The sequence below is a fragment of the Talpa europaea genome, assembly GCF_964194135.1.
Source record: "Talpa europaea genome assembly, chromosome: 4".
In the NCBI taxonomy this organism is placed as follows: Eukaryota; Metazoa; Chordata; class Mammalia; order Eulipotyphla; family Talpidae; genus Talpa; species Talpa europaea.
The window spans coordinates 32,074,853-32,363,210 of NC_140070.1; the positions used below are offsets into that span (position 1 = coordinate 32,074,853).

The window sequence follows — 288,358 nt, forward strand, 5'->3', positions numbered from 1 at the left end:
GAAGGACATCTGGGAACAGGGAGAATCCATCTCCCTGGGGTGGGGGGCGGTGGCGTGGGAGGTGGAGATGGGGCTGAGTTAGGTTAGGCTAACTGGACAACGGATTTAGGAGAGAGCAATAGTAAAAGGCTATAAGAACAAAAATCGAGTATTATTTGGACAGCCCATTTAGAAGAAAGCTCACAAATAGTTCTGTCTCCCTAGTCTCAGCTAGAGTCGCCGGTGTACAGACTATTTAGTGTAGCTTTGACAGACCCGGCTGCTCTTTCTCTAATGCCTCAAGAGATGCTCTTTGGGGTTTGAAAGAAACTATAGTCCAAACCTTGGAATTCTGGGATTCACAGGCTAGGAGAGGCATTGCTTCCTCCCTGGTGGAACCCACATGTCAGCTGGCTGTTCCCTTCCCTTCTTTTGACATCTTGTCTCCTTCTGGGGCTGTCCTAATTGATGCTCAGCTCGATCCTGTCTCCTTGTTAAATCCATTTTCACCCTCAGTGTCCCTTCTAATCTTAGTTTTTTTTTTTTCTTTTAAACTAGTAAGTGCATTATTTAGCCTGCAAGGGTGAAACCTTTCATAACAGGCTTTTTGCGTTTCCCCGGACAGTGAACACAGATTTTCACCATGTTCTCCCTGGTCTCTTGGGATTGTCTTAGTATCTGGACTATCTTGCCTGAACACGAGCAACTGTCTTGCCTGCAGTCAAAGTACAGGATGCTCCTGTTTTTTCCAGAAGCTGCCATAACCTGCAAGTCTGATAGAGCATTTCACCAATGACAGCAAAGGCCGTATTATCTCTCAGAAGCAGCAAAGTTGCCTGGCAGGCAGTGTCAGGGAGAGACCAGAAACCTGAGGGCAGTGTGTCTGTAATTGCCTGGAGATACCCATTAATAATTTTTTACTCTTCATCTCTTCTGTGGGCAAGCAATGGTGTGTCGAATCTCAGAACGAGAGTATTTACTCCGGAGAAAAAAGCTCTTGAAAATAATAATGAAGATGCTGAAAATGGTCTTTTTGGAACTATTTGACCATATTGATTTGGGAACAGGTCCAGAGGATGCACACACTTCTTTTAGAAGGAGATCCTCATCGTAGGGAAATGAGGGGCTGAATTAAGTGAACAGTGAGGTTTTAAGGACTTGGAGATGTGCTATGTAGTAGAGATTGGTATTCTGCTCAGAGCCTCACGCAGCACCTGCAATCATGTTAACTGGGACTGAATCTAAAACAGCCCTTCCTCGGTGCATGGGGCATTTGGTATCTTTGCTTTTGTCTTATCGACACTGTTTATAACACTGAGGCCCCCTTTGTGCCCCCTCTTGGAAGAGTCCTGTTATTTCCACTCACACCAGTGCCCTGCCCCTTCCCCAGACCACGTGCTGTAAGGCAAGTCTCAAGTGCTATGGGCCTCAGTTTCATTGGCAGATGTGAGATAAACATCCTTTCACCACCCCCCCTCCCGAGTAAGTTTAAGACATGGTGATGCTATATGGGATCAATTTGGGAAGTTAGAAAGCTTTGTTGCTAATGCAAGGTAAAAACTTATTTCATTCAACAGTTCTGTTTTCTTTACCAGTTTCCCCTTCATCACTTTTCAGTGGTCATGTCTGTTGGTTGTAACCTTGGGCGTTTTGCGGAGGCCCCCAGGCTGAACAGCAGAAGTTGTTCAGTGTCAATTAGGAGGGCTTTCGCTGAATTGTTCCAATTGCAGTCGTTTTGAATCATGGTTTTCTAGATGAGATGAGTTCACAGCCTATAAACCAGAGGGGAAAAAAGAAAGGGACAGATCCTGGAAATGAGTTCTCTAGCCTGTGGGATTTATCTTCTAATCATGCCCCCAATTGCCCACCCAACTAAAGATCAAAGTTGGTGGCAAATCCATTCAACCAATGTTCATTTCACTGATAGCTCTTGGGGTGTCTCTGTTGGAACTCTGTGTCACCACGATGTGTTGCTCACTTGCAGGGACAAATTCCCCCCAAAGGAAGGCAAGGAGCAGCCAGGGTGTGGGGCTTGAGTCCACAGAGCAGCAGTTATTGAATAAATAATGCTTTTCTGTGGAATAATCATTGTGGGTGTTGAAGGCTAGAGCAGTGCTAGTCCTAGCAGTGCTAGGACCTAGAGATAAAAGCATGCAATATTTAGAACTTGCTGCTGTTTCTTTGAAAAGATCAGGGGCAGGGAGAGTTTTAGTCCAGTGGTTAGAGGGCATGTCTGTGCCCTTCATAAGCCTTCCATCCTTGGAAACCCAGGGATCACCATATTTGTCTGTCCCACAGCTCCCTCCTAAATCTGTTCATTTTTCTCTAGCATATAAATGCCACCTTGCAAGGAGCTGACACACGGCCCATGAGGCTTCTGATGCAGCAGCACCTGGTAAATTATACATTTGTGGCCCTTGTCAAGAGGCGGTGAGGTGAGTGGTGTCTGGAGAGGGCACCCCCATGAAATGTGTCGGAACGAAGGGTCTGGTTCCAATTTACAACTGAGGTCCTACAGGGGGTCTTGGAGTCAGTTCACCTTCACGCAGAGGAAAGGGGAGAAGGAAACTCAAATTAGTTCCTGGTTTTACCTTTCTGCTTGGGACTCAAATGTCAGAGCTGCAGATGCTTTGGAGGAGCCTTTTAAAAATGTACTTTATAATATTCTGTGAGCCTCTGGTCGACTGAAGACCAGCCAAGGACCAGCCATTTCAGAGTTCCATAATCATTACCTTCCTTTTGCAGAGATTTAAAGTGGATTAAGTGATTAGAAGAGCCTAATTGCTTATGAACTCCCTCTATGACACTAGCAGGTGAAGGTGGCTTATAAATTGCTGCTTTTTCCTGATCCCCCAGTCAAGTGCATCAATCCACGCAGGATCTGTGATAAACCCAAGCAGGCAGCAACTGAGCTGTCTGCCTTTCTGACCACGAGATCTGGAATTTTGGCAGAGCATCACATAATTTTTCCTCAGGTGGAGAAAAAAGCAAAACTAGAATATTTTAATAAGGAATTTAATAGGAGACCCTTAAAGCAAAAGCTGAAACGACAATTTGATTTAAGAGCTCTGGAAAGATGGCTGGAACTGGAGTCAGGAGATGTGGATGGCCCTACTTACATGCATCATCTGGCCCTGACAGTTGCCCTTCCCTTGACATGTCACGTGGGCTTTTGGAGACTCAATAACTACCTCCTTCAGTCATGGGAAAATCATTAAATGGAGTTTCTGTATGTGCCATAAAATGTTTGGTCTGAGCATTTGTTTCCTAGCATTACTGTAACAAAGTGTCACAAACTAGGTGACTTAACAGAAACGTGTTCTCTTAAGCCTCTCAAGAGGCTTCAAGTCTAAAATCAATGTGTTGGCAGCACGTTGCTTTCTCTGAAGCTTCCAGAGGATTCTTCCTTACTTTTTCCAGCTTCTGGCGGTTGCTGGTAACCCTTGGCTTGTTGCTGCAGCCTGGTAATCTCTGCTTCTGCCTCACATAGCCTTCTCCCCCATTTATTTGTGTCCAAGTTTCCCTTTTTTATAAGGACATGAGTTGTTGGATTAGCACCCATCCTAATCCATCTTCATTACATCTGCGAAGACCTTTTTCCAAATAAGACCACATTCCCGAGTCCTGGGAGCTAGAACTTCAGCGTATCTTTTTAGAGAGACACAATTCCACCCCAAAACAGTAAATATTGACTCTGAAAGTGAGTATCTAGTAGCATTCTTTCCAACCATCTCACAGATAAGGGCTCAATGGCAGGGGAAGCTAAATGAAGGCTGGGGATAGCTCTGGCCCAGGCCAGAGGTGCACTTGGTGGGAAGTGGGGGAGTTGGGGACTCACAACTCACAACTCTCACAGCACCCTGGGGTGCTGCTGCCCCTCGAGTACGTTGGCTCTATTCCATAGTGTCACCTCCTGCTCCAGCTGTTCCAGTGAGGTGGGGCCACTGGTGGGGGAGGGAAGACTATGTAGACTTCATCTTCCAGACCCCTTCCTAACCACGAAGGCCTTGTGTTCTAATCAGTGTGGAGCTTCTTGATTGGTTCTGAGACACTGGAAGTGTGTTGCCCACAGCAGTCCAGAGCATCCCTGAGTTGATCTTTGGGTTGTTTTCTTTGGAAACATCTTTTAAGAATTTTAAGAATAAGACTCAGAGTAGAAACAAAAAAAAGTCTTTTTAGATTTGGTTTGCACAATAGCACATTCTATTTTTGCTTTTGCAGCACCAGTTAATATACTTAGAAAGGTCTGGGTACTTAGTACAGACAAGAGAGTTCCTGCCCCCAAGGGCCCAGTGTCCATGGGGGAACACACTTTTGCAGTGGCTTATCTCAGCGTACTTAGGGAGCTAAGAGATCCTAGGAAGGAACTCATAACCCAGGTGAGGAAAGTAGGGGTAACAACGGAGGGACGGTGCTTCACACATGGACTGGCAGGATGATGGACAAAAAAAAACATGTTTAGCATTTAGCAAGGAGGCAAGAACAAGCAGGGGACATCGTCAGCAGTGGTGTGGCAAGCTTCCACATGACTGGCATTAGTTGGCAATGCAGCTGGACAGGAGGTCTTGCCTGGGCTTCCGATGCCTTTGGAAGTTAGCAGTTCAGGTTTCAAACTGGTTCTCACCAGAAACTGTAAGCGCAGCTAAGGTCCTGGAGGAAAGCCAGCTAGTCAGTGGGGCCAGCCCCTCTTTTGGTGTGTTTCCTGCAGATGCACATTGTAACGTACTGTTCTGCCCTAGGCTTGTACTGACTAAGGGTCAAATGACATCTCCAAGGGACATCTCTTACCGTCAGACAATGTGTCTATGGTGTTGCTGTACTTCTAGTCCCCTGACACCAGTGTCCAGTGGGGTTCAATTGTACAGTTTCCACTTTGTGGGGCTCCACAGAAAATTAGCCAAGGAACTCTCCTGGGTGCCAGGTGGCTTGAAATATCTCATTAGGTATAGCTGTGTGGGAAGAAACCATATTTTTAGCAGTGGGTAGGAAGTGTTACTGAAATATGACTTATTTGACATTATGGAACTTGGAATCATCAGTTCAAGTCAGATGGTATGATAGTAACTGTAACCACATTGGAGACCATAGATCAAAAGAATGGGAAATGGATTCAGCACCAGCATAGCGCTCTCACTAGCTCGCACTCTGTCTCATGCATATTACTAAGTAGTACTGAACAAATCTCAGGATGCAACATTATCAGAAACAATTCCTTTCTTAGTTATGCACACATGTTGCTTTCAGAATAAGTTTATGAACTTCTGGAAGTTTCTGGGATTTGGGGTGGGAGTTGATCCAGTTTCCCCATAAAGGTTTTAGCAGGTTGCTGATTTCTGAGGCAGTGAGGATCATGGGGTGGGGGTCGGAGGTAACCAAGTGAGGTTTGCTTCATGAGGAGGCAAGTGAGAAGAAATGCAACAGTGATGGTTTGCCAGGGGACAGACTCTGTTCAGCTTAGTGCTCAGGTTTTTCCTCACAATGGTTCTTGGGATGGAGGCCTATGGAAGAGAGGGACTAAGAGAGATTTGAAAGAGAGAAATTTGGGGCTGCCGTGCAAGTGGGGCAAGCCCAGTCAACCCCATGGGGAGTTCTGGACCTGAAATGGTCAGAAGTACAAAGGCTGAGCTCCTTCATCCTCAGATACTTCAGTGGGGGTCCCTGGGTGTGACCCTGGGTATGTTGGCTTTCTACAGCAAGGGCCATTGCCAAAGGGGTGGGAAGCTGAAGGCTGGATGCCAGTTATGGTCCAGAAGTTGGGATAAATCTTCCCTCAAAAGGGCACTTGGCCATGCACCTCCTTGTTCGTTACAAGAAGTTCCAAGCACACATCTCAATGTGGGACCAGACCACTCAGTTAGCAAGTCACAGCCCAAAGCCTGGGAGAATGGTCTATTATTTTTGGTTGGTGAGAAACAGGAATTGCTGCTTGTAATTGGAATTGCCTGATTAGTGTTCAGTTTTAGATGAAATCAGTTCTGAAAAGAGAAATTTAAACTCTGACCTTAACATCGTCACATGTTCTGGTCTCTGGGCTTTATCATTCCTCACAAATGCTTATGGTAAAACTTGAGTGTGGCAGAGGAGTAGAGCTACACCTCAGTCCAGATGACTGCTCCTCCTCCCTTCAGCCCCTACTCACCAGCCTTCCTGGGATCCAGCCTGGGCGTCTACAGCATTGGCTCTCACCAGTTGAAGTCAAAGCATCTGGTTTCCCAAACTTTATTATTATTTTTTAAATATTAATTTTCTTTATTTATGCATAGAAGAACTGGGGTATAGGCCAGAGGTATGGGAGGCTGAGCGGACTCACCAGAGACACAGTGGGGAGCAGAGCAGGCAGATTGATGGAAATACACTGCTGAGTGGGTGAGAAAGGAAATGTCTACTGTCTACTGTGCTGTCTGCTGACCTGGGATCGAACTCATGCTGCAGTGGCTGCTGATAGCTTGACAGTGCTGAGACTTAACCATTTGTGCCACCAGGGAGGCCCCCCAAAAAAACAAACACACACACACACACAAAACTTTAAAACAGTGGTTTTAGATGCTCTCTATCTAAAACAATTCCTCAAAGGAAGACAGGTAACATTCTTGACTAGGCATTGAGGTGTAGGGAAAGAAGGCTGTTTGAGGAGGTAGGTATTTCTGCCTTTGCTTATCCAGTGATTACTGGAAAGTCCCAGAATCTTCCTGGGTGTCTTTCCTGAATTCCCTGTGAATGTGAAGGGATTGGCTTAGGTGATCTGTATGGTTTTTTCAAGAGCTGTGATTTCCTTCCTTTCCCTCTTCACAGTGGGATATGGTCTCTTACTCTTTCTTACTCACTCAGTTCTGGATTGTCCAAGTTCCATGGCCTGTTACTTCTGCCTTGCCTAAAATTTCATTCCCTTTTCCACTGCCAGCCAAATTGTGTGTGGTCCCCTTTTCTTTGTGGACCCTTCCATGATCTGCCCTCCCCCCTGGGCACCCTTCCTCCTTCCCAGCAAGTGGACAAGGTAGGGAGGAGGAAGGCAATGGTGGTCCATTTATTTGAAGTCCATTAGGCCTTATTTTAGTTGTGCAGTACTGGCAAGGGAGCTGGTAGGGGAGCTGGTGATTTACAGGGGCAGGGTTACTATTGAAACAATTGTGATGGGGAGGATGAGGTGTAGCATTTGGAGGGTACCACCACACCTGTACTTGTTATGCCAACTCTTTTCCCAAAGTCAGAAATTGCTCAGCTAGAAGACACATCTGCATTGATATAGTTTCATTTCCTAGGACCTGTCTAACTCCTGCTCACCTCAGCTAAAAAGGCAGGAATTGATTCAGGGCAAGAATTCGAAAGTTTAACTACATTAAGAATGGAGTGGAGAGCTGTGTGCTTCCTCCCCACATCAGGGCTGTTGCCAGAGAGCCAAGCTGTCATTCCTGGCGAGGTGACAAGACCCTGGGGCTCTGATGGGAAGCACTTGCTCATTACCTGGCATCCCAGTGGTCATGACCAGCTGCTCAGTTTGCCCCCTCACAAGATGGCAAAGCAGATTTCACAATACACCAGCACCAGCATGCCAGGGGGTGAGAAGGATGAATATGCACAAAGCCAGAGAGAAATAGATTAGCCTTCCTAGATGGTGCTACTGATATTTGAGAGGGGCTTCTGGTTAATTTCCTCAGTGTACTCCTGGTTAGTGCCCCAGCACCATCAGCCTGGTCCCAACATGATGTTGTGCTTTTCCATAAATTGCTTGATCTTAGACCCTCTAAAACTGCCACATTCCATTTAATTGAGGAAGAGATTGATATTGCTCTGAGTGTTCTCTGTGAGGTCTGAGCTATTTAATGTCATTACCCAGAGCGCCAAGCAAAAGAAACAGTGTCAGGATTCTAATCTCTTGAGTTTAACACCCTTTAACAGGAACTCTCTGCCTTTTTCCACCTCTCTCACAAAAGGAGGAAAGAAGTTTAACTAAGTAAAAAACACTTTTGTGTAATTTGCTTCCAGTCATGTCAAGCTACTGATGTTTAGGTTAGTTAGGTTAATGCTAAATAAACCTTGGAAGCATAGTAGCTTGGTGAATTACAAGTTTATTTTTCAATCACATCAAGTTTAGTGGTGTGGGACATGGAACTCTGTGCCATGTAGTCATCTGAAACCTGGGCTTTCAGAGACCCTGTCTTCTTTAACTCGTGACTTCCTGTTTGACCAGGATATATCAGCATCCATCCCAGAAAACAGTGAGCAGATAGAAGCTCATGGAGCAACACTTAATGGTGGGGTACAGAGCTGTACACATTACTTTGCCCGGATTCCATTGGCCAGAACTCAGTGCAGGTCACAGAACCTGCAAGAAAGGATGAGAAATGCAGCTCATTTTTCCTGTAATTTGGGGAAAGAGAAAAAAAATAAAGCAAACAAGCTCTATCTTTGTTGTAGGGAGTATGGAGGATTCATTTCTCCCATCTCTCATCATTGGTATCTTCATGGTGTCCATCGTCTGTCTGTGAATCTTTTTCATTTACCATCTGTAGTAACAGAATAAGCACCCACACAGTACCTTCCAAAGCAAAGTTAAGATCAGGTAACAACTTAAAGCTAGTCATGTGATTCTCATTCTGCCCTTCTGAAAAGAAGCAATCCTTCCGAGTCGCTCTTCATTTTTCATCCAACATTTTTAAAGTTGTGGCTTTTCTACCTGTGTCCCCCATATATATGCCTTTATTTTAGTTGTTCTTGACTTGATATAAAGGAGTTCATGTATGTGCTTTTTGACTTTTTCTTCATGTGCACACGGAATTGCTATGATTCACTCATATTCCACTGTGTTTCCATGCCTCATTCTTGTTGTGACTATACCTCAACTGATTCATCCACTTTCCTGTAGATGTGCACTTGGGCTGATTGCAGGTTTTGTTATTTGAACACTGCTGCTATCATCATCCATTACGTGGCTCCTGTTATACATGAACTAGAGATTTTCTTTCTTATAAACTAAGAGTGCAACTTGTGGGTTGTTTAGCTTGATGAAAGAGTACTTAACCTTCAACTTAGCCTTCTGTGAAAAATGGATAAAAGGTGTGTCCACACCTTTCCCAACACTTGATATAGTCAGGTATTTTAATTTTTACTAATTCCTTCATTGTTTACTAATGAGTGCAATATTCATTAGTTTTGCTTAGTTTCCCATGGTAGCTAAATTCCCTGAGCTATTATTACTTCTCATACTTCTTGCTGCCTCCTAGGCAATAGGTGGCATTAAATTACAAATCAACTCTGAAATCTATAAAGAAGTTCTGATTGAAAGATATTGCAAAAGGGGTGGCCCCCATGCAGGCTTTTGTCAGTTTGTAGGCATGTGACTAGTGCCCTGCCCTAACTCTATAACATTTTAATTCCTCCCGCCTTAGCCAGCCCAGATACTTTTACCTGGACCCCAAGGTTTGCTGATTTTAAGAAACACTGGAGATAAATCCAGACAGAATAGGATGCCCAGAGTAGCCAGGTCAAGATAGCATGTTGTAGTGGAGAATGAGTTGAAAATGTCTTCTTGGTGATTGACAGACCACGAAGCAGTTTTGGAATATGGATTAAAATAAAAGTAATGGTTTCCCCTACAGCAGCCGTGCCTGCCCCTGCAGCTGGATGTGGGTGCAGAACTGTGCCTCCAAGCCCTGGATGTGATAGTCTCATTTAAATCTGCCCTCAATCTGTCTGGCTTATTAGGGGCAGTCTTGTGAAGATAAATCATGTAAACAAGTTACAGTAATGGAATACTTATTTATAAATTGTATTTTCAAAGACTTGCATCCACTGTTACAGAGAAAAGTCTTGTTGTCTTTCAGCTTGTTAAGAAAATCCACCCGATTTTAGCAAGCATCTGCTCTACACAGTTAGTTCAGACATAAATTGGAGGATCCACCTTGACTTTCCTCTTTTGGCTGGTGGGGGAGGCCAGGAGTCTATGCTTTAAAGTGTGACTGGCTTTTCCACCTGGGTGCATAGCCCTTTACTTTGATAGAATGAGCAACAGCAAACAGAAGGTCAATGTTTAGTTTTTTTTTTTTTTAAGTTTTTTTTTTTTATTTATACAAGAACTGGGGTACAGGCCAGATGTGTGGGAAGGTGAGAGGATTCACCAGAGACAGAGCGGGGAATACAACAGGCAGACTAACGAAATATACTGCTGAGAGGAGCAGTGGGCAAGACAGGAGAGGTCTACCGCGCCATGTGGGATTTTCCCAAGCGGCCAGGATTGAACCTGCACCGCAGAGGCTGTGGACAGCTTCACAGTGCGCCACTCAACTGCCTGTGCCACCAGGGAGACCCAGAAGGACAATGTTTTACTCACCTGTGTTCTCTCCTGCCCTCCCCTCCTCTTTGTGGGCTACTGATCTTTTTGTTTCTCTCTGCCATGGTTTTCCCCCCATGACAGGGGCTCTGTTTTTACTCTGATATGAAATGATGAACCAGTGGAAAATCCAAGGTTTCCATCCACCTCCAAGAGTACAGAAAGGTGAAGGAAAATTCTTCTGACCTGCTGTGATCAGTGAAGGTGCTGAATTTACCCAATAATGTCCTACAAGAGCAAATGCTGTTTTCCTCGACAGGAGCATTCCATCACATGCCCAGACCCATCAGCCTGGTGCAGTTGTGTGGCTGCTCCTTACTGCCAGCTCCTTGGGTCCTCCCCAAAGTCCTTTTGGAGACCCAGACAGAGCTGCTTGCATCTTCTGGAATACCTCCTCACTCCATCTGCTTTTGAGCACATCCTATCTCTCCTGTTAGGTGGAGGCAAAAGTCCAACACTGAAATCTTAGTAAGGATTTTAGGGTCATGGGGCAAGTAGAGATTCTGGATGACGTGTGAGAGAACCAACCATCATCTACCAGCTGGTGTGAATATTTTGTTTATATGTAGAAGGAGCTAGGAGTTCTGTTTTTTTTTTTTTTAATGCAGAATAGTGTGTCTGGGTCCCAGTACATGAGCCTTCTCTATGCAATCCAAACTTTGAATGTCTTTTTCACTGCCATATGCCTTGCGTCTAGAGCAGCTCCATGCACACAGTAGATGCTCAATAAAAATGTTTCATAAAGTAAGGGGGAATCCTAATGAGGCTTTATAATGTCCGGACCTGGGGTGAGGCCATGTGATGAATTCCAGAGAAAAAAGAGAGGCTAGTGTAGTCTAAAGTCTTGAGCACCATGCATGCTCCCCCTGACCCCCACCTACTTGTACACTCAGATGAAGGAAAAGGGATCAGAGAGGGCTAGGTGCCAGGGATAGGACAGGAATACCTCCTTGGGGTGGCAGAGGCATCTGGCTCACAGAGGTTGGCCAAGGCTGGGACACCTGTGGTTCTCCTACCCAGACATTCAGGCTAACCTGTGTCATATATGACTGAGGTTGACAGTGGCTGAAATTCAATGGCCGTGGACTAAGGGTGAGTGTGTGCCCAGCAGTGGCAGATGTCTCTGAGTCAGGAATCATGGAGCCTGGTTTTACAAGTGAAGAAAATGGTGCCATTAAAAAGCAATTATTCAAGTGGTGTGAGTCAGCGATGCAGCTCCTGGTGGTGCCAAGCAGGAGAAGGGAGTGGTGTGGGGAGTTTTCTCTTTCAGTTTCTCTCCTTTTAAAACAAAGCTCAGGCTAGAAAGCAGAGATTGCACCTGTATTTGGGTGAAGTGTGGGGAGGGGTCTGGCCTGCCAAGTCCCTTTATCTGAGCAACATCAGGAAAGGGGGAGGCAGCACAAGGCCAGAAGAAAGGACTCCATCCTGAGGAACAGGGAGCCCAAAAGGTCTTCAAGCTGGTGGTGTGTGTGTGTGTGTGTGTGTGTGTGTGTGTGTGTGTGTGTGTATATATATATATATATATATATAATTTTATTTTAAATTATTTGTCATTTTCATTTATATATTTATACAACCTTGGGGCTACATATTTACACCTCCATGTATGCACATGATTCCCTCAGCTGGTGGTGGTTTTGTCCTTCCCCCAATATCAGCTACTTCACAGGGGTGTTCCTGGTTCTCCAGTCTGGCCACCTATGGGTATTGGGGAGTTAAAGGAACTGTGGTGTGGAGTCAGAGGCCACAGGAGCTGGAATCAGGCATCTACTTTATCCGTGCTGCTCCCTGACCCTTTTCTCTCTCTGGCATGATTTCATGGCAGACCAATGTGCTTTCATTTGTGGAGTACTTCTCAGAGTTCTTTTCTGCTAAGACTGCTTGGTCTGCTGCCAAGGCAACCAGCCGTGCTTTCCCCACCTTCACGTGGAGGGCAATGTGCAGGGAACAGGGTGGACCTGCTTCCATTCCTTCCTCTGAGGCTCCTAAGTGGGGGGTGGCTGGTCACTCTGGAGATGCCTGCTGATGCCCCAGGTCTACAAATCTTTTTCCTTTTTTTTTTTTTTTTTGCTTGTATTTTGCAGACAAGGTGTATTTACTTGCCCCAGGAGAAGGGTCTGAAAGTGTAACAGTGTGACCATGAAAGTGCTAGAAGTAGCTGGTTTAGGGGTTCTCTTGCAAGTAGGATAAAAACTCCAAAAGATGACATGGGAGCAGACCAAGACATATTTGTTTGTTTATTTTATTTTTGTGCTGATAGTGGACCAGCCCTAGTTCTATCTTTCCCTCTTGGAAGCAGAGTTTGACCTGCTCCAATATGGATAAAATAAAGCAGGAAAAAATTCCACAATATTGTAGAGATTTGCTTGAATCTATGACTGCATGTGAATAGTTTATCATTTCACATGCATCACCAGGGAAAAGTTCATTTTAACAGGCAGCATTTTTAGGGCAACCATTCAGCTGTTCAAAACTGAAGGAGACAGAAATTCAGTATGTCTGCTTTGGCTACTGGGATGCAGAAGGCCAGCGCTGCCAAGAGTGTGGCCTCAGGAGTCAAGTTCTTTAGCGGTGGCGAGGATGGACATGTGCAATAGAGTGGGCAATTCTGTGTTAAAGAGGAGCCAGTAGACTGGGCAGACGGGTGCTGTGGTTTTCCAGGAGTTCAGGCCAGTGTGAGAGCAAAAGTAGGTGTTGAATCCAGGGATGCATGCTGTCACATAAGCACAGACTGCGGAGGTACAGCAGAAGTGGGTTAGACTGTATGGTAGATGCCAGTGCATGCCGTCCTGGTTTAGATAAACACAGGAAGGAGTCTGTGCCCTGAGGTCAGTTACAGCCTCCAAGGTTTTGCCTGGACAGTTGGAGGTCTCCAGGCCACAACATATGAATTCTAAGCAGGATGTCTGCTCTCTAATTTCATTTTAAATGTCTTTTATGGCTCTCCCCAGATTGAGACAGTAGGGGAATGGATGAATGGCTCACTGAGCACTGAGTTCCATGACAGGGAGGCATCCCAGAGTGAGGGCTCTAGCCCTGGATTGGTACCCGAGTGCCATTTAGATGGCCTGTCACCTTTGGGAAGTTACGTAACTCTTAAACTTCAGTTTCTTCATCTAAAAATTCGGATAGGTACTCCTTCTTCCAGAAAATGAAGTCAGGTGGTAAGGCCCTTAGCACTAAGCCTCATCCAAAAATCCCTTATAACTTTACAGTAGTCAAGTAAAATATTTGTTTCTTCTGGGTCTAGGCCTTTTAGGGAGGTCACGTGCTGCTGGGAACACCTTTCAAGGAGCTATGACCTCTGATATGGAAGAGTTCATAAAATCATAGAAAGTGACAGTTGGAAATTCAACAGTCTTCCCCTAAAGACAAGAGTAACCTTTTGATTGAGATTGGCATGGGTCTTAAATCCTAATTTTATTTTTTTTTAAGATTTATTTATTTATGCATACAAGAGCTGGGGTACAGGTCAGAGGTATGGAGGGTGAGAGGATCCACCAGAGACAGAGTGGGGAACAGAACAGGCAGATCAGCTGAAACACACTGCTGAGGGGAGTAGTGGGCGAAAGAGGAGAGGTCTGCTGTGCCATGTGGGTTGCTCCCTGGCTGACCAGGGATCGAACTCATGCTGCAGTGGCTGTGGACAGGTCATAGGTTGCATCTTAACCCCTTGTGCCACCAGGGAGACCCCTTAAATCCTAATTTTAAAGGATGAGTGAGAGAAGAGTGTAGGTAGAGGGTAGTATGAACAGGTCTCTGCTTTAATGATTTTTTTACTTCATGATGGTGCACAAACAATAGGCATTTAGAAGAAACTGCAATTTGAATTTTGAATTAGGGCATTTGTTTTTCACTTTCAGTATTCAATATATTACCTGAGATAGTCAACACTTTGTTATAAAACAGGCTGTGTTAGATGATGTCGCCCAGCTGCTGGCTAACATAAGTGTTCTGAGTGCATTTTAGGTGGTCTAAGCTGCGATGTTCACTAGGTAGGAGCTTTAAATGCATTTTCGGCTAATGATCGTATTTTCAGCTTACAATAGATTTATTGGGATGTAATGCCATCATGAGTCAAAGGCGATCTGTAAGTTATTAGATCTTATAGATGAGGTTTGTAGTGCAAATGCCCAAAACTATGATGGAAGGGCACCTACAGGTGGGGGACATCAAGCCCAAGAAGCTAGAGTAAGGCCACCTGGGGAGTGTGACAGCCATGACCACCACAGTGAGTGGCTGTGGGTCCAGAGAGCTGGTCCACATCCAGGCATTGGATGTCATGTGCTTTCATTTGTCTTCCCAAGGCACCAGGTCACAATAAGAGGGTGAGAGAATGGGGGGGAGGGCAGAGTTCTTATTAAAGTGTTCATCTGCAAGTATCAGCATCTACTGAGAGCAAAAATAGACTTTAAACACTTAAGAATGGGGTCTTTACAGGCATAAGTCCTGAGTATCAGCTGGCAGTGGAATTCAGTGGAAATGAGTCATGTTTGTTGATGATGTTGTTAATATAAAAGAGAAGTCTATGATGGTAATAAAAGCTATGATTTCAGCACACTGAATTATCTTCCCCTCTAGGCTGTAAAGTGGTTCCATTTATTTATCTTCTTAAATATTTACAAATTCCCTCAGAAAATAAGAATAAAGATAATACAAAATTAATAATATGTAATGGTGGCAATATCCATTTTTGAGTGACTACCATAGGCCATGGTCTTTGTCAGATGCTTCTTTTCTACATCATCTCTAATCATCACAATAATCCCTTGAGGACATTTCTTCCTGTTTTACAAATCATGAAGCTAAGGCTCAGGGAGGGTATGTAACTTGCTGAACAGACTCATTGGTGAGTGACCAAACCTAGATTAGAATTAATGCCTCTTCATCTAAAGAACTCTATATGGGTTTGGGATCATCATGTCAGGAGTTATTTTAACACTATTAGAAATGGAATGGAATGAAGAAATTTTCCATGAAATCTGAAATTTCTTTCAGACTCCTTTCTTCCCCTACTCTTGTCACTCTTCTCAAAATATTCCAAGGATTTAGAGTACAGCACAATCACCATTTTCTCAGGATGGGACTCATCACACATGAGCTCTGATGCGACAGAAGAGCTGACCAATAAGTGATCAAGGTCCTTCCCAGTCTGCACTGTCTCCTGATTCAGAACCATGGACAAGGCTATAGACAGGCAGTCTGATTTTCCTTTCTTTTTCTTACCAGCTCTCCTGTACTTTGGAAAGCCAGTGAAGCTGAGAATCCTAAAGAGTCAGAGGAGGGAAGCAAATGACAGCCTTTCCTCTTAGGAATTCCACTCTTTACACCATAAATCAGACCGTCTGGTTGTCTAAAGTGACCTACACAGAGCTCTCTTCTAGAGAAAAGGCCTCTTGCACAAACCAGGTTGACACTTGCTCACTAATTGCCTCCCACTGGAATTGAAGTTATTCAGGTATTCCCCTCAGGCCTTGTGGATTTCAGAGGGGGGTCTTTATTGCTATTTTACTGCATATAGGCTTATTCAAATCAATATTCTTATATAAAACAGTGGAAAAAAACCATGGTATTCTCTTCTTCCTTTGATTTTTTTTTTTTTTTTTTAGTATACACATTTTATATTCTGCCTTTAAAGCTATTTCTGCTGCACAGCTGCTTTACCGAGACTCAGACTCCTACGGGCCCAACTTGGTCCGACACGTACCTTGAATATCCTTTCACAGTGTTTGATTTCTGCAGTCGGTTGTATAATGAGGAAGGAGTGTGCAGTGAGTTTGGAGATTCCTATTAACCAGGTCACCCATGAATCTATTTTTGTGCACTTCTTTATTAGAAATAGCAGGGAACACGATAATATTTAAACACAACTACTTATAGGAACTTGGCTTCAAAAATACACCGTAATACATTTCTTTTCCCATTTGACATTTCAAAATGTTGTACTACATTTTCCCATCATCAAAACATTTCTTCTCCATTTTCATTCAGGATGTGAGGGGAGACTGTTACAAATGACAGTGGCTATTTTGTATGGTCATTTGGATTTGTGATCCTCTGTCCTGGTTAGACCACATATGGAGTGCTTTGTTCTCTTCTTGGTACTGCCTTTGAAGATGGCCCAGAAAGAAATGTATGATAAGGCAGGGGAGGGGGTGGAAATACTTGGAAGAGGGAGCTATCTTTAAATACTTGAGTGAGCATAGCATTTGAAAAAGAGAGTAGAATTGATCTGTGTTGTACCCAAAGACAGAATCAGTGGGTGACAGAAAAGCTATAGTGGGACAGATCTGTTTCAGTCTAAAAACTACCTAACAACTGGAGTTGCCAGACTCTCTGGAATGGGTTCCATGTGAGGTAGTGAGCCTCCAGGCACTGTAGGACTCCAGCCTGATGAGGCTGTCTGCCACAAGTGATACTTTCAGAAATAACAGGTCACTTCAAGTGTGAGAGTCTGTGACTCTTTCTGCCTGACAAGTACCCATTGGCACTTGGGCATAAAAAAAAGAGGTACCCATTTTTCTTGAGAGCAGTAACTATGAATCCTTCTGAGTCTCTGAATGTAAGTGTGCTAATGGCCATTACAGCCACAGTCAAGGATAAAAAGTGAGTTGTTTGTAGTTACTGAGGCAAGCATTATTATTTCCAAGGCAGATATTTTACTTTGTGGCCCACCTATTCAGATGGCTTCAAAAATCATTTAAAATGGATCCCAAGCCTTCATTTTATTGCATTGGTCAAGAGTTGGCTAACTTCTTGCCTAGGTCAAGATATCATTAAGGTGATAATGACCCATTTCCAGTGAAGAGATTTTCTGAGTTTATATATAGCAATTCTATATTTCTCCTTTTGCTCTTTATAATTCTCTAAGACAGCAAATATTGTCATCTCAGTTTTTATAGGAAGAAAATGGTGACTTAATAACCTACCCAGCATCACATGACTGATCTCATTAGACCTGGAATGGATCAGGGGTGTGGAAATTGGACTCGTGCAAGCTAGGCAGCATTTATGGTGATGTCAGTAATCACAATGTGAAATCACAGTCTCATGTGTAAAATGAGGGTGTTGGATTAAGACAAACGCCAAAGTGCCCACACATCCCTCTTGTTTGAGGCGATTTTGCCTTGCCTCTCCATGGGCATGCTGTCTGGCACAATCCTTACTTTGCGCTTGGCAGGTAGGAGGTAAAACAGAGTGGGGGCTGTGGGTTTCAGGAAAACATTCTCAGGTGTGTTTCCAGGGTGGTGACAGTGCCCTTCAGCTGCTCTAAGATACCTTTGTGACTAATTGCTTCTGTGAGCTTGCATCCCATGGCTGTGCTTTGATTCAGGGCTTGGCAGTGGGGATATGTTTACCATTGTGGGCCCAGTTGTGGTGTGGAACAGTGGAGGTGGCCTTTATGAATTTCAACAACCCTAAATGTAGATGAGTCAGTCAGCAGGGAGAGTGCGGGCTCCTCACTTTACACAGTACAAACTTGTAAGGAAAGTTATAGTTTAGCCTGGTTTTATTTTTAAATTCTCTCAGCATAACCATTATAGTCTAAACTAGGTTTTATATTCCTTTAAGGCTTTTGACAAAGCTAACTTCTTCCCATGTACTACAAAAGTAATACGTGTTCTTTGTAGAAAACTTAAAGAAAATTACCTAAGCAATTGCCTATAATTTCCCAAAGATAACTGCTATTAAAAGTGTGTTAGAATTTTCTGGAATGTTTTTCTATGTATCTGTACCTATTTTTAAATAAATCTAGTATAATACTGTATATACAGATTTCGTAAACCTTTTATTTATTAATGGTAAGTGGTTTCCTATTTCACTAAATATTCTTTTTAAGAAGGGTTTTATTTGAATTTGTATTTGGAGCCACATAGTATTCTAGTGTGTGGATGTACCTTGTTCATGTAACCTCTTTCTATTGTTGTATATATTGGATACTTAGAATATTTTGTTCATATAAATCATGTGAAAATATACTCTTGCATAAATCCTTGACAATGCATCAGATATGTGATTTATTAAAAAGAAAAAAAGTAAAGCTGAATTTCCATTTTTATGGTACAGTAACCACACTGGGTGTTTAGCAGAGAATCATTAACTCTCTGCCTGCTCAGGTTAATTGATATGGTAACACCAAAGGGTTGGAGAGTTCCTTCCACCATTGCTGTCCTCAGATCTGTTTCTGTGTTCCTAACTTCTTCACACTACGTTTCCTGTACAAACATCACAACAAGTGGACTCATTTTTCTTTTCTTCTCTGTTGATTCTCGTTTAGCCTGATGAAGTCGTCCGATATTGATCAGGACTTATTTACAGACAGTTACTGCAAGGTGTGCAGTGCACAGCTGATTTCTGAATCTCAGCGTGTGGCCCATTACGAGGTAAGGACGGTTACTTTCACTCCATGTTTTCAAATGGAAGAAAGACATGGTTGTAGGGTTGACAGTGTCCCTCCTGGATGTAGGGCAAATTTTAAGAACTACGGGACTTAAGCTTACATAGTCTGAGATCAGACCAGGACAAGCATGTATGTATGGGATTGGGTGAGAGGACCCTGGGGACATTATTGTTAGGCCCTTGCTGCTTCGAAGATTTTGTTTTCTTCTTTATTCTTCAACTGCTACAGACTTGTGGGCTTTCTTTATTTGTGAGATCTGTCATTGCTCATCCTTGAAGTTCCCCTAAGGGACACAGGGCAGCATGCATTAGTGCCAGCTCCTCTTGCCTTGTGCGACTTTGCAGATAAGCTCAGTTGCTTTTTGTTAATCACTGTAGAAAACATGGCGGCATCAGTGACTCAGCACCAATTTCTTCCCCTAGATGGCTGCTGCCCTAAATGTGTTTGTCAGCATAAAGACTTCTCAAAGTTAGAACAAAGTTGTAACGCCAGACACTTTTGAAGGACATAGTTCAGTAGCTTTGGATCTTTAGGATGGAAGAATCTGTGGCCACCTTTTGATCCTCTGTTAGAAGAGAGAATGAAAGGAAAGATGTTGATGAGTTTCTGAAAAGGGAGCACAGCGCCATAGTGGAGTAGAGGGGCAGCTGGGGGCCCCAAGTGCTGAGTGCTGCCTGGCGTGTTTTCTGTTCAAGAGAACATATACCAGAGGGAGCATGAGTTTTCAAGTGTAATAACTTGTAAGTAATTTTAGATTGAAGGGCTTAGCCAGCAATTTTCGTTTTGTCTGACGAGTCTGACAAATGCCAGTTGTCACTGTCACTCACCAAAGTCCTCTGAGACTCAGATTCCTCTTTGCACAATGACAATAATAATAATAACATGCACACATAGAGCTCAGAAGCACAATCAGCCGACCCTGCACATCCTCAGGGTTTTCTGGTGACCTGAGGAGACCTATTGAAATAGAGTGTGCGAATATGCTTTGGAAGCGTTAAAGTGCGCCAAACAGGCAAAATTATATTGTTTTTCATGATTAACTCTGTTTCAGCAATATTTTGAAGAAGGCAAGTATAACTTGGTCTTCAGAGAAAACTTTTGAAAATCAGCATCTGTGAGAAAAAGTTACCATATTCTTTTGTCAATCGACAACTGAATGTTAGAAGTAAATGTGAAGTCAAAAGAATGATCTAACATGGAAGAAATTCATCTTTTAAAATTAAGAACTTTCTAATTTCTGAGGATATTGCTCATCAACACATAAGGTTTAATATAATTTTCCATAGCTAAGAAAATCAGGGGATTCATCATGACTTGGAAAATTCATAGCCTCCTATTAGTCCTTTATGATCTTCCTTTATTAGACTTTTTGTGTTCATTTTTAATCATCTTACTCTATTCTTGAGGGATGAAATGGAGTTGTAGTTTTTTGAATCTTTCCTAATTCCTGAAGTTGCCTGTGTATTATAAATGGTCGGTGAACATTAGTTTGCAAAGATGTCCTGATATCACTGTCCAGCACTGCTATATTACCTGGGCTAGAAAAATCATGTCAGAACTCTGAAAATGACAACTCTTTTTTTAAATACAAAAAAAAAGTTTAACTGCTCAATGAAGAGTTTAGTTATTTGAACTCCTATTTCCCTGTTGCCACACTGTATCTTTGCTGTGGCATCATTTTATTGTTTAGAGGATGTGTTAGCATTTGTTGCATGTGACATAGATGAGCTGGGAAATAAAGCAATGACAATATACCTGCGATTAGCAGTGTCACATATCATCAAAACAACCTTGGATACATTCCCACTTAATGTGGATGGGAACCCTGAATAAAATGTCACTCTTGTCTCCAGGTAGAGGGGGGCCACTTCTTCAGTGAAAATGAGTAGCTCCCTTCTAGCTGGACCACTGCTGTGATGTGACAAGGGCAGGAATGAGGACACCTTCTGTCTTCTTGGTCTTCCTGCTTACCCCAGGAGACTTCCACACTATTTTTCCATCTCTAAGAGGATGGTTTACAGTAGGTGATCTCCAAGGTCATTTGAAAACTGATATTCTGATTCTACTACCTACCCCCTCCCTTAACACCCACCTCTGTTGAAATTGCATGAATAGTGGGCTCTGTGAGTGTACAACCCCATGCATTTCATTGTAATTGTTTTCACTTATTCTCAATACTCTACTACAATTTATTGTTTCAGTGTGATTTTATCCTCTGATTCAACCAGGTAATATTCCCACTGCCCCTTGGGGCAAATCAGTGAGAATTCTCTGTGTACTCTCTGTATGTCCAACTCTAATCATGTTAGTTACTTTAGAGGATTCTGAAGCTACTTGAGAAATAGTATCTGCTCCCTAAATGCTCATAGGTTTCCTTGGGAGGAAGAGCCTGGGTTAGTTCAGTGTGCTATAAATATGCATGTGACATGGAGAACGTGAACTGTAGAATTCCCCTCCTAGGGAGCTGCTGATCTAATTTGATATAAACAGTGCTCATTTTTCTGCCCGTTTGGCTTTCTGGTGTGTGCTATGTTATGCTGTTAACGTTTTAGATCTTTGCATGTTCTAAATTCAAAAGAGTGAGTCATCACCAACAGCTATTATGGTCAAAAATGATTTGTTGGGAGTTTGTGAATTATCTAGGTCTTCATGAATAGGTTAGGTTTAGAGATTACTGGTTTAGAGATTACCCGCAGCTTTGCAGCCCAGCACTCAACTGCTGTGCCACCAGGGGAGGCCCTGGAATGAGAAGTCTTGACATCTACAAGGGGCATTGAGGAGGCCAGTCCAGCTGTACTGTGTGGAGAATTTGTACTGTGGAGGGAGGCCAGTAGAAGCACATACAGTTAGGGTGTGGCCAAGGTGTGAAGAAAAGGGGCTTTGGACTGTTAATATGCTCCTAATTATTTAAGAGCATAAAATTATCATTGAACATTTATGAAAGGTAATTTGTTGTTGGTGTAGTGTTGGGGAAAAGAACAGGGTTTTTTTTTTTTAATAGAGGCATGTTTTATTTATTTTTTTGTTTGTTTTGTTTATACATGCACTGGGTACAGTCAGAAGCGTGGGAGGGTGAGAGAATTCACCAGAGCCAGAGCAGGGAGCAGAGCAGGCAGAAGGACCGAAGTACACTGCTGAGGGGAGCAGCGGGCGGCAGGAGAGATCTGCGTGCCATGTGGGACCCTCCTCTGGTGGCCGGGGAGAGCAGCCGGGGATTGAACCTGCGCTGCAGAGGCCGCGGGCAGCTTCCCAACCCAGCGCTCAACCGCTGCGCCACCAGGGAGGCCCAAGAACAGGTTTTTTGATATGACTTTTGCTATGAGACTAATATATGAGTCCTCTGAAATAGGAGGAAAAAAACACAACAGATGGATTAATGCCTAATAGCTCATGCTCCATTTGAAAGGCTGAACCTTTGTACAAGAGCATAGCAAAACCCTGCATGTGTCTAATGGACCAAACTTTCCATGCTCTACTTTAAAAATCTGTTTTTGGCTATGAAGTTCTGAGATGGAAAAAATGGGAAAATCAAGACTTTATTTTTCTTCCTTGCTAAACATTAATAACATGCTAATGTTTCAGTGGGAAATATAATTAGGTGTTGTATCTGCTCACTAGATGAATAGTCCGAATCATTCCAACAAGTAGACACACAGACATAGAAGGAAGCAGAAATCTTTGAAATGAAAGAGCCTGAATTGTTATGGAGCTTAGAAATAGTTTCCCAGTGAGGCCACTTGAATAGTTTGCTGTAGTTTTAAATGGCAAAAGAGTGATTTTCTACAAAGAGAAAAAGTTGTTGCAGAGGGCGCTTTTCTGGCATGTGGGAAGCAGAGGAGGTATACATGGAAGATCATGAGACATGAAATCAAAATGACAGAAAGATCATTTTTTTTTTTAGTAAAGCTAAAGAAGATGAATGAATCAGCCATAAATGTGCCAGCCCCTATTTCTTGCTCCTGCTTGTGAACCCTGCTATCCCTGGTTGCTGTGCCATGTGTCTCATTAATTGCTTCTTATGAAAGCAGCAGCTCAGATTTCCTGGCACTCCCAAATAAGACTGTAAGCTTCCTGAGGACAGGCAGAATTCACACATTGAGTTTTTCATTTATTTCCATACCACCTACTCTAGAACTTTGCCTGTGGTTGGAGTTCATTGATACAGGATAATGAAGAGGGTTGGAGTGGGGACTGGGGGACAGAAGTGGGGCCAGTTTAAAGGCAACATTGAGGGGTATCTATGTGGGGAATCAATATGTTCCCAGAAGATGGTCATCAAGCTGTCGGTGATGGTCTGATAGTGATATGAAAAAACACTCCCTAAACTGAGGGAAAATCTTTAAACCTCTCTAAATCTTGAAGCAATGTTAGTTCTGGTAAATGAACCCCATTACCACTCAGGCTGGCAGAACCTAGTATTATTTTCACATCAGTGTGGGCACAGGTGCATTGGACCTCCATAAATGCATGCTGGAGCAGATGTTTCTTGTTTCAGATGTTTGGATTGCCCTTCCACAGAACTTTTGCCTTCCCTGGCTTCTGTTTACATGAGGAGACAGTCAAAGGGCACTCTTTTGATTCTTGTAGGCCCAGAAGTAGATGGTATGTAAGTCCTTGGAGGGTAGAGGCAAAAAGGTAAAAATTAAGGTCTCAAATATGTGCTGATTGAACTTTTTTTTGTAGCTTAATAAATTATTTTATTTTTTATTTAATATATATTTTATATCCTTCTTCCTTTTTGTACAGTGTGTGCTTTCTCCCCGTAGAAGCCCACCACCAATTCACCCATGCACCTTCACCATAGTCCCTTGTGCTCTTCCCTGCTATGATCACTTTCCCTCCCCCTCCCATGCAGAATGTCTCTGATTTATATTTGCCTGTTAATTTTGTTTTTTAATGTATTAAAAATATTTTTTCCTGATCCCCTTTTGATTGAACTTTTATGACTTTCTGATGCTTCTAATGCTTTTATTGCCTCCTTCCCCTTAGTCTGTCACAACTTCTTCTCAACTTTTCCTCTCTAATTGCTTGAGTAAGCATATGGGCTGGGCAAGCCCCTTCCAGTATATGAGATTGTGGGTCCATGTTATGTTTCTGCTCCCATTGGTCCTACAGGCACTGTGTACCTCACTTGAGTATCATCAGGGCTTACTGGGCCCACACCTATTCTGGGTATTACAGGTGATATGCTTCTGGAGATGCGGGTACTTACTGCCTGGGGACAATACAAGATCTTTATAGCATTATAGACCTTTGTTCCTGTGAACATGCCTTCTTGGCACCATACTTTGAAAATCAGTATTTCACTCTTTAAGTCTCTTGAAGTAATGACATGCTTAATTTCTCTTAGACACTAATAAAATTTCTGGTGTATTTGCCCAGGTTAAAGCAATTCTGACATTCTCATAATGTCAGAAGAATTCAACCTCTCCCTGATTATTTGATGGTCTTAAACTTGTTTCTGGATCATTTCATTGATGATTCTTGAGCTGCTATAATATTTGTAACCTTTTAAATTTTTATGTTTTATTTTAACATGTCCATTCATTTTATCTTTTATCAGTTGTTTTTTTTTTTTCTTTTTTTTTGTCAAAATAGTTTCCTGGAACACAAAATTATTAGAGAGGACAGTGAAGTTAACAGCAATAGGTTAAAAAGCACTCTCTACCTGGGACAACGCAGACATTGGCTGAGAATAAGTGTCAGATGGTGTGCATGCTTAGTGCTCCTTGGTTAGATTAAATGACCTGTGGGTGACATGAGCTGTCATTGTTGAGGGCCTATGATGTCACTCAGTGGATTTTAGCAGTCATGTTGATTTCCACTGGCTAGAACTCAATCATGGGGTCCCATTACAACTGCAGGGAAAGTTGTAATGTATTTCAGGTGTGAAGAAAAATGGAATGAGTTCAACAAACACATAGGTTTCTCTCCACCAGAGTCTACCCCTCTGATCACCAAACATTAATTTCATTTTCCTTTAGTACATAAAATGCACTCATGCCTTCTCCAGGGTGATAACCTCAAGTCTTATCTGGGCACTGTGTACAGCTCAAATTTCAGGCTCTCTGGGCAGGGAGTGGGCATCTCCATTAGTTGAGGATATAATTTCTTTGGTTCAGTAACTTAGAGTAAAAAAGAAATGTTATTTCATCCCCTTCTACTCCTTGGAGGGGTGGACAGTGCTAACATTTCCCATTCAGAAAAAGGAAAAGACGACCAAGAGGACTGACTCATAATGTTCAACTGCAAAGTTTTACTGGGTCTTCAACAAACAATATCTTAAAATGTCACCACTCACTTTTTGGTGACATGAGATATACAGTAAATGACTTTTCCAACTAAGTCAAATTTCTGGAATAATTCTGTTACATATTATTTATATCTGCTAATGTTTTTATAGGTCTTTTTTTTTTTAAACAAGTTTTTTTTTTTTTTTTTTTAAGATTCATTTAGTTATTTATCCAAGCACTGGGGACAGTCAGAAGTGTGGGAGGGTGAGAGAATGCACCAGAGCCAGAACGGGGAACAGAACAGGCAGAGTGATGAAATACACTGCTAAGGGGAGCAGCGAATGCGGCAGGGGAGATCTGTCGTGCCATTTGGGTCCCTCGCCGGAGGCCGGGGATCGAACTGGCGCTGCAGAGGCTGCGGGCAGCTTTGCTGCCCAGCGCTCAACTGCTGCGCCACCAGGGGTGGCCCTATAGGTCTTTGATTCTTTCATAAAAAACCTGACTCAAAATCAGTAGCAATTAGTAATAACAAACAACATACCCTCAAGTTTTTGGTGTTCTGTCCTTTTCTTCACTTGTTCTAGAACAGAAATACCCAGTTCTCATAAAACTCTTAGTTGAGTACAGAGAAGCTCTGCCTTCCATAGTTTTCTCGACAATAGTTTTGCCAACATTTTACCACTGTATAGCCAGGATCTGCTGTATCTCACCTCTTCCCACTTACTATGTATCTGCTACTGTGCAATGCCAAATATTTCTGTTATAGAGGAACCCCAATTTATTTGTAAAACAAGGTAGGATAACTGTGGTAACAATCTCAACATCTTAGAAATAATTTTTTTTCTTTGCTTACATAATGTCCTAGTGCATTAGTAGGGGGAGATTTTGTGTCATATGATTATTTTAGACTGAAGCTGACAGAGGTTCCACTGTCTTTGCTCCTGATGTTGCAAAATTTCAAAATCCAGATGGCATCTAGGGGACTGATGGGCAATGTGGGTGATTGTGCAGATATTTTAGGGGCCAGACCTGGAAGCGGCAACATCATATCCACCCACACTCTCCTGACCAGAAGTCATCAGGCATTTCTCCTCACTGTAGAAGAAGCTGGGAATGTGGCTATGCTGAGTGCCCAGGAGGAAAATGCAATCATTTGATGAGCACTTAGCATTTCCTATGTGCACTGTATGTACATGACACTCTAGGGGACATGGTGTTAGGGTCTGCTGTAGAGACACTGGCGATTGGGAGTGGGAGTGGAGAAGAAAGAGGAAAGACTGTGCTTCCATAAGCATGCACAGGAACAGATTCCCACAAGTACATGTGTGGAGGTGGCCATGAAGTTGTTACCTGTTTCATTACATTGCTGTATAGGAAACTGAGGCATGCAACTATTGTTTATCTTAAAAGCAAATGATGTGCTATCAAGTTAGGGTTTTTTTCCTCCATATTTACCCCTGCTTAATTGATCAAAAACAGATTTTCCAGTTGAAATTTGGAGCTTTTTTTTTTACTGAGTGGCTGAGTGGCAGAGTGGCATGTCTAATTTGTTGGCTTCCTTTTTGTACCTGTCTTTTGGGGCCAACCATCTTATTTCCTAGACCTTGTGACCTTTGTGTCTTTCAGGGGGTAAAGGGCCTCTCTCCTCCATGTGGCCTACAACCTCCCAAGGAGGCTCTCCAACTGTGCACTGGGGTTGAGGACATATTGGTTTCTCTGTGGATGTTTGAGAGAAATCTGTTCGCTCTTCTCCTCCAAGAAAAGTCATTTCTCAGGAAAAGTTATTTCTATTCCTGTTTTCTGCTTGGCTTTTGCCACTAAATTCATGGTTACATCTATCAGCTAGACAGAATTCTGTTCTATGCCTTGTTGGTACACTTTTCCTCTGTTTATCATTTTCTTTCTCCTGTTTTATTTTCAATCTGTATCTCTCAATTATTTATCTTATGCTTTTGCATTAGTTATAGATATTTTTTTGGTATGTCTTCTTAAAGACTGTGATGAAAAGGTAGAGTATAAAATATATAAATGGCTAATATTTTTATTTAACATTTTATTTACTTTTTGAAGAGTCAGTAAACTCATGTGATTTAACACACAAGAAGTATAAAAGACTATGTGATTTGAAAATTCTTCCACTATTCCATAACTACTCAGCTTTCCTTTTTGGATAATCAATATGACCAAATTTTTTGAAGTGTTTTTGTATATAAATAGAATTTAATCTTTTCCTCTTATATATTTTTCATAAATGACCCCATGTTTTACTCTACATTTTTTATTTGTTTTAGTTGTGGCATAGGTTCTCATTATGCATGTATCATAATTTGCAAATAAATAGTCATTGAAATACATGCACATATTTTTAAGATACTCCTCTGTTCTTGGGGCACTTAGGTTGTTTCCATAACTTGGCTATTGCATATAGTTTGGTGATGAACATAGGTATGCAGGCGTCACTTCATAGTAGTGATTTTCCATTCTTTGAGAAGATACCTAGGAGTAGACTTAGTGGATTGTCTGGTAGCTCTATCTTTAATAATTTGAGAAATCTCTATGCTGTTTTCCATATGAGCTAAACCAGTCTGTCTTCCCATTAAAAGTGTCCAGGTTTGTTTTCCTCCATGTCACCAATACTTGTTGTTTCTGTTCTTTTTAATATGGGCCATTCTTTCAGATGTGAGATGGTATCACAGTGTGGTTCTGATTTGCGTTTCCCTCATCAGCATTCCTTCACGTGCCTGTTTGCCATCTGTATGTCTTCTTTTGAGAAGTCTTTATCTAGCTCTTCTGCCCAGTTTTTGATTGGGCTATTTGTTTTCTTGTTGAGTTGTATGAGTTCTTTGTAGATTTTGTATATTCTTGTCAGATGCATGAGATACAAACATTTCTCCCATTCAGTAGGGCATCTTTTTGTTTTGATGCAGTTTTCTTTTGCTGTGCAGAAGTATTTTGGTTTGATATAGTCCCATTTGCTTTTGCTTTTGTTTCCCCTGCTGTTGGACAATGAAATACTACTCAGCTGTAAAAAATGATGAAATCATGCCATCTGTGATAGCATGGATGAAATTGAAAGGAATTGTGGTCAGTCAAATGAATCAGAAGGAGAAAGACAAATGCCAGATGATTTCATACATAAATGGAATATAGAGGAATGAAACTAAGACAAAACTAAACCAAATGGTCCCCCACACCCCATAGAAATCTGACTGTAGAATTGGGGCCACTAGTAGGGAAGAACTAGGGGTGAGGATCAAAGGGGGATGAGGGCCCAATGAACTATGGTGGAGGATTTTGGATACCCTGGTAGTGGGCATGATGTGTTAACATACATCTGAGGAGGTATGAACCTGTACAATTAAATAATACAATAAAAAGAAATACTTGTTGAATTGATTGATAATTCCTTGATGGCCTTGACAAAACCCTGGTAGAAACAAGATTTTGTCCCTGTGAGCATTTGTTAAGTAAAGTACATATTGGTTGCTTTTCAAATCCTGATTGCATATTGATTGGTTATTGACAGTGACAGTTTTTCTTCCAGTTTTCCATCCTCAGCATTCACTTGAGAACATATATTTTGCTAACTTCCAGTCACTAAGCCATCTGGGCTTGTTCATTTTTTTTTAAAACAAGATATTAGCAGACAAGGGATTCTTAAAGGCTAATGACCTAAGTAAGTGGACTTGAAAATTGGTCTAAGCCATTGTCTTTGCCTGCATTTCTTTTGTTGCTTGAAGAAGCTGTTGAGGACCGCTTGTACTCTTTCTCCTCTGTGATTTGAGAGCTGAATTAACTTAGGTTTTTACCAAGAAGATTTAATTTTGAGAATTTTCTTAACTTTGAAATTCATCTCTTTCTCCAAGCATCATATAATGATGTAAATGGCCTAGTCAGGCAGTGCCTGTGCCACCTTCTCATTGCCCTGGCAGTGCGTCCTACTCCATACATTCTTAACTCCATACACCTTACCCCTCACCCTCTCTTTCAGCTCTCCTAGGCTCTAGGAGACTGACTTTGTTACCACTGTGGCAGGTGCCAGAAAGTGTCTTATGTTCAGTCTCTGCTGATTCAACTATAGAAATAGTACTCCTTTTACCTTGAAAAACCTATAGGCAGTTTGGAAGTTTTAGATATTACTAAGACCAAATGAAGAAAAATAGAACAAAATTCCTTTCTATCACTGCCACAAATACCTCCTCTGGGCTTCCAGATGACCTGTTATGACCTGGTTGTCATGACCTTGACCTGATTCTGGCCGTTTCCCTACCTTCTAGTACAAGAAATTCCATCCTTTTAATTTTTCACCAATTTCATGTAGCTCTTGACTTAGAGTTAATAAGTTTATATTCTGGAAACTATCCTTTCCCAGGTCTTGCCCTCTTCCTCCCCAGTTTTTGGTAGCTCTAAAGCCAGCCCCCAAGTTTAACTTGGGGAGCCCTACATGATGTTGTCACTTGCTTTAAAACCCCAAAGTAGCATCTTCCTTTTCCATTTCATTGAAAGATTCATCTCCTCCTCAGGGCAGGAACAGTGGGCCTTGCTATGAAAAGTGCAATTGGGGTACACAGTGTCAGAAAACCCACGTTGTGAGTACGGGCCTAACCGAGCCGCTGAGCTCTCCAGAGTACAGTTTGTTCTATAACATGGTAAAGCCAGGGTGGGCTTTCCTTTTATTTTCACTCTTCATACCCACCCCCCACCCCCCGCTCCATATCCTCATGGATAACTGTTTTATTGGGGTTGATAAGTTTTTTATTTATATATGTTCTTTAAACTGTGTGTCCCTTTGTGGGCATGTATAATTTCAAGTGAATTTTATCTTAAAAAAGTCTCAGACTTACAGGAAAGTTGCAAACATGGTGTAGAAGATTTCTGTATACCCTGACCCAGTTCTCGTGTTGTTACCATCTTGCATTACTATAGTACATTTGTTACAGCTAATGAACCAGTATTGATATGTTGTTTTTATTATATAACAGACATTATAAAGTATGAAGTCTGTACTTTCCTTATTCAGGTTTTTGTAGTTTTACACATTGTCCTTTTTCTCTTCTAGGATCCCATGCAGGGTTTCACATTGCATGTGGCCCTCATGTCTCCTTAGACTCTGCTAGACTGAGATGTTTTCTCAAACTTTCCTTGTTTTTGATCACTTTGATAATGTTGAGGATTGCTGGTCAAATATTTATTTGAGTGATCCTCATGGTGTTTTGTTTGATGATTTTTTTTCATGATTAATCTGAGGCTATGCATTCTTGGTGGGTGGGGTAGGGGAGAAGAACCCAGTTCATCTGTCCTCATCTCATCATATCTAGGGTCCAGTTCTCAATATGACTCATCATTGTTAATGTTGACCTTGATCTCCCCACCTGAGGGAGTATTTATCAGGTTTTTCCAAGATAAAGTTACTCCTTCCCCCCCCCACCCCCCAACATTGTTCTCTTTGGAGGGAAGTCATTATGCATTGTATAGGCATTACTTTTTAATGTATACAAATGGCATTTTGATGTGACTCTCATTCTTTTTTTTAAATTTTTTATTGAGGTAATGTTGGCTTACAACACTGTAAATGATTCAGAGGTATATGTTCATACCTCTTTAGATAGATGTTACCACACCACCCCCAGCACCAAGGCACTCATTGTCTTCTGCAATGGTCCACGAGACCCCTTCCTCCCTTTGCTCTCCACCCTCTAACCTACCCCTCTGATAGCCTCAATTCTGTAATCAGATTCTATGGTTGGTTTTGGCATAGTTTTGTCTGTTCTGTATTTTTGTTTCTCTATATTACACATATAAGTCTTTTTTTTTTTTTTAAGATTCATCTATACACACAAGAACTGGGGTACAGACCAGAGGGGTGGGGTGAGAGGAGTCATCATAGACAGAGTGGGGAACAGAACTGAAATATACTGCTGAGGAGAGCAGTGGGCAAGTGAGGAGAGGTCTGCTGCGCCATGTGGGTAGCTCCCTGCCTGGGGATTGAACTCGAGCTGCAGTGGCTGCAGACAACCCCTTGTGCCACCAGGGAGGCCCGGTTTTCCCTTTCTGATTTATTTTGCTTAGCATAATCCCTCCAGTTCCATTCATGTTGTCATAAATGACAAGAGTTTTAAATTTAAAAGAGTTTTAAATTTAATTTAAAGTTTTAAATTAAATTTTAAAGAGCTTTATTTTTTTAAGTAGCTAAATAGTATCCCATTATGTATATATCCCATATCTTCCTAATCTGCTCATCTCACTCTTATCTTGCTATTTCATTCAGCACAATGTTTCTAAGAGCCAGCCTTGCTTCTCTACATCTGTCTAATCTCTTGCTTCTAACGGTTGCACAACACTGCATAGCGAGCATCTATCATATTTTGACTTTCTCATTGCTACAAGGATGGATAACTTAGATTGTTTCCAGTGTTCTTCTAACCCAAGCAATGCTGTGACAAACCTTTTCCTAAATAACCTTTGTAGGAATTTCTCTGAGATGGATAAGCAGACAGAGTGGAAATTGTGCATCATTTCTTAGTTTGACTAAGCCTTGCTCAGTAGAAGGCTGGTACATGAGAGTCCCCATATCCATAACTCTGCTCATAATGAACTTTGTTCAGCTTTCTGATTTAAGAACTGAGCTGATATTTAATATTTTAAATTGCATTCTTTTTTAAAAATTTAAACAACTTTTCATAAACTATTAGCTCTTTTATTTCATTTTTATGATTTCTATTCCTAACTTTCATTAGCTTTTCTATTGGTTGGTTGTGTTTTCTCTTTTGATGTCTTCATATATTCCTGTTGAATTGAGACTTTGTAGATCTTTTCCCAGTCTGTTACCTTGTTTTATCTGTTCATGATGCCCTTTGTTAATTGTGTTTAGACTTGTTAGTTTTTATAATACAGTTAATAACATTTTTGCCTTAGAGTTTATAAAATACTCATTAATACAGCATAAAAACATTAAGTGTACTTAATATACAGTAATACTTCTGTTTGACAACTTTTTTTTCATACTCACATCTTTTAACTCTATTCAAGTCTACCTTTACATATATTGTATAAGGTAGGATTCAGTTTGGTTTACTTTCATACAGCGAACCAGTTTTCCTATCATCATGTACAGCCCATTCTTTACCCAAAATTTGTGCTGTCATCCTTACCATATACTAATTTTTCAGTGAGTCCTTCACATAAATCTCTTTAGTCCATTCATGATTCTGTTTGTCCATACTGTGTTTAATTCCTATGCCTTGGTATTATGTCTTAATATCTGAGAGCAGTAAGTCACATCTCTTTCCTCTTCTATTGTAGAGTTACCTTTGATATTTGGGCAGTGTTTAATAATGCTTGAATAAATAATTTCAGTTGGAATTTTTGGAATTCCATCAAACTTAATAATTAAATTTGAAGAGAATTGATGTTGTTATACTATCAAATCATTTTGAAGTTATTCTTTTATTCAAGTTTAAATAATTTTTCCACTAAAATTTCAGAGAAATATAACTTAATAAACACACAATACAAGAATGCACATATAATTATTGTTTAACTTGGTCCTTAGTGATATATTTATACTTTGCCTATAGTTCTGCCAAAGATCATTCAACTAAATTGTGACCATGTTGAGGACAAGGGCCATAACTTTCATTTCTTTTCCCTCTGTACTGTATCCCAGTATAGAGGGCCGTAAGGAATAACACAATTGACATCCAGGATCAACATACTATTGAAGATTTTTTTCTGGCCTCCTCTTTTACATTTCTCTTTCTTTCCCCCTCTCACTTTAGTGATTGCTTTCCCCTTCCATCTGTTTTTCTTGACACCTCCCCTGGGTGAGAATGTGAATCTGGCCATGTAATAGTAGCTTACACCTACCTCGTCTTATACAGCAAGGCTGAGCACTTATTTTTTTGCACTTTGGTGTATTTCCTCTTGGGGATGAACAATGTAACTTAAAACTCAGCCCTGTCAATAAGTCAAGGTGAGTTTTCGGCTTTATACAGCTGCATTCCCAACCATTAGAAAGATGTTAACATTTATTGCCAAGCTGTCTCTTAAATATCCTGTAATAAAAAGCTAAAATATGCTGTCTTTTTTCCTTTCAATTTCAGCCCTAAGCTGCATTTTCATTACCACATTTTCTTTGCAAAGTGCTATAACAGTCTTCATTGAAACCTTTATTGTTTCAGGTGCTCCCATAGTGGTCTCCTTTGAGCTAAAGAAAAAAAAAATATTCTCTTAAAAGAAGGAAAAGGAAAGTGTTATAGTGGATCCTCTTTATTTTCGTAGTGTCACATCTAACGCCTGTCCTATTGAGCTTTTCAATCTGCTTTTCAATCTATGTAATTGTGATGATGCAGAGATCTGATTTGACCTGCACTATATCCACATCCATATAAAAATAAGCTATATGATAATGAGATTTTCCTAGTTTAAAAGATATTTTAATCTGATTGTGTCACCATGCAAGGAATTAATCAAGTCATTTTCCTTGGAACTGTGTGTTGTGTGAACACATAACTACGATGGAAAGAAATAATTAAAATTATAATGCTGAATAAGCTGAGGGTACAAAAAAACCTTGTGCCCTTTGCTGCTACTACTTCAAGAACTCAAATGTCTTTGGAATGACTTGGTATGCCTGAGATAAGATACTGCTGAGTGGTATTTATGGACTGATCAATATTCTGATTCTCTTGAAGAGGAAACAAAGTTTTGAAGTTAATCTTATGTCACTGGGTCTCCATGGCATTTAGAATTTTTCATGAAATGTTTTCTGAATAAAGGAATATGAAGTAATGTTTACAACCTAAGCACTTTGCAGATCAAAATATATTTGCTCAGAAAAGCAGTCTTGTAGCTAAAATATTAATGTGGCGGAGGTACACATTCTCTGTTTAATAAAAATAAGAGCCACATTGGATTTTAAGGTCCAGAGCTACTGTTTAAATCTTTAATGACCTGTCACACCTACCGTACAACCTGCTTCACTATCATTCAACATCCTCAGCCTTTTAGGGTTAATTACAGAATTCAAGAGAGTATTATACTGTCCCCTGAGAATATTATCTGAGAAACAGCAAGTCTCTTCTGCTTGTTTTTGGGACAGTGGTGTACAGGACACACAGGTTAATTTTCCTATATTTAGGTCAGCTCTGAGCAGAGTACTTGAGAGATGGGTGACTTGCAGCTGTTCCTGAGTATTTTCCTCCAAGTTAGGGGTGTTATGACAAATACCCTGATGTTTACCTGCATTTATTCTCCAACATATTTTTTGAACCTCAATGTCCTGTAAATGCACCCTAATGCATTCCATTTTCTTCCTCTACAGGGATCCCTAGCTGAAGAAGACAAAGATCTGGCACTTGTTTTAGGTAGGGAGTGAAGAAAAAGGGGCAGGAATGATAACCATACAAATGAGAAAGGTAGCTTGAGAGATGCATAGCAACGTGCCATTCATCACGGAGATTTAGGATGACTTGTTTAGAAAGAAAATGCAATTTGACTTGTTCTCTATTTAATGAAATGTGAAAATAATAAAAAAGAAATCTGCCCCTGTTTTTTTCCTGTAGGCTAGATTTGTGTATATAATATATTTAATAATTGAAAAGAGGAAATGTGATTGCTTAATATCCAGAACAAAGCCCCGATTATGGCAGCACATCTCTGAAAATTAAGGCTCTTCAAGGTCACACTTCAGAAAGCCTTGCTTTTTTGGGTTTGGATGTTTGTCATGTGTGGTATCCTGGAAGTAGTGATTCATGTCTTCAGGAAATAGTCATTTTTAATGCACTGAATTAAACTAAAAAAGAAAGCAAAGCCCTGATAGTTAGATGCTAGGTATTTAATTCCTGGATGCTTAGAGGTTTGTAACTCTAAGAGCTCCAGTGAATTTTCACATGCTATCGGTTAAATACCTGCAAGACACATTGAAAGGTGTTTCTTGAGTGGGGTTCATGGATGTAATTGTGGGATTCCAGAAATTCTTCTAGATTTCATTTTTTTAAATTATAATTTCTAATGCATGTATTTTACCAGGTATAAGGATGAAAGTTTCACCTTTCCTATGATTTCAAAATAATGTTTTTCTATTCCATGTGTAAGTGAAACCATCTGATAATCATATTTTTCCTTCTGACTTACTTCACTTAGCATTAACCCTCCCAGCTTCATCCATGTTGCCACAAATTACAATAAATGTATACAGATATATTTTATACGATATGACTTTAGTTTATTAAATTATTGTTTCTCAGCCAGAAGTCATTAGATCCTTGAGAGTTTTGTTCTTCCAGACTAGATATAATATCTTTGTATTTGAGAAAGTCTGGTTTAAAATAATACTGTATATTGGAGCCCACTTCCAATCCCTCCTTCTGGGACTTAATTTTTTAAGTATTTAATGAATTAAAAGATTTTTAAAATTGAGCTAATAGGTTTACAAATCTGTAAATTTGTTTGTTATGCAGATTCATACCTCAGTATCTGTATGTACCACCCCACGTTCACCGTCAAACCTAGTTTCCATCCATCACCATCCAGTGAATCCCCTCCTCGCATTCTATCATCAATCTAATCTGTCATCTTAATAATCTGAATCATTGACTGACCCACTTTGGAGATCATTGGCACAAGCAATTAAAAAAAAAATTCAAGTCCAATTTTTAAAGTTGCTTTTGTGCCAGTAATCTTCAAGTGAGTCATCCAAAGCAGATTATTAAGATCATCACTAGATTGATTGATTTAATGATTGAGTCATCCATTTCTTGGTATGTTGGTGGTATTAAATTTTTGAAAGTTGCCTTTTGTGTATTCAAATTGAAAGCCGTTTAGTGGAGCCCTCGCTGGTAAAGGAGACAAGATTGAAAATTTGGAATAGGAACAAAAACCAACAACTTTGTTTCCCTTGTCTAATTCTTTGTTCTCTGTCCAAATAAATTAAATGTGTTTATCTCTGTCCATGTATAAGAGAGAGTAAGAGTTTTTGATTATCTTTCTCTGTTTCTAGCAACAGAAATAGACACAAGAAGAGATAAGCTTGACTAGATGCTAAGGACAATGCCTGCTGGGAACATGTCCTATTCACAGTCAACTGAGGAGAGCTGATATGAAAAAGCCCTTCAAATGGTTGAAATAGTTTAGAAACTTAGAGTGTAGGAGGGGAGTTGGTGGAGGAAGGTTTGTGCACTAAAACTGCTTATTATTTTAGCTACTATTTTATTCACTGATAAAACATTGTTTTGGCCCAGGATGAAGTCCTGGAAAATAAAGTTGAGAAACAGTAGTGACTGTAGTAAAGGTAGGGAAAAATTAATCTCGTCAGACTGCTGCTTCGGGTAAGCAAGTACGAATTATTTGCTTTGTCAATGAAGTTTTCCTCTATCAGAGCCAACAGAAGTTGCAAGTGATGGGAACTAGCAGAGCCATCAGTGGGGACCTCTGTGTGGATTTATGCAGCATATGGAAACTCAAAGGCAGCCCTTAAAGGCAAAATCAGTCAGGGAGTGGAAATATTTATTGGCTTCTAAATGTTCTTTTCTGCTTTTCAGCAGTGTCTTCTTTCATAGAACTTGAAAGCAAGGCTTGAAAAATAAGATTTCCTACTCACGTTGGGCTGTCATATACCCTGGTATAAGGACCTTGGAATAGGGCCATACAGGTTGGCACCATTTTATCCCACTGTAGGACTTGATAAATATTTGCCAAGTGTGGAGGGTGAGGACACTAGAAAGTTCTTCCTGGGAAGTGTGCTGGGTATTAATCTGCAGATCAGGTCTCTGAGCATAGTTACCCCAGTTCATTGTCGAGGCAAGTTCTCTGAAGACTTGGACTGAAGAGAGAGAGAGGAGGAAAGGAATGAGCAAGGGTATCCCTCAGGCTGACTGAGCCTTCCTTTCCCAGGTTGTTTGGAGTATAGTAGTTCACCTTATTTGTGGGAATATGTTCAACGATGATGCTAGCAGGTGCCTGAAAACATGGGTAGTAATGAACCCTATGTATACTGTTTTTATTTTTCATATACACACATACCTATGATGAAGTTTAATTTATGAATTAGGCACCCCAAGAGAGTGGCAACAATAGCTAATAATCAAATAGAACAATTTTAACAATATACTATAATCAAAGTTATGTAACGGGTATATGCCCTTGTGTGTTTCCCCCTCCCTCCCTCCCTCCCTCCCCCCCCCACACACACATGCTCACATACTGACACCCTCACAAAACACCTTTTTGGACCTAATAAGTTCAGACAGGTAGACCAAGGGAAATTGGAGCCGTGGATATGGGGGACCGCTTGTATACTATGTCAACAGTCAACACCCTGCAGAAGGTGAAGACTGGAGCCGCTAGCGCTGCCTCTGGTAGGAATTCACCTCTAAGGCACCTGCCTGTACCCTGGCTGCCTGTTCTAGTGTATTTACTGGTAGACCCATGTCCAAGTGGAGGATGCTGCGCTGAAGGGTGCAGGGCTGGCCGACTGACTCTGTGCCTGATGCGCCTCTCTACCCAAGGTCTTCTTTTTTTTTTTTTTTTTTTGAGGGGGGGCTAGGTAACTTTTATTTATCTCATTTAATTCTTTTTTGCTGTTTATTTTTTTATTTAAATATTTTATTTTATATAATTCTTACATCTTTTTTCATGTTTGCACAATGTATGCATTTTCATTTTGGTTATATTCCCCATACAATTGCACCTCCCCCCTTATTTTCACTCTAGTCCTTCCTTTCCCAAGGTCTTCTTTATGGAAATGGCTTTCTTTTTACAGAGGACTGGGCACTGTGCCAGCTCTTATAGGAATCCTCTCAGAATATTCTTTTAATGACTCTTGAGGAGTCACTATCATGATTTTGCATTTGTCCTTTGAGAAATGGTGGTTCAGAGATATTATGTATTGGCTCAGCTGTAATACCTGGGCTCTGTTTTTTAGGAAATGCACCAAATGCTGCCTTCCTTGGTCTTGTTACAGTCCCCTTTTGTCTGTCGGCGCAGAAGGGACAATTCCGTGAACCTACACTGCCCTGTGTATGTGCCAGGCCCTGAGCCTGGGGCCCTGGAACACAGATGAACAGCATTGCTTCCCTCACTGCGTGGGGGTGCCTGGTGGCTGGGATAAAAGCCTGCTTGTTCTCACTTCCGGAGACACTCTGATGGGTGAATCTTTAGGTTGGGTGGATTATCAGGCTGAAGTCCCTGAAAGGTGAGCAGGGCTCAGCAGAGTGAGTTTTCTGCAGTTAGCTATGAAGAAAGGGGATTATAGGCCTAGGGTACAAAAGCTAGACGTCAGAGGCATGGGGACAGCTTGGCTATGTTGAGGTGCAGAAGGGGGAAAGTGAGCTGACCATGTCCAGACCAAGCTCCTGCTTGGGGCCCCTGGAAGTGGAGTCAAGGTGAACAGGCCAGCTCAGGAGGAGAGTGGTCACTGAGGCAGGGGACAGCTGGCAGAGCACAGCTGGCGCCTGCTTGACCCGAAGCACTCAGCATCTTCCCTGACATCCAAAAAGAGGAGAGAAAACAAGATGACCTTTGACTGAAATGGGAAAAGAAATTTCAGGTCGGATTGCATGAAGAAGCAAAAGGAAATACTGTGGAAAATGCTTCAGATTTACAAATCCAGGCACTTTTACCTCCCCCTGGCCAGGGTAGCATCTGTGTGGGGCAAGGCAAGGGCGATGCCATTCTAATTAGTGCACTGAAGGCAAAACTATAGGTCTCTGCAGTTTGAAACCTTTTCCCTTCTTTCTTCTCTTGTTAAATACCACCCAGACAGTGACAAAAGACTGGGTGAATTTCAGGGGTTGCTGGGGACGGGGTGGGCAACTTTGTGAATTGCCGATGTAAGCACTTGCTCTTCACCACCTTTTCCTCCCGTGCTGAGCAGTACGGAAGGAATCATCAGAGACGGAGTATCTCTTGTTGGCCCCTTCAGTGCTGCTCTGAGTAAATGGCTCAAGGGCCATTTCTCTGAAAGGAAGACACACAGTTGGGCAGGACAGGCAGCAGTGGGGTGCTTTCTGCATCCTGATCCTCTGTTGTGTGCTCTCTCTGTGCCTGCATGCTCTGCTCTAAATGTGGCTTTCGCAGTAATTTAAGTATGGTGTGGAAACTTCTGCTTTCTTTTTAGTCTCTCAAACCCCAGGCAGCCAGCCAGAGAGTAGAGCCTGAGGTTGTGCTAGTAAAGTGGGAGCACAGCCTAAACCTCTCCATCTCACACATCCAAATGACTATTGAGGGCTTGGAGTGATTAGTATTCCATTGTGTATACATACGATGGCCAGACCTACAGGGAGAAATCTTATATTGTCAGAAGATTAACAAAGATGTAAAACAACGGTCCTTCATTAATTAAAAAAGAAAAAAGACTTTGAATGTAAAGGAAGAGATGGAATGCCCAACATGGAAAACTTCAAGTCCGGTCTGTATTTGTAAGCGCTTCTTTTGCTTTTCACATCCTTTTTGTCATAGGTAGGGACACAAACCTGTCTAGGTAGTGTCTTGTGTCAACTCTAAGTGGCTTGTGGTGATAGTTAATGGAATATAAAACACTATTTTTTGATGCTCAGGAATGCCACCCATTTGCAATCTGCAGACAGAAAATGTTTCTTATAAAGTATGGGGAAATTTTTATATGCAACGTTACCGTAATGGATTATATAAAACTAATCTGGACAGAAAGTTTATACCCTGAGTCCCAGAGTAGCAGACCTTTAAATCAATACTCCACTACACTGATGAGAACAGTTTCCCAATTGATGTATCAATGCAGCCTTCAAAGCAAAAAGGAAAGCCCCTGGGGAAGAAGCAGGTATGACACTAAATTCTCCCCTCCGCCTAGAGACAGCAAGGCTTAGAATTGAATTTCTGTAACTGTAAATTCAAAAGCTAACTATGTTGCTTAGAAATTGCACTAAAAAGTAGTCTCATGGTCTGGTGATCGTGGTATTTCATAAGGATACCTTTGAATGCCTGATGAGAAAGATCTAGTGGAATATTGATCCATGCCTTCAGGTGCTAGTTGCATAAGGGCGTCTTTGCAGGAATGTAATGTAGGGACAGTGTAACCTCTGACCATAACTCTGATAGATTGCCCTCTGGTCAGGTAGATTGATGTGCATGACTGTACATAGGTTAGGGGTATCAAGAGAAGGGTTAACTCCAGAGTAGATGTGTGATTGGATAGGGGTCTGTGAGTGGTGACCATTATGACAGGGCCGTAAAATGCAATTGCTGGTGAGACTATATTGAGCAATTGGGGACTTATTAGTGAAACCATCTGATCCTGGGCTTTCATTTTTGGAGAGACTTTTGATTGCTGATTCAATTTCCTTGCTTGTAATTGGTCTGTTCAAATTTTCTATGTCTTCCTGATTCAGTTTGGGAGGTTGCATGATTCTAGTAATTTGTCCATTTCTCCTAGATTTTCCAATTTGTTTGCATAGAAATGTTCATGGTAATCTCTTATGATCCTTTGTATTTCTGTGACATCTGTTGTAAATTCTGTTTCATTTCTGATTCTATTTATTAGCATTTTCTTTTTTCCTTAATGAGTCTAACAGACATTTGTCTATTTTATTTTTTCAAAGAAACAGCTTTTCATTTCATTAATCTTTTGAACTGTCTTTTGATTTCTATTTCATTTATTTCTGCACTAATTTTTATTGCCTTCTTTCTAGTGGTTCTTGACTTAATTTTTCTTTTCCTATTTCCTTAAAGTATAAGTTTAGATTATCTAATGTGTTTTTTCTTATTTCTTGATGTGGGCATGTAATGCTATAAGCTTCCATCTTAGTACTACTTTTACTGTTACCCATTGGTTCTGGTAGCTCATGTCTTCATTTTCATTTATCTTCAATATTTTTTAATTTCTCTTTTGATGTCCTCATTAATGCAGTATCATTCAGTAGCATGTTGTTTGGTCGCCACATATTCTAGGATTTTCCTGCTCTCTTTTTGTGGTTGATTTCTAGTTTGATACCATTGTGACCTAGAGATACCTTGTGATAGGTTTGGTTTAGGTTTCTAAATGGAGACAACATATTTCTGCATCTCTACTCTCCCTATTCTTAGTTTCTAGGGTTTCCTACTTGTCCTTTCCTGGCAGGAGAATGAATTTCTATTTGCAAAGAACCCCTAATCTCCCCTTTATTCCATCTTCAGGTTCTTATGCTCCCACTAACACAACCATTGTCATGCAATAGTACAACACCTAAGTGATGACAGCAAGCCATCTGGTATCCAGCTGACATAGAGACCCAAGAAAGAGGCAACAGAGGTCACAGGGAACTGATCTTCTCAGAATGGTGGAAACCTTTGTCCATAAGGAAAGGTAGAGTTGGAAGGACAGAGGACAGTATATCTGTACCATGCTACCATGTGGCTTCCTAGTCCAGACAGCTATACCTTGATAAAGGACATGCATTTTCTTTCACAGTTGTCTTTCTCCATTACCTTAGCTTTTCAACAGTGAAGCATTAAAAAACCCAAGCAAACTACTCCAGAAGAAACTGGACATTGAAACCTGACTATTGATACCTCACAGAAAGTGCCTGGGATCATTTTATTGGTGAAATACTTTGTGAAACAGTATATCTGTATTTCCTTTCCAGCCACCACAGGTTTGAATTAATATCCATATTAACTCAAACATAGACATGTAGTGCTCTATAGTATGTTGAGTAAAAACATTACTGAAGCACTTGAGGTCCAAGTCAGAGCAGATCCCAATGCCTCTAAGTGTCAAATGAGTCTCTTCAGTTTATGGTGCCAATGATTATTTCTCATCCATGCTGTCGAAGGTAGTTACCTCCAAAGCCTCCTGATAAAGCATTATCCCAGTACTATACATGGTATATACTGACATGAGGGGACCAATGGATTTTATTTAATGATAATTACGTTTTAGTTAAAAAATTGTTATAAGTAAAAATTGCCTTTTACCTCTCCTAAATCAACCCACAAATAACTAATTCCAAGGGAAATTCTTTTCAGTGAAAGTGGACATTGTGTTAACTGAATGAGAAGACAGGAGAATGGAGAGAACCATCCCCCCCCCCCCCCAAGCCATAGGTAGAAGCTTGCAATTGTCCTTGAGGCATGTATAGATTTGGGACAGAAAAGACATGAATATGAGCTTTTACCATGATGGCAAATGGAGGGACAAGTCTGTCACACTTTTCCTGAAGAAGTTGACAGTAGAAATCTGGATAGGTTATAACTATTGATGTCACATCTCAGGGTACCCCTCAACCTTAAGAAAGCTCAGAGCTGAAAAAAATGACCTAGAGTAAAACAAGTGGCTATGACTTTTGCAGAACTGCTGATTTGAAAACATTGGGGACATTTCTTGTCATGAGCTACTCATTTTATTTGGAAATCTCTGCAAGTGTTGGACTTTTAGGCATGACTTGGAGATAAGATTAACCATCACCAAAGCGTTTGAAACATCCCAAATGGAAAATTTGTAATGCTTGAAAGGAAGCAGCAAATTTGTGAAAGAATTGCAAGGCTGTTGTTAAATCATGCTATCAGGAAAGAAAGGTCAATCTTAGGCAGATTGGAAAATTGACAGGGCATGTCTTTAGGACTTATCTGTGCCCCTTAAAGGCCCATTCAGCAGACTCAGAGAGTGCTCCTCCCTCAGTTTAGCCTGTCCTGACTGACTTTCCTCTATATCTCACTAATTGGTGATGAAAAGCAAGGTGTTCTTTATTTTTTTATTGTCTTGTTTTTAGAGCAGTTTTAGATTTCAAAAAAAAAAAAATTAGCAGAAGCCAGAGTTCTCATAGACTCTCTCATCCCACAGTTTCTCCTTGATTAACATCTTGCATTAGTTTGGTATATTGTTACAATATAGGCATCTGTATTCACACATCATTATCACCCAAAGTCAGTTTACCATAGGGTTTCCTCTGTGTTATACATTTTATGGGGTTTCAGAAGTGTATGAGACTTGCATCTACTGTTATAGTATCATACAGAATAATTTCATTGTCCTAAACATCACTTGTGTTCCACCTATTTATCCCTCCCTCCATCTAAAGTGCACGTCTCCACAGGTATTTTTTTTTCCATAGTTTTGCTCTTTCCAGAATATCCTATAGTTGAAATCATACTGAATGTAGCTTCTTCATATTGGCTTCTTGCACTTAGTAATATGCATTTAAGTGTTCTCTGTGTCTTTTCATGACTTCATAGACTATTTATTTTTGTCTTTGAATAAAATTGCCATATAGGGATATACCATAGTTTGTCTATTTACTCAACTATTGAAGGTTAACTTGGTTGCTAATGGTAAACTTTTTTTGCTTTGTTTTGAGGTAACTTTGGATTACAACACTGTATATGATTCAAAGGTATAGATTCACACCCCTTCAAATGTATGTTACCATACTACCGAGGCACGCACATTCCTCCACCATAGTCCATTGGATCTCCCCAGTATTCTGTACCCTCCCTCCCTCTCTGGCAGTCTCAATTCTAAAGTCTGATTTCTAGGGTTGGTTATTGGTTTGGTTCTCTCTGACTCTTTGTTTTATATTTCTATATTACACATTAGTAAAGTCTTCTGGTATTTGTCTTCTACCTCCTGACTTATTTTGCTTAGCTTATCCCCTCCAGTTCCATCCATTTTGTCCTAAATGGCAAAAGTTCAACTTTTTTTCACTTGAGTAGTATTGCATAGTGTATATATGCCACATCTTCCCAGTCCTAATCCACTCATCTGTCTTTGGGCCCTTAAGTTGTTTCCATAATTGGCTATTGTAAATCATCCTGTAATGAACACAGGAGTGCATCTATTCCTTCAAATTAATGTTTTTTGCATTCTTTGGGTAGATATCCAGGAGTGGAATTGCTGGATTGTACGGAAGATATGTTTTTAGTATTTTGAGAAATTGCCGTATTGTTTTCCATAAGAATGGACCAGTCAATATTCCTACCAAAAGGATGTAAAGGGTTCCTTTTTCTCACTATCCTCACCAACACTTGTTGGTACTGGTCTTTTTTGATATGAACCATTCTCACAGGTGTTAGATATTATCTTATTGTGGTTTTGCTTTATATTTCCCTGGTGATTAGTGAAAAGGAGCATTTCTTTTCATGTGCCTGTTGATCATTAATATGTTTTCTTGGAGAATGTTTCTAATCTTTAAATTACCAATTTTAACAATTCAGATGTAGAAGAAAGTTACTAATTCAGGAAAATCAAATGTTAACAGTATACTATTTAAAAGACAAATTTTTTTTACAACAGTTTTAGATTTACATCAAATTTGAGAGTAAAGTGCAAATGTTCCCTACATACCCGCTTGTCCCCATACAGACATAGTCTCCCCCATTATCAACATCAATCACTGGAGTGGTGCTTTTTTAACCAAGGATGAAGCTACATTGATACATCATAACCACTTAAAATGCCTAGATTACTGTAGAGTTTATTCTGGATGTACGTTCAGTGATTTTGGATAAATGCATAATGACATTTATCCATCTTTATCATATCATATAGAGTACTTTCACTACCCTAAAATTCTCTTTCCTTCCAATTACTCTCCCCTGGTAACTACTGCTTTTTTATTTTTTTATTTTTATTTTTTTTAATATTTATTTATTTATATAAGCACTGGGTACAGTCAGAGGTGCGGGAGGGTGAGAGAATTCACCAGAGGCAGAGCAGAGAACAGAACAGGCAGACCGACGAAATACACTGCTGAGTGGAGCAGCGGGCGCGGCAGGTGAGGTCTGTGTACCATGTGGGACCCTCGCTGGTGGCCAGGGATCGAACTGACACTGCAAAAGCTGCGGGCAGCTTCCCAGCCCAGCACTCAACCGCTGCACCACCAGGGAAAGCCCACTACTGCTTTTTTAAAAAACGTTATTTTGTCTTTTCCAGATTATCATATAGTTGGAATCATGTAATTTGTAGCACTTTCCGATTGACTTCTCTCACTTGTTAACATTCATTTAAGTTACCCCTATGTCTTTTTATGTCTTGATAGTCCATTTCTTTTTAGCACTGAATAATAATTCATTGTCTGGATGCTCTAGTTTTATTCATTCACCTACTAAGGGACATCTTGGTTGCTTCCATATTTAGATAATTGTTAATGAAATGCTGTAAACATTCACAGACAGGTTTTTATGTGGCTATGTTTTCAATTTAAAAAAAGAATCAAGATGAAGATGAACTATCCTGCTCAAACTCTTTAAAAAAAATCAAGAAAAAAGAAATTCTTCCGAACAAATTTCATGAAGCCAATACTATGCTAATACCAAAACCAAACAAAGAAAAATATAGACCAATCTGCCTAATGAACACAGAGCAAAAATCCTCAACAGAGTCTTAGCACCAGATCCAACAACAAATAAGAAATGTTTATCATTACTTATTAGGGAAATAACAAATCAAAACCACGATAAGATACCACCTCACTCCCATGAGAATGGCCCATATATAAAAAACAAAAAACTACAGAAACAACAAATACTGGTGAGGGTGTGGAGAAAAAGGAACCCTCTTAACACTGTTAGTGGGAACGTGGACTGATCCAGGCCCTATGGAAAGAAGTGTGAAAGTTCCTTAAAAGACTAAAATGTATCTACCATAAAACCCAGCATTTCCACTCCTAGATATGTACCCAAAGAACACAAAAATACTAATTTGAAAGGAAACTTTGTTTATAGCAGCACTGTTTACAATAGCCAAGATATGGAAACAACCCAAATATCCCAGAACAAATGAATGGATCAAGAAAATGCATGTGGTGTATACACACACACATATATACACATACACATGCACACACACAATAGAATACGACTCAGTGATCAAAAACGATAAGCTCATGTCATTGTGGCAACATGATTGGAAGTGGAAGGGATTATTCTAAGTGAAGTGAGCTAGAAGGAGAAAGATAAATATCAGATGGTATCATTTACATGTGGAATACAGAGAAACAAAATGAAGGATCAGAAAAAGACAAACTTTAAAACCAGCTCTTGAAAACTGACTATAAATATGAGGCATCCAGGAGGGGAGGAGGTGGGAAGGGAGGGAGGGAGAGGAGAAAACAGAGTGAGGAGAGCACATGGACTATGATGATTGACTATGGGTGCTTTGGTGGTGGGAAAACTGGTGACCACACCTGAAAGCTGGGAGTGGGGGCGGGTAAAACCTATATTGTGAAAAAAACAAGGATGGAAAATAATAGTATGTCGTTAATTAAAAAAAAAAAGATGTTTGCCTAGGAAATTGAGGTATCTGTTGCTTTATGGACTATTTCTGCACCAATTTGGGTGACTGGTGCTCCAGAGCTGGCCCAGTCTAGGAGGTGGAACAACAGAAGTGAAGAGATTGCTGGCAGAGAGTTTAAGCCTCCCTAGGGCCTATGGTTGCCCAAGCTGATGGGGAAAGTCTGCAAGGACCTTTCTTCTAGGTCAGTTCCTCAGCCAGATATTTCCCAGCAGCTCGGGCTAACACTTATCTCTCAGCAGTGTTCTACCTTTGATCTGCAGGTTCAACCTGTATTTTTCCCAGCGGTACAGGCAGGAGCAGAGTGATCAGGGAGCTGTATGTTCAGACTGTAGACAGGCTGCAGTCCCAGCAGTGGACACAGGCAGATGAGGGGCAGGTGCTTCTTGGTGTCTGTGAGAATCATTTGTAAAGATTGCTTTCCTTGTAAACCTGCCTCAATCCTCTCTTGGGACTTGTGACCTCTGTAGAGAATTGAAAACAGGGTCTCTTCCTAGCAACTACCAAGAACAGGATTTTCTCTGGAGATGTAAGTACCTGCTGCCAGGACCTGTGCTATTTAAATTTTGCTGAGAGTCAGTAAGCACCCTAGGTAAAAGTAGTAACAGCAATGGCCCCAGGTGATGATGGGATAACTGTTTTTCATCACACAGCTGTTGTAGAGAGGAACACCACAAGCAAAGGGCTCCAAGTGGATCTCATTCTGCTGACAGTTTTCACTGGGAGGCCCGTCCCAGAGACTAATTCCAGATGCCTGCATCAGCTTGTGTTGTCAAGCAAATAGTCACTGTTTTCTGACAAGCATTGTCCTGAAGTTGTAAAGACCCTTTGATGACCTCAGGCAAGCCTAATAACAAGGGTGCAGGGTGTTTCATCCTCTTGCTGTGACTCCTTGGTTGATGTCTAGCTGTTGGTATCTGCCCTTGATTGTGTATATCTGGGGTTCTCTGCTTTCCAGAGTCCTATCCTTCTCCCAGGAAGACCCATTGTTTTTCCACACTTGGTCATGTGTATGCCCTTCTCTAATGCAGTTGGCATCTAGTAGGCTCCCAGATATGGGTATGAGCCCTTCAGTCACCACACACACACACACACACAAAAAAAAATAGTTTTTATATCACAGCTGCTCTGTCCTCTGGTGGGTCTAGCTGCCCTGGTGACATTCCAAGCAAAATTATATATTTTTTTTACTTTTGCTGGGTTACTCTTCCTGTGAAAAATGCTGATCATCTCCTACCTCTGCCCCTCCCCCCAATCCCAGGACTGTTGTCTTTGCCTGTGTGCTTTTTTTTTGTTGTTTGATAGATGGAGGTGAGCCTGGTATCTTTAATATTTCACCCTCCTGACAGAACTCCTTGGTAAATATTATGTCTTGTATCCTGTAGTCTTAATATAAGGACAAAGCCTCAAGTTAAGGAAAGAAAGATGTTTAGCTAAAGTGATAGTAATTAACTTAGTGTTAAACAAAATGAAGAGAGGGATATGCCACAAATGATGGAAAAGAACAAAATCTAAGGGAAAAATCTAAATGCAACTGAACTAGGTAATTTTCCTGAAGAAGAGTTCAAAGCAACGGAGTTAGCAATGCTTACTGAAAATAAGGAGAACAATCAGTGATCAAAATGAGAATGACAACAAGGACATAGAAGGTTTCAAACAGAAATAATAGAGCTACAGAATACAATAGCTGAACTGAAATATAGAAGGGCTCCACAGTAGACAAGCAGCAGCAGCAGAGTGAATCAGTGAGCTGGAACACAGGGCAGTGAAAAACATCTAAGCAGACCAGGAACAAGAAAAAAGAATTATAAAAATATGAAAATAGCATAATAGCTTCACAGGTTAACATGAGGAGAAACGGGACACAGAAGAAGAGAGAAGGAAAGGGGTAGAAATATTTGACAAAATAATAGCTGAGAATTTCCCTACCTTGGGGAAAGAAACATCCAGATTCAGGAAGCTAAAAGAGTTACAAACAAAATAAACCAAAGTGAACATACTCCAAGACATAATTACAGTAGTAAAAACTTAAGATAAGGAGAAAATACTGAAAGCATCTGAAGAACATTAAATCACCTCAATGGGAACCATCTTAAAATTATCTGCAGATTTCTCATCTGGAATCTCGCAGGATAGAGGGAATGACATGATGTATTTACAGTACTGAAGCAAAAAAGTTTTCAACTTTGCTCTGTCGTGATAGACTATCACTCAGAAATGAAGGGGGGATAAAGGACTTTACAGACAAAGTTTAAAGGAATTCATTACCACTAAACTGATCTTACAAGAAATAATAAAGGGACATCTATAAAACACCAATTTAACTTAGAAGTAGCAAGACATCAAAAATACATGTGGTGCAGGTAGGGAAGTAATAATGTGGACCTCTAGAATGAGCCTAATATCAATCTAACAGATTATAGTTATGCAAGTTTACATGAAAACCTTAGTAACCTCAAAACTGAGATCCATATAAGAAATTGGAAAGGGAATTCAAAGATAAATAAAAATAAAAGAAGAAAACAAAACTGACAAATACAAACTACAACACTTCCCCCCCCCCCAAAAAAAAAAGCAGGTAAAGCCATAATATATATATTTTAATAATTATCCTAAGTTTTAATAGGCTAAATTCACATCTGAAGATACAAAGTGGCTGAATAGATCAAAAATCAAAAGCTAATTGTCTGCTGTGTACAGGAACTCATCATAGCTTTAAAGGCAAATACAACCTTAAGGTACAAGATTAGAAGACAAACTACAAATGGTAAGCAAAAAAGTCAGGTTCATCCATATTTATATCAGATAAAGTAAATTTTCAGCTAGACAAGATATGACAGGGATGGATATATTAGAATGGTTAACTGCTTAATACAACAAGAAGTTAAGCACATCGATATATGTGCACCAAATAATGGAGCATCAAAATACATAAAGCAATTATTAATTGAATAAATGAGTGACATTGATAGCAACAAAATGATAGGATGTTTTTATGGCCTACTTACAACAATGGACAGCTCAAAACAGACAGAACAAATAAGGACATAATAATCATAAATGACAAACTAGACCAGATGGCCTTAATAGATATTCACAGAATAGTCTACCCCCAAATAGCAGAATTTACTTTTTTCTCAAGTGCACATAGAACTTCTTGATGATAGGCCATATGTTGGGATACTAAACAACTGTCAATAAACTTACAAAGATTGAAATCATATCAAGTATTTGTTCCTATCAACTATTACTCACCACAAAAATAAAATTGGACAAACCTCAAATACATGGACATTAACAACATACTTCTCAATAACCAATGGAAAATTAAAGCAGAAATTAAAAAAATACTTAGAGACAAATGTAAACAAAGACATATGGGATGAGTAGAGGTGGTACTAAGAGGGAAGTTAATGGCAATACAGGCCTACATCAAGAAACAAGAAAAAGTATCAGACAATTTAACCTTACACCTAAAGTGGCATAAAGAAAAACAAAGAATTTAGTACAAGGAAGGAAATACTAAAAATCAGTGGAAATAAAATCAAAACAAAAGATGACACAGATCAATGAAGCCAGGAGTTGGTTCTTTATAAAGAACCAAACACAAATTCGAGTGTAACTGACAAACTATTAGCTATGCTTACAAAGAAAAGAAGAGAGAAAAAGGAGTAGAACAGAAATGGGGGAGAAAAACTTATAACAGGCATCATAGAAAACCACAGGATCCTAAGAGACTACTCTGAACAATTACATGCCAATAAATGGAACAATAATTTACCAAGACTGAACCAGGAAGAAGAGAAAACTTGAATATAAATATGTAATTATTTTTAAATATCAATTTCTGATTATTTGTTGCCAGTACACATGCAATTGATTTTTGAATAGCAGATTTAAGTTGCAAAACATTACTGACTCAATTCTAGAATTAATTCTAGAATCTTAAAGATTGTATTCTCTAATTATATGATTATGTTCTTTGTGAATGAAAACAGTCTTATTTTTTCATTTTGGACATAAATGAAAACCATTCAAATGAGAACAAGCAAAGCCTATTTACTTGGAGACTGGGAAGTATGGAAGTCAGCTACTGTCACCTTTGTTTGGTAGAGACTCATAAGCAGGCAGAAGAGTGGGAAAACTTCATAGCAGGAAAACAGTAGGGATTCAGGGCGATGCTGATAGGAGGCTGATGGCACGGGAAAGCTCTAGATGGCCTGACTAGAAATGGGCATTCAATGTGACTTGCTTGGGACAGATATTTGGTTCTCCTGTTGGTTTTAAGTTGGAAGCAGATTCTTATTCTGCATAGAATAAGAATTCTTACTCTATGTTCATGAGGGATATTAGTTTGTGGTTTCCCTTTTTGGTAATATTTTTGGTTTTGATGTCAGAATATAGCTATACACATAGAATGAATCTGGGACTATTACCTCCTCTTCAATTTTCTGGAAGAATTTGTGTACAATTGGTGTTATTTTTTAAAGTTTTCAGAGAATTTCCCAGTGAAATCATCTGAATGTGATATTTCCTTTGTGGGAAATTTTTTTTTAAAGATTTATTTATGCATATAAGAACTGGGGTGTAGGCCAGAGTTGTGGGAAGGTAAGAGGATTCACCAGAGACAGAGTGGAGAACAGAACAGGCAGATTGACTGAAATACACTGCTGAGGGGAGCAGTGAGTGAGACAGGAAAGGTCTGCACCACGTAGGTAGCTCCCTGACCTGGATGGAACTTTTTTTTTTTTAAATAATAAATTTTATTTTTATATTCCCCATACAATTGCAACCCCCTTATTTTGACTCCAATCCCTCCCCTCCTGCCCCCTATCCCCCATAGAGTGTCTCTGGTTCATAGTTTTTTGTTGATTTTGATTTTTCACTTTCTTATGGTTATTCATTTTCCTGGTCCCTTATTTAAGTTTTCTAGATTCCTGCTATGAGTGAGACCATCCGGTATTTTTCTTTTTCTTTCTGGCTTATTTCGCTGAGCGTGATCCCTTCCAGCGCCATCCATGTTGCTGCAAATTGTATGTGTTTATCTTTTTTGAATGCTGAGTAATATTCCACGGTGTATATGTACCACATCTTCTTGATCCAGTCATCTATTTTTGGGCATTTGGGTTGTTTCCAAAGCTTAGCTATTGTAAATAGTGCTGCTATAAACATAGGGGTGCAGGTGCTCTTTGGAATTGATGTTTCTGTGTCCTTTGGGTAAATACCTAGGAGTGGAATTGCTGGATCATATGGAAGCTCTATGTTTAGTAGGTCCAGAAATCTCCACACAGCTCTCCATAGTGGTTGGACCAGTTTGCACTCCCACCAGCAGTGCAGGAGAGTTCCTTTTTCTCCACATCCTCGCCAACATTAGTTGTTGCTAGTTTCTTTAATAAGTGCCATTCTCACTGGTGTAAGATGGTATCTCATGGTAGTTTTGATTTGCATTTCCCTGATTACAAGTGATGTTGAACATTTTTTCATATGCCTATTGGCCATTTGCATTTCCTCTTCAGAGAAGTTTCTTTTTAGCTCTTCTGCCCATTTTTTGACTGGATTATTTTCTTTGTTGTTGTTGAGTGCTGCAGTGCCTGCTGATAGCTTCATAGTCCTGAGACTTAACCCTTTGTGCTACCTGGGAGGCCCTTTGTGGGAAAATTTTTAACTACAAATTCAATTTACTTAATTGATAGGCTATTTGGGTTATATATTTATTTCTTTTTTGATACATGTAAGTCCTTATGAAAGAATCAAAAGCTCAATTACTATACAGCTTTACCTAAAGCTCAACCCCAAGTGGGAGGGAGGGAGAGATAAGGGCAGGGGACAGGCCCTTTGCGGCCAGAGGTGGGGAGGGCTGGAAGGGCTGCCTGGGATCCCAGGCCTGTGGACTGGAGCTGGTGACTTCTAGCAGGCGAAGGGCTCCTGGCCAGGCAGGTGGCAGGTGGGGAGGTGCAGCTTAGTGACATTGGTGACCACTGGGTGTATTTTTTTTTTTGACTAAGGTTTGGTCATTTGTATTTTTAAAGGATTTAAAAAAAAATTAAGTTTCAGAATTTATTGGCATAAAGTTGTGAATAATATTCTCTCATTATTTTAATATCTTTATCATCTGCAGTGATGGCACCTCTGTCCTTGGTTTTGGTGATTCGTTTTTCTATCTTTTGCTCATCATCAACTAAAGGCTTAACAATTTTATAAACATTCTCAAAGAACCAGCTTTTTTTCATTGACTTTTCTCTATTTTTTGTTTCCTACATTTTATATTTCCAAATTGATATTTATTTTTCCTCTCTTCTACTTTCATTAGGATTAATTTACTTCTCTTTATAGTTTTTGAGGTAAAAGCTGAAGTTATTGATTTGGGATCTTTCTAATATATGCATCTAGTGCTCTAAATTTGCAGTGGCATTTTCAAAGTCTCTATATAATGAATCAGTGTTAGCATTGATTGGGACATTAAAATTTGTCATGTTTTACCTTAGCAGTTTATAAGTTGGGGGCCATAAATTAGTCAGCACTCAAAGTTAATATATATTTCTCCATTAGTGTGTCAACAGCTTCTCTTGTGGAAACAGTGTTAGAATTTAATCTATATATTCAGAGATAGACTCTCACTTTCCTTTTGTTTTAATCTTTGTAGCAGATTTCAAAATTACATCCTATTGATACCTACTCATCCTTGGACTTGGAATAGCCTTTAGTGAAGTGTAACTCCAATTTTCTTCTATTAGCACAACCTGTGTTTGTGTATCTTTGTACTAGAGCCCAGACCCTTGAGGAAGAGAGATGCCATTAAACATACCAAAGGCAAAAGAAAATAAGGAAATGCATGGCTGAAAAAGTGTAGCAAGTGTATTGTGGCCAATAAATTGGGAGATACAGGGAGTGAATGTGGAGGATAATGAATGATTATTCATGGAAGGTGATTTTGAGATTTCACACACACAAAAAAAATAACTCGAAAGTGCCTGTTGACTTTTCCTGCTTTTGGTGACATCTCTTTTGGTTGTAATTACTCAATGAAAATAATGCATGTAAATCTATTTGGCAGGTGACTTGTGATGGTGGTTTTGATCATTGTCAATGTATAATATGCATCAAGGATTTGGAGAATAAATGAATGAATAAATGCTTGTCATGTAATTGTATGTACTGTTTATCTGCTGGCATCAATGACCTATTAACTGCTGCCATAGCTGAAATACTCTGTATGTGTGCGCGTGTTTAGAGTTGTTTTAATCTTGTAAGAGTAGAAAATTATTAGAACTCCAACATTAATTTCCTCCCTTATCTTGGCCCAGCTTTATAAATTCACTCTCAACTGAGAGGAATAAGATTTGAAGTACTAGGATTTCGATTTAAATGTGACTTAGAATCAACATATCACCCTTGTTGAAGTCCAAAAGAAAGGGCTGTGTGGCGGAGAACAGATGGTTGCATTTAAGGCACTAATTTCTGCTGGATTCCTAATTGAGCAAAGAAGAAAGAAACCCACAGCCGCAGCCTCCCCTTGACTGCTGTGTTTTGTCTTGCAAACCAAAAACAACTGTAGTGGCTATTGGGGAGCTGACGACAGACAAACCCTCTATCCTTTAAAAAAAAAGTCATGATTTTCCACCCTTTTCATCAGTTTTCAAAATTTTAGTACACTTATATGAAATAGCAAATCAGTCAGCAGGTATAAAGAAATAGGTAGCAGGCTCGCTGGAAATCTAGTTAAGAGCAAGTAGCGGGAGGGAAAGGGCTATGCATGGTGCTGCATACTCATGTGATGCCCAGTGTTAGGATGATGACATTATTATTTTCCTAGGATGAGCAAATGTCCTCTCTGAATGCATGATTATACTGGTTAAACACTTTCAGTAGTCCTGAGCTAACTTTGTACATGCATATTTATCTGTGGACTGACTTTTGAGAAGAGATTCTGAATCAGAATTAGATTGTCAAGAATGATGAGGGTAAAGAAGAAATTACAGAATGCTGACCATGTACTTGAGATAGACAAGCAGAACTGAGTTTGACAGACAATTCTGTTTCCTTTGCTTTAACTTCAGTCTTCAGACAGTGAGACTAATTATTATGCTCTATGTAATCATTTAAAGTTGAGACATTTTTGGACACCTGCTATATATCCTGCTTTGTTAGAATTGGAAGATTCATACATTACTCTTTGTCAAAGTGGTTGTGGTTTGGGGCTACATGAGGTATGCTGGGAGGTATTAGAGATGTGTGAGCTACACTGGGGAGTATTTTATAAATTGCTCAAATGAAAATAATAAGAGGCTAAGATATATGGTAAAGGCAGTGAGAGCTGTAAGAGGCTAGAAGAGAATGGCATTTGTATGTGGAGCAATTGTGGAAGTCTTCATAGAGGACCAGTCAGAATAGACACGTGAGGGTTATTATATGTGAGCATATAAACGGAGGACAAACATCCCAGGAATTGAGAAGAGAATCATTACACACTTAATGGCAGAAGTAGACATTTGGTGAACTTATGATTGTATGGAGGAATTACCCTGTGATATGGCATTACAGTTAAAACTTCGTTTTGGTAGTTAGAAACTTGGGTTCAAGTCCTAGCTCTGTAGAACCTACGAGTTGAGTAGCCTTGTAGAAGTTAACTTTGATTTAACTTCAGGTGCAGAGGGATAAGTTAATCATAATTCATTTTCAATATTCTTCCATGCAAACTGTCTCTCTGATTTACTTGTCTATTATATTTACTTCTATCCACACCCTGGGAAGGACTTGACTTTGGGCAGGGAAGTTCTCTGTAGCTCAGGGGATTCTTCCAAAGGGTGGCCTGTGAAGACTGCCTGCTGACATTATTCTCTGTAGCAGAGGCAACAAGTTCTCCACTGACAGGGATCTGGGCTGAGTATGATCATGTCCATCAGACTAACTGAACTCCCTACAAGTTAATAATGGGGTATCTATTGATTTTGTTAATTTTTCTAGATAAATGTTTTTATTATTTGTGAATAATGAGGTTTTTGCTCCCTTCCTATTCTTAGATTTCTTTTTTTTCTTTTTCTCTGCAATGTTCGTGAGACATTCCAGTATTACGTTTGGCAGTAACAGCGACAATGGGCATATTTCTTGTTACTAGTCTTTAAAGAAATACAAGCAATATTTCTCTATTCAGTGTATTTTTTATATTACATAAAATAAATAATAGGGATAATATTTGTTCTTTCTAGTTCACTAAAGTTTCTAAAAATGTATATGTTGGTGCTGGATTTTCTCATATGATTTTTCTGTATTTGTCTGTATTGAGATTTTTTTTTTCCTTCCCTTGCCTTATTCATGTAGTGAGTAGCCCTGGTTTATTTTGATGCTGAGTCATGCTTGGACTTCTTAGATAATTCATGACTGAGAATGATTTTTTTTTTTTAAAAACAATGTTGCATTCTGTTTGCTGATCTTACTTAGGTTTTGACATTTAAATAAATTGTTTCATTAGAGCAATTTTAGATTCACAGAAAAATTGAGAGACAGAGAGGTACAGAAATTTCTCATATGCATGTTTTCCCTCTACATACACCACCTCCCTTATTATCTGCATCCCCCATCAGAGTGATACCTTTATTATAACTGATGGACCTATATCATCATTACCCAAATTCTGTAGCTTTCCTTAGGGTTCATTCTTGGTGTTGTATAGTTTATGGCTTTGTACAAATGTATACTGACATGTATCCACCATTATAGTATCATGAAGAGCATATTCAGTTGTAGAAGTTCTCTTGCTCCTTATCCATCATCCCCCCCCCTAAATCCTAGCAACCAATGATCTTTTACTGTCTCCATAGTTAGCCTTTTCAGAATGTCTTATAGTTGGAATTGGAGATTATGGCTTTTTCATATGGGCTTCTCTCACTTAGTAGAATGCATTTAAGTTTCCTTAGTATCTTTTCATGTCTTAATAGCTCATTTCTTTTTAACAATGAGTAATATTCTGGTAAGTGGATATAGCAGTTTATTCATTTACCTACTGAAGGACATATTGGTTGCTTCCATGTTTTGGCAATAATGAATAAAACTGCCGTTTATATCCTATGAATCATTTAGTATGGACGTAAGATTTCAATTTTTTTAAACACAAGCAAGATGGATTTTTTTTCCTGATTATCAAAGAGAAATTAAGTTAAACCATATAAAATTTCCAATATTTGACCATTTTTGCTTGCAAAAATAGCAGTTTCATATGATTCAACTTTCATGTATGTATGGTATATTATATCAATGGATTTTATCTGTTAAACCAATGGCTATGGTGTGTCTCTCACTTGGTTATGGTGTATCTAATATTTTTATTTTTTATGATTTCATTATTGTCTTTATATTGGTAACATCTTCTTAACTCTTCAAATTCTTATCCTTATTTTAAATTTGTGGTCAGTATATTCCAGTAGATTTGCTTTACTTCATTTTGTGCCTAGTCGCCTACAAGATTGCTGATGTTTCACATGAAGATAGAAATGTTGACAAGGGAGGTAGGCCTTAGAGGGAATGTGATGATTTTTACTTTGGAAGTTCTGAGTTTTAGTGGCAGAGTAGAATAGCTAAGGGAAATGTTTGAAGGTGGTTAGGAACAGAATGGAAATTGGAAGGGAGAGGGCCTCCCTGGTGGCACAGGGGGTTAAGCAATGCACTATGAAGCAACCCGAAGCCTCTGCAGCACGAGTTCGATTCCCGGCTGGCTGGGGAGCAACCCACATGGAGCAGCAGACCTCTCCTGTCTCGCCCACTCCCCTCAGCAGTATATTTCAGTCAATCCGCCTGTTCTGTTCCCCACTCTGTTTCTGGTGAATCCTCTCACCCCCCCCCCCCACAACATCTCTGGCTTGTGCCACAGCTCTTGTATGCATAAATAAATAAATCTTAAAAAAAAAAAAGAAATTGGAAGGGAGAAAGAGAGACTATGAGAAGGAAAACTGGTGGTTATACAATTTGGGATCTGGATGGTATCAGAACAGAGGCTCAGCCATGACCAGACTTCTTTCAAGCTCTGTACTTTTCAGCCTGTCTTTGCAGTCCCTGGGAGATCAGCCTTCAGACTGTTGGCTTCCTAAATGTGTTTCACACTGAAGGACAGTTCAGTTGAGCTGCGGATAGCTCATTCTGTCTCAGTTGCCATAGAAGGGGAGAGGAGCAGATTAGAAAGGAGGGGCAGTGGAGCCATGGTTTTCAAAAATCCTCTTGCTTTCTCAGTACTTGGGGGAGTTGGTGAACACCTAAATCTCAGGCCCTTGCCCCTAGCAGTTGTTATTACTAGGTCTGAAGCATTCCTTTTTAAAGGAATGCTTATGATTCTGAATCAGGTGTCCCAGGGACCAAACTCTGTGAAAGAGTGGCTGAAAAAGACTGTTTCCGTTTTCCCAGCACCGTTCATTGAGTAATCTGTCCATGTTCCATTGCAAATTCTTTGCTCCTTTGTCAAAGATTAGTTGTTCATAGAAGTGTGGCTTTATTTCTGGGCTCTCTATTTGGTTCCATTGGTCTGTGTATCTGTTTTTGTTCTAATACCAAAATGTTTTAATTATTATGGCTTTGTAGTATAGCTTGAAGTTGGGAAGGGTGATACCTCCTTTCTCCTTTGTTTTCATCAGCAGGGCTTTGGCTAGAAGGAATTATGCTCAGTGAAATAAGCCAGAAGGAAAAAAGAAAAATATCGGGTGGTTTCACTTGTAACAGGAATATAGGGGAACCAAATAAGAGATCAGTGTAAAGAAAATAATAACAGTACAAAACACAACAAAGCAAAACCAGACAATTATAAATCAGAGACATATGCATGGGAGGCGGAGGGAGAGGGATCATAGGGAGGGATGGAGGAGCACAGGGGACTGAGGTGATAGTGCATGGGTGCCTTGGGGAAGGAAATTCTATGGGGACTCAATCTGAGGGGGTGGGGGAAAGCAAATATTGTTTAAAAATAATTAAAAAAAAAAAAAAAAAGACTGCTCCAGCTCTGGTCTGTTTCATAGGGAGCAGTGAATGAGGTGGGACCCAGGAACTGCTGCAGTGCCTTCTCTGCCGTCCACGGTAGGGGGCGCTCCGAAGAGACCCTTGACATGTAAACTTCTGCCTCATGTAGGCTGTGTTTCTTTTCCCTCTAGCTGAGAGAAAGGAGTGACATAGGGACTCTGGGAACTTCTGGGAAGTATCTCCTGAATAAAGCTATCTTCTACTGAACACATGTATGTGTCTGAACCACCTGGCTCCGAAAAGATGAATTATTTCAGAAATTCCCTATTTTTCTTTAATTGTGCTTTCAATTCAAAGCATCCTGCAAAGAAGCTAAAATCTGGGACTCTGAGTAGGCAAGTAGATAAACTGAAAAGCAGGTGGCAATGGAGCTGCAGGTGATAGCAGAGTTGCAGCTGGCAGCCACTTGCATGTTTCTACTTAAGGTCTGTAGAGTTGTGTTAAACAAAACAAATATTGTTGGAAAGTAAAATATGCTTCAGAGTACTTGAATCTCTGGGGAATTCTGAAAGGTGGGGTTCAAAAGGAAAAAAAATTTTCCCTACCATTAGATGAAATAAAACTGTTAATGGACAGACTGAAGGGCACCCTGGAATCTCCAAAACTGCACACTCTTAAGAAATTCTGCCAGTCAATGCATGAAAGCAAAGCATATTCTTTATAAGAGTGTGATATCTTTAATAGAATGCTTGTGCATAGACAGGATGGATAAGAGAGATAGAAGATCATTTCCTAATGAAACACCCAAAGTTACCCATTCACTCAAGGGGAAATAAATTGTGCATCCAGAGTTGATCCAAAATGATGCCACTGAGGCCAGTGAGTTTGCCACAAGCCTAAGGCACCTTCTGGTGGGGAACCATAGGAAAGAGCCAGAGGGGGCAAGGGAAGTCTGGGATGAAAGGAGTAAAATTAAAGTACAAATCAAGATAAAGCCTGCCACTGTCAGCCTCCCTATGTGTCTCTTACACATGTGTCTTTCTGAAGTGTCTCTACATCTCTTGACTCCATATGTGTCCTCCAAGTCCCACAAGTCCCTGGTGCAAATCCAAAGCTGAGAAGCAAGAGGGCCCTTCTCCACATGTCTCTCCCCAATTGTCTCCCCTTCCTGTGTCTCTTCTGTGTTTCTCCAAGTGTTCTATAGTTTCTCCTGTCTGCTCAGCTCCATTCCTCATTAGATGGGGCAGGGAGCACGGAACCTCCCTTTCTGTAACAGATGCCTCTGTCACAAAATTATTAACCTATTTTTCTTTAGCCCTGAGGATTGTCAGCCCCACCCAACTTTATTTTTTTTTAATGATTCATTTATTTATGCATTCAAGAACTGGGGTACAGGCCGGAGGTATGGGAGTCGAGAGGATTCACCAGAGCAGAGTGGGGAACAGAACAGGCAGACTGACTGAAATGCATGCTTAGGGGAGCAGTGGGTGAGACAGGAGAGGTCTACTGCACCATGTGGGTATCCTGGCTGGCCAGGGATCAAACTCAGGCTGCAGAGGCTGCGAATAGCTTCACAATGCTGTGCTTAACCCCTTGTACCACCAGGCCCCCCCCCCCAACTTTAACCAGAAAATTTTGTGAGGAAAATCTAGTCCCAGCATGGACTGGTGGGGAAGGGAGGCTGAAGTGAGAGGGAAGAAGAGCAGGCAGAAATGGGAATGCTATTTTGTGCATATTGTTTTACACTGAAAAATGTTCCTAATAAATTCATTGACTACCATTTTCAGATTATAAAGTTATATGTATGTACCTACAAGTGTTCTTGAAATGGAATGAATATAAAATCTATGGAAATGAGGTTATATTTCAATTGTACCAGAGGAATCTGACTTTAAAAATATAATTTTTTTTGTAAGTTAGGGAATCTCTTTGTTTGACAAATATTCCACTACCTTGTTAGCCTTTGTATTTTTTCCTACTGCTGTGTGTAAAGCAAGGTCCATTTAAGTTAAGTTCTATAGGCAGTCACCTATTTTTATTTCAGATTTATTGAGGTATAATTGGCAATTAGATTTCTAAGATATTTAAAGTACATATCATAGTGCTTTGATATTCAGATATATTGTAGAAGGATTCCCCCATGTAGTTAATAACATATCCATCATTATCTCACATGGTGTATGTGTCTGTATGTGCGTGTGAACGTAATTTCTACTCTCTTAAGAAATTTCAATTATACAATACAGTGTTATCAAGTACAGCCACAATGTTTTATGTTATGTCCTCAGACCTTATTCATTTTACAGCTGAAAATTTATGCTCTTTTACCCACTTTTCCCTACTTTGCCAATGTGCAGTCCCTGACAGCCACTTTTCTACTCTCATTGCTCTAAGTTTTACCCTTTAAATTAGTTTAGATTCTGCATATAAGTGACACCATGTATTACTTGTCTTTGTATTTTCATTTTACTAAAACATAATCCCTTCAAGTTCCATCTGTTGAAAATGACAGCATTTTCTTGTTTCTCCTGGGTAAATAATATTCCATTGTATGTGTGTGTATTTCACATTTTCTTTATCCATTCATTTGCTCACAGACACTTAGGTTGTTTCCTTATCTTGGTGAATGTGAATAAGCCACAGTGTATATGAGAGAACAGGCATTTTTTTTCAATATCCTATTTTCATTTCTTCAGATACATACCATGCAGTGGAAATTATGGCTCAAAAGGTGGTTCTATTTTTGATTTTTTGAGCCCCTCCCATACCTTTTTTCTTAGTGGCTGCACCAATTTACATTCCTAGGAACAGTGCAAACTTTGCTCCACATCCTTCCCTTGTTACACTTGTCTTTTTAATGACTGTCATTTTAACAGTGACGTGATACCTCATTGTGATTTTGATTTGCATTTCCCTTAGCCCCTTTTCTTGTACCTGTTAGCCATTTGGATGTCTTCCTTGGGAAACATGTCTATTCAGTTCCTTTGCCAATTTTTTAATCAAACTGTCTTTTGGCTATTGAGTTGTATGATATGAGTTCTTTATTTGTTTGGATACTAACTCCCTTAGTAGATAATTTTGCAAATGTTTCCTTCCACTCTGTAGGATGGCTTTCATTTTGCTGATAACTCTCTGCTGCACACAAATTTTCAATAGAAAGAAGGAAATAACAGCGATCAGTACATAAATAAGTGAAATGGAGACTAAAAAGATAACAGAAAATATCAATGAAACTAAGAACTGTTTATTTTTTATTTTTTTAAAGATTTATTTATTTATGCATACAAGAGGTGGGGTATAGGCCAGAGCTGTGGGGGGTGAGAGGATCTACCAGAGACAGAGTGGGGGACAGAATCAGGCAGACTGACTGAAATACACTGCTGAGGAGAGCAGCAGGTGTGACAGGAGAGGACTGCTGTGCCATGTGGGTTGCTCCCTGGCTGGGATCAAACTCGTTCTGCAGACGCTGCAGACTGCTTCATAGTGCGGTGCTTAACCCCTTGTGCTACCAGGGAGGCCCAGAACTGTTAATTTTTAAATTGTATTATTATTTTTAATTGTGGTAACATTGGTTTATATCACTGTATATGCCACTGTAACAGTGGTTTATATCACTGGGGGGATAGGTTCACACCTTTTCAAATGTCTGTTACCATAGCACACCCCCCCCACCAAATCTTCCACCGCCATAATCTTCATAGTTCACTAGGTGCCTTCTCCTTTGTTCCTGGGCCTCACCCATCTCCCTGGTAGCCTCAATTCTACGGAGAGGTCTCTAGAGTTTGTTTAAGTTTAGTTTTGTTTCTTCCTTTGTTTTGTTTCTTTCTATTCCACGTGAGTGAAATCATCTAGTGTTCTGACTTATTTCACTGATTTATTCTGTTTACCATAATCCCTTCCGATTCCATCCATGTTGTCACAAATGGCAACATTTCACCTTTTTATAGCTGAGTAATAGTCATTGTGTCCATATACTACATCTTCTTAGTCCACTAATCTATTGCTGGGCATTTAGGTTGTTTCCATAGTTTGCTTGGAAATGAACAATTTCACCTTTTTATAGCTGAGTAATAGTCATTGTGTCCATATACTACATCTTCTTAGTCCACTGATCTATTGCTGGGCATTTAGGTTGTTTCCATAGTTTGCTTGGAAATGAACATTGCAGTATATATACCCCTTTGAATGAGTGTTTTGTATTCTCTGAGTAGATAACCTAGAAAAGGAGTTGCTGCATAATATGGAAGATCTAATTTAATACTTTGAGGACCCTCCATATCACCTTCTATAGGGACTGGGCCAGTGTGTATTCCCACCAACAGTGAGAGGTGAGGATGTATGAGAGTTCCTCGTTCCCCAAACCCTCACCAACTCATGTTGTTTCTGTCTTTGTTTGTTTGTTTGTTTTGATATGGGTCAGTCTCACAGGTGTGAGGTGATAGTTCATTGTGGTTTTTATTTTCATATCCTGGATAAATGATGATGAGCATTTCTTCATGTGCCTGTTGGCCATCTGTATGTCTTTTTTTGAGACATGTCTAAGTAGAGCTTTTTAATTTGGGTGATCTGTTTTAGTTTTGTTGAATTGTATTATATATCTTGAATGTTAGCCCCTCATTGAATGTATGATTTGTAAATACTCCCATTTAGTAGAATATCTTTTGGTTTTAATGTTATTTTCCTTTGCTGCATGCAAATGATGAAACTCTACCCCCCCATATGATACCATATACAAAAAATCAGCTCACAAATATATTAAAGACTTGAATGTAAACCCCAAACCATAAATTCCTAATAGAAAGCAAAGGGGGGGGGCGTAAGCTCTTTGATATAAGTCTTGCCGTAATTTTTTGTATATGACATCAAAAGTGAACAAGTGTAAAAATGAACAAGTGGGACTATGTCAAGCTAAAAAGCTGCTGCTCACCTGGTTATTTGTGTAGTTAACTAACAATAAAGAAATCACTCTATGCATAATTTTTAAAGGTACATTGTGGGGATAGATCAACATTATGAAAAAAATGAGAAATGGAGGATTCAGTTAACAGGACAGAGTTAAATTTGAGAATAATTATATGGTATACATCAAAGTATATAAAATAATAGGGTAAAAAGAGGATCTAATATGCAGATGTTACACACAAAGACTCCCCGTGTGAGCCCGGTGGTTGTGTCTCACCGCGCTGGTCTGGAGGCTGGCCCTGCCTTGCCTAACTGGCCACCCACCTCACAGCTTTACCTTGTTTTCTCCACAGACTCAGGACCATCCTGAGTAAATAAGGACTCCAAATAGGTGGAGGCCACACCAACGGGGTTCATCTTGGAAATTTTCACACAGTGATGATTTTGTAAAGGGCTGATTTTTTTCTTATTCCAGCCACGAATTTTATAGGCGAAACCAGGAGACTTTGGGAAATGGTAGTCTGGGATAGGATTGTGTTGTTTAAGCTTTCACATTTCAGAAGGATTTGTTGGCTTTATTGCTTCAAATAACCCAGTCTTCTGTGACTTTAATCACTGATCACACTGGCTTTATTTTTTCTCTCATCTCCAACTTGAACTTCTTTACAAGGAGCTTCTGGGGAAATATAACTTTTCCCCAAACACAAAAGTGGGACCTAGGTCAGGTGTATCACATTATTTTTCCTCCATTGGTCTTTTATTTCTCATGTGATTCTACTTAAAATGCACAGACATTATAAAGACTGATTTATTTCTGTCCTCATACCACAGAAAAATGGTTCTTCCATGATTTGGTGGTACTATAATATCTTGAGTTGCAAGACTTTGACCTAAATTTGTAATGCATTGATGTGGTCACTTGTATAAGCAGACAGAAGTGCAGATTTAGTGCAAATATGTTTACACCTTTGTGACTATGGCACATTCTACCATATACACTCTCTGCAACAAAAATTCCTGTTTTTGTAATATTTAAGATAAGCATTTCTCCTTTCAAATACTCTTTAAAAATATATCAGAAAAACAAAGTGACCTAATTCTAGAAAATTTGAGGCTACCATTTTGCTTTTGAAAAGTGGACTGATCATTATGTATAAGAAGATGACCTAAGGGGATGCCTAGTTTAGATGGTGGCTCATGTCCTGGTGTCTTTAGCTTCCATACCACAGATGGGTGTAAATAGACATTTATTTTCTCAATGTTCTGGAAGTCTAAGGTCAAGACACCGGTATGGTTAGTTTCTGGTGAAGCCTCTCCTCCTGGCTGATGGTTACCTTGTGTCTGAAAAGAGAAGGGTGTCTGGTGTTCTTCCTCATCTAAAAAGGACATCAGTCCTATTCATCCTAGCCTCATCTGTCTATCCCCACTAAACCTATTTACTTCCATAAAGACCCACTCTCCAGTTATAGTCATTTTGAGGGGAGGGGGTTAGAGTTTTAGCACGTGAATGTGGGGAAGGAGTACAGTTCCGCCCATCTCTCTGCACATGCCCAGGATTGCGTGATTAACAACAAAAAGGCAGATTACCCTCACCTAGAGAATGTCTAACCCCAGATGAGATGTCTTTACTGAGCCAGCAGTTCATAAGTTGGGATTCTTGGAAATGGTGGAGGGTTAATTCTGCCTTTTCCAAAATCTCTTCCTTACCAAGCTGGAGCTGCATGGACCATGTGTCCATAGCAGCGTTGACTCCCTTTGCCTCTGGACTTTGGTACCAGTTGCCTCAGTTTCCTGAGAGTTTATGCTCCAAGCTCCGTCTTCATCCCTTCACCTGCTGAGAGTGTTTCTTCCAATGTGCACACTCTGCAAAATGCCTGCAGGAGTTGTTGCCTAGGACTCTGTGGTCTGCAGGCTCCCTGCCTCTCTCTGACCTGCACTGCAGCAGTGGGATGTAGAGATGAAAGTAGATGGGTGATGGGGCTGACTTCACCTTTAGGTTGGGAGGGAATCTGTATCAATTATGTACACAACACTTTCACACAGTCATTTTATTGAATCAGAGGTCTCGGATTCTTATTCTAGGGTTGCTTCATTCTTCTATTTATGCTTTCAATCTACAAGCCTTAATTGAGCTCCAACTGTGTGTTAGACATGGTGATAGATGCCTGGAAGACAGTGGTGAACAAAGGAGATATAATCCCTGTTCCCTGAGAATTTATAAGTTGTGGCATGTTGCACATGTCCCTTGGTCTTTCTGGGGCTTATTTTCCTGATCATAAGGTAGAATGATTAGAGTGGTAAATCATCCATGTTGGAATGAATCTTTAAAGTTGTGATTTTTCCCTCTAATTTCTGGGATGTTTAATTCCTTAAGGAATTTAGAAAATTAAAACAAAAGCATAGGAAAAATTTAAATCCCTTAGGATCCATGACATAAATGTTAACCCTTTGATATTTCTTCCTAGATTTTGGCCTTTTCTGTGCATGCTCTTATGTACAGGCATATATATGTTTAAAAAAATTGGCATCATTTTTATTCTGGTTTGAAACTGGCATTTTCTTAGAATTATTTCAGGAATGTTTTTCATGTCATTTTATGTTATTATGCTTGTTAATGACAGTTTGGTGATCTATCATAAAATTTATTCCTCTTGTTTAAGACATTTTACTTATTTTCTCATTTTCACTATCATAAGTAAATGTCAATACATGTCTCTGATTGCTTACTTAAAATAATAGTAGGGTTATTGGATCAAACAAGCTTTTGCCTCATTGTGAAATTTCCATCCAGGAAGCTTTTAATCAGTTTACATGTCTCTTAGTTATGCACAAGAGTCTAAATTTTCTGTATATTTACCCACATAGATATGTATATTTTACAAATCTTTGCCAGCTTAATAGTGGAAATGTGTTTTTATTTTAGTTAAATATTATAAGGTAGACTTTGAATTATCTTTTCATTTGCCTTTGAGCTGTCTGTATTTACACAATTCCTACTTATATTCATTGCCCATTTTAATATTATTTTTCCTATAGGTTTGTTAGAAGTTTTAAACTGTTTTCTTTCACAGGGTGTGCATGTATTTCCTACGTTGTGGTGTTATATATATTTTATATTAAAAACATGTATTTTTTGATAGCCATATCTCTCAGTTCTGCTTTTGCTTTGTTTAGAAAACTTTCCAATCACAAAGTTAGGTATATTTTCCTAGTTCCAAATTATTGTGTTTATTTTGGGATGCTTTAGTCTATTATATTTATTTGTCTATTTATTCTGACACTAAAGCCACAGTACTTGTTCTGGTCTTTAGTATGTAATCTCCAGTGTCATTTTCCCCCACTTCTTTATCCTGTTCTTCTGCATTCTGGGAAGTGTCTACCTTGATATTCATACAGATCTGAAGTATAGGTTCTGTTCCTGAACTGCTGTGAAAGAGCTTCAAAATGAATCTGATATTTTTAATGTATTACAGTGCATCTTTTTCTCAATCAAAATATGTGCCATTTAAAACCAAGTTCTACTTATTATAATAAATATTTTTCAAAGAATTGCTTGATGTCTCTTCCTTTAGAGTTTTTCCTATCTTTTGTATTATTGAATTTTCCTATGTATGCCATGAGTCTTTGGCAGATCAGAAAATTATTAAGCATGTGACATATCTGCAGTGTGTGGCTTGACTTGGATTCTTTCTTGGTCCTACTGAATCCTTTTAGGATCTTCCAATCTGACTTCAGCTATCTACTTGAGTTACAGACCATTTCAGCAGCCTAGCCAGGAGATCTGGAACCTGGACCTTGGGCAGCTCCAGCCAAAGTTCTATTGCTTACTTCTAGGGGTTGGTTTTTCTTCCTAGATTTTCAGTTGGTCCATATTCAACACTAGGTGCTGGGAGTTTCTATATCCAATTTCCTTCCTGTGATAGTAAGGAAAAGCACATCCCTTTGGGAAAAAATTCTACTCATAAGAATGAATCTCTAACACTTGTGGATTTATGTATTTGACCTTAACTTCCTAATGAAGAAAGCTTTAGCTTTTCCAGGGCTCAGTTCTAGAACCCTCAACCTTGGAATGTCAGTGAGGATGCCTCCTCTTTCTCCCTGAAAGACGGACCCCTGTCTCATTCAGTCAATCATCCTTGGGCTCCCTGGGGAAGTTAGACCCCAGTACTCATTCTTTACTCTAATCTGCTCCTCTTTGCTCTCAAACTTGGTGGCACATGAGAATCACTGTTCTGTAACTATCACTCTGTTTTCCCTTTTTCATACACTCTGACTTATTTTAACTCTTTTCTGGAAGTGATATAATTAGATACTCATGAAAAATTAAGGTAGTGAAGACTTAACTAGGAAATCAGAAAGGGATCTTAAAGTTTCTTTGAAATAACACCTTTTCTGCCAGCCTCACAACAATGATTTGAGGATAAAATGAGATGATAGATGTGAAAGGACTTTAAAGACTGTTTAGAGCTTTATCAGAAGCTTTGGTGGAAGCAAATTTGAGTTGTGAATTTTTTTTTAAAGGAATATGTGATAATGGAAGATGACTATTTGGGTGAAGCACAAAGCCATTCTATTTCCATGTGCTTTGTTCCTGTCTTCCACAGCAGTAAACCTGAAATAGAGGTTTGCCTTGTTCTTTATCCCCCCCAAAGAAAAGAACTGAAAAGAACTGGCCCACATTTCCACTTTAGACCATTTCTCTGAGTGCCAAGAGATTGTTTCGGCAAAAGAAACTAATCTGCAGATAGCTCTGACCCCACACAATGCCCGGCATCAGGGCAAGGATTTTAATTAAAATGGAAGAGTTGGTAATTTCTGGTCTATCTGGGAAGCTTAAAGTTGATGTGGTTTGAATGAAAAGAATGACTTTTGCTTAAAATGCAAATATTAATGTAAGAAAAAGTCTGGAATTGGCTCTCAGTGCAATTGAAAGAGATTGTAATTTCTTTTTCATGTCTCTCCCCTTAGAGAAATGATCTTTTTCCCTCCTGAAACTCTGTGATATATACATCTAACATATAGAGTAGTATTAATAATTTTTTTTCCTCCTTAACTACCCTTTCAGTTGGCAGTTTGTCTTGAAACCCGTGCAAATTTTTGGTATTAAACATCTTTGAAAAATTCATGGGAGTTTACTGTTATTTGCTTTTATTTGGATGACATAAGCCAGTTTCAGAAATAGTTTTTCTTCCAGGGTTTCTTTTCAGTTTGGTTTTGGAACAGTATTTGCCAGCAGACCCCATGGTCTTAATGACACAGTAAGCAAAAGTGTCCATATCTACCATGGGATTTGTCTGGACCAAAATAAATTTTTAAGCTTCGAAGTAACATGTTTTACTCTTAGTTTAAGCAGGTTCATCTCATTACCAAGTATTGCAATGATGAAAGTGTGTATTTTGAATATTGATAAGACATTAACAAGAGTAGATATCAATCTGATCAATTTTGCCGCTATATGTTAAGCAGTGATGCCTTTTACTAATTAATAACCACTGTGAGAAGCAAAAAGTGGACAAAATGAGGACTTCTAATAGCTTGAGCATTATGAACTTATTTTTTTTATGTTAAAGAAAAATTTGTGGTAGGACTAAAAAATTAATCTTTCTTCATCCATCTTCCCACTACGTAATAAATCATGCTTTCTTTTTTTCTATTACCTTCCCACATCTTATTGATATATGTACAAATATTTATGTAATTGTAACTTCAGTATGCAAGCATTTTTGAGCTTAACATTTTTCATTCAACATTCATTACTTAGAAAGTGCTTTTTCCCCCATCTCCATACATAAAGCTGCTTTACCCAGTCTCCCGTTGTAGAACATGTAGCAGAATTTATTTATTCAGTTATTTTTTGGTTTCTATTTACATAATGCTGCAATGAACATCTTTACCCAAATTGAATTTTTTTACTTTTTGCAGGGAAACTTTTTGTTTTGTTTTGTTTGTAAGAATGAATGGAAAGTAGTGAAATTACTGTGCCAAATTTCCAGCACTTTCTGGTAGTTGAAGGCTTGGGAGGAGCCAGGTGCAGGAAGACACTGTAGGTGACTCAGATTGCCCCTCTCTGCGAAAGTGGTGAGTTTATAAGGAAGAAAGGAGAGGACTCCCCAGCAGAGTGCCACCCCAATGCTGTCGGCTCCAGGACAGAGGCAAGACCAGCTTTAGAATGCCCAGAGACATTTTGCTACCAACCCCTTTCCTTTTGTTAAACAACGTCATTGGAAGTGACCTTGGGTTTGAATCAGACTAACTGCAAGGGTGAATCCACCCTCCTTACTGAGAAGTGGACTGTCTTTGGGGTTTTTATTGACAGTGCTCCTAGCTGTGTTGGCTTGTGGATGTGGAAGATTTAGCTCTGACCAGGGAAGTCTAGAAAAAAGTGGTAGGAAGGGCAAGGGATGTCAGACAGAAGGGACAATATAAATGAAGAAGTGGAATGCCTCTGTACCACCTTCACTTTGCAAACAGGAGGGTTTTCCAAAACTATTTCTTTTACCCACCCAGAAGGACAAAGATGTTACCTGGAGTTTAGTCAGTACTTCTTTCATCAAAACTGGAGTCTGGGGAAGCAGAAGGAGAATAGCAGACTTTTTTAAAGAACAAAATCACTATTATGTCTCAATTCCCAAAATCTCTCATCACTAATGACCTCATAATAGAACTTATCATTTATTTCCCTTTTCTTTTCAGCTAATGGGTTCTTACTAGTTTTGTCAAACTGCAATTAAATAAATCAGTGAACTTCGCCTTTTCTGGCAAGACTCTTTTTAAAAGAAACAATATTTTAGGAAAAAGAAAAACTGCAACTACCACAAAAACAGACCACATTATGAGATTTCCAATTTTGTCCAATTTTGTCCAATTGTTCTCCGGGACACCCAGTCTTAGAACAGACTGCAGGAGCTGTGATAAGAAGTTCTTCTATGGTAACAAATGCAAAATTGAAAACCCATTTCAGCCGCATTTGAGCTCAAATAGTTATCACTCTGTCTTTTCACCAATTACCTGTCTGTATGCTTTTCACCAGCTCAGGCTCTATGGCCATGTTCAGTGTCTTGTAGGCTTTTAAATAATATTTTTCTTTTTTTTTCTGTAACAGTTATTCAACCCCACATCTAACCCTTTACCTCCAAAAAACCAACAAAACTATAGAAAATATATATAGATTTTAGTAATCAATATACTTATCTGTAGAATGAAAAAAAAAATGATAGGTTGCACTGCATTGTTCTCAAAAGCATACAGAAGCTGAACAAAATACAATGAAATCATCTGACACAAGCCCATGAAGGTCTTTATTTTTCTGTTCTACCAATCTTCCAGGCAAACAAGACACCAAGTAACCCTTGGTTAAAACTTACTGTGCAGCCTAGAAATGGCTACAGATATATTTCAAAATCACACTTTAGTACTTTCACACATCTGAAATATTTTTTATATTCTATTAGCACTTTTAAAACCATTTAAAGACTTTAAAAATGTTCAGTGCCTGTCTAGAAACGTGGTTTCTTGCTGTAGGCACAATAAAGGAATTAAAGTATTGAGTGAAGAAGGCCAGACAGAAGAGATTTACAATATAGTCTGTAAACAAGATGCAATTTATTGTGTTTTCTGAAAATCACTTTGCCTTTGTAGCTAACCCATGAAGGTAAACCATCATCCAGGAGACTGGCTAGAATCAACTGTAAATCAAGGCAAAGTGGAACCTGGAAAAGAAAGAAAAAGTCTCCAAAAAAGGGAGGGAATGAGATTGGAATTAGGTGGCAATCAATTCAGGAAGGATTTATTTAATAGAGACCATATTTGAACCAAAATTAAGAATTGGTTCAATCAATAGGAGAATAGGTTATACATTACATAGATTGCTGTTGGTCTATCTCATTTGATTTTGATGGTAATCCTACTAAATACAATGATGTCCATTTTGTACCTGGAAAAAATGAAGCTCATTTGGTTATAAACAAATTAGTGTAAATTAGTGTTTAGTATCACACAGCTAGAAAGTTGTAGAGCTGGAACCAGGGTTCCAAACTTCTGTTTCACTAGTCTCTTTTCACTTAGCCATTCTGCCATTCTATCTATCATTCAGGTACTAACTTGAAAGTTAGAGCTGTAGTATTCTTTAAATGGTGAGGGGTGGGGACTCAGTTCAGCAAAGGAGTAGGAGAAAAGATGGAACTGATAAGCGGTCAGTTTTGCCATGTTGGGAATAGACTAGTCAGTGCAGCAGAAGTCCATGGTCTGGTTAATCCTGCAGGGGTTGAGGCTTCGTTTGTTCATCCAGTCTGCTTACTTGCATATAGCTTGGACTCTGATTAGTCTTCGGACTCACATACAACAGGGTTTTGTTTGTTTGTGATAGTTGACTTTGGAAATTCTCTTTTGATAGCTTTGTAATGAGGCATAGGTATGGACTGCTGAAGGAAGGGCTTCCTTGGAGGTGCTCTATGTGCCCAGTTCCCACGGAGGCACTGTCTCCAGTTCTGCAGTAAGAACAAGAGAGACAGCAAGTGACCTAGCTTTTTATCACAGTTGATCCTCATATTATTCCCTCTGCTGGCCTATTTTTATTTTTGAGGACCATGAGATATAATATCCACATAAGGCTGAAAGATCCCAATGCTTTTTATCTTTGTTATTGCACCATGTTTTCTAATCCCAAAATTATATTGACCTAATAACCTTGGGAAAGTCACTTTCTCTAGCTGAACCCATTCTGCAGAACCTCTGGAAGCCTGTGAAAGGGTTTCCTAAGGAAAGTATTTTGCATTTGCAGTCACTGACTATGTGTTCAAGGATTTAAATTGCCTTTTCTTTCACAGTGTCTGCTTTTGCTTTTCCTTCCCAGAGTCGAAAACATGCAAGCAAAGTCCGACTGTATTACATGCTTCATCCCCGGGACGGTGGGTGCCCTGCCAAGAGGCTCCGGTCAGAAAATGTGAGTATCCGACACCATGTGATAACCTGAAACAGTTTGTTCTGTTGGTAAATAACTTTGCAGGCCTAGGAATAGTTGTCATGCCTAGCTTAGCTGAAAAATGGAGTAGAAGTAGTTCTTAAATATTACAGGAAATATTACATGTAAGCAAGTCTTTTTTTTTTTTCCCCTTCCTGGGCTTACCAGTCTAGCAGTGGAGGGTTTTTTGATGCTATTGCACCAAGACCATGCAGAGAAAGAATGCATGAAATTCTGGGACACAGAGAAGCTGAGGGAAGGGAGGTAGGAGCCATCAGAGATGGAGAGTAGGAAGCCAGGATCTGAAGGCAAAGCTGTCAGGAATATCAGATGCTTTGCATTTTAGATAATTCATTTTTCCCTTTGGTGTGTAAAGCAGAATGCCAATTTGTTCCTTATAATGAAGACTGTGTACATCTTGCAAATGAAAATACTTGGGTTTTTGTTCTGCGTCCCCTCTCCCAGAGGGAATATTTATTTGGAAAGGCAAATGACGATTAGAAAGTTGCTTTGAGGGTGTAAAGTCAGAGCAAAGGGTTTACTTCAGCCAGGCAAAGACTGATGAAATAAATATTCCTTCCTCCCGCAGGGGTTACTTTTCCTAATGAAGGGAATATTCATATCCCTCCTTTGCAGAAGCCCTCCTCGATAAACACTGCGGATTATATAGAAATCCCTCTTCTTTTGAATTCTGAGGAGGCTGCAGGCATAGAGTTATATACCCCCTGCCATCACATGTGTTTATCATCCTGATTTTTTGCTACTGTATAGAAGCTAGTCTTTTTATTAAAAATTAATATATAATCATTGAAAAAACATGATTAGATTGTACTTGTGTATTCTTCATAGATAAAAAAGAACAAGAGGCCTACATGTGACAACAGGTAGTGAGTGTCAGTTGGTGCTGTTAGTGAGTCCCAAATGTGCTCCTTAGCAACCCCCATTTGAACTGCTCATATACAGGCTAATCTGGAACACTTTGGGGTTCTCTTTAGTGTCTTGGTGAAAAAGCCCTTAGAACTTATTGAAGGCAAAGATGTCATGGAAACTTTACCAGCTGCTAAGAAGTGAGACTGAGTCTAGTTCTGCCAGTTCTTAGCTGTCAGACAAATAATTGAGGACAAATAATTGATCTCATTGAATCTCAGTTTCTTCAGTAAAGATATTATTTCCTTACTGGGCTTTTGTGGGTATGACATTAAATGATAGGTAATGAATACATGATAAATATATGCCAGGCACTGAGGAAACAAAGAGAAAGGACCCACAGAATTGCCTTAAACAACTCTTAGTATAGTGGGGAGGTTAGTGTGGTATAAAAATAGCTATAATGCCAGTGTGGGTGTTTATTAACATCTGCACAAAGTCCCATGGAGACAAAGGGCAAGTGAGTCATGCTAGGGTGATCCGATTAGGGAAGATGTTACTGAAGAGTTGGCATTTGAGCTGGGGTCTTGGGTTTAAAGTTACTGTCCGAGAGAGTGGTGGTGGGAGTGAGGAAGGACAGGGCACTTTAAAGTGCATTTCTATCAAAAGAACTTTTTAAACCACAGGAGAGATGACCCAAGCCATTTTTAAGTAATTGCCCCATCCTACAGCGATGGTGGGGCCATGTTTCCATAAGGTATCTATTAGTAGAGAGATTAGTTTCTTCCCCTTGGAATTATCCAGGAAGGGTATCTGTATCCTTCATTCAATGGTATCTTATCCTAGCAGTCAGAAACAATAAGGTCCATGGACACTTGAAAATTGGCTCTTAGAACACAGATCGTATTTTATCCACTCACATTCTAATCATGAGTGGTCCACTTTTTTGAGCCCCTGGGGAGGACTCAATCAGAGCAAGCACAAGGAGGCACTGGGGCTCCATCTGTTGTTACTTGAGGATGAAAACTTGCCACTCTTGTCAGATATGTGGTTTACCCCATTCAGACCCCAGTTTTACCAGTCACCTTGATGTCAGTTTATGGAGGGGAAGATTTTTTTTTTTTTAGAGCAGGAGTACTTGCCAGGATTCTTTACCAAAGACGCCCTTGAAAACCTTTCTGTATGTTATTTCCTGGGTTTTAGAAACTTTCATCTATTAATGATTTATTTAATTATTTCCTATACCTTATTAATTATAGGAAAATAGTAAACAGGAAAAGCAACAGAATCTTATTGAAAGAGACAACTGGTCCTATTATTAAATGGTGATCTATAATTTCTATTGGGTGTTTGATATATTGGATGTAACACAGAATTTACCTCTATTCCCTCTTCAAAACTCTGAGGGTTGATGTTGATGATTGTTTGGACCAACTTTCTTTTATAGTCTCACACTTAAGGATCACATGGACAATAGGCAGGCTATATATAGAACATAACTTTAATTTACAAGTGGCAGCAAGCTCCGAAACGCTGTCCATTTTTCTATAGTAACCAGCCCAGGAAACCAGGAAAATAGGTCAGACATACAGGCAATCAGACCAATCCAGTAACTATCCAAGAACAATCCAGGTACAGTAACAATCCAGGAAGCTATACAATAACTCATAATAGGCCCAAAATGACTGGAACTTGACTAAGAACTGATCATTTCTCTACTATTTGTCCCTGCTTCCAACTTAGAAACAACCATAGAAAGCTGAATGTGTACCCCAACCACTGACAAAGAGGATGTCACTTCTAGTTGGTCCACCTGCAGCCTTAGGGAATTCCCAAGTCTCTCCTTATCCCCCTGTAAAGAGTTACCATGCCTCTGCCTGCAAATGAGTCTTCTCAAGTGCGAGTGATGTAACTTACTTCCTTGCTGTAGAAAATTCTAAGCAATTTCCTTATCCTTATTTGGTTGGTCTTCATTTATTTCAATAGAGTTATAAAATGGGGATAATAATAGATAATAATAATATGCATAGGTTTATCATAAGCTCCAATGGAGACTCATTTATTTAGCGTTTGCTTTCAAAGCACTTATTGCATGCATTATTATTATTGATCCTTTCTCCACCAACTCCCTGCGTTCTTGGAAGGATGTAGCACTTTGTTCCACTTGCCCTCTATTCCTGCCCATCCTCCCACCTGCCTTGCTTTGAGGAGGCTGTGACAGGCTTGCGTCCCAATGCTAGCTGATTGTCGAGTTTTGTGACTTCTCTGAGAGACCCATCAAATGAGTGGATTCTGAAAATGGAGAAAATTGGTTCCTGATTTCGCACACCCTGACCACGCATGAGACTTGGGCCCACAGTGATCCCTAAAATTGATGGGACTGATGAGGAATGGCACCTTCCCTCCCCTTCCTTTGCCCACTGGGAATACATGGCAACTCCAAATTTACTTACAGAGGAACAGAGGTGTTAATTATTATCCCTCAGGTTCTATTGTTATTTCTGATCTAGGTCAGTTGACCTTTTTGCTGCTGTTCTTTGAAAACTTAAATTCATTTCTACTTCATATCCTGGCATTGCCAGTTTTTAAAATTTCTCCTTCATGTGCTTTACTCTTTAGAACCTTCATTTGGAACTTCTAATTTTTTTCCCTAAAATTTTAGAGGAAGACATTTTCCCCTTGAGGCTACTGAGCAAAATTGAATGGGAAATAAATTGTTATAGTTGATTGCCTTAGAGAAATTTTCAGTAATCCCATGAGCATTAGAGTCAAAAAGGATTTGTGATATCATTCAGTACATTGAGAGTCTTAGTTTTTCACCAGTGGCCGTTGTTATTATCATCTCACTCATGGATCACATGCTTTGAAAAATAATTGTCTATTTGGGAAGCAGCACTTTTAAGTCAAAAGGTGATTTAGGTTTACTTTTATTTTTATTCTGTGAAGATAAGTAACTGCCAAGCCAAATCTCAAGTCAGTATTAAGTAAATAGTGTTTTTACTTGCAGTGAATATAATTCCTTCTAAGTGGAGGAACCTGACATTTGGTCAGTGTGATTAGGCTTATCATTCCTAAATATTTATATGATTTCCCATAGGTCTTGTACAAGCAGCATAGCTAGAGAAACCACCCCCTGCCCCCATCACTTCCTCAGGTCATGGGCATACTGGTTCTTAGGTTCTAGGGCTCAAACTAATTCAATCCCCACTTATTGCAAAGCTGGGAATAAGTCCAAAGAAGGACCCAAATTGGTTAGACCTGACTTGAGACCTTCTCTAATTCTCTAAATCTTATTCCAAGACTTATTCCACATATCCTGAAATTGTGTCTTATTTTTAGGCATTGAATCCATTGTTGGGTCCAGAGCCAGCACACTGCTGTTCTGGGGCAAAGTAATAATAGTAACTGGCACTTATCAGGCGCTTCCCACTTAAGATCTAATGCTTTACATACATTAACACATTTAATGTTCACCACTCTTGTATAAAGCAGGAACTATCATTATCCCCACTTTACAGAGAAGCAAACTGAAATAGATTAAGTAGCTTGACTCCGGTCACACAGCTGGTAAGTGGTAGAGACATAAAGCAGAATTCAAGAAAATTTCCTCTGGCAAACCTGGTCATCATCACTTCCTGAGACAGGTAGGAAGTGTCTCTTAAGGGCTGGGAGCACAGAGAAAAGCATGGGACCTTCCCAGCAGAGATAGTATTTAGTATGAATCATGTCTGTTAATACCATGTTGTGGGCACCACTGTGAACAACACCCAGGGTACCATCCGGCACAGCAGAGGGTCCCCAGCTTCTGCTGGTAGGATGGGATGACCGAGGTTTCCTGGGGAAAGTGACACTGAGCTGATTCCTGCTGGATAGATGTGGGTGAGCCAAGTGGAGGAGGTGGGGAACGAGCCAATGTGAGCAATATCTTTAGGGAAACAAAATTCAGAGGTATTTCTATAGTATAAAGTGCCCGTGGGTGGCTGTGTTAGTTTCCTAGGGCAGCTGTAACAAATGACCACAGACTGGGTAGCTTAAAATAACAGAAATTCGTCCTTTCACAGTTCTGGAGGTTACAAGTCTGAAGTTAAGGTGTCGGCAGGGCCTCTCTCTGGGGCCTGTGATTGAGAATCAGGTCCGCGCTTCCCTCCTGGCTGCTGCTGTGGCTGGCAGCTTGGTGATGCAGCTGCATGGCACCAGTTTACCCCCCTCTTTACACGTCCTCTTGCTGCATAGCTCTGGTATTCTCTCCTCCTCTAAGGACACAAGTCACTGGATTCCTAGCCCACGATTGTCTAGTGTGGCCTCATTGTAACTAATCTGCAAAGATCCCATTTCTGCATTATTTCGCATGTCTAAGATGGATATACATTTTGTGCAATCCAAGCATTGAGGTTGGAATGGTGGACAAAGGTTTAAACCTAAACAAAGGTGTGTAATATTGGTGTTTATTGTACTTGTAAAAAATGCTGTATTCTTGAGTAGTCTGGGACTAAATTCTTGGGGAATTCTCAAAGATAGGTGCATTTACCGACTGCTTTCAGCTAGAAGTAGGGATTCTGAAAGCTAGAAGTAGGGATTCTGTCCCTAGCTCTGCCACATACTGCTTTTACAGCTTTATTTTGGACTTTGGAAACCTTACTTGCCAGAGTTTTAACCAGGGACTATAATCATGTACCTGCCTTGTTCTCAGAGGTGTTAAGAGGTACAAGTAAAAACTTCCTGTTTGTGAAATTACATGATGACTTCGAAGTGTATTTAAACTATTCTTCCATGGAATTTTTTATTCTTTATATATTGTTTCCATATACTTCAATAGTACAATATACTCCTGGCTTCTGTGCAGTGCAGAATGCTTGTAATTTCTATAGTTCAGTTAGGGGCAGGCCTTTTATTCTCATCTGGAAGACCTGACAAACAATTAGGATATCAATATGAGTTAGAATGTATTTATGTGTATTAAGTCAGGAGTCAGAAAATAGTCACTGTCCAGATGTTGCCACTGCCTGTTCTTGTGAGGATTGCAACCTAAGAATGTTGGTTATACTTTGAAGGGCTTGGGAAAAAAAAATAATATTTTGTGACATGAAAATTACATGGAATTCAAATTTGAATGTCCATTAATAAAGGCTTATTGGAACATAGACACTCTCCATCCTTTACATATTGCCTGGAAATCCTTTCATTCCACAACCACAGAATCGAGTTGATGAAAGAGATTCTATGTCCCACAAAGACTAACATATTTTCTCTCTGGCTCTGCATGGAAATGTTTTCCACCTTCTCTGTGAAGTGGGGAGAGAAGGAACAGAGTTGTGTGTCTACCTGCTCATAATGTTCCCTTCAGGACTCCTAGACATCCTTTGTTCTTGCTAGAGTGTTTGATTTTAGTGCAGGAATCTGTAAGTTCTGCCCAATAGGAAGTATCATTCCAAACCCCTGAGCTGGAATCAGTGTTGCTGTTCTTGTGCTTTGTTTCTTTCAATACAGATAGCTTGAAATTTATAAGCTTTTGTTGGAAGAATTTTTCCCAAGCCTGCAAACTCTGGAAACAATGAGGATAGTTTTTTCCTCATGCCATCTCTACAATAAAAGCAAAAATTCTGAATTTTCCTGATTTTGAGTATTCTTCATTGTCACTATAAATCAATGACAGATCTGAAGTCTAATATTTTTCTCTCTAAATTGTTTCCAAAAGTGGAATAAAAACTTTTGAAATACAAATATGCAGGTAATAATTTAAATGGAAAAAAAAAAGTCTCTTCACTGATATGTGTAGGATGGGACTTTAGCTATCATGGCTTTCTAGACCTGGGCCTAGGTATCTAGGTTCTGAAGCTGATTTATTTAAAAAAAATTATACAATATATAAAATGTATATTTATGATAATGTGTGTTTATATATATCTATATAGATATAGATATATTTATATCCAGATAAGAGGAAACTCGGATCCCATGGAAAGACAGCTATAAAAGTAGTTTTATTAAAACAGTGGGAGTTGTATTATGGGTCTTTGATTACTAGAAAGCCTTCCTCCTGTGCCCTGGAATTCCATTATTCTTTTGTTGACCTATCACTATATATTTCCTTATGTTAGCAGACCACTTATCAAGCCCTTTTCATGTATCAGAATTTATGCTAAATACTAGGTAAGTTTTTCATTTGAACTTTACTATGTAAGTAGGAATCGTGATTGCCTTCAATTAAGAAGATGTCAAAACTGAAGCTTAACTCAAGTATCTTCTCCAAAATCTCACACCTTAAAAGTGATAAAGGATTCAAACACAATACAGTGTCACTTCAGAACCTGAGATCTGTGTTACTAAATGTTGTTCATTCATTCTTTCATTGAAGACATATTAATTCACTGCCTACCAAGAGTCAGGTACTGTGTTGATTGTTGCAAATTTAATGGTTAATGAAACAGATATAGTTTCTCTTTGCAGTGCTTACAGGATAGTGGGGGAATGGATTTTTTAATTTTTTTTAAATCTTACATATATTATAAAAATTGAGGAATGCGATGAGAAAGTAAAGAATGGGGAAATCATAAGTCTTGGGGATCAGAGAATGCTTCCTCGAACAAGTGATGCTTGAACTCTGCTGGAAAGATGAGTTCTTTGATCTAGTCACAAAGGTTAGGGGCAGGAGAAATTCAGCCAGAGGGCACAGCATGTGCAAGCACCCTATAGTCAGAGAAATCAGGCCACACCAGTGTGGCTGGTGTTCAGAGACAGAAACAGGCAGCGATGTGAAATGTAGAGAACAGCTTTATGAAAAGAAGAATAAATGTGAGCTGTCAAGTAACAGGTTTTCAACAGTCCACTGAAAGAGATGATTGTGATGCCAGCAGTAAAAAAAAAAAAAAAAAGTAATAAATAGATTTGAGGGATAATTGTGTAGTTAAAAATGGATGAATTGGAAAATCAGTGTGAAAGAGGAGGAGGTTTCTGAATAACTTCCAGGTTTAGGACTTTCACAGCTGGATAGGCCTCTCTCTTAGAGTCACAGAACTCAGAGAGCAGCAAGATCTGAAAATCAGGGCAGAACATGAGGAAAACCCTTCCTCTAGGTTGTTCCCTATTAATCCAGGGTGAGCTGCCCTAAATTTGCACACAGGTGAGTTTGCCTCCAGTCAAGGAGAAGGGAGCAGCAAGGCAGAAAGTTGTCCTGTGAGCCTCTTCCCAGTCTGCCTTGCTTCTTGAGTGATGGCCAATGTATGAAGAGGGCCCCACAGAGTTGTGGGCTACAGACACCCAGATGGCAGGTGTGCTGAGACCCAGAGTCAGGAGAGTATATTGGGGAGTTCAAGGCTGTCACCAGGGAGAGAGAGGTTAGAGAGAGGGTAGACCCAGAACCCTGGTTTCCTGAATTGTCAGTAGGAAGTTGAAGGACTTCCAAAGAGAAACACAGGAGTTGGCAGAGGTTACATACATGCTTCCAGGAGGACTAAGAAGAGTGTTATTTAAAGAGTTGGAACAGGGCCTCCTGGGTGGCCTAGGTGCTAAGTCTCAGTGCTATCACCACCACAGCCTGAGATGGATCCCTGGCCAGGGAGCTGACCCACATATGGGGCACCAGACTTTTCCTGTCTCCCCTCAGCAGTATATTTCAGTAGATCCACCTGTTCTGCTCCCCACTCTGTCTCTGGAGAATCCTCTCAACCCACCCCACCTCTGACCCATACCCTAGTTCTTATATGAAAAGAAATTATTTAATTAAATAAAAAAAATTGGGACAACTCAGATGAGGTCTTGGGACCTAGGTCCATCTTGTTCTTCCTGAATTTAACAGAGATGGTAGGATGCAGGTTACACAGTTTTAGACTAATGGGGCCAGGGGCACTGCTTTATTCATCTTTGTGCCCTCAGCACTTCACACAGGTGGATTCCATAAATGATTGCTCCTATTTTCATAATAAGATATATGTTGAGATATCATGTGTGAGACATCATGTTTTTTCATGAAAATAATTATGGTTTAAAATAGCAGTTTTAGCAAAAATTATCACTTGTGTAGAAAGTCTTACAGAACATTACTCTAAAATCCTATTTTAGTTATACATCCATCAAAGTGCCTTTATTAAAAGAGTACTTGTAAATTGAATTTAAGACAATCTCAAGGTTGTGAACACCGTTTCCAGAAGAATCTTCACCAAGTTCTTGGCCCTGTGTAGATCATCTTCAAGTGGAACTAACCTGAAGAAGGAGAGAGGTAGATTCTTGGAGGGTGGACTCCCTAGGTCACCCCAGCAGTTGCTTCTGGTCTGGGACCATCTTACCCCTGGCACACCACTCACTTATTTGCTGCCTTCCACTGGCTGCCTCTGCTACTAATGTCTGCCTTCTCCTGTCTGCCCTGGAGGCTTAATGATTTCACCACAACTTAAGGCTGTTCACGTGAGAGCTGTTTGCCCTCACACTGAGGTTGATGGTCTTCCTGGGTCCCAACCTGTTTCTGCCATAAGAAAAAGAAGCATGTTGAAGTTCTTTTCTGGGGAACGTTTTGCACAGTCTCCGGTGGGAAGATTGAGCACACCTGTGGGGCAATCTTGAGACTTGGAGTAGTATAGGGCATATTTTTTAGCATGTGGCTTTACTTTTGTTTCACATTGTTTAAGACCATTCTGATGACCACAGACTGCAAAGTGTTACCTAATAACCAGTCTCCAACTTTAGCTCTGAAATGTTGATTGGTATGTTTGTTTTTCTTTTTGGGTGGGGAGTGGGTGGGGCTCACTGAGGTGCATATGAATCTTGAGGCAGTTTGGCGCCTCACTCACCTGTGGTTCCAGGTTTCTCAGCTCCCTTCCCTTCCTGCCCTGGTTCCTCTTTCCAGGCATCTGCATCCCAAGCATACCTTTTTGGTCTCAACATTTCTTGTTAGATTTCTTTGCTTACTATGTTAGGATTTCATAAATCATAAGTTTGTATTCCTCCTAAATCCCAGCTCTTATCTGAAAGTTTTGTCATTCACTTATCATCACATTTCTTTCCTTATGTATCCATTTATCTCAGCCTCTTCGAAGGCTGCAGGGAGGGGTCTGAAAGGATTCACCTCCCTGGCTTCCTTTGTCCTACAAAGCACAGTGCGTCTTTACTCACAAGGCTATGTCATAAATCATGCCTGCTGTCTTCCTGCTAAGTGACCCCTTGTGCCATTCTGTTTCTCCTTAGTGACCTCTGGGCATTCCTCATGCTCAGAATATTATTCTTACAGAGTGAGTAAGTCCGTTTCTATCGCTACATTTTGACTTGTGAGTCTTTGGCTTTGCTTAGGTTGATGTGTTCTTTTAGGAATATATGTATTTTTTTCTCCTTGCCTTAGAACCAGCCAAGGGTTGTGACATTAGAAACAAGATACATTTATAACTTCATGTGACCTGATTTTGGTGCAGGTACTGCTGAGACAGTGATGAATGACTCCAGATAAACGCCAGAAAAAAAATGCATTCATAAAATAGGGATGATGCACTGAGTTCCACTAGTTTGCAATAAAATGTCTTTTTGGACTTGGATCCAGCAAACCTTTCTTGTGCACCTGCCCTGTGTTGCAGCTGCACTGGGAGCTCTGCATATGTTATCTTATGTAACTCAGAACATTTCATCGTGTGAACATTACTGTGCCTGTTTTACAAATGAGATAAAGAAGGTTCACAGGGCAGTAGAAGCACACACAGGATCAAAGCTGAGGTCATCTAATTTTAGTACCCTTCTCATCCTGCCACCTTCCTGGGACAGCCTTTGAGGCATTGCATTTCTCTCCTTTTAAATTTTTTCTGTATTTTTTAACTTACTGAAATACCATTGGTTTATAATACAATTTACAGAAACATTTCTTCACACTGTGACAAGTGTATATACTGCCACCACCAAAGAGCTAGATGATGTCCACACTAGCCAATCCATCTACTCCAAAATCCCTCCCACCCCACCCATTTCCCCTCCAGTAAACACCATTCTGCTCTCTACATCTACAGGTTTATTTTTGTTTTGCTTAGTATGTTACTTTGCTGCTTTATATTTGTCTTTCTCCATCTGACTATTTCACTTAGCATAATCCCCTCATGTTCCATCCACATTTGTCACAAATGGCATGATTTCATCTTTTTTAAATCAGTGAGTAGCATTTCATTGTGTATATATCCACATTTTCTTTACTCATTCATTTGCTGGTAGGCACTTTAGTTTGCTTCCATGTCTTGGCAATTGCGAATAGTGCTGCAGAAACACAGACCCCTGGGTCACTTGTCATCCTGGCTTGATGAGCAGTAGGGTTGTGTATGCTTTTCACTGGTCTCTGGTTGTGGTTTAAAAAGGATGAATGATGGTATCTGCATATTCTGCCATATTGATAATATCAAGTGCATTCCTTTATTTTTTCGAAAAAGTGCACTTTCACTCCTGGCTCAGTCATTTCATATATCATTGACATTAGGAAGACTAGGATGCTGTAGAACATTCTTTTTTTTTTTTAAGATTTATTTATTTATCTATACAAGCACTGGGTACAGTCAGAAGCGCAGGAGGGTGAGAGAACTCACCAGAGCGGGGAACAGAACAGGCAGACCGATGAAATACAGTGCTGAGGGGAGCAGTGGGTGCGGCAGGAGAGGTCTGCCCGCCATGTGGGACCCACGGCCAAGGATCAAACCAGCGCTGCAGAGGCTGCGGGCAGCTTCACAGCCCTGCGCTCAACTGCTGCACCACTGGGGAGGCCCAATGTAGAACATTGTTTATGGGACTGGCTCAAGGAATTTTTCCACTCAGAGCATACAATTTGTGGGGGCAGTGTTCACTGGGTCACCTTGCTCATTTCCTTTTTTCCAGGGGTTGATGACTTTCCAGACTTATGAAAATCAGAGGGCTCAGATGTCCTGGTGCCGTCAGATGGGGGCATACACTTTGCAAGTTTCCTTGAGGTTGAGTCTGGCCTCCAAATCCTGCTATAGCTTGGTGACGTTGGTGCACTTCTTTAATTTTTTGAAGACTTCATTTTTTCGTCAGAAAAAATTCTAGGACGACTGTAAAGAATAAATGTGATCATGTGAGCATCAGGCAGAAAGCACAGGACATGGTAAACTTTTGCTGGTCAAAAATTACGTCTCTCTCCTTTCTAATGGATTGGGGAATGAAGAACTCTTTCTAATGCCATATTTGATAGACAGGAAACATACTATAGACTGATTAGCATAAGCTAGTGGGGAATTTTAGTGGCCTGGTTTCCAGAACTAAATGTTGCTGAGAGATCCCTTTCTGTGGAAGCTATAACTAACTGCCAGGGAACTGGCAACACTGAGAAAAAATATTAGTGTTCAATAACATTCTTGCTTTAAACCTAAACTAATACAAAGAGTGAAAACTACAGTGTTGGCATTTGCACATCAGAGCTTTGCTTGGAGGAACACGTACGTCTTATCACACCTTGGCTGTTATCCAGCTCCAATATTTAAGTCTAGCCAGAAGGGAGAGATTTGGACCAGCTCCAGGCGACAACGTGCACACCCCTCAGCCACGTGCACGTGCAGTTGCTTGTATTCCCCTCCCTTCTGCTCAGAATGCCTTAGACAGTCATGGCACAGTGATTTTAATAGATATTAAAAATGCGTCTGCTTAAGCGTGTCATCTTGAAATGCCATAGAAATTCTCTGTGGAAGCATATGTGAGTGAACGTGGTGTGGGGCCATTACCTGATTGCAGTAGGAACCGTTCCTCTTGATCTGTGACATTGTGTAGCCAAATAGTCTTGTAATCATGTATAATTCGTCTATTAGCTTTGTCTTTTTGCCAACCACAGTGAAAAGGAAAACCACATAGAAAAGGAGATTATTTTTATTGTGAATTCCGGTTGGAAAAAGGCATTTTTCTTCAAAGTTATTAACTTGGTTTTACAGCTGACCTTTAAAGGAATGTCTATGACTTCAGATACTTAAGAGCTCAGCAAATATTATCCTCCATATAATTTAAATGATCATTATAAATTATGGCTGTAAGCACTGACTGTGTATCACCAGACACAATGTTGTCTTTCAAATTTTTGCTATTTTATTGTAAAAGAAAAAAAGTCTTGTTTCATCAGTGTATTGAGTGATGGTTGACCTTTTCTTATTAAATTTCCTCTTCACATTTCAACTGTACATAATCCTAGAAGGTCACTGGTTGGCATTAGATATCCCAGAAATGAATGGTCATGATGTTACATCCTGGAATTGACAAATTCTTTTTTTGAGCTCTCATTATCCATATTATCCAGTGTTGTGATGAGGGGTGAAAAATTCAAGATGGAATCATGACCTGAAATTTCCTCAACACCAAGAAATAAGGATGGTTAAGTGTGTCTGTCCTGCCCATACTTTGTATTTTCATGTGTTATTTTGTTTTTTTGGGGGGTGAGCATTGGAACTCAGATACTGTCCTGGCAGCAGGTGTCTGGTTCATATATAATGATTCAGATAGGAGAAAAAGGAAATGAGATAGAAAAAATAGTTTTATCAAGGTAAAAATAAGATTAAATTGTCACCAAGGAATATCTGAGACAGAAAGTTATTGTAAGATTTCTCTGTGCAAGTCCTACCACCTAGTCATGAAACAGAAAGCCTGTAGTCCTGTTCTATTTCAAAAAAGGCTGAGAGACCTTGGATGAGTCACTAAATCTTTTTGGATTTTTCTTCCTCTGGACTATCTGATCACTTGCTTTTCAATTTTAATAACATGATTTAAATACTCCCTAGGAAACCAATATTATGATTAATAAATAAGCTGAATTGATGGACTATTAAAATTTAAAGTGTTTCTTATGCTTTAGAATGCAGTAATTTCCCACTAATACTCACTTTGTGGATATTCCAGATGTGTAGCATGTGGTGAGTGAACCAGGCCCAGGGAAGGTTTCTGCCTTGGTGGGTCCTGTCAAATGAATGGACTTGGTGCTAGGAGAGCTCATTCAAAAGATATAGCCTGTCGTGGAACTGAAGGAAGATTTCTCTGGACAGTGATTCCTAAGTGGCATATGAAGCGTGCATTAACTGGTTAGAGAGTTAAGAGAAAATCATACCAGGGGGATGGGCCAGCATTTATGGAAGTTTGGGGAGGGAAAGAAAGAGGACAAGCAAGGCTAAAGCAGAACAAACAGGGTGATGATAGTAAAGCCTAGGATGATCACTAAGTAGGTTATAGACCTCTCAGGTCTTTCGGGTAAGGGTGTATAATTTATCATCTTAACTGGGACACTTCTGAGACTAAAAAGGTACTATTAGTAAAGAAATTGTAACAATGGGTGTAGCCCAGTATATGTGACCAAAAACTTTATTTAAAGCCTTTTAAAGAAAAAATTGTCTTTGAGGGCATTAACAAGCTGTTGATAAATTTTAGTGATTAGATTTGGATTTCAAACAATTATAATATGGAGAAAGATGGACAAAGGCCCCAGAGGGGGTAGTGTGTGTCTTGTCAGGCACCTCTTGTGGAGGTCCATGGGTCTGGACTAAGGTAGAAGAGGTGGAAGCCAGAAGTGAATAGATGACAAATAAAACTTGTCATCAATATCAGTGACAGAGAACTGATTGCAGTAAAGTAACTTTGCTTCCACATGCTTTTATCCATGCCTTTACTATTATCCTCCCAGCCTGACTCAGGGCTTGAGTAGGCCCTTTGCTTTGGCCAGTGGAATCTTTGCAAATGTACACAAGCAGAGAATGAAATGTGTGTGTGCATTGCAGCTAGAGCATGCTGCTCTTGGACTCTACACCCATCTGGGCCAGCTGACTGGAGGATGAGAGAGCTTGTGGGGAAAAGGTGTGGTTTTCCCAAGGAGATTATCATTAACCACAAAAACCAGCCAACGCCAGCCAACTAATCAGCCTGTTGCAAATGCAGAGAGCAGGTTGATCTGATTAGGAACAGGCAAAACAATTAGCTTAGCCCTGCTGGAATTGCTGACCTGCTAAAGCAATGGCTAGATAAATGGCCGCTGTTTTAAGCCACAAAGTGTGGATTCTTTTGTTACATAGGATTAGATACAAAAACTGTTCATCTCTGGAAGAGGACCAGATTTGGGTAAACCAGTTTAGACTACTTTGAGGAGTAATAATCACGTTTAGAAGGTAATGACATGGAACAAGAGTGGAATACATATCTGGAGCTCAGAGGAGAGGAGAGATGTGGATGGAAGACATACATTTGTGTGTGATCTGTATGGTTGAGAACCTGTAGGGAAAGAGTATGAGAAGAGAAGAGAGAAGGGGAGAGAGGACACAAGAGAGGGGACAGGGGAGAAGATAGAGGAGAAAGGAAAGAAAAAAAAGGGAAGGGAGGAGAGTCTAGATACCTATTGTTGGGAAGATGATAAGGTCACAAAGAAGACATGGCATAGAATAAAAAGGCATAATAGGAGGAGAAGTAGGAGCATGTTGTATAAGGGAAGTTTACATGATTACTATAAAGTAGTGAGGTAAAATAATTTATAAGAGAAAAATGTGCATTTTCTTAATGTCTATTTAAATAAAATAGTACTGAATAGTCCACTTCTGTTTTACAAGGAGAGGAATTAAGTGATGAACACTATCAAATATCAAGTGTTCCTTTGCTTTCTTAGCTCCTGGCTCATGGAGTTGAAGGACAGTGGTTTTGATGACCTTTGAGACAGGCACAGGATAAACTCATTCTCTGACTAGAAATGGGGGTGTTGCCTGGACTCTCTGGCTTTCACCACTGTGGAAGAAGAAGCCTGTTGTACTTTCTGCAGCTTTGTTCTCTCTCAGGGTAACTGCATTTGGTTCTCAGATGTTCTTCACCTCTCTTCCAAAACCATGACTTGGGAAAGGACCTTAGAAGCTCATCCCTACAAAGATATAAATGACTGCTATGCCTAAGTCTTCTGTTTTGCTCAGAACACTAGATCTTAAATATGAAGAAATATCTGTGTATTCTGGTAAATGTAGTTACATGAATGTGGGGAAGATATTTAATGCATTTACTTGGATTAGTGCCCTGCAGTTTGCTTTTCTACATTGAAAGTATTCAGTAGTCACAAATTTGTAGATTTCGGGGTGTTTTCAGTCTAGAATAATCACACCTCAGTGGACTTACCTGCCCTGTTATAAAATTTGCTTCCCCTCCTATATGTGCTTTAATGACTTAATGATATCAAGCTTTTTCCATTTTCCCAAACTAAAAGCCACTGAGTTACATCTGAACAGCTCAGCTACCGCTTCCAGAGCCTGGGGATTCTGACTGGCTGACCCTGTTCCTCTTTTCTGTTCCTCCTGCTGTTTTGGAACCAGATCAAGCCTTCATCACCTTCCTCTTAGCTTGATGCCTCTGCCTCCTGACCCTTGTTCTAAATATGTCATTTTTTTTCTATCCCAGCCTAGAAATTTCATCACCAGAATTGCTCTTCTTCAGTCTAGATCTGACTTTATCTCCATCCTGTGTTGATACATTGTTTTTTAGGATAAAACCTAAACTACTTGAGAGAGTACCCACCCAATTAGACTTGCCTCACATGTTATTTTTGTTTGAAGTTAAATAGGGAGACCAAGCTAAGAATTTCGCTCTGCCGTCATTCCTAGCCAAACGTGGTGTTCTTTGCTTTACATCTCTACATGAACATATGGTTCTTGAAGCATGTCCAAAGGGACCTATATCCAAGGTGGTCGTTGCTCAGTTTTTCGGTTGGAAGGATATTTGTGCATTAAATCTCAACAGATCCAGGCGCCTACACTGGAGAAGCCTGTTGGAAGTGGGGGGAAGGACCTGAACCATATATTCTTTCATTTAGGCCAGAAAATATTGGACCCATAGACACATCTTAGCACATTTCTTGCACTTCATTTGGGACACTGATGAGCAGAGTATCTCTGATATTTCATAAAAACATAAAAGTAATGGAGCATGATGGGGACCTGGGGACCTGCAAATGGATCATGTCCCCTTGACTGCTCTGCTTACCCTGACCCCACTTCCTAGCTCCCAGTGATGAGCAGAATTAGCTTCTATCCCTGCTGGTTAGGGACCTAGAGCCCTTGAACCCCAGACAGGAGTCACAGTCAGTGATTCAATACCTTCTTCTCACAACAAAGAAATATCATAACATGCAGTGCAGGGAATCAGCTGTCATGTCAGGGATTTCCTCCAAGGGTCCCTTGATAGGCCTTCACTGTCATCCCAGTCAACCTTCTGGGCTCAGCTCCTGGCATTCATCCAGGCAAACCTAAGATCATGTCAAGTAGATATTCCTCACTCCTCGAAACCGTTTTTCTTTCTTTTTTATTTTTAAGCTGTTATCTCTCCCAGTAATGAAAGCCTTCTCCCCTTTTTTTCACCTGGAGGAGCTCATTCTCCACTGTCCAACTTGAACAGCACCTGCCCATGTAGACCACTATGACCTGTGACCCCCTCAGCGTTCTGTATTTTCAGAGAGAAAGAGAGAATGAGAATATGAATCTCCTGTGTGCCAAGGGCTTCCTCTCGCCTTGATTAGGACCCAAAGGGTAGAGATTGCATTAAGAGCTATGCTCCCTTTACAGCATTCAGACTTCAAATCCTCTTACATGTAGGGACTTACTGTATGTGGTCTGAGTGAATATATGCATGAGAGAAGATCACTTGGGTTTTAGCCAGACCTCTGTCAGCACAGAGCACCATTCCCTTTAAAGTGGACTTCTTGGCCCCAAGAAATGCTGTGGGCACCCTCAGCCAGGTCAACTTTGATTCATTGCCTGGGACATCTTGGGACCATTAGGAAATAATCAGGAAGGAAACTCCCTGTACAACTGTCATCTTGGGTTACTGATTTCAGGTGTTAAATGAAATGACCAAATTAACCAAGTGTTTTAAAGCCCTGAATTCCTGTTGAATAGAGAAAATAGCTCACTTATTCAAAGCCTCTTGTCAAATATACCTGCCTTTGGCAGACAGAACCCAGGCTGCTTGTTTGGTCAAATAACTATATTATGTTCCTTTCAGATTATAAAATGATGTACAGCGATTATTAGTTTCTTCCTCTCCTCTCCCCTCTCCTTTTCTTGAAAATGTCACCCCAAGACATTGTATAGATTCTCTCCAGTTTCTTTGATATATCTGGAAATTATTCCTGTCATCTATGCATGCACATATGTAGTAGATAATATTTTTCTATGTATGCACATATGTATTTTTCTATGTATGCACATATGTAGTGATAATATTTATATATAAACTATAAAATTTGTGAACTATATATAAACTCTGTACACATGTTTTTTGGTAGAAATGGGATCACATGACAAATAATGTGTCCTGCTTTTTTGTGCAATAAAAGAACTTAGTCAAATTCCTATATTAACATTCTTTTAAATATTATAGTGACTATTCTGTATTTTATTTCATCAGTCTCTCCTTAATAAAAATTTATGGCCAGTAAAATTTTAACTATATTTTTATTCAATTATCTAGGTATTTATTTAGAATTAAGTTCTTCCAGGAACACTGCTGTATTAAAATGTATTCACATTGAATAGCTTTTTGATACATATAGCCATATTGTCCAACAGATTGTACTGATAAATATTCCCATTCTCAGTGTACTTAGTGTCCATTTTACCTCATCCTCACAAATAATTGATATTATTCATTTTTCTAATCATTGCTAATTTGGCAGGTAAAATAGGTTTTAATTATCAGGTTGATAGTGGCTTTAATTACTAGTAAGGTTGATTACCATGTCTTATGATTATGTCCACCTTTTCTAAATTTTTGTAATTTTTTGTAAATGGTATCTTATGTCATTTATCCATTTTGTTCTCTGGTTTTCTCTCCAAAGTTCATTTTAGGGAAATTCGTGTGTGTGAGCGTGCACGTGTCTTTCTGTCAAAAGCCAGTACTGTTCAAATGAGGTTTTGATAAAGGGGAGGTAACCAAAACCAACTGAAAATGAATCTGCCAGAATGTATGAAATATGTTAGAGACGAAATGAAAATTTGGGAGAGTACTTTTGAATTTGAGGTCCCTATAAACCAACTAGCACGTTTGCACAGAAGCGGTAGCATGAATTTTTAACTGAGGATCCATAAACTTCAAAGGGATTTGTGGATAGAAGTCTAGAGATTTGTGAACTTACATGTGAAAGAAATTACATCTTTATGTGCACTGTTTTCAAATTTAGAATTCCTTTGAATTATGCTAGCAGCAAACCATAGTAATATTAGCTGTTCTTGACATCTGATGCCAATAAAAACCACCAATGTTTTAAAATCACATTATTGTTGTTGAAGATAACTTGCAATGTCTGTTATGTTCATCGTTACTAAGAAATGAAACTAGATGTTGTGATTTTATAAGAAGGCATATATGCTCTCTTGTTTTTATAACAAAAACATTATTTTGTTAGTTGCATTTCTCTACAAACAGTTCCTTTTGTAATCCCGTGCATATTCTTTTATGCACCTACAACTATTATTTCTGAAGAGGTCAATAGGTTTCATCAGATTATCAAAGACATTCAAGGTACATATAGGTTTAGTATTGCTGAAGTTAAGAGACTGTTAAAGTTGCTAGGAGATTCTAACTTGCTCCTTGATGAGAACTCAGAGTTCCTTCCTCTCTTTATATCCTTTTCTGGGATACCTCTCTTGGCCTCTAGGAGCTTTTTTAGATGTTATATCAAATTTATTAACATCCACCCACATTCCACATTGAATACATATTATTATAAAAATTGAAAGCATTATTATAATTTTATTTCTAAAATTACTTGGTTATAAGAATCTAATTTACAACAGATGCAATTTCTTGACAACCATTGTGCTTACTCAGGAGTTCTTGTAAAGCGGGAAAATCTAATATCCAAATTGTTTTCTGAATCTGATGAAATTTTCATGAGCGCTAAATTTAATGATTAATGAAATTGACATAATGATATGTTTTATGTACATTTAATTAAACATAGCAATTTTGCAGAGTTTCCCATATTTTGGGGCCAAATCTTTTTTAAATCTTTTTTTTTTTTTTTTGGTAGACTCTGGAAGGCACCTAGGCCCTGAGGCACCATGCTTGTACTGCCTAAATGATTAAATACTCCCAAGGGAGAATTGGCATCTTCCACACTCAGCCTTTCACAGAACACATCTTCCACCTCCTTCTCTTGAAAACTCCATTCTCTAACCATGTAGAGGGCACTTCACTGCCATCACCTCAAAGGGTCCAGGTAGCTATTTCTCCCTTACTGTGAGGGTTTGAAGTAGAGTAAGCACATTCCCAGCTTCTTGCTTCTCCACTCTTCTGAAAAACCCCCTCCTACGTCAAGCTTCATTCTATCCACATGTATCATCCCTAGTTTTCCTTGAACTGCATCTGTGTTTTTTTTTCTTCTTTCAAAGACTTATTTACTTATTAATGCATAGAAGAACTGGGGTGTAGGCCAGAGGTATGGGGGGGGGTTGAGAGGATTCACTAGAGACAAAGTAGGGAGCAGAACAGGCACATCCACTGAAATATACACTGCTAAGGGGAGCAGCAGGTGAGACAGGAGAGGTCTGTTGCGCTGTATGTGGGCTAGCTCCCTGGCCAGGGATCGAACTCAGGCTGTTGTGGTGATAGCGCTGAGACTCTACACCTAAACCACCAGGGAGGCCCCTGCATCTGTTGATTTTATTCTATTTGGTCTTTGATTGTTCAGTCTACAGTCTCCCGGCTGCTGACCAAATACTACTTGGAACAACTTTCACATTCTGCCTTTTCACCTTAAAGTTTTGTGACAAGCTTCCCACTTTGTTCAGCATGTGTCTCCAGCTTCCAAATGATACATAGTCATTTCTCAAGAAATATGTATCTTGAGAATGAGAGAATGATCTTTGTCTTCATTCTAATTCAGGTCCCCATTCCCATAGTGACACTTCTTTGTTACCAGGCTCTAGCCTCTCTTCAAGTATAAAATGCGGTATATAACTGTCTAATCATAACTTCCTATTCCTCTAGCTCTCTGACTCCTAATATTTTTAGCCCTCTCCTGCACCGGTATTTAGCCAGCACCCTCAGTGTCCCATCTGTAGTAGTGACAATGGAAGTGAAGTCAGGATTAGGATTGCCAGCTGCAGCCAATGTGGCACCCAATTTCATGTGCCCTCTTTTTTTTTTAAAGATTTATTTATTTATCTATTTATTTATTTATTTATACAAGAACCGGGGTACAGGCCAGATGTGTGGGAGGGTGGGAGGATTCACCAGAGACAGAGCGGGGAACAGAACAGGCAGACTGACGAAATACACCTCTGAGGGGAGCAGCGGGCGCGACAGGAGAGGTCTGCTGTGCCATGTGGGACCCTCGCTGGCTGGCTGAGATCGAACTGGTACTGCAGAAGCTGTGGACAGCTTCACAGCACTACGCTCAACCACCTGCACCACCAGAGGAGGCCCTTCATGTGCCCTCTTTCATGTGACTCTGAAGTAGGTACTAATCTCTCCACTAAAAAAAATTAAAATGAGGATTAAATTACTTGCTTAATATTATACAGTTTGAAGGGCATGGAGTAGAGACTTTATGCCATTCCTTATAATCTACATATATATATCTAGTAAAATCTCTCTTCTCTCTCTCTCTGTAAATAGTTACATGGATTTATCACTAGTCCCCCTTTCATCCCCCCTTCCTTAGGCACATTTACACTACATTCTCATTCATCTCATTTCCCTCCCATCCATATACCAATGGACAACACAGGAACATTGGTCGCTAATGCTCAGCCAAAGGGGTGTTTTACTCCTTTCACCCCTGATCTGAGCATATGACACCAATGACTGCTACTATATTATTAAAAATAACTTCTGTTCTTTCAAATTCTATGACTTTCTCCCTTCTGTTTTTCAGTTGTCTTTTCATTCTCTTTTGATGGCTTGCCTTCCGTTAAACTCTTAATTTTGATACACTTAGAGATTTCATCCTTGGTTGCCATCTCTTCTCTCTGAAAATGTTCACTCTATTCTTGTCCTGGCTTTAATCATTGCACTGTCTACCCACTTTCAGACCTGCTTTCTCCCTACAGTCCTCATGCTCAATGGATCCCTCCATCTGATCCCATCAGATCTAAACTCATTCCCTGTATTTCCACTCTCTGTCAACAAGTATGTGTTATCTGTTGTATTTGCTTGGCTGCTCTGACCTCTGTGTCCTTTAATCCCTACCTCTCTAGTTTCCAAGCCCTGCCTTGCTTCATGCCCACCTGTTTTCCACACAGATGGCAGAGGACCCTGCCAAATTGCAAAAGCCATTCCTTCATGATTTCTCTCTTTTCATGCTATCACCCACATCTTACCCCATTTTCTTTCTTGCAGGTCTGAACAGCCAGAGGTAGATGCTCTATCACATTTCTGCTGCTCTTCATTATAGCTTCATTTGTATATACACTGATGTTTTCCCCCTCTTTTCTATGTGTTTTCATCCAAAATTCACCTGGGATACTTTACGTGTAAGAAGATCGGATTTCCAGCTTTATCTCAGCTATCAATGTACTGTGTGACCTGGAACAAGTCACTCAGACTATCTGTGCAAGTTTCTTTTTCCGTGAAAGGAAGATGCTTTCCAGGTTCCCTTTCAGGCATGCTGTTCTGGGGGTTCAAGTTTTGTGGTGGTTTCATTAGTTAAATGTCCATATGCTTTTTGTCTGTACTCTCTTACTACACAGACATTGACCTCAGTGCTCTAGCAGGACTATTACAATATGCCGAGTACTGTGCGTGCTTTGCAAATGGTGATGGTGGTTGCATAAATGCCCATTCTCTGTGACAAGGGTTGGAAAAGTGGCTGCAACACAAAATGGATTTCCCCTGATTTTACAGTGGGTTAAATTCCTGAAGCCAGCTCTCAAACATTTTTATCTGGTTTCTAACTCATATCCTGTATTTTAGTAATTTTTAAAAATCTGGCACTGGCTGAAAATGAACTTTCCTAGATTAATATCTTTTTCAGATAATTGGCTATTCCTCTTGTGAGCACCAGAAATGAATATTTAACCATCTTGATGGAAATCCTTATAAAGTGGATGGAACATTATCTTTTCTTCTATAAACAGAAAATACTGAAAATAACTTAAATTCCCTGCATGACTAAAGCCATCTATTTTATGCCTTTATTACAAAGATATTTATTAAACACCAAATAGGTGCCAAGCACTGTGCTAAGCATTGTACTTACTATCTTTATTCCAGGATTTATTGCCAACAAAGATCCCTTTCGATGGCTCCACTTATACAACTTGATGGTTTTGCTGTTATATATTAAATCTGGAATTTTGAGCCGTGACAAGGTAGTGTTTCTGCCTAGAATATCAGATTTGGTGAGCAATTCAGATTGTCACATGCTCAGTCAGTAAAATGCTGAGTCAGCTGGGCCTGCAACCAGCCCCATTTAGCCGTGGGCATTCTCCCAAGAAAGAGTTGCAAATAGTTTATGTTCTTCCACAATCAAACTCAACAGGCTCTGTAATTTTTAGGTCGCACTAGATACTGATTTTATTGCACTACTTGCAAGGAAAAGGGATACAGCGGCCATATGATATGCTTAGGGTATTTTATTTAAATCCTTGCACATTTATTTAATTACAAAACAGTAAACATGTGTTGCAAAATTCCAACAAGAAAGCATTATTGTGAAAAATGTGATTTCTCTGTTAATGCCTTTAAAGATTTCTTCAGTTGCAGACATTTCAGATTTCTCTTGGTATTTTCAGGGTTGGCCTAAGGCTCTCTAGCTTTATGGAATACTTATGTTCTGGAGAACTCTCTGTATAATATAGAGTCCTACTTCCCCTTTGACTTTTATTATAAACCTGGACATACTTTTCTATAGAGGGTGGAGAGAATAGACTCGTGAGTGCTTTCTCATCAGAGAGAAGATGGTTGATTATGGTCTTTCGGAGAGTTGGAGCCTGCGGGCCAGCCCCTCCTGCTCTTTTTGTCCCCCTTAGTAGTGCCTTTCTCACTCAGGCACTTTCTTAAGTGGCCATTTTTTCTTTATGTGAAAATCATCAAAGTCTACATTCAAATATTCTGGATTTTGTTTTATTTTGCTTTCATACAGTTGATATGACTCAGATGCCAATAAAAGATATTTCACAAAGTGGATCTTAAAATTGGGGCCAAGAACTCTTTGTAGGGGCCATGTGAAACTGTGTTTGAGTGTGGTTTTGGTCACTATGACTGGGTCTGCTGGCCTTAAGTAGGAGAGGGTCTGGGATCCTAGATGTTTTGCAATGGATAGGGCGATATTTTACAGGTAAAAATAGTCCCATCTAAAATGCCGAAAGTGGGTCTGTAAGAAATAAACATTTCATTTATTTATTTTTTTAAAAGACTGATTTATTTATGCATACAAGACCTGGAGTACAGGCCAGAGGTGTGGGAGGTGGGGGTGTTGAGAGGATTCGCCTGAGACAGAGTAGGGAACAGAACAGGCAGACTGACTGAAATGCACTGCTGAGGGGAGTAGTGGGCGATTCAGGAGAGGTCTGCTGCACCATGCGGGTTGCTCCCTGGCTGCCCGGGGATTGAACTTGTGCTGCAGAGACTGTGGATTGCTTCACAGTGCTGTGCTTAACCCCTTGTGCCACCAGGGAGGCCCCAAGAATTAAACATTTTATATTGATGTTTATTAGTTGATTGATTAATACAAAAATATTTACTGAGCATCTACTATCTGCTGACTCTGTTCTAGGTATTGAGAATACAGCCAGCACACAAAGTTCCCCTCCTTGTGAGGTAAAATATTTAGTGTTATAACAGACTGGTGTGTTCTTGGTTTCAATAGTTTGTTTAAGGTTATTTTATTTTGAGTGTGGAGTTGGATAATAATTGCCCAAATGGCCTAATGAAAAGGAAACTGAGTCCTTATTTTTTTTTCTAATTTTTTTTTCTAATTTTTTTTCTAATTTTTTTTCTAATTCTAATAATCTGTACAGTTGAGAGAAACTAGGGCAGAAAAATCCATAAGACAGAAATATAAACCATGTTAATTTTTAGAATTAGGACTTGGTTTTATGTTCTTAAAAACAATAAACACCATAATTTTGCAAATTATGACTCTTAAGTTACGAGTCACAGCAAACCTGAAAATCAAGTGTTTTAAAACGTCCACTACTTTTATTAAATATGAAAATTATTACCAATTATCACATCCTAATATTCATGTAACAATGATAATATCTCAATAAGAGTATTGACTGTGACAGGAAAGGGGGACATGTAAAAATTTACAGTTTCTTAAAAAGGGTACTTTGTTTTACTTATTATAAAATCATATAAAATCTACTTAAAATCAAATATAATAATATAATTAAAGGTGTACCCCCTTTAAATTTTTTAAGATAATTCTAGAAAGTTGTATGTAAATGAAAGTTTGCTTTCAAAATAGCTTTTCATAGGTTAATTTTATTATCAGAAGTGTTTCATCTTCTTCCTTGATCAATTTGCTGCTCTTTCATCCTTTCTTTCCAAGGCCCACAACTTGGTGTGGATTTCCTACCTGAACTCAACGTATTCTCAGCTGAAATTATTATCATACTGAAATAATTTCCCCTTCCCAACTACTGTTGTCTGACAGGGAGTGTCACTATTTTTTTAACCACCCAAACTCAATCACTCAGTTAGACTCAGCCCCATTCCTGTGTGTTCCAAGGCTAATGTCATAAAGTAATGCTCATGAAGCCTCTTCAAGGTGTAGCTTGCCCTGCATAGAAAAACCTTGGTAACATGGAACACTGTTAAATACATCATTTTACTCAGGCTGCCAGAAAATAAAACCTCTCTGGACACATTTCTGACTTTAAATTTCAGAAGGGTCCCCTCAAAACAGGTGATTAGTACATACCTATGCCTAGAGAGGTTATACCTTTTGGTGCAACACACTAATGAGAGGTCTAGTCAGTAATCACATCTGTACTCCAATAGGAACAATACTTGGTTTTCTGTGCAGCTTTGTGTGCAGCTGAACATAAGAATGGACAATGGGTTTTCATGTCTCCATTTCTTCCTTACAAAGAGTTGATGAATAACCTTTATGGGCCAGGCCATACAAATCATTTCTGAGATTATCTTGCTAGAGCTTTCTCTCTCAATCTCCTACTGCTTTGCTCCAAAGACTGGTTTATCTTTCTATGTCCAGACCTTTATTAATAATTCACTCTTGGTTTGGTCCCGTGCAAAATGTCTTCAATGACTGTTTTCTTAACCCTGGCAGTGGCACCATGATGTGACAGTTCTATCCCTTCAACCCATTTTATGTGGGCATCACCCTTATGCCAGTGATAATGGTGCCATTGAAAAATTCTGGGAGGAAGAACACCCTCCTGCTTGGAGCCCTCGCTGAAAATGCCTAGTTTGGGCATCACCAGGATATCTTGTGTTGCACAACTGAGCCAACTGCAGGTGACAGCACAGGTGAATTTATAACTTACATGTATTGTATGTATAACTTGACATGAGTTCAGGATCCATCACTTCTCCTCCAGACTGTGGTGGCACATTTTTATTTGATCATGCGGCCCTCTGTCATTTTTTTTTTTTAGAGAAGATGCTAAGTATTTCAGAAGCAAATGTTGTTCTCATTAAATAAGCATTAATCTTGTTCTTTGTCTTTATGGAAAGGTTCGTGACTCCTGATTGCCTAACCAATCCATCACATATCCCTCACCTAGCATTTAGGGTTCTTTTTAATTTGACTCCAACTTTCCTTTATAATTCTATTGCCAACCCCCTCTCTTTTGCTAAAAATCTACACCCACACAAATTGATTCCTTTGCCATGCCCCATACTCATCTTACGATGTCCCATCCTCATCCTTCGCTCACTCCTTTATGCATATTTAGATTGCCTATCTTTTCTAACTTAAAATCCTGCTACCTGAATCTCTCATCTAGGCAGCCATCTTCTTTGTGAAGCTTTCCTCGAATTTCCTTCTGAAAGTGGCATTTCTATCATTTTAATGTTATAGCATCTTGTTTTCATCTGTCACCTCCTGTCACCTCCTGGAATGAATCAGTGAATGAATGAATATGGTTGTTGAATAAATAGAAAATCCTTTATTGAAGCAAATAACTTCCTGCTAATTTAGACATGTTCTAAGGTCGCCTTTCACAACTAATATCTCTTAAAATGGAAAGCTTAAAGTAGTTATCTGGAATCCATGTATATGTCATTCCAAATGAAATCTGAAAGGAGAGCCTAAGGCGCCACAGAGCGGAGTGATTCTCTTTTGCCTGTCCCTGAAATTGCCTTGACACAACTCATAATAGGCTACTACTGCCCAACAAATCCAAAAGCTTCCCCATTTCAGCAACTTGTTAACAGGCACTTGAAAAACTCTAGTTAATTCTGTAGAATATACAGAATTCACTTTGAAGTGCATAATATTATTAACACACGTCTGTGAATTAACATTATGCCTAGGCATGCATTGCAAATTAGGTGCAGTTACCCTCTTTCTGACAACATTTTTTAAAATGTAGAACATAATGGAGTTTCAATGCATTTTGAACTGGAAGTGAAATATACTAGAGACTTGATTTTTTAAAGCCTGTCCAAACTTAATGAAAGTCCAAGAATGGGGTCTATTCTGCTCTCAGCCCCTTTAATAACTTTTCTTCATGAGTATAGATTCAGAGCTCTTACAAAAGTATGTCAATTTATTTCAAGTGTTAAGAAAAAAAATGTTTTAAGTTAAAAGCATAGAGGACATGTTCAATGTGTGCCTGATGGGAGTGTCTGGTGCCAGGTCTGCATTCTTCCTACGACTGAGGCAACTAGGGCAGGCTGGCCCTTTGGGGAAGAGATGATAAATATCTATCCTACAACTGCTGAATATGGCATCCATCCTAACTGCATCAAGACCTTTCCTGACATCAAGGACATTGATGCATACTTAGAATTGTTGATGCATACTTAGAATTGTTATTAAACTGTCCTTCCTCCTCTGCCCAAGATTCCTCTTGGTGACTTAACTGCCACTAGGTTAGGGATCCATACTTGCCCATCCTCATGCTTCCTGGGCATAAGAGCCCTGCACAGAAATCTATCCCCAAGACTTAGGTCCTGATCTCTCTGACCTGTCTCAAAGCCAGCTACTTCCTTGCTGCTGGACCTTCTGAGGGACGCAGTCCAGGAACCTCTCTGTCTGCTCTCCAGCTCTATCTAATGCCAGTTGCATTCCCATGTCTACTCTCTCTCACTTGCTGGCCCTGCCTGCCTCCCAGTTGCTGCTTGGGTCTTATCAGCACCCTTATCTTTGAGCCAGGTCTATTTGCTTTTCTTTCAGGGGGAGCTTGTTCCCCAGGGTTTTCCTAGATCCTTGCAAGACTCCTGCCAGGTATATATCTTCATGTACACACTTTGGTGTGAACTCTTATCAGGGAACACAACCTGGAAACTTTTAAAAAGCCACACAGAGAAAATATACAATAAGTACAATAAGTACAATATATATAAATAAGTATTTTAAAGACAGTGAAGAATAAGTGTTGTGAATGTGTTAAATTAGGTAAATAATATGCATGCACATATAAAACTATTTTTGTATGATGCAATCCTAATAGCTATATGCCCATCTTTCAAATGAGGGACATATTTTATATCAACTCATCTTAAATCTGGTTTTCCTTTTATATATTTTTGTTGAAATTTTACATGTTAAATCATTTGTAAAAATAGAGAATGCCAATCTGTTTTACCTCTCAGTGTTATTCAAACAGAAATAAGACTTGCATTTTCTCAGTATTTTTAATGAAACCAGCCCTTTAGGTCTAGGAATGATTTTGTTCTGAATGTGTTCATGAATATGGGCTTCGGTTCATGGATAACATGATAAATATTCAATTTACATTTCTGTTAGGGATTATCTTTTTTTTTTGTTTTAGTTTAAGTTAAAACCAATGTACTCAGATCATGTAAAATTTGAATTGAAACTTTTATGAATCACAAGTGGGTACATTTTAAGCAGAATGTGGTTCTTCAAAGATATTAGGTCTTATACCCTGACAATAATGTTCTAAATTATTTTGTTCAATATGTTCAAACTATTTTGAACATATTGAACCTTCAAGAAAAAAAGTACAAAAAACACTAATATGCACTAGCTAAAAGTTTTTTAGCTAAAACTTTTTTGTGGTTGTTGTTTTTGCTTATTGATTGGTTATTTAGTATTTAATTGGAACATGTTGATAGTTAAATGTGATGTGAATTTATTTTATTATTTAACTTGGCTGAATAGTAAAAGTTTATAAAACTGATATTTTTTTAGACTGTAATTCAAAACCGGTATGTATACGTGTGTGTGTCTATTTAGAGCAAAACACTGTATTTTCTAAAATGTCAGTAGTGCCAGACCTTAGAAACTCTGCTTCTGCAGAGAGCAGAGGGTTCTGAGTGTCTAGAGCATGGTAAACCCAAAAATAAAGTCTGTGGCCACCCACTGATCAGAAACACCAGCACTGATGTTATCTGAACAAGAAATAAACTTTAGCTCTGTTAAATCATTGAAGTTTTAAGGTTTGTTTATTTGAGTGGTTAGCAATACTTTACCTAATATACCAGACATTAAAATGTTGATACTCAGAGTAATATCTATTGCAGTGTCCTTAGCTGGAATCATGAGTAAAATTTACCTTAAGTCTTAATCTATGCTTCCGTTAGACCCTTTTTCTGATCTTACCTCAGGGGCATTGTCAGTTTTGTAACATACTGGATTTCCCTTCTTGTTTCAAATCGTAGGGAGGAGGTTGCAATACTATTTTTACCAGCATCTGTCCAGGAACATTTGGGTTGTAATTCTATAGGCTGCCCTTCTATCTTTAATGTTTTCCTTCCTTTATTTTCCACCAACACCAATTCTCATAACAACTTATTTTCCCTTTGGTAGCTAGGTATTTTTTTTAAAAAGGTTAGCTCATATTTTTGTGTGCATATAAAAGTGCAGATTATAAATATAAAAACATATAAATAAAACATGTATTCAAATACCAGTGTTCCTTTATTCAAAGTTTTGAATTAATAATGTTTTTTGTTTCTCAAATGTTGAAGAGATTTTCATCTTGTCTTAACCTTTTAAGATCCAGAGAGATCAAATGACATTCCCAAGTTCATAGTGATAACTCATGCAACTATTTCTATCTTTTAAATAGAAAGTGCTCTCTGCACTATGTGTAATGTTCTAAACTCTATGCATAATGTGTGACTTGCTCATTACTAACTGGAAATACTCATGAATTTTTCTTCTAGTGGTTAAAGTGGATTTATGCAGAGTTTTTGCAGTTTTGTTGGTTGCTTACTCAATATCTGTCTTTGCTTTCCTTTTCCTTCTGAGTGAGGCCCTGTTTCTTTTACATATTTACCCTTCTCAGTTCAGCCATAAGCTTCAGGGAAGAGAGAGTCCATCCCAGTACCTTTGGCTGCTTACCTACGGTAGTTAGTGGTGCTGTGTCCTTTTCAGCCAGTAGATTAATACAGGAGCAGGTGGTGTTCTCCTGGCTACTGAGGTACAGAGAAGAGAGCTGAGTTATGGGGAGTTTCACTCAGTCTTAAGAGACATAGGGAAAATTGTTCTCCAGGAGGTTTCTATGCCAGCCTGAGCTGATTAGAATTCTAGCAGCCACCTTGGGGTCTTAGGAGAGGTAGCCCGAAGCACATACTCCACAGGCCAGAAAGATAAAAAGAGCCTGGGTACTTGTTGAACTGTCAAGCCACTAACAAATCTAACCTTAGAGCTATGTTACCTCTCAATACCTTGAGGTGTCACTATGAATTTAGGTATATCATTTGATCTCCCTGGTACTTAAACCAGTTGATTTGGTGTTTTCTTTTACTTGCTATGAAAAGTATGCCTTTTGGATGGTCAAGGGTGGATTTGGTATTTGTATTGTTCCTGCTGGGAATCAGTGTGAAATCTGGGCTTGTAAACTAGAGACTGTAAGGCCTTTACCTTACTTAGAACATATGCTAAGAAGTAAATTCTTTAGTCCAAGCACCTGAGACAGCAGTTGTCAACCTTCTTCTGTAAAGGATCAGAAGTAGGTCGTGGAGGCATCATGAGCCAGCTGGTTTCTGTTGCACACACCCTGCTCTGTACTTTCAGGGCAGAAGCTGTCCACACCCAGCAAAATCATGCGACTGTGAACCAGGAAAACGTATACAAAAAGCAGGCTGTTAGTAAGATTTGGACTGTGGGCCATAGTTTGTCGACCTCTGAGAAATGATGAATACATTCTCAGTTAGCCCTGCACAGCCAGGACTGCTGGGGCATGGAGCAGCTAGCATACCAGTGGCCTGACTCTTGTTTTTCTCTCCTTTAACTCATTATCTGTCTTCTGGTGAAAGTTCCATCTGAAGCAATATGGTAGAAAGTCTAAAAGTCAAGAGTGAAAATTGAGAAACAAGATATATATATATATATATATATAAAACATATATATACACACACACACAAGATATATATATATATATAACTGACATATATATATATAACTATATATAACTGCCTTAATCAGTTACTCAATAGTTGATATACTGACTACCGTTTTGGAAATCATTTGTCTAGAAAAGCACATAAACTTGATTCTACTGAAGTGAGAAAAACATCTGTGGAAGGTTTCCTCCAGCCCATCTGCTCTAGTATAAAATATCTGACCAAATAAAGGCCTACAGAAAATGCAGGTGCATCGGGGTTATCTGTACAAGAATGCTGTTCAAATTAAAGAAATGAGAAAAGCTTTATTCCTAAAAGTGCTAGTCTGTAACATTTAGCCAGCCTAATATTTGAGATAATGATGAACTCTCCAAAACAAAATGGGATAATAGAAATCAGATAAAAGATTGATCGAGGAGAGTACCTGTGATGAATATCTATGGTGAGAAAAAGTAAGATTAGAAAAGCGGCATAGAAATTGGAGCATCCTGGCTTAGATGATAGAATGATAAGTAATATAAGAGTTATACAATTGTGGGGCCTCCCTGGTGGCACAAGGACTTAACATGCAACCTATGATGCTATTCACAGCCACTGCAGCAAGTTTGATCCCTGGATGGTCAGGGAGCAACCCACATGGTGCAGCAGATGGTTCCTGACTTGCCCGCTGCTCCCCTCAGCAGTGTATTTCAGTCTGTCTGCCTGTCCTGCTCCCCACTCTGTCTCTGGTGAATCCTCTCACCCCCCCGCATATCTGGCCTGTACTCCAGCTTTTGAATGCATAAATAAATAAATCTGAAAAGAAATTATATAATTGTGCACAGCATGTTCAGAAAAATGTTCATTAATTTTACAAAGTCCTTCTCTTATATCTCTCCTTGTTTCTTTAAGTGCCACACTGCCTCTGAAAGTAAATGGAAATGAATTGATTTTATAGTAGGTCCTTTAAGTACCTGGTCCCAGAAGGCGACCTTCCCAGTGATGGGATTGATGAGCCTCCTGTGTCCACCCTCAGGTTCAGCAAAGCCTAAGCACCTGCCACTAAACATCTCAATTTCAAGCTCTTTGCACCCATTCAGAGAAGAAACATATATTGTATCCCACTGGTGCATGCTCCCAGAAACCTTTCTGCCAGCTCCTTAGTGGATTCTGATTAATATAAACATGCACAAAAGGAAACAGAACAAAAACGCTGCTCCCTTAAGAAGACCTTATATTAGCTCAGTTTCTAATTTGGTTCTCTCTGCCGTTTGGGGGATGAGACATGAATCTCTCTATCTTTTCTATATCATTCTCTCCACAGTCTGATTGCTGCTTTGCAATTAATTGAAAAACCCATGCTTTTAAGTTGCTGCCAGGTGACTTAGCAGGAATAAACACACTTACAGGTGCCTCGGGAAGCGCAACTATAATGCCTGGTAATTTCGAAATTACTTCCTCCTGAGTGTGCTCCCTGCAGTTGGCCCCTAACTAGGCAGCATTCTAGTGCAAAGTGGTTCACTTGCAAGTCAGGTAGTGATGGAAAAGGAGCCATTATTCCAACTTTATTAGTGGAAATATAGACAGGTTAATAAACAAATGTAATCTTGACTTCTGATTCTTTGCTTAATAAAATGAATTATTGGGTGAGCATGGGGAGCTAATGGCATCAGGGACTGCCTCAGCCCAGGTCCTGAATCTCTTTTAGTCCCACACACTTTATCTCCTCCCTCAAATACTCTGCTCTGAATTTCTTCCCCTTACAGATCGTGCCATCCCTTCTCATCTTCACATTTCACATATGCTTAGCAAAGTCTTACGCTTCAAAACCCAGTCTAAATAAATGCCCTCTGTGAAGGTCCCCAACAATCTCAAGAACAGCTATTCTCTCTGCTGTGTCTCCCTTTGTGACTGCGGCATATCACAGTGTATTGAAATCGACAAATGCAGTTTTGTATCATTCTCTCTCCTTTCACCATTAGTACCAGAAGGTCAGAGACTATAATCATTTTTGATGCCTGGCACACAGTAGGTTAATTTATTTATTAAATAAATGTGAATGAGTCGGACAACTGAAAAGCTAGCTATCATCTTAAACCATTGTCTAGCAACATACTTATGTACAAAACCAGAGAGAACAAAGTTAAACCTATTTTGGAACACCAACTGACAAAGTACCTATTTGCGAATTAATAAGCTTCAAATCCTACTAAAGGCATTGAAAGTGATTCTATATCCTGACTTCCTGCGTGCCCTGTGTGTATCATAGATATAAATCTGGTTTCTTGAATGGTTTTGTTATCCCTTCCTTGCCCATCATTTTGGGTTATATTACCAAATGAAATCCCAGAGTATTGTCAGCTTACCTGTTTTCACACAGTGCTTATCCCAGGGCAATTCTGTTGGGCAGAGAATGAGAAGAAAGCACCGGGAAATGGCCTTTGTATAGAGAAATCAAAGTTCAGAGGAAATAACAATCCCGAGGACAGAGGAAAACTGAAAGGCTAAGTAGGGCAACTAATCTGGCTCTTGGGGGAACTACCATAGTGGGGCACAAGGTGAAGGGGTGTTTCCCATGGGAACTTTAGGGGGCAATTTTGCACAGTGGGAGGGCACAGGTGTCATGCATCACAGTGTATTTTCAGATGTGACATTTTCAGGACGTGTCCCAGAACATAAAGGGTACCTCCCTACCTCCATCTGCAACCTCTTTCTTCAAAATAAAGGACAAAAATCCAGTGCTGACCCCTCCTCCATTGTCAGCAAATGCATTGCCAATCAATGATTCACACTTTAATCTGTTGCCTGGAATTTGGAAAAGCAGATTAGAGCCCCCTGGCCCACTGATCCTTGTTCGCCAATGTGTGCACTTCGGAGGAAGAGACTCAACATGCCATTTTATTTATTTATTTTTTTAAAGATTGACTTATTTATACAAGCACTGGGTACGGTCAGAAGTGTGGGAGTGTAAGAGAATTCACCAGATCCAGAGAGGGGAACAGAACAGGCAGACTGACGAAATACACTGCTGAGGGGAGCAGCAGGCGAGACTGGAAAGGTCTGTCATGCCATGTGGGACCCTCGCTGGTGGCCGGGGATTGAACTGGCACTGCAGAGGCTGAAGGCAGCTTCGCAGCCCAGCACTCAACCGCTGCGCCACCAGGGGAGGCCCCAACATGCCATTTTAACTGTACCTAGCCAGGCTTTACAATGTGATTTCTATGAGAAGGTGTATGTGGGGCCTTTGTCCCTTTTCTGTCCTGACTGAGGAAGTTTCCAAGTACTTGGTATTCAAAAGCAAAGCTCTGAGGATCAGTTTCTCACTTATTATTTATTTCTTTTTTTAAAGATTTATTTATACAAGCACTGGGTACAGTCAGAAGCACAGGAGAGTAAGAGAATTCACTAGAGCCAGAGAGGGGAACAGAACAGGCAGACCGACGAAATACACTGCTGAAGGGAGCAGCGGGTGGCAGGAGAGGTCTGCGCGCCATGTGGGACCCACGCCAGTGGCCAGAGATGGAACCAGCGCTGCAGAGGCTGCGGGCAGCTTTGCAACCCAGCGCTCAACCGCTGTACCACCGGGGAGGCCCCAGTTTCTCACTTTTTAAAGAAGTCATCTTCTGTTATGCTTTCAGAGAAGCTGTTTCTCCATTCAGTCTGCTCTGAGTGCAGATGCATTGGCAGGGTCAGTAAGTGGGGAAGAAATGGCCTTGGTGGTAGGGCAGGTCCTGTGATGCTTTGGAAACCCTTTCCTTATATGTGGGTCATTCTTGTGTTAAAAGAATATATATAAGGACCTAGGAAGGCAGGTTTGTGAGTATGTGGGTGTGTGCCTATCCTGTGGATGTGTGAGCAGGTCATATGCATGCGTGCGGGTGTGCGTATGTGCTCACAGGCAGATAGATGTAAACAGTCTCCTTTCATTGCATGTAGAGTCCCATGGTTTTGTTGATGCTTCATTCAATCCTTTACATTTCTGAATTTTCTCCTGCTCATGGGCAGGGACGGTCATTCATGTTTCAAGTCTGGTCTTTCCCCCTAGGGGTGTCATCACATAGTTTTATTTTTGTGCATCACAGAAAAAACAAAGAAACAAAAATGATTACTACATTTTTAGAGAATAATTTGAATATGACTTTATTATATTTGATGACATTTTACTGGATGACACATTGAGGGCTCTTATTAAGGAAAAGCAGAGTGCTACAAAAATTAATCCCAAGCATAAGATGAGAGGAGGGAAAGTGGCTTTAAGACATCTGTGAGCCTACTGTGTACTTATATGGTTATAAATATGAAAGCTCTACCCACTAAGATGCTTTAACCTAAGAGCTCTAAAATGCAGACACATGGTTTGGCTTTAAGATAACACTTTATGGTTCAGGAAACCTCTACCCTTGGTGTCACCTTAAGGTTTAAAAATAGCTTTCTTATGACATTTACTGTTCTGCCCCTGAGTCTATCTCTCCACCTCCCTTTCCCTCATTTTGATCGTGCTATCAGAAGACAGGGATTTCTAAAAGTGTCTGACAATCCTGAAATTGTATCTGGCCGTGATCTAGCTGTCCACTGATGTCACCCTCCCGTCATCCTTTTCCTGAGATTCAAATCGATGATGATAGCAGGGAGAGCGATGATGCAGATATTTTTCTGACCTCAGAACAATATTGTATGTACCCAAAGCTGTCATAGAAATTGTTTTTTTTTAAATTTTATTAGGAAAAGTTGGGGGACACTTACCCTGAATGGTCCTCTAATGCCAGAACCTTTCATACTCAGTGACAGTGGTGATTGATGCAATCAATAGTGACAGCAACCACCTGGATGAGATGACTTTCTTTTGGATCATTTGTGGTGTTGGCATTTTCAAACAGATTTTTGAGGCTAAATACCATGGCTGAGAAGTGATAAAAGAGTATTGAGCTGCAAACATTCAGTATCGTTTTATTTTTTATTATTTTTTTAAAGATTTATTTATTTTTACACAAGAGCTAGGGTACAGGCCAGAGGCGTGGGAGGGTGAGAAGATCCACCAGACAAAGAGTAGGGAAAAGAACAGGCAGACGATGGAAACACATTGCCAAGGGGAGCAGCGGGCAAGACATGAGCGGTGCTGCGCCATGTGGGTATCTTCCTGGCTGGCTGGGAATTGAACCCATGCTGCAGAGGCTACGGACAGCTTCATAGCTCTGCGCTCAACCCGCTTCACCACCAGGGTGGCCCATTCAGTATCCTTTTAGAATTAGGGAAAGGTGAGTCCTTTATTGTCCAAATTCATGAGGGTATGTATTGTAGATGGTCTCTTGACCTTATTGTGAAGGACATACCAGAATTGTCTCCAGGTCTTACCATCTAGCTGGAATTAACCTGGAGGAAGAAATATGGGGGCTGCTGAAAAGAATGGGGATTTGTACCATTTGGCTCATGGGGGAGCTGTGCATAACATGGCTTTGAGCCCCTTCAAGTGACTCACTATTGGGATGCCAATATCCCTCTGCTTTCTGTACTGTCTTTACATTTAAGTCCTAACAACTCTCGTGTGAATGTATTAATCTAAAAAAGAAAAAAAGGAAAAACAGTACCTTAGAAACAAACATTTAAGAGAACCCCCAGGTTTTTTTTCTGGATGTGACCCTCTTCACTTCTGGGTGGCCAGAAATCCTAGGTGTCTGCAAGAATCAGAGTAAATATCTATTTCTTTTTTAGGGATTCTGGAACTCCGTGATTACACCACAGTTAAATGTTAGAAAATGTATGTATGTCAGAAATTTCAAGAAAGAATTTAGAAATTGTCACTTGAATTCATAGGAATGTGAGAAAATTGCTTCCCCTCAGGAAGCCATCTTGCACCTCCAGAAACCTGGAATACAGAGCAGCCTGAGAACCAAGGTCTAGATGGGGCTGTTTGCAAACTTTATGTTTTGTGAAAGGTTTTTGCCTGTTTTCCTCTCCATGTGTCTATTTCTCTCACAGTTGTATAGGTGAGTCTAGAGAGAAAATGATGTGGGAGGGACTGGTGAGCAGGTAATTGATTGCACAGTAACTATTGTAAAGAGGATTCTAGCCAAGGAGTCATGGGTGATTCTGTTTTTCACACTTTTGCCTAGCCCTTCTTCATACTATAGTCTTTGAATAAACTGACCATTTTTTAAAAGCATTTTATATATTTTTTAATTTTTTGTTAATTTATATATATATATTTTTTACATCATTTTTCATTTTTGTACAATGTATGCATTTTAACCTTTGTTATCGTCACTGTGAAATTCCCACCACCCTTGTTTTGATCCTATTCCCTTCTCCCCCCCTCCATCCCGTAGTGTGTCTCTGGTTTATAGTTGCTTGTTGATTTTGATTTTTACATTATTATAATTAGTCTTTTACCTGGTCCCTTATTTAAGTTTTCTAGATTCCTGCTATGAGTGAGACCATCTGGTATTTTTCTTTTTCTTTCTGGCTTGCTTCACTGAGCATGATCCCTTCCAGCTCCATCCATGTTGCTGCAAATTGCATGAGTTTATCTTTTTGATTGCTGAGTAATATTCCATTGTGTATATGTACCACATCTTCTTGATCCAGTCATCTATTTTTGGGCATTTGGGTTATTTCCATTGCTTATCTATTGTAAACATAGGGGTGCAAGTGTCCTTTTGAATTAATGCTTTTTTGTCCTTTGGGTAAATACCTAGGAGTGGGATTGCTGGATCATATGGAAGCTCCATTTTTAACAGATTGAGGAACCTCCACACATAAACTGATCATTTTTAAAGAAAATAATTCCTGTTCTCTAAACTATTTGCCATTCTACCTGTGCTGACAATATTGTCACAAATAGTTGCCCCCACAACTCTCTGACTTACTTTTACCTTCAGGATTAGGAATCAGTAGGACTTGGTTAGATTTCCCAGATCATTTGTACCCAAAATAGATTTCTTGCACCACCCTAAGGCCTGCCACAGAGGGTGCCAACATCTGGGCAAGGCCAGGCTAACTTCTGAGACAGGCTAGTGAGGCTGCATGATGGGTCGCTTTATGTTTACAACAGAATTTCTACTCATCATGAAACTCAGGATGCCGTGCTAGTCAATGAACAGCAACTTAGCTGTTGATTATAGCCATTTATAAATGACTATTCTACTTGAAGATATAGTCCAGAATTTGGCAATAAAGGAATAAAAGAGTACTGAAAAACAAAATGCTATCTGCAATGTGGCGTCCTAGATTGAATCCTGAAACAGAAAAAGAATATGAGTGGAAAAACTGGTAAAATTCAATAAAATCTGGCATTTATTTGACAATAGTAATTAGTGTACTTGTCACAGTTACTCAGTTTGCAGAATGTGTCAGGATCACATGAGATATTAACAGTAGGGAGCAGAGTGAAGGGTATATGGAAAGACTACTATCATCACGACTTCTATAAATTTAAAATTGTTCCAAAATAAAAAAGCTTGTTTAAAAAATAAAGGGAACACACCATCCAGGCTCACAGTAACCTTACTTTGCTAAACTAGGTCCCTGTTTGATGTTGAAAGATTCTCTGAAATTTTAATCATGGGAGTTTTTTAAGGAATACGTATTTTTACTGAATGCTTCATTTTGCATATTTCATGTTAGAAGGTATTTCTTTTGTATGGCTTGCTTAGTTAAATTGACACAGAAAGACTAGTGAATCTGTGATTTGTTCTGACCTTTTTGTACAGTCTGCAGCAGAGACCAAGTACATATTAAATGGTAAATGAGAATCTAAGAAAACCTTCCATCTGGCCCCTTCAAATTGGAACTTAAGGGCCTGCAGTGTGTGCAAGGCTTAATAGCAAAAGGATGATTCCACCCTACTGGGAAAAGATGGTATTACTGAGCAATCAAAGATAAAATTACAGGATTATAAAAGAGATACAGAATGTTTCACTAGTCTCCTTGTTAAAAGAAAGTGCTCAGAACTTTTCATAGGACAATGTTTTATATCCAGAGAGATTAACTTACCAGTGAAACAATTTCACAGTGATAGGTAGGCTAACTGTTGGGGAATAAGAAAAAGTTGAGCTGCGTGTGGGCTCCCCATGCTGCGCTAGAGAAACTGTTGGTGACAGAACTGCAGCCCTTCTAACCAGCTGGCAGCATAAATGAGCCCAGGTAGATGAGGTCCTTTTATTAGAAAACTCCCTAAAACAAAAGCAGTAATGAAAATCTCCTGAAAGTGGCTAGACTTTTGACCCCAAGTCACATTGTTTTCCCTTTAAATAGAAAAAGACTCCAAGAGAGCAATTTCAGAAGATTTAGGGCATTCTTTAGAGGACGGTCACCCGGAAGGCTTTTTTCCCATGCTCAGAATTTATGATGCAGCTTAGAACTTGCATTTCCAACAAGTTCTTGGGTGATGCTAATGTTTCAGATCCAGGTAATGTAATTTGAGAACTTAGACTTTCCTGAGTTTTTATGGTGAATTGAATTTTTTATTATTACTTTAAAACTCTTCATTAGTTTGTGCCTTTTTTTTTTTTAGATTTATTTATTTATACACAAACTGGGGTACAGGCCAGATGCGCGGGAGGGTGAGAGGAGTCATCAGAGACAGAACGGGGATCAGAAAAGGCAGACTGACAAAATGCACTGCTGAGGGGAGCAGCGGGCACAACAGGAGAGGTCTGCCATGCCATGTGGGACCCTCGCCTGCGGGCCGGGATGGAACGGGCGCTGCAGAGGCTGTGGACAGCTTCACAGCCCTGCGCTCAACTGCCTACGCCACCAGGGGAGGCCCCATTTGTGCCTTTTCTTAAGTTCTGATCCCTTCATTTTTTTTTCCCTCGATGCTGTAATGACAAAGATGACAGTGGGGGGTGGGAGTGAACTGTGTTTCTGATTATCTTCTCTGGAGATCACTGAGGATGGAAGTGTATTTGGGGTAGTAAAGACATCAAACACAGGTACTTGTAGATTTCGGCAGGAAACCTGTTTCACTTCCTTGGTAGTTTTCTTCACTACTAGTGTGGTTTCACATGCAGCTTATTTGCAAGTTGTGTGCGTACTTGAGTTGGCCCACATGGGAACCTGGGCAGGGAACCCAGCCAACTGCAGTGGGTCACACTGGTGGCCCCACTTCCAGATCCTTATCTGGAAGTTGGGTTTCTTCCCAAAAAGCTAAAGGGAATTTCCTGTACAAATGCAGGATCTCTCCCCTTTTAACTGTAAACCTGAGATAGTGAGAATACAGATATGCTCCCTCTTTCTTTTAAAAATTATGTTCCTTTTTAAAAGTAATAATAAAAGAAAAAAGTCAATATGAAATATTTTGACAATATGAAATATTTAGACAATTAATTGTCTAAAGACAGGCAAGATATAAATTTTATGACATCATCTGTAGTATATTTCCAGTTTTTGTTTTCATCTTCTCTCCCTATTGTCTTTGTGAATAAATACATGCATGCATATGCAAATATTTTTGTATGTGGTAGTTGAGGTGTCTTTCTTTTCTCAAAATTTCTTATTACACCACTTTGCTTTTAGAAAACACCTATATCGGTATCTATTTCCAGTCATTGAAAGAAATCTAAAGAGAATTTTTGCTTTTGTGATCAAAGGGTAGAAGCAAAAATAACATTCAGCATTGGTTGTACAGCAGCTGTTCTAGATGGAATGTGAACCCCTGGCAGTGAGAGCAACCCCCACTAACTCCTTCCTGCCCCAGACCTCCTTTATACGTGCTCTGTGCCTATCACATCATTCTTCTTTTGCTATCTATTAGTGGGATGTTAGATTTTATTTTTATTTTCTTTTTAAAAGATCTTTGAAAATTTATTCATGCATAGAACTAGGGTATAGGCCAGAGGTTTGGGGGGTGAGAGGATTCACCAGAGACAGACTGGGGAGTAGAACAGGCAGACAGGCAGACTGACTGAAATATACTGCTGAGAGGAGCAGCGGGCCAGGCAGGAGAGGTCTGCTGTGCCATGTGGGTAGCTCCCTGGCTGGATGGAACTCATGTTGCAGTGGCTGGAGATAGCTTGATAGTAGAGAGACTTTAACCACTGCGCCACCAGGGAGGCTCCATGTTAGGTTTTATTTATTATTTGGGATGATTTGGTAGGTTGTTTTAGGGGCCTGGGAATGCTCAGAAGTGTTTCCATATAAATTCGTAATATTGCTTATTCACTTTGTGTCAGTTTGCCTTATAAATGCTTTCATGGAATCACTACTTTCAGACAGCAGTGGAAACTTAACATGTGAGCCATGGTAGCTGTTGTCTGTATGTGGCTTTGCATTGCATGTTGCATAAAATCAATGTGTTGGCTGTGATTTGTTAGTTCCTGTGTGATTTACATCCCATGCCCAGTGACTTCTCTGACTACATAACCTATTCTTTTACTCTGCTGCAACTATGCCTGTTCTCCTCACTAATCTATGAATACACAGGCCACCTTTCTATTTGCTGTTCATTTCCTTCACTAGAACACTCTTTCTCCAGCTGTAGCTACACGAGCATTTCTTCACTTCTTTTAAGCCTTTATTCAAAAATTCCCCCACGGTGAGGACCTCTTAGACCACTTTAAAATTTCAGACATTTCTTTCTGTAAACTTCATATTGCCTTTTCATTTTTTTCCTCTGTAGTAATCACGGCTAACATAATACATATTTTATTTATTTATTTTAATTATTACCAGCTTCCCCAAGTAGAAAATAAATTCCACAACAGGGCTCATCACACCTGGGTTATTCTCTGCCAAAGAATTCAATCCCCAGGACAGTGGCTGGTAAAGAGTTGATGCTCCATAAACACCTGTTTAAAACTTGATTACAGCATGCATGGAACTGGAGGGGATTATGCTAAGTGAAATAAGTCAAAAGGAAAAAGATAGATACCAGATGATTTCTTTCATAGGTGGAATATAGAGAAACAAAACAATGACACTGGCAAAAGTAAATTAAAATAAAACCTAGAAATAGGACTGAAGAACTGAAGCTGTTAGAGTGGGTGGAATGGGAGTAAAGAGCGGTGGGGGTCCGGTGGTCTACAGTGAAGAATGTATGGGTGCTGTGGTGATGGGTGTGGTGTGGTAACATACATCTGAGGAAGTATGACTTTATTCCCCTAAATCACATACAGTGTTGTAAACCAATGTTACTTCCATCATCATCATCATCATAATAATAATAATAATAAATAAGAATGTTGAATGAGTTTAGAAGAACATCAGTAATTATATTTCATATCCATTAATATCATCTTCATGATTTTAATAGCTTTGTTTTCATTTAATGACTTTTTATTTGCACTAATACCTAAATGTACCAGTTTGTTAAATGCTAGTTAGTTAATATATCACAGTTTGTTAAAATATTATCCTCTATTAATCTCAGTATATATTTTTACTTTTTTGCTGTTGTAATCAGCATCTTAGCAAATAGACTTGTATGTATTTGCTCAAATTGCTGATAATTTCCTTAGATTAAATTTCCTGAAAGAAAATTTCTGGGTCAAGAAGAATATTTCTTTAAGGTTTTTGAGACAGCTTCATTAATCACTCCAGAAAGGATGTATCTTTCTTGAAGCAGTAACTTAGAATGGTCATTTTGTTTACCATGGACTATGGGATTTTAAAAAAAAAGTTCCCAATTTTTAGAAAAAGGGTAAGAAATAGTAACTCATTAAAATTTTTGTTTCTTAGATTACTGGTAAATAATTTAAAAAAATAAAAAATATTATTATTGGACAAATACATTTCCTTTATACATTTTAAGTTTATGTTCTCTGCTTAATTTAGGGGGAGTGATCAACTTTCTTTTAGAGCTCTGCAAGAACTCTTTATGTAGATCAACATTTTAAAAATGCACATGATTAATATTCTTTGCCATTTGCTTTTAAATGTCTTCATGGTATTTCTTAATATACAGAACATTTTAATGTTAATGGAACAGGATATGCACATCTTTTCTGTTTCAAACTATTTTTCACTTTATGCTTAAAATTTTTAACCCATCCTAATAATGTATGATTATTTTTATGTATTTCTTCAAGTTATTTTGTGGCTTTATTATTTTTTCCAAATTGCTTTTTAATCTTTCAGTTTGATTTATTGAATAATCTAATTTTTCTTACTAACCTAAAGAATCCCCTTATTCTACATTATTTTGAATATGTCCTTTGGTTATTTCTGTTCATATTTCATTTTATTCAACTGCAACTTTCTGCCACAGAAGCCCACTTAAAAATTATTAGTTTTATATAGTTTTTTAAATATTTAGTGCTAAGTCACTCATTTTAATTTTCAAAATTATCTAAGCTATTTACTATCTTTTTTCTGGCACGAGAAATTCAGGACAATTTTTTTTCCAACCTTCTGTGGTTAAACTTCCATTGAATTTGTAGATAAATTTGAGAAGAACTGGCTAATCTGGCCAGAATTTGTCCTTTTCTTAGAGTCATTACTAGATGTGGCTTGACATGCGTAACTCTTGACCAACTCCCAGTTTCTGAAAGTTCTTTAACTTCACAGTAAAGGTCTGATTCTTTGGTTAGCATCTTTTCTTACCCTGCTGCCTGATTTTCCAACATGAGGAGTCAATCCTTCACATTTAAGTGACAATTGCCAGCATCTGAGACTGCTGTTTTCCTACTAGCCTATCCATTTCTGCTGTTGAGATAGGAAGCTACATCTACCAGCATATAATGTATTAGTTGCATCTCTCTGCACAGCTGATAACTAGGAATCACTGTCACAGAATGGATGTAGAAAAATGACAAGTAATAAGAGTTTCATTAGTTCAGGAAGTCATATGATAAAGGATGTCCAGTATTTTTGTTGGTACAAATCTGGCCCGGGGGGACAGTGAGATGTAGATGTAGATGTTTGCTTGTTTATTTTAGGGACCTTCCTTTCTGAAATACACCCTGGGTAGGTTTATAATAAAAACAATAGCTTATTCTTAAATACAGCTCTTGCTCTAGGTCAGGTACCTTTTTAAGTACTTTCCATATATAAGTTCATTTAATCCTTGCTATTACTCTATGAGGGAAATCCTATTATTATTCTAGTTTTACAGCTTATCTCAATTGAACTTTTTATGCCTTACAGCAGATAGAAATTCACTTTAAATTCTGGCATTAGGTGGTCTATCAAAGTAATTTTTAGTGTGCATTTTATCCTTTTCAGTCTTCATTAATATTTTAGAGTTATACTTAGGGAGACACTTAGGGCTGTTAGCCAGGTGAATTTTAAAATGGAATTCTTTTTTTTAACTCTTTATTATAAAATAAAACAGGTACAAAATTCTTCCCCCCCCCAAAAAAAAAAAGATGTCACTTAATAAATTTGAAGGCACACACCCTTGTAATAACTTCCCAGGTAAAGAAATGAGTCTTGGCAGTCATCCCAGGAGCTACTCTGTTTGTCCTACTCCTACCCTGACTTTTTGTTCCACTAAAATTACATGCTATCCTTTTCTAGAAGATTTTTTGAGGTTTTACATAGTGTCATTGCAAATATTGTCTCCCTAATTACCATAGCTAGTCACACCCAATTTTTAAAAGCATGTTTGAGTCTATGGGTTTCTTCATTCCCTTCTTTTCCATAGAATTTTCCCTGTTTTTCAAAAAAGCAAACTTGGGTGCATTTTCCATTCAGAGTTTTCTAAAGTTTGCTTTTGCTGATTGTGTATTTATGGTTCCATTTAACTCTTTCTTATGCCCTTTCTATTTCCTGTAAATTGGTATATGTATCCAGAGAATTTATAGAATTTGAGATTGATGCATTTGACAAGACCTCAGATGGTGTTGAATTCTTTTATCCAAAGACACATGATATCTGATTGTCTCTTTTTATGATATTAGCAACTCTTGATGTTTAATGCATAGATCCATTGATTCCTTGGAGTTTGAGAATTTGTTTTTTTCTATAATTTCCTTTTCATGGATTAGTAGGAATATTTTGGAACAAGCATTTTTCTTCATTAAATGTTTGTTTTTTCTAGAAAAGGCAGATAAATTGCTTTATTTTGCTCCTGTGTTCACCAACTTTACATTAAGGAATTGGTTCCCTACCATTCTGCAGAGAGGACCAAATATGCTTTTAAGAAATAATATTATGGATGCGTAGATTTAGTATATTTGATACATTTTGATCAATTACATTATCATCCTTATCATGTTCAAATTGTCCTGCTTTTGCTAGTGGGGATCTGTTCAGGTTTACTCCCGAGATCTCATGTCATGACTGCAGTAGTCTTTGATAACTTCCTTCTTACCTGGCATCATAAACTATTCCAGGCTTATCTTATATACTTCCTGGAGTCAGCTTTTTTTTTTTCCCCCCCCTGAAAAGATTGAGTTTCTTTTACTCTTCGGTAGAATGGTGTTTCATGATGGCTAGGGTTTCTGAATGTGATGTTGTTGTATTATTTTTAAGTCTCTTCAGTGGGAAGAAGTTTTATTTATATATATATGTAACTTATATATATATATATATATATATAAAACTTACTCTCTTACATGTGTTCTTCTGTTTTCTCTTTTTCCGTATTATATATCTGATTCCCAAAACATTGAAATGAAAAGATTAGAATAGTCTGTAATTACTCATTTATTCTATCCAATATGACACATATAACATTCTGAGAATAACCATATTCATACTATCTTACTAATAAATTGACTAATAAATGAAAACATTTGCAGTTATGGGTCTTCCTGGTGGCGCAGCGGTTGAGAGCTGGGTTGCGAAGCTGCCCACAGCCTCTGCAGTGCCGGTTCTATCCCCGGCCACCAGGCAAGGGTCCCACATGGCGCACAGGCCTCTCCTGCCGCCCGCTGCTCCCCTCAGCAGTGTATGTAGGTCCTTCTGCCTGTTCTGCTCTCCCCTCTGGCTCTGGTGAATTCTCTCACCCTCCCGTGCTTCTGACTATACCCAGTACTTGTATAAATAAATAAATCTTTAAAAAAAAAAAAGAAGAAATAGGGTAACTTTTCTTTTCCTGAGAATGTAAGAGATGCTACTCCATTTGTTTTTGGAACCAAACATTGCATTTGAACAGTCTGCTGATAATCTAATTTTGTTTCCTTATAAATAAATTATTATGGGCTCAAATATTTTAAAAAAAATTTTATTTTAAAGTTTATTAATTTCATAGACTATATTTTAGTATTGTTTGTTCTGGATCAACTTCAATAATTGTTCTAACTTACGAAAACATACATACTGAATCAACATTCATAGTCTGTAATTTCTTTAATTTGAATTTTAAGAGATAGCAATATATTTGCTTTGTAATCTCATTTTGATTTTCTATTTCAAGGTCTCTAATTATTCATATATTGGGCCACCTTTGTCTTTCTTCAATTTGTCATTTTCTATTGACTCTCTTAGCATCTCTTCTTTTAAATGTTTTCCTTCATTTTACTTTCTCTTTCTCTTAGAGAATTGTCCATTGTGATTATTCATCTTGTTACTTCTAGTTTATTCTTCATTGTAGAAGTGGTTTATTCTTTTATTTCTAAATATTTTTATAGTTCTTCCACCTATTTTGGGAATTTGCTAGTTCATATTTATTATGTCCTTTCATATTGTATCGTATTCTTAGTTTCTTGTTTGGTTTGAAATACAGGGTTAACTAAAATAAAATGTACATTGTATATTATATATTATTATACATATGATATATATTATGTATAACACACTCTCTGTAATATTTTCAGATTAAAAAGCATGCTTTCATACATTGCATTCTTTTATCCTGACTTTTTTTCTTATGAATACACAAATAGGATAGATTTTTATTTACCACCTACCATGGGAAAACTTTCAGATTTGAAAATTATAAGTGGCATCCAGTACACTTAAATCCAAAGCTTATGTCAGCATCTTTTGAATCCAAATCTGTCCCTTTATAATTTAATACTGTTTTTTTGTTTCATACCACATCATATGAAACACTGTCCACGATCCAGGAATGATACCTTTTTAACCCAAGTAATTAGTATCCCATTAGGTACTAAAAGATATATGCTAAATGGTGTTAGGTGTTAGGAAAAGGTCTAAATAAAGTGCTGTGGGACTTCTTTTACAAAGAATGAAATTTCTTTGTAGTGGGGAGTATTGGAGAAGATTCGATGAAGGAAATAGCATTTGAACGACACTTGCATTCAGAAAGTCTAGGGAAATTGTGATTGGAAAGACATGGAGGAATGTACTCATAGCTGAAAGATAGGGAAAATTCATACATTGGTTCATTTTTCCCTTCCTATACTCAGTTCAACCATTTTTTAAATTACAATGCTATGTGCTTGGTGCTGTGATAGGATAGACATAGAATGAAAGAAGCCTGATCTCATCAGGAGACTTAAACTTGATATAACACTTAATGGACTGTCTTCACTTACTGGCAACATCAGACAAGGGCAAGCAGCCATATAATGGAGAGCAGGGAGATTTAAAGCTGGGATGTCAAGCCATTCTTTTGGCAGGCTCCTTGGTGTTCCTCACCTTGAAGAAATTAGTTTACTTGGAGCATATTATGTATGAAAATCAGTGATGGGAGAAAAACTAGAAAAGTGTCTTGAAAGTTAGATTTTTAGCAGTCTTTATATGTCATGATAAGGAATTTATTTTTAGGTGGTAAAGAGATCTTGAAAGTTTTTTTTTTTTTTTTAATTTTCTAGAGGCATGTCTTATTTATTTATCTATTTGTTTGTTTGTTTGGTTTATACATGCACTGGGTACAGTCAGAAGCCTGGAGGGTGAGAGAATTCACCAGAGCCAGAGCAGGGAGCAGAACAGGCAGAAGGACCTACATACACTGCTGAGGGGAGCAGCGGGCGGCAGGAGAGGTCTGCGCGCCATGTGGGACCCTCCTCCGGTGGCCGGGGAGCAGCCGGGGATCGAACCGGCGCCGCAGAGGCCGCGGGCAGCTTCGCAACCCAGCGCTCAACCGCTGCGCCACCTGGGAGGCCTGATCTTGAAAGTTTTTGATGAGAAGACTGATCTAAGATGCCGGTAGCGTTTAATGGAAATAGCGCCCCCTTGAGTTTAGTTAGACAAGGATTCAAAAATCAGATCTACCACATTCTGCGTGTATGACACTTTGGAGGACTCATTTAAATGCTATGAGGATTTTTCTCCCCCTCATCTATAAATGTGGGAATGTATTCATTAATTGTTTCACTGATTCCTTCACTTATCTGTACATTTTTTAACTTAACTAACATTTAATCATTGTTCCCTATGTTCTAAAGTCATAGTGTCCCAACTTAGTAGCCACATAGAAACATTTAGCACTTAATTAAATATTAATTATGGTGTTAATATTAATTAGAATTATCTGTAATTGTGAAATAAACCCCAGATTTCAAAGACAGTATGACAAAAGGCATATAAAATACCTCATTAATAATCTTTATGTTGAATGCATGTTGGAAGGAAAAGAATTTGGATATAATGTGATAAATAAAATATGCTTTCAAAAATTACTTCCACAGGTTCTTTTTGTTTTTTTAATACAATTAGAATACAAATTTGAATACAATTAGAATACAAATACAAAAATCTAATTGTATTTGAATACAAATACAATTAGATTTTCTAAAATCTATTAGAAAATTTAAATGTGACCTCATTTGTAACTTGTACAAAAGGACAGTGCTGTTTTAGATATGGTTGTTTAGTAGTGAATAATTTAGTAGTAGGAGACAGTAAATAAGAAAATTTGACTATCTAAGTCATAATTTTAGAATGTAAATTAAGAGCTGTGAAGAATGTAAATGTATTATTACATTGTCATGCAATAGAGAGGAATTCTGGCTGGAACAGGAGGGATAAGGGAAAAGTAGATAAAAATGGGTTGAGAGAGAATTAGATAATTTGGACATATAATTCAAGAATAAGGATTTTTCAGGTTTTGCTGATAGAGTGAGTTTAGAGGATATAGGGAAGGCAAAAAAGGAATAAATGCTAAGCCTATTTTAGGATTACTATGAAAACAGTGTGATAAAATACATAAGATACCTAAAACAATGTTTGACACGTCTGACTCTCAGAAAATGGTAGTTGTGCTGATACTGTGGCATCTGAGGGTGTGAATGATGATAGGGAATCGTGCTGCTAGGAGGGAGGATCTGTCTGGCATGGGTATCATTCCAATTTTAAGCTTGCCTCATCTCTATCCAATCTCAACATGATGTCTCCAATGGAAAATACAATTTTTTCTTTGATAGTTTTTGAGCTTTTCAGAGCATTTAGACATTTGTCTTCCTCTCTTCTCGCCCAACTCGCACAGCACCTTTGTTCGCTCTGGCACAGCTACTCATTTGTGACATGTTTGTTAGTTACTTCTCTTTGTTAGTGGGGCTTATCTAACTTATGTGTTTGCTTTCTCTCAGGAGTCCTGGCTAATTTCTCCCTTCTGGGGTCTTGTAAGTGCTGTTACCATCTGCTTAAATATTTCTTCAATGACTGAAAAACAAATACCAAAGGCACACAGAGAATTCTACATCCGTCCTGAGTAGAAGTCTTCCTTCTCTCTTTCCTTTGCAAAATAATAATAATAATAATAATAATAATAATAATAATAATAATAACCATTTTCCCCAATACCAGGGAAATGGAGGGCTTGTAGACAGTGGGTGGATGGTTTCTGTCCTGGTGACAGGGCATATATCTCTCTAGTTGTTGGTACAATAAAAAGCTGGCAAGAGCTACAATGTAGATTCATCAAATGTAGACAGTGCAGCCTCTCCATGGAATGTCTGAACACCCACTGCCTACAGAAAGACATGTCCCTTTGGGGTTGGCAAGTGCACACTGTCACATGTCATTGCCACTAGAGCCATTTCAGTGTTGGGGATGAATTTGATGTCACTTGACCTTTGCTTCAAATCAAGTCAATCATGTTAATGAAAGACATGGGGAAGATTATTGTATGTGGAAACAGATTTATGTGACCAAGTTAGAATTGGCTAATGGATGCTCACTTGAAGTCTTTCATTCAGCAACTACATATTTCATATTCATAGAGTCTCTTCTTTGTATCCAGACCCATGGCCAGCTCTGGAGCTGAGTGGGGGAGGGTAACTAAAGTTCTTTGAGATGTTTTTTGATACACTCTTAAGAAAACACTGGTAAAACAAACATCAAGATCTAATCAAAACCTATGGCACAGTCATTAAGTACTGGGAGAGGTCAGAGTGAAAATGTGGATGAAATTTGCAGAAATCCTGAAAGGACTCTGGATTAAATAGATCTTGGCATCTGGATGTGATTTGAATAGTTTAGGAGGAAAGAGAACACTATGACCTAAATGGAGTGGAACAGGATGCAAGACAACAGAGGAGACAAGCTTGCTGGGATCTTGCCGTCAGGAAGTGTGACTTGTAGCGCTTTCGGTCCCCATTAAGTGTGAGAGGAGACCAGACGATCATTTCTGCTTACTGCCTCATTTCAAACTTCAATTACACACTATCAGTGGTGACATGCATACAGCATTTGTTGAACATTTCTTCTTACTACAGCATGTGTGCTGAGAGGAACAACTATTCCTGCCTCCAGCAGGGGTGTCAGATGGCTCTTGTCTTTAGCCATAGCTTAGTAGCCTCTGCAGGTAGACTTTTAGTGTAGTCATGAGATGCCTTTGTTTTATTTATTGTTGTACTTACCGCAATGTTTTCAAGAAAATGGGCACTTTAAAGAGGTGCTGCTTCTCAGTAATTAACCTGAGAACAAGAGCCGTGCAGCAATGGTGGCAATGGTTTATGTCATTATGGCCCAGTCTATACTTGACATCAAAAGTGTCTGCTCCATATTATTGTTTTTACTAATATTGTGATTAATTTTTATTGTATTTTTTAATTAAAGCAACTTTGGTTTATAACACTATATAATTTGGGGGTGTAGGTTCACAGGACTTCAAATGTAGGTTACCTCATTGCACCCACCACCCAAGCACCATAATCTTCTACCACAGTCCATTGGGTACCCACCCCCGTGTACTCCCTACACCCACCTTTCCCATCTAGTAGATGCTATTCTACAATAAGATTTCTAGAGTTTTTCATGTAGTTTTTGTTTCTTTGTGTCTTTTTAAAAAATTTTTTAATTTTCTTTTTAAAAAGATTTATTTATCTATACAAGCACTGGGTATAGTCAGAAGTGCAGGAGGGTGAGAGAATTCACCAGAGCGGGGAGCAGAACAGGCAGAAGGACCAAAGTACACTGCTGAGGGGAGCAGTGGGCACGGTAGGAGAGGTCTGTGTGCCATGTGGGACCCTTGCCGGCAGCCTGGGGATCGAACCGGCGCTGCAGAGGCTGCAGGCAACTTAGTAGCCCAGCGCTCAACCACTATACCACCAAGGGAGGCCCCTGTTTTGTGTCTTTATAGTTTACATATGAGTAAAATCATTTGGCATTTCTTTCTCCTTCTGATTAATTTCACTTAATGTGATCCCCTCCCCCTCCTGTTCCATCCATGAAATGTCTTTAGCCCAAATGAACTTAAGTAATCACAATGCCAAGGATGTCCAGCAAGTGCTCCGAGGAATTCCATAAACTACACCTATACATGAATAAAATAATCCTCATTATGTCTTCCTTTCTCAATGTGTTTGCCTCTAAGTGAGGATACCCAAAAAAAGTTATGGCTTTAATGTTAGTATTTCTTTAAACTTTTGAAATAATTGAAATGCCTCCCTTGGTGTGGGTTTTTTTTTGTTCTTTTTTTTTGTTTTTTGCTAATAACATATTTATTGAGATACAATTCATGTATTATCCAATTCACCTATTTGAAGTGTATTTGTGCTATTTGAGGGTTTTCAGTATACACAGTTGTATAACTATCACCATGATTAACTTTAGAACATTATCATCGAAAAGAAATCCTGTACCTGTTAGCAGTTACTCCCCATTTTCCCGCACCTCTACCTCTATATCCCCCTACTCCTAGACAATTGGTGATATGCTATCTATAAAATTTCCTATTCTGAAAATTTCATGTAAAAGAAATCATATAACATCGTCTATTGCGACCAGCTCCTCTCACTCAGCACAAAGTTTTCTGGATTCCCCTATATTGTAGCATAGAGCTACATTGTTTTTACTGCTGACAATATATGCCAGTGTATGAATATAATGTATTTTATTTATTCATTTTTCAGTTGATGGACAATTGTGGTGTTTCCACTTTGGGCCTATTATAAAGTATACTGCTATAAATATTTACATGCAAGTTTTATGTGGACATATATATTTTATTTCCCCTTAATGAAATATGCATTCAATTATCTTTTTTTTTTCCCCCATTGCAGTTATGTTCTATGAAGTTACCACCAACCCTGAATTAGTAAACTGTAAGCCATTGCTCCTAGGGGAATACAGTGCTAAGTTCCTGTGAGCCACTGGATATCAATCTTTTGTCAACCCATCAAAACATAACCTTACCTTGTTTTGTGCATGCTTTGTTAACAGATTCCTTATTTAATGTATATTTCTTAAAAGTACTTTTTTGGGGGTTCTTTACAATAAAATACTAAGAAGAGTTTTAACATTTTCTTGACACTGAGCAGTATGGTGAATTTCTTTGGCTTTTAGCCTCACAACAATGCTGTCCATATTTTTTATTTTGATTGCTATCTCATGAATCTACAAATGTTGCCTCCTTTCCATATTTTCCCATATCTTTATCAATCATGCACTATAGATGTCACTGTTCCACTTGCAGGAGCAATCTCAAATATGTATCAATGAATTTCCTCTTCTTTGTTCTGGATGTACTGTATTGTTGATTAACATTGAACTCCAGTCATAATCACTACTAAAAAAAAAAAATCATTTACAGGATGAGAGGTGAAACAGGACAACAGAGCATCCCATTGTTCAATCCCAGCTGAGAACATGAATGTCAGGTGATTCAAATTTTTTCCACTATCAGTGTGGTGAATTACCACAAAGCAACAGGTATTGATTTGGGGTCTACAAATAAATATTTGCAAGTAGGTAAATTTGGAGATATATATGTGTGTATAACAAAGATTGACTGTACCTAGAAGTAGAACTGCTGAGTCACACAGTAACTCTGTGTTCAAACATAGTAGGAACTGCCAGATGGTTTTCTTATGTGGCTATGTGATTTTACATTCTCACCAGTAGTGTATGAAGGTCACTATTTCTCTTCATCCTTGCTAATGCTTTTATTACCCATATTTCTTATTCTAGTCCTAGTGCTTATAAAGTGGTTTGACTTGCATTTTCCTGATAGCTAATGAAGTCAAGCATCTTTTCATGTTCTTATTTGTGCATTTTTTTTGTAGTAATGTCTATTGAAATCCTATGCTCATTTTTAACTTTGTGTAAATTTCAATAATAATAGTTGGAGACTTTGATACTGTACTTTCTATATTGGTTAAAATAACTAAGAAGAAGATTAAGGATAGAAAAGATTTAAGCAACTCAACCTAATAGACCTCCATATAATTGTGTATTTCTCCCTTCAGTTCTATCAGTTTTTGCTTCTTTATTTTGGAACTACATAGTATATTTGCAGATACATAAACTATCATGTCTTTCTAATGATTTGCACTTTGTTAATTATAAATAGGCAATCTTTATCTCTAGTAATAACTTTCCCTTAATGTTTATTTTGTCTGCTTTTAGTATAATCACTATAGTCTTATTATGAATGCTATTTTTTTTTAAGATTTATTTATTTATGCATGGAGGAACTGGGGTACAGGCCAGAGGTGTGTTGGGTGAAAGGATTCACCAGAGACAAAGTGGGGAGCAGAACAGGCAGATTGACTGAAATGAACTGCTGAGGGGAGCAGTGAGCGAGCCAGGAGGTCTGCTGCGCCATGTGGGTATCTCCCTGGCCAGGCATCAAACTCATGCTGCAGTGGCTGTGGATAGCTTCACAGGTTGCATCTTAACCCCTTGTGCCACCAGGGAGGCCCTGTTATTAATGTTATTTTCCTGGTATATATTTGCATCCTTTTATCCAGTTGTGTCATTAAATCTACAGTGATTCTCCTCTGGGCAACAGACAGATTGCTCATATTTTCTTTTCATCCAGTCTTGCCATTTCTATTTTCATTAGGTTGTATATGCTTTCAGTTAGTATTACTGTTGCTGTGGTTGGATTTATGGCTATCATTTTACCTTTTATTTTCTTTATGAATTATGCTCTTTTTGTTCTCTTATTTTGCCTTTACCATTTTCTTTTGCATTAAGAGACTATTTTTCCCACAATATTTTAATTCCTTTAGCTATTTTTTCAATGTATTTTTTTGAATTTTTTTTATTTAGTGATGGCTCTAAGGCTTGACATATACATCTTAGCTTATTGGAATCTACTTATAATTCATGTTAATTTTAGCCAAACAAAAATGTTGCTCTTATATAGTTGTCTTCTCTCTTCCTCCTTTTTGTGCTACTACTGTTATACATATTACACCCATGTATATTACAAAGTCAGCAATATATTGTTTAAATTTTTACTTTATACAATTTCATATCTTTTAAAGAACCTGAGAGAAGAAATAAGAGCAGTTATATATTTCAGTGTCTGTTACATTAACCTTATTATTAAATTTCTTGGGTCTCAATTTGTTTCTGTGGATTTGAGTTACAATCTGGTATCATTTCTTTACTCCAATACAACCTGTTCCTGCCTATTTTCTTTGTGTTATCTTTATCAAATATATTTTTACATGTATTAACTCAATTATACATATGCATGGATTTTATGCATCTAGATTTAAAGTAGTTACAGCTGTTATAGGGCAGCCCCATATTGAATGGGTTGCCTAGCTGTGGGTCCTCACCGCGTGCTTAAAAGGAACTTATTAATACTCCACTACAGGCATACACAAAAGGTTAATAAAAGGCTTATTTACAAGGGAAAAGGAAATAAGGAAAATGTACAACTCAGTGAGAAAATAGGGAAATAAAGTCTTTAATGTGTCCTACCCGATCCGCCGACCTGGAAACCCAAAGGCACCTCTCAGCACTGGCCAGCTGCGAGCTGGCGGAGAGCCAAAATGGGGGAACCCCTCCAAAGCCCACGTGTCTGGCTTTATACCAACCTGGCTGCTTAACCCTACCCTCAGATCCCAGCCACCTTCCCTTTGGTGGTGATGGGATTTGGAGTTCCCAGTGTCTTTGGCTTTGGCCTGGGGTGGGGGTGGAGTCCACAAAGCCTGTATGGAATTAGCTTTAGGACATCCTTTTCCCCCTAACACAATGAGAAAGAAGAAATATGGATATATATTATCTCTTATAATTACATAATTACCTTTATTGGTGCTTTTAAAGAAAATTTTAATTATTCTCTGATATGACTTGCTTTCAACTTGAATAACTTCCTTTAGTGTTTCTTGTAAGATGGATCTGCTAGTAACAAATCCTAAATATATTATCTCTCAGTTTTTGTTAATCTGAATGTCATTATTCAGCTTCATATTTAAAAGGTAGCTTTGCTAAATATAAGGCTCTTGGTTGATGGATTTTTTTCCTCTCAGTACTGTGTATCATGTCATCCCACATCTGGTCTCCATCAATTCTCATAAAAATTCAGTTGTCAGCCTTATTGTGGTTTCTTTGTATATGCTGAACTGTTTTTCTCTGCTGAGTTAAAAATTTCCCTTTGTTTTGGCTATTGGTCCTTTTATTATGAACCATTTAGGTGTAAATCATTTTGTGTTTAAATTACTTGAATGTTATTGAACTTGTTGGATATGTAGAAAAATGTCTTTCTCCAATTTGAGATGTTTTCAGTCATTACTTTGAGTATTTTTTTCTGCTCTGTCTCTTTTCTTCTGGTACTATCATTTAATGTATTTGCTGGTATACTTAATAGTCCCCCATATTTCTCTGAGGATCTGTTCAATTTTCTTCATTCTTCTCTTGTCTGGATTGTATAATCACTACTGGTCTATATTCAAGTTCACTTGTTCTTTCTTTTGACAGTTAAAATCTATTCTAAGCCCTCCTAGTGAATGTTTCATTTAGTTATTACACTTTTTAACTCCAGAATTTTCGTTTGATTATTTTTATAATTTCTATTTCTTTATTGATGTCTTCCATTTAATAACATCAGCATATATTATGTTACTTGTTTAAGCATGATATCCTTTTATTCTTTGGTCACACTTATAATTGTTTGAAGTCTTTGAAGTTACTTTGAAATCTTTGCCTTTTAAACTTAACATCAGTGTCTTTAAGATTTATTTATTTATGCATATAAGAGCTGGGGTGCATGTCAGAGATGCAGGGAAGGGGTGAGAGGATTCACCAGAGACAGAGTGGGGAGCAGAACAGGCAGATCATGGAAATACACTCCTGAGGGGAGTAGCAGGCGAGTCAGAAAAGGTCTGCTGCACCATGTGGGTTGCTCCCTGGCTGGCCAGGGGATTGAACTGCAGAGGCTGTGGATTGCTTCGTACTGCCGTGCGTAACCCCTTGCGCCACCAGGGAGGCCCTTTAACATATTTTCAGGTAATATATTGTGCCAATATTTGATACTGATTTACCTTTTCTCTAGGGCTTGTTTGTAGGGCTATTTGCTTATTTATTTGTCAAATGTCCTAGCTATTTTAATAATATCTACTTTTCCACTATGGGCAGCAGCTGTCATTGTTCAGAGGTGCAGCTTTAGTCATGAGTTTAGTCTCTTTGAGATTTAAAACCACAGTGGTTCTAGCAGGACCCTTTGACTATCTCTTTGTGTGATCTTTTCGATTAAGTTGCTGCCCCTGCTGTCCTTGTACCCAGCTTTTCAACTCTACTAATTGTGGAAGATTGTTCTATTGTTTCTGCCAATGCCCTGGGGCATGAATATTCACCAGTCTGATCTAGTACATGCAATCCTTTTGTAGTTTAATTTTGAAGTTTGTTATGACTCCAGGAATGCTCTCCTTAATTGTCTCTCTAGTTCTCCCTGGTAAACTAGTTGGCCTATGGTTTAGCTTGCAGCTCTAATGGGCTTATCATCTTTCTATGAATTGTTTACCACCAAAGTCTCCATTGTTTGTGAGAAGACCCTGAAGCTTAAATCTTCTCACACTCTATTGAAAATAAGGTCAGTTTCATTTAGGAGAGTTTAGAAGCTCTTTGTTCTTATGGTCATCTTCTTCCCTTCTGTCATGGGAAGAGTCTCTGTGCCACTGCTCTGTAGTTGTGGATGAGGACAGTGCTCTGTGTATCTCAGAGTGACAGCTCTGCTTTATTAACTGGGTTGGGATGGAAGCCTCTAATTTCCGTAGCTTGACTCTACTAATATGGAACTTTTATGCTAAAAGTGAGCTGGGGCAAGGGCAATCAGAATTCCAATATTCTTGGCCTGTTGTGCTGGGGTAAACCTTATGCCTATAAGTGGGTGGGGGAAGAGAGTGCCTGATATATTAGCTACATTGCCAGGAATTTAGTTTCTGTATCTTGGAGCTGAAGAGGATGTGATCATGCTGATGACGTATCCCTTGAATGGTTGATAGGAGAGGGAATCCTATTTTCTTTACTATACCCTACTAAAGTAGAGCTCTCATTATGCTGAACAGGGGATTTGTAGGGAGGGATAGGGTTGTGACTGAAGTGGTATAGGCTCTTGCTATTCTTACTGAGAGTTACTAAATTTACCTGAATAAATATTTCTTTTTTTTTTAAGATTTATTTATTTATTTATACAAGCACTGGGTACAGTCAGAAGCGTGGGAGGGTGAGAAAATTCACCAGAGCCAGAATAGGGAGCAGAGCAGGCAGAAGGACCTACGTACACTGCTGAGGGGAGCAGCGGGCGGCAGGAGAGGTCTGTGCGCCATGCGGGACCCTCCTCCAGTGGCCGGGTTGCAGCCTGGGATCGAACCAGTGCCGTAGAGGCTGTGGGCAGCTTCCCAACCCAGCTCTCAACCGCTGCACCACCAGAGAGGCCCTGAATAAATATTTCTTAATTTGATGATGTTTACTCTTAGCATACTTTCCATAGATTTTGAAGAATATGATATGTTATAATTTTCAGAAGTTATGATTATTTTGCTGGGGAGCAGTTTCACAGAGCTCTGACTCTAACTTACTGGAAATGAAACTCTTTTAGACTTTATATACACTTACAGTAAAAAAAAAAATCAAAGAAATTTCTTAATTTCAAGTAAAATATCTTATGAAATTTCTTATGAGAAAAGAAAAGGCCTTTCATGACTAGATTTCTGGCCAGATACACTTTCTGAAAAATTATTAACTTTGAAAAATTCTTTGAACAAGTAGCCTTAGGAAACTCCACAATCATTTTTTTTTTCTTTTGCCAATGAGGATATTATATAACTAGGATATTCATTCCTAGTCCGGGAACCAAAACGAAACTATGAAACCAAGGGATACTGGGGAACCCCAAACTGCTAAGGGGAAATAATCCTTTCTGCCCAGACTCAGGGTTTAGTCATCTATCCACAAAGACAAAGGAATCAGACTCTTAGTGGTGCAAAAATCTTTAATTGATGTGAAGTTTAAAGGACATAGAGAGGGAGTGAAGAAAGGGTTTCAAATGACAGACTGCTCATCAAACTCCAAATATCACCCATCCCTCTCATGGGCAAATGCCCAACCAACAAGCTGGACACAGAGTAGGGTGGCTGAGGCCCAAAAGCTTTTCAGAAATCCAAGGCATCTCCCAGTGAGGGACCATGATAAAAGTGTTAGTTAGGTTCCAGAGAGCTGGGACAGAAGACAAGATTCAAATTTCACGAAGCATCATATAATCCATTATGAAATCAATATATTTGCCATCTTCTTTCCTGCCTATAAACACAATAAGATTACAGAAATGGTCTTTTCACATATCTCTCCTTCCCCATTCCACCATGTATATATACTATACACATATACTTTGCTCTTTCCTCCTTCCCAACTGTCCATCATTCAGGAATTCCAGTTCATGGCATACTGGGAATTACAATCCAAGACCTCTGAGATGTTGTCAGTGTAGAAGTGGGGGTGGGGAAATGGTGCCCATTCCTATAGCCTCAGTGACATTCCCTCTCCTTTTGCAGTGACACATCCTATAACAATTATACTGACAAAGTATGACTGTAGTTATGTCTCCAGTTTAAGCCCATTTTTTCAGATAACCTTAGGTTTCTCCCTCATTTACTTGATAGCTTGAGGGCTATTCTCAACTATTTAAGCCAGAAAATTTAAATGTATTCATTGAAGTCAGTTCATCAAACTTTATGGCGTATCTATGCTGGGTCATCTATTGCTCTGGGTGCAGGGAGATACCAATAAAGAGGATATGATCTGTAGTTGCAAGGAGCCATTAATTTGGGATTCAGATAGTCAAGAATACTATCTGAATTTACATTCTCACACTTGGCAGGCATTTGGTTAATATTGAGATTCTCTCTGGGTAGTTTTATCAGCACCAAGTTGATTAGTATAGTCAGAATGCATGGTATTCACAATTACATCATGTTACAGTGACTCCTTTACTGAAATACCCCATAAATATGTGTTGATGTCCTCAGAGGCTACCTGACTTCTCAACACACACACACCCTCTATTGTCAAATGCCTGTACTTTCTCTGTCCCCCCTCTATAGCTATAGCATAACTACAGACATGATAATTGTTTTGTATAACAATCGGTTGTCATATTATTCTTTGATTTTTCTATATGATGATGTGAATGACTTTGTCCAGAATAGACATCTAGGAATACATATATATATTTTTTAATTTCTGTACTCTTTTTATTTCAGGTCTCTATTTTGAAAACATTAAGGACTAATGTGCATACACTCTCCAGAATAATTTTCTGTTTTGTTAGGAAAAAAATCAAGTAAATATTGTTTAAAAATGAACAATGAACAATGATGTAAAAAATTTTTAAAATTAAAAAATAAAATAATTCAGAAATACAAAAAAAAAAAAATCAAGTATTTACCCTTAGCTGCTAGAATAACTTAGGAAAAGTCTGAGAGGAATTTGAAATATGATACAAAGTTTTTTTTCAAAAAAACCTTTGATCAAAGTCCTTAACTACAAAGTATCATGGTAGAAAGAGAGGTGAGCCTGTGAGATCCTGTGACCATGAGGGGTTCATTCTTAACTTGCAGGTTACCTTGGAGCACATGTTAGATGTGCTTTTTTTTTTTTTTTTTTAGGTCATGAATGTTTTATTTATTTATTTATTTTTAAAATAAATTTTATTTTTATATTCCCCATACAATTGCAGCCCCCATATTTTTACCCCAATCCCTCCCCTCCCCACCCCCCACCTCCCATAGAGTGTCTCTGGTTCATAGTTTTTTGTTGATTTTGATTTTCACTTTCTTACAGTTATTCATTTTCCTGGTCCCTTATTTAAGTTTTCTAGATTCCTGCTATGAGTGAGACCATCTGGTATTTTTCTTTTTCTTTTTGGCTTATTTCACTGAGCATGATCCCTTCCAGCACCATCCATGTTGCTGTAAATTGCATGTGTTTATCTTTTTTGAATGCTGAGTAATACTCCATGGTGTATATGTACCACATCTTCTACATATTAACACTGCCATCATTAAAACTAAATACTGCAAACATGTTGTACTTAAACCCTCAAGTTAGTTTATAAATTGTTTGTAGTTTGGGTTTTTTTACTGGCCATCTTCCTATAAGTCTGAAGGATTTTGGCTTGCAATTAGAACTCCTTTCCTCTTTGACTCTTACATCATATAATTTATTAACCTCACAAATCAATTCTCAGCTCCACTCAGTAAGCATTTGAAGGTCCACTTACGTGGTAAGCATTTTGCTAATTCTGAGGCTTCGGTCTCCTTGATCTTAAAGGAGTTTTGTAGTCTCATGAAAGGAACAGATATGAAAACAAATAAATGTAATAATTCTCTGTCCTATTATAAAGTAAATATCAAGACACATAAAGGACCTAATGCTGGCTCAAACTACTGGAGGAACAGTAGAAGTCGTCAGAAGATACCTTAGTTCAAGGAAATGATGATTGAATTAAGCCATATATGTAGACTCTGAAAAGATTAGGCAAGAAGTGCTAAAGAAAAGCATTCCAGGCATGAGAAAGACTTTAAGATGAAGATCCATACACAGGCTTAGTTTACATGATTTTTTTTTTTAACTCACAATTAGGAGAGTGAGTCCAGTACAGGACTGTATTTCCTTGATTGTAGTATTTTCCTTTTATTTTCTGTCTTCCTCCCTCAATTCTCTTGAAGTTGTTCATAATAAGGACTAGTCATATTCATCTAATATATTTAGTAGATTCTTAAATGTTGTCGAATTACTGAATTCTCTTGAAGTTGTTCATAATAAGGACTAGTAATATTCATCTAATATATTTAGTAGATTTTTAAATGTTGTCAAATTACTGAATTCCATAAGTCCACTTTTTATTATCCAGTTTAAGGGCAATTCTTTGCCCTGAAATCTAGTTCTGAATGTAAATCCTATAATGACCACGGCCCCTGTATCTGGGCCTCTATTTTTTCCTTAGGTACATCTCCAAGATAGATTTCTAGGGAGTAGGGATTGGTTCCTGTGGTCAGGATTGGCTGATACTTTTTTAGGAAGTGACCTTTGGGATGCACAGATTTCTAAAGAGGTATGTAGATTGTGTGTTAAACTTTGGCTTATGATAATGTGCCCAATCTTAGGAATAACATGTTTTGACCTGTATCTTGCATAAAAGGTAAAATAAGTGATTTGATCACCCACCTTTACCTTGACAACATTCTTTTTTTTTTTAAATCTAGGATAAATATCCTGTAACATATAATGGGAAAGATCCAGTTTGGGTCTTTCATCCCTACTGAGCTACCCTTTCGTCATTTCTACACTTGGGCAATTCAGTAACTCCCTGATTTGTCATTTCCTGGTACTCCTGTGCTCTGTCCCTTCCCGGGGATTCAGTGGTATCTCCTAGGCTTAGTTGGAGAGGTAGGCTGGGGAAGTCAGCTCTCTCTTTTATGTCTTGGTCCCATTAGTCTCCACAGTAAATCACACCACGGTGTAAAAATGTTTATACCCTTTCTGACTTTTTTATTTTACTGAGAAGAAAGGTCAAAGCACCTGGTCTTTAACCCTCAGCAAGGTACACTCCGGTAGACACAGCCTCAGTGCCTACCCAGGTGTTTTACTTGAAGGTTTGTCCCTCTCTAAGAAGCCCTTCTTTGGGGCTTTCTTCCCCTCTGGGTAAGTCTCATCTTTCTCCATAGGACCCATTACCTCTTACTTCCCCCCACCAACCCTGTCACTTGTTAAATCTCAGTCACTAACTGTAGTATAAAGAGGGGGAACTCTAAGATGTAATATTCTACAGTCAAAATAATAAAAGGCAGTAGGTGAGGCTGTAACTCCAAATCAACAAAATCTCTTTTGAGAAGTCTTTCTTTTCCCTATCCGTGAAATTCAGATTAGCCTTTTGGAGCATAGGAAAGGGCTCTTTTCTTCATTATCTCTCTCTCTCCTCCCCACCTCTCCCTCCAATCCTCCCAAGGAACAAGAGTCATTATCAGAGATATTACCCACTAATGACTTAAAGAGGAAGGAGTTAGTTTTCTAACTGCAACATAATTTGTAAGGCAGCACTCTCTCCAGATGTCCAGATATCTTATTAGGCAGAAAGATATATAATTCCTCTTCTCCCTCCCATCCTCACCCTCATGCTCCTCCCCATCCCATTTTAAAGGGCACTATGGGTTGGCTAGGAATAAGAGAAAGGCACTTGTGGAGCCAGATACTCATTCAAGACTGCTCTTTACCCCAAATGCCTTGCTATTGGAGTTCCATTAAGGAATAGATTAACTCCTTATCTGAGACTCTGTTTTTCCTCCAATTTCTAACTCAGCAGGAGGGGAGACAGTGGATTCATCTTCCCTTTGCATAATATATGATCTGTGTGCACAATAGCCAGGTGAAATGTACTAATGAAGGATTTTTTTTCTAAATTATGATTCACTTTCATTAAGACTTCCATAGGAATAAAAGTCAAACTGGATTTAAACATTTTGTGTGGCATGTAACAAATCACCTTTTCTAAATAAAAGGGAAATTACCCAAATTCTCCTAGAAAATTCAGCTGGCATGGTCATCATAGCTTTATTATATATACTCAATTTAATTATGAAGAGTGTTCACTTCTTTAAAGAAATATTACTAAAAAAAATCCTTGACCATGTGACCATGTATCCTGGTGAGGCTAAAATTGGTCAAGGCAGAGCTGGATGCCAAATGATAATTTCTATTAAATAATTCAGACCGTCTGAACTCTGATATTTTACTTACTTTAATGAGTATAATGATGCAATTAGAGACTGCTCTCCCCTTGATGCCAGATACATATGCCCTAGTCTAATTGTAAGCCCCATTTTTCCTTGGGTAGCTCATGCCTCACATCATCCTATATTCCCTGTGCCTGGAGTAGTAGCCTCTAAACAAATGGTGATAGGAGTCAGTCACTGAGTAAGTCTTGATCATCATCATCATGAAGAAAAACAAGATTTCAGAGCAAACACTAGAAATTTCAATCAGAAAGTCCGTGATAAATCTCATGTACAGCAAAATGGAATGGGGAAAGAGAAATCTAGGACTTTGGTTCTCTCTAATACTGTTTTTTTCTTTCTTCCTTGCAGGGCAATGATGCTGATATGGTGGATAAAAACAAGTGTTGCACGCTATGTAACATGTCTTTTACGTCTGCCGTGGTGGCTGATTCACATTATCAAGGCAAAATCCATGCCAAAAGGTTAAAACTGTTGCTAGGAGAGAAAACCCCATTAAAGACCGCAGGTATGTATGTGAACAACAGTATTTGGGAGACACTCAGCTCCGTGCTGGTTCCCAGCCTCATGCCTATTCCACTAAACATGCTCGCTCTTCAGAGGTAGCTGCCTGAATGGGAGTCTAATGGTGGCTGCCCTTCAAACCTAAAGGGCTGGGCAGGTAGACCAGCAGATCTTGCTCTCATAAAACCCTCAGATCTGGTTGCAGGTGCTCTTTCTCTCAATCTGACTCCTTCAGATTAGTAATTCAGCAGTTTGCAGATTCTAAAAGGCTGGTTACATCTGCCAGATGTCTGTCATATTTATTACATATTATGCAAGATATTATATCTATTATGTAATGAACACTTGCTGCTCTTCCCTTGTTTGTCTGTAATTTGCATGGGTAAGGGAATGTGTGTTGTTTACCTTGGGTAGCTTCTCAACTGATGCCTGAATAATTCAAGATATTACCTGGTTCTTATCTTGATGGAAATAGGGAGGAGAAAAACTGTAGTCATTAAAAACACTTTTGTTTGCAGGTAACTGCATTCTTTTTCTAAGATGTAGTTCCTGTTATCTTTCTAGGGGATCAAGCTTACTAGCTTAAAATGCTTTAAGACTAATAACAGACCATTTAAGCTTGTAATGGCATAGCCAAAAATATTCTTCAGAAGTCTATCAAATAATGAAACTACAATATGGTTATAATTTAATCAAGATAGACAATCTGGGCAAGGTATCACTGTGACAAAGACTTTACCAGACTAGGTTCAGGTCTGAAGAAGTGGGGAGTATATTTCATGATGTCTGCTCCAATGCAATTAAACTTTAGCAGAGCATTTTATCTTGTTGTCTAATGAATTGTGCATAAATCGTGGGTGTAATTATTTTTTAAATGGTATTTTGGAAATTGGAAGGAGTCTAAAACAATGCTTGACTTTTCTCCTCATCAGTGTTTTTCTTAAGGAAAATGTCATCTTTTACCTAGAGAATAGCAAAGATTCTTTTCACTGTATTTTTCTACTTAGTTTAACTAGAGAATATTGTTTTTGTAAAGGTGGCTGTGACATTCAAACATAGGACAGGGTTGCAAAACACATGAAATCTGGAGACAGGCCCAGCTTATTTGGGGCATACTCTAAGTATGGCATTTGATAGGCAGTGACTCGTTGAAATCCCTCGTTCCTGCTCTCTTAAAGGTTCAGTGTGCTCACCTTGTACTCTGCTCCCCATCGAATCTCTTAAAATAGACACTTCAAAGAAACAGTAACTGGGAAGTTTTTACCTGTTTTCCATGAATGAGTAACTAGCTCATTTGTTCTCTCTGCCTAAGCAGAGTATAGCTGTTAAATTTAATTTTGGAGGTAGTGATGGAAGAGGAAGGACTATGTCTTTGTTTATCACATCAATTAGCAAATGGAAGAGGTATTGTTTCTGGAAAAAAAATATCATCACATGGTAAAAGTTGTTCATTGTGAATTTAAATACATCCTCAAGACTGGTTAAAAGTACAAGTTTTCTTTCCTGAATTCAAATACCCACAGAGCTGGTAAATATAACTTGAGGGTAATTTGTTAGTTGCCATTGGTGTAGCCCAATGGAAAAAATTGTAAGTGCTTAAATTACATCCTTTACTCAATGACTGTCATGGCTGTCCATGAAGCTGGTACAGTTCTTACTGTGACAGAAATCGGGTTGCTGTTTAAACAAAAAGGCAGTGAGAATGGGGAGGAGTAAATAGCACTAAGAGCAGTGGTTTGTACTGGGGGGAAGGAGATTTAGTTGCCTTGTGCCAGCAGCTCTATTTCTCATCTATTTCAGGGTTTCCAGGCTTCACATCCTTCTTCTGTAGCTTTTCCTCATCTGTTCTTTCTGAAAGCTGCTTTCAGCACAAAGGACCTTAGAAAGTGGCGACACCAGATAGAATTGGGGGGGGGGGGGCTAGAAAACTAACTTGGTCCCCAGGCTTAGGATGGTATCAACCCAGTTGCTGGCAGGGAGCAGAGAAAATAATGTATCTTGCTAGAGGGATGAGTCATTAGGTACAAGTAGAAGCAGAGGGAGGCACTGGGGGATTTGGCACAAGATAAGGCTTTGAGGGCCTGGTAAGAGGCTGGAACCTAGTACTGAAGTCTGGGTGCAGAGAACGTGCAGAGATGGAGTCAAGATTTTGGCAAGAAAGTCAGACAAGTGGTAGCAAGGCCCTGGTTGCAGGCCTGGGGTTTTGGGAAAGAAAAGGCTATTGAGAGAGCAGCAGGGTACCATCTTTTAGGAAAAGTACTGGGCTGGAAATCAAGTATAGCAAACAAATCAAGGATCTGATTCCCAATCCTGGGATATGGGTGGAAGCTTGGTCTCAAGCACAAATTCACTCATTACAAGAACAGGATAAAGATCAAGAGGCACCAGGAAAGAATAGCCAGGCCACGGGTCTCTGACCTACCAAGTACAGCACCTTCAGAATGTGAACAGTCAGGGTTTCCTGCCATCATCTCTGCTGCCTTCTGCCAATCCCAGAAGCAATTCTTGAAGGACTTCACCTGAAGCTATGGTTACCCTGTGCATGTCTGGTACTACTCTGCCTAATCAACCAGGTTGACTGGAAATTGTTTCCATAATGAAAACAAATGGAAAAAAAAAAAACACATATAAAATTCAACCAACCCTACTCAGGTATGCTACTTAAGCAGCCTCTCCATGAATAGCAGGCTCTTGAACTGTAGTGATCTCTGGGAAAGAATAATTGAAGCACAACTTATTGCTTCTAACTACTCCATCTGATGAGGGTGAGCAATTGGTGTCTGTGAATCATTGCCTTTCCTCCTACTCAAGATGCACTGTAATCAAGCTTTAACTGGAGCTCCTGAAGAATTAGTTGCAGATGGAGTTGCTTCTCCACATGGATGCATATTTACTGGGATTTTTGAAATGCCTATTAGAGATGTGATGGAACAAAAACCAGTTCTACTTCTTCTAGGTTAATGTGTTGAAGAAACTTGATCCTGTCATGTTCTTCTAGATTCTACTTCATAATCTCACAGCCACAGTAGAAGATTTCTTCTGTAAGATGAAAGCATGAGGAGGATTCTAGATCCATCCTGTACCTCTAGATCAGCAGATGTCAGTATATGGATCCTGCCTTTATTAAGACTAGCTTGAGGCTACCATGGGCCTGTCATTTGCCATAATGTGAGAAGGATTTAGAGGGGATAAAGAAGATAGAAGCCAGGAATATGAAGGGCATGAAGACCCTCTCTGGAGGAAGAGTAAACAGAGATTGTTTAAGCATTGATAAATGATTACTTGGAGGTAGAACTTTGGAAGGCTAACACAGAAAAGAGAGATTCATATTGTGTATGTGAATATGCACATGTGTGCATACATACATGTGTGTGCCTGGATGTCACAGATATAAACAATGAGTGGGTAGGCATAACAGCAGGAAGGGCAGGTTTTCTGATCCAGCAGACGGGGTAAAGGAGGAGTCCAGTCCTGGAGCCCTGAGTTGCTTTTGCAGGCTTTTATTGGGATATGCCAGGTACACAACAGGCAGGAGTGCTAGGGGGCTGGGAGGCTGGCAGGCCTCCCAGGCCCCAGCAAGTCTTCACTCTATCTGGGTTCTGTGGCGTTCTCTCATGTCCTCTCTCTTCTCTGCTTCTGTTTCTCTGCTTCTCCTGCTCCTTCTGCTCTACTCTCTGCTTCTGGCATCCCTGTAACACTGTCCTTATAAACCCAGTCTTAGCCCAGGTGAATCCCATCTACATGTGCCCACACCCTATTCCAGGTGCCTGCCATCAGGCATGCATTCGGGACCACAGGATTCCATCATCTATCCCAATGGCGGGAGGGCAGAAAAGCCTGATACTTTTACCTTACCCTACAGTAGGGAATTAGGGAGTTAGATCTGAACTGAAGATAAGAGAAAGGTTATTAATAGTTCAAGATATTGGAGTTCTGTGATGAAACAAAAGTGGAAAAGAATATGTAAAACCCAACCAACTGGATCTAGATGCCAGACAGAAGCAATTCCTCTGTCCAGGTGTGCTGCTTCTGCTGTTTCTCCACAACAATAGGTTTTTGAACTGGTAGAACACAAGGCTGTGGGGTTATGAAGGACAGGTGACTAATCACCTGGCAGGACAATACCTGAAGCCACCCAGCATGATACCATTAGCCTAGGTGATGCTTAAGGTCCCTAGATTATATGGTCAACCTAGGTGACACTTGAAGTCCTTCCAACCCTGAGATTTTTAAGCCCTATGCTACTTACAGGGCTGACCTGCTAACATAATTTGCAGCATGAAGACTGGTCTGGGAGTCAGGAGATAGGAACTCAGCCTTCCTTCTGCCCTAACTGTATAATCTTTGATAGGTTTATTGTCTTTTTCAACCTCAGCTTTCTTATCTTTCATTTAATTCTAATACCAAGAGCAATTATCTCATTGGCCCGTATACAGAGCAAATAATAGATGTAAAAGTGCTTTCAAATGTAGTAGTTGCTGTGTTAGTTGCAGGTGAGCATTTGGTAAGTAAGTTCTTTTGGGGGCAAAGTCTGACATGTTTCATCTCTCATAGCCTCCGATTTCCTAATTAACACAGTTTGTTCGAATACTACCTTGGTAGTAGAAAAAGGAGCCAGCCCAGCATGTTGTGTCTCCTTGAAGACAAACCTTTGTGGAGTGAGTTTTGTGAGGCAGGGCCTGACACTGCTGTGCTCACAGTGAGGTAGTGCTGGTGGTCGTGGGAAGGAGTGTGAATTGGGGACAGGGGGTGACCTGCTTGATAAGACAAACAGGCTCCGGACTTTAAGGTGTCCCATTGGAAGGAGAGACACAGTCACAGGTTGGAGGCAAGACCCTGGATCTGGGATTGGGAACTGCTGTGTATTTTCACACTTATTTTGTTTTCTCCTGTCCGTGGCTGTTCTATTGGGTGAGTCTACCTTGACAATTGGTTTGTAATGCTTCTCACAGAAACACATCTGCATACTCATTCTGTATCTGCCACATTCCCTTACACAAGTTTGATGGTCATGTTCTTCTTAATGACAGTGACAGAAAAATGTACCTGTTGTTCAAGCCCTGCTTGAGCTGAAGTACAAGGAAATTCTATGGGGACTCAATCTGAGGGGGTGGGAGGAAGCAAATATTGTTTAAAAATAAAAAATAAAAAAATTACAGAAAGACAGAAGAATACCTTAAATTCATGAATATTTAAAATGATTTTTAATTAAAAATGAAGATGGAATTATTTTCTTTTACAAGACATTTCTATTGTTACCATTTCATAGGAATTTCCCATAAAACAGAAAAATAAGTAAAAAAAAAGTATTATGCTTGTTTTGAAAAATGTAAACCCATACAAAAAAGATTATTAGACTGAGTTCCTGAAGGTCATGAAGAAAATACTAAAGGAAAACATCACTTAACTGATTTTAACAATTTTTAAGAGAATGTGAATTATTTACATAAAATCTAAAAGGTAAAAATAACTTTAAACTACAGGCATTCAATATTGTCTACCATTAATCAAAGTGAAATTTAAGATTATCCATAATCTAAATCATAATATATTGTATTTAGGATTTATAAGAAAATTCATTTGTGTTTGTGGCCACGATGTGACTTATCAAAAACCCATTTAGTTTCTACATTCCTCAGACTTGCATTGATTGTGAGGAGGTGTTGTACACATTACTTTGAGTGGGTTATAAGGATGGAGAGAAGAAGGACCTAGTCAACCTACATTAGACTTGGCAAGAACATAAAAGACACCTTGATTGTGACAGGTTGGGATTGTTGTTGTAGAAAAGCCTAATCTAACCTGATTGATACGTTGTCTCTTAAAGCTGCTGCTTCACATATTAGCTTTTATGAATACATCTATCATCCTTAGCAAAGTTGGATATTGAGTACTCTCTTTTATACAATTCCTAGACCTCACTGGTTTGACAGGTAATGGTATCAAATTTAGCAATAACCTTTCTTTCATTTTTGACTCTTTAGAGTTTGAAGTTGCCCTAGTGGTATTGGAAGATTTATAGAGAACAATTCTCCAGAGCCATTGTGCCCTTACCTATCTGTTGATGCACATAAGAACATTTTTTGACATAGAGTAGGAAGTTAATAAATATATATTGGTTAAGTTTCAATTAGAAGCATAAGATAGAATTATGATAGGAATTTAAATAGCTATAGTTTTATTTTAAAATTAAGTTACATTGGTTATTTAAATATCAGTTACATAAGATAATCAAAGGCAATGGTTTTCCAGCATTATGGGAAGTGCCATGCTTGTACACTTGTTTGATTAAAAAAAAAAACAAAAACAAAAAAGCACAACTCCATTTCTCCTGATAAATGAATCACAGAATAATGTAAAGTACAAATATAGGTTCTAAAGTCATTCTCAAATTTTAAGTCCTGGCTATGCCCATATGACCTTTTTAAAGCTATTTTAATTCCTTAGGCCTCATTTTCACATTTATAAAATTATAGTATTATTTGCATTATAGAATTATTATAAAAAAGGAGATGTATACTAAATAATTAATATAGTGCCTGCCATGCAATTAAGTATAGAATGAGCGTACTATTGTATGATTGTCATTATTTATGGGTTCTATATTCTATATCACCTACTCACTAAAATTTATTTGCAACTACAAAATCAACATGCATGACACTTCAGTGACTCTTTGTAGACATGGGCAGGTGGTCCAAGTTTGGAGTTGCCCCACGTGCATGTTCTCAGCTGAGGTCAACTATAGGACACTCTGAATTCTTGCATCAGCTCTCACACTGCAAACAAGTATCCCTTTTACAATCTATTTAATGTCATGTTTTTCCTATTTTTGTGCTTTTTGTTGGTGATTTTGCCATTTAAAGTGACCCCCAAGTGTAGTGCTGAAGTGCTGTCTAGGGTTCTTAAGAGCAAGATTGTTGGGCTATGACTAATGGGGAAAAGTCATAGTTTATATAAACTTCACTATATATAGTGTTATTGGTTTTAAGTAAGTGTTAATGAATCAAAAGTATATATTAAATAAGAAATCTTGAAACAGAAGCACACATAAAACCTAGTTCTAAGTTATGCCTCACTAAATGACATTTCAGCCAACAATGGACCACATATACAATGGTGGTGCCAATAGACTGTACTATATGACTTAAGTGTGTTGCTGTACCATTTAGGTTTAATTGTGGTAGTGTTTAATTATACTCTGTGACAGGTGCATAATGAAAAAATTGCCTATTGAACTCAGTCCTTAGCACATAACCGTAGTGTTAAGCAGCATATGACTGTGTATTGATCGGTTGATCTAAGTGTTGTGATCACAGGTTCACAGGTAACTACCTTCAGTGTCCCTTAGGAGCATCAGTTCATTATTTGCTAATTCAGTGTCTGTGGAGACTTTGTAGAACATAACTATTATGAATCACAAGAATGGATTACTTACATAGCATTCATATTCATTATATACATATGTACAAAATGTTTCCAAAAGTCATCTCTCAACATAGAAATAAAGATACACAATATTTTAAAGATCCTGGGTATGGTAACACTCTAGATGAGAAGGCTGAATCTAACCTAATAATGAAATAAATTATCAGAATTGATAATTATAAAGACATTGTATTAGAAACACTGTGTTTCATTTAATATTCATAAAACACAAAGTATAAGGTTATGATTTTTCTAACCATTTGCTGATAAAGAAACTGAGATTGAGCAGGGTAAAATAATTTGTCTGATATTTCACAGTCAAATATACAGTGCTGGAACATGAGCCGAGGACTGCTGAGAACACATTCTGGGGCCTTTCCTGAATCTCTAGGTGGCCTAAGTAATGCTTCAGAAAGTAACGTACAGGTTTTTGCTTACCTAATGAACAGCACAGTTCAAATCTCAAGCCTTCTCAGTAAGATTAAGAGAAGCAGCAAAACCATAGATGTAGATATTTATAAACTTTAAATCAAATATTTCTCATTTGTAGTAACAATGGACAAAGTGGGAGAAGGAACAGATAAGCAATGATCTTGTCTACTCTGCTTGCCTTATTATACATGTAGTCATCATATTTATTACTCTTCTGAAATCTTGGTGCTCTTTTTTCCTTCCTCATTTCTGTTTAAAAAACAAGAGAGACAGCTTCAGAACTTCTTCATAAATTTCTATGCCAAAACAAAATTGCTTATTTGAGTTCTCTGTGAATGAATGAAGATCAAGGTATTCTAGAACTGTTTGAAAGTTACATAAATTCAAATTTTGGATAATATATATTCTCCAGGTTCAATCAGCACCTTGTATTTGCATGTAAGATTTTATAACCATAGCACTTCCATCATCGAAATCAGTTTATTTGGTTTGCCTGGAATAACCTGTCTAGGAACTTGTTTTAATACATGCAAAACAATAGTTTGTCAAACTGGCAGATCCTCATAGAAGTGCATTTTCCTTGAAACTAGGAATACTGCGTGTTCTAAGGCATCCTCTCTAGATCCCTGCATTACATCTTTGGCTTTTCTAATGCCTATAAATACAGATGGATAGGATTACAGAGCTGTAAGATATTTACCAATCATTTTCTCAATCATCTCATTTTCCCAATGGGAAACCAAGGCTGAGAGAAGTGAAATTCTTTGCCCAGAGTAATCCAACTGGTTGATGGCAAAGAGATTTCTCTTCGCTTGCAGTAACTTTCCATGGTGACAAGCCTTCGGGAACAATCATACCAATCAGGTCACTGGCTACCTACAGTCAATAGGGTTTAAATCTATTAGCAGTGTGAAGTGAGTTAAATTCCTTTGGCCACCACCATTGTACACTGGAACATATGAGGCTTGGGACAATTAGATCAAGGCTACTGTCTTTTTATTTTATACTTGATGACCAATAAAACAAAGCATCATTGATTGCATAGAAGTAAACATTTTAATAATGAGGCCACTATCTAGGTGATTTTCACAAATCTTTTTAAACATTATAAACTCACTTTTCTCTTTTGGATTATCAAATAGTGGTATGAGGCAGCTGATGATTTCAGCGGCTTTTATGTGTTCATACCTTTGTTCCAGAAAGTGTTTTTCAATACATTTTTATGAAGTAATATAGTAGAACAATAAAATGATCAATTTCCTGGGCCTACCTGGTGGTGCAGGGAGTTAAGAGCTGCACTATGAAGCAATCTGCAGCTTCTGCAGCATGAGTTCAATTCCCGGCTGGCCAGGGAGCAACCCACATGGTGAGGCAGACCTCTCCTGTCTTGCCCGCTGCTCCATTCAGCAGTGTACTTCAATCTGCCTGTTCTGTTCCCCACTCTGTCTCTGGTGAATCCTCTCAAACCGCCCCCCCCATCTCTGGCCTGTACCCCAGCTCTTGTATGCATAAATAAATAAATCTTTTAAAAAATGATCAATTTTCTTGTGCTTTCTCTGAACTGTCAATAGAAGATATGATCAGGACTCGGAAACTCTATAAAGAATGCATTACTATTCTGAAAAAACTATCAGTACAAGATTTTCTGGCAAATAACTTTAAATCATCTATTAAAGACAAGAATCCTAAAACTGTCTAGACTGAAGTTGAGAAGACACTTTATAAAGTAAGTATCCCATCTGAAATAATTGGTAGTAAATATTACAACTTTATTTTCATCCTTCAATTATCGACATATATTTAAATGTCAACCTCAAAAATCTTGCCTAATACTTACTTTGGTTTATATCATAATCAAATTCATTAAGTTTGAATTACTGGATGACACTCAAATACCATAAGTATATTCATTTATAATTTAAAAATAAGTTTAAAATACTTCTGTCCTTTAGTTCCAAAGATTAGAACCCTTTGTCATTGTTTGACAAGGGACCCTTCTCCTTTTTAGGGCCACACAAGTGATGTGGATATTCTGTCAGCCTGTGGGCTCCAGCTACTACTTTGTGATCACCCAGGAAGTGTCTGTGTGCTGGGCCTCCTTAGGCTGAAGGTAAAGACCCAGGGCTTCCCAAGAGGTGGGCCTTATTCACCTGTCCCTCTGGAGGTTGACATATTCTTTTCAGTTAGTCACCTCCACCATCCCTGGGCTTCATCCCCTCTGAGACAAGCTAGTTTAGGAAAAAGAAGACCAAGGATCCATATGGACACTCCTGGGGAACACATCAATTTTGGGAACTCTCTTTTCATACTTGCAATCTTCTCTTTTTCTCTGGTCCCTAAAATGTCTGTTATTTTCCTGACATTGGGTACACCTCTGCTGGACACCCACAACCCTTTGTCTGTTAAGCAGCCCAGAATAAATCCATCTGTTCACTTTCTCCTGGCAATTGGGAAGTGAGACTTCAGGGCTTAGCTCTCATTTTGGAATGCAATGGAAAAGCAACTCTCATTTTAATGAAGTGAGTACAAAGCAAAATGAGACAGTTACTTTCGTATTAGGTTATTCTGCTATATAAATTGTCATATGATGTAGATGCAGAGCAAGTTCATCTGTGTGAAAACAGGAAGAGGACACTTCAGGTTTTCATATTCCATTGACAGCTTTCAGAAAAGCTCAAGTGTAGGATATCCTGCGAAGTGATTATCTTCATTTGTCTGCTGAGCACATGGTAGTTTGTGGTTCATATTCTAAATCTATCTGAGATTTTCAAGAGGATTTTGGCCACATTGAGGTATCATGAATTACAAAGATGAAGTTAAAATTCCCCAACTAAACCTTTGCATTTCCTTTCTAAGCAGCCATTCTTACTGTTTCTGATACTGGTGGGAGATATGAGCTGGGAGTTTCCAGTGCAGTCCTCAAAACTAACGGACAGGAGGACTTTGGAAGTCAAGAATCCTTAGTCATTTAAAGATAGGATGACTGTTCTGTGCCACCTGTTGAGATCACTTAACTGAGAAGCAGGAGACTGGGGTTAAAGCTCCTCATGAATTCTTGCATAATTATATCTTGATTGTGCTAATCATTAGTCTTTCATTTTGCTTTTCGGTCAATGGAGCAGATGAAATCTTCATATCTGGACATTTCATTTTCAGTTAGCAAAACTAATATATCAAAAATGTGGATGGGCTAGAAAGGCAAGAACTAATGCCAGCATGAATATTTTAGTTGATCTTTCTTAACACAGAGGAGAGGTTATTTTTAGTCAAAATAAGTCAGAAAGAAAGATATCCATATATTTCATTAACCTGGATGATTTAATATTCAAGATTTTGGGGTTTTTAAAAATGTTATGTTTCATCTGGAGACTAGATGAGTTATCCCTAGAAATTCATAGACTGTTGAGTTATTATCCATCTCTATTTCTGTTATAGGACAGGGAGAGGGTCAGCCCAAACCCTGCAAACCTGCCTATTCTAAATGGGTTCTGCCATCCGCCGCATCAGCACAAAACATATAAGACTTTAATGGGAAGGAACTTTAATAAAACTAGGAAACAATACAGGTAAGGCAAAGAGTCTAGTTTCTAAATGAAGCACCCAAAGTTACCCGTCCCCTCGTGGGTAAAAGTCCATCCAAATGGGATTGGCCCAGAGCAAAGCCCCAAAGCCTGCCACAAGTCTAAAGCATCTTCCAGTGGGGACCCACAGCAAAGGGTCAGAAATAACCAGACAAGCCCGGAAGGAAAAGAGCAAAATCAACATTAAGATAAAAACTGCCATTGTCACCTCCCCATGGGTCTCACCCACATCTGTGTCACCCAGTCTACGACCAAAAGACAAGCGCAGTTTCTTCACGTGTCTCTAGGCTCCATGCGCCTCCTCCAGGTCTCCTGGCTCCATCCTGCTTCCTTCCTCAGTCTCTTCTTCAGCTTCTCTTCTTCCTGCTCAGCTCCACCCTCCCTTGGGTGGGGCAGGGAACCTCCCCCTTTCCTGGGGACCACCCTGTTACAATTCCAGCAAGATGCCATTTGACTCCAAGTCCCATCATCTGGTAATGCACCGTCACTGGGTATTAGTGATGCTCACATTCGGCAGAACCCCCTCAGTTGCTCATCCAGGTACAGTGAATATGTCTTAATGTCAGACAAGACTTCCTAACCCTCCTCTCTTTTAATGACCCACTCTTCCAGCTTCAGTCTCTTTCCATTTTCTCATAGCTTTGGAAAATAGCTGGCCCTCAGTCAGTCCAAATTCTGTAATCTTCTGTGTATTTCAAGTGTTATTAAATTGTACTTCAGCTCCTAGTTCTCTGGCTAAGTAATTCCAAATCCTTTAACCATGACTCATGTACCTTTCTTCCTGAAGGTGGCTCTTATATATGTGTCCTATTATTGTATATCTTGTTTACTATAATAACAGCAAACTTATAATCAGTATATGAACATTTCTCTACCAGTAGATAAACTTTTCTGATTTACTCTTCCTAAACAGTATCCTTGCCTCATGCTTGCCTCCTTCCCAGTGTTTGCTCGGTCAGCCTCTCTATCAGTTTGGCAGGACTAATGTCAGTGTATGATACATATAGAATAGGAGTTAGGAGATTGGGTTTTTGTCTTAGTTTTCTTTATGGCCAGGACTCTAGAAAACTAACTTGCAAGCAGACACGGTGAATCCTTACACTATGGATATGAGATCAAGTCATTATCCCCCTTTAATTTGGGAAATATTCTCCAACCTATTCTGGGTTGTGGTTTTATTTTAAAGACCTTATTATTTTCTCTATATCTGTTAGCTCATGATTTTTTATTTTTAGAAAGCACATGGATTTCTGTACAATTAATGCAACTTAATAAAATAGTTCTGTGAAATTAGATCAAAATATTTCCATTTCAGTGTTTGAGTTCCATGAAGACTGGGGTGGTGCCGTATGTCTAATGTGGAACACAGTGCTGGCACTTAAGAGTTGAACGAATGAAACATGAAAACAAAAGTGCTCGGTAAGATTGGGGTGAGAGTGAGTCTGTGCCAAATGCCACCCTCCATTACAGTGGTCCCCTGTTTGGCTGCCCATTGGAACCATCTGCAAAGCTTTAAAACCCACCATTACTCAGTTCCACCTCATAAGTCAGAGGTAATTGGCCTGGGTTGGGATCTAGAGTTCATAGATATTTAAACCTCTCTCATATGATTCTAATCCTCACCAAGGATGAGGACCACGGACTCCTAATTCAGCTTTCCAAATTTAATTTGCATAGGAGCTACATGAGGTTCTCATAAATGCAGAATCGCATCTGGGAGTCCAGAGTGGAGACTGAGATTGGTATAGACACCATAGCCTTCCAGGTGATCTTGAAGTTCTTGATTGGTGGCAAGACTTCACTGGCACATTTGTCCTAAAAATTCTTCAGTGGAAATCATTTAAATTCTCTCATGTACTCTCTTTGACTGTGTCTGTGCAGCAACAATGAAGTGTGCATGTGTGACCAACCCTTAGGTAAGCAAATGGTCATGGATGATATGTCTAAATAATTTAGGCTGTGTGTAGGTAGGCTTTGTTCCCCTAGAGTCTGAATCAACCTATTGATTATCCAGCATTTACCTGCAAAGCCTGATCTAGATTAAAACCTCTTCCTTACTCTGCCCACCAGCCTCATTACTCACTATGAAAAGCCCTGGATAAGGCAGTGGTCTTTAAACTGCTAGGCTTGGGAGCCTTCCTATTCAAGCATTTGATTCTCTGAATCTTTTGCTCCCACTGTTGGGAGGACTGACACATTGGTCTCTTAGTCTGACTTCAAGCAGTTCGAGGGTTGCTTTGAGGTTCATAGACTGAACTCAAAATGATACCAAACTTTCAGATTTAGCAGTTTTTAAATGGCAGTTCATATAAAAACCTTGATTTCTAGATCAAATCAAAGAAAACACATGTATAGCTGGTATCATCATTTTCAGTACAAGAGATCCAGGGTTTGTACCATGCAAACTGTGGATTATTGAGACCAATTTTATTTTTAAGGATATATGCTTAAAGTAACTTAAAACTGATGTTAGACAGAGAAAGCACACCTTTTGGGGAAGGTGTGCTGACTGAAGGCAGAAGAGTTAAGTGCATACATTGTTCTCAGGGAACAATACCAGCAGTTATCTGCCTAAAATGACTTCTAAAGTTTCAGCATGCTTCCAGTTCAGGCCAAAAGGCCTTCCTCTCTCTGTGTCTTCCCTCTAAACTTAGCCTACACTTTATCTCTGCTGCGCTTCTGGCACTGATCACTTTTCTCATCTTCGAATCGTCTATAAATATTCATAGGGTATAAGAAATGAACCAGGAAGCTGGCTCTGCCGTTGAATAGCTGATACTGCTGGATAAGTTAATCATTCCCACCCCTGAGCAGGGAGTACAGATTAGATGAAGCCAGGGAATGATGGCAAAACAAAAAGAACAAAAGCAACTATCCACTCCCAGGTTTGAGTTTGTCATCCCTCCACCCCTCTCACAATGCTGCCTCTCATCTCCCTCTAGTCACCGCTCTAAGGATGGCCCCTTTGGAGGGACAGTAGGGGCAACCTTAAATCACTGAATCTCTTATGGGGAAAATCCACTGCGCCCTCTGGGACTTTTTCTCTTGTCTGAGGTTTATGAAGGAAGGCATTTCTAGTGGTATCTAGTTAGCAGGTCATTAATTTTTGCCCAAACAATAAGCAAAGAATATAGTATAGTATGATGTGATACTATGATATTTAGTGTCTAAACAATTTGGTAAGAGTTTATGTCTTCATACAAACTTGATAATCTGGGGCCTCCCCTGGTGGTGCAGGCAGTTGAGTGCAGCGCTATGAAGCTGTCCGCAGCCTCTGCAGTGCTGGTTTGATCCCTGCTGGCCTCCGAGCAACCCACATGGCCTCAGAGCAACCCACATGGTGAGCAGACCTCTCCTGTCTCGCCCGCTGCTCCCCTCAGCAGTGTATTTCATCCATCTTCCTGTTCTGTTCCCCGCTGTCTCTGGTGAAGCCTCTCACCCTCCCTTACATCTGGAGTGTACCTTGGTTCTTGTATAAATAAATAAAAAATAAATCTTAAAAAAAAAAAAAAAACCCAAACTTGAGAATTTGAAAAAAAAATGCTCATATTGAAAGAAAAATACAATATTTGTTCTGCACCCTGAAAAATCACTTATTAATGCACATTTTTGTCTTTGGGCACTTCATATCTTCCCAAACCTTAGAATTAGATCAAGCATTGCCACCTTTATTTCCCATTCTTTATTGGTTGGCTGGAGATACATCGCAGCCTCCAAAAATCCTGTTTCGCTGACATGTGAAGTTATTCAAAGAATTGTAGCATCTAATGTTGAAATGATGAGCAATGGGTTCCCTGCTGTGTAATTAGACATCATCTTACTTTCCTCAGAATTTTAAAGTATGGCTCTCCTTTATGTTTGTTACACCATCCAGGGGTACTTTTGTGTAGAATTTGGGAACTCTGGCCATAACCAAAGATTTTGACACAGCATAGAAAAAGTAAAACAATTTAACTAAATGACATTTGAAGGTCAAAGCCATGAGTGTGTTAGACTACGCTATACCAGGTGTTATAAGGTCAGTCTCAGTGGAGAGGATGCTATTATTGACTTCAGTCTCAATCATTACATCATAGTAGCAGAACTTCTTGAAGTAAAAGCATGATTCTTTCTCTTACATACATAGCTTTATGGAGAATAAGCTGTTTCCCTACTTAACAAGAGTTTGTTCAACACATACTATGTGCTAGATGTGGTTCTGGCATCCGGGATATAACAAGATTAGACACTTGCCCCTGTGGAACTTCGATACTTTCCTCTTGTTTTCATTGCATAGACACATGTAGAGCATTGCAGCCTTTGGATTATTTTGTCAAACAATATGTGAAAGTTATAAAAAAGATTTTTATCTCCTCTAAAGTTCTATTTAATGGCTTATTTTCAAAGATTAGGATACTGGAGAAAACAGGCATACTTAAGATATTTAGAACCTAATCAGTGACTGAAACTAGAGGGAATTATTCTATATTAATGAAAATCAATGATCTATGAATACTATATTAATGAAGACTGATGATAAATGAATGTAGTGTGGGTGAGGAAGCAATTCTTGCTAATAGGCTGATTATACTTAGAGTGTTGATACAAAATTGAATTGGTAGAATGGTTCTGTTAAGTCATCCTCGTCTTTGTTTATTCTCAGAAAGTGTTTAATGGCACAGATTTGGAACATGGATGCTTTATACTGTTCTTTCATTTCCTTCATGGCACAGAAGAAATAGTGCATAGATTTTTTTTTTTTTCATATCATAGTCTTGGATAACAGTATTCACATCCAAATATATCCTAGGAGAAGAAAGAAGATATTTTGTCTTATCTATATAATTAGAGACACTTTTGGATCTGCTATGCAGTGGGAAAACAGTTTTCCCTGATTTTTTGGGAAAATAGAGGGAGCTGGGTTTTTTCATTGTATTTGGCATGAGTCTGCTTTCTCCCAACCTATTCTTTCTCAAATCAACAATAAATTAATAAATAAATCTCTGCAAATGAAATCTTCAGAGATTTAATTTAAAACCTGATTAGTGTACCACAAGACCCCTAAGCAGTGTTTTGTAGACTTTGAATTAAAACAAGTTACTGTGAAATGCGGCCTATATATAAGTTGTAAAGTAAAAATGTTTTCCCTCTGCATCAAGAAGTATATATCCATGGATATAAAACAAATCACCCATAATCCACCACTTAGTGATTACCATTGCAAAGATTTTGATTTGTAGCCTGCTAGTCTCTCTCTATATACTTTTATATGTATATGTATAATTTAGTAATAAGTAATTTGGTTTGTACCCTACCTATAAGCCACATCCTCTAGTTTACATTATGTCCTGGACATTTTCCCAGTTACTAAATATTTTTTCCTAAAATATACTCTTTTTTTTTGAAACTTTGATTTTGTCTTATTTTTTTATAAATTATTTTATTTTATATAATTCTTACATCATTTTTAATTTTTGCATAATGTATGCATTTTCATTTTGGTTATATTTCCCATACAATTCCCACCCCACTTATTCTGACCCTAATCCCTTTTCTTCTCCCCCCGTCCCCCACTGTAGTGTGTCTCTGGTCTATAGTTGCTTGTTGATTTTGATTTTTACTTTATTGCAATTAGTCTTTTTCCTGGTCCCTTATTTAGGTTTTCTAAATTCCTGCTATAAGTGACAACATCCAGTATTTTTCTTTTTCTTTCTGGCTTCTTTCGCTGAGCATGAGCCCTTCCAGCTCCATCCACGGTGCTGCAAATTGCATCAGTATCTTTTTTGATTGCTGAGTAATAATATTCCATTGTGTATATGTACCACATCTTCTTGATCCAGTCATCTATTTTTGGGCATTTGGGTTGTTTCCAAAGCTTAGCTATTGTAAATAGTGCTGCTATAAACATAGGGGTGCAGGTGCCCTTTGGAATTAAAGGAATTTGGAATTCTGTGTCCTTTGGGTAAATACCTAGGAGTGTAATTGCTGGATCATGTGGAAGCTCCATCTTTAGTAGGTTAAGAAATCTCCACACTGCTTTCCATAGTGGTTGGACCATTTTGCACTCCCACCAGCAGTGCAGGAGAGTTCCTTTTTCTCCACATCCTCGCCAACATTTGTTGTTGCTAGTTTTTTTTTTAATATGTGCCATTCTCACTGTTGTAAGATGGTATCTCATTGTAGCTTTTTTTTATTAATAAATTTTATTTTTATATTCCCCCATACAATTGCAAACGCCCCATTCTGACCCCAATCCTTTTTGATTTGCATTTCCCTGATAACAAGTGATGTTAAACATTTTTTCATATGCCTGTTGGCCATTTGCATTTCCTCTTTGGAGAAGTATTTTTTTTTTAAGATTTTTATTTATTTATACAAGAACCAGGGTATAGGCCAGATGCACGGAAGGGTGAGAGGATTCACCAGAGACAGAGCAGGGAACAGAACAGGCAGACTGATGAAACACACTGCTGAGGGGAGCAATGGGCGAGACAGGAGAGGTCTGCTTTGCCATGTGGGATTCTTGCCGGCCAGCTGGGATTGAAGCTGCGCTGCAGAGGCTGCGGACAGCTTCATAGTGCGGCGCTCAACCACCTGCGCCACCAGGGAGGCCCTGGAGAAGTTTCTTTTTAAATGTTCTGCCCATTTTTAAAACATATTCTTGATGGCTGCATGCAATTTCAGAATAGATTTTTACAAATTATTTTATATCTAACTTGTTTTTATTTTTTTAAAGAAATTTTTTATACATACAAGAACCGGGGTATAGGCCAGAGTTTTGGGGGGTGAGAGGATTCACCAGAGACAGAGCAGGGAACAGAACAGGCAGATCGACTGAAATATTCTGCTGAGGGGAGCAGTGGGCGAGTCACAAGAGGTCTGCTGCGCCATGTGGGTTACCTCCCTGGCCAGGGATCAAACTTGTGCTGTAGTGGCTGCAGTGAGCTTCATAGGTTATGTCTTAACCCCTTGCGCCACCAGGGAGGCTCCTTTTTAATCCTATAAAGTAAATTTAATGAAACTGTCAAAGGATTAAATTTTAGGAATCATAAGCAAGTTTCTAAAACATGAAAATCCCCTGAGTTGATATTAACTGAGATTTACTAGTACTTTCCTTAATGTTTTCACCACATGCTCATTGAGTATCTACCATCTACACAAGAGGCACTGTCCTCTGTGAGGAACACAAAGGAAATATAAGTTCTGAGCTCCAACTTTGCACAGTTTGCATCAAACTGAGATGCTTGACTGCAGAAGACGTTGGGCTGTTTGGAGCCTGAGCTGCCCATCTGCCTGACTGCTGCCTCTTTAGCCGGCACTGACCAGTCCAGTTGAATTCAACTGTTAACAGCATTTGCACATGGAGTGATAGTTGCTGAAGAATTCCTACTGTTATCAATATCATTTTGGGTAGGAAAAAAAGGGGAAAAAAGAAAGGCAGTTTATCATAGGTGCTGAAAACCAGAAAAGTTATTTTAGAGAAAAAGCTTATTTCCAGGCAATTCCCACTGAGAGCAGATGTTGAAACCCAGGAATTGTGTTCTGCCTCTACAGTTAACCTGGTTGTTTACTTGGCCAATTGCTCCCTGAGCATCATTGGAAACCAATGATGCAGCGTGGGGTTGGTTTTGAGTCAGAAGATCTGGTCTTTTTCATTTCCTTTGTTGCTTATTAACGAGCCAGGGGGCTCTTTTAATTGGTTTATCTCCCTGCGTTTGAAGCTGCCCCACTGACCAAACAAGTTTTAGAGGCAACTTAAATGAGAAAATACTTGGAATGGAATTATATCGCACAACATACCTAACTCAGAAGAATTGTGTGATATTAACACAATGTCACACAACTTGAGAGAATTAATATTATGGAGAAAAACGTCTTGGTTGAAAAAACTTACTTTAAAATGAATAAATCCTATAATTGTTTTCAAAACTCCCCCAAAATCTTTGTGAAAATGGTTTAATTTTTGTGATCTGAAAGTTTAGGAAGCTGCAGGAATAAGTGAGAAGAAGAGAGAAAAGGAGAAAAGGAGGAAGGGTAGAGAGAGCACATGTGAGACAGCAGGAGCAGGAGCCCAGGGGAAGTCTGTGAGTTCCCACATGAGGGTGTTGACGGACACCTGTCTGGAAGGCAGACAGGCAGGTGTACCATTGTTTGCTGGTGGTGTTATCCTCCATCTCTGGCCGAGGTCACCCACTCTGTCCTTGGGGATCTGACAAGTAAAGCTTTGAGATCTATGGGCAGAGCCTGTATGTTTGGTTTAAAAACCACATGCTCTAGCATCTGGAACAATTATTTTCAAAGTTTTCACTAATTTCTACTTCTCCAGTGTGATGTTAGTCATATCTGATCCCAGAAGCTAAGGTGACTAACTCATTCCAGTTTGCCCAGGACTAGTTTAGTCCTAAAAGCCCCAGGCCTGGGAATCCTTCTAGTTTTAGGCAAGCTGAGACAATTGGTAGCATGCCAGGAACTAGAGTAAGCGCTGGGATGCCATGATAAGTGCTTCAGAATAAATGATTCCTGTTCGAAAATGTAATTTCCAGAATGATACATAAATTTACACTCACTGAAATGTATAGAATAAGGTTACCCCTGAAAACAGATTGAGGTTTGAGAAAATAGTGGCTTTCAATATATCAGCTAAATCCAAAGATGGGAGATTTGTCTACATTTGAACATGTTGTCCTTCAACAATATAGTCTGCATCCAACTGTCACTCATTTGCTTATATTGATATTGATTAGTACAAACCTAGCTACCCAAGCCCTAAATGACACAGTTTAGTAGAAATAAGAAAACCCATGACTACTAACTTACTTTCCTCAGTTTTGATGCTAAGAGCAATCATTCGGTCATCCAGTCATTCAGGAAAAAAAGTATGAAATGTACACATTGTGTCTGCCACCAGCAAGGTGCTGGCACCAGGGAGACGCTGGTTAGTACACAGTGTCACAGCTGGAGAAAGTGTTCTAATGGAGGCACACACAAGATGCTCTAGAAATATATTTGTCCTTAGATTAACTGTGGTGATTCTGCCAGGAAGAAATTAATATAGGAAATAGAAATAAATATAGGACAGATTTCATACACACACGTAAGCGAGTGCACGCACGCACACACACACATAATTTTAAGCTATTACTCAAGACAACTTACCCAACAGTCTACAAATAGCTGTAGAAAACCCGCTCCTTGAAAAATATTATGCAAGGCATAAATGAGATTGAAAAATATTTCAGTGTATGGTGATCCTTAGAAATCACGTTTTGGATGTTGACTTCCTGAAACTGTTTCAAGGATTAGAAAAATTTGAGTTTATTTAGTTTATTTTAATTACTCTGAACTGGCTGCAGAAGCTGTGATCTTTTGTACAAAATATATGCAAATGCATATTTTGAGCCCTAAATCTGCCAAATGCATTTTGAAAACAGAAATTTTAGAGTGTTAGATGTGATAAGTTACATATACCATATATTACGTTTCTATGGTTTTAAGGTAGTGATCCATGTTAAGAGATATTAATAATTTTATTGGCGTGTGTATGCATGTTTATATTAACATAAGTAGTCTTGGTATATTCAGGCCAGGTTTTGATGAAGAATGAATCATAAGAAAATTTTGAAATTTAGGAGGTTTTGAATTTTTCTGACTTGAAATAAAGTTGTGGACACGTACTTGAGAACACATCAAATACAAAGGTATCAAGTATTAAATATTATCATGATGATTCAGTATTTTGTACACACACATACACACATACACACACACCTTGATACTTCTTGCTTAACTTGTTCAGACCTCACAGAGAAGATGATGTCAAGAATCATTCTGCAGAATATGTGTTTAGTTATCTGGGGAGGGCAGATTCAGATTGAAAACCATTAATTTTGATGAATTAACTATTAATTTTAAGTTGTATAAGGGAGGTAGATTCAGTATCGAGCTAATCTTTTTACAATTAGAATAAAAACATAAAATATAAAATTAATATAAAAACAAGCTGTATATTGGCTATCATGGTTTCTTAAAAATATGTTTTTAAATCAAAGGATATAATCTACCCTATTTTGTTTTCAATTTTTCTTTTTAGAATAATATACTTTGCCAAAGAAATTTGAGTGTTATGGTACATGTACACACAAAGATTTAATATACAGCCTGGAAACTGCTCTCTTCCCATATAACCTCATTACTTGGCATCCACTCAAGAAATAAAAGAGAGAGAACTTTTACACTTCATTCCACTGCTGCACTGTGGTTTAACTGTTGGTTTTAAAAGAGATGTTGGCCCTGAATTTTAACCTTGTTGAAACCAGCGCCCTGAGACATGTGCTGAAGATCACATGCTCGGTGAGGGTGGAAGTCAACACAACCTGGTTTTCGGACTTTAATTCAAGACGGATTCCACTAATCTCATATTACTACCTTTGGTTGCCTTTATATAGAATATGAACTGGGTTCAGATTGTTGGAGATGATTAGAAACAGTAGTGTAATATAAATCAAATTTTGGGACTGTACATAGGATAGGTTATTAGAGGAAAAGCTATAATATAGATGTGGCATCAAAGTACTTATGTGAAAGATCAGGTCATCTTACTCAGTAAATATTCTAATGTGCATCTCTTCTGCCAGAATATGGGGTACAAGGTATCAATTGATAAAATGGATTTTGAAATCTGTTTTTAGTATCTCATTTAGAGAAAAGTAAATTATGCTTTAAGCGTCAACATTCAGTTAGATTGCAAACATTTGATATGTTTTCCACTGTCATCAAAAAACAATGTGGCTATAAATCCTGAGAAATTGATAGGTGCAGAAAACTTTGGAATCAAGATTCAATTTCCTTGAGATAAGTGGATAGAAGTTCTCTCACATACAAGTAGTCTGTAATCAATCTATGGCTTTTATTAGCATTTCTAACAGCAGAATGATACTGGATGTCTACTTGGATAGGATGGGCCACATTTCAGCTGTGTTTTCTCATGGTGATTTATGACTGAATCAGGTAATGAGGCTTTTAAGAGATGTATTATTTCTATAAGTCCCAATAAAAATAATACCATTAAATTTCATGCAAACTAGCTAAAATCCCCTATCTGATGAAATGTCAGAATAGAGAGGAAAATATTCTCTTGAGATATTGTCACAATACAGGCATGTCTTGAATTAATGTCATTTAGCAAGTATTTATTTCTGTCAGATATTTAATCCAAAAAAGCAAAATAGACTTAAAAGTTATTGAACCATTGTGGGGTTAAGTGGCACCTTATCTTGTTATTGATCTTTTCCTTGGAATGACCCTATTCTACATGGTCTGACCACAATGTGCACATCATAGAGGCAAAGAACAAGTACTGCTGTATTGTATTATGGCTAATGGGCCATGTGAGAATTTATGTTTCTTTTTCTTCTCCAAAGCGGTTGGATCAGAATACTCCCCCAACAAAATTAAACCCTGCATAAAATATAATATGACTTAGGTATTGACCAAAAAATACCCCAAAATCTTGCTAATTTAAAAGTTTGAAAAGAGACATTATTGGCACTGAAAGGGACACTGGCCTTAGTATTAAGGATTTGGTTTGGGGTTCTGCCTTTAATAACTAGGTATCACCTTATCACACCTTTAGTAAATCAGTCGGTGTCTCTGAAGTTCATCATCTCAGATGAGACAGTAATCCTAGTCATAGTTATTGTAAGGATGAAAACAACTTGTATGTTGTAATGCCTAAAAATGTAATTTTTACTTGGTTAGTAAATGCCTTCAAGTTGAGTTCTTTTTTTTCCTTGCACCAAAAATAACTTAAGTTCACAATGGAATGTGTTAAATTAATAGCTGGGAATGTGCAATCTCAAAATAGTGATACATGTCTTTTCAGTTTAGAGATGCAACATCTGTTCCTATAATGTCTGTCTTAGGGTATTTAAAAAAATACACTTTCAATGTCAATTTTAGCAGTTATAGGTTAAAAATAAGCTATCACACTAAACAGAAGTAACTGACAAAAAAAAGCATGATTTCGTCAGCTGGTACAATCCATGTCACTGAAAGATATGCTGCTATCCCTTGTGGGCAGAGCTCTTATTTATTGGTTATTTCCATTTATAACCCAGAGATGTCTAATTCATTCAGATCTTTCATGTCATGAGACTGTTCAATGTTTACTTCAAGTTTGGACTTCGATTTAATTAATAGATCGCTCATTTTCCTTCAAGAGATTATTTTTAGGAGGGCTTTCTTCGAAGGATGGTCTCACCCAAACTGTCAGGTAGATGTGGAGGACAGGTATGCTCAGTACCATAGTAACCTGGCTAGTGGTTTTCTCTCTTGCTTTTTCTTCACAGCAGCACCCCTGAACTCTCTGAAGCCTGCAAGGGTAGACACTGCTCCTGTGGTCTCATCTCCCTATCAAAGAAGAGATTCAGACAGATACTGTGGGCTCTGTGCAGCCTGGTTTAATAATCCCCTGATGGCCCAGCAGCATTATGATGGCAAGAAACACAAAAAGAATGCAGCAAGGGTCGCTTTATTAGAGCAACTTGGGACCACCCTGGATATGGGGGAATTGAGAGGTAAGAGAAACCCTTCTAATTTCTGCCATTGAAATGGACTTTCAAAAAAAGAATTGTTTTTCACAAATTGGGCAAATTCTCTGCTTTGATTATTAAGGATGACTGGTGTCATCCAAAAGGGGTAGAAGGAAAAGGAAGAACAGAGAACTAGCTCAATTTTCATAAGCTCCTTTGTTTCTAATTGTAGGCTATTTCCATTTTTTTAAATTTTTTTTTAGATAATAAATTTTATTGTTATATTCCCCATAGTTTCAGGTCAAAACCACCCATCCAAGAAGCAGGTCTTTTACCTTCTTCTTCATCTTTAAACATCTTCTCTAATGAATGTTTTCATGGATGAGCAATATGGGAGAAGATGATAAAAAGGCCAAGTTGCATTAGGTTATTTTAAACTTTTGTACTTTCTACAGAATTGGTCTAAACAAAGTAATACATTAATCTACTTAACTGGCTTAAAGCAAGTCCCAGGCTTTTTTTTTTTTTGATTATTGTTACTGAAATACCATTATTTTATACCCATGCTAGTGTGTTGGCAATATAGGCTTAACCCCCTCAGGTGTTGTCACCACAGCACTCCTGCCACTGAAGCATCCATAGCTTTTCACCATAATCCATTGTGAACCCCTATCCCCTTGTTTTCACTCCTCTCCCTCTCCCCCTCTAAGGCCAAAGATCGTGGTCAGTTTTCAAGTTTATCTGACCCTCTGTTAGGTTTCTCTCTATTCCACATATAAGTGACACCATGTGGTGTTTATCTTATACCTTCTGGCTTATTTCACTTCGTATAAGCCCTTCCGACTCCATCCTTGAAGCTACAAATGGCATGAGTATTTTTGATTGCTGAATAGTATTCCATGGTGTGTATATATATACACTACATCTTTTGATCCACTCGTCTGTTTTTGGGCCCTTAGGTTGTTTCCATGTCTTAGGGAATTGAGGTGAGATGGTGCTGTGTGTAACTGTGCAGTTAATCCCTGGCTCCCCTGGCCCCACCCCTGTCAGTTATTTTCTCCACTGATGGAAAACTTGCATGCTTTGAGTCATGTGAGTTTTCACAGAAGTTGCTGAGCAGAAACTTGGAAACCATAGGGTGAGGGGCAGCTCTGTGGGTTCCTTGGGAAACCATCTACCAATGTGTAGAGCATAATGGAATATTTCATCATCAACTGTTATTTAGGTATTTTTTGATCACGTCCACATTTTTGATAAATTTGATGGTGGCTCTGTAAAAGTGAAACAATGTCACAGGCTGTATTTTTCTGAGAGAGGCATTTTATTTCAGAAAAATAGCTCTTCAAAGGATGCTATTGATATATACCTCAGATGCTGTATGGTCTGTTCAGGAAATCATCATTCATAACAGCTGCAATAACAAAATTTTACAAATCAATTTTTGAGAATGCGACTTGGGTTTAAACTGGGTTCTGCATGTACAATTCTTATTGTACAAGAATAACAAATTTTATTATCCTAACCTGGCTGTGAGCCTCCAAGAGGATAAATGACCTAGTGCAATTCCAGACCAAATAAGCAGAATACCCTGCTTTGTGAACTGAGAAGAGGGACAGGCCAGTTCTGATTGTGGTATTTGGGGAACACCACCAAGAAAAGAGACTTGAATGGGAAGTAGAAACATGATTAGCACTTCAGCAGGTAAAAAGGCATTCTGGGTCATCAGAACCATCCATTCATCCATCCACCCATCCATCCATCCATCCATCCATACATACATACATACATACATACATGTATATAGGGTTTTATATAATATATATAATCATATACTATAGATAGATAGATAGACAGATAGATAGATACTCAGAGAGGCAGGGAAATACATGCTGTAGCAAATCAACACATTATCATAAAAGAGTCCTATAATGTAGTACAGATTTCAGATTGGAGGTCAATTAATACATCCATAGAGATTTATTAAAGATTGTTTTATCCAAGATACTTGATTTAAATAAAGGCAAATAATATTAGATAGACTGTATTTTGTCTATGTTTTCTAGTATAAAAATATGGGATTTAATATTTCAACATGTTAGATAATCTTATTCCAAAGACTTTTGAATCATTGGATAGAACTATTGCTTTTTGGATTTCTTATGTTTTCAGTCGATTGTCTTGTTAAAAAATACAAGAACAGTCTCTCCATAGCTAAAGATCTACTCGAAACTTGCTGTTACTGTCAGATAACAAGTTGTCTTAGTGACTCCTTCACAGCAGGGCACCGAAGGAGAAAAATAAGGGTTTATTTATGTTGTGTGCTAGCTATTATGACTTGTAGAAGAATTATTCCTAGAGCACATTCTTCTTGTCTATTTTGAATTATCAGTGTTGCATCTTTTATGTACAACTACATTTTAATGACTTGGGAGTCTGAATTCTGTACCATTTGAGCAGCCTGTCTTTTATGCAGAAGACAAAAAGGGCTGTTCTTTGACTTGCTAACTCAACGTGACTATGACTCAGTAGCACATGAAATGTGATTAGCATTGAACACAATGTCCTTGAAACCAACCTTTTCACCCACCCCAGGTGACATCTTGATATCTATTTATTCAGGAATTAAATATCATAAAAGCTTGAGGAATAAAGCAATGATGACAACCCAGCATATTTTAACACACACACACACACACACACACTTCTCTATTTCTGAAATGCTTATAGTGCACTATCAATCATTAATAAAGAAAAAATGCTCATCAGACACATTTATAATGCAGGCATACCTATTACTTAAAAAAATGGCATCAAGCAGCTGGAGCACAATATGGCAGCATCACAGGCTTTCTCTCTTAGCACTGCTCAGTTTTTAAGCACTCCACATTTACTTAGTTATAATGGGTTTCTTGATTTTCTGTCTTTCTCTCTACCTCACCTCCCATGTATTGTTAGTGCCTTTAAAGCAGACGTCTATGTCTCTTTTGTTCATTGATGTGTTCAAAACACCTAGAACAGTGACAGACACGTAATAGTAGTTTCTGAACAAATGAATAGAGAAATCAAAATTAAAAAATCAACTAAAATGCTATATTCTTAACATAGCAGTCATTTTCATTTCTAAAAGTTTCTTTTAGAATAATTTTCATAAGAAATTATGATCTTTTTCATCTAATTTTTGAAAAATGATATATAGTTAACATGTTATGAAATGTAGAGGTTGTGCACAGTATAGTTAATGCAAATGCCTGTATGACCCACATCACTATGAAGATACATAACTTCTCCAACAGACAAACCCTCCGTGTCTCTCCCAAGTCAATCCCAACTCCCACCCCAGGGAAGCACTATTTTTTGTATTTCACCATTGATTAGTTCTTATAATTCTAAAACTTCATGTGAATGGAATAGAAAATATGTGGGATTTTGTGTGTGTCTAGCGTCTTTTGGATAGCATGTATTTTGTATTAATTTGTTGGAGAGTAATAGTAGTAATACTACTATTGCTGAGTAGTATTCTACTATACAAAAATTCCATAATTTGTCTAGTCATTCTTCTTTTGATTTTTGCAGGTCTGTTTTGAATAAAGCTTTCATAAATTTATTTTTGTCAGCATATGTTTTACTTCTCTTGGTAAATACCTAGGAGTAGAATTTCCAGGTCAAAGTGATATGTGTTTTTAAGTATATAAGAAACTGCCAATTTTTCCCTCAAAGTAGTGGCTTATTTTATATTCCTCAAAAATATAAATTCTATATCCTCACCAAAATTTTTTTCAGTCTTTTAAATCTTTAACCGTTCTTGTGTAGGAGTATATTTCATGATGGATTTAATTTTCTTATCCATGTTGACTGATGTTGACACCTTTATTTTAAATGTGCTTCTCAGTTAATGATCCTTTTTGAAGTTATCTGTTCATGTTTTTTGCCGATTATTAAATTTGATTGTCTTTCTATTATTGAGTGGTAAGTAGGAAGCTTTCAAATAATAATAATAATACAAATTAGTTATCAGAGACATGCTTTCTGACTGTTTATCCTAATCTGTGATTTGGCTACTTCTTTCTTAAATAATTTCTGGTAAGTAGACATTATTAAATTGGAGGTGTAATTTATCTTACTTTTTTCTTTTATAATCATTGCTTTTTATGTCCCATCTAAAAAATTCTTTACTATACCATGAGTAAAGATAATCTTGAATTTTTTCTTCTTTAAATCTCATTGTTTTAACTTTTGCATGTAGGATTATAACATCTCAAATTAATTTCTGCTTATGGTATAAGGTAGGAGCTGAAATCCATTTTGTTTTTATACATCTATCCACTTACAGAAAATTTGTTGAAAATGTTTTCTTCATTTAATTTTCTTGGCACACATTTATCAAAAATTCACTGATAATGTGATTCTATTTCTGTACAATCTATTGTGTTTTACTGTTTTCTCTTTTTTTTTAATGAACTTTTATGATTTCCCATTGGTTTATAACACCCTATAAATTCTGGGAGTACAGCTTCATAATTCTATGTGTATATATGCTTCACTACCCAAACTCCTGGTACTGCCCCCACCATTGATTTCTTTGTTTTCATGTCAGTATAGCATTGTACTGATTTTTCTTCATTACTGGAATCTTGAAATCATCTATTCCATGTTCCCCAGCTTTGTTCTTTCTAAAGATGTTTGACTGTTGTAAATTATTTCTATATAAATATGATATAGAATTTACATAAATTCTAGGAAAAATTATGACTGTGGTTCATATAACTTTGAGAACTATTGATTTCATATTCTTTGGATAGATATTAGAAGAGGGATTGCTTCATCCTGTGGTAGTTCTAGTCTAAGTTTTGTGAGGAACCTTTACACTGTTTTCCAAAATGGTTGCACCAATTCACTTTCCCACCAATAGTATCCAAGGGTTCCTTTTTTGCTACACCATTGCCCACACTTGTTAGTGGTCTTTTTGATGTAAGGTGTTCTCACAGGTGTGATATGATATCTTATGGCTTTGATTTGCATTTTTTCTAATAAAAAAATCATTAATGTACATGTTGACTATGTGCATGTCCTTTTCTGAAAATTGACTAGTCAGTCTTTTGCCTATTGTTAAATTGAGTTTTTTGTTAAGTTAATTTAGTTCTTATACACCTAGTATATTAACCTCTTATTAGATGTATGATATGTAAATATCTTCACCCATTCAGTAGGATCTCTTTTTATTCTGATAATATTTTCTCTCACTGTACATAAGTTCTCAGTTCTGTTACATTGATTCATGCATGTATTTTTATTCCAATATCATACTACTTTAATTATGATCATTTTGTAATGTACTTTGATGCTAGAGAATATGCCTCTATTTTCCTTTTCCCAAAATACTTTAATCATTCAGTCTTTCGTGATTCCATATAAATATTAGGTTTTTTCTATTTCTATGTAAAATATCATTGGAATTTTGATAGGGATTACATCGAATCTGTCTATGGTTTTTATAAAGTGGTCATGTTGACTATATTAATTTTCCCCATTCATGAAAATGGATTATCTTCCCATCTCTTTATATCTGGTTCTGTGTCTTTTAACAGTATCTCACAGTTTTCATTGAATGGACCATTTATTTTCTTTGTAAACTTTATTTCTATGTATTTCTTTTGGATGCAATTATTTATGGGGTTGTTTTCTTAATTTCTTTTGCTTCTCATTTGTTATTTGCAAATAGGAATGTAACATTTTTGTAGGTAGGTTTTTTTTTTTTACCTCCCACTTTACCATATTCATTTTTTTTTTAATAGAGGCATGTTTTATTTATTTGTTTGTTTGTTTGTTTGTTTATACACGCACTGGGTACAGTCAGAAGCGCGGGAGGGTGAGAGAATTCACCAGAGCAGGGAGCAGAACAGGCAGAAGGACTGAAGTACACTGCCGAGGGGAGCAGCGGGCGGCAGGAGAGGTCTGCGCGCCATGTGGGACCCTCCTCCGGTGGCCGGGGAGCAGCCGGGGATTGAACCGGTGCCACAGAGGCTGCGGGCAGCTTTGCAGCCCAGCGCTCAACTGCTGCGCCACCGGGGAGGCCCGCATATTCATTTGTTTTTAATAGTTTTGTGGCATCTTTAGGAATTTCTATATTTAGATTACCATATCATCTGCAAGAAATGATAGATTTAATTCTTACTTTCTTACTGATATGATACCTTTTATTTCTTGTTGTGGTTTAATTACCCTGGCTGTGATTAATTGAACAGAAGTTGTGAGTTGATGACTTTGTCTTATTCCTGATCTTAAACAGCTTTCAGTTTTTCTTCATTAAGTAGGATATTAACTGTGAGTTTGTAGCATATGGCCTTTATTATGTTGAAGTATGCTTCTATCCACTTTTTGCTAAGAGATTTTATCATAAATGACTGATCAATCTTGTCAAATGCTTTCTCTGCATTTATTTACGTAATCATGTGATTTTTGTTTTCCTTTTGTTGATGTAGCATTTTACATTAATGGATTTGCATATTTTGAACCATCCTTGCATCCCTGAAATAAATCCCACTAGATCATATTGTGTGATCCTTTTAATGCATAATTGAATTTTATTTTCTAGTATTCTGTTAAGAATTTTTGGATTTGTGTTTTTTCAAAGATATTGGTCTATAATTTTCAGTTTTTGTGATATCCTTTTCTGGATTTGGGTGCCAAGGTAGTGCTGGCCTCATAGAATATGTTTGGAAGTGTTCCCTCTTCTTCAGTTTTTGGGAAGTGTTTGAGAAGAATAGGCATAACTATCTACTATTAAACTCATTTGGTTCTGGGGTTTCGTTTTTTAAGAGATTTTCAATTACTATTTCAATTTTCATAATTATGATTAGTTTATTTAAATTTTCTATTATCTTCTTGGTTCAGGTTGATAAGTTGTATAGTTCTAAGAGCACATCTGTTTCTTCAAGCTTATAGCATTGCTGTATAATTGTTCATAGTAATTTCTTATGATCCTTTGTATTTCTTTGGTATCTATTATATTTTATCCTCTCTCAATTCTTATTCTATTTACTAGAATTGTCTTCTTAGCTTTGTGAAACTTGCTAGAGTTTTGTCAGTTATGTTTTGGCCTTATTCTTTTTATAGATTGTTTTAGGTATGAGGTTAAACTCTGAGATTTTTCTTGTTTCTTGATGTAGGTATTTTTTTTTTTCCTGCATCCCATAGGTCCTGATAAATTGTATCTTTATTTTAAGTTGTTTCCAAGTATTTTATAATGTTTGCTTCAACTTCCTCATTGATCAAATGGTTATTGAGAAACATGTTTAATTTCCACATTTAAATTTTTTCAGTTTTCTTCTTGTGATTGATTTCTAGTTTATAGCATTATGATCAGAAAAAAAAATACTTGGTATGAGTTCAATCTTCCTAAGTTTATTGACAATTGTTTTATATCCCAACATACGGTCTATCCTTGAAAATGTTCCATGTGCCTTTGAAAAAAATCTTTATTCTTCTGTATTTTAGTAGAATGTTCTACAAATGTCTATTAAGTCCATCTGGTCTAATTCATCCTTTTAAGGCTATCCTTCCCTTATTTATCCTCTCTCTGGTTGTTATGTCCATGATTGTCCATGATTGTAAGTGGGCTGTTAAAATCTCATATTATGTCATTCTAATTGTGTTAATAATCTTATGTATTTTGATGCTTGATCATTTGATTTGTACATATTAATGTGCTATATCTTTTTGTATTAAACCCTTAATCATTATAATGTCCATTTCTGTCTCTTATTACCTTTTTTTAGCTTATATTTTATCTGATTTATGTTTGGTTGTACATGCCTTTTGTAGGATTGTCTTCCAACCTTTTACTTTGAGCTAAGATGAATTTCCTTGAAGAAGTATAAGTTGATTTTTCTTTTTTTATTTATTCTCCCATTGTATGAATTCAGACCATTAAAATTTATGGTAATTATTGAAATATAATTATTTGCTGTGATTTTTATTATTTATTATTTTGATATTTTGTACTTTGTTTTTGATATTTTGATTTCTTTTTTGCATTAACATCTTCCTTTTGTGTTATATTTGAATTTCTTTTCTATTTTTTTACATGTTTCTTTTATGTATTTTTGTTTTAAGGTTATGAGGTTTATGTGTAGGGTTCTATAGTTATAACCTATTTGATAGATTGATCAAACCTATTGTTGTAATGGTCTACATTTTTACTCTCCTTCCTCACCACTCATGCTGTGTTTTTTTGGTGGCTTCCTGCTTTTAGATAGGATTTTTTTTTTCTTTTTATGGGAATCCCTTTAGTATCTCCTACAGCATCAATTTATTGGTGATGAATTCCTTTAATTTTTGTTTATTTGTAAAACTCTATCAGTCTTTCTATTCTGATATCAGGGCAAGGTATTCTTGGTTGAAAATTCTTTTCTTGGGCCTCCCCTGGTGGCGCAGGCCATTGAGCACAGGGCTGTGAAGCTCTCTGCAGCGCCTGTTGGATCCCGGCCAGCCGGCGAGGGTCCCACATGGCGCTGCAGACATCTCCTGTCTCGCCCGCTGCTCCCCTCAGCAGTGCATTTCGTCAGTCTGCCTGTTCTGTCCCCCACTCTGTCTCTGGTGAATTCTCTCACCCTCCCGTGTATCTGGTCTGTACCCCAGTTCTTGTATAAATAAATAAATAAACAAATAAATAAATAAATAAATCTTTAAAAAAGAGAAAATTCTTTTAGCATCTTAAATATATAATGTTATTCCCTCTGGGCTTAAAGCTTTCTGCAAAGAAATCCACAGATAATATTATATAGATTCTTTTATAGATAATTTGTTATTCTTTAGATATTTTGGTATTTTCACCTTATTGTTCGCTTTCCCACTTTAATTATAATACATCTTTCCTCTGTCTGTTTGTGTTTTGTTTGGAACTTTTTCAGTTTTCAGAATCAGATTATTTCTTTTCCCAAATTATCACCTATCATCTCTTCAAATAAGGTTTCTCCCATTTCTTCACTCTTTTCTTTATGATGTATATGTTGTTTCTCTCTGTGTTATATTTTTTAGAGATAACTTTTTTTTAAAGATTTATTTATTTATGCATGCAAGAGCTGGGGTACAGGCCAGAGATGCGACAGGTGAGAGGATCCACCAGAGACAGAGTGGGGAACAGAACAGGCAGACTGACTGAAGCACACTGCTAAGGGGAGCAGCGTGTGAGACAGAAGTCTGCTGCGTCATGTGGGTTGCTCCCTGGCCAGCTGGGGATGGAACTCAAACTCGTGCTGCAGAGGCTGTGGATTCCTTCATAGTGCGGTGCTTAACCCCTTGCTTCACCAGGGAGGCCTCTGTGTTATATCTTAAGGCTGTTGTGCTGTTTTTGTTATTTTTTTCTTTTTTTGCTGATCTGATTCTGTTTGTGTATTTTCTACTGCTCTGTGCTCTAGTTCTTTAATTCTATCACCTGCCCCAGTGACATTCCAGAAGAAATTGTTACTGTCTTTCCTACCATCTCTAACATTGTCACTTTTCTCCATGGAAATGCTGACCCTCCAGTTATCTGATTTTTCTTTTTTTCATGGATTGCTGTCTTTATCTGTATGTTATTTTGCTCCATTTGTCAGAAAAAGGCGTGCCTAATGTCTTTAAAATTCTTATCTTGCCAGAATTCATCATGGGGTTTTTTATTGAACTATGTTACCATTTTCATCTTCCTTTGCTTCAAGTGGCAAGTTTTAGAAAGGAAAATATTCTTGTAGATTAATAAAGAATTTTTAATAGAATTGACTTAAATAGTTATTTATATGCATAACCTGGTTCCTGACTCAACCTTAGCATTATTTGTTCCAGAAACAGATGACACCTGCCTTCAAAAATTTAATTTAATAAGAAAATCATTGCTTCTTTCTGAAAATTGAGTCTAATGTACAAAATAATGTCATTGAATTATGGAACTATAAAATTCAATGGTAAAAAATACTTTAGAGGTTTTCTTTATAGTTTAAATTCTTCTTGCCAGCATACAACACAGATATAAGATAGCTTCTTACTTAGAAACAGTGGCAGTATAAATTACAAAATTATGGCTAGGTAGAGATAGAATATTCATTTTGAAGATCTTTATCATTTATCCTTTTAAAAGTTTTAGGAAAAAAATGCAGACTTATTTCATTGTTTCAGAGGAAACTAGATTATTCTTGCATAATTCTCATATGAAAAAATAATTCATTGGAAAATTTAATATTTTTTTCTGAACAGCATAAACTGATAGTGCTAGAAAGAATACCAAACATCTGGAGCCTAGAGAAGTAAAGTGCCTCTCTCCCCCTAAGTTACAGTTGGATTCACAACTTTTTATTATGGGTGTACGTATTTCCAGTGGCTCATCATTGCCTGACTAGAACTCTGAATAGTGAACTCTTTTGCTTAAAAACAATTGAGTTTGGGGAAATGTATTTTTAAATGTGTAGAATTTGCTTTGAACTCAAGTATGGAGTGGATATAGTCAACACTCCTATTTCTGGAAATGAATTATTTGCAAAGTGCATTTTATATCTTTAATAAAGGAGTTTTCCCCACATTCATGATTCTATCCCAGCAGAAGTGACTATAGAACAGCAAAGAATTCATATTCATTCTTCACAGGAGCTTGGGATTGAGAAGCAAAGTTCTGTGAAAAGAAAACATACTCCTAAGGAGGCCACTAGAATTTATAACTCCCTGGATAATACAGTTTCTGCTTTTATTAGTGGGAACAGGGATTAATTTCAGGGGATACAAGAAGCTTATCTAGGACTTCAAATCATAAAGTAGTATGTGAATCAGAATGAAAAGACTTAACTCAGAAATGATCACACCACTGGAATGAAAGGTTTTTGCTTTTGAATTATTTCTGTCATGAGCATTTGGGTGGCAGTGAGTGGGCTGGCTGCCTCATATCTTTTCCACTTAATCTTGGCCTGACCCAAGTTGCCTATGCAGAGGGACTTGGACACTGCATCTGCTTCAAGGCCAATGGGAGGAAAGCCACTCCAGGTTTCAATATGAAAAGTTTTTTTTTTTAGGGATTTATTTATTTATGAATACAAAAGCTGGGGTACAGGCCAGAGGTGTGGGGGTGAGAGGATTCACCAGAGACTAAGTAGGGAGCAGAACAGGCAGACTGACTGACATACACTGCTGAGGGGAGCAGTGGGTGAGACAGGAAAGGTCTGCAGTGCCAGGGCGGCCGGGATTGAACCCGGGTTGCAGAGGCTGCGGAGAACTTCACAGCTCTGTGCTCAACCACCTGCACCACTAGGATAGGCCTGAGGGCGGGGCTTTTAAAGCCACCATAATTAGTCAGAAATCAGGTGGGCAGCTAATCTGTATGGCAAATACTGTGCAGCCACACCCTTGCCATATTTAAAGTGTAAAGCATCTCACCCATAGGAGGAATTAATATAGTAAACAAGCCCATCAAATCAAGGATTTGTTTTTTAACCAAAATCTAGCAAAGACTTCTGTCTATCATCTCTAGAACCAAGCCAACAGAGTATAATTTTATTGATGTGCAACACCCAAGACTTGGACTTGGGTAGATGGGACGGCAGGGACAGAGTATGTTTTCCCCTCTGAAGGTTGCCTGAGAATTCCAAGTGATTTCTAAACATTCCTGTCTCTGTCCAACAATCATGTATCCTTAGTAGTTAACCAAATAAATTGGAGTTAACAGCTTGATTGTAGGCTTCCAATCTTCATGTGAAATGATGGAAGTGGAAGTTCTGCTCAGGTGACATGAGGTCAAGGTTTTAGGGAAAAAAACTTGTTAATTTTACTTATTTCTTCTCCGACCCATTTCTTTCTTTCTTCATTTCTTGTTTTCTATTCATTCCACTAGTACTGAAGTACTGTGTACTAGGCACAAAGTGTTGGCAAAGCTATGGTGAATGACAGAAAGCTCCTATCTTGAGAAGAAGATGGGACATAAAGAAGCAAATAATTTTTAGCTTGTGACAAGTGCTAAAGGGAAAGAAGTGGAGTGGTGTGATAATGAGATGTGAGGTTGATTCCTTTAAATGCCATGGTCAGTGACAACCTTTCAGAGAAGCTGACCTTTTGCACCATGACCTGAAAGAGAGGAAGTATCCAGACAGATGGCACCTGCTCTTTTCAAGCAGAGTTGCAAACACCCAGTTGAAGGATGAAGTTGGCATATTTGAGGACTAATGGAAGGCAGACTACCTGCAGATAATAAGAGGGGTAGTAAGTGAGGCAGATTTTTGATAGTCACATTGCATAGATCCTAATAAGTCATTGTAAGACATTTTGATTTATTCTCAGTGCACCTAAGTCTCATCCCCTCTTACTTGTGATTCCAAATGCTCTGCATTTTCTCTACATTTCCATTCTGTGTTACTTGCCCTCCTCTCTGTCCAAAAGCTGGTCCTGTTTGTGGAATCCAGAACAGAATTCACCTATTATGTAATTTCTTCATTCAGGGCCACATTTCTCAAACTGGTAGCAGATTTTTTGGGTAGCAGAATGTTCCAGTAAGGGAGCTAGAATTCATTCATGGTTGGCAGGATCAAAGCAAAAACCTGGGATGCCTTCAGTACTGAAGGACAAGAACAAGTGATTTAGATCTCTTTAATAGTGTTGGCAGTGGTTGGATAGGAGGACAGAAATTTCTCAAGGAGAATAGAAATTTCATGACAATTATTGAATAGAGGAGGAAATCAAACTCAAGAATATAACATGTTGACTCCTGCAGAATAGCAGGAGTGGTAAAAGGGAAAACACTAGTTGCATTCAGAAATTTAGGGAGAGGGAGAGTTTATTCAGAGAAAATGGACCTACAACTGTTCATTCAAATTTTCTTACCAGAACAGAGGATTTGGGACCCTGATTAAACTCATCTAATTGGGCAAATAAAAGAGCCAGACAGCTCGAGTTTGGAGATGTCAAGGTGGCTGTGGGAATAGAGAAGTGGGTCGCCCAGATTTTGTGATCAGAGGTATCAGGCAAGCCATGAAAACAACTGGAGAGTATCCAGATTAGGAAGCTGAGTGGGATGAAGCTGTAGGCAAAGGCACAGGGGCAGGCTACAGCTGAGTCCTTGAAAGGAGCTGTGTGGAGCTTAAGGCCAGGTTTGGATGTAACAGGGGAAGCAGCTACAGAAATAAAGAATCAGATCTTGGTGGTTGTGCTTCCATTTAACCTTGAAGGCAGATCTAAAGATTTCTGGTAGGAAAATTACATAATGATATTTGTGTTTTTGAGAAATGCCCACACATGCAAGAATGTGGAGGTTGGATTAGAAAGGAGCTAGATAGGAGGCAGAGAGATGTGTTAGGAGACTATTAATTTAATCCCTGAGAAATTATGCCAGCTTTAAAGAAAGCCATTGTCTTGGGCAGATAAGGGAACAAAATGAGAGGAAAAAAAACATCACTGAATATGAAATTCACTAGGACTTGGTAGATATGTTGTTTCTCCAGAGTCTGTTGACACTGCCCCTTTTATATGGAGGGAGGGTCGGTCCACCCTTTGTTCTTCACTAGCCGTGCCCTGAATCCAGATGCTGTCCACCTTTTTCTGAAGCATGAATTCCAGTGCTAGGTACTTAATGTTATCAGCCATAATATATTTAACCCAGTTCTTGGTCTGTCAAAGTTTCTTGATACCAAACTTTGTTTTATTCTTTGTATCACCCAGAGTATCCACAACATTGTATGGTTGATAAAAGATCCTGAATGAATGGCTCGTGGTTTGAGTGGTCTCATTCCGATAACCAATGCAAAGACTACACTGCACATTCTCTAATTTCTATGATGCAGTCAAAATGATAGGTCTTAAATGGATGATTCATCATTTCCCAGTGCTGAATACTTGATAATAAAATTACTGTGTCAAGTAAGCTGTGCTTTTATTATATTTACTAAATTAAAACAAAAGAATTAGTTCACTTTATATTAATATTTTCAGTCTCTGAAAGCTGTATGTATTTTATGTAGTTAGAAATCAGCAGCAAATAGGAGCTGTAAGCAGATATGGTAATAATAGAACACAATTCTAAATTGAATGGTAGGGAAAGAGGTGCCAGAAGAAAATACTCAGCTTAGATTACACCTGGTTATTTTTGCATTATTATTTTTAATGTGTTTTGACACCTCAGCTGTTGCATATAGACTCTCTCTGATCTTCAGAGCCCACAATTTGGGTTAGATAATTAAACTACTTAAATGTCTCATGTTCCTGTCATATTATTGGAGTGAGAAAATAGTGTGATATCGAAGAGATCATTTTCATTCATTCATACATCTATCCATCCAATCACTCACACTTACATGTATTTATTATGTTCCATGCTCTATACCTGAAGGTGTAGAGAATGTGGAAATGCTTTTGACTTTACTCTCAAAGGGTTTAAAGTCTGGGAAAGGAGAATTAAGCAAGAGGATATCTTTATTGAAGTAGCAGGACACAAAATATGAAAAAAATAGGAACTTAGGAGCCTGCTCTGCACACTGATTTGGGAATTGAGAATAGTAAAAAAGTACCTTCCAATTTGGAGTTAGCAGCAGAACATATGGAAATTGGCAACCACATTCTTTAGAGCAGAGAACTCATCTTGACTAAAACGTGGAGAATGGGAATGTGTGAGCCATTAGCAATCAGTACAGTGGTATTAGCCATGTAGGTGAACTAAAGCTGGGAAGATAGATTAGAACCAAATTATAAACAGCCTTGCATGTCAGGCAAAGCTGAACTTTGATAGCCACTTTTTTTTTTTTTAGTAGGAAGATGAATCTAATATGCATTTTGAGAGGATTACTGTGTTGAAGTACATTTGGAGTGGAGAGATTCAGAAAGCCAGGAGGTCTGATAGAATGAATGTAAGGTCTACAGGGTGACCTGGAAAAATATAGGTTTGGTGGGGGGCAGGGAGAAGTGGAACATGTGAAAGATGTATTTCTGTTCGCATTATTCAGCATATTTTTCCCATCAGCAAAACAAAATGAAGCCAGAGCACTGGAATTTTCAAAGACACCTTGGCAAAGCCTTGGGAACACTAATAAGCAAATATAAATTTAATGTGTAATATGAGTAATAACTTAAATTTCTGTTCAATCTCAAGTCCAACAAGAAATGCAGTTGATGAACACTCACAGTAGTCTATTTACATCCTGTAGGGCAATTCCTTTCTTCAGCTGCAAGAGATTTTTGCTCATTATTGTTATTAATGAAGCTAATAAATGGGACACTGTCTAAAGAAACTTGGTTAACTCTTCATCATCACTGACTAGCTTCCAAAAAAGATGAGCTTGTCTTTTAAAATGGAATCATTCTGCCTCTCTGTATGCATTGTGGGCAAACTCATTAAGTAGAGAGCTAGAAACCTACTTGGATTGCTAATTTCAGAGTTGACTAATGCATTGGAAACAGTCCTGTGATATATGGAATCAGTGTCCTTGGTTGTGAGATGTTGACCTAAAAAAGGGCCAAAGCAACATCAAAACATAGCCACCCAAATCCAGGTCACTCACCGGTTCTTAGGTTGCCAATTTTGGCTACATTGAGGCTGTTATCAATAAAATACGAAGCTGCTAAACAGTTTGTATTTTCTACTTAGTGCTCTAAGGCCCTTCATTTGTATTGATTGACGGTATCAGTTGCTAGTTTAAGCTCAAGAACAAGGATCATATTCTGCAAGAGCTCAACACAGTGTTTTCCTAAGAATCAAAGAACATATGTCCATTATGTTGGCTCTTAAATAGTTGTGGACTTTGTTGGTCTCAGGCATTCATTTGACAAAATAAGGGATGCTTATAATAGGATGCAAAATCAGGGAAAACCTGTCCTACAACAAATGAGAAATTTTTGTTTCTAAAATTATAGCTTTAAGTACATGGTAAAAAAAAAGTGGTTACACTGTTTTTATTTTAAAGCTGCTACAGAGAAATCTAATTTTCTACAGTACATAGGATACTTCAAAGTTGATTGTGAACTGAAATTAAGATGTATGAAACAAATGTTAGGTTTATTCTAACTACAACATAGCTTCTCATCCATTTGCTTGCTACCTACCTTTGAATAGTAATTGGCATTGTGATAAACCCTGGGATATATAGATGACCTTGACCTGGATTATAAAAGATGTGCTCACCCCTTCAAAAAGTCCACAGTATTGTGATTTCTCTGGCAAGTGAATTACTGTGAAAAGCTTTTAACCTGAAGATCTCTAGTGTGTTTTGTGTGTATAAATGCATAGAGATAGGGGAAAGAAGCAAATAGAAGTGCAGTCCTTTCTATACTTTTGATCTATTTTTCAAACACATTCTGCTCTTGGCAGTTACCATCTCATGTAAATGTTTCCCCAAGAAAATGGGGATTTTATAGTGGAGGCCGAGGCAAGGGAGGAAACAGCAGGCATCCTGATAAATTGTGTCTGGAACCTTTATATGGCTGTATGCCCAGCACCAAAATTGCTACATAAAAATGGAGACTCTAATCCTATAGTTGCTTGGCTTTCATAGTCACCTGAAAGAAAGATCTCTTTATTTATTCATCCAATGACCATTCAACAAATACTTACTAGGTGATTATTTTTTTTATAGAGATCATACTCAATGCTGGGAGGGCAACAGCAAGGCATGGTTCTCGCTTTCAGGAAACTTCTAAGCCAGTAGGTAATGCAAACATTTTATCATTTAAAGGCTGTGTTTAACATCCTCAAGTGATTTACATGTCTTTACTGTAAGAAATAGGAAAATTTCTTCTAAAATCTTGGAAAAACAAATTTGACTCAAAAATATACAACAATGAAGCTAAAGATTTCTTTAGAAATGTGGAGGCTGGTGGTGTGCTGCCAATAGAAATGTTATTTACCACAACAGATCTTTTATTTGGAAGGTATGCATGATGCCTACATTAGCTAAGTGGGTTCTTAGACCTGAATAATGTACGAAAATATGCCATATCTTGAATTTGGAATCTATTTTTACAAAATGTGACAAATAATGATACATTTACTGAAATAGCTAATGGACCAGTGAAGTGGTAGCATAGCTTTTCACAGATACCAGCTGGCAAACTGTTAAATGATTTGAAATGAGTTATCAAGCACTGCTGTTTTGTAAATAAGAGTCTTGATTTCTTTTGCCATTATATGTGAAAGAGAGGATTCTACTGCTCAATCTGAATGCTTTTGAGGGGCCCTGTGATTTCACAAAGTCCTGGTGAGCCTTAAGGTTCGTATAGTGGACTCAGCAGAGTCAGAAACCCTAGTGTGGATTCCTGTTTCAGTTACTAACTAGCTGTGGTAACTTGATGAGTCATTTCACCTCTTTGGACCTCAGTTTCCCCTGTATAAAATGAAGTTGTTAGACTATGTCATTCTCGTCTCTTCTAGTCTAGTTTCCATCTAGTTGGTCTGAATCACCTTGGGAACTTTACTGTCCATGTGCTTGGAATATGGACAGCTGCACCTCCAGAATAGAAATTGGTGTATCAAATCGTCTGAGTTCAGTCTTAATGATGGGCAGAACTTGGGACCATAGGAAGAGTTTTATTTTGTCCCCCTCCTTACTCTTTTTGAACACCTGTGGACTTCTGCAGTTCAGGAACAATGTAAGGACTCAATTCTGATATATGATCATAGAAAAAAGCCTTTTATTATAATTTGGCTGTGTCTAAAGAAACCATATCTCAACTTGCAGTCCTAAGCAAACCAACACAAGAGAAAAGTGGAGACACCTCAACTTCTTCCCTTCAAACCTGAGAACTTGTTGTTAACCCCCAAAGGTCAATGCCAGCTTCTTTCTTACTTCCTCATCTCGTCTCTGTTCCTCAGCACTCTCTGTTTCAAGTGTACATCTCTAAGTGTCCTATTTTCAAGCTCTCAGACATGAAAGTTCTTCATTAGTCAGTGTTCGCTGGTCTCTGCAACATACCTCCACACACACCTGTACTCACATATACATACATTATTGCTGATCATGATGGCAGAATTGTTCCTATGAAATTAGTCCTCTTCTTGACAGTATTATAGGCTATGGACATAATTCATCCACTTGAAGGCAATGTAAAACAGTCAAAAATAAGCAGGAACTTGACAGGAGTGAATACTTAGAAAAATGAAACAAACTTGAGTGACTTACCTAATTTTATGGTTCCTGTAAACCTAATCAGCCACAAGTTGTTTGACTAAAATTCAGATAAAACCCTACAGTCTTAACTTGCTTGAAGAGCCAGAGGAAGAAGTTTTGAGAGACCACAGTACTAGAAAGTGAAAGGAAAATTCAAGGGGAAAAAGAAGCTACCGAGGGAAGGTTTCAAATTGTTTATATATATTGTTTATATACTGTGTCCAAATTTATTTCAGATGTCTAAATGACATGAGATCAACTCCAAATAGCTGAGCTGAGGCTAAAAACACTGAGCAGAAATTTCACCTGCTGTCCCCACCCCAACACATTTACAACACTAGGGAGACAGAGTTTGCAGTTTGAGTTTAGCTAAGTTCACTGCCTACTTTCAAAATCAGTATTCTTTATTTTTATTTTTTTAAGATTTATTTATCATACAAGAGCTGGAGTACAGGCCAGAGATGCGGGGGGTGAAAGGATTCACCAGAGACATTGGGGAACAGAACAGGCAGATTGACCGAAGTACACTGCTGAGGGGAGTAGCGGGCGAGTCAGGAGAGGTCTGCTGCACCATGTGGGTTGCTCCCTGGCTGGCCGGGGATTGAACTTGTGCTGCAGAGGCTGCGGATTGCTTCATAGTGCAGTGCTTAACCCCTTGCGCCACCAGGGAGGCTCCCAAATCAGTATTCTTTAGAGGGATATAATAGAGTCCAGAGTTTACACAAAGTATCAGTTCATAATGTCCAGATGCAACAGTAAATTAATATACCTCCATATGAAGAACCGGGAAAATTTGATCCATGCTCAAGAGGAAAAGCAATCAATGAAAACTGATAGTGAGATGAATGAGCTAATGAATATGCCTGGTAACAGAAAGGAAAATATACTTACAGTGAGATAGAAAATAAAATATTTAATCAATAATAGAAATGAAAAAATGTTGTGGGAATTTCAGATATGAAAAGTGAAATATTCAAATTAACAAATTCACTGACTGTGTTTTTAAATACCAATTTGATTTGACAAAAGCGCCCATGAAGCTGTAGTTAAATCAATAGAAACTACCTAATCTGAAGAACACAAGAAAAAACATTTAAAAAAAACACAACAACATAGAAATAGTATGTAGGACCATGTCAAAATCTCTAAAATATGTTAAAGAAACATATTTATATATTTAAGAAGCTCATAAACGCCACATAGGATGCATTCAAACAAACCACACCTCTACCATAGTCAAACTGCTGAAAACAAAAGATAAAGAGAAAATCTTAAAAGCCACCAGAGAAAAAAATACATTACCTAGATAGCATTGGCAATGTAAATTATAGCTGATTTCTCATTAAAACAAAAAAAATTAGATCCAGTGAAACTCTTCAAAGTGCTGAAAGGAAAACAACACAACCAGTGGTGTCAACCAGTGAAAATATTCTTCAAGTATAGAGGTATAATAAAGCATTTTCAAATAAACAAAAACTAAAGAATGTGTTGCCAACAGATCTACAGGCACCGGAAAAAGTGCTAAAGAAGTTCTTCAGGCTATACAGAAATACCAGATGGGAAATCAGGTCTTTAAAAAGGAACACAAAAATCACCAGGAATGATAAATATGTGGATTAGTGTAAAAACCTTTTTTCTTTAACTTCTTTAAAATACATGATTCTATTTGATATCTCTTAGAATATCAAGATACAGTTTACAAGCCATTAAATTCACCATTTTAAGTTATACAATTTAGTGGTTTGTGTATTCACAAGTTTACGACCATAAATAGAGTCAATTTTACAATGTGTCATCACCCTGATAAAGCCCTGTGCCCATTTGTCACCTCAAAGGGCGACTGCATTGGAACTGCTGGGGATGAAAGAAATTAAAATCCAGTTAGTGATAGTCCCAGAGGGACTGTACCAAAAAGGTACAGCCCTGATCTATGGGCAATCTCATATTTATTTAGAACCAGGTTCAGAGAAAGTGGACAAGTATGTGGAGGAACCTACTTGTGTTGGGGGTACATTATCTGGGATGCATCATAGGCTGGTAAAGCTAGGGTGGAGCATCGAGGGGGCTCCCTAGTTCACAGTACTCAAAGCATACTATCTCTGTTCCCTATCCTTACCTAACTGTCTGCTAATCTGTACAAGTAAGCTAATTCTAGCTGATCTTGCTATTCTGGCCATATCTGCCTGCTGTTTTCAGCAGATATTGGTTTCCCAGTATGTTCCTCATACATGCCTCCTGCCTGACTAGTCTAGCTTGACCAGCAGGAACTCTGGGCACCAAGACAATAACCCTGAGAACAAGGAGGGCTGGGGATTCCACACCATTCTGCCCTTATCACAGTCCTTTACAAACATTAATATACATTCTCTCTCTCTGAATTTGCCAGTTCTAAACATCTATAAATGGAATCATAGTATATGTCTTTTGTGTCTGACATATGGCTTGATATTTTTAACTTTCATCCACATTGTAGCAGGTGTCTGTACATCATGCATTTTTATTGCAGAATAGTGCTATTTTGTGTGGGTCACCTTTCGTTTAGCCATTAGATGATTGATAGACATTTGGGTTGTTTCCACATCTTGACAGTTATGAATAAAATTGTTTTGAACATTCAAGTAAACTTTTTTTTTGTGGATATATATTTTCAGTTCTCTTGAATATGTGCTTAGGTGTGGAATTGCTGGATATGTGTTAACTCTGTGTTTAGCTTTTTAAGAAACTAGAAACCTGATTCAGAAGTTGCTGCAGCATTTTGCATTCCTATCAACCTGGTATGAGTATTCCAATTTCTCGACATCCTTGCCAGCAGTTATTATTGTCTATCTTCTTGATACTGTCCTAGTGTGTGTGAAGTGGTATCCCATTATGGATTTTTTTTTCCTGATGACTATTGACATTAAACATCTTTCCTTGTGTTTATTAGACATTCATATGTATTCTTGGAGAAATATCTATGTATATCCTTTGCCAAGTTTTAAGTTTTTTTTTTTCATCTTTAGATTGTGAGAGTTCTTTGTAGGGTTTGAATACTAAACTCTAATATGATTTATACTTTTTCCTCCCATCTATGGATTATCTTCAGTTTCTTAATATTATCCTTTGAACACAAACTTTGAAAATTTTGATTGTTTAATTTATATTTCTTTATTGTTTGCATTTTTGGTACCATACAAGGAAACACTGTCTAATCCAAATGTCATAAGATTTACACAAAAATTTTCTTCTATGAATTTTATACTTTTAGCTGTTAAATTTAGCTTTTCGATTTCCATTTTGCATTAAATTTGTGTGCATGGCTTAAGGTAGGAGTCCTGTTTCATTCTTTAAAAAAAAAAAAAGATTCATTTATTTATGCATACAAGAGCTGGGGTATAGGCCAGAGATGCAGGGGGTGAGAGGATTCACCAGAGACAGATTGGGGAACAAAACAGGCAGATTGACAAGTACACTGCTGAGGGGAGCAGCGGGCAAGGCAATAGAGGTCTGCTGTGCCATGTGGGTTGCTAGCTGGGCAGACAGGGATTGAACTTGAACTGCAGAGGCTGCAGATTGCTTCATACTGCAGTACTTAACCCCTTGAGCCACCAGGGAGGCCCATCCTGTTTCATTCTGTTGCGTGTGAATATCCAGTTGTACCAACAACATTTTTCAAAAAGACTACTTCCATATTGAATTCTCCTGGCACCTTGCTGAAAATCAATTAACCATAAAATTATGGGTTTATTTATGGGCTATCAGTTCTATTCCATTGATGTAGTTATCTGTCTTTATTCAAACAGCATTCTACAGCACAGTCTTGATTACTATAACATTGAAATAAGTTTTGAAACCAAGAAAGGTCAGTGCTCCAACTTCATTTCTTATTTCCAAGACTATTTGGCTAGTCTGAATACCATTAATTCCCTTACCCTTTAAGGTCAGTTTGTTGATATCTCTAAAAATATCATCATTTATTTAATAGGTCTTTTGTTGAATTTGTAGATCAATTTGAGAAATATTGTTATTTAAATTCCTCCAGTCCAGCAACCCAAGATAACTATCCACTTATTTAGATCTTTCACAATTTCTTTCAATATTTTTATAGTTTCAGTATTACAATATTTTGTAGTTCACCCATTTTGTTAAGTCATATTCTTCTTCATGTAAGTATAAATGTATTAATCATTACAAGTATTTAGAAAGATATGTTACATTGATACTATATCTTACATTTTTGTAGAACTCATTATTAATTCAATATTTTCCTTGCTACAGGTCTATTGTACTCTTTTTTTTTTTTCTTGAGTCAGCTTGGGTATCTCGTGTCTATAATTTATCTATTTTAACTATATTATTTCTATAAATATAATTTAACTATGTCATTTATTGGTATGCAATTGTGTATAGTATTCACTTATAATCCTTTTAATTTCAGATCACTAGTGGTGACCTCATTTTCATTCCTGATTTTAGTAAATTGTGAGTTCTCTCTTTTTTTTTCATTTAGAATTTTTTTTAAATGCATGTGATAAGATAAACTTCCAAACAAATATCTACAGATCCAAGGAATTAAGTTAGAAACCATTTCATATTCCACTTACCTAATAATAACCAAAATATCCCAGACACATGGAAATTTTTCCCTTGGTCAACCTATAATAGCTACAGGTTTGTCAATTCTATTGTTAAGCAAAGACCCAGAATTTGGTTTGCTATATTCTTTTTTATTTATTTCTCCTCTAATGTTTATTATCTACTTCTCTTTACCTTCTTTGGATTTATGTTGCTCTTTTTTCTATTGATAGTTCTTCATATAGAAGTTCAGGTGGCCTTATTTTTTTTTCATGTACGCATTCATAATTCTAAATTGCTACTTAAATGTTGTTTTAGCTTCATCCAAAGTTTTGATAATTATATTTGCATTTTTATTATATCAATGTATTTTTCTCCCTTTTGACTTCTCCTTTGACCCATTGTTTGTTTAGGAATGTATAATTTAATCTCTATATTTTGGGGGGATTTCTCATATTTCTTTTTATTATTCATTTCTAAATTTATTCTGTTAAAGCTAGAGAATATGCTTAGCATGCTAGCAAACCTTTTAAGTTTATTGAGTCATATTTATGATTTCATATATTGTCTATCCGAGAGAATGGACTATACGCACTTGAGAAGGATATTCTGCAGTTGATGAGTATTCTGTATATGTCTGTTAGTTTGATGTTGTTTATTGTGTTGTTAAGTCTTCAGTTTCTTTGTTGATCTTTTGCCCAGTTGTTCAAAAGTAGAATACTGAAGTCTCCAATTATTAAACTTGATTTGACTCTGTCTTCAAATCTGTCAGTTTTTCCTTTATATAATTTGGCAGTTCTTTTATATATATAAACATATATATAAGCATATATATATAATTTAACCATATATATAATATGTTGATGATTGTTACATAAATTTTGATGAATTTACTATGTTATCATTACATAATACCCTTCTTTGGTTTTAAAACATATGTATATTAAATAAAAGTCAGAATTATAGCATAAATACTAGAATTGTAAGATTCTTAACACTTTATGGGAAGTGATAGAATATTCTAAATTGAACAAAAAGTTAAAGTATATGTATGGTCAAAATTCCTGAGAGAGGGCCTTCCCTGGTGGCGCAGGCATTTGAGCACAGCACTGTGAAGCTGTTTGCAGCCTCTGCAGCGCAGGTTTGATTCCAGCAGGCCAGTGAGGGTCCAACATGGCACGGCAGACCTCTCCTGTCATGCCTGCTGCTCCCTTCAGCAGTGGATTTCGTCAGTCTGCCTGTTCTGTTCCCCGCTCTGTCTCTGGTGAATCCTCTCATCCTCCCATGCATCTGGCCTGTATCCCGGATCTTGTATAAATAAATAAACCTTAAAAAAAAATCCTGAGAGAAACCACCAAAAATACAGAGAAGTACAGCTAAAAAGATAATAGATAAATTGAATGGTATACTAAAAGTCTAAGTTAAATAATGAAAAATATTGAAAGCAAGGACAGTAAAACAATGAATGTGAAGAACAGGAAGCCTATAGTAAAAATGAAGTCCTAAATCTAACCATTTCAATATTATACTAAATATAAATGTATAAACAACTTCAAATAAAAGCAGACTTTTCAGAACTGATAAAATTCAAGATCTAACTAAACCAGTAAGGACATAAATATTATTCTTTTTTAATGGAGACATTTATCTCTTTGTGTGAATTTAGTACAGAGGGGATGATTATTTATCATGGTATGAATAACTCTCAGTAAGAAATTTGTGATTCTGTTGGTAAAAGAAGTGTATTATTTCTTAAACATTACCCTGTTATATTACTGTTACATCCTATATATGTATTCCTCCAGTTAACTGTATACATGCAACATTATATACTTTATGATGATTTAAGGGTGTTCACAGGTAATTTGAATGCATTTTTTTCTTATGAAAATGGCACCTCTCTTGAGTTGTCACTCATTGTATTTACTACATTTCCCTGGTGTGAATTGTTACTCAGTGCTAGAAATCTTACTTGCCAAGCTTGGAACATACCACTTGTATCTCAATCAGGTATTTCCTTTAGTACTTTTATCTTAAGGTTCTCTATAACCATACATTGGGCTAAAGAAAATTCTTTACCCCAGCAAGAATATGACTGGATATGAAGTTCATTTTTTATTGATTTTTTTAATTTAAATTAAGACCCTTACTATAATAGAACTAAATTTCCTGTTTTTTTCTTTCTGACTGTATACATTCATTTCTCTAATCTCTTAAAGTCTCTTAAACACAATATTCATTATCTCATGACTGTCCCTCAAGCCTTGTGTCCCTTCAAATACTGTTTACTTAGTAAAGTTAGGTGACACCATGGTAGACTGTTATCCTCAACATATATCAAGCATACATACTGCAATTATGATGGATAAGTATTGGTAATAATTAACCTTGACACTTGATCCATAACATTATGATCACACTGTACTCTTTGGAAGATAATCACTATACACAGCCCACACTTAAAGAGTGAGGATTGATTTTCTACCTTCTTCAGAGTGAACCATCTATATAAATTATTTGGAATTCTGTTTGGGAGATTTGTCTATTTTCCTTGTTTATTCAATAATTATATCAGTATTACCTCATGGATTTACTTTTTTAATATTTTTGATTATAACTCATTTGTACTCCATTTTGTTGTTCTAGATTTAAACTTTAAACACTTTTTAATGCCTATATCCCTTTGATAAACTCCCATTATTGTGGGGGGGATTGGTTTGCTTGCTCTCCCTTACTTTCTTATACAACAAGATGTTTCAGGTTAATTTTGTTCATTCCTTGCCTTAATCTTAGAATCAGCCATTGATGAAAGGTGTCCTGGTTCTTTTTTCCTCCCACCCCAGAATGGCATGTGAAACCAAGATCTGGGTGCTAAATTCTTTGCTTATTCTCATTTTTTTTTCCTCCCTTTTATTGATCTAGTAAAATTTTTTTCTATTTCAAAATTTTTTTTTCTTTTAAAATTCAGTCTATGCCCTTTGGATCATCATTCCTCTACCATAAGAGTCTCCTAAATGGTTTTGCTCTTTAATCTATTTCCCATTTGGCAAATAGGGAGATTTTTATAAAATACAGATCTCATTAGGAAATTACCCTGGTTAAAAACCTTCATAATCTCAGTATTGCCCTCAGGAGAAAGTTTAAACTTAATATTATTGGAAAGGATTGTGGTATCTGGTTCCCATTTTCCTCTCCAACATCACTTCTAAAAACTCTCAACCTCAGTTTACTCTCTATCCATACTGAAATCATTTTTTTTTCTTATGAGTCTTTGTATAGTTCTATTCCTGGAACACTACCTTTACTCCTGTCTTTTAGCACATGTGCGTGTGCGCGCACACACACTTTATTGGGTAGATTCTCTCCCTAGATGAGCATCTTCCAGGCATCTTTCTAAAGTGCTTCCAGACTAGACTCCCTTCTTAGGTTTCCCCACAGGATCCTACACTGTGGTTTCCTATTGCAACACTCATCACAATGTCAGCCATCACCTTTTCACATCTTTTCCCTTTAGACTGTGAGGGAATAATAGGGACTTTGTACCTTTGTTCCATTACTGTATTATCAAAACTTAACCCTGTTGCTTGATATTTGTTACTAAATGGCATTAACTGAGTTTATAGGGGTGATCCTATTTGGTCAAAAGTGGAAATATGGGCAGCTGAGAGAGGAAAGTAGTTGATTTCCTTAGTTTCTGGAAATTCACTAAGAAAGTATTCATTTAGTGAGTCAATAAATGAGCCTGAGGATGCTAGTCTCAAAGATAAAGTGGTCACTGGCATTGCCAAAGGACTATGCTTTCCCAAGTGTTAAATATACATATTTATTTTTGTGGACAGAATGTCCTTTAGTATGTGAGCCATCTCCTTCATAGTGGGGAGAAGGAGTGAATAGCTAATATAACCTGTCTATTGTTACTCACAAGACAGAGTTCCTGACCTCCTTTGTTTTTCATTTCCAATTGGAAACAGAAGGCAGAGTACAGCTTCTGAACTGCTCAAGATGAGTTTTTATCTAATGTGTGGGCATATGCTTGGTTCAACAGACTGGGAAACCAGCCATGAAGAAATGGACAGAAATTCTAAAGCTGCCAAGAATTTACACCTGCACCTCATGGCTAAGGCTAGAGCATGGTCTCAAAGGTATTTCCAAGTAAATTCTAAAACTTCTACACTTTCACAATGACAGCTCCACATTCACAAAAGCAGTAAAACCAAGACAAGTGGATAAGGTTTGGCATAACACACCCACACCCCTTTTTACCTGGAGAAAACTTTAATATCTTTTGGGGAAACTAGGACAGTCATTTTGCTCTCATGAAATAAGTCCTGGATGTAAGGTTTCCAGAACTACCAGAAAGGAAATGTTGTTTACCCCTTGTGAACATATGTACAGCAATGCTCTTGCTCTAAATCTGATAGTCTATTATAAACATTGTCTCCACCCCATTTGTCTTAACTCAGATTAGCATTAGTAAAGGAAATAGAAATAATATTATTAGCTCTCTGCTAACAGCTTTTCCAGGACAGAAGCTGAAATATACTGTCAGGTTTCTCTCACAAGGAAGAACATATTAGAGTATAAGGTTTGGAAGAAAAGTCTTTTATTTTGTTACTAAATGGAATTAACTGAGTTTATAGGGATGATCCCATTTGGTTAAAAGTGGAAATTTTGACAGCCGACAAAGGAAAGTAGTTGATTTCCTTAGTCTTCTGGAAATTCATATGGATTGTAAAGCCCCACATCATGATAATTGGAATGACCAAATGTTTATTTTTTTTCCCTGTTCTTTGTCTTTGATAGCCCAGGTGACTATTTTTTGAGTACCTATATTCTTTAATGCTCATGTGCTATGACTGTGGGCCATTTGGTACAGATGTGCTTTGTTTATGGCTACTCAGGTTGCCAGATAAAATATAGGATGCTCAGTTAAATCTGGATTCTAGATAAATAACAAATAATTTTAGCATAAGTATGTAATAAGTGTGCAATATTTGTATATTCATACACTAATGTTGTTTATCCACAATTCAAACTTAATCAAGCGTTCTCTATTTTTATTTGCTAAAGTTGGTCAAGTTAATGCCATGCCTAATTCTTCAGGCTAAAATAGCTTTAAAATTTTTAATTTTAATGAAATGAAGAGTAAGAGGTCATCTCAAAGGAGAAATGGGTTTGCTTCAGTTTTGCAACATCACTTTGGCCCTCTCAGATTACAAACTGTATAGTCATAATTTTTGAAAATAATAGTCATAAGTACTATATCTTAAATAATTAATTTCTGTACAAATTATTGAGATGTTCAAAGTATGTGAAAAGTCACCTAAGGAAAGTAAATGTGTTCTACATTAATTTTGATTTCTATTAAAAAACAAAATTCAACTATGTAAATTTTAAAGATCTTATTGGCTTTATTTAATGATTCATGAAGTAAGCAGTATCCATTCTAGATGACAGAAGGTAGTTCCATGGTGCTATACAAGGCAAAATATTTTATTGGCAGAAAGGAGTGGTAACAAGGAAGTTATACTAGACAAAATTGAGAACTGGTTGTTGCAAAGTTACTTTTCTTTTAGAAAATGTCAGTCTAGTTACCTAACCAGAGCAAATCAGGCAATTTCTGACTTACTGGGTTAAGATTCCCTTTCTGGGAGAGCCAGACATAATCCTCTTTGTTTACTTAATATATGTGACTCCATTTGGGACCAGTTTTGTTTTTAACACCTTTTTAATTTATACTGAAACACCAGTGTCTCAACTATCGTATCTTTTCTTTTGAAGGATTTTTAATGTCACCTTTGTACACTACTAACCTTTCTTCCACTTTTCTCGTCAGATAGGTTATTTTATGCCACTTAGACACAGATCTCTGGAGATATTGGAGTTATCTGACACATTTACAGAATGATTCTCTTATTGGTATTGAGTTCATGTTAGCCACTATGAATATTGTTTATGAATATTGAGGAAGTCATGTATATTCTGTTTTGTAGCTGCTACAGTATATATACTATACTTTTTTTTTTAAAGTAAACTAAATTGACAAGACATTTCATATTTTTCCAAACAAGAACTTTCCAGAAACACCAGGACAGGACTCTACTATAACTTTAACACTACTTGGCAGTAAACCAAACCTAGATATTTTTAGAAATGCTTTTGTCATTTCCTCATTAGGAGACACTGATTTCATCTTTGTAATAAGTACTTACAGATAAAGGTAAGGGGTGGGATAATGATGTAGCCTCTGCTCGGTCAAGAAGTTGGCATTGTTGGAGCACTTCATAACCGTGTCTTTCAAGTATCACTTAATATATGCTTATATTGGATTCTACTGAGCCTCTTGCCTAGCCTTCACATCCCCATGACCTTTTTCATCAACATTAAGATGGATCTAAAGGAAAGGGAGAGGTCAGGGAAAAGAGAGGAAGAGGAACTTGTGTTAGCTTCTCACATTTTCCTTTTTTTTTTTATTAAAACTTCCATCTCACCTGAGTTCTCTCCTGGATCTTTCTTTTGTGTAACAGTGCACAAATACACACACACATATGTGTATATATACAAATGAATGTGTGTATATATGTATATGTGTGGTATGTATGTGTGTACATATGTATGTGTAGATAGATAGATAGATAGATAGATAGATAGATAGATAGATAGATAGATAGAACTGTTTGTTAGTTTGAGATAAACAATTGCCCTCGAAGCTATAAGTTTAGACCCAGGCAAGCAGGGACCCAAATACATATTTTTAAAATATTTTTTGGTGCATGTGTATGTTTGTGTTTGTGTTCTTGCCTTCTGTCACTCACTTCCCCTCCCCATTTTGATTTTCTGCAGAAAAACTTATTGGGGAAAATGCAACTTTAGCTTGGCTGAACTTAAGAGATACAGGATTTTGTCTTTCCCCTTTTCTGTGAAGGGTTAGAAACCCCCTATAACAGAGAAAAGTGGACATTCTGAAGTTCAGCAATTGTTACCCAGGCAGTAGCTTTGTGTAAGCACAGGGTCCCTCCATAACTAGGGGACTCAGCACTGCCTGTGCATTAGTCCTGGCTAGTTTGCCATCTCACGAACTAACTCCAAACTCATTCAAAATCCTATAGGACACTTGACTAGTGTATGATTGGCATATCCCCAGTTTTCATAACTAGACCTGAGGCTGTACAAAGTAGCCACAGACAAGAAATATTAAGACATAGTGAAGTTGAATATAAGAATTCTCTCTAGTGAATGGTCAGCCAATGTTTTTCTCTCTTGTTTGTGGCAAGATTCTCTGCCATCTTTAGGCTGTGCTTAACTTGACGGAGCAGGACCTGCCACCTAGTGACAGCCGCTCACTGCTATCATCAAGTGTAGTCATTATTCCATTGTTGTATAATGACTTAGTAGTTATGCATTAGAATGATCACAACTATATAACTCTAATTGATTACAACTATGAACCCATAAAAGCTTTTATATTGCACTTAATATTTATAATGTGCTTTCTATTTGGTATTTTTTATTCTTCCAAATATGACCTCATATATTCACTCAGTATTTCCCTATTTAATAAAAACCTAAACAGTGCATATATTAATCTCTGACCCTCTGCTCATGTTCCATTTTCTGCAAAGCACCACATACTTTTTCTGAGGCTGTCATATATAGACAGAGTTCAAAAAATGAAAAATTGAACAGTGGGTGAAGTTTGACCTGAATGTTTCCACTTGCTCCTTTTGATGCTTGTTTATCCTCACAGTCTCTACGCCATCTTCTCTTCTTCCTTGCTGTGCCTGCAAATCTCTACCCTATATTCCCTGTAAAAGATATATTCTCCTGTCTAATAAATAATTTTGAACTCTAGAAGGGACTCTTTCTGGATTTCCTCTCCTAATGGAAATGCTTTTTAATCCTTACTTTATCTGTTCAATGAAAGACTCTGTCTCCCATTAAACAAGCATAGACAGTAAAATCCTGTTGTCATTGTTGGCATGAAACTCTTCCCAAGACCCACAAATTGTAGCATCTTGCTAAGTGTCACTTTCCTCACTGACCTCCCAGGTATTGGCACGTAGTGTCATGTTAAGTCTGGGAAGGACCCCTCTGCTTACCACACTTGAGTGATTCAGATGTTCTTGAAAGACTTGCCCAAGATGTCGACTTAGTCTGAATTGTCTCAATGACCATTTTTCTGCATAGCTTCTACTGCAGGAAATGACCCATATAATCCAATGAGCCAGTGGGTGAGATTGATGTCCCTAAAAACCTCGATCTCAATCTCTCTCTCTCTCCCTCTCTCACTGAGACAGGAGCAGTGGGTGAATAACCTTAAGGAATTGCATGTCAGCACCTTATTTAAACTCACTAATCCAAACATTGGTTGATTCAGACTTGAATGTAGAAATCACACATCCCCTTTGAAGAGGAGATGTCAGCCTCTTCAAGTCTGAGTCAGCCTCATCGTCACATTTCTGATTTGGTGCTCAGCAGTTCCCATGATAACTATTGACTTTTATTGTCTCTGTAAAATTGGTCCCATCCTGAGGATAATCTGAAAATTATTTTATATTATTTTATTTTGGTTATATTACTGTAGTATTCCTTCCAACACTTGCTATTTGGCTGAGAAATGTACCTTCAAGACAGAAGACATTTCATGAGGTCTGTGTACCCCCATGGGAATTGCAAAATTGTTTTTTTATGAAATCTATTTCATTATTTTTTTTTTATATTTCAAATTCAGACTGTCTTCCTCTTTTTGGAAACTTTTGAAGGTGGTTATTTTTTCAGGAACAACACTACAGCTAAAGAAGCAATTGCTTTTTAGGGCTATCTAGCTATGCATTTGGCAGCTTTCAGATCAGAAAAAGGTACTGTGACTCCCTCTGGAGGGAGGCGTTTGTTAAAAAAGATGAAAGGTTTTCATTAAAATACTTGGCAATTGCATCTTAAGAATTCGGTGAAATTAAGATTGATCTTAGTGTTCCAATCCCTCATAAAAGATTTCTCAATACCCCAAATGTACCTGTTAGACTGATCCTTGATTATCTGAGACACAAGCTTTCCCCTGCCCATTGATCCATTGTCAGTGGTTCCTTGTTGGTCCTCACAGCTCCACTATTTAATTACAAGCTCCTCTAGGCTGTGTCACTTGTGATTGTCCTGCTGTTTTTCTCCTCTTAAAGTCCCAGAAACTAGCAGCACAGCAAATTATCCTCCTTTTCTAAGTTGTTTATTTTCCTGAAAGAATAATAGAAGGCAGTCAAAGAAATGTGATGGCATTTAAAGTTGACCTTCTGAACACAAAAAAAGAAGAAAAAATCCATTGTAAGGCAATTTTGATTGTGTTTGTCAGAATAAATTGAGTACAGGCTTTAAAAAAAATGATGGATATGTGCAGGACTTTATGTCAGAGATGCTGTTTTTTCCCAAACTCAGAGCTTTTGTGCTTGATACTTCAACTCTGACTGCTTGGAAGAGTCACTTTTTCAGTTGCAGTCAGTTCTGTGAGTACAAACATGTTTCTCAAAAAGAAAAGGCATACAAAGCATGTGTGTGTGTGCATGTGTGTGTGTGCACGTGTGTGTGTGTGTATGTTTACACACTCAATATTTTAAGAAATTTACCCAGGTCCATTAAATGAAAAAGGACCTGATTATGTCATAATCAGAAATGTATTGTAATAAGCACAGCCTTTTGGATATTTCCTTGATTTTGATTGCTGGGTTTATAGTTTTATAACATCTTACAGCAGATTGCTAAGAAGTTTACTCCAATGTCTAATCCTTAGTAAGGGAACTTGGTACTGCCACTTTCTGATAGGTAGCAATGGGACTCAGAATGGCAGAACTCATATTTTGTCTTGAAATTCTAGTTTATTTGACCCAATAGGCTTTGCATTTTAAACAGAACACATTTATAAAGGCTACGTCTATTAGCCACTCACCCTACAATCCCAAATATTTTCAGGAATCTTTTCATGGTCATGACACCAAAGTTAAGGAGAAAGTCATTGAAAATGCAGAAGTGATTTTACAAGGTCACAGAATTAGTGAAGGATATAGCAAATAGAAATCTGGTTCTCTTTCTGGAACACTGCAGGCACTCTTCAGTGGGAATTACTTTAAATAAATATTAAGTGTGCCTCTATTACCAGGAAATAGGGATTTTGATTGCTTTTGTGAGAGGATGGGATAATTTTGAAACATAGTATGAGCTCAAGTGTATGTATGTGATTTTGTATCTTGTTTGATGGGGTGGGGTGTTCTTTAAAGAGAAAGAAGTTAAGAACACATAGGAGGGCCTCCCCGGTGGCGCAGCGGTTGAGCGCTGGGTTGCGAAGCTGCCCGTGGCCTCTGCGGTGCGGATTCGATCCCAGGCTGCTCCCCTGCCACCAGAGGAGGGTCCCACATGATGCGCAGACCTCTCCTGTTGCCCACTGCTCCCCTCAGCAGTGGTCCCACATGGTGCGCAGACCTCTCCTGCGCCCGCTGCTCCCCTCAGCAGTGTACTTCGGTCCTTCTGCCTGCTCTGCTCCCCTCTCTGGCTCTGGTGAATTCTCTCACCCTCCCGCGCTTCTGACTGTACCCAGTGCATGTATAAACAAAACAAACAAACAAATAAATAAATAAATAAACATGCCTCTATTAAAAAAAAAAACACATAGGAGGCAGCAGGAAAGAAAAGTATGTAGATAAAGTAAGGTAGAAGGAAGATAGAAAATTTTCCCTAACCTAGTCTCTCCACTTGTGTTCAGCAACCTGAAGAAGCAATGATGAATCATTTCCAAAGCTAGCGTTTATTTTTTGGTGCCTTAGCTAAGTGGGCCTCTCAAATATTATCCAAAGGAAAATGGTTTGTTCAAGGTTGAAAGAGAAAACTTGGGAACATTGTTGTTCATCAAATTGGAATTTAGTTTTGTGTGTTAGTAGCTGAGTAACTTAAAGATGGACCACTGGGAAATCGCTGCCATTACCTGTGAGAAGATCATCCGTCATCTAAATAGGGAGACAGACTAGAGACATATGACTGGACTCCAGAAATATCGCTAGGAAATCCCTGTAAATGTATCTGAGTTAATATATAACAAGTAATGTACAAGGTGCTGAAGGGATGTGGAGATGGCAGAATCTGCAGATTGCAAAATAAATCAGCCACTGGTATCTTTTCTATAAACATGTGGATGACTTCATTCCTACAATGCTTTTACACACAGGTGTATTGTCTGAGATTATTGGTGTTTGAAATGCTTGGGTTTTTGTTTGTTTGTAAAGCAATCAGAAGGCAATATGAATGCAAAGCAGGTACTTGAACTTAAAATCCAAATAACTCCTCCAGATAGGAAAACTTTACCTGCAACTAGGGTACATGTCTACCCAACTCCACCTGCACAGAATTAAAATTTCTGGAGTCTCTCAATTGTGTGTAGAATGACTGTTTGATATACATATTACGCCATGGCTTACTTTTAAATATCTGGGTAAATTTAAGAATGAGGAAATAATCACTTGGTGTTCTGAAGAGTGTTTCTGGGCTGTGAAAGATGATATTTTGGAGATCACAACAAATAGAAAGTACTGGAAAAAAATGCATATTCATTCAACTATGTTTAGATGCATAGAGAAATGAAACTTGTTTATCTAAATCTGTAGGGTCTTTTTGATGCACCTCTAACTGCTGGTGGATCAAAAAGAAATTAATTCTGTAATGATTTTAAAACTTAGTTTTATTGGATATTTAAACAAATCTTTTCATTAAAACTTCATCTGTAGAGTATGTGCTCATACCTCTTCTTTTATGTATACTACTACCCATCTCAGGAAATCATGCTAATCAATGAGTTTTTTGTGTTTTTTTTTATTTATTTAGTTATTTATACAAGAATCGGGGTACAGGCCAGATGCGCAGGAGGGTGAGAGGATTCACCAGAGACAGAGCGGGGAGCAGAACAGGCAGACTGAAGAAATACACTGCTGAGGGGAGCAGCAGGCAAGACAGGAGAGGTCTGCTCGCCATGTGGGACCCTTGCCGCCCGTGCTGCAGAGGCTGCGGACACCTTCACAGTGCAGTGCTCAACTGCCTGCGCCACCAGGGGAGGCCCTAATCAATGAGTTTTATAGATTTTTTTAAAAGTCTTTTTTCTCTCTTTCATTTTATCATTTGATAATATAAAAGTATTAACCTAACAGAAATAAGGAAGTAATAAAAGAAAACACTACATCTCTATAGTGGGTCCATGGGTGGCCCCAAAAGATGTAACCATCCAGAAACTATAATGTGACCTCATTTGAGATAAAGATGTAGCAGATGTTGCAAAGTAAGGTCTCAAGATGAGATCATCTTGGATTAAGGTGAGCCTTCAATCCAGTGATGAATGTAAGAGGAAAAGGGAAAAAATAGAAACACAAAGAAAAAGGCCACGTGAAAACTAGGCATAGATTGACATGATATAAGTTGTAGGCAAAGACCCACCAAACATTGAAAGAGGCTAAAAGGATTCTCTTTATATACTCATGGAGAGTGGGACTTTGCAGACACCTTGGTTTCCAACTCTGACCTCCAAACTATGAGAAAATGAATTTCTGTTATTTGAAGTCATGCAGGTCATAAAAATTTGTTGTGGCAGCCCTAAGAACCTAATACAATCACATACAATCTTACCATAGTAACCCATTGGCTATGTGTCTCCTTTCTGTATTTCTCAGATACACACATATTTAATATAGTAGAGTTATGGTGTAGAGTCCATTTTTTTCAGTTCAAGGGCAAAAGGAGCTTTTACTTAATGAGCCTAATCAACGGGCCAGACAGACTAGATAGTTGCCACCAATGTGGGACCAAATTTCACCTCAGAAAATGACTCCATGAATATATCCACAGATATATGCATACAAAATATGTGCTTTAATAGGACTAAAGGTGGGACTCCCCTGGTGGTGCAGGCGAGTCCCACCTTCAGTCCTATTAAAGCACATATTGAGCACTGCACTGTGAAGCTATCCACAGCCTCTGCAGCGCCCGTTCGATCCCGGCTGACCTGCGAGGGACCCACATGGTGCGGCAGAGCTCTCCTGTCTGGCCCACTGCTCCCCTCAGCAGTGTATTTCGTCAGTCTGCCTGTTCTGTTCCCCACTCTGTCTCTGGTGAATCCTCTCACCCTCTCACGGATCTGGCCTGTACCCCAGTTCTTGTATGAATAAATAAATCTTTAAAAAAAAATAGGACTGGGCCTCCCCGGGGGCATAGCGGTTGAGCGCTGGGTTGCGAAGCTGCCCGTAACCTCTGCAGCACTGGTTTCGATCCCTGGCTGCTCCCCGGCCACCGGAGGAGGATCCCTTATGGCATGCAGACCTCTGCTGCTGCCCGCTGCTCCCCTCAGCAGTGTACTTCGGTCCTTCTGCCTGCTCTGCTCCCTGCTCTGGCTCTGGTGAATTCTCTCACCCTCCCGCACTTCTGACTGTACCCAGTACTTGTATAAACAAACAAACAAACAAACAAATAAATAAATAAATCTTTAAAAAAAAATAGGACTGAAGGTTAGTGATGCTATTGTTGAGCTGGTATGGCTTAGTTCTCTTATACTCAACATACATGTGAGGCATTTAACACTGTCCCTCATTTCCCCTCCACTCTACCATTGCCTATTGTGCCTCACTTTCTAAGCCTATTTTCTTCTGATAACTTGCCCTCTTCCATGATAATGTATACACTCAGAAACAAAGTTTTCCCTAACTAAATATCATAGCCCAGCTTTATTTATCTCTCACTCAAAGCACTGCTCAAAGCACTGTCATAGGCACTACAGATGCACAAAGATAAATTAGGCTCATATTTTAACCTGTACTTACTTTTTAGGACGCACATAGGATTTACAGAATATAAATATCCAAACAGAGTCTAGAACAATGGTGGCTCACAAGATTAAAGGTAGGTCTCACAATGTCTCTGTTTGAATATTGGGTCTCCAATTATTTGGTTGTGTGAGTTTGGGCAAAAAGCAATCTTTCTAAACCTCATCTTGAAAAAGGAACTCATACAGTTGTCTCCTACCTAAGTTTGAGGTTTTGAGAAGATAATCCACTAAAAGGGATCAGTTCTGAACTGGTAGGGAATATTTTTGCAATGAATGTTAGCTATTGTTTTCTAGTTATGGATGTAACTTTGAAAGATAGGATAGGCATCTGAAGTGCAAATAAAAATGCTATGAATTTTTCAGTACAAGTAGCATCTACTTTTGTTTAATGAAGAATGAAAATATTTGTGTAGAAGATGGAATTTTGTCCAGACAATAGAATTTGGGTAAATGTGGCTGAAGATTGGATATCATTCCAGGTAGAGGAACCAACATGAGTAATTTGAAACTTTATATAGAGCAGCAAGTTGATAAATAGACATGGAGAGGAAGTAGAAGAAATTAAAATTGAAAAGGAAGGCTGAGTGTAAGACTTTCTGAAGTAAACAGATCTACATGATTTTCCAGAGAAATGCAATCTTTATTTCCAATGTATAGTGTATATTTATAGCTATATATTTGAATTTTAAGTAGTAGTGAGTCTGCAAAGTGTTGATTTGAGGTGGCATTTTCCCTAGTGGCTATGCCTTATTTTCATTTTCTCTAAATCTCAGATGAATTCAGAAGTAATATTTACTTTCTCTGAGCTTATTAATACCTTTTCAAATTTCAACCTCCCTGCTTCAAATTAGTAGTCATATTCTTTTGAGGCTCATTCCTTCCAGCTACCTATTTCTAGATGTTCTTGTCACCCCCTCCAGAAATTCTTCCTTTCCATCCAAAATTTCATGCTCAGACCACAGCTTTCTAAACATAAGTTTCTTAATTCTACTCTGTTTTCCATGTGATTTTGTAATATAACAGATGAGAGGGCTGAGACCTCCAGCTTCACCATTTATTTGCAGTATGACCTTGGATAATTTACCCACCTTTTCTGAGCTTATAATAGAAATAGTCATAGGTTATACTTTATGATGTTATTAAGAAATGTAGTAATACTTGTGAAAAGCTTAGCATTATTCAATGTTAAGATTTTTAGTCCTTTTGACCCATGTATTACTGTCTTCTCAACTCTTTCCTGTCTTCATTTCATTTCTTATTTAACCTAGATATCAATATCTCTTTACCTTCCATATATCACTGATTAGCACCCTGTCCTCTTGTCTTGTTGTGGAGCTATTCAGGAGTCCTCACGTTCTTTCCTGTGATCAGGATGTCGAGATTCTAGTGGAGAAACTTAAACCTTGGGTCATTATAAATTAACAAAATCCTTCCTTAGCTCTTAACTCAGACCTCATCCTCCTCTGTATCTCCATATAATATTTTTTCCCATTCTCTATGAACAGACAAAAATGTATACTTTCTTTGAAGTCTCTTTCTAACCTCTGCATTCTCTCTCAGCAGGTGGCTTCTGCTGCTACCACAAAATCAGAATTGAAACCTTTAAGCAGTAAATGAGTTGGCCTCATGCTTTTACCTCTAGAGACTTTCTTTTAGCTTCCTCCCTATCCTCTCAGATAATTCTCTAAGAAATGGGACTATATCAATCATAAAATCTTAATAACAGATTTACCTGTTGACCATTTACCACAAAGAATACTTATTGCTATATACCAAAAAAAAAGATGCTTTTCTCATGAGATTTAAAGTCTGAATAAGCAAGGAATAATTCAATATGAAAAATCATTTTTGAGGGCCTCCCTGATGGTGCAAAGGATTAAGTCTCAGCACTATGAAGCTGTCAGTAGCCACTGCAACATGAGTTCGATCCCTGGCCAGGGAGCTAAACGCACATGGTGCAGCAGACCTCTCCTGTCTCGCCTGCTGCTCCCTCATCAGTGTATTTCAGTGGATTTGCCTATTCTGCTCCCCACTCTGTCTCTGGTGAATCTTTTTACCAACCCCCCCCCTTACACCTCTGACCTATACCTCATCTCTTGTGTGCTTAAATAAATAAAATACATCTTTAAAAAAAATCATTTTGAAAGCAGTTAAATCTTGCAGGTGTAAGATATTTTAATTATATGTCCTGCTTATAACTGAAAAATTTTGATGGTAAATTATAATTTTAAAATTATAAATTAATTATAAATTAATAAATGTAAAATTGTAATTCAAATGATAAGTTGAGTTATATTATTTGTTAATGTCATTGAATATTAATTTTAGAAGTATGTATGTCTTTCTGGTCCATGAAAACAGTAAATAATGAGTCTTCTCTCTCTCAGTATTCATTTTTTCTTTCTTCCATAGCTCTTCATTCTGTCTTCTTTTCCCCTTCCCGACCCACTGCTAGCCATGCCTCCCACCTTGTCCTTGTAAATGCACCACATCCACATAGTTACTCATGCTTAAAACCTTGACAATTCATTACTGATTCCTTTCTTTCCCTTCATTCTCACATTTGATCCAGCCATAAATTCAGTTATCTCTGCTCAAGAATTACCCATAATCTGGCCTTTTTAAATGAACTTTAACTCTGACTTTCCTAGTTTAAGCCATTTTAATTCTTCCATATTGTGGCCACACACAGCCTCCTTAATGTCCTTCCTCCTCCACAGTGTAGTCAGTCACATTCCTTGAGCATACATGACGTTGTCACATGCCCTTGCTAAAGTATCCTTAGTGATTTCCCATTACAACCAGAATAAAATCAGATGTTAACAGAGCCTAGAATAGAGCTTGTTAACAGGACCTGTTAACGGAACCCACGCAATCTGGCTCCTTCGCCTTCCTCAGCCCCTCCAACTCTCCAACTTCCCTCCTTCACTGTGCTCTAACTGTTGATTTTCTTTCTCTCCACTGGATACATCAAGATTGTTCCTCTCTCGGGGCCTTTGATTTTCTGTTCCTACTGCTTAGAATTCTGTTCCCTAAGTCGTCACATGGCTGCTACCTTCTCATCACTCAAGTTGCAACAAAAATGTCACCTTTGCAGAGAATCGTATCTCATTACTCTAGGTGAGGCAACTCCTTCCCATCATGCGCATCCCATGATCTTATTTCAACTCTTCAGAGCTCTTGGTAGCATGTGTTTAACATCTGTTCCTCTGCATCATATTGGAAGCTCCTTGGGGTAGGGGCTCTGTTCACTATCTTCGTGGCCACATCCTCAGTGACTTTGCCAGTGTATGGTCTGTGAACAGCGCAAGTCGGCATCTGTTGATTAACTCACCACTAGATTCAAGCAACTCTTGAATGTTTTGCCTCTTCAGCAACTGGGTGAATGATGGTAGTTATTCTCATAGCAAAGTATCTTTTTAATTAGTTCATTCCCTTTTTTTCAACATAGGCAGGAAGGAAATGTATATTGAGGCGTGACAGGAATCTATGAGACCAGTGAAATATATTCACAGCTAGTCCATCAAATATTCCCTTGTTCAACAAACATTTTTTAAGTATTAAAGGTATATCTTCTTGACTTCTTGGCTCCTCTTTTAAATAATTTGCAAATTAGTAAAAATGAAAATAAAATCGTGCTAGGCATTTACTGGTATTTTCTTGCATACCAAGCCTGCAAAGAAAATAACATTAGTCTTGGTTTTCGGAAACACAGAAGAATGCTTCTAGCAGTTATGGATGTCCCTAAAGCACCCTCTGAATCTATATTTTCATCACTACATTATGTTGTTCTTGGGCCACATTGTGCCATCAGGAAGCCAAGCCCGAGATGAATAGCCACTAACTTTCAGCTTCTTCCTTTGGTTTCATGAGGGGACATTTTCTCTGTCTTCATTGTATCCTGTGCTGCCTTCTCCAGTCTTCATTCAGCTTAGTGGTTAGCAATGTCCTTGCTAGACCCTTAGCTAGACAAAGTTTCCCTGAGGCCCCAGATGCAGATTGATTTGTCTTGGTGTCTGAATCCATGACACAGAATCTAACACATAGGCAGGAGGCAATAAATGTTTGTCAAATAAAGTAAATGTGACCTCTTAGAATCCTAACATTTGAAGTGAGCTTAAATGCCCTCTTTAGCAAACAAGGCACACAACTCAAAGAAGTGAGAAAATTGGTTCAAGATCACCCAGTTAGTGGGAATGTTTAGAATAGAAATGATTCTTGGACCAGTGTTCTCTCTATAATCCCATATCAGCCATGCCAGGTCCCTGGAGAACTCAACCATAACCCTGGGAGGACCTTCTCTTAAGTGTGTCAGAAGACAGGTATTTGGGACATGAGTCTGTCCCAGTATCGTTAAATCATTCACCACACACAGTCATTCTCTCTTTGGGCATATGTAAGTGCAAACTCTGGATGTTTGTTTCATTTGTTTCTGTTGTTTAAATAGTAGCCCTATTAATTGGTTAGTGAAAAGAATGACCAGATTATTTATCAGTTGGACTTTCTATAGTGTTTTCATGTTGTGCAATCTCACCAGAGTGCAATTTAAACATGCTAAACACTTGGAACTGACTCTTACTTCTACTAAGCTTAGGATAACTGTTATTCTGGTAAATGGGAGTGGGATTTCAATTTTTACTAAAGCTAAGTGAAAGATTCAATATTTATAGTTCCTTTTAAATAAATCCCATGACTCTATAACTGATGTGTTAACTCTGACGTAACTGACAGAGGAAAGCCATGGTGAGTTTTTTCAATATGCCATTTGTCCTACCTTGAACAATTCATAGATGACATCAAAGAACCAGTAGAATAATTATATCTTAGGTTCTGAGTGACTTCCAGAGGTCTGGTCTGAGCCTTTCATTTTGCAAAGGGAAAACATGCAAAACATCAAGGAAGCGTGTAATGTTTTCCTGATTCCCCGCTCCATTCACCAGAGACTGTAAAAGTGAGGCCTCTAGACCTCCGCTTTCAGATGTGGTACAAAACATGCCCGAGGAGTCGATTCCATTATCTTAATGATGTCACATCATGTCACTGCTGTTGCTATTCCTTCAGTTCTAACCTCGGGCTATAAATTCCCAGCCTGCCTTGTAGCACCAGGGTGAATCTGTTTCCCCCATCCTTATTATCTATTTCAACTTCTGAACTCCAAACTTTTGCAGATTAACAGCTGCTCAGACCTGAACTCACTTCAAAGCACTAGAAGTTGAATTATATCCTACTTTGAATACTGGTTTGGGACTGTCTCAGTCGCTCGTGTCTGTATTCAGCCTTCAATGCAATAAGTTTTTGCCTTGCATAAGTTTTCTGACATTTTCCCATCTCTCTTCCCAGCGGAGTTTCCTAGACAGGTTGGCCTGGTATGTGTCTGCCAGTCTGCTGAACACAGGCAGACTATCTAGCACTGAGTAACTTTCTTAGAGTCCCTGCAGCCCTGCCCTGTGAGGACTGAGACTAGAATCACAGTGTCTTTCTTTCCTTCAACTCTCTGTCCTCTGCTGTGCACCACCCACTCATATTAGCTAGAAAGACAGAGACCGGAAATGGTAGATATCACTCCTCTAATAAAATTACTCAGACCTCAATTTTGTGCAACAGCACATTGCTAATATCAGAGTATAAATAATCCCATCAAGACTTTGCTAGTATTCCAAATGGGCTGGATGCATTGGAAATGAATAAGCAGCAGGGGATATATAATCAAATGCCTCTGCTGAAAAATAATGCACAGTACAGGCTCAAAAGAAGCTCATGCAACAGAAAGGCTTGTCTGAGAAAACACTAAAATATAAACAGATCTTCTGAACATTTTTGTACTAGTTCTCATATAGATTGCGTTAGGCACTGTAATTGCAGAATTATAACCTATCAGAGCCATTTGTTATGTGATGACTCAAATAGAAGCAATAGGAAACCAAGTAGCTACATTAAGAACTTAATAATAAAATCTGTAAAAGAAACAGTGGGATGGAGGAATGTTGAACAATCTGTGTTATAATAGTGTAGGGGAGGTTTTACATCGGGAGCATCTCCAAATCTAAAACTGGTCTGTCTGGCTTTTGAGTAAAATCCTTGCTTCATTATGTAATAGGGTTTCTAGATCTTATAGGAAGGATCCTGAGACCAGGGTTGATCCCTTACCCTGGGTAGCAAAGACCTTACTTTGTCCTGGTGCTGTCCCCTGTGGCCTTCAGCCCTGCCTGCTCCAGGATGGAGGGAGTCCCTGGTAAGTTTTCCACATCAGCCTTTGCTCCAACATAGACCCTCTTGTCTCTCATATTGTGCAGACTTTTATTTTTCACTTTAAAGTTTGCCTCTGGGGCCTCCCAGGTGGCGCAGCGGTTGAGCGCTGGGTTGCGAAGCTGCCTGTGGCCTCTGCGGTGCCGGTTCAATCCCCGGCTGCTCCCCAGCCACCTGAGGAGGGTCCCACATGGCGCGCAGACCTCTCCTGCTGCCCGCTCTCCCCTCAGCAGTGTACTTCGGTCCTTCTGCCTGCTCTGCTCCCCACTCTGGCTCTGGTGAATTCTCTCACCCTCCCGCGCTTCTGACTGTACCCAGTGCATGTATAAACAAACAAAGAAACAAACAAATAAATAAATAAAAAATATGCCTCTATAAAAAAAATTATTAAATAAATAAATAAATAAATAAAGTTTGCCTCTGCCGTGACCTTTCAGGATGGAGAGTGGCAGAGGGGAAATTATCACAAGATGGGTCTATACTCAAGCCAGCTAGCAAACCTAGCCTGCTACATTTCTAAAGAAGCTGACAAACTTTCATATCTTGGGATTTCTCCATCCTCTTGAGAGTTAGTGAAAAAATTCTAAATTTATATTCCGTTTCAAAAACCCTTCAAATGCTGGGCTTTTGATTGGCCAATGCCTTAATATTTATGGAATGAATGTTTCTACTCTGAATTTTTCTCATGAGTAATTGATTTGGAGAAACTAGATGTATGTTGGGCAACTCTATGCTTCAAGTCTCAATGGCCATGGTCTATCCCTTGGCAAAGCACATGTACTTGGGTTGTTCATGCTGCACCTGGTCTAGGATGATCGCCATACTCTCTTCTGGTATGTACTTCTTTATCCAGGAAAGCATAGAAACCGATTCACCGTCTATCCCTCTGATTCAAGTACCAGCAATGCAGAGCTGAGGCTAAGAAATGGGTGAGATAAAAGTCTTCCCTAACAAGAGCTCTTCACTAGATGTTGCTCTCTCCAGGTGCCTGCTTCTCTCTGGCATCTGTCTAGTACCTGGACTTTGTGCTGGCTGAAGACTCTCCCTGTTGATACCCCAGTCACAGAGAAAAAGTTTCTGTAGCTGTGTCTCCCCAGTCTCCCCTCTTCGCTAACTCCATCTGGGCCCTTCTCCATTAGGGTCTGCTTACAGGCCCACCTGTGTACTCTGCCTGATGCCAGCCTGAATCCTTGCACCAATGCAGCATAATCTTTGAAGGTGCCAAGTGCACACCACCCTGTGGAGAAGCACAAATTATTGTACTTTTATTATTTTTTGGTTTTTCTCTTCCTTTGTCCTACATGCACCTCCCTGAACTTGGAGACTATGGAGAGTTTGATTGGGTATGCAAGCCATTTGCACTTGGAGCCAACCTCACTGGTGCTCAGTCCATATTATCCCCATCAATGCACATCAGTTTGACTCAACACTGTAACCAGCATCTCTTTGCCTGAGGACATTCTCTGGTCACTAGAGCCCACTTTGCTGCCCCTAGGGCAGGCTGAAAGTATCAGAGAATTAGTATCCCTGCTCCTCCCCCCAGCAGCCTACCCTCAATGACTGTGGAAGGCATATCTGACCCTTGCGCCTCCACACCCCAGGTGGGATTATTCCCTTACATTGTATATTACACTGGCTTCCCAAGTCCCTAGTAGAATTCAACCTTGTTCATAGAGCTAACTTATTGGAAAGCAAATTTTCATTACTGTTTTCCTCATCTTTCTAGTTTCTCCACTATCCCATTAGGATTTCCTGTAATTGCCTCCAAATAAACTTCTTGCACTTGATTCCATGTTTAGGTCACTTCTGGAGAAACACGAACTGAGACACTGGTCAAACAGTCCCACTAGCGATGTGAGGTAGGAAGCTGTTTCCAGGTTAAACGTGGTTGGCCTGTGTGAGTCAGTCCCTGCTTTCTTCTTTCCATCTTTATTATGGATCTAACCCATTTTGTTTTTCTTTCCTACTTATAGGAAAGAGGTGATAGGCTCAATGAAAATGACCTCATAATTGAACTTTTTCATTAACCAAATGAATTAGCAATTTAGCTTTAGAAATATTAAAAGGCAGTTAAATACTTTGAACTAAGTAGTATCTGATTTTCTGTCAACACAAATAATGTCCTCTTAAAAGATATTTAAACCATGGTTCCATTTTTTAAATCTGGAGCATCGGTTAGACACTATGAAATATATTTGGTGTCAGGAAGTATTATTTATACCTGCTTTTTTCCCAGACCCTCTGACAGAATTGTTTGCAAGCGTTTAGTCTCTTGGAGCGGTGGTGTGGAAGATAAATACCAATGACTCCTGCGGGACCCCGTTACAAATGAAAACAGTGCCTCATATTGCCTTTGTCCTGGATATCCCAGGACAGAGTTCTTTTCTTTTTCTTATAATTGAACTGATATTGATTTGGTGGTGTGTCTACTACAGTGGCAATACTTGATGGCAGTATCCTAATATTACTTCAATTAAAAAATGTAATTAAAAAAATTAAAAGGCAAGTAGATTAAGTACCAGAAAAATTTTAAAATGCCCTTTAATACTGAAATTGAAAAGTCATAGTAAGACGGTGTTTGTCCTAGTGTTTGCTAGGTGTTAAAGTGCACACACAGTCCAAATCTAGTATGTGTGATTTAAAATGTAGAAAGTAGTGCTTTTAACTCCAATCGTCCAGCCAGCTATGATCATACTGTAACAGGGTGGTCCCCAGGAAAGGGGGAGGTTCCCTGCCCCACCCAAGGGAGGGTGGAGCTGAGCAGGAAGAGGAGAAGCTGAAGAAGAGACTGAGGAAGGAAGCAGGATGGAGCCAGAAGGAGACCTGGAGGAGGCGCATGGAGCCTAGAGACACGTGAAGAAACTGCGCTTGTCTTTTGGTCATGGACTGGGTGACACAGATGTGGGTGAGACCCGTGGGGAGGTGACAATGGCAGCTTTTATCTTGATGTTGATTTTGCTCTTTTCCTTCTGGGCTTGTCTGATTGTTTCTGACCCTTTTCTGTGGGTCCCCACTGGAAGGTGCTTTAGACTCATGGCAGGCTTTGGGGCCTTGCTCTGGGCCAATCCCATTTGGATGGACTTTTACCCACGAGGGGACGGGTAACTTTGGGTGCTTCACTTAGAAACTAGACTCTTTGCCTTACCTGTATTGTTTCCTAGTTTTATTAAAGTTCCTTCCCATTAAAGTCTCCTATGTTTTGTGTTGATGCGGCGGATGGCAGAACCCATTTAGAATAGGCAGGTTTACGGGGTTTGGGCTGCCCCTCTCCCTGCCCTATAACAGATGTGGCGCCCCATGTTGGGCGCCAAGCTGTTATAGAGCAACCCCGATATTAAACGGGTTCCTGGCTGTGGGTCCTCACCCGCGCGCTTTAAAGGGACTTATGAATACTTTACTACAGACACACACAAAAGGGTTAATAAAAGGTTTATTTACAAGAGGAAAGGAAATAAGGAAAATGTACAACTCAGGGAGAAAATAGGGAAATAAAGTCTTTAATGCGTCCTACCCGATCCGACGACCTGGAAACCCAAAGTCACTCTCAGAGCTGGCCGGACGCTCCGAGCTGGTCGAGAGCCCAAAAATGGAGAGCCCCCCAAAGCCCACGTGTCTGCCTTTTGTATCCACCTGGCTGCTTAACCCCACCCTCAGGTCCCAGCCACCTTCCCTTTGGTGGTGATGGGATTTGGAGTTCCCAGTGTCTTTGGCTTTGACCTGGGGTGGGGGTGGAGTCCACAAAGCCTGTATGGAATTTGCTTTGGGACCGCCTTTTCCCCCAACAATACCTTCTAAAGGTTGAGAGTGGGTAGAATTTGAGAGAATATGCCAGTGATCTTATTTGTGCGATGAGCCTTATTTATTTTACTTTTAATATTACAACAATTGTCTACAATTGCTATGATAGGTCATTGGGAGGAGTTTCCTTTCAGAAAAGACAATCATTTGGCTGATCTCAGGCTCCCTCAGTGAATTGCATAGTTAGTACATAGTTTGTGTCTGTGGCTGTAATTCATGGCAATTTATCTTGCCCACAATGTTATAATCTTTCTTTGTGTGGCTTTTCTTCTGAATTATATGTAAGGTCATTGCTGGTGGGAACCGTGATTCACAAATACTTGCTCAAAGAATAGTCATAATATTTTTGATTCTTATTTTCCACTTGATTTTTTAGCTTTGTAAACATTTTGTAATTCCTAAAATCCAAATTGTGGTGTCAGTTTGGGTAGTGATCAAGGAGTCTATAACACTTAGACTGCATTATTAAATGTGGTCTCTGCTACCAAAATTATAACTATTTTCTAGATAATATTTAGCTTAAACTGTTGGAAATTGCAGTATTCAATTTAGAGTGTACATTAGATTCATCCTATCCTAAATACCCAAACCTAGACTCTAGCCCTGGAAACTCAGATACATGAGGCAGACATGGGGCACTATAATATGTGTTTTAAAGAAACTTCTTGTATATATATCAAGGTTTTACAAATGCTGACCCATAATCTTGCTATTAACTGTCCCTAAACTCTACTGTTAAAAAATTGGTATGGGGAACACTGTGTATTATTGAATTGTTGGTAAAATATATGTACTATGAAGGATGTAATTCCTTACATTGCTCTGTGATGCTTGTATAAAGGTAATAATGACATTATGGAAAAACTCTTGCCAAAGCTCAGAATCCAATGATACTTATGATAATTTTTCCTTGATAAATTTACTTCCAATTATTATTTTTTTAAAGATTTATTTATTTATACATATAAGAACTGGGGTATAAACCAGGGGCATGAGGGGGTGAGAGGATTTACCAGAGACAGAGTGGGGAACAGAACAGGCAGATAGATTGAAATACACTCCTGAGGGGAACAGTGAGAGAGCCAGGAGAGGTCTGCTGCACCACGTGGATAGCTCTCTGGCCAGGGATGGAACTTGTGCTGCAGTGTCTGCGGATAGCTTCATAGGTTGCATCTTAACCCTTGTGCCACCAGGGAGGTCCTCCAATTATTATTCACCGTGAGACCTATTATGTTTCTTTCTTCACTCTGGTTGCTAGAAAACTGAAAGCCAAAGTTCATAAAATTACTGAAACTTTCCCCCAACAGACTTTTAAACTGTAAATATTATTTTTGTTTTAAAAACTGATGCAGGAAGACAAATCAGTCCAGTTCTTTTTTTAAATTATTATTGTAATGAGGCTTTTATATAAAGTTACATGAGAAAAATTTTTTAAATTATGTTTTTATTGAGGTAATACTGGTTTACATTGCTTATGTTTTGTAAGTCTAGGATTTCCCCCCCTGCTGGTGATGTTACCATAGCACTCCATCATGCATGAAACCATTTATAGAAGTTTTCCTAGTCCTGATTCTCTAGAAAACAGAGCTTAAGGCAAAGATTAGATGCCAGTGTTTTGTTTTAGATACAAATCCATAGTAGAGCAGAATATGAGATAAAAATAGAGAGGGTTTAAAGAAGGATAAGAAGCAATAAAAATTGATACATTGCTGTTACAGTGCTTGGGAACAGGCACTTAGTATGACACAAGGCTGTCTCTTAGTATGTGGTATGCCCCTGTCTGTATTGGGGAGACTTATTTTACACGAGTCCATATCAGGGAGAACTAGTGAGAATTCTTGTGTTTATTTCCATTCCATCCATGTTTTTCTTTGGGGCAAAATTTGCCCCATGGAAACCTAACTAATATTTCCAGGTTGTGTCACCTAAACCCATGGCCTGCAGTGTGATGTTTCCTTCAAGTTCAGAAGTGGTTGGAGGAGCCAATAACTCAGTGCATGTACCTGGCTTACCACTTTTATAAGCCAAGTGATGTGCTGGGCCCTGATAAAGGGCATCCATTGCAGGAAACTGGCCAGCTGAGGAAATTCCAAGATGACACATCTGATTTGCATTTGATACCAACACAAGTAGATAAGGAAATAGGGAGCAGGTTAAAGTGTGGGGCGGGAAGAAGGCAGGAGGGAATGAAAATCCATAACTGAATAGGGTAAGCAAATGCAAGAAAGTTGGAGAAAGGTTTAAGCTTATTTAACCAATTCATATGGACTGGTAAAGAATTTCTAGCTTAGAGAGTAATTGGGTAGAAATACAGCTGACTGGACTATGGGAAAGAAGACAAACATTTATGGGAAGATAAGAAGATTGAGTAGGCTAAGGATGTGAAGACAATTTGAGATATATTAAGTCCACCTAACTGCAGGTTACTCTGGTGATGATACCAGTTGACTATTAGGTATGGGAGTGTGTGACTGAGGATTGACTTTAGACATCAGGTGATAACTGAAGTTCTTGAGTGGATTCAGCCAGTGATAAGATAGGAGCAAGAAGAAAAGTGGACTAAGCACAGAGACAAGAGATATCAACTGTAAGAAATGGATATTGTGTGTGCACGAAAGCAAACTTAGAAAGGGTTGACGCAAATATAAAATTAGATAATGTGAATGGATGTCTTTAGTAACTAATATGGAATAGAACCTTCATTCCCTGCCTACTGTTTGTGTTGAGGCAGAAATAAATATTGGGATTTGTACTATTGTCCCTGAGCAGTGGCTATCATTTAGCACAAGAGAGAGAGAATATGAATGAGGATTTAATGAGTATCCATAATAGATCACTAACTGTACTAGGTACTTTACATATGTTGCTTCATTCATTTCTTTACAATAACTGTGAAGTCAGTGGTATTACTGTTACTCTTGCAAAGCAGGAAAGGGACCTCAGTGTAGTATTATAGTAAGTATGGTGTGAAGAGTAGGACTTTGTGTTTGTTTGAACCCAAAGACTTCCACTATGCTAGACAACTTCCACCTTTCATAACAATTGGGATTTGATCATAGAAATTCTTGCTGAAAATCAGCTCTCTAGATTGTGGGGAGAGTTCCAAATCTTATTACTTGCAGTTTAATGCAGCACTGCAGCTGTTTGTCTGTAAAACTAAAATAGATGATAGTAAAATTTTATTTTCAAACTCTCTTGAGAAGTCCATTTGAACATCTGAAACTTTTACTTTTCATTTTTACTAATCTTCCTTTTTTACTCCCATCTTCACTCTCCCAGGTTTACTAATCACCCAGAATAATGAACATTGTAAAGTATTTCTTTTAGGAGGGGGTCCTATGTTGGTATAGGATAGGGCAGAATAATGTTTCTCTAAATGCAATTACATGCAACAGACAATAAGTTGAAGTGTGAATTTCAGGTCAGATTTATTCCACAGATAATATGTAATCATTCTAGGCAGATATAATTAATAATGACACAAGAATGTTATTTAAATGGCCCACAACCCAAATAATGCTGTCATTGACACATGGGACCTGTATGTTACTATTAATAAATTTTACACATTTGAATTGAATATGTTTATGCTAAAATAAAAGTGCACAGTAAAATAAACTGTTCCATGGTCCATTAAAACTACTTTTAAGGAAAACTACCACATCTTTTGCATTTGCAAAAGGCCCTTTCAAATTAAGCACAGACCACTGTTTTCAGAACTCAAAAGAAAATGCAGATGCCACCCCAGGACTTCTGGAATGTGATAATTGTATGTTTGTTATGTGGTGATGAAAAGAAACCTCTGTGTTAGCTGTCATCCACATGGATTAAGCCCAGCTGAATAATGCACAAGGGCAAATTTGGTTATTCACTTTGAGAATAGAAGAAATTTAGTGTAGGACCACCTGGGCTTCACATATCACCTGCTGTCTCTATTGCCCATCTCTTATCACTCCTTTCTGCTATTTATAGAACCTGCAAATTTGAATCAAAGATATACCCAAAGATTCAAGAGTGTAGGAGACACCATCTCATTCCTATTTACAGTCTCAAGGAAAACGTGGCAAATGTACAAATATCAAATTCTTATTTCTGTATAAAATTTAGGCACTTTTCCCAAGCAGAAAAGATAACAGAATTAAATTGTATTCATCCCATTTATGAAAGAGATTGTTCCTGCTTTCATCCAAATGAAGCAGACGACTCATTTTCCTTTAAGTGCTTTAACTGGCAATCAAGCGTTCCAGACAGATGCAATGAAAAAAAAAAAAAAAGTATATGATTTGGTGGATCATCCACTTGATTAGGATATTTCTGTGTGATTTTGCTTGGATGTTCCCCCATGATATAAATGCCAAGCCTACATATTTACCTCACACAAACCACTTTTGTTCTGTAATAGTTGTCTACCTAAGGCAGGATGTTTTTACAAAGGTTGCCTATTTGATATAAGATAAAAGATAAATATCACCCAGGTGTTTTTGTGCATGTGAAAAATATCTTCAGTGTTATTTTAATTTATTCATCTGTGCTTCTGTGAATAATTTCTCACTTTCCTGGACTTGTATAAAATGGAAGCTTTCCAAGTTCTGGATTCAATAATCAGTGGGGATTTATTTGTGGATTCTTTATAGTTTTGTTTGTTTTCAAGGATTGGTATTATTGGAAAATACTCTTATTTGTTTTTATTCTTTAGACAAACTATGTACTGATTGCCAATTTGAATATGTTAAAATTGTAGCCTATCAGTCTTCTCACAACTCATGGCTAGATGCTGCCTCACCTGGACCTGGTTAGCTATGTCAGGACAGAGTAATGTGCCTAGGGCTGGATCTGGCCAATGACAGCAAATTCTGTAACCTGCATTCTTTCTCTGCTGGGCTCTGTGGGCTCAGCTGGGACATGAAATTTCTTTTTAAAGACAAATAAATGAGTGTAAAGGACTTAAAGATGAGGTAGCCAAAAATCCGAAGTTACAACAAAAGGTTGGAAGGATGACTGAAAAAAGGGTCCTGAATCAGCTATTCATCAAGCAATCAAGAAAGTGAACCTTGTAACAGGGTGGTCCCCAGGAAAGGTGGAGGTTCCCTGCCCCTCCCAAGGGAGGGTGAAGCTGAGCAGGAAGAGGAGAAGCAGCAGAAGAGACTGAGGAAAGAAGCAGGATGGAGCCAGGAGACCTGGAGGAGGCGCGTGGAGCCTAGAGATTCGTGAAGAAACTGTGCTTGTCTTTTGGTCGTGGACTGGGTGACACAGATGTGGGTGAGACCCGTGGGGAGGTGACAATGGCAGCTTTTATCTTGATGTTGATTTTGCTCTTTTCCTTCTGGGCTTGTCTGGTTGTTTCTGACCCTTTGCTGTGGGTCCCCATTGGAAGGTGCTTTAGACTCATGGCAGGCTTTGGGGCCTTGCTCTGGGCCAATCCCATTTGGATGGACTTTTACCCACGAGGGGACGGGTAACTTTGGGTGCTTCACTTAGAAACTAGACTCTTTGCCTTACCTGTATTGTTTCCTAGTTTTATTAAAGTTCCTTCCCATTAAAGTCTCCTATGTTTTGTGTTGATGCGGCGGATGGCAGAACCCATTTAGAATAGGCAGGTTTGCGGGGTTTGGGCTGCCCCTCTCCCTGTCCTATAACAACCTCAGTAAGAAGATAATTGAGAAGAATCCAGAAAGAAATCTAACTGCAGTTTTGCAAAAGTGAAGGTGTGTGCGTGTGATTTGGCTAAATTCAAAAGGATGAGAGTTGGTTAGACTGGACAATATTAGGTCCTAACAATGTTTCTGGAGAATAAATTCTTACCAAAAGTGAAAATATAGTCACCCAGCCTTAAGCAATGTTCAGCATGTTACTGTAAATGAAACACACTGCAGAGAATCCCAAAGTTAAGTCAGGGAATGTTCCAGTGGGTAGGTGGAATGTGAGTATGAGATTTAGAGGTAAAGAAGAAACTCCAATAAATTAAAATAGTAACACTCAAAATGTAGTTCATCGTCCCTTAATGGTTTGAGAGTTGATTTTTATGGTCTTGTAATGAGACAAGTATAGAAATTGAGAATAAACATTTAGAAAAATTTTACCAATACTTTATAGAGTAATTTGAAGACTGTTGAATCTGATAATAAAACATTGAGCTTGTGTTTTACATGTTTTTAATTTTATTTTCCTAATTTAATTTTTATTGGATTTTGTAAAATTATGGCCTAAAATATATTGAAAACTGAAAATCATTAAAAATGAAATAATGTCACCCTCCACAACAGATATTTTGAGAAAGCACTTACTATGTAAAAGGAAAAAATAGAACTCAGAGGTTCCTCAATTTCTTGTCTTCTACCTTTGTCACCCTTTTATAGTTTTCTGTATCTACCTCTATCTCCTGGGAACTTTGAAAACCTCTTAAATCACAAAACATAATGTTTTTTGTAAAATACTAGACTGATGGTAACCAAGAAAGCAGATTGCGATTTAAGGGAAGAATTTCTGCCACAGTTGAAACCACAAGGACACATATGAACTTTCTCTTATCCTATGACAACTGAAAATACTCAAACAATAAGGGATGCCAAAAGTAAAAGTCGTTTTAAAATTGAGAAAATGGAGATAAGTCTTACACTCCTTCCAGTCAATGTTAGCTTCCTGATGTTAAATTTCTCACTTATAGATAGAAAAGTAGATTTTGCTTTTTTTCCCCTAAACACACTTGGTCAGAGGAACAAAAGTTACTTATTTTCTGCCCTGTCAGATTTCTATAACTCAGGAGAGGACAGAGCAACTTGCTTGTTGCCATGGGACTGCTTCTCTAGGACAAAGACCCAAACATCATCCTCAAGTTGAGAGCTCTTAGGGTCAAAGTAAGATGACCCCACCTAAGATGGCAAGGCATCATATGAGATGTTTTCCTATTCTTACCAAAGAGAAGAAACTCTCCCTTTGATAGAGAGAAGGAATATACTAGAAATGCCCTTTGTTGGTGAAATTTTTCAATTTAACATTGGAAATGTAGCTCATAACCTCCTTGAAAGTCAACATAGAAAACATTTAAATCTATATTTGTGTGTTTAATACATATATACATACATGTTATGTGTACATATTTGCATGTGTATTATAGATATGTGTGCACTTGACAGAAACAATCATACTGATTAGTAATTGTAGACCTAAGTTGAATACCTACTATGTACCAAGCTTTACATTGGAAATACATAAATGAAGCAGATGTTCCCATTTTTCCAAGTGTTTTCACCAGTGTACAGGAGACCTGAATATTAGATAATTAACGTGCAATGGGGAAATATAAGAGAAAGCATGGAAGAAATTTCAGTGAATGAATTTTAGGTAGAGGCCAATGTCAGACATTTGTAAAGGTACAGGAAATATCAAATTTAAACTTTTGATTGATTTGACTGTGTCTAGTTATATTATTGAAATAACTGTTTTCCAGTCAAATTTTCTCACCTAATTGTAACTATAGCTAAAGATCAGTCATTTTATACTGACTGATTTGGAAAACTCCTATAACCACCCATATAAATACCCGCTGATAGTTATATTTGGAAATAGCTTAAATATTGAAGAAACATTTTGTAGCTATTGGGATTTTATCTTACTGAGTTGTAAATCTAAAACCTTATTTTCCTGTAAATGTTCACATAGAATTCCAAGATAACTTTAGATGCCCAATAAAAATAAACACTGAGCATTACTTTCATGTTTAAAATAAGCATATCACTTTTTGGCATATGAAAAAAAAATCTGAAATTGCCTGTGTTCTTTCTTCCCAATCTATGTGCAATCCCGTATCATAAAACTCAGGGACCTCTGAAAATATATATACTCTTTGTCTCTTTAAATACTTCCTTTTGAAGAGGCAGGTTAAAATCTTGGTGGAAGAAAAGCACTATAGTTCCTCTTGAATCCCTTTCCTCATCCACAAACACTGGTTTTAAATAAGCGTGAGATTCAAATAATAGCTCCATGAATTTTCCCATCCAAAAAGGACCATTTGGATTAAGTACTTTTTCAGAATCCAAATTGTCTATATTACCTCTTACTGGTAATTTATTTGATTTGTTTACCCATTCACCATGCAAACATTTACTGAGAACCTCTATATGTCAAGCAGCCCTTTGTGCTATGTCAACAAAATGACAATATATGCCTAATTGAATGTTAGATTTTAATGAATGTCAAAGAATTATTTTTAAATATATATAGTATGTTAGATGTTGCTAAAGGCTATTGAAAAAGATGAGAGAAAAATATAAAAGGCACAGGATGAGGAGATTTATAATTGACTGCAGTAGCCCCAGTGGAGTTCTTAGAGTAGGTGACACTTGGATGAAGACCTGAAGGACCCTAGGGTGAGCCAGCCCAGATGTGGGGCAGACAGCCAACTTTAAGGAAAATGTCTGAGGTAGGAGGATTTAGAGCAAATAGGAAAAAGGAGGTCCAGTCAGAGACCCGAGTGCCAGTGTGAGGCCTCTGTGATGACTTCAAAAGGAAGGTATTCAGACACATGCTACCACCTGGAAGAAAACTGAGGATGTGATTCTCTCTGAAATAAGACACAAAAGGACACACAACAAAATAACTATGCTTCACATATATGAGGCATCTGGTCAAATTCTTAGAGAATGTAGAGTGGTGGGGTTGGGGGGTAGAGAGAGGGAGGGGACATGGTTTAAAAGGTGCAGAGTTTCAGTTTTATAAGATAAAAGTTTCCTGAACAGATGGTGGTGGTGGTTCCATAACAATGTGAAAATACTTAATGCACTGAGCAGTGCACTTAAAATGATTAAGATGGCAAATTGCATGTGTATCTTATCACAAGTTTTAAGTGTTTTATCTGAGGTCTTTCATTAACAGCTACCAGAGTTGGGATTCAAAACTCTTTACTTGACCTCAAGCTGGAATTTCTTGTATTATTCTGGTTCTTCCTTACCTTCCCCACCCTCTGCTTACCTGTATGAGAGCTGAGACAGGAAGGCAGAATGTCAACTGCTTAGCCACAGCTAAACATGCATGTGAGCTATGCCCACCAATGACTGCAAGGCATTGTCAGTATTGATAGGCAGGTTCCATGTAAATTTTAGTGAGTAGAAGTCAGTGTGCAAATATAAATCTATCAAATAATGTATATAATGCAGCAATATCTATATCAATATATATTGATTATATATTTTGTATGTATTTCATAATAATATATGTAAATTATGTAGGGACTCCAAGGTCTACTGGGGAGTCAGTTCGAGCAGTTGGAATAAAAGCGCCACTGTCACTAGAGCCACTGCCAGCTCAGTGTTTATAAGGACCTCTGGTATCAAGAAAGACTATTAATAGAAAAATAAAACAGGCCTTCAGATGGATCCTTCTGTGTGCTCCTTAAAATAAAAGGATGCAATTACATGTCTTCCAATATACCCTTCTGCCTTTTCCTTTTTATTTAACTTATGAACTCAGATAATTACCTATTCAATCACTCAATTTAAGAACAAAACAGGCAAAGTATATTGAGAACCAGTGTGTCAACAGCTTTCTAATCAGCAGTTCATGTAATGTCATATCTTCTAAGTTTTCAAAAAAAAATTTAGAATGAAGAATAATTTTCAATTCAACTCTATGCCAACCAAACATACATGATGACTCGTATATAAGAAAGCATTTGACCTGTCAAAAAAATGTGTATAAATAGCATCTGTAGAGAAGGTAGCTTGCCAGAATAATTTGAATATGCCTCAGGATACTAAAAATGAGAACTCTTTCTGGAATACTAAATTATGAAATCTCCCTCTCGTGAGTTTGGTCTTTATTTTTGTCCAAAGCAAAGGATCATTGTGATTAAAAATAATTATAGCCTACACTTACTGAGCTCTTGGTCCCTTTCCAAATTGATCACTTTTATTAATGGTTTTAATTTCATAGAAACACTCTGAGGTAGTTACAGTTATCTCTATTTCATACTTAAAGAAAGGGAGGCATGACAGAGTTAAATAACAAGTGTGGAGTAAGAGAAGAAAAAATATAGTTTCTCTGATGATTGATATTTTACTCTTTCATGTTTTATGTTTCCCATATTCCCTGGGCCTAATATACTTGAGAATTATTATTGAGTCACAGTCATTTTTTAGATTTTTTGGAATACTTTGTTTTTTCCAAAACCAACAGTTTCTTTTATTTATAAATTGTAGATTTTGCTATTCTCTGTTACATTATAAATCAAACAAAATCAAGTGTGTTTCTATAAATAGGTAAGGTCACTGTGATAATGGGATTAAGTAGGGAGGTCTCCTGCCATGTGTCCCAGAAAAAGTCACTTCTAAAAGTCACAGTGGTGCCACATATGCCAGGATGTCTGTGTCAGACTGCCCAGTGGGAGGCAGAGCAGGCAGCTGTATGGACACTGTTTTCATAAAGCTCTCCCAACCCATCTGGACAAGCCTGAAATTTCACCCTTTTTTTAAAAAAGATTTATTTATTTATTTTATACAAGAACCGGGGTACAGGCCAGATGTGCAGGAGGGTGAGAGGATTCACCAGAGACAGAGCGGGGAATAGAACAGGCAGACTGATAAAATACACTGCTGAGGGGAGCAGCGGGCATGACAGGAGAGGTCTGCTGCGCCATGTGGGACCCTTGCCGGTTGGCTGGGATCCAACCGGTGCTGCAGAGGCTGTGGATAACTTCACAGCGTGGCGCTCAACTGCCTGCACCACCAGGGGAGGCCTTTTTTTTTTTTTTTTTTAAGATTGATTTATTTATACATACAAGAACTGGGATACAGACCAGAAGTGGGGGCGGGGGTGAGAGGATACACCAGAGACAGAGTGGGGAGCAGAACAGGCAGACTGACTGAAATACACTGCTGAGGGGAGCAGCAGGCAAGTCAGGAGAGGTCTCCTGCACCATGTGGGTCACCTCCCTGGCTGGGGATTGAACTCATGCTACAGTTGCTGCAGATAGCTTCATAGTGCTGTGTCTTAATCCCTTGCGCCACCAGGTAGGCCCTGAAATTTCACCTTTAAAGGTGTTTTCTCCCAGTATAGAAGTCTTCTTAATTTCAACCACCTCTATTAAAAGGTCAGTACTGCAGGGAAACAGCATATTGCCTGACGTGACTTAACACAGAGTATGGCAGGCTGTGTACTGAAGCCAAGATAAAGACCTGGCCCTATGAAATAGATGTCTCTAGTCAGGCAAGGGGAATTAACAAAAGAGCTAGGAAACTAAAGATTATTTTCACGTATAACAGACAACTTGTGTGTTAAGGAGCGAGAGAAAAAGGGGGCAGGGCTGGGAAAGAGGAGTGGGGGGTTAACCCGATCTTATTTATAAAGTGACTCAAAGAATATATAATCAGTATTAGGACCTTTTTTTTTTTTTTTTGCAGTTCTTATTTCACCTTTGAAGGCTTCTTGGACTAGATCTGTTGAAAATCACCTAAATGTTTCTCCTGCTTCATAGGGTTTTTTGATCTACTAGGCAGTTAGAAAGTTCCAAAGGAGTTTTGAATATACATTCATAGTTCTAGCAGATGACTAAAAAAGTTGACAATCACTCTGTCCTCAGACACACAATTCTTTGGTAGTTGTGGACCTATCACTACTGCTGAGGAGATCTCAGGGAATTCACAGGACATCAAAATCTCTAGCCCTTGGGAAGAAATGAGATGACCTGGAAGAGACTCCACTGCAGGGCACAGAGGGAAGGGAAGAAACGCACACACTTTCTCCCAACCCTAATCGCAAACAACTTCACCATCTTCACTTTAACCCATTGTTGCACTTGATCCCCTAATCTACAATTTCATGTTAGGAGTAAAATCCAATTTATGTGAAAAGCAATCATAATTAAAAACTGTTCTAGAGAAAGAAAACTGTTCTAGAAAAAAATGTTTTTATGAATGCATTTTAAATAAATAAATTGCCCTGCCATATTATTAGTTCCTTGTAGCCGTAGATAACTATTGCATTGCCATAGGGCCCAAGAGAAAAAGCTTATATCAAGTTCTGTAAATTTCCATTTATATCACATCAGCATCCAGATCCGGAAGATGGTATCCTGCCCTTATGTTGTTATTTAATATATGGTTAAAATCACTGGAGTACAATTCAAGTGAATAGATTGCTTCAGAGTAGGTTTATTTATTTTTGTTTTCTTTAACATTCCATTCAAATCACAAGAACAAAACAAAAGCCAGCTCAAAAGCTTTGGTTTGTTTACAGTTTGCTAATGGCAATCATAACAGAGATAACCTACAAGGCTGAAAATCAAGGTTGTATGGGGACTGAGGTCCTCAAAGTATAGAAATGTACCATCTATCCTCTGTCATATAGGATATATCTGAACTTCCCAATAAAACAAATCTATAAATGTTTAAAATGAACTACGCTGTCCCTTTTGAATCCTCCCTGTAGGGTAACAATTTCCTAATCCTTTCTTGGGTCAGGCATCCTACATGGCTAAAATTGTCTTGTAATTACTGAGAATAAATTTATCCCGTAGATTTAGGTTTTGTTTGTTTGGAAATAGTTTTTGTAGATGCAAAGCCATTTGCTTGCTGATTCCATTTTCAAGGCTTTGCATATATATACTATTTAAATAGAAAAAGAATTGTTTTAAAAATGTGTGTTCTTTGTTTAATTGACTGGTACACTGCAGTCTATGCCTGGAGGCAATAGGATGCACTCAGAGAGCTAAGCATTTAAACATCCTGACATGGTAATGACAGCAGTGTGGAGGAATACATGATTTCTTTTTTTTTTTTTTTTAAGATTTATTTTATTTATGCATACAAGAACTGGGGTGTAGGCCAGAGGTGCAGGGGGTAAGAGAATTCACCAGAGACAGAGTGGGGAGCAGAGCAAGCAGATCTACTGAAATACACTGCAGAGGGGAGCAGTGGGCCAGACGGGAGAGGTCTGAAGCTCCATGCGGGTTATCTCCCCGGCTGGGATCAAACTCCTGCTGGCCATTGCTTGATAGTGCTGAGACTTTAATCCCTGAGCCACAAAGGATGCCTAATACATGATTTCATTAACTGAAGCTGCAACAAACTGATCTTAGTGAGGATTCCTTAGCTAAAACTCACAGGGAAGTCTAAGAATGGCCATACAGGCATGGTCTGGTAAAACGTAATGGTTTTCAAGGTCTGTTACATGGGGTTTAGGAAGTGTTATGCTTGGCGTTTTATAGGAAACTCACCCTTGGCCCCAATTTCAACTAGACCAAGTATATATTTTCTATTTTACATATTAATTTTTTAAAAACCTAAGTGCAGCTTTTTTTAAAAAAAAATTTTTTTTGAGGTAAAGCTAGTTTATATTTGCTTTGGGGGTTATAGGTTTAAGCCTCTACAAATGTATGTTTTCACAGCATGCCCATCACCAGTATCCCAATAATCCCCACCATGTTCCATTAACTCCATTCCCACCCTACCTCTGTCGCCTTCTGGTTGCCTCAGTTTTACAGTCAGATATAAAGGGTTTATTATAAGTTCAGTTTTGACCAACCATTTGTCTCTCTATATTCCACATTCAAGTGAGACCATTCACTTTATGTGTTTCTCCTGACTTATTTTGCTTAGCGTTATCCTCTCCAGTTCCACCTGTGATGTTGTAAATGGCAGGAGTTTGTTTTTTTTAATACCTGAAATACATATCATTGTGTGTGTGTGTTTGTGTGTGTGTGTACGTGTATTGTTTGGTTCTTTTTTCTTCCCCCAGATTCACTCATCTGTGCTTATGTACTTGGGCTGTTTCTATATAGGACTGCTATGGGCAACAGGGTACATAGATTTCTTCAAATTAGTGTTTTTAATTTCTTTAGGTAGATACTTAGGAGTGGAATTGTAGCTTCATATCATAGGTCTAATTTTAATCTTTTGAGGAACCACCATACTGTTTTCCACTGGGGCTGGACCAGTCTATATTGCCCCCAACAGTGTAAGATGGTTCCTTTTCTCCATATCCTCACCAGCACTTATTTCTGGTCTTTTTGATGTGAAACATTCTCATGGGTATGAGATGGTATCTCATTGTGTAGTTTTTAATGTTACTATCTTTGAAATCATAAATTCCAATATGGCTTTCCCATATATAATATTGTTATATTAGTAGTTCTGTGACTTTATTGTCTTTGAGCCATGCCTTCCTCACATGTAAGATGGACTCATAGTGTTTATAAGGAGGTTTTGAGGGTTAAATATGGTAATAATGACTCCATATTTCTAGAAAAACTTTGTTCTTTTACCTTCCAAATATCACCTAATTCTGTACCATTTAGAGTTTAAGTAAAAATCACCATGATTGATGTAGGATAAGGAACTTATCATAAGAATTGGTTTGCATGCAATTTTGAGATCTGGTGAGGCAGTCCATACAGCTGTTTCTTCTGCACCTAATGTTCGACCTGAAGTCAGAATGGCCAGCAGTCAGAAAAGACAGATGGCCCTTAGATTGGGAAGTGCAACGGCAAACTGCACTCTGAAAGGAAAGAATGGAATCCATGAGGATACAGTGAGTCTGTCTTTTTTCCTGAGTCATGGTGCCTCCAACCTCAATGATATGGGTGACCTGCAGTGTGGGTTGGATTCTTACAACAGATTCCTGTATACACATCCAGCCCAGGATTCAGCAGCACTGAAGTTGAGATCAGTGGAAGCTGAAGATGCTTATGGGTCTGGCTCTACCCCTGCATAATGTGAGATAGCAGACCAGCTACATTGTGTAACCAAGGAGCAATAATTGCTCCTCCACTCTCCACCATGCTCTTCTCTCTCTCTTTTTTTAAAGATTTATTTATACTAGAATTGGGGCACAGATCAGAGGCGCGGGAGGATGAGAGACTTCACCAGAGACAGAATGGGGAGCAAAACAGGCAGACAGCCCAAAGACACTTCTGAGGGGAGCAGCGGGAGGGACAGGAGAGGTCTACTGTGCCATGGGGGTTTCTCCCTGGCTGGCTGGGAATCAAATCCACGCTGCAGAGGCTGTGGACAGCTTCACAGTGTGGCGCTCAACCTGCTGCACCACTGGGGAGGCAGGCCCCCACCATGCTCCTCTCTTTACTAACATTACTTCTATAGATAATGTAAGTATCCCAACAGCTTAAACTACCATATATATGGTGATGACTCCCTGGTCTATCAGAATATCCCTTGCCTTTTTTTTCTACGATCCATGTTGACATGCTAGAGTTGGAAAGGCACATGAATGAAATAGTGTGCCACTAGCATTCTACCCTCCCTAGTGACAGACTTAGCAATCTTTCTTCATCAGCAGGAGTGAGGGGTTGTACTCTTTTCATAGCACACTGGTAATCATTATCAAGCAATCCAAACATACATGAGCTGTATTGTATTTTCTGTGCCTAGGAGAATAGGTAGAATTTATTGAAATGGATCTTACTGGTCATAAACAATAACATCTAAGTAATCAAGTATGAAAGTCAAGGAAATGAAGATTTGAGTTTGCAGAAACCTGTGTGGAAAAGACTTAGAATTGACTGATGGCAGGTTCAATGTAAGTATAGATTTCAATGGTCCACATAGATTATAATGGTTGCCAAATATACATATACAAACACACATGTATACTCAAAACTTTAAAGGTATGAAAATAGGGCTGTGACAATCCTATTCTGCTTTATACTGCCAAAACCACAACAGGGACTTGGGCTTAAGTTTAAGAATGCCATCAAGAAACAGGAAATGCGATCCAGAAAGTAATCTTAGAGATGAAACAGGGAACTCAAGCCCATATTATAATGAAAAACCAAAGAACCATATCAAAGTACCAGTGGACTTATAGGCTTGGTCAACAGAGTTTTAAGGGATGCAATCACTTTTGAATATTGATTTAAGGAAATATGAATGAACTTATGTATAAAAGAGAGCTCAGGCCAGTAGGCAGAATTCTGCCAAGTTTGAGAAAGCCTCCAAATGCAAGAAATTTCATGTCACTAGTGGAATTCAGGTAGACACAAACAATTCAGATTGTTAAAAATTTTATGCATATCTCATGGGGTTTTGGACTCAACCAGTGGTTTCTCCAGAAATGTTCACCTCAGAGAATGTTAAAAAAATATGAATTTCTAGGCTTCACTCTAAATTTACTAAATTACAATCACTGGGATAAAGTCTGGAATTTGTATTTTTAACAATTCCCACTTGACTCTCTAGTGACCAGTGTGAGAAGTATTACAATAGATGATTTCTAAAGAGTTGTGACCATTCCTGTCATCTGTCACAGAGACATATGCATAGTGGTTAGAACATAGACTCCTGAACATAATAGGCATAAAACCTGGCATTGTCTCCCACTAGTTCTGTGATTTTGAGTTAACTTCAATTTCCTGTCAGGATAATGACAGAGTCTACTCATTGGGTGTTGTGAAAAGTAAATGAGTAAATGAAAAAAATGGGCAAAGTAAGTACAATAGTGCTTACATATGGCACATATTATATAAGTGTAAAGTTTTTTTATACTGGAAGATGACAATTTCATTTATAGGACAGTTTGATTAATGGATGCTTAAGAAGCAGAGGAGAGAGAAATAATTCAAAACCAAATACCTTATTGTTTTTACTTCTATCTTATTAATCATCTTTCAAAATAGTTCTAACTTTAATAAGCATTATATTATAAGGCATGTAAATATTTCTTTGAGTATTGCAAGGTTAACAAAGCATAAATATGAATATGACATTTACTTTCTAGTGATACAAAACAATAGAATTATTATCAATAGAATTTTAGGGAGTGAATGAGGATAAAAAAGAAACTGACTAAAGTTTCTAATTTATTGAGAAATATATCTAACATTTTTGTTTAGATAAATTGAAAAGGACAGATCTTGGGCATACAATCTGAAGTATTTTGGTAAATGAATCTTCCTTGTCATTACCATCCCAATGAAGACACAGTATATTTCCATTACTCTAGAAAATTTCCAGGTACCCGTTTCAGTCAGTCCCGATCCTTAGAAGATAACACCGGTCTAAATTCTGTCATTACAGACTAGCTTTGCAGTTCTTCAGCCTGGAAGGAGAGCATACAGAATGTGCCTCTTTGTGTCTGACTTATTTGTCTACACATTATTTTTTTGAGACTCATTTATTTTGTTGCATCAATCAGTAATTTGTTTCCAACTATTATTCCATTCTATGAATTTTTATAATTTGCTTATCAATTCTTGTGTGAATGAACATCTAGATTGGTTTGAGTTTTCTTGCCATTAGGAATAAAGCCATTATGAACATTTTTGTATAAGTCATTTCATTATGATAAGATTTGTGTTTCTCTTAGGTAACTTAGGAATAGAAATGGTGAAGTACATGTTTAACTTTATAAGAAACACAGTTTCCCCCCTAAGTAGTTGTATCATTCTCAAAACTCTTCAGGAATTTCAGTTGTTCCACATGGTCGTTTACATTTGGTATTGTTTCATATGATGTTAGCATTTGTAATTGGAGTGAGGATGGCATTTGATAGGCTTTTAATTTGGATTTCCTTGATGACAAATGATATTGAAACTTTTTATGTGTATCATTTTTATATTTTCTTTTATGAGGTGTGTGATTCAGTATTTTGTCCCTTGAAGAAATTGGATTTTTATGTTATTGTATATTATTTATGTTATTTACATTGTTTAATATTTGTTTTCTTAGACAGAAGCTTTGACTTTTTTGTAAAATTGAATTTATCACATTTTTATGTTTAATACATTTTGTTTCCTAAAAAAAAAAATCTGTGTCTGAAGTTCATGAAGATACTCTATATTTTCCAAAAGTTTTATAATTTTAACTTTTAAATTAAAATCTATATTCAATCCTAACTTCAATATGTGTTGTTATGTAGAAATCAATGTTTCTTTTTTTCTGTTTCAAAGACTTCCGCAGTTGCAGTACCATTTGCTGAAAATCTTTCTTTCCCCATTGAATTGCATTGGTAGTTTCGTTAGTAAAATGACTTTGTGTAAGTTTTGTTTTGAACACTAACTTCTCTTTCATTGATGTAAGTTTACAATCATTATACTAATGCAACACTGATGTGATGACTTCAATTTTGTACCAAATCTTGAAATCTTCTTGTGTCAGTGAGTTCTCAAGACACTTTTTTAAATATGTTTTGACCATTCTAGATACTTAGATTTCCACATAAGTTAAAAATCCCAGTTATCTATTTCTACAAAGACACTTTTAGAATTTTGAGAAAGCACTGAATCTCATATCTTAACAATATGGAATTTTTTAGTTCATGAATATGGTACATATGTTCATAATTTCTCTCAACAATGTTCTGTAGTTTTCAGTCTTGTACATGATTTAAATAAATTTGTCCTTAAATGTTTTAAAATGAGTTTTATACTCTTATAATCACAATTCAAAAATTTTCATTTTCCAGTTGTTTGTAATTATTTTTAAATATAATTGATTTTTCCCATTGACCTTGTATGCTTTGATCTTATCTAATTCACTCATTCTAGTAGTCATTTTGTAAATCCCTTAGAATCTTTTATATAAGTAATCATCTCTCTCCAATACAATGTTGAGTGACATTTTTGACTATTACCCTAGCTTAAGAAACCTCAATACTTTACATTGTGTCATCTGTAGTTTTCTGACAGATGCTGTTTTTTCCTAGAATTTATTTTTAGATTTAAATAATTTGTAAGTAGAAATTTATTAAGTAGAAAGTAAATTTAAATTTATAAGTATTTTAATTCTTCACAATTCTGTGTATTCTACAAATTTAAATAGCAAATGTTGGTATTATAAGGCAACTTAGAATCTCCATAGTATATTTTCTATTAACAATATTTTTAAAGTAAAACTTTGATGTTCAATGTGTTAAATTAGATATTATATGCTCTTCTTAGCTTTCATAAATAATCTATATCATCTTATAAGTGTCTTGATTTTAAAGACGATAACATACATGTAAAAACATTTCTTAAGACTTTATTAAATTTAATGGCAGATCCAGACAGGGTTTAAGAATAGTTTTAGTGGAAATAGCAAGCATATATTGGAATCCTTGGACTCTGAAGATGGATTTCTAAAAGAGGTTGACAATTTTTATTTTTAAACATAAGTATTTTCATAAACCTGGCTCTAGAAATTTCTTTAACTAGTTATATTGTTCTAGTTAAAGTCCTAGTGACAGATGCTGTTTTTTAAATTAAGGATATTCTTTTCCAGTTTGCTGAGAATTTTGAATGGATGTTGAAATTTGTCACATGCTCTTTTTTACATATGTTAAGATTGCATTGTTTTCTCCTTTTATTTATTAATATAGCAATTTATTATTTGATTTTCAAATGTTAAACCAATCTCATTTCTGGGGATACACAAACTTGATTATAATATAACCTATATGTGTAATATGTACACACATATATCTATATTGCATTTCTGATATGCTTTTTTTTTTTTAAGGATTTTTGTCATGTTCATACAAATATAGGTTTTGCAATTTTATTTTCCTTTTAGGTCTGTTAATTTTTTTTTGAAGATTTATTTATTTATGCATGCAAGAGCTGGAGGACAGGCCAGAGATGCAGCGGGGGTGAGAGGATTCACCAGAGATAGAGCGGGGAACAGAACAGGCAGACTGACTGAAATACACTGCTTAGGGGAGCAGAGGGTGAGTCGGAGAGGCCTGCTGCACCATGTGGGTTGCTCCCCGGCTGGCAGGGATCGAACTCGTGCTGCAGAGGCTGCAGATTGCTTCATAGTGTAGTGCTTAACCCCTTGCACCACCAGGGAGGTCCAAGCCTATTAATTTTTTATAGTGTGTGATTCTGGTTCAAAAATAATTAAGCATATTTCTTCTCCTCTGTTTCCTGAAAGAAAAAAAAAAAAAAAAAAGTCATATAATCAGGGCCTCCCCTGGTGGCACAGGAGGTTGAGTGCAGTACTGTGAAGCTGTCCGCAGCCTCTGCAATGCACATGGCCCAGCAGACCTCACCTGTCTCACCCTCCTGCTCCCCTCAGCAGTGTATGTCAGTCAATCCGCCTGTTTTGTTCTCTGCTCTGTCTCTGGTGAATTCTCTCAGCCTCTCACCCTCACCAACTGGGCCTGTACCCCAGTTCTTATATGTATGAATAAATAAATTTTTAAAAAAAGTCATAAATCAAAATCATGCAATCCTTAAGTTTGATAAAGTCATCAATGAAACATTCTGAGTCTAGAGTTTTCTTTGTGGAAAGTTTTAGACAGCAAACTTAATTTTACTAATAAGTACATTACTGACCTGATTTTCTATTTCTAACACAATATTTTCTATTGTGTTAGTTTTGGTAGGTTAAAATTTTAAAGACAGTACCTATGTCATATACTTTGTCAGTTTTCTTTGTGTAAAATATTTTATAATACTCTTTTCCTTTTAAAACGTCTGTTACTAATACCACTTTCGTTTTGGTAATTTATGTTTCTTTTCTTTTTTTAGTCTCAAATTTGCTATCAGATAGTATTAATACTTCTACTAAACCCTTGTGAGAAGCATATTTAGTTTGGCTATTTTTTTTTTCTGCAGTTTGTTTCTAGTTCCTTCATTTATATTTCATAGATTTCTAATATCTAGTTACCTCTTCCCCTTTTTTGATTTTGATTTAATTTTCTTGCCTTTTTCTAGTTTCCAATGACTTATATTTTGATGACTGATTCTAAAACTTTCTTCCATTCTATTATAAAACTGCAAACTTCCCACAAAAAAAATTATTTAACCTAAACTTTTTGATATGTTTTCATTATATAAAGTGCTTTTATTATTCAGCTCAAAATATTTTCTAATTTCCCTTTGGGTTTTTTCTTTGATCACAGGTTATTTGGAAGTATTTTGGTCTTTTTATAACTGTTGTTACTCTTTATTTCTACTTTAAAACAATTATGCTTGAAAAAATTGTCCTTTAAAATGTATTTGTTTTAAATTCAATAACATGTTTAATGGCTCAGCATTTTCTCTATCTTAGCATACTTCCCATATTTGAAAAAAAGTATATATTTTGCAGCTGGTGATTGGAGTGCTCTATAAACACCTTTTAGTACAAAACAGTTGGTAGTTTTCTTTAGCTATCTTATGCTTTACTGATTCTTTTGTCTTATTATAATATCAATTACAGTATTTGTAATATCAGTAATTCTAATCTCAGTAATATCAATTACTGAAAGAGAGTGGTAAAATCTGCTATTATGAACTTGTCTATTTCTTCCTTCAGGTCTTTCAATTTTTGCCTTATGTATTCTTAAGCTTTGTTAAGAGCTTAATTACCTTTAGAATTGTTAGGTTGTCCTGTTGATTTCTCCCTTTATCATTATAAAACATCCTCTAATCTGGTGATATTTCATTATAAAACATCCTCTAATCTGGTGATATTTCTTGTTTGTAAGTCTATTTTGCCTGCTATTAACATAGGTACTTCTACTTCCTTATGCTTATTACTAATGTGTGGTATATCTTTTTCCATCATTTTATTTTCTACCTGTAAGTGTATAAAGCATGTCTCCTGAAGACAGTAAATACTTCAAACCTGTTTTCTATCCAGTCTGACAATTTCTTCCTTTTGAGTTCATAGTTTTACATGTAATGTAATTGTTGATATGATTTGGTTGAGCTTTATCACTTAGACATTTGTTTTGATTTCTTTCATCTGCTTTCTATTTTTCCTATTCCTCTTTTTCTGCCTTCTTTTGGGTTAATCAAATACTCTTTATTGTCCTATTTTATTACTTTGTAGGCTTGTTAGCTTTGTATCTTTGTATTTGTTTCTAGGGAAAAAACGTATACATCCTTAAATTATTGCTATTTATTTAAAATTAGCATCTGTCATCACAAGTAAAATATAATGCTTTTGCAACAGTACTATTATACTCCTATTAATGTTGTGCTACTGTTGTCATGTATTTTATATGTATATACATTATAAACACCACAGTATTATAATATACAATGTTAGTTTTCACTTTAAATTATTAGCTATCTTCAAATAAATTTAGATGAATAAAAAAAGATATAGATCCACATATTAAAACTTATTGTGGGCCTCCCCGGTGGCGCAGCGGTTGAGCGCTGGGTTGCGAAGCTGCCCGCAGCCTCTGTGGCGCCGGTTCGATCCCCGGCTGCTCCCCGGCCACCGGAGGAGGGTCCCGCATGGCGCGCAGACCTCTCCTGCCGCCCGCTGCTCCCCTCAGCAGTGTACTTCGGTCCTTCTGCCTGCTCTGCTCCCCGCTCTGGCTCTGGTGAATTCTCTCACCCTCCCGCGCTTCTGACTGTACCCAGTGCATGTATAAACAAAAAAACAAACAAATAAATAAATAAAACATGCCTCTAGAAAATTAAAAAAAAAAAAAAAAAACTTTAAAAAAAAAAAAAAACTTATTGTGTTCTTCATTTTGTCCTGCACATATGAGTTTACAGCTGGTGTCATTTTCCACTCACCTGAACTTTATAACTGCATTTTTTGTTATGCAGGTCAGTTAGAAAACTATTTTTAGTTTTTGTTTATGAAGAATGTTCTTATTTCACTTTCAGTTTTGAAGGATATTTTTGCTGGATATAGAATTCTGAGTTAATAGTTACTTTGTTTTATTTGTTTTTTCTCTCACCACTTTTTGTTTCTTGAACAGTCCAAGCCCATTTATATCCTGGGCCTATATAGCTGCTCATACGCTTCCTTGACAACTCTTGAATCTGTTCTTCACATCACAGCTGAATTCTAATTGCTGTGCTTTCATTTCCTTCTTCTATGAAAACTCTGCTGACCTCTCTGTCCAAAATTTTGCTTCTTCCCTGTTTCTCTCTCATTATTGTGTTTCTATCCTATGCAACACTTTCACAATATTTATGTTTTTATTTGTTTACTTGTTTCTTGTCTTTTTACATGACTAGTTCCATAAGCTAATTTATTCTATTTTATTCCCTGCTACATTCTTGGCATTCAGCAATATAACTGGCACCGTAATTAAGGCATAATGATGTTTCTCTAACTAGAATGCATGCAGCTGAATTCACAGGGACATCTAAAGTCTGGCTTTGCTACACTTGAAGACACATTGCCTAGTTTTATAATACTAAACTGTTTAGCATCTATTTACACACCGTGGTAGGACAATATAAATACAAAAGTCACACATCTTCCAAAGTTTTACCAGATTCTCTTAATTAGAAATAATCTCTTCTTCTAGTCCCTATACCATTCTGCTTCATCCTGACTGATACTTTTATGATATAACTTGCACTGTTGCTGTTTATGTACTTAATTTCTCTCTCAACTCCAGTGTCAGCTCCTTGCAGGCAGGGATGATATTTCCTAACACATATTGGTAGTCCATAAATAACTTTCATGTCTACAAAGGTCTTAGGATGTTCTTAACATGGTATTACACTGAAAATGAATTGAATATGAAAGTTAATATTATTGTTTAATAAGATTCTCTAGTTCTCTAAATAAAAAAGAGTCATATAATACCAAAGTAATTAGGATTTCAACTAAGTATTAATAAAGGAGTGTGTTTCCACCAAGGGCACTGTGTTATGTGTGGGGGAGGAAGACTCTGCCCCTTCTCTGCCTTTGTTCTTGTTTGCATGCACTGCCTTCTAGTTTATGTTCCCTGTAGTTTGCATCACAATAAAATGCCAAATATTTCCTGCCCACGCCACTGTTTGGCTGTAGAACATGAGAACTGTAATGGAAAGCAGCAGATCAGAATGTTTTTTAGATTTGTTGGTGATCTTTAAAATGCCCATCTTAAGAAAAAAATATTTATGGCTGTTACCAAGCTAAAGCTCTCTTTGTTCTGTGATCTTTGATTAGTCTGTAGTCTGAAGAGGACCTACATAAATAGTGGTTACCATTTTTTTAAGACAAGATTGATTTGGAGAATTGTGGAGAGAATAAAGCCTGAAGCTTGTTTTTGTATTCTGATTCCATGCATAAAAGAGGAAAATGGAGCAGCCCTGGATAAATATTCAAACAACTCACAAGCTGGTTGCCATAACTTAGAGCCTCTGGACTTGGGGACTAGGTAATCTTTCTGAATCATGCACACCTGTGAAATAGAAAGCCAATGTAAGCACAGTTCTTCTTTACCAAATAGCATTTTTTGAAAGACTTGGTATTTTTCTGACAAATTCAAGTTACCAAAAGAAATTTGAGTCTGTGGGCAGTATTTTTTTTTAAATGTGTGTGTATTTGGGGGTGGGAATTATGAGCCTGAAAATTGAGTTGATCCCAGACTCTATTCAAAGCCTATAAAATCTCCAGATGCTATGCCTAGGAATCTGCATTTTAGAATAATCACCAGAGGATGCACCCATGTTTGGAATTTTGAGAGTGATTGCTTATGGTAGTAGACATACAACAGTCATCTATTTCATCTCTGAAATATCTATGCCTGGAAAGTTTTGAGTCCCTTAGATTGCTACCCAAGAATATACCAGAAATAGGTGATTTCATTTTTGTTTTCCAATTACTGAATTGACTCTTAATTGAACAGTTAAGTATGGTCATCTCCAATTATGTGATTGGGTTATTTGTTTTATTTTTGTTGAGGTGTATGTTTTTCTGTGTGTGAGAGAGAGAGACAGAGAGATAGCAAGACAGAGATAGAGAGAGGAAAGAGGGAGAGAGGGAGAGAGGGAGAGGTTCTTTTCTGCTTTTGGTATCAGAGTAATGTTGGCTGCATAAAACATGTTTGAAAGCATAGTCTGTTCCTCAAAGTTTTGTTCGCGTTTGAGAAGGATAGATTTAATTTCATTTTGGTGAAGGCAGAACTCACTAGTGAAGCCATCTGGTACTGGCCTTTTTTATAGGGAAGGGAGAGATTTATAGGGAGGGGAAAATACTCAGGTATTTTCCTTGCTTGTAATTGGTCTGTTCAGGTTTTCTATTTCTTCCGGATTCAATCTTGGGAGGTTGTATATTGGTAAGAATTTGAGCATTTCTTCTGGGTTATCCAATTCTTTTGCATAAAGATGTTCATGGTAGTCTCTTATGGTCCTTTATCTTTCTGAGATGTCTGTTATAATTTCCTGAGATGTCTGTTATAATTTCTCCTTTGTTTCTGATTCCAGTTATTAGAGTTTTCTGATTTTTTTTTTTTTTTTTTTTTACTCAGTGAGTCTAGCTAGAAGTTTCCCTACTTTTCAAAGAACAAGTTTTTGGTTTCATTTCTCTTTTCATATTGTTTTTTAATTTTATATTTAATTTATTTCACTCTTATATTTATTATTTACTTCTTACTAGGGGCTCTTGGTTGCATTTATTCTCCTTTTTCTAGTTTCTTAAGGTGTGAGATTTGACTTTTTATTTGAGGTCTGTCATGTTTCTTGACAGGCCTGTATTGGAACTCTCAGTACAATATGGCAATCTCTAAGAAACTTTTTACCTGTTTATTTCCTCTCCAATCTCCTTTGTAAACTGGTTGTCAATGGTCAGCTTAGGTATGGAAGCTGATTCTAGACCATGTTTTTGGAATGTGGTTGTAGTTGGCATCTGTGTTTCAAGTCTTCATCTGGGTTATTGGAACACAAAGGTCTCCATTTTAATATCTCTAGAATTATGATAATAGTTAACTTTTGTTGCTTACTTATTATATGCCAGGCAGTCTCTCATGCATGCTTTATCTCACATAGTCCTTGCTATAAACCTATAAAGTATCAGTAGTTCAGAGAAGTGAATACTGTATATAAAGTCACATTTGTAGCACGATTAAAGGCTCTTCCAATACTGTGCATTGTTTTCTTTTTTTTTTTTTTTAGATTAATCTTTATCTATTTATTTATTTATTTATTTATTTATTTATTTATTTATTTATTTATACAAGCACTGGGTACAGTCAGAAGCGCGGGAGGGTGAGAGAATTCACCAGAGCCAGAGCGGGGAGCAGAGCAGGCAGAAGGACCGAAGTACACTGCTGAGGGGAGCAGCGGGCGGCAGGAGAGGTCTGTGCGCCATGTGGGACCCTCCTCCGATGGCCGGGGAGCAGCCGGGGATCGAACCGGCGCCACAGAGGCCGCGGGCAGCTTCGCAACCCATCGCTCAACTGCTGCGCCAGCGGGGGGGCCCACTGTGCATTGTTTTCATCTTAGTAAAGTAGGAAAATGCTAGATCTTAGAAAAAAAAATATTATGCATTCACTTAGGAGGGGAAATTCTGCACTATTTTAATATCCTGGCTTTATATTGGTAAAAGAGAAATTTGTAATAAACTAGTAACAACTAAGACTTTTTAGGCATTTTAAACTATCTTATTTACTTGGTTGATATAATAACCCACTGGTGTGAATGAGCTTGTCTCTATTTAGTAGATGGGGAAACTGAGGTGAGGAACAAATGATTATTTCCTGTAGATCATATTGTCATGATTAATAGGGTACAAGAGCTAAACCCAAAGTTCAAATCATGAGTCTGAGTTTACTTTTTCTTTACTGGGACATTCTAGCAAAAAGGAATATACTCCACCGTGGGTCTATGACTTGAGGCAAATGTTTAAAATCCTTTGGTTAAAGCTGCTTTCTAACATATTTCACTCTAGATGAGTCAATATTACAGATTGAGGTATTTTACAAAAGTTCTTGAAAGCAAAGAGCATCTTATCCATCATGGAGTCCCTAGTGTCAAGTCCAAAGGATACTCTGTAAATGAATGAACTATATAAAAACAAATGAATGAAAACCTTACATTTTCTTGTGGGAAAGTAAGTTTTCATGTGAATTAAATCATTATAGTATCCTTTTCCTGGGTATTTACATTTATTTTACATTATGCTTCTTTTTCTTTTACTGAGGTACCATTGGTTTATAATACTCAACATAATTCAAGGTAGAGGATCACACCTTTTCAAATGTATGGTAGCAGATTACACCCACCACCAATGCATTCCAAATCCTTAACCATCATCATTTTTTTAAGATAATCCTGAAAAACTAACCCAAATGAATGTCTAAAGTTGAATTTCTGGTTCTGCCATTGGAGTAGTGGTAGAAGAACAATTGGGACAGATTTTTTTTTTTTTGAAGTCTCAAGTCCATTGCAGAAATGATAGCCCCACATGGTTACATGCCTTAAAGAAAAAGAACACTTCTTTGTTTGAGCTGTAAAATGTCCAGAAACATTTTACCTCCAATCAAGGAAAAATATACTAATAATTTTAATCATCCAGAAATAAAGCAGGCTGCTTCTAACATCTCACACTCCTACTTCTGCAAGGGACCTATAGGTTGGACTCTGGATGGAGGAATTGAAGTGTTGGTGGTGGTTTGGATCAGATGATCTTTCCTAATGCTCAATCCCTGAACTCTTATCTTAGAGAGTGTAGGATTCATTCAAGTGGTTGATGACAAGACTGCAGCTAACTAGTCTCTGTTGTCCACAGGTCTGAGGCGCAATTACAGATGTACAATCTGCAGTGTCTCCCTAAACTCAATAGAACAGTATCACGCCCATCTGAAAGGATCTAAACACCAGACCAAGTAGGTACTTTCATAATTTCACCCTTTAGTCCTTTTGACTATAATTTTTAGTGTGATGAAGTATTTTACTTATTTCAAAACAAGTGAATGGATGCTACATTTCTGTAACTCCAATGTTCCTTGATATTTCTGCTGCTTAGGCCTCTAGTGATTGCTTTGCACTGTGTAAAGAATGGCTGCTTCTCTCTTTTTTTTTTTTTTTTTTTTGGCATGAGTAGTGATTGACTTTTTTCTTCTTTTTAATTTTTTTCTTATTTTTCAAGGATGGTTCTGCACACTTTTTCAAACTTCAGGAATTTTTTTAGCTCTATGCTAAGTGTTTTTAAATATATATACAATATTTACAGATAATATTATTATCTCTTTGTAGGATGTGTCAGACTTTGGCATTATGAGGATAAATTCTATTAATGCCTTTTACCACTTACCATGACTGGATAAATATTGTCAATTAGCATAGAGATCTAACAAATCTTCTAATATATTAAGTCATTCATATACATAACTATTTCCAATAAAAGGGAAACTTATTGAATTTTTTTAATCAAAAATTTTCATAACTTTAAGCTGGAAAAAAAGCCAGTGAGTTATAATTTCACTTTTATTTATACCGTGCATTTCTTTAAAAACCAATGACAGCTTTTGGGGCATTTCTAAATTAGCTGCTAGGACTGCTAATAAAATTCTCTTAAAATTGAAAAAGCAAAGAGTATTTCAAAAATATGTAATTTTCCTGAGAATAATTGTTTCATTTCTCTCATATTCGTTAGGAGAATCATTTTACAGATTTTACTGTATCAAGCCCTCATGAGTAATGAAATATTCATTCAACAGACATTTATTGAGCACCCTCTGCGTGTAAGACTCTGAAGTATGAACTAGGGAAGAAAAGAGGAATCCCATGTAGGTCTTCCTCTGTGGAGCTCCCTCCCAGTCCAGGAAAGTAAACAAAGCACTTGTTCCCTAATACAACACAAAGTGTGTACATGGAGCTCAGAGGACCAGGAGGGAGCAGCCAGCCAGGCTTCTCGGGAAATTGTGCAAAGGCTGAGCATGTATAGATGAGGTTGCAGTCTGATTGTGCTGTTAGTCTAACCAAGATGCTTACTTGATACATTCGGAAGCCTTTATAAACATTTTTTGATTAAATGTAATATGTGCTTTTTAAAAATGAGTAATGATTTTCCAGGCAGGGATATGAAGATGGAACATTCCAGGCAAGGAAATGTCTTTGCAAAAATATTGTCAGGACAAAGGTCACAAGGGATCAGAGTTTGAGGACAAAATGTAACCCAGAGTTATTACTGACTCTCAGTCTCCCTCAGTATTTGATGTCTCATGAGTTAAAACCACTTTCACTAGTTGCTTTACACTGATCTGCCTTGGAGTCCTTTTTAATCAAGGTAATTCTTCAAAAAGAATAGTTTCCATGATTTGTTATGGAGTACCTAGAGCACGTGTATTGGACACTCAACACGCCCTCCTAGTATTTCATCATCTTTCCACAAGCATATGTTTTTAGAGGCACGGTATTCATTCTAATTATCATGCATCTGGTACAGACAGAAACATTACAAGTAGTTGCAACAATAAATGATAATCTTTTGGGAACATTTATTAATCTCAGTAAATAGAAAAAGTAGACAATCATGACTTTAAGGGGCATGAATCATTAATAGCTAATAACTTAACAAATAACTAATACATACAGTATCTCCAGCTTCAGGAGGATATCTGTCTCTTCATTTATTCATGTAACATTTCATGTGCCAGAGTCTGAGTTATGCATTTTCACATCAATTATCTCATTTAATCCTTTTCATTGCCTTTTAGATGAAATATCATTATTGACACACTATTGTATATGAGAAAGCTAAGACTAAAGAGACTGAGTGATTGACTCTTGCCCACAAATGACAGTGCCAGGACTGAACCTGGCAATGTGTGACCCTTGCCTCTGCTTATCCATCTGACCCAGTAACCCCAGACACTGAGGAAGAGGTGTGCACATAGAAAGTGCCATGATGGATGCTGAGAAAGAGGGCATCGCTTCCCTGATATGATTTAATAAATACATGTGATGCCAGAAGGGTACATCTCCTGCTCTGCTGACTTCTTTACTCCAAACAAGACATAATATGTTCTAGCTGGGAGCACAAGCTTTGCTTTCTAAAATGAGGGCAATGTGAAAAAAAGAAATGCAATCCATCCTAATATTCATTCATCAAAAAGGTTAAGAAAGATTTACCAATTCCTAACACAAATGACCCAAATTAAAGGGAAATTAAAAAATAATGTCAGTAATGAAAGATATCCTATAGGTATTAAAAATAAACTTAGAGAATAGCATGGACAATCTTATACCAAATATGTTTTTTAAGTGTAGATAAAATAAAGTCATTAACAACTTACTAAAACTAATATAAGAAGAAATTCTTTAAAAAACACCAATAGCATGCTATTAATGAAATTCAATTCCTAGTGAAAAACTCCCCGGTATAAATCCCTAGGCCCAGATCATTTCACCGGTAAATTCTTTCTGATGTGCAAGCAAGAAATAAAAGCAATCTGCCACAAACTTGTTCAGGGATAAGATAGAGGGGAGACCTCTCAACTTGCCTAATGAGGTTAGCATAACCTTAATACCAAGTCTGAGAAAATTATGGAACAATCTGTTTCATAAACAAAGACACAAACACACACATACACAATATCCAAATTAGGTATAGTGATGCTCCCTTATCCACAGGGATATATTCAAAACCCCCAATAGATACCTAAAACTGCAGATATATTTTTTCCTATATACACATACCCATGATAAAGTTCAAATAAAATTAGGCACAGAAAAAGATTAGCAACAATAATAATCAAATAGGACACAATGTATATAATGAAAGATGTGACTGTGGCCTCTCAAAATATCTTATGTATTATTTTCAGACAGTGGTTGACCACAGGCCACTGAAAGTGTGGAAAGCTAAACCATGGATGGGATGGGGTGGAGGGGAAGCTTATGAGGACAGAGAAACAGGCATGTGGAACAGGCCTGTTCTGGGTATTTTCTCATTTTTTGTCTTTGAGATAATTAAAAACATCCAAATATGAATATGGATTTGCCCAGGTCTCCTTTTAATTTTTGTTTTCTGCTTTTATATTTTAAAGATATATGAATGGATATTTATAAATATAGGATTTTTTATATATTCCTATTGAATAGACCCTTTTAATCGCCATTTGTCATCAGGAAATATCCTTTCTGTTACTAGTAATACTTTCCTCAACTGTATCAGCTCTTGAAAGTTTTCAACATAAATATTAAGGTGACAGTAATTTTCAAGGTCTTGTATGTGTATTTTTAGTAATCATTTCCAGAGAAGTGTTGGGATGAGTCAATATTATTAAATTGTGTAGTGGAGAGAACACTGAATTGTGAGTCAGGAGATTTTATTTCTAGTGCAACCCTGTCACTGAGTGACCTTGGACTCTGAAAATCTTCTTTGAATCTCAGTCTGCTAATGGATAAGTGATTCCTTGCCATGCTTTGCTCATGGTCCTGGGGTTCTTTCCTACTGATCCTGAATTGAGTCATAGAATTCTTTTCAATATAGGTCCCTAGAAACATTTTATGAGAGCTGTTAGTTGCTTTGTATAATCGGGTGAGTAATGCTCCTCCCCAAATTACTAACATACAAAATCTCAGAGCATGGCCTTATTTGAAAATAGGTTGTTTGAAGATATAAACAGTGAAGGATCTGAAGATTAAATCATTCTGGGTTTAGGGTGGGTTTTAAATCCAAACCTGCAATATCTTTATGTGAGGAAGTGAAGGAAGCTTTGGATGTACAGAAGAGAAGGCTATATGAACAGAGAGGCAGCAGTTAAGATTATGTTTTCACAAGGCAAGGAACTGCAGAAACTATCAGGATCTAGAAGAAACAAGGTTTCTTTAAAACTTTTTGAAGGAGGGTGCCCTGCTGATATCCTGATTTCTCATCTCTGCCCTCTCATCTCTGCCCTCTAGAACAGATTTATATTGTTTGAAGCCATCTAATTTGCAGAACTTGTTTTAGGATCACCTTAGGGCTTTAATATAGTGTGAAATTTGTTTGCCTTGTTCCACAAATAATCCCTTCATTACATTTCACTGGGCAAATGCTTAATAGTAAGCATTTGAGTAGTGATGATGGTGATGATAGTGATGAAATCACAACTGATAATTAGAGTGAACGTTCTGTGTGATAGGAATATAGTAACAATTTAAAATGCTTTGAAAGTGTTATAATATCAGATATATATGGTGTCTCTGTTATTTGGTAAGTATTTGCGTCTCTAATTTATAGGCTAGACTTGTCAGGGACTTGTCTGAGACCCCATCAAATATTGGTGGGTAGATCTAAAAGAAAAAAATAGGTTGTCTTCCGTTATTATTATTGCCATTATAAAAATTTCTTAAATTATGTTGTTATTGACATATTGCTCTTTGCAAGTAGTAAAGAGGCTTTTTTCCCTTTTCTTGATAAATGGTATAAATAACTTAATTGCAGTGAAATCTTGCTCCATTGTTAAATAGCAAGAGAAATATTAAGGATCTAATGTGATTAAAGATTTAGAAATACAAATTCTCAGGACTTCCAGGGAATTTAGTCTGTCAATTAGTACAAATAATTAAAATGAAATTTAAAGACATAGGAGTACATGCTATAGACTAATGAGCAATTCCCCCATAATGTACTTAAATTTAAGCTCAGGGAACATTCCAGACCTTGGGACATTATATTACCTATAAATAAAGGATATGAAAGTTTTCATTACTTACTTTGATACTTCAGTTGCTTGAAAATGAGACACAAGTGTCTAAGAGAATAAATCAGATTAACCTAAATTAACATTAATTTCTAATTTTCTTCTTCCTTTGAGAAGAATGGTGATGCCGTTCCTTTTTCATCATTTTTTCCAACTTGTATGAATTCTCCAGACAAAGACCTTATATTATTATTTCCTTAATATATTAATTTATTTGTAAAATGATTGAAAGGATATTGAGACTAATTTTCAGGGGCAGAATATATTTACTTTAAATTCTATGGGATTCAGTTCCTGCATTCGGGATAGTACTTAATTATCTTAGGAATGAACAATAATAAATAAAAATAATTTTGCAAGGTATGCTAATCACCACAAGCCTTTTGTATTTATAATAAATAAAAGTAGCTTAAAGACTCAAGAAGATGTTCTCTTTTGAAACAAGCAAACCAACAACAAATCAATGCATGAACTCTTCAAAGGCTAACAATACAGATATCCTTTGTGGAATTTTCAATGTACTTAACTGGAATTAAACACTACATACAACAACCACTGGGATTGGCACTTGGAATTGTACTATTTCAGGAAAGAAAGTTTTCTTAAAAATCTATCATCAGCAAAGTTCTGAATGAAAAGGGCATAAGAAAGTACTGGAAATACAGCTGTCCTTTCCCAGCATGCCAAGTTATTTCTCTTCAGCTGATAATCATTTGTAGGCTTCTTGAAAAGACTTGAGATAAAAAATAAAATCTAGAACAAAAAACTACGCTTTTGCTCACCACACTTTATGATTCTGGGTATGCAAATAGGAAGTGGGGTTTTGAAGTGTCCCCAAATCTTTCTAGCCAGGAGCAACCCTATGTACTGGAAACAGGACCTGCTGCAGCAGCAGGGATGAGGATGTGGCAAGGTATAGGGGTCAAAAGATGTTCTCTATTTAGCCTGGTTTTCAAGTCTACTACTGTCAATATCCTGCCTTGACTGAGGAAGGCCTCTGATGAAACAAAAAACTACATAGCTGTTTCTATATATATAGCACTAATGCTCAGGCAATTCTAATAACTCTATTTTTCCTAAGTCTCATTTGCATGTTTTTGCTATGCATGCCATACCTAGGGATACATTATATTTACAATATGTGAATAGATGAGGTCTTTTGCAGGCTTGAAAAGAACTAAATGGGGACCACTTTCATTCTTTCATATTACTTCTGGAATAACTAATGGCACCTAATATCCTTTAACTTGCTCATATGAAAATGTTCTAAGTTTTGATTTGCTGATAATCATTTGTAGGCATCCTAACCCCTTCCTTCTTGAGGGACTTGTAATCATTATTTTGTCTTGCTTGAAATTGGCATGATTTATAACTGTCTCTAGAGTGCTTCTGAACTGATGATTTAATGTCTCACGTATAATTGTGAATCCCATTGAACACCTCGATGTTCTTTATCATGCTGCTTCAGATAGTCATCCAGGGCCAGTCACCAATGTAGAAGGACTTGGCATGCCTTGGTTCTAAGATGCTCATTTGCAACAAGAAAGAAAATAACTGGAAAGAGGATGGTGGACCCAGCAGGCCTTGTCTGGGAGGCAGAAAGTCAAACTTCAGCCTTGCTTCTCATACTTTGTGTGCCTTTTAACAGCTTCCAAAAATTATTTTTAAATAAAAAATATTTTTAAATAAATAAAATTTAAATAATTTTAAATAAATAATTTAAATAAATAACTGTTGAGCTTCAGTTTACATATAATAAAATGAGTAGATTTCAAATATGATGAGTTTTAACACTCAAGTATACCATGTAACCACCAACCAAATCAAGACTTAGAACATTTTCATAACCACCCAAAGTTCTCCTGAGACCCTTTATAGCCAACTCTACCCCCAACCAACTCTTTCTAATTTCTATCACTGGAGCTTAGCTTTGCCTATTCTAGAAGTTAAAGGAATAATATAACGTATGTATTTTTTTTTTTTTGATCTGTCTCCTTCAACTCAACTAATGCTTTTGAGATTCACTCACATTGTTGCATTATCAGTACTTCTAGTCTATGGTAGCTGGGGGTTCTACACAGTTGATTTAAAACAACCAGGAAGGAAAATGCATACACACTATATAATTAGGCCCAGGACTATTGTGTCTGTCCTGAACATGTATATATGCTTTGCCCTTGCTGTTACACTCTAAACAATGCAGTATAACAATTATCTCCATAGCCTTTATATTATATTAGATACTATAGGTAATCCAGAGATGATTTAAAATATATGGGAGGATGTGCACAGGTTATTTGCAAATATTACTCCATTTTATACAAGGGACTTGAATATCTGTGGATTTTTGTATCTTTGAGGGACCTGGAACCAATCCTTCATGGATACAGAGGGATAACTCTAGTTATTTCTTTCCCTGTGTTCTCACTGAGCTTCTGTGTCCTCATTTGAACATTGAGGGGTTGGAATATAGGATAATCAAATTCTTTATAAGTTCTAACATTCTCTAATTTTATGACTTCAAGGTTCACTCCTTTAACTTTTTCATATTTTTCACCTGCCAGAAGATTTAATATAAAAAATTATTCTTCTGTAGTGTTTGCTTCTCTACTGCTAGATGACCCAGAAGCTGACCACCCTTTAAAAAGTTAGATCCAGTATGAGGAAAGGCATCCTGGAGGCTGGGATATGCTCTCTTTAAACAAAAAAGCAAAGGGGCTTTTAAATTTTCATGACTTGGGGAAAAGGAGTGGAGATGGTTGTACAAGGGAACACTAGAGAAAGAAGCTTATTTTAACTTTTTGCACAGTATGAATACAGAAAACAAGCTGATGGCTTCTCAGGCAAGCAGAGAGAGAAGAGGGACATATGGAAGTGCCAAAGGAGAGCTTGAACCCTCGTCTGAGAACCACAGACTTTTGGATATTAACTTTATCCTGTGTTTCTGCAGGTTACTATATCCCCTTTCGCACATCTAATCAACACTATTATCAGAAGTTAAAATGTGCCTGATTTATAAAATATCTTAAGTTCCTATTGACTTTTACTCCAAACTATAGTGTGATACTGAGTTTGACTTGCATTTGTTTAATGTCTCAAATATTATCATAGAATTTGAAATGCCAGGGAATTGAATTAAATAAATAAAGGACCTCACTTTGTTTTGGTAAATTCTGTGTAGGATGTAGCGGGGAGGACATAAGATGGGAATGGATAGCACAGCAGACCTCTCCTGTCTTGCCTGCTGCTCCCCTCAGCAGTGTATTTCAGTAGATCCACCTATTCTGCTCCCCACTCTGTCTCTGGTAAACTCTCTCACCCCCTGCACCTCTGGCCTACACCCCAGTTCTTGTATGCATAAATAAATAAATCTTAAAAAAAGGAATGGAAACATGCCTTTCCGATAACACATGGGAATGTGTCATTGAATCCAGCTCTCTGTCACCTCTCTTTGGGGTGAAAGGGTAGGTTGAGTGGATCCATTTTCAGTGGGGTTTTCACAGGGTATATGGGTGGGCGTTTGAGCAATTAGAAAAATCAGCCCATGCTCCATTTAATTTAACCTCACAACCAAAATCTATTGGATGCCTACTGAGTATGGGACATTAAAACAGGCCTTGGGAGCAATAGAAGGGGATAAGGAGATAATTATACCTCGGCAAGCTTAATCTAGTTGAGGGAATACAACTAGTATTCAATTATTTATAATTAAAATCAACATTGTATATAGTAAGTATAAGAACAACAAATTGCTGGCAGAATTCAGAGGAAGAAATATTTGAATCAGGTTGGGGCCATCAGGAAGGGTGGTTGTGTAGTGGGTAGGATATGGTTGGGGAATGAGACCACTGCAATCAAACCCTGATCTACCATCTACTAACTCCGTGACCTGGAGCATGTTCCAAAAAGACCTCTTTGTGGCTTAGTTTCCACATTGGTAAAATTTAACAGATTATAAAAATGCCAAACTGACTCTGATGCGAACTGGGTTTTACAAACAACAGTAACAACATATTGAACTACTTAGACAGTACTTGGTATAAAGTATTTTTCCTCAACAAGTATTAATTATTCTGTATTAATGGAATTGCATTTAAAATGGAAATTGAAGAAAGGAGAACAGAGTGTTGAGGAAACATTCGGTTCTTTTGTCCCAAATATTTTCTCTCTAGGATTGTCCCAGAATTCTTCATAGCAAACTCTAGTTTCTTGGCCAAAGTTGGGGCTTTTGGATTCTCACAAACACGTTCAAGCATGTTCAGGGTTTACCCAAACTGACTTGAATCAGACAGTGAACCATAGTGATATAGAATGGTCCTTCAAATGTCATTTTTGTTCTGGGTTTCTTGTGCATTTTCCTTTCTACCTACTCAAATTCCTCAATTTATATAAGATCTTGAAGCTTGGTATTCATCTTGTCTTTACACCTTGATTCCTACCAAATTCCACTTTATTTAGCTATCTGATTATCAATTGCGTGTTATCAATTATCTCTAATAAAAACATCATTCTCCAAAAACTAAGGATTATAAACCGTGAAAATAGACTATGCTTTTGGTTGAATTTTTAAAAATTATTTGCTCCATGTTATTGAAGATTCTCTGGATGGATTTTTTTTTACCATCCTGATTATATGGAGCTGATTTTTCTTTCCTATTTGCATTTTTAATTTTACCACTATAAAAATATATGCATCCTTTCTATTCAGTCATCTATATGCTATGGCTCATGCTAGATTTTGGCTAATATGAGAAATAACTGATTATATTTAACTTTGAGTCATGGTACTTGAAAAATATTCCACCTCTCAGAATTGGAAGGGTTTTCTCCAAACGAAATGATGTTCATGCATAGGGTGACACGACTTTAAATGTTAAACCCTGTTATTTAAGTTAGAACTTAATGATCAATACTTTGAAGACTTTTTAAAATTTTTCTTCTCTACATGTGGTACATATACACCATGGAATATTACTCAGCATTCAAAAAAGATAAACACATGCAATTTGCAGCAACATGGATGGAGCTGGAAGGGATCATGCTCAGCGAAATAAGCCAGAAAGAAAAAGAAAAATACCAGGTGGTCTCACTCATAGCAGGAGTCTAGAAAACTTAAATAAGGGACCAGAAAAAAGAATATAAGAAAGAAAATATCAAAATCAACATAAAACTATGAACCAGAGACACTCTATGGGGGCGGGGGGTGGGGAAAGGAGGGTTTGGGGTCAAAATAAGGGGGTTGTAATTGTATGGGGAATATAAAAATAAAATTTAAATAATAAAATAAATAAAATTTTTCTTCTCTGAGTTAGTATTTTCTAGACATTCTGCTTTATACTGAGAATAGCCAGAGCTATGGAGTAACCAGAATCTGGACCTCGGTTCAAATATAAATTTATGAGTTGTTTATGGTCATATCTAGCTATCATTCTTAACAGTCCTTAACAGCAAATAGGAAATGTGTGTGTTTTCTATAGCTTTTAGGGTCACAGAAATATCTCAGTCCATTTCATGCTGAGTCGTCAAATACAAATCAAAATCTATAAAGTTAGCTTTCAGCAATGGTGATATTTCAAGCTCAGGATACAATTAGTTCAAAGTTCTATCCACAGCCCTAGTGCCATTATACTTTTCAGAGATATATCTGTCTATTCTCTTCCTTATTTAAGTGCCCTTTCTTCTAAAGACACCTAACAGGATAACCTAACATGTGGCACTTTACTTTTTTTTATTTCTAAAACTGGCTACTGAATTTATTTCCGCTCTGAAAAAAAAAAAAACTGTAATAGCATGAAATAGATGTTTCAAACTTCTAATTTTATTTCTTAGATAATGGATAACACTCAAATAATAATTCAGTTTTTTAACATCCTTTCAGTGCTAAGTAAGATAAACTATAGGCTATGATTTTCGTGGCCAGACAACTTACTCATTTAGAATCTAGGTATCCTTGAGAAGCTATATCAGAAAGGTCACTAAGTCTGTGTCATAAATTGATTTATCTGGGTTTTAAAGAGTTTCTCATTTAAAATCTAGCTTTAGGTCAGTATAATTCCTCAGGGCAACTGAGTATGGGGAGCTTAATATTTTCCCACTGCTTCCATTTCTAGAAGGTTTTGAAACCAATTGTATAGATATCTATTTCTTAGTGTTGAGCCACATGCCATAATTGTATTATTGCCTATTATATAAGAGTCCTGAAGGAAACAATGTGCTTCCCATAGAAAGGAGAAACCAGGTCAAAGTGTAATCTGAAAGTATGTAAGCTTTCATGTTAGCCAGAGAATCTAAAAGCCAACTTCTACTGTTCCCTTTTGAAAAGTGATGGGAAATGGAGCAGACTCTCAACACTTAAGTCACCACAGTCTGTGAAAAAAAAAATCAGTGCAAATAAGAGATTTACCAGTGCTTTTCATTATATGTGTACATTGAAGGGGCAGCTTTCATCTCAAATTTAACTCTCAAGAAATCCAGAAGCAAAGTAACTTAACTAGTCAGTTGTCTAGAACATGAAAGTATTATTTCTAAAGTGTTTATTTCTGTAGGTAGAATTTAGTCCATTGTGATCTGGAGATTTTCAGTGAGACCTGTCATTTGGCAGTGACAGAAGAACATTCATTGACTGGGGTCAAGAGTGAGAAATAATTATGAAATGACCCACTGTGTGCTAAGCTTTAAATCACTTAGTAGAGAATGACAAATTAATAAGTTATATTTTAATCCTTAAATTTCTGATATAATTTTTAAGTAAGTGCCTGAACACTCAAGCTTTATGATTCTAGAGGGAGATTTTTGGGTCCATTGACCATACAAGTGTACTCATGCTTCCTCTCAGTGGTGATCAGCGGTCACTCTGAGAAGCTGTGAATGGAGTTGGGTTACTGAGCATAACTTTGACTAGTTGTGCCTCCAAGCATGGCATTGTCACCCAGCATATAAATATTTGTTGCAGTTTTCAGTGCTCATTGCAGCCTGGAACCTGAGTTTGGGGGGTAGGGGTGCTGGAGGAGATAAGTTCAGGATCCAGGTCTAGGGAAGAGGAAGAAGCACCAAGGACATGCTTACAGTTTTGCTCATGGGAAGTCAGAAACTTCTAACACCGTACCCAAAAACTACTTTCTTCACTCAAAAATTCCTATTTTCTTTCAAGAGTTCTCATTACTCAGGTAGGATAATTTAAATCTTATAATACCAATCAGATATGCCATTGCTATTAAGTGAGTGATGAAAATTATATTATGATTATGTGAAATTTGTGATCAAAGAATAGTGATCAGAAATTTTTATCTGTCCAACTTCTATTGAAAACAAATCTAGTTATTCTTTCTCCCTTTATGTCTATAACACTATTTATGGTGTATGGTTCTAGTAATTTATAGTAAATGATTCATTCCTATAAGAAAGTGTGCAGATAAGGAGTATGACTAAAAGTCAGGTTTTCATAACAAGAACTGCTTTATTGTTCTAAAGTAATTGTTTTAAAAATATTCATGCAGGTAACTTTCCTTTCAACCTTGAAGTAGGATTATTCCTGCATCTTTTGACAAAAATATCTCATCCTATGCTACAATGAATAATCAACAATTGAGTCTTTCTTTTCTCAACTGTTTAATTAGGGTTGAGGCCAACACAGGATTTGAATGACTAAAGTCAATGAATATCATGAATATTATTCCAAAATGTTCTCTGCTAATTGTGAGTAATATCTCCATCTTTTGTGAGAGAAAATGACAGCCTGTAACTTTGGGCCCTCTATTGATAGGATTTTAGGGAACAGCTTTCTTTTATCAAAGTGATACATTTTCCCCTCATACTAGCTACTAGCTAACAGTCAAATATTTTTCACAGAGGAAAAAAAAAATGTTTTTCTACTTTCCTGTGGCAGTCCCATGGATAATTGCACAGTGAGATGTGCAAATGACAGATATCAGACTCATAGCTGTGTGAAATTTACATGGAAGAGGCTGAGGTAGAAAGTAAAGGGGACATTGCATTGGATATGAGAAGAGTAGGGGGACACAGGGACTAGCAAGCTCACACTTGACCTGTTTGAGCCCAAGATGAGGCGAACTTGAAGAAATAATGCCCTTCCTTTGTTGCATCAGGCAACACCACATTGACAAAGACATGGGAATCATGGAGCAGGTTACATAATGCAGGATGCTGTTTGAGAGCAAAATCCTGGCTGTTTTTATTGATAGAATAATCATACAGCATCAGCTAGGTGGGTTAGGAGGACAAGGAGAAAAGTATGAATGAAACAGGAGTGTCATCTAGGGCTTGGGGGGACATGAGTCTGCTGACCATGTTATCAGCTTGATGACCAAGTGTTGTAATTGAAACCAGACCCCAGAGACCCCCTGGCCATGGTCCTAATCTGATCAACAAGGCATTCCACTGATCAGCTTCTGGGGCCCCTTGTCATATGTCCGTCATCAGCCCCCCGGGTGTTCCTGGTCATACCTCGTGATGTGTGCATACCCTTCCCAGAGAGAGCAAGCATTCTGTTCTTGATTTATTTGAAGGGCACTTTGTAAGGTTTGGCTCATAAGACTGTTTGACTGGGCAGTTCTGACCTTTGTATAGGAATGCTGAACTGCAGGTAACCATAATGGTGACTGAACAGGCCGCTTAAGACCCACATTCCATGTACTCTGGATACATTAAAAAGACAAGCAAAAAATATGTAATTTAATGAGTTCAATATTTTCTTCCAGAAAAAAAAAATTCTACACTGCTTCCCCTCAAAATTTTGTCCTTTATGATTTCTTTGGCTTTTCTAGCTTATTATTTACAAAACAAAGGTTTCAAAATTTCTGGAACAACTGTAGATGTACTGGCCTCACAACTCACCCATGTTTACCCTTTTGAAGGAAAGATAAGGAATAAGTAGCTATATTATCATTTTTAATCAGAGAAATACTGGTAAGTAGTAAATGTTTAGCCTCTGAGAATCTGGAATAAGATAGAGAAGACTGGATGGAACCACTAGATGGAAGGCCAGTGGTTTTGTTTGTAGGAGGTCTGACCATGGGCATCAAAGGTAGGGGCTAAAAGGGGCTTAGAAGCCCTATTCTGTTTCCTCTTCCTTCCTGAGCTTTGACAGTCACAGGACAGCTAGCTATCTTTAAGGACAGAGCCACTGGGTTATAATAAATCACATCCTTATCATCTACTTTTGTGTGTATTGGTCTGCTCAAGAGAGTTGGTGGTAGAGAGATGCATTGTCAAGTCATGAAGAATCACACAAATATAAAGATTTTTTAAGTCAGTGCCAAGTCAAATTTTAAAATCTAGTTTAAAATATTTCTTTTTCTTATATATTTTTCACTTTAAAATTATTTCCCCTACTAGTAGTACTCAAAGAAGATGAATTATGTCTATTACTTTTGGATTTAGACAGAGATGTAGTTATGACTTCCTGGCATGGTCCTCTTTTTGTTGAGCCCTTATGCTTGGAATGATTCAATTTCATTCTGTGTATTTATGTCTAACTAAATTTGAGATATTACAAAGATATAGAATCAGCCAATAGTGTGATCCTGACCTTCTAGAAGGCTAGAATTTAATTGAGGAGACTACATTAAAATACAAACATAATAAAGCACTTAAATACTGCTATATGAGAGTGATTTTATATAATATCATGCAAGGTGTTGAAAGAAGGGTAAGAGTCATGCAGATATGAATAGTGAGAGCAGTGTAACAGGATGAGAGGATCCTGGGCTGGGGAATTAGGATGAATTTATTTTGGCTTGGGCTGAGTTTAACTGGTTATTTAGGAAGATTCAGGTAGAGATGCCAGCGGGCACTTAGTTTTATGGGACTTGAATTCAGAAACTAGGTGGTAGCTGGAGATATAGATTTGAGAATCATCAGCTCATAGGATATTGTTGAAGTTGATGAGATGATAATAGAGACCATTGAAGGAGAGTATATAGAGAAGAACAATGGAGATAAACATCCATTCATACACACATACAAGTGTCTGCACTTGCGTGCACACGCGCACACACACACACACACACCCCTACTTGGAATGAAAACAGAAAAGAGAAATCAACACATTCTTCTCATAATGATATATATAACATGTTTATTTTCTAAGTAGGAGGAAAAGAGGTCAGACTAGTACTTTACAAACCAAGCAAGCATAACATTTCAGAAAGGAAAGTAACACAGCAGATAGTAATTAAATGCCAGAAAGAATCAGGAATAGAACTAAACAATTCCACAGGATTTATCAATTGGGGAGTGTTTTTTGATTTTTATCAGGGGAGTCTTGCTGTAGTTTCAAGCCCTTGATGACCATGATGGCTCCAGTAAGTGTGAAGGGAGGTGTTACCAGTGGAAGAGGGAGAATGACTTGCAGCCAAGTAGGTGGTAGCAGCGAGCAGGGGTGTTGTTACAGGGCAAGCAGGTAGAAAGGCTTCTGCATAAGAAGTCAAAATTAAGTACTGAATCCCACTTAAAAATAAATAGAATGTAGGACCTCCCTGGTGGCACAAGGGGTTAAGCCCAGCAGTGGGAAGCTATCCACAGCCTCTGCAGCATGAGTTTGATTCCCAGCCAGGGAGCTACCCACATGGCACAGCAGACCTCTCCTGACTTGCCTGCTGCTCCTCAGCAGTGTAGTTCAGTAGATCTTCCTGTTCTGTTCCCCACTATGTCTCTGGTGAATCCTCTCATCCCTCACCCCTGCACCTTCTGCCTGTACCCCTAGTTCTTATATGCATAAATAAATAAATCTTTTAAAAATGAAGCAAACCCCCTTTTTTAAATAAATGAATAAATATTTTTTTTAAAATGAAGCAAACCCCCCTTTTTTAAATAAATAAATAGAATGTGGAATTTCATGCAACAGCTCTGTTTATTGGAAATGGCCATGTAACATCAAAAGTGCTATGTACTGACCTTCTTCCCTGGTCCCTGCTATTCTCTAGGACTCCAAGAAATCATTTGATTATCATTTCCTGGTAGCTGATAGGACAACAGAGCAAATGTGCGAGGCGTCTAACTTTCTCCAGTCTAGGAAAGGAAAGACATATTGATAGAGTGGGGTGAACTTAAGTAAGCTAAATAGTTATTTTTATGGCCTTGAAGTAATGGTAATTTATCCTAGAGGGAACAATCTGTAAATAGTTGGAAAACACATCTGGTATACATATATGGTGCCATGACTTAAAATGGAGATTTTTGGAATCAACTAAGAAGGTGAAAGCTAAAACCTGGGGAGTAGTTGTGTCCTCTAAAGTCGAGAAAGGGGCAGAAAGAGGATTACCTTGGGCATTGTCTGAACTAGAGTTCAACAAGAGAAACAAAACCACTAGGAGCTACCTTTTCCTCCAACACCTCTATAACATAAATGTGGATATGCAACTGATGTTTGACATTAAGAAATCATAAGATCCCCTTTGTATTGGACACTGGAGCTTGAAGTCTGAAGGAAAGGCTGTTAGAAAGAGAAGATGAGTATAAAATGGAGAAGAACAAGGACAAGGACAAATTTGTGAGTGTGAACTGGAACCTATGAGAATGGACAGGAACCCATATTAGTACTCACCACCTTCAGTTTCAATGAAGGGAGCATTCTGAGTGTGGTAGAACCTTATAAGTGTAAGGTGCAAAAATGCTGACCTGCCAGGTTTAAAAAGACAAAAACAGAAACAGATAGGAGAAGTGACCTCTAGGAAACATTTTCAGTCTAGCATGTTATTAACATGCTATCTGAAAACCACCAGAGTGCACGAACAAGGCTGCTAAATAACAATATAAGGTAGAATAGGTAAATGCCAAGTGAAAGATCAAAGCATTAAGTTTTGAGCTATTTTTTGTCTCTGAAAAAACTGAAATAAATCCAAGATATAGTAACTTCAGAGGTTCTCAATTTTCTTGGGCAGATGAACTTGTTATAGTAATGAATAAAATTCAGAATCTCTTTGCTTTAGAGACATACAAAATTGCAAATGAAATATCTTTTTAAAATGGAACTATATGCCTTTAATTAAAATATTCTAAAATCACATGTGCACAACAATATCTACCTAAGAATGAATTAATTCTAAAGAATTAAAATACTACCTGGAAAATCCATGGTTTTATCTGTATACTAAGATTAACTTGAGGGTAGTGACAATGATTTGTTTTCTCATTGATGAGTAAAGGAAGAAAACAACATTTTCTGCTAGTGCTATGACTTAGGGATTTATTGCTGAGTTTTCATGGATAACGGAGCATCTGTGGTTGGAAGTATTATTATTTTTGTAATTTGTTTAGAAAAACGAGTTATGATGCAATGTCCAATTTTCCTTGGTGAAATTGTCTATTTTACTTTCAATAAATACATTTAAAGTTTGACAGGATTATGGAAGATCATTGCAAAGAAAATAGCTTAGTCACTTTGTGAATGGGTAGAACTGGAAACTTATTAGGTGACACACATGTTGGCAGTGACAGGAAGCCATCTACTGAAGTTGGCACAAGGACAAGAATTAGTTGGAGAGTGAGACAGACTTCAGGGAACAAAATGTATGAAACTTAAAACAAACATCAAGTCCTTGCCCAATCCCAGACCTCCTCTGCAGGTTTTGAGGAAGATAATCACACAAGTTTGGTCACAAAGAATCTTATAGGAATCATTCCTAGGTGCTGTATTCTTTTCTACTCCATGCTCTCCAAAAAAAATCTAATCCAATACATATTATGTCCTACCCAATATATGCATATGAATGTGTATATATATGTATACACACATACATGCAAATGTATTATATATACACATACACATATATGGAAGCTTCTGTCAACTCCAACCCTGCCCTTTCCTGCTACTTAGGTGTTCAACAACCATCTCAAACTAATATGATTAAAATGGTAACCTTGATTTCCCTCTATGACCTATTTCCTCCCCCAATCTCACCAATCTCTAAATGATACTACCATTTTCCATTTGCTCATGGCAAAAGTCTAGAACTTAACCTTGATTCTTTTCTTTTCCTGTAGCTCCTGAAGCTACTCTGTCTCTTGTTCTCCACTATTAACACCCTAGCCCAAGCCTCTGGGTCATTTTGCCTGGATTCCTTGCAGCAGCCTCCTAACTTGCTCCCCGAGGGCACATTCACTTTTTAAAAAGCCATTCCTCACATAGCAGTCAGAGTAAAGTTTCAAAAATATACCCAACTCATATTTTCCTGCACTGAAAATCCACTGAAGGTTTCCCATTGTACTGAGAAGAGAATCCAAACTCCTCATACTGGCTCACAGAGCCCCAGGTGACCTGACCTTTGCCCACTTTCTGTGTTAGCTCAGACCCCTCTCTCCCTGTTCTTCGTGCTCTGGGCATACTGACTGACCTTCATTCTGATTTTCAAAGAGCCAACTGCCTTTTTCTCCTTTACCTTGTGTTTCCAACAGGTACTGGAATCTTTTCATAATGTGTTTTTCCATCAATCATTACATAACTAGCTCCTACTTGTCAACCAATTCTCAGCTTACTATCTCCTAAGTATTCTCTGCAACATCAATCTATTTTAATTTTCTACTTAGCACTTGCACCCCCTTCTGATATTTGTCTGCCTATACATCTATCAATCTATCCATGCATTAGCTAATGCAGTAGTAGTTTTAGAAAATCAGGGATTTTTTAGGTCTTATTCACTATTGTATCTCCAGTACTAGAAAGCATGTACTACATTCTGGGAAGAGCACAAGTGTCTATGGTGATGGCGCATGGGTAAATTGGTGATGGAAATTCTATGGGGACTATACCTGATGTAAAATATATATAAAGAAAGAAATTAATTATAAAATAAAGACAATCAGAGGCAGATAATTGTAATATATGATGGGAAAGACCTTATCAGGGAAAACAGAGAGTGCTATGTATGCACAAAACAGGGGCAGCCAATCTAGGCTGTGTAAAGACTGCCTGAAAGAGGTTGTTGATAGTTGATATACAGCAAATTTAAGGAAGTCAATCTAAGAAGTGACATCACCCATTAGTAAAGGTTGATTTATATATTTAGAAAAGAGCTTAGAGTAAAGAGGAAGAGAAATAGGCCTGAGAGCTAGGAAGTGTGTGTGTATGTGTTTGTGTGTGTGTTTGTGTGTGTATGTGTGAGTGAGAGACTGAGAGAGAGAGAGAACTTTCTATAGGTAAAGGAGTCACATTGAAATGATTATAAAAATAGAAACAGAGAAAAGAACTAAGATATTAATAAGGTTGACTGGTAAGAGGTGGTGAACATCAATATTTGGAGGATGGTTGTAGTATTAGATGGAGTGAGCATTGAGCAAGTTACCTAAAGTTTTAATAGCTGTACAAGACAAAGAAAGGAATGGGTGGAAGTGAGCTGTGTAAGATAATTCCAGACTTCAAACTCAAGAATTGGACGGATGGTGGGGCATCACCTGACAGACGGAGGAAAAGCTGATTTGGGAGAAACAGGAAAATTAGGAGTTCAATTTTATTCATGTTAAATTTAAGATGTCTATGAAATATTTAGTAAGCTTTATTAATAAAAGTGTACGATGTAAGAGTTGGGAGTACAGTTCTGGGACTCTTCATATAGGTGGTAGTTAAAATGAACATGAGTCCTACTGAATAAAATAAAAAAATATATAGAGTGAGAAGAGAGGCAAACAAGAATGAAAGCCTGGAAAAGAACAAAACTTAATTGTGGGTGAAAGAAGGTATTTTATGAAGGAGATAAAAAAATTTTTATAGAGGTAGGAGAATTTGTAGATAATGTCTCAGAACACAAGGAAGATTTTTAAGTGGAAGTGAAATCTGGCAAGAGAATGTCTGATAACTATGTATCTGGTATAGAAATGGGCTGTTTTGATGACCTTAAGGTTTATGGAGTCATTGGGAGAAAAGATACATTGAGATGTGTTAAGGGGTACCTGTGAGGAAAGGAATAAGAGGATAAGAGTATTGGGGGCCTCCCTGGTGGCACAAGGGGTTAAGTCTCAGCACTATCAAGCTATCTGCAGCCACTGCAGCATGATTTCTATCCCCAGCCAGGGAGCTACCCACATGGCGCAGCAGACCTCTCCTGTCTCACCCGCTGCTCCCCTCAGCAGTGTATTTCAGTCAGTCTGCCTGTTCTGTTCCCCACTCTGTCTCTGGTGAATCCTCTCAGTCCCCATCCCCCAATCCCCTTCCCCACACTTCTGGCTTATACCCAAGTTCTTGTATGCATAAATAAAATAATCTTTTTTTAAAAAAGGGTGTCATTGGGTAACTTAACTTTGCATAGAATGGGAGAGACCCTAGAGAAGATAGGAGAGAGAGCTTAAGCCTTAAATGAGATCCCGTTCTTCAGTGAAGGAGGCACCTGCACTCACACTGCAGGAAGAATGGAATGGATCATAGATACAGTTTTAATAGGCGAGGAGGCTGGGGAGTTTGTTGCATGAGATCAGTCATATCAGTGGAATAGGAATGCTGCTCATCTATTGAAAATGAAGGCGAGGAGCCTGGAGGAGAAACCACCATGTACCTTTTATAGTGAAGAGCTACTAGTTGTCATCCAACTTACTAGTTATATAGCACTGGGAAAGTAGCTTGACCTGTCTGGGTTTCATATTCTTCATCTTTAAATTGGGGATAACAGTACCTTATCATGGATGTTTAAGAACCAAATAAGATTATTACCATAAAGTTAAGCACAGTGTTTAGTCTGGACAAGTTCTCAATAAATGTCAGCTACTATTATTGTTGTTAATCTTCAGGACTGTAAAGACTATCTGAGATGGTCAGTAAATACTGACCATTCTCATTCTGGAATGAGAGTCAACCATGATTTTTGAACTTTTTTTTAGCATTTCTTAATTAAGTCCTGTTATTTCCTATTAATCTCAAAATATCAGAATGTTCAACTTCTTTCTGTATTAACTATTGTTAGTAAACAAACAAACAAACAAACAAATGAAAAAAAACCTCCAGGGCCTCCCTGGTGGCACAGGCCATTGAGTGCAGCACTGTGAAGCTGTCAGCAGCCTTTGTGGTGCAAGTTTCATCCCTGCTGGCCAAGGAAATGCCCACATGGTGAGCAGACATCTCCTGTCTCACCCGCTGCTCCCCTCAGCAGTGTATTTTGTTAATCTGTCTGTTCTGTTTCCTGTTCTGTCTCTGGTGAATACTCTCACCCTCCACAGGCCTCTGGCCTGTACCCCAGTTCTTGTATAAATAAATAAATAAATCTTAAAAAAAAAAAAGAAAGAAAGAAACTAAAGCATGTGAAAAATAAAAGCTTAAAAAAAAAAAAAACGCTCCAAACTAAGTTGCTTAAAATAACAAATACTGGGCCTCCTTTGGTGGCGCAGTGGTTGAGCACTGGGCTGCGAAACTGCCTGCAGCCTCTGAAGCACCGGTTCAATCCCCGGCCGCCCGCGAGGGTCCCACATGGCGTGACAGACCTCTCCTGCCACGACGACTGCTCCCCTCAGCAGTGTATTTCGTCAGTCTGCCTGTTCTGTTCCCCACTCTGGCTCTGGTGAATTCTCTTACCCTCCCGCGCTTCTGACTGTACCCAGTGCTTGTATAAATAAATAAATAAATAAATCTTAAAAAAAAAATACTTTTTTTTATTTTATATATTTTTACATCATTTTTCATTTTTTGCACAATGTATGCATTTTCATCTTGGTTATATTCCCCATACCATTCCCACCCCCCTTATTTTGACCCTAATTCCTCCTCCTCTCCCTCCCCGTGTGTCTTTGGTTTATAGTTGCTTGTTGATTTTGATTTTTACTTTATTATAATTAGTCTTTTTCCTGGTCCCTTATTTAGGTTTTCTAAATTCCTGCTATGAGTGACACCATCTGGTATTTTTCTTCTTTCCGTCTTATTTCGCTGAGCATGAGCCCTCCAGCTCCATCCATGTTGCTGCAAATGACATGAGTTTATCTTTTTTGATTGCTGAGTAATTTTCCATTGTGTATATGCACTACATCTTCTTGATCCAGTCATCTGTTTTTGGGCATTTGGGTTGTTTCCATAGCTTAGCTTATATAAATTAGCTAAATACCTTAGCTATTGTAAACAGTGCTGCTATAAACATAGGGGTGCAGGTGCTCCTTGGAATTGATGTTTCTGTGTCCTTTGGGTAAATACCTAGGAGTGGAATTGCTGGATCATATGGAAGCTCTATGTTTAGTAGGTCCAGAAATCTCCACACAGCTCTCCATAGTGGTTGGACCAGTTTGCACTCCCACCAACAATGCAGGAGAGTTCCTTTTTCTCCACAACCTCGCCAACATTTGTTGTTGCTAGTTTTCTTAATATGTGCCATTCTCACTGGTGTAAGATGGTATCTCATTGTAGTTTTGTTTTTTTTTTTTTTAAATAATAAATTTTATTTTTATATTCCCCCATACAATTGCAAACGCCCCATTCTGACCCCAATCCTTCCCCTCCCGCCCCCCACCCCCCAAAAACTGTCTCTGGTTCATAGTTTTCTGTTGATTTTGATTTTCACTTTCTTATATTTGCATTTCCCTGGTTACAAGTGATGCTGAACATTTTTTCATATGCCTGTTGGCCATTAAATAACAAATAATTTTTATCTCACAGTTTCTGTGAATCAGGAATAATGCCAACTCTGGGTTGAAGTCACCCAAAGTCACCACTGGTCCCAAAGGCTCTGCAGCTAACTTCTTCCAAAGTGAGAAATTCAAGAGAAAGAACTAGACAGAAGACATATGACTTGTGTTATCAAATATTCAAAATCACACACATTTAACTCATTTTTTTTCTATTTATTAGAATTAAGTCAAGTCCAGCCACACTAATAGGGGTGATGGTATGAAGATGAGGCTCCTCCTCTGGAAAGTATGAAAGAGTCTGTGGACCTGCCTTAAAGCCACCACACTTCTTTTTTTTTTTAAAGATTTATTTATTTTTATACAAGAGCTGGGGTACAGACCAGAGATGCAGGAGGATGAGAGGATTCACCAGAGACAGAATGGGGAGCAGAACAGGCAGACGACAGAAATACACTGCTGAGGGGAGCAGCAGGTGCTACAGGAGAGGTCTGTGGCACCATGTGAGATTCTCCCCTGCCGGCTGGCTGGAATCGAGCCTGCACTGTTGAGGCTACGGACAGCTTCACAGCACGGCACTCAACCCACTGTGCCACCAGGGAAGCCTAAAGCCACCACACTTCTTTATAGTTAAAGTCAAAGAGTAGATCTCTGGGACCCTCTTGGATAGCAGCAGAATAGGCAGCTGCCTGCTGGTGATCCCTTCAGCATGGGAATATTCCTCTTCTTCCAGAAGATCAAACTAACCTGCTTGCTCAAATTCTCCCAATAGAAGTTTATGTATTTTTATGCCTGTGTCCTGAAGCACTGTCTCCTTTCAAATATAACAACTCTGGCAAGATCAAGCCCAGTGTCTGGCACAAGTAGGAGTTTAGTAAATATCAGCTCAATGGATTAACAAATCCCTGATGCTAATAATTTATTGAATCTTTTCCAGAAGACATTATTGAACAGTAGAAGATGAAGTGAGAATTTGGAGAGTAGAGACAGGATGGGGGCAAGGGACCATGTGGACTAAGGACAGAGAAGTAGGCACTGAGAGCACAGCTTCACAGGTGCACACATTCACAGAGGGCTAGCCCGTGGGCCCAGAAGTTCCAGGAACCTCTCCCAAACAATGGCAGCAGCAGCAGAACTTGATTTGGTGGCAACAAATGATATAAAGAATGGGAGCAGTACTAGGGAAATTTCTCAGAACCTACAAAAGAAGAGCTTCCCTCAGAACCGGAGTTGGTAAGAAAGACTGAGAGAATAAGTGGGTTCCGCAAGAGTAAGAAAGGGTTATTATGATGAACCTTACCAAGTACATTTTAATTTTGGGGAAATATCAAGTTGCAAATTCATCTCAGACGTTTAAAATGCATCAGATGCCACCACAGCCCTGCCTGCCGAGTCCACCAGCATTTATTGAGCAGCGACCATGTGTCAGATGTTGTTATATGGTGCACATGTTTAGTAGCTTTCAGTCCTCACAAGCACTGCATGTAAAGTTTTATTATTTTTCTTTTATAGGAGATTAGAGTTCTGGGAGGTCATGTTCCTTGTTCAAAGATACAGTAAGCAAAGGGAAAAACTGGAATTTGCATCCTAGTTTTAAAACTTTATTATACCACTTCTTAAAATGAGAAATTGCAAATTTAGATACATAATGGATTAATGACCACTTCTTAAAATATAGAATCTCCCTTAATTAAAGACTAGGATGGGGTACCTAGTCTACCTCATTTCATTAAAAGTACTTATCTTAGCTTTGACGATAGGGTTTTTACTATAGTAGCACTTAGAATGGTGCTGATGATATTCTTTTAGGGTCTCCTCTGCAAATTCATGTCTTTCCCATCCAGATATAAGGCTGTATGTTCTTCAACAACAAATTTACCACTTCCTTCAAACATCCAGGCTATACCCAGTGCACCTTCTTTTGTACCGAACTATTAATAACATAACCACTAAAACAGTCAAACATACCAAAATTCAAAATTTCAAATACTTGACAACTGTACTTTTAATTGAATGACAACAGGACCACTTAGATATTTCTTATGACCTTCATCTATTAAATTTTGCTCATTCTCTATTAGTCACTTAAAACATTTCCTCCTCCTCCCTTGTGTTTACCATGACCTTGGATTTCTATCCCTGACTCTAGTTTCATGTCATTCATTTGTACTTTACTTGATTAGTAAACTTCATTCATTCTTTCAACACAAATGTATTGAGTATCCACTATGTACTGTGCACTTTCCTAGTTGCTGATGAACCATTTTGGGTTGTGGGCCAACTGCTGTGCTCAGTTTTATGGGTACAGGGATGTTAAGATGACATCACTCTCACAAATAAATGCAGCATAAAAGGAGGTATAACAGCATTTCAAGTAGGATGCAGTGGAGACATGAGTCTCTAATGTTAACCGTGCTATTGTATAATTGTGCTATATATACAATATACTGTTGTTGTATATATTGTTTTACCTAGTGATTGTAAGATACCTCATAGAGGAGTGACATGTCAGATGAAAAGTAGACTTTACCAGATGGTCACTGTGTTAGTCTGGACCAGGTCTTCTGAGATGCAGATGCCAAAAGAGGATTAAATGTGCAAAAACTTTACTGAGGAGAAGCAATTGAGAGAGAAAATTTAAAGTGACCCAGGAGAAGCAGAGAACTGTCAGACCACATATCAGACCCCAAAGGAAGGAGAGGAGGGAGGAAAATCAAGTGTCAGTGTCCTAGACTCTGGGTGGTCCAAGAAAGCAAGTCCATGGTAGATGGGGCCAGAATTGACCTCAGAAGAAATCCCTGCCTTCCAAGGGCCTCCTTGGTGGCACAAAGAGTTAAGATGCAGCACTGCGAAGCTATCCACAGCCACTGCAGCACGGGTTCGATCCCTGGCCTGGAGGTGACCCACATGGCACAGCAGATCTCTCCTCTCTCACCCGATGCTATTTTGTTCCTTCCTGCTTCTCAGCCCCCTTCTCTTGGCTTAGGCACACTGGCTCCTTGCTCCTCCTTGGAAACCTCAGGATAGTCCTGACCTAACAGCTTTTGCATTTGCTGCTCCCTGGACCTGCTCCCTCCAAGGTCAACTTGCAACTCCCTGGCACACACAAATGGCAATTTCCCTTACCATCATCCACAAAATGGTCACTCTTGTTCCCATATCCTCTATTTCTCCTGTCCTGTTCTTTCTTCATAGTTCTATCTATCACCTTCCAATGTACTTTGTAACTTACTAATTTTCATTCATGGCCAGTCTCCCCATATTAAATATAAGGTGTAGATTTTGCCACTTTGAGTTCCTGCTGTATTCTTAGCACATTGAAACAGTGCCTGACTCTAAAGGTGCAAATGTTAACATCCCATTCAGAAGTGAGGTTTCTGGATTGAGAAAGCTGATTAAAATTCCCTAAGTCATATAATTAGTAAATAGCAAAGCTTCAGTTCAAATCCAGACCTGTGTGGTCTCAAGATCCACATCCCTTTCACCACACTGATTTCCTTTCTTTCTAAATAGCCAGTTCAATACTGTCAGGCAATTAGGGAGGTGCTTCTGCCCAGGGGGTTGCCACTCTGAATTTTGGCCAGGGATTCTGATCACAAGAAATCTGTGTGAGAGGCCAAGAAAGAAAAGAAATAACCCCAGCCACAAAACCATGGTGGTTTTCACATTCACAGGAGTTAAATGCCCGGTGCTGTATGAACTCACTGGAACCTCCTTCCTGACACCGGGCTGCATGGCAGGCACCCAGACTGGGAATACGGGTGACACATGTGAGCCAACCAGGGTTCCGTTCAGATTGCACACACAGATGTCTAATTGGAGTTTGCTGTTTATTCACATAAGCTGCCTCACTGTTCAGAAACGGGAGTTAATCAAAATATTGCAAATGCTGCACCTTGAGAATTGTCACTCCTTATCATGATTGCATTTCCATATATTTTTCATGTTAGTTGGTGTGTATTCTGCATTAAATTTAAAAAAAATAAAAATTATATCCTACTCAGACAAGCCTCTGGTAACAAGATGTGTCTGAATCTGTTCAGAGGATCTGGCAGGTGCAGCACTGAGCCCTACCTTGGTGCAGCTTTATGAGCTTCACATAACCTACATTTCTGTAGCGATCGTCCTGGAGCGGAGCACTTGCTGCAGTGGTGGAGAGCTAGGCTCCTCTTCTCCCTTCCCTTCCTTGTCTGTCATCAGGGAGTAAAGGTCACTGCCTGGGAGCAGATAATTATGCTGCCTCAGGAATTGGTGCTTCCCTCTGAGGACCGTTGGAACATAATTCATTTCTTCGGTCTTTCTTCTTAAGTATTAACAAAGTCAACAAAAAAGGATTTTCTTCTCCACCAGGACATGCCAGTCCTGCATGAGAGCAGTCGGCATGAATTTTAATCAGTGTCTGTTTTTCAGCCCTGAATTTTCCATACATAATCAATTTCCTTTTGTCTGTTAATTGAAAGTGAGTATATATAGAGCTTGAGAATTGATGGGTCTTGATATCTAGGATAGTCAAAGTGGCATTTGGGCACATTGAGAGCTGAGTTGGGGTCTGTTTTTCATGGAGCCCAAACATATATGTGGTATAGTAGAGGAGGATTTTTGTTCTCTTTAAAGTGATTCTACCTGTGGTTCTGGAAATAGGTCAGTGAATGCTGTAAATTGATTTACACAAGAAGGAATCCGATTTTCTCTATTTTTTCTAGCAATGGACTTATATAGAAGTGAGATGCATGTGGGTTCTCCTTACCTCGGCCTTCCTTTTAACTGTGTCTTGGGGTTTTACTTTGCTTTGTTTTTCGTCAGCTACTCTACCTCTCTTACCATTTGGAGGTGTGTGAAGGAGGTTATATGCAAGGAGTAGATCTACTTAGGTGACTCCTGACATTGACCCTGGAACTTCTGCATCAAAGGAACCCTTGGTGAAGGCACCTGGCCTTGGATACATGCACTGTTTTGTTTTGTTTCCTTTACTAGATATTAGGGAGGGGTAGCAGCATTTCAGAGGACTTCTGGGAACAAAGCAAATCATTCTTTGGTGGTTTTTCTCCTGCTTCATATTCATAATAGCATTTGTCCTCCCATTTACTAATTATATTACTTTGTCAGGGTTGTCATAACAAAGTACCACAAACTGAGTGACTTAAACCACAGAAATTTGTTCTATCACAGGAAGGCTCTTGTTGCAGTTCTCTGCCCTCACTTCCACTAGTCCATTGGTTTGTGGCAGCCAAACCCCAACCCTCATATGGTGTTTCCCCTCCTCACATTCCTCTTTGTTCCAATGTCCCCTTTCAATGATGAGGATTAGAGGACCACCTGCCTGTAGTCTCACCTCATCTTAGCTAATTGCATCTGCAATGACTATTTCCAAATCAGCTCACATTTTGAGGTACTGAGGATTGGAAACTTTGCATATGAATTTGCAGGTAAGGGAGAGAATTCAATCTGTAACTCTGACCATTAGTTATCTGTTGTTGCTTAACTGCACCTAAACTTAGTGACTTAAAAGAACATTTATTATCACACAGTACCTGTGAGTGGAGAATCCAGGATGGCTCACCTGAGTTTTCCAGCTCTTGGTTTGTCTTAGGGCTTCAATCAAGACTACTACAGATGAACCAGTGTCCAATGTCACTCAAATGACTGGATAGAACTTGGCACCTCAAAATTGTAGCAATGAGAGTCTCAATCCCTTGAAAACTACTGGCCATAGGCATTTCTGGGTGTGGGCATCTCATAACATATAGTTCACAAGCTGAACAAGCCAGCAAAAGGGGGTGTGAGAATAAGACAGAAATTTCAACCATTTATGTTCTGTTTGTTAATAACAAAGTGCCAGCTGTGGCCTAGGCTCTACGGGAGTTCTTCACCCCAGGACTTGGATACCAGGGTGCAGGGATCTTTGGAAGCCATTTCAGCAGCTGTTTACCTTGGTCTGCTCTCTGAGTCATGCATCCTTCTTCATGAAAGTGAATGCATGTTTGCGCCCAAGAATTACACTTGGCTTCCATCCTGCCTGTAAAGTTTCTGGGGTCTCCTGGCATCTTTTCATTTTGCACTGTCTCTATTCCTTTCCATCCAGTGACAGTGTTTTTGCTAATATCATTTTCTCAAAAGCTTTGTGGGATCTCTGTGAATCTTGTTGGAGTTCACTGCTTTAGGAAAAAATCCACACCCACAAATCTCTTTGAGAAAAGCCTTTCTCAAACTGTGGAGATGACTGAGACAATGCCCTTGCACTTCCTAGTGGTACTGTCCCTGGGGGTCCCTCAGGAAGACCTGAGCCACATTCTCAACCTCTTTAAAGGTCCCTGTGTGAGATGACACCAGCCTGAACTTGGAATCTTTTCGAAATCTTAACCAGGGGTTATGCAGCTTTATCTCTAGAACACATTTTCCTGACAGCCATTTCTGAAGGCCACTTCCTGGAAGCCATTTCTTAATTTTAGCATTTGTTGCTGTCCAGAGAGACCAACAATTTTCAAAATCATCAAGCCTTGATTTCCTTTTGTTTAACAGTTCTTCCTTCAATTGATCAGACAGTAAGAGGAAGCCAGATGGCACCTTTAACACTTCGCTTGAAAATCTCAGATCACCAAGTTCATTAGTGCTGATCAAGTTGAGGTGGTAATATATTTTAACAGCCCCTCCCATGTATACATGAAACCTTCCCTGTGCATCTCTGCTCTTCTTCTTTCCTCCACCACTGTTTTTCTTGCCCTTTGCTGTTCTTTACTGCCAAAAATGTAGCCAACATTTTTAGTATCTCCCAGGCAGACAAATATCTTATTTCCAATAGTTCAAATATATTAGATTCAAACCTTTGAACACTTGGAGTCCATAGTGCTACAGATTTATCATGTAAGCAAATTGCTATTAATGCTATAGTTAGCTAATATAATATCCCTGCTACATGATCTCAATTAAAATGCATAAAATAGCCTTTAAGGAGCAGTCAAGTCTTATTATCATGTAAAGTTATAATTTGCATTTGAATAGCTTTACCATAAAATTTACAATTTACAAAAGGCTTTCATTAACCCATATATTTCTCACAAAAGTCCTATATAACAGATGTCTTATCTCCAATTTAGAGATAAGGGGACTGGGACTCAGAAAGGTAAGCCATTTGCTATTGGTTAAATGATTTAGATGGTGTCAAGGGACTCCAACTCTGCACCAATATATCTCATTCTGCATCATGAATGTCCTACCGGGGCAGTATGGAGGGTAGAGTGATTTAGAGTGGGCTGGAAAATTTAGTGGATGGTTCCTAGATGTGCCTGAATTGTCTCCAGTTATTGCATTTGCCTGCCATAGATGCTGCAGGCACTGTTGCCCTTGGTAGAAAGTGTTCTTTCATCCAGGGCACCCTGGATGATGCCTCTCTAGATCATTGTCTCCCAGAGACTGTCCCTGAGTTCATACTCACTTTCTCACCCTCTCCCTTGGCCTATCAGCACATTTATAAGATAGAGTTTGTCTCTGTTTGCAAAATGTTCTGACAGTTTTCAGTAGTGTACTTGGACATCTGCTGAAAGTTTTGGCTGTGTTTGTCATTGGTGCTGGTTAGGAAATAAACTCTGAGCCTGAAGGTAAAAAAAAGCCAGTATAGAATCTCTCTCTGTGAATTTGTCATTTTAGAGTTTCTGATAATTTAGGTGGGCTGACAGAAAACGGCTGACTTTGGAATTGAATGACTTCACGGATCGAGTCTGTTACAGTGACCTTGGTCAGGGCACAGTGTTTCAGCATGTTGAAAGTGAAGGGGATCTAGATTACGCCTCATTCTATTTCTCCATTGAATAGATGTGGAACTTGAGGTTTGGGAAGATCAAGTGCCACTGGGAATGTAGTCATTACATAGAGCCCTGGATACTACTTTAGTGCTCTTTCTGAGTTCACCTTTTGTCACCTAATGTTTTGGGAGTTTGACAATAACATAATTGACAAATATCTTGTTATTTGAAAGTTTAAATTTGTTATTTGCAAATAGTTTGTATAATGAACATGGCATTATGATATTAGTCATACTCTTACTACCAACAGACCAACCCAGGAACCAAGGTCCTCCCGGATCCCCAGGGTCTCCTGTATTGGCACAAACGCCACGTCCTCCTTCAGCTTCCTGCTTCTCCTCTATCCTATCCCACCATATTTTCCAGTTTCCTTTTCAACAGTCTTCCTCACACAATGTTTATTTTTAGTCTTTGTCACTTCACTCCCCAGTCCTTCCCTTCTCTTCTCTCTGGCCTCACCAAGGACTCCAACACGTGCTTCTGCCAACTCTTGCCTTTGTTTCTACTGCTATTCTTCACCACTTTCAGCTTCTGTCTGCCCAGGGTCAGTTTGGGGGAGTAGCTTCCCACATTTGTAATTGCTAAAGTGGGCATAATAGGAATCAACTGGTATCTCTGGCCTCCAGATTAGTAAAAGACATATAGCCCAGGATATTTGCACATGAGCTGGGGTGAAAAACTATATAAAGAGTCTCGACATTTGCCCCTTTCCTGGTCCCTCAGCTTAGGGTCACTAAAATGTCTAAGAGACAAGTTAACAGATTATTTTAATATAAGAGTGGTCAATCTCTGTATCGAATATGTATATTATTATTCTCTATTTCACTTTATTTAAGGAGAAATTTAAAGGATTTTGCATGGCTATCGACTTTTATAGAGCTCTGATTTACATTTCAAAACATATCTGATTTCATTTTCGTTTGATGGCTTAGTCTAACACTCTCTAGTAGAACACCTTGAGATGGTGGAAATATACTGTAGCTACTCTAAACACATTATAATGGAGGAATGGAGTCCCCCAAATAAAGGAACTCAGGATGGATGAGGGTGCATGATGCCTCAGGAATGCTGAGTGTAGGTGGATGTGTCAGGAGCTCCATCAAACTCTCTCCTCTGTAAAATGGATGGTGGATTTCCCTACATGGTCCCTGGTGTCCCTTCTGCCTCTAACATTTCATTATTTTGTGATTTTATGATAAATGTTTTGCAAAGCAAATGAATACAGTAAACAAGATTATAAAGAGAATATTTGCTTTCTTGAAGGAATAAATTGTTCACAAGTACCTCAAGAGCATTCATTTGCATATAAACAATGAAAATTCCATATAAGCAGAGGAGCCTTGTTTTTTCTTAGGTGTTTTGGTAAATTAATAACAAACAGTTCTTGTCAACTTCGATAATCTATGTGTATTAGGAAATGATAGAGCTGCATTCATTTTAAATATTCTATACTTTTGAATATTCATAATTTCTTGAATGTCACATTATGTGATTTTTCTCTGAATTAGCCTGAATTTTCTTCAATTACTTCTCAATTCATGGTAGTTATAGGAGTGTTTTTCTAGAAGGATTTGGATTAATTCATTGTGTGTTACCCAGATGTCATAGATGACAGTTGAATCATTTCCTGTTGTCTTGGGTTAGCTTCAGACAACCCAACAGATTTTGCAAAAACCTGTTAGGATCCACTGTCCTACCTGCAATTTAATTCCAAATGTTTTGTGGACTTTTTGCATCTTTCTTCTCCAATAACTCGGTGTGTTTCTCCTCCCTCCCCAATATCAATCAGACTATATAAATATAGTAGTTGCACTAATAATAAACACTTTGCAAGTATTTATTTGTGTAGACAAATATGAAAGATTTGGGCATAACACAGAGAAACACCCAGCACAGAATAAAGCTGTCATCTTGGTTCCATTCCCTCCATGCCCCATCCCCGCCTCTATGATCTCTTTCTTTTCCCCCCAATCCTTCTCTTTCCCCTGCCAGTCACTCTTCTCAGAGGCAAAGTACATTGCACCCATTGTCTTAAGCACAGCAGCTCCCAATCACTTCCTGTACTTTGGGCATTTTCTTGTACTTTTGTTCCCCACTCCCAAGTGGCTGCTCAAAATACTTTTCAGAATACATTTTGTTAGGTAAGTTCAAGAAAGGATGTCTTGAGAAAATATTCTGCCATTAGGAGGGATGTGAGGAGCTGAACAAGTAAAAGGTACAGGATGAGTTCCCAGGCAGAAAGAAGAGCCTGTGCAAGCTGTAGACACATGTCATGGCTTAGCATGTCCAGAAACTTCTGGTAAATCTTTGCGATTGGAAGCTAAGAGTAATTATGGGGAGTGACTGATAAAAGGATGGGGCTGGAGGGGAAGGCAAAGGTCAAGCACAGATGACCTTCGTGTGTTATAAAACAATGTTTGTGTTTTTTCCAGTCGGTGATGATAACCTAGTGCAGCATGGCAGCCCAAGTGATGAAGCAGCAGAATTTGCAGAGATGCAGATAGAAAATTGGTGTAACGTCAAGGACCTGGGCTAGCTGATCATGGGGACTGCAGAGGACATGACATATTTCAGAGTGAAATAGGAAATAAGATTTGTGATTAATTAGTGGGTAAGGGGAAAAAAGCAACAAGGCTAGAAAAACCCTAAGTTTCTACCTTATTTGTTAGAGAATGCAAGCAAAGAAAGTATAGAAATTAGGAGATGTTTAGTTTTAGAAATATAACTTAATTTCATTTATCCTTGTACTATCTTAATAAATTGAGAAAGATAACAGGTCATTGGTGTACAGCAAGCAGTTAGAACACGTTCATAGTTGTAACTGGGCCTCTCCAGTGGTGCAGCGGTTGAGCGCTGGGCTGCGAAGCTGCCTGTAGCCTCTGCAGCGCTGGTTTGATCCCCGGCCACCAGCGAGGGTCCCACATGGCGCGCAGACCTCTTCTGCCGCCCGCTGCTCCCCTCAGCAGTGTCTTCGGTCCCTCTGCCTGTTCTGCTCCCTGCTCTGGCTCTGGTGAAATCTCGTGCTTCTGACTGTTCCCAGTGCTTGTATAAATAAATAAATAAATCTTTAAAAAAAAAAAAAACACTAAGTTGTAACTATTTAGCAGCATGCTTGTGGAAAATGTCTGGGACAAACTCCCCTTCATGTAACAAATTCTGGCCACATTATTTTACATAAGCATTGGTTTGCAATTTTTCTTTTCATGTCACTGTAACTTGCCACTTGGCTGTCAGATACAATGCTTGACAATGGCTGAGGATGTTCTGCTTTGTTTTTTTTTGTTTTTTTTTTAATTGGATTATCAAGCCATTATAATTCAGGGTGGAATAAATGAACCATTTAATATTTCTTTAGTTGTTGCCTTCAAACTCACTTGGTCAGAACTGTTCTCTCTAGCCCTTTCCCCGTGATGATATCTTAGGAGAACGGCATAACATTTGTGGTCATTTGCAATGATGACAGTTTAATTTCAGTATTTTTTTTTTAGATTTATTTATTTATGCATACAAGAGCTGGGGTACAGACCAGAGATGTAGGGGGTAGAGGATTCACCACAGCGTGGGGAACAGAACAGGCAGACTGACTGAAATACACTGCTGAGGGGAGCAGCGGGCGAGACAGGGGAGGTCTGCTGCACCATGTGGGCCACTCTCTGGCTGGCTGGCTGGGAACTGAAATGTTGCAGAGGCTGTGGATTGCTTCATAGTGCAGTGCTTAACCCCTTGCACCACCAGAGAGGCCCTAATTTCAGTATTTTAGACTCCTTTTAAGTATTCAGAAGTCCTTCCCAGACTACAAAAGACTTTCTTCTCATGCCCAGTCCAAAGCATCCCCTCTCTAGATCTTCTAGTTCAGAATGGGGAAAATGGTGGGCAATACAACGGAGCTGTTTTTCTTAGCTGATCCGGCAGGTATGATTCCCATCTGACTGGGGGTGTGGAAGGCCAGGCCTTTTCTGCAGGTCACCATGTTCCTCTGTGCAGCAAGAGCTCTGGCAGGGAGTGGTGTTTACTTTCCTGACATGGAAACTTCTCATTCTGGACGGCAATGAAATTAACCATTTCCCATCATTCTCCATTTTTTGAACTGCATTCTAACCCCATAGCCCCATGAAATTCCTGGTAACCTTCAGTTACATTTTTTTTTTCTAGAAGTGAAATAAGGACAGGTTGTCATCATTTTTATGATGCTATCCATCAAAAATAAAGTGATCTCTGAGTGTGATTGGTATGTATACTAGGAATTTGAAATTGTCTCTTGAAATCAAATCAAATTTAAGATGCTGAGAATAAGGACTGTCCCACACCACAAATGGAAACTATGTAATGTATTCTTTCTCCCTATGACTTTCTTCAATTTTCTATTTAAAGAAATTTATGAAAATACATGAATTATGCAGCTTATCTCTCAGATAAAAAGGAATTTTCTTTTTGGATTGGGTGACTGCATATTTATTAATAGCAGTAAAATTTTCCATGTTCTTTTGTATCAAATGAGATGCTGACTAAAATATGAGAGTGCCTTTCCAGCAATAATAACAGTAACGGATGAATAATTATAAAAGCTATATGGAATCAAAAGGCATTTTGATTTGTTATTACTTCCATGGGTTCAGAAAAGATCTGACTAATTATTCTAACTATAAAAAGAAAGAGTGTGGTATTTTTCCTCATTATAGGATTAAGTTCTTAATATTCCACTTTTACTATAAGTAAAAAAATTATAGTAAAATAAAATTCTCTTCTAGTTTCCTCTAACGATATATTCATGACTAAAGGCTGCTTAACTGCAGTGTGTTTCGTCACCTTCTTATTACATGGCAATGCTGCACTTCAAACTAATTTTAATTTAAAAGGTATTCATCTTTGCAGTTATAACAATGACATTACACTTGTTTGCTCAGTAAAAACTCCCAATCATTATGTCCCATTAATTCATGAAGATGACAAAGACTGTAGAATTTCCATAGGTCATGAGCGGACATTGGCAAACATTGAATACACCATATTAGAAGATGATTTTTCTTTTAGTGACAATGACTGTGCCTTTTAGTGACAATGACTGTGACTACCAGGGTTATACCAAGGCCAACTTCCAAAGCTATTTACAAAAAAAAAAAAAAAAAAAAATGCATGTGGTATCCCTCGTTTTTGTCTGAATTAGACCAACAGCATTCAAATTCCTTTCGAGATTCTAAGACTATTCTATGTTAGTACTTTTTCTTAGAAAGTAAACTTTAAAGCTAGGCTGTGTTTCTCTAGTTAGTGATAGAGTTTTCCTTTGTACCTTGTGAATTTTCATCTACAATATTTGCACTAAGACATTTAAACCTTGGTGATCAGGGATAGGAACAACTACACAAGTATTCTAACCTGCTCCAGGACTAATTACCAGCTGCTAGAAGATGCTGCTTTGACAGCCTCATTGAGTCAGAAGACATCATCAATAGCATGAGTGAAATCCCCTCAGATAATGTCCAAAGGTAATTTTGTCTTCTGATTCTGATCTTTCACAGGGCTTAGCTGTTTAACCTTTGTGCCATTAACTTAGCCAATTTGAGCCTCAGTGTTCTCACCTTTAGAAAGAGGAAAAAATACAATCCACATTCAAGATGGTTTTCGGCTTAAATTACAATGGAAAGTAAATGTGAATTCTTGACACATAGTATGTATACTCTATGTCTCTATGTGGTAGTGTCTTCTTACCATAAAGGAAAACAAGACTACAGCCCTTTAAAAGTTGGTTCTATGTTTGGTTTAAATCAGTACTTTTTGAGAGTAAAACCAGAAGCAGTTTTTCTTAAGAGGGAAAATATAGAATGAATTGAGAATGAATTTGTAATATTGAAATCTAAAGTTATAAAGTCATTCTTCCTTCCCCACAAGGGGCTTTTACTAGTAGTTATAATCAAAACTTAAAGATGGGTATATACAGTATTCCTTAAATAAGAATCCCTTTATTATTTTCATTTTAAAAACCTTTGGAATTAATTAATATAATTAATTAATTTGGAATTAATTAATTTGGAATTAACTTAGTATCTGAAATGGCAGTATAATATTATATATTTTTCCTCTGCCTACATACAGATACATTGATAATTGAGTTATATACACAGATTATTTAGAACTTAAAAGATTCACCATATAAACTCAGATTTATTTTAATTTCATGGCTAAAGTGATGTGAAGGGTGGGAAGGAAAGAGAGAGAGAGAGAGAGAGAGAGAGAGAGGTAATTATGAAAGAAGGTAAGACTGTGTTTCCTTCTGTCTTATAGCCTGAAGAATAAGTAGTGAAAACATCAATCAAGAGATGTGAAAAAAAAACATCAGGATTTCTCTGCTGCGGAGAATTGCTTATCAACCACCAGAGGAGGATTCTTTCTTAGACAATGAACATTTCTTATGAGGATTCACAGATTAACATATGACTAATATTAGCTTTGGAAAATGAATGAGCTTGCTTTCTTTCTTTTTGATTTTATGGTAAGTTATAATATTTGGATGAATTTTTAAAATTCTTTCCTGATCATATATTTAGCACAAGTTCTAAGTTATAATCCTATAGCAAACAGTGGGAACATCATTCAAATTTAAAGACAATGGAACAATCTTAATTTTCCATTCATTCTAGATTTCTTCCACATAGAGTTTATTCTATGAAATCTTTGATGATTGTGATATAAACCACCTCTATCCAGATTATTTTTTCATCATATAGAACATGATTGGTGGCAACTTCCATAGAACCAGACAAATCTCTCTTAGTAGAAGATACGTAATGGACACAAATACCAAAACTTCTCATTTCACCATCTAAATGTGGACCAGGTTTGCTCTCTGAACCATCAGAATGAAGAAGGTAAATAAAGGGAGAATCCTCATCCATTTTTTCTAATCATTCAAAGAACAGTTTCTCAAGGTTAAGCCAAGTCCTCATTGCAAGCTGCCAAAATAATAGCTTAGGAAAAGAATTAGTTTGCCTGCATGATGATCCTCTTAGGCAAAAACGTTTTAACAGCAGTTGACCTTGATGAAATGTTTTCCCAAAAGAAGAGGGATAAATCCCAGAATGATTTGGAAATAAATGAGTATTTCTTATGAAGTTGACCTGAATGGTGGACTGTAATGTTGGGCACTGATGAATTGGAAAGAAGGGAGCAAATTCTGAAGAAATGACAGTCTTGGATACAGTGAGATTCCTTATTTCCTCTGTTCTTCGCTGAAGTCTTCTTGCTCGTCAAGATTCAATCACTTTGGAAAGAACACAACTGGTCAGTATGGCAGACCTGTAAACTTACTCACTAATGGAGAACGTCTCTGAGTGTAAATGGTAAAACTCTTTTTCTAGGTTTCATTCTTCTCCATTGTGACTGGATTTGATGTTCCTGCAGGCTGCCTACAAAGCCAGACATTTAACGTCTATTCATGATGCTTTGCGTGTCCAGCTGGCATCTGGCTGGCATTGCGCTTTGACCATTGTGACCACAGGCACTTGATCTCCTGGTGTCAGGATTTTCTGAATGTCTATTGTTTTTCCACAGAGAACTGCGGTGGTTACAACTCAGTAAGCAATAAATGAAGCAACTTAGAAATGCACAGTGTTGTTATTAAGGTATTTGAAATGTGGCTCCATTCCCTTGCGAAGGACTCCATCAGAAGGGACCAGGGTTGCCTGTCTCTAGTGCCTGCAGAGGGAAGGAGTCACCCAGCCACAAGCTGTCCCGGGAGGGGAGGTGGGTTGGATGGGAAGCAGCCAACCTGTTTTGCTGTTTTGGAAAGCACATTAGAGAGCTACAAACCTCCAATGATGACTTTTCTTTGAATGTGTAAAATAAGGCTTTATTTGTCAATTCTGCTGTAAAATAAGCACTGTCAAGTAAAAGAAAAGAAAAAAATGTCTTTGTTTCTACTTGTAATGAATGAGTAAAGTTATACTCTCACATATCTTTTAAACAACCTGACAGAGACAAGTCTATGAACATAGATGTCTTTTGCTTTACAGAAAGACCATGGCCCACTCTCTAAAGATAAAATTAAAGAAAAAATAATTAGCTAAATACACAAGTATTTCAGAGTTCTAGATTTAAATACCACTGCTCATTGGCCAACTGTCAAGTGAATACCCTGCCAGAGGGTTTTCTTGGTTATCAATTTTCTTTCTTTATTTTTGCCTGTGCAGACAAGGGAAATCATCAGTCCAGTGTACTGTGGAGGTGCCAATTTTGAGCTTTAAGCAATAAGGGCCTGTGAGTATGCTTTAACTTGGGAAAGTCTTAAATGCAAAGAACTGTATTTAGGAAGCTGGCTGGTGGTAGTGGTGTTTTTTTGTATGAATGTTTGTTAAATTAGGTTCTATTTTACTGTCTAATTTTCATGAACAATTGGGAGTGAGAATGAAAAGTAAATACTTGCAAAGCTAAATTAATTTTGGTGGCAGAGAAGAGACCCACACAGATCTGGAGGCCATTATGGGGCTGTTCTGGAAGGGACACCTGACTACCACAGAGATGTTGGGAGAGAAGAGGAAAAATTCAGGGAATTCCTATAAATCTTAGTACAGGGAAATGAGGGAAAAAACTCTGAAAGAGTGAGACTATTCCATGAATGATATTTAATGTGTATATACTTGTAGTAATGTCAACTAAACTAACCAAGTACTGCCCATTTGAAGTTTTGTTCCAATGAGGGAAAAATGATTCAAAATTAACATAATGCACATGACTCATAGCCTCCTTATAGTAAAGTGACATTTTTGTATTTAATAGGATCCTTGCTTAGTGGGCAAAATAGTCTATATCTTCTTGTAGAGAAGACTCCTACAGTCCTGGTCATGCAATTCATTCAGCTTGCGAAGAGTTTTTCTTTTAAAGAATAGAGAGGTAAGCTTTAGGATAGCACCTGTGCCAGTAGCCACAAATGTCATGGTAGTGAAACCGAATTAATGAGCTTTCATTATATATCGTCTCTGCAGCCCAGTGCACTGATAAATATGATCATAAAGCAATCTGCTAAGTAGAGAAAACTACAGTGATCCCTTTCGCTGATAAAAGTAGCAATAAAACACTCATCTGTGATTGCTTAACCACAAAAGCAATAGGATTTGTTTTCTACTTGCCTCTTAGATGACATATAAACATAAATTGAAACTGCAAGAGGTTTTTTTTCCCTAACTTTTCTATTGAAGTGAGGTAATTAGACCAATCAGCAAAGATAGGAAAAAGATGAGATAAATGACAAATGCTAATACTTTCATTTCCATAAGGAAATTTAAGCCCTGGGGCAGGGAACCGGAGAGGAAGTGGGGGTCCACATCTCTTCCAAAGTTCATCATTGAAAGGGATATTTCCAGTAAGATATTAGAACTCCAGTAAGAAGATAGCTTTCTCAACTGTCAAGTAATAATATACCTAGCCTCTCTACATTCCATCCAAACTAAATAGTCATTGTTTGCCCAACTTGTTCAGGTAATTGATTGTTCTTTTGTGACCAGATAGGAAGGGTCTAATCAATTCATTATTGTAGGGACACATTTTTTTTCCCATTTTCTGCTTCTTACCTAATTTATTCATACTGAAGCCGTGCTTAAACTACCTCAGGTTTGTGGTGTGATCTAGCTAATTAATAAATGGCAAGTATATAAATCTCTGTATAAATGCTGCCTTAGTTTGTTTTCTAGCTTATGATATGCATGTCAAATTAAATATCTGGATATTTCATTGTAATATTCATGTTGCTAAATTTTATTTTAATTTAATATATAAATATGTTAATGGAAAATGAAATACTCAGAGTCTCAGCATGAATTGAGAGCATCAAGCTCAAGTCTGGTAAATATGGTACCTGAGGAAACAAAAGGGTACTTAGAAGCAAAACCAACCTATTTTGTTAAGGAGATTTTAAAGCACTCATTCTCAAAGGGGAAGTCAATATTTATTTTCAAGAATTGGTTAAGTAATTTTGTATTGTAATAGTTAAAATGCCAAAAATCTATCAGTGATTTGGATTTACAGATTAGAGGGGATTTAGCATTATGCCTGTGATAATGCAACCCTTTATTCCTTCATATGTTGAGCAAAAAATGGAGGGAAGAATCACAGCTAGTCCATATAGCTGAAAACCTATAAGAGCTAAACATCTGCCTTGATTTGAATATTCCTAGGAAAATATCAAACACTGTTTTTAAAAGGATATCGAAAGAGAAAGGAATGGAATTGATATCTAATCTTCTTGGTAACATCATCTGAAGGCTCTGTAGCAACTAAAAAATAATTTTACTGCTGCCTCTACTTTGCTGCCATTTTGTCCTATATGATTAATTACTCCTTAGTCATTATTCTGAGTAGCAGTTTTATTTGCTAATTTGAAATGCCTCAACTTAATTAGCAATTCATTTTGACCTTTAAAAACTACATTCTATAATCTTCAAGTTATATGAGTGAAGCAGGGGGAAAAATATCTCATTTTACCTAGCCCCCCACTTTCGGCTACCATTAGCAGGTTACATTGTTTCTGAAGAACAGATGATTGTCATGTGACAAGCTAACAAGTGTGATTGACCAAAGTCCAGCTTCAAATTTCCTCTACGGATGGGTTTAATTTAAGAAAATTAAAGTAATATATAATGTAGTGCATTTGACTGGTAAATTTATTCATTTTTTAATTAATGAAAAAAAAGTGTAATCACTACACACAATAATGAATTCCCCTATTGCATCCATGCTATTTTGAGAACTCTCAGCACATTTTCTGCTTGGATTGTTGTTCTTCAAATGATTAATAGTCTGAATATAAGACCGCCAACAATGAGCAAGATAAGATTTTCTTACGATGGCTGACTCAGTGTCCAAATATTTTGCTTTGAAATCAAAATTTTTATTATGTATTCTCTGATTTCTTGAAGTTATCTTCACAGCTCAGTGGTGTGTTAATCAAGGTATATAGCAACATTGCTGCTAATGTTTTTATTGCCGATTGTTCAAAATCCTGACATGTTGAGTCAAAACCCTATGTCCTATGGGTCCAATTTTTTTGCTGTAAATAGTCTCCAAGAAGCTCAGAATGGTAGAATGTGATAACCTTTCTAATAACAGTTCCAAGAAAGGTATGAATACTAAATATGCGTAAGCAAGATAGTATTTTATCAAAACTATAACCTCCTTGGCTGAGTTTGAGACTAATGGAACAAAGGGCATTGTATAAGGAAAACAACCAACAGCAACTCTTATTCTAGATAGAACTGTCAGCATCAACAAGAACATACCTGCTAACGAAAAGACAACCCTTGCCTTCTAGGTGTTCATAGTTGACGTTTGGAACATTAATTAGTGGTTTAAGTTTTCCCTTCTTTTTCTTCTCTTTTTTTAAAAAAAAATATATTTTCTTTTTATTATATTTTTATTGAATTTTTTGAGGTAACTTTGGCTTATAACACTGTAGGTGACTTAGAGGTACAGTCTCACACTTCAGATGTATCTTGTTAGAGCTACTTTGTGCCTTTCATGTTTGTTGGCCATGAGGAGCTCTTGTTCAGCACTCTGGAATGGCTTGTCCTTCTCTTCACCACTCCTTTGCTTAACTAGAGCATGCTGCTATTAAAAAAGTGATAGGTGGGCAGCAAATATATGGGGGATATTTGCCATTTCAAAGACATTTTTTAAGCAAGTAAGTTTCTACTTTTGACTAAATATATTTTTAAAACTTCTATCTTTAGTCTCCCTTTCTTTCTGATTTAAGTTGTTGCCAACACTAAGTTCATCACCTACCTCTTCATGGAAGCTACCACCTGTGGGTGTTCTGGGTATTCCTTAGGCTACAGAGTTTAATTGTGATGAAAGCTAATCAGTTGCCCTCCAGGGTGGTGATACAGCAAGTGTTCCACCTGGAGGCTTGTAATGCCATTTTTGACAATTTTTTCTTTGATCATTTTGAGGAGTAAATCAACTAAGTAATTTTGTTTCTAGTCACTGTTTCAGAAACTGCTCACCTTCCCAGGTGAATGATGAGCCTCCTGTCATTTTTGGACCAGAACTCCTTTTTTGTCTAGTAATACATGCCTTAGTTACTATAGGGCATTTTCTGTGTAGATGGTGAGTGCAAGGAAGAATACATGACCTACCTTTATGAAATATCAGTTATTCTCTGACATTGCTGGAATTTAAAGAGAACAAGCCATTTTTCCTTTACAATTATCTTTTTCATTCAAAGGTCTTCTGAGAATACAGACACCCCTAAAAAAGAAAAACCGAAACTAAAACCAGTTTATCTTTTTTCACAAGCTCAGGTAACTCCATTTGTGATAAGTACTATGTGCTATGTTTACTATAAAATCATATATTCACTTAGTAGTTATTTGATTTCAGGGTTCCAGATAAAGGATATGTTACAGGGAAAATGATACTGGGATGAAACAAACAAATAAACAAACAAAACCACTGGATTTAGAATATGATCCTGCCATTTATTTGTTCTTTGGTTTGGGACAAGTTATATCATTTTTTCTGAACTTTAGTTTCTTCATGTTTAAAGTGGAGTAATGATACTTTTCTCATAAAGCTGTAAAATGTAAGCACATTAACTCTTTGCATGTTTTTTCTTCTCCCTTCTTCCCTGCCATCCAACTAGCTAATCATTGTTCAGTGTAAAATAGAACTATTCAGTGTGAGTGCTGGAAGATACCTATAAGATTCTCTTGCTCATCTCTTTTATTTTGATCATTCTCCTTTTTAGAAATTTGTGAAGAAATAGAACTGTATAAGGGAAAGGATCACTGCTAGTATAACTCTACTAGGAAAAAGTTTCCCTGAAGACCAGAAACCAAAGTCAATGAGAATTCCCAGGAGACACATTTGTCTTACTTCTGCAGCACTCTTACCTCCATCCCAGGCTCAAGCAGTCCTGTCAGCTCCTCCCCTCAACCCTTTATGCCAGGATTTATGGGTTTTCACATAGTAAGGTCTTCACATTTGCTGCCAGTCAGCAGAGCTTGTGATATGTTCCACTCCAGCATGGATGAGAGGTACAGTTCCTCAAGGTATTTCCAGAGGCAAACCAGAGTTGGGCATATGTGTTTATAGAGCATTTGTACATGGTATACATGTGTGCACAGATATAAATATCAGTCTGTTCCAACGTGACCTATTCATTTCTACATTTTTTTCTATTTGTTGATAAGATGCAAGATGAATAGCACAGCTGTGGATTATTCTGCTTTGTTCCTTTGTCTCATGATAGCAGCCATTTAACTGTAAAAATGAAGCTGGATTTATGACTGCCAGCCTGTTTGAGTGGTAATAAATGTCACACCGACATTGCTGAGTCATAAACTTTGTGAGTTTGAGCCTAACCCACTCCATAAATCAGTTTACTACACGAGACCCCCACCCCAGAAATGTAGCTTACTACAAATCGTAGTTAGAATGCAGTTGTCTAAATAAGCTTGACCCTTGGCACTTTGAGTTTTCACTGTTATCTGATTAGAATTTCATGTTTGCTGAGAAATTTACCTGTGATTCAAGTCTTCGACATCATGGATGCTTGGGAAGCAGGCATGTATTGGTGTGTAGCCAGAAACTCATCACTGTGGGTGGAGGATTGAAGTCCTGTGGGGAGGAGGGAGCCAGCCTACATCTTACCAATGCTGTTGGGGCCACAGCAGGTGTAGGAGGCCCATTTGACCCAGTCCCTGATCCAAAAAGAGCTGTGCCTGGTGAGGTGGGAGGTCTGGGACTATATGGTCACCTTCTATATATAGCCTGAGCTCTTAGACTAGATTTTCAAACAATATCATATGCTGTCTCCCTTTACACTTTTCCTTCTCTGTGTGTCCAATTGCCCACTGCTTCAAAACCTGGCTCCTTAATCCCCTTTCCTGGAGGAGTTCCTACAGAGAAGTCATGTTAATTTCACTAGCTCCTTCAGGCTTCATGACCCTACAGACTCCTTCCTTGAAGGATCCTGCACTCCTGGTTAGCTCTCTGCATCAGCCATGCTTAGGTTAAAATCTGTCTGCCTTATATGCCATTGGGACCTTGAGGACCTTGACAGTCCCAGTGGAGGTAAAAGAGAAATTGATATGTCTACACACATAATTTTTTGAAAACTAGTTTCACTGGTTTAATTATCTGAAGGGGTTTTAAAAAATCATTTCCAGAAATGATCATGAATGTCATTTGAAACTCTGTGACTTAGGAGGCATCAAGATATAGTAGCAAGAAAGTTGAAATGTTGACGTTTGAAGTGTCATCAATGCTCTTCCAACACACACACACGTACACACATACACATACATACACATATTTATAAATACATACCCCGCTACTTCTCTCCAGGTCCAGCTTTGTTGGGTAAAACAGGGAATGGATAGGGACGAGATGGTTTCAATTACTATATAAAAATATGAAGTAACTGGAATATTAAATAAAGTGACTATGCATGTTTGCTACTGTGCACTATAATGAGACAATAGCTCTGCTTCAAGAATAACTTCAGTATTTTGGATTGTGAATTAAATCAGCTAAAAAAAAAAAAGCTGAATGCAGCCAAATCTCATGAAGCAACACTGATGCTGCTACATCATTAAATGGAGTTTTCAGTGACTATGCCCAGAATATTACACTATCATAAACTCCCAAATATGTCCAGAGAGTATCTAGAGATTTTATTCCGTATCTGGGGTGGTAAAGGATAAGGCCATGGTACCAAATGCATATACCCCTCATATGATATGGTCTTTGAATTGTACATGCTTCATTTTCTTGAACATGCTGTTGTCCAATATGCCCGTTTTTTCAGCTTATAGTGAAAAAACAACATTAATTTTATAACTCAATATGTCAAATAATTTTAACAATTAAAACTAAAGAAAATATTAAAACCAAAATAAAATCAATGTGTGCTCAAGGGCAGCAAAAGAAAAAGTCTGATCCCAGTTACAGGGATAGTGAAGCTATTCTGCAGCCTATGTGTTGTCAAAAATGCAGGTGTGTAGCCACCATCAATCATTTCCAAGAGTCATCCCATTACCTCCTCCTGCCACAGCCCAAACAGAATGTTCTGTTACTGCTCCCAGGCTCCTGAGTCAGAAAGAAGCAGCACAAACCAGCAAGCTCTTTGAAAAGAAACAAGGTAGCATTTTCAGCCGGGTTGTAGGAAATGTCTGTATGCGAAACAGAAGAGGCTAGGTGGTCACGCATAGCATTGAGGCTGCAGTGAGAGGGACAGGGGAGCAGGGCGTGTTTCTCATTCCCGAAAATAGCACTGCTGCTGCTGCTGATTTTAGGTTCTGGCTCTCTGCAATCGATCCCATTCTAATCAGATCAGATCGACTATTGAAAGCCCCAAATCCTTGTCTGCTGCTGTGGAGAATGCCCGCCCACTCCGTGCTGGATGGGACAAAGGGAACAATGGAAATAGGCTTTGGAACATAGCAAACAGGAGACAAGAATTGCTTGGGTAATAATGCCAGCACCAAGTAGCATGAATGCTCTCTGCAGGGATAAAACTCTCGTGTGAAATAATGGTTGTTATGATGGAGAATGTAAATAACAGGGAGAGTTCAAATTGAGTATTTGACAACACTGAAATCCTGTGAGCGTGCATTGCATGTTTATTTTTTGAGAGCTTTATTTAAACGAGGGCTGTAAAAGCTTCAAACAAAACCCTTGTATCACTTAGTAGGGGAAAGATTTTCTCTGTTCCTCACAGTCAGAAATGACAGGTGCTGTCTCCTGTGTAGGGAGGTGGGGGGGGGGAAGTCCCTTGGAAGAGGATGTTTTAGGTGTTACTTAAGCCAATTTGCTCCTAAAATGACAAGATTGGCAAACTGCCCATTATCATATTGGCATATCGAATGATAATAATGTTCCCTAGGAATATCAAGGCACTATATTTGTTTCCATTTCCTGAGCAGAAGGAAGGAGGGTTGGAGGGGGGACTGGTTTCTGCAAAGCTGTTATAACTATGCAAAGCTCTAGATTGTTGGGGGACTGGGAAGCAAAAGAAGGGTACCAGGAAAGAGGATGTAGACAAAATCAGTGCTTTAGGAAAGGGGAAAAGTACGAGTCTTCAGAGATTGCCTAGTCTAAAGAGAATAAGTTGAAAACTGAACGTTGTCAGTGTCTTGCAAACTGGGGACAACCAATGGTATGGAGATGCCTGTGGGCGACCCTCTAAGGCACCCCCCACCTCTCCTTTGTGGTCTCCCCTAAGGTCCATAAAAGGCTCAGGCATAGAGTTCTAATTCCAATTCAGCCATCAACTCAGACTGTGGGAAAGGTGTCTGATTTGAGTCTGCTTTCCTTGCCTGCATGATGTAGGCTTGGTGTGAGGTAACCTCTCCAGTCCTTGGTCAGGACAATTCATTTCAGCCATTGTTGCTTGCTATTCTCTGAATGCATCAGAAAGACTACCTTCTCTGTAAAATAAACCAAGAGGGAGCACTCCCCTGGAACTTCACTTTTGCCCCACATGTACACACTCTTCAGTACAAGATCTTTTAGAAAAGTTGCTGCTGAGGAGACCTCATTGTTACTGACCACAGCTGGATTGCAGTGGAAACCTATTTCAGTGTGGCTTTGCCTTGTGATCGGAGTTGGCACATCTTGGGTACCCTCCCAAGCAAGCCACCCAGGAACTCAGCATCAAGCCTCAGCAGAGACAAGGAAGCCACTGAGTCTGGGCAGAGACGGAGGAGACCAATCAGATGGCACAGATTCACCACAGAAAGAATGTGTGAAGAGCCATTAAGCAATTTCCAGATGACCTTGCCACCTCAGGTGTTATTTGGGAAAGTATTCCTATCCACTGATAGGACAGGGCCTGAACACAGACACATGGAAAACTAGTAGGTCAAAAGTAGCTAGAGAGAGGCTGTAGAGAGAGCCTGAGATTGAGCCATCAGGTAAAAGACACATCAAGAGTGAAGTTCCAGCTAAAAGGGGAACTGAGCTTCTGGAGCTGACCACGACTGCTCAGCTGGTACTTGGCGGGGAGGCACTAAAAGGGTACCCAAACTGGAGCAGCTTGCAGGGATGTGGTGGCTACAAACTGCCGGCTCAGACTGAGCAGCAGCTGAGCAGGGGTGAGCTTCAAGAGCAGACACAGATGTGAGATGAAGTCTGAAAATGGAACAGCACACAGCCTCGTCAGAGGTGCCAAATGGCAGCGCCAAATGGCAGCACCAAAAAGGCTAAATGAGTCATATGGAGAGCAGGGGCCCCAAGCCCGGATCCAGTTGCCCCAAAATGCACAAAATTCTGCCATATAGTTGCAAGACTCCAAATGTATTCAAATTTATTTCTCTATGTGTTTCTGAGGGGAGTCTAGGCCCTGAAACTTAGGGGGACTTTGCCTACAACTGCTTCTGACAAGGTCCATTATTGGTAGATAGGTTGGTCAGATTAGCCAAGGTGCTCAGAAGCCCAACTACAGGGATCGTGCTGCTACCACAGGGTCAGCCTCCATGGGCACAAAGGTGCTCTGCAATGCAGTGAGGAATTAGGAGAGGAACAGGTAGACAGTGGCTGTTCTTCTGTGCTAACTTAGGCTCGTCAATAAAAATTCAAGTTAATATCAACAGATAGGCCTCTTTTGTGGCTGGAATCCTGAACTATTGTAAGTCTTATTTCAATGTATTCCAGAGACTAAATATGCAGTATAGAAACATAAAGGTCAAGGAAAAGCTGTGTTTGACGCACAAACTTACAGTTCTAATTCAAATGCTTTTGCTGATCACAAAATTGGCATTTGAATTTATGTACATAAAAAATGTAACTGCTTATTCTACTGAGGGACCAACTGATCTATACTAGAGTATTGTGAGGCTCTCAGAGATGTATCTCAAATGCTGTGTATTTGATTATGCTCTGATATGTTCTGTATTGATATGTTCTGGTCACACACACACACACAAAAATAACTTGTCATGTTAACTTTCTCTGGTAGTTGGTGAAATATTCCAGGCCAGTTTAATCCATCAATATGAGTTGGCCAATATCCTATAGATCTTAAGCTTTAACTTCTTTTTAAAAAAATTTTCCTTTTTCCTTTTGTAAAACTTCCCCCAAATTTGGGGAAATAGATGAAATCAAATAAATTTGTGGATAGAATAGTTAGTTCACATTTTCTCAGGAAGCTATAGATCATCCACAAGCACTTGCAATAAGCAATGAGGAAAATCTGTTAAATTTAGTAACTTTAGTGAAAGGAAATTAGATAGACATCATTAATCCTCCACACACACACACACACAAAAAAAATAAGCTAACATGACTTTTACAAGAGACTGAAGGCAAAAAACATAACTTCCATCCATTTGTTGTTGGAGTAAATACCTTCTAGGCCATCAGACCTGGACGATGGATGCTAAATGCTGGGAAGTATCTAACAGAAAGATAACTAAGACACGACTTTTGAATTTGGCCAGAATCCCTTCAAATGAACCTGAGAAGGAGGGAGCCCGCCACCCTCAGGATCCTGCTGGAAGGCAGGTGCCAGCGGGAACCCTGCTGCCTCCAGCTGCAGACTTTTTGGAACATACTACTCAGCACCCCTGAACAAAGTGAGAAAGGAGAGAAAAAGGAGAGACAATTTGCCCAACATCCCTGCTAAACAGAGGCAGATTGCAGATCAAAACCAGGTGTTGTAAATTCTGGTACTTCGTGTTTCCACAGGAGAGCTCAGACTGGGGCAGGAAGGTGCTCCCAACCCTACATGGTGTCTCTGTCCAGAGTTGTGTGCACACTGCAAATGTGCTGATGATCCTGAACGTATGGTGGATCAACTATCCAGCTTTTCCTGGTTATTGCTGGTGTGCAATATGCTTTGCAGGTGGCACCGTGCATTCCTCCTTTGTGTATCATTGTGGCAACCCAAGCACCAGCAGTGCAGTATTTGTCATTTCAAAAAAACTACTTTTAAATTTTCATGAATAAATCTTTACTTTTCCCCATCCTATCCGAACTTCTTTTATTAGTGCCTTCAACTCTCTGCTCCGGTCATTTATTGGAACTGTGGAACTTAATGGTTTTTGTAAAACACTTCAATACAAAATCCAAACACAACCAAACCAATTAATCAAACAAAACTACTGGGCTAGAGTGTGTAACATTGTAGGGTAAGGTAAAAGATCAGGCTTTTCTGCCCTCCTGCCATCAGGATAGATGATGGATCCTTGTGGTCCTGAATGCATGCCTGATGGCGGGCACCTGGAGTAGGGTGTGGGCGTATGTAGATGGGATTCACCTGGACTAAGACTGCGCTTTTAAGGGCAGCGTCGCGGGGACGCCAGCAGAAGCCAAGAACGAACAGAAGCCGAGAGAAGAAGAGACGCAGAGAGAATGCCAGAGAGAGCCCAGACAGAGTGAGGATTTGCTGCCAGCCTCCTGGCCCCCCAGTACCCCTGCCTGCCATGTGCCTGGTAAATCTAAATAAAAGACCTGCAAAAGCCACTGAGGACTCGGACTCCTCCTTTACCCGGTCTGCTGGATCAGAAAACCTGCACTGTGTCCAGTCCTGCCTTTACAAACATAAAACTGCGTTTTGGAGATGACAACCATAACTGAAGATTTTTTTGCCCTGACATGTAGTCCTGCTTGTTCCTCTGAACATTATTATTTGACAGTAATCAGAAAAGCTTCAGTGGCTGACTTGTAGCAAACACAAAATAGTTCCTGAGCTCTTTCTTAGCTTTTCAGTGAACTGAGCGATTCCAAATTACCCCACCTGGGACCAGGGTCCCATGAACTGGTATGAGACTGTATCCTGAATGCTTTCATTCCCAATCTACCTGAGCAGAGCCTGAACCTTGTCCCCCAATCAGCAAGAAAGTAAGAGATCAGGAGAGAAATTCCTTCCCATCCATCCTCAGCCTCTCCCCTTTGCCCAAATTGCAGATCAAAACCAGGTGTTGTAAATTCTGGTACTTCGTGTTTCCACAGGAGAGCTCAGACTGGGGCAGGAAGGCGCTCCCAACCCTACATGGTGTCTCTGTCCAGAGTTGTGTGCACACTGCAAATGTGCTGATGATCCTGAACGTACGGTGGATCAACTATCCAGCTTTTCCTGGTTATTGCTGATGTGCAATATGCTTTGCAGGTGGCACCGTGCATTCCTCCTTTGTGTGTCCTATGGACACACTGAGTCCCACCCACCTTCTCATCCACCCACTGTCCTCGACCTCTTGGGCGTTCTGAGAATCTATCACCCTCCCCCGCAAAGGGTTGGAAGGAGGGAGGGACTGCTCCATAACAGCCATCTGAGTGCAGGCCAGCTCTGGCCTTGATTCCTGCCAACTCCCTTGCTATGGACAGAATTGAAAGCCTGATCTCAGCTCTGCCCTTGGTTTTCTTTCTTTTTAAAAATACTGTCATTTATTTCCAGGACTTCACCTCAATATTGTTATACAAGATTAGATCCTTGATTTGCACATCTGTAATTTGGAAATGATAATACTTATTTTAAAGTAGAGTTGTGAAGAATAAGAGTAAAACAGAATTTAGAAATGTACTTATCACTATCTTCTTACCAAAGGTATTTCAAAATGACTTAGTGTTTAAGTATCACAGTTATTATACATTTATTATGGATTATATTTCTAATATTCCGAACTTCAACTTGATTGTTACTTTGTACTTCATTTTCTATTAAGATTGCCTCACTCTTTCATTTTAATTTATCTGATTTATTTTTGCTCACTTCACACCACCCTACCCTACCACATATGCCTTTTTAGTGTCCTGGTTCATCTTATTTTAGAAGTGTCCATTGTAAAAGCATGTTACTACTGGATTTACTTTTCTTTGTTTTAATCCTTGGACAGCATGTTTTTTACAGTTGAAATAAACTATTACAGATGTCTGCATTCTCAGAACATTTAATCTGAGGTCATTTTGCTCAGTGTTTTGTATGTTTCTTTCTCTAACTTATATGTTCTGTGACTCCTTTCTTCTAGTAATTTTTAGATTGGATAAAACATAAATTTTAGAATGGTTACCTTTTATCTCAGAATATTCTCAAAACTGTACTTCCTTAATTTTTGATATAAAAAAATTAAGCAGCATTTAATTCTCCCCAACATGAATTTAAGAAACGATCAGCATGGTATAGGTGAGAATACTCCATCCTCTTAGACCTCTGTCAGAAAACCCTAGCACCATAAATATTTTGTTCAATCATGTTCTGAGAGCTGATGTAGAGGAGTAAGATCAATCTAGTCTGAGTTTTATTGACAAATGTTTGAGCACATAGTTGTTTTGTTTGTTTTTTTTTTTTTTTCCATGTAATAAGAAGGTGAGATTTGGATAGTTTGGGATTAGTGCAGCCTTCAAGGGTGTTTTCAAGACTCCAGATTCTAACTGTCCTTAAGCTGTTATATTTGTGTTCTGTCCTGATTTTTGATCTAAGGATACACAGATTATTATTACTCTCAAGGTGCTCACAGAGTAGCATGTAAGAGGATAAAACATGGCCACAGAATCATTGACACTGCCCTTGTGCTTGAATCTGGACTGGCTTTGGCCACTAGAACATGACAGGTGCTGGTTTTAAGTCCAGGCCTTAGAGATTGGCTGCTCTCAGTTCCTTTCTATCACAGAGCTCATTACCACCAAGTGAGAAGTCTGGCCAGGGGAGGCCAGGGAGAGACCATGAAGCCACATGGGGAGGAAGAGGTGCCCAGCGGAGCTCAGCATCCAGTGCAGGCACGTGAGTGAAACTGACTAGACTTGCCACGCAGACCGGCTGCCACTGAACCAAGAGAGCCGGTAGATACCATGCGGGGCCAAGCGTTTGTTCATTATGTCCTGACTGAAATCCTGACCAATTATGCTTGAGACAAAATAAAATGATGATTTTAAACCACTTTGATTGAAAATAGTTTGCTACAGAGAAATAGATTACCAAAAGAAAGTGTAGATCAAGTGGCGATTATAAAACAATACAAAAGTGCCTTGGTATGGGCCTACCCGGTGGCGCAGTGGTTGAGTGCTGGGTTGCGAAGCTGCCCGCAGCTTCTGCAACACCAGTTAGATCCCCAGCCACTGGGAAAGGGTCCCACATGGCTCACAGACCTCTCCTGCCGTCCACTGCTCCCCTCAGCGGTGTACTTTGTCAGTCTGCCTGCTCTGCTCTGCTCTCCGCTCTGCCTCTGGTGAATTCTCTCACCCTCCTGCACTTCTGACTGTACCCAGTGCTTGTATAAGTAAAATTTAAAAAAAAAAAAAACCTCATAAAAAAAAAAAGTGCCCTGGTAGCACTTTTGTGCCCAGGAGAACACATTTCAGTGGTGAATTAAACAACTGTAACAAAAGGCCACTTTTCCAAATCAACTAACCCCAAATTAAAAATTTATATGTACTTTTTAAACATTTATTTATGTAATTATTAGCAGGATCTCTTTCTGTGATAAGTGTCAGAAATCTATTTCAAGTAGCATAAGCCAAAAGAGAACTTCTAGCTTTCTGGACTCAGAAGAAGAAATTCCAAGGTAGGACTCAGAGGCCAGGGGATGCCAAGGAGTCCAGTTCTGGAGGGGCAGCCTCTGCACAGCCTCTCCTCCTTAATCCCCACCCAGCTTTTGTCATCTATATCCTTCTCTACCTGCTTCACACTTTTGACAAGGTGTTTGCAAGGTGTTTGCATGGGGATGTGAAGTGGTCTGTTGACAGTCCCACTGGAATAACTCCTTTCCCACTTTTGTTGTGTGGTCAAAGGACTGAGCAGGCCAGGCTCAGTTCACTCCTATGGTCTGAGGTTGGGCAGGTGGAGTTTGGGGATGAAGGAGAATAGAATAAGGTTAGAATATTTCTTAGGAGTTCTCACTCTGTTATGGAGTAACTGTCCTGGAACGTACTCATTCAGAAGGGCTTCCAGAAAAAAAAAAAAAATTGAAAATAAGAAAAATTCAGTGTATTACAGGAAATCACTACTTCAAAGACACAGGTTATTAAGGTATGTTAAAATTATGATTATTATGTTCCTATTAAGTGTAAAGCACGTTGTGGATTCTAAGTAAGATTAAAATGAAGGGTCTGACCTTAGGAATCTTCTGGTCTAGTTTTATCATGATACATAAAATTTTTATATTTTTAATAGTCACAAAGGATATAACTATGAAAATTATTGCCTAGTATGGACCAATTTCTGAATTTTGTTAGAAATGTAGTTTTATGAAGAACTCAAAATGTGATTACCTTGACTAATCTGTGAAAGAAATGCTGATAGATAATAGCATTTATGTTTTAACAAAGAAAAAAATTGATATTATTTATAGAAAATTGAACAATGAGAGAATGCTGACATCCTTTCAAACATACAAGTATTTTAATTTTCTGAATAAACTATTACTTTAAAATATTTTTATAATTTTAAGATGGATTCTGTTCTATACACTCAGTAAAATATTGATGACAAGTGAAGGCTCTATTGCTGTTGTGTGTGCGCACAGTTGACTCAAGTGTGCTATGAAGGTAATTTTCTAAAATATTTACTTTGATCTACTTTCATATGTCATTCACATTTCTTTGGGATTTGGGGGAAAAGGTTTATCTGAAACTCCTGGAGTTTTTAAAAACTCTTGAAATATATTTTTTTTTCTGCAAGCTATGTCTAATTTGGTTTCTTTTGACTCATTTTACCAGCTCTCAATGACCCTCTGTCAACATGAACTCTGGGTCTGTTTTATATTTAAGATTGTTTTTCTCTGGTTATGTATTTGATTATTGCTTCTTTCCCATTTATTCATCTTAAGTTTAGTTTTTTCATCTCTGCATTTTTTTTTAAATCTACAATCAAGTGAAACTTTGAAAACTCAGGCTCCATACTGCTGCTTTGATTTTTTACAATATTGATTTTGTCTTTAGGGAACTCTGATGCATACTGTAGTTCTGTGGTTGCATTTTAGTTGTTTATAATCTTTCCTGTTTCTGCTACCAACTATTTTTTATCTCTTCCAGATTTTCAGCAACCTATTTTTCCATCTCAATTTGTTGTCTCAACAGCTAATCTTTCAACTTTCTTTTTATAGAGTGTTTCTATTCTTGATTATTGAACTTTTAAGCAATATTAAGCAAGAGATTTCAAAATATATTTTTGTGTCCTGGGCTCAATGATGAAAAATAAGTGTTTGCTCTTTTATGTCTCAAAATAATTTTTCTGAGCCTAATGTTTATTTTCTTTTTATTGCCACTCATCTTTGAGTAGGCAAAAGCTCTTAGGATGTATAATTTGCCCTTAAAAAAA

General features: G+C 38.2%; 1 protein-coding gene across 1 annotated transcript; it reads left to right on the plus strand.

The window, feature by feature from the left end:
* Positions 1–18,588: 18,588 nt before the first annotated feature.
* Positions 18,589–233,969, plus strand: ZMAT4 (zinc finger matrin-type 4; the record flags this gene model as incomplete). The annotated part of the gene is made up of 5 exons (XM_084231451.1): positions 18,589–18,690; positions 71,872–71,961; positions 135,850–136,006; positions 159,770–159,997; positions 233,869–233,969. The coding sequence occupies 5 exons, from the start codon at positions 18,589–18,591 to the stop codon at positions 233,967–233,969; spliced, it is 678 nt and encodes a 225-aa protein (XP_084087577.1).
* Positions 233,970–288,358: the final 54,389 nt, after the last annotated feature.